The sequence below is a fragment of the Macaca mulatta genome, chromosome 8, assembly GCF_049350105.2.
Source record: "Macaca mulatta isolate MMU2019108-1 chromosome 8, T2T-MMU8v2.0, whole genome shotgun sequence".
Classification (NCBI taxonomy): Eukaryota; Metazoa; Chordata; class Mammalia; order Primates; family Cercopithecidae; genus Macaca; species Macaca mulatta.
Window position 1 is genome coordinate 67,123,309 of NC_133413.1, and position 288,358 is coordinate 67,411,666.

General features: G+C 39.8%; 2 long non-coding RNA genes across 2 annotated transcripts; one reads left to right on the plus strand and one right to left on the minus strand.

Annotated features, from left to right (window-relative positions):
- The first annotated feature begins 4,444 nt into the window (after positions 1 to 4,444).
- LOC144330792 (uncharacterized) lies at positions 4,445 to 236,521 on the plus strand. The gene is made up of 4 exons (XR_013397273.1): positions 4,445 to 4,578; positions 67,976 to 68,041; positions 233,587 to 233,655; positions 235,647 to 236,521. It is a non-coding gene; the product is annotated as an uncharacterized LOC144330792 (long non-coding RNA).
- On the minus strand, positions 59,091 to 74,696 carry LOC106999773 (uncharacterized). The gene is made up of 3 exons (XR_001446671.3): positions 74,562 to 74,696; positions 64,688 to 64,871; positions 59,091 to 62,222 (listed from the first exon to the last, which is right to left on the minus strand). It is a non-coding gene; the product is annotated as an uncharacterized LOC106999773 (long non-coding RNA).
- Positions 236,522 to 288,358: the final 51,837 nt, after the last annotated feature.

The following is a 288,358-nucleotide window of genomic DNA, read 5'->3' on the forward strand; positions in this document are numbered from 1 at the left end:
GACACAGGCTGGGCGCGGTGGCTCATGCCTGTAATCCCAGCACTTTGGGAGGCTAAGGCAGGCGGATTATGAGGTCAAGAGATCGAGACCATCCTGACCAACATGGTGAAACCCTGTCTCTACGAAAAATACAAAAATTAGCTGGGCATGGTGGCACACTCCTATCGTCCCAGCTACTCGGGAGGGTGAGACAGGAGAATCGCTTGGAGGAGGCTGCAGTGAACTGAGATCGTGCCACTGCACTCCAGCCTGGCGACAGAGCCAGCGAGACTCCATCTCAAAAAACAAAACAAGGCCGGGCGCGGAGGCTCAGGCCTGTAATCCCAGCACTTTGGAAGGCCGAGGCGGGTGGATCATGAGTTCAGGAGATTGAGACCATCCTGGCTGACACGGTGAAACCCCGTCTCTACTAAAAATACAAAAAATTAGCCGGCGGCGGTGGCGGGCGCCTGTAGTCCCAGCTACTCGGGAGGCTGAGGCAGGAGAATGGCGTGAACCCGGGAGGTGGAGCTTGCAGTGAGCTGAGATGGCCCCACTGCACTCCAGCCTGGGCGACCGAGCGAGACTCCGTCTCAAAAAACAAAACAAAACAAAAAACAGGAGACTCAGATAGCCTGTATCCATTGAGAAAATTATCATTACTGTGAATCTTTTTTCTCTAGTGGCTATTGGACTTTTCTGTAACTTGGTATTCTGCAGTTTGTTTTATTTGCTTGCTCAGGACTTAAGGTGCTTCTTTAATATGAAGAAATATATTTCTTTAATTTTGTGAAATTTTCCGTTATTATACTTTTGAATACTGCCACTTCCCACCCACCTTGTTCTTTACTTCTGGAACTTCGATTTACGTGTGTTGAGCCTCTAATTCCAGAGTATTTACACAGTCAGAAATATGACATATACTCATTTAACATGATTTCAGGTTCATCAAGGAATAATTTATACATAGTAAAGTGGCCTCTTTAGGTGCTCTGTTTGATGAGTTTTGACAAATGTATACACTCATGTGAGTGCTAAAACAATGTAGGATATTCCTATACTCAAATAATTTTGCTAATGCACCTTTGTATTTAATCTCCTTCCCCCACTTCCAGTCCCTGGAAATCACTGATCTGATTTCTGTCCCTATAGTTTTACCTGTTCCAGAAGGTCATATAAATAAAATCCTAGAGGGTATAGCTGTTTATATTTGGCTTCTTTCACTCAGCATAATGCTTTTGAAATTCACCTAGATCATGGCATGTGTCTGTAGTTCATTCTTTTTATTGCTGAGTAGTGTTCCATAGCATGAGTGTATCACAGTTTGTTGATCCATACTAGTGGTGGACATTTCAGTTATTTCTGTTTTTGGCAATTTTGAATAAAGCTGCTATGAACATTTACCTATGGGTGCTTTTATATCTCCTGGGTAAGCACCTAGGAGTAGAGTTGCTAGGCTGATATGGTAACATCTTTGGTGTGGGATTGCTTATCGGTATTATAAGAAACCAACAGCTTTCCAGTCATTGTACCATTCCATTCTTACCAGCAATGTATGAGAGTTCTAGCTGCTGTGCATTCTTGCTAGCACTTCATACTGTTAGTTTTACATTTTAAAAAAGTTCTTTGGTAAAGTGTCTGTTCAAATCTCTTGTCAATTTCAAAATTGAGTTTTGTGCCTTTTTATTATTAAATTGAGTTCTTTATAATTTAAATGCATGTCCTTTACTAGGTATATGTTTTGCAAATATTTTCTCCCCATTTGTGACTTCTCTTTTCATTTTCTTTATGGTATTTTTCAAGAGCCTACTTTTTTATTTTAAATAAGTCTAATTTAGCAATTTTTTATTTTTTATTTTATATTTTAATTTTATTGTTTAATTTATATTTATATTTAATTTTAATTTTAATTAAAATATTTTAAATAGGTCTAATTTAGCAATTTTATTTTAGCAAATAAATTTAATTTAGCAAATAAATTTTATTTAATTTATATTTATATTTTATATTTTAGTTTTAATTAAAATATTTCAAATAAGTCTAATTTAGCAATTTTTTTCTTTTATGTTTTGTGCTTTTTGTTTCCTAAGACATCTTTGCCTAACCCAAACTGATGTTTAAACAGGCCAGGGGAGAGGTGTCAGTGTTCCTGGAACAACGATTATATTCATTCATTGGCCTGAGGCTTTCACGTAAGGAAGATAGTGTAATTTCAAAACTGCACTTGGTGCAGACCTACAGATGCCTTTGTCTCAACATCAAGGACTGGATATGTAACATTTCTTGCTGCTTCCCAAGGCTGGTGGTGGGCAGCCTCTGTGTATGTGTGTGTGTATGTGTGTGTGTGTGTATATGTGTGTGTGTGTGTATGTGTGTGTGTGTATGTCTGTGAAGGCATAGAGCTCCTTCTCCTTAGTGCAGGTTTGTAGCAACATTTCCTCTCTCTGCGTGGGTGTCAGAATCCTCATATCTGACCCTAAAGTCCCCACCCCCACTGCCCTGGTAGGATTAGCTTTCCTCTATTGTACAGACTTTTCTTTTCTTTCATTCTTAATACTTGACAACTGGACATTTTTCTGTATTTTAAGCTTGAGGATATACTTGGAAATACTTTTTATACTTATGTCATCCAGTATTTTATGTTTATAGCAGGTACAGGCCCTCTTTACAATAGGTGATCACCACATTGCCAGAAATTCTCTTCTTGAAGACTGTGTTTTCTGATTAAACCTGCCCTTACAATTTAGAATTTAGTGTCTGTGTGTGTGTGTGTGTGTTTACATTTATTTAGTTATGCTTCAAATGTTTTAAATCAAGTGCTGAATTGTTTTCCAAAAAAAATGGGAGATGGATCCTCCTTCTTGAAGCTCATAACTTTTATAAAATCCAAAGAAGTTCCTTTAAAAATTCCCCTCCCAGACAATTGCATCCCCCACCATCTATGTCTCTGTTATTCAATTTTCAGTTTCTCTTCCTGGTTACATAGTTTGTGCACTTTGGTTTTACTCATTAATTATACCTTTTTCTCCTTGACTTACCAGAATCGTTAAATGACCACAGGATTTTCCCTATTACTGCATATTCTAAAATCTTTTCCATCAAATAATAGTGTAAAATATCAGAATAACCTGCATAGTTGCTGCATTATGCATTTGGAGATTTGTAGAGAACAGGAAAATAATTTTTATTTGAGAACAGAAAAATAATTTTTTATTTCATGGATTTCTGGTTCTATTTTAAGTCTGGAGTGATATGTGGGAAGTATGAAACATGCCTCAACTCACAATGGTCTTACTACCTGATTGCAGAGGATAGGCTTTTAAAAGAAAAACTCTTACAATGCTGTAATATGAACAGCATGTAATGAAGTGCTGCAACATTGACTCATCAATGCACAGAGGTGGGGACAGCCATGGAAGGATGAGAGGTTGGGTGAGGCTCTCCAGGGCCCTCAGATTCCTGAAGACACTGAAAGATTTGGAATGACAAAAAAAAGGAGATGCTGTTCTGACCAGGAAACAGCCTTATTAAGATACAGAGTACACATGGAATATGAGGGCTCAGTAAAGGTACCCTCATGTTCCCCACTTCAGCCACAGAAAGTAAACAACTCCCAAGAAAACCTTTTCTGCAAACAACCAGTACTTCTCTTGAGGGGGTCCACAAGGAGCACTTTTACAGATGGGTGAATTAGCAACTATGTTTTGTTTGGTAAAACAGAAACTAACAGGCAAACATCCTGATATTAACTCAGGAACATCTGCAGCCACAACATTTTCATTTGGTCTTACATATTCTTAGACCAGATGAAGTAGATTTTTCCCTTACAAAGGAATTCAGAATGTATACTAAGGAAACCGTTCCCTTCTGGGATCCAATCTAGTCCTTGTTTGGGAAATAAAACGTGGAACATATCCAGGTGGCTGAAAGAGAAGAGACATCCTGACAATACTCATCAGGAGGCTCCCTGGATCCTTCCTTCTTCTAAGTCATTTTACCAGTCCTTGAAAATGTATTTTTTCTATCAAATAAGGTTACTTATATTCACATTCTTTAAGCAGTCCTAGTCTTAGTGAGAGAAGACATACATATACCATCCAAAGCATGCACTGCGGAACAAGAGATCAGCGTGCTTCCCCTCAAAAGGCTATTCCCATGGGCCTTTCCCGTGTCCCCTCTTGTCACCACCACTCATATCTCTATATTTCACAGTGAAGCCAATGGGAGTTCCACATTATGCCTGGATTCTGTAAGGGTCTCATCATCCAAGGGCAAGAACAAATTGCTGGCAAACAGTCACACACATGTTTATAATCACTGACATTTGCACTGCTACAAAAAAAGAATGCATTCCTCCTACACATGTACATTGAAGATTGTTAGGAAAATCTGTTTTGAGTTAAGCTTCTTCTCTTTGATATGCATTTCCAATCACTAACCCAATGCTGCTTTAATTTTATTTGTAGGAAGCTGAACTGACACGAAGCAAAAGAAGTCCATTGTTTTGGACTGTGTTCCATACTTGGCTGTCCCAGAGGTTGATCTCACCACCATTCAGAGATCCAAGAAGAAGCCACTCGCTGGATTTAAGAAAACCCAGTAAGATGTTGCTACTACGTTATTTATTTTTTTGTATGTGTGTCTCTGCAGGTAGAAACTTAATTAGCCAATAAAACGTATTTTTGCATGACAATTGAAGTAAACTTTGTCTCAAATATGAGAAACTATGGCAGTCATACAGGAATTGTATGGCAAGCCTAAAGGACGGTCAACTTTAACAAATTTCCACAGGTAGGCCCAGATTTCCTATCTCTTTTCTAGTGTATCCTTCTTGCTCACAAGTACCTTACTCTTTTATTAACTCCTTCATTCAAGTCTCCAGCTCTTAATCAGCTCCTTCTCTCACCTTCCTCCCCTGAGCATCTCTTCTTTCATATTTTCCCATCTAGACCACATATCTGCCACTGCTCCCCTCATAACCACCATCTCACTAGCCAGGGTTGACTTAGCTCTATGCACAAGATAGCTCTGACTAACTCCTTCCTATCAGCTGAGACTACCATCCGTCAGCATATCTTGGACTTGGTTTCCTAATTTTGTTCTTCCACTTTCCTTTATTGCTCTTTTAATTCTGTTCCAGTGGTTTGTCTGGTGGATTGTTCTTTATTGTGACCAATACAGGATGGAGACATTAACACAGGAATTAATTTATTTGGTGTTTGCTCCCAGTTTGTCCCCAGATAATTCTTCGGTATGGAGACAGGTTGGCATTTTTAGGGCACTGCCATCTGGGCCTCTGCCATCCATAAACAAGGGATGGAGGGGTGGATGGAAAAAAGAAAAATGACTATACTGATTTCTGAAAATTACTGAGATTGAGAAAACCAAGGTCTCACATAGCATAGTTGTGTTAGATCCCAACCCGGATAGTAAGTCTTCAGTATAGTTTCTCTGAAGTCATTTGGGTTTTAATAAGGTCAGAATAACCAGGACACTGAAGTTGGTACTACTGTCATCAATAAAGAATGGGCAGCATTTTTGGCTATCATCATTAGCAGGAGGACAGATTGATGGTATTTTTGTCCTAAAAGCTAAGAACCTTCCTACTTCTCACTCAGAATCTTTTCCTTAATTATATTTGCCTGAACCGTTTTGTAGCTATTGGTCCCTATATTCTGTATTAGAAACTAAATAAATCTATTTCAGTCTCTTAACTAAGATTTATAATAATACAAATTTATTTCTTAGTAGTCTATGCTTTGGTTCAGAGTGTGCTGTTAGGAAGAGGACCTATTTGGAGGGTTGTTCTCTACCCATCTTTTTGGGAAAGTAGTATGGAAGAATACTGAATCATTAATCAGAAAGGAGACACAATTTCTTTTTCTTCAACTTGACAACCCAATTCTCAACTGCAAGGCAAGAGAAAAAAGTAAGGCACATCTGCTCCATCCCCTGCTGTCTGTCCCTACCCTCTATTCTATAGGTTGAGATAAGAGAGGCTAGAAATAAGATGTTGATCTTCAATTATATTTTTCATTCATTCATTCATTCATTCATTCATTCACTTCCCATGGGAAAGATTGATGCCAAGCAGATGAAACAAGGTGAAGAGGATGAATGGAAAAGAAAACATATAAAATATTTAGCTTCCCAAAGTAGGGGGTGAGGCACTGGTGGAGAAGAAACAGTGGGTGCTCAGCTTTGGACAGGTAAATGCCTGAAGCTAGTGTCTGCCTTGAGATAGTTTTGCTCTTTACCTCTCTAAGTACAAACAGCAGATGACTCAAGTTTGAGTAGAGAAGTGGGCAGAAGCGTTTGTTCTCTGCCTCCAGATGTCCCCAGTGATTATCCGGCAAGCCTCCCCACAGGGAGAAAATTGACTGAGTGGTACATATTCCTTATATTCTCGCATTTCTAAAGATCCCAGTTTATTTATTTCTAGTAATTGGTTCTGTCATTGACTGAAAAACATGTATTATTAAAAAAAGTCTTTGTAGAAGACAGCCTATGCACTTCTTTGCTTTTGTGCTTTAGAAAGTAATGTGGTGTTTTCTAAAACATTACTGGTTCCACCCAAACACTTTTCCTTGGAGATACAATTAATTTAGGTTAGCACAACTGAACAAATATCCATTGACTATTCATCTGTAATATACAAGAGGACTTCAAAAAGTTCATGGAAAATGGAATTAAAAGATAGAGGCCAGGCACGGTGACTTATGCCTGTAATCCCAGCAGTTTGGGAGGCCGAGGCAGGAGGATCACCTGAGGTCAGGAGTTCAAGACAAGCCTAATCAACATGGAGAAACCCCATCTCTACTAAAAAATACAAAATTAACTGGGCGTGGTGGCACATGCCTGTAATCCCAGCTCCTCAGGAGGCTGAGGCAGGAGAATCACTTGAACCTGGGAGGTGGAGGTTGCAGTGAGCTGAGATTGTGCCATTGTACTCCAGCATTGGAAACAAGAGCGAAACTCCATCTCAAAAAAAAAAAAAAAAAGATAGAAATAAAAAATATACACTTGATTTCTCAACATAAGCTCTATGTAGTTTAAGACACTTACATAAGTGATTATACCAGCCATTTTAGTCCATTCCTAAAAAACTGATAGGCCTGGGAATTTAACCATGTCAATAGTTAAAAATAGTCTTTTTTTATTTTTTATTTTTATTTTTATTATACTTTAAGTTCTAGGGTACATGTGCATAACGTGCAGGTTTGTTACATATGTACACTTGTGCCATGTTGGTGTGCTGCACCCATCAACTCGTCAGCACCCATCAACTCGTCATTTACATCAGGTATAACTCCCAATGCAATCCCTCCCCGCTCCCCCCTCCCTGTGACAGGCCCCGGTGTGTAATGTTCCTCTTCCCGAGTCCAAGTGATCTCATTGTTCAGTTCCCACCTATGAGTGAGAACATGTGGTGTTTGGTTTTCTGTTCTTGCGATAGTTTGCTGAGAATGATGGTTTCCAGCTGCATCCATGTCCCTACAAAGGACACAAACTCATCCTTTTTTATGGCTGCATAGTATTCCATGGTGTATATGTGCCACATTTTCTTAATCCAGTCTGTCACTGATGGACATTTGGGTTGATTCCAAGTCTTTGCTATTGTGAATAGTGCCGCAATAAACATACATGTGCATGTGTCTATAGCAGCATGATTTATAATCCTTTGGGTATATACCCAGTAATGTGATGGCTGGGTCATATGGTACTTCTAGTTCTAGATCCTTGAGGAATCACCATACTGTTTTCCATAATGGTTGAACTAGTTTACAATCCCACCAACAGTGTAAAAGTGTTCCTATTTCTCCACATCCTCTCCAGCACCTGTTGTTTCCTGACTTTTTAATGATTGCCATTCTAACTGGTGTGAGATGGTATCTCATTGTGGTTTTGCTTTGCATTTCTCTGATGGCCAGTGATGATGGGCATTTTTTCATGTGTCTGTTGGCTGTATAAATGTCCTCTTTTGAGAAATGTCTGTTCATATCCTTTGCCCACTTTTTGATGGGGTTGTTTGTTTTTTTCTTGTAAATTTGTTTGAGTTCTACAAGGCTACAGTAACCAAAACAGCATAGTACTGTTACCAAAACAGAGATATAGACCAATGGAACAGAACAGAGTCCTCGGAAATAATACCACACATCTACAGCCATCTGATCTTTCATAAACCTGAGAAAAACAAGAAATGGGGAAAGGATTCCCTATTTAATAAATGGTGCTGGAATAATTGGCTAGCCGTAAGTAGAAAGCTGAAACTGGATCCTTTCCTTACTCCTTATATGAAAATTAATTCAAGATGGATTAGAGACTTAAATGTTAGACCTAATACCATAAAAACCCTAGAAGAAAACCTAGGTAATACCATTCAGGACATAGGCATGGGCAAGGACTTCATGTCTAAAACACCAAAAGCAACGGCAACAAAAGCCAAAATTGACAAATGGGATCTAATTAAACTAAAGAGCTTCTGCACAGCAAAAGAAACAACCATCAGAGTGAACAGGCAACCTACAGAATGGGAGAAAATGTTTGCAATCTACTTATCAGACAAAGGGCTAATATCCAGAACCTACCAAAATAGTATTTTTTTACATTATTAACTGAAGAAAAATAAGCACTCTTTAAAGACATTTTTAAGATTAGGAAACAAAAAGAAGTCAGAAAGAGCCAGTCAGGACTGTAAGGCAGATGCCTAATCATTTCCCATTGAAATTCTCATAAAATTGCCCTTGTTTGATGAGAGGAATGAGCAGGAGCATGTCAACATGGAGACGGATTCTTCATTGAAGCTTTTATGGGAATATGTCTGCTAAAGCATTGGCTGACTTTCTTAAAACACTTTCATGGTTAGCAGATGTTATCATTCTTTGGCCTTCCAGAAAGTCAACAAGCGAAATGCCTTGAGCATCCCCCAAAAAACTGTTGCTATGACCTCTTTGCTCTTGACCAATCCACTTTTGCTTTGACCGAACCACTGCTACTTCTTGGCAGCCATTGCTTGGATTGTGCTTTGTCTTCAGGATCATACTTCAAACATAGTAGAGCCATGTTTCATCTCCTGTGACAGTTGTTCAAAGAAATGCTTCAGGATCTTGATCCCACTTGTTTAAAACTTCCATTGAAAGCTCTGCTCTTGTCTGCAGCTGATCTGTCATGCAATGGTTTTGCACCCACAGAGTGGAACGTTTGTTCAATTTTAGTTTTCAGCCAGAATTGTGTAAGATGAATCACTTGAGATATCTGTGGTGTTGGCTATTGTTTCTGTTGCTGATCATCTGTCCTCTTCAGTTTGGATATAAACAAGATGAATTTTTTCTTTCAAATCGATATGAATGGTCTGTTGCTGGGCGTTTCATTTTCAACATCACCTTGTCCCTTCTTAAAACGAACCAGCTATTTGTATACTGCTGATTTCTTTGTGTCATTGTCCCCATAAACTTTTTCTAAAGCATCAGTGACTTCACCATTCTTCCGCCCAAGCTTCACCATAAATTTGATGTTTGTTCTTCCTTCAAATTCAGCAGAATTCATGTTGCTCTGATAGGGATGCTTTTCAAACTGAGATCTTATTCTTCTTAGTGCCGCAAACTAGATCCTATTCATACATGTGTAACAAGTTAACACAAGTTTATTTCAGGGTAAACAAGTTTTGAAATCCATGCATAGTTTTTTCATAATATGCATTTCCATGAACTTTTTGAAGAACCTAAATGATATGTGTGTTGTTATAAGCAGTTAGCAAGAATTTTAACCTGCAAATAAATATATTGAGGAGTACATTTTCTATGCCAGAATAATTCTACTTCCTGTGTTTAGGAAATAACACAGTAAAAAATGTACTTTGATATATTTTCTATCTATTTTGAATAAACAAAGAATTGTGATTTAAGTTCCATGTGTTTTTTCTGAGGAGCTGTAACATGTTCTGGCAAGTGACAGTCTATAAAACATCTACTTAGATTTCACCTTTGTCTTTGAAATAACAGCCTGACCATGTTTCCAATGAACATGTCTGCAGTCAGTGCCAATTTTCCTTTGTACTATGTATCTTTTAATAAAAAGATAAAACACTAACCTTTTTTTAAATCACAAAACACCTCTACAAGGAAGTGTACTAAAACATCTATGCAAAGGAATAGATGTAATATCTATGACTAAGAGCTATGTGCAGATCACTAAAAATCAAACTGGAGACAAAGCCAGAAAAATGCCCAAAGCCATTTGGAATTTTCTTTCATCTTAAGCTACTTGTTGCATTCCTGTATGTGGTGGAATTTCCACCCAGTTGGTACCTTTCTATTCCCTGTTTCAATAACAAAGTCCACATACAGGCATATCTTTACAGAATTGTTAAATTGTATGCATTTGCACTCTCTTCCTCTTCAAACCCAGACAGTACAATCTCAACTTTTGAATAGCATCATTAAAATATTCTATAATTAAACCTATAATGATAGGTACATAAGAACAGGGAGTAAAAATCATAGACATGGCCAGACATTGTGGCTCACAGCTATAAACTCAGTACTTTGGGAGGCTGAGGTGGGAGGATTACTTGAGGCCAGGAGTTCAAGACCAGCATACACAACATAGTGAGATCCCACTTCCATAAATTTTTAAAAAAATTTTCCAGGCATAGTGACATGTGCCTATGGTCCCAGCTACTCAGGAGATTGAAGCAGGAGGATGGCTTGAACCCAGGAGGTTGAGGCTGCAGTGAGCCAAAATTGTGCCACTGCATTCCAACCTGGGCAACATATTGATACTCTGTCTCTTAAAAAAAATCATAGGTACTTTCAAAAAAAATGTTAAATCAACTAAAAAAGTATCATGTAACTTTTACGAAAACTAACCTAACTCCTTGCAGGCAAGATGGTTGCAAAGATTTTCAGAAGAAGTCTGATTATGGGTCACAAAAGAAGTGTGTCTCACACATAATCCTGTTCTGGGTGGTTAAGGAGGAAGGAAGTGTACTTCATCAGTGGAAGTAATAGAGAATGGAAAAATTATACGGTGGATGGTGCCGTGTGGCTTTGTGAACTACTTTGCTGCATTTTCCCTTGAGCGTGACAACATTTTTAATGTAACTGTGTCTTGCATCTTGCAGCACAAAACCCCTGAAAATGAATTTCTGATGGTTGAGAATGAGTCCCATGAGGAAATCAGGAAAATTTTAAAAAATATTATATGAATAGCTCTTACAATGCACCTTTAAAAAAATAAAATGTGTTTTGAAAGCAAGGTTTGTTTGGGCTTATCTCGCCACAGGACTGTCTGGGTTTCTACCCCCAGTGGAAAAGCGACGCCGCTCTGGCTTCCCTCCTCCTTTTGTTCTGTGGCAATCATCCATCCAAGTCTGCAATGTGCCTACAGTTTCCAATCACACATTTCTTTCTTGCTGCCACTGTGGGGTTAAGGCATATGATAGCATTTGGAAGAAAATAAACATCCCTTGTAATAGGCCAATATAGCAAACCCTGGTGAGTGGGATCTATCAAAAGCAAACTTGGGTAATGATCAAGGGAGAAAATAAAGCCTTTATTCTTGGCTGCTGAGAGTGGTGACTTCCAGCTAGGCTGTTCTTTCATTTTATTGTTAGGGTGAGTTCAAGTACACCTAATGCCCTGAGGGAATCACACCGTTGAAAAACTCCATACTTGAAAGAAGAAGAAATTCTAAAGTTATAAACACATCTAACTTGGAACCATCAGGGTATTCCATATTTTAGGGCATTTTCTTTTCAAGTTTTCCTTCAGTTCACATAAAAGCCCTACTTCTTTGTTTTTCTTTGCCAAAGGATGGGGCCCTGGACAAGAGTTCTGGAAAAGCCTATGAGGCCTTGGGAGCTTCCCCTCCTGGTGCTGGCAGCCGGCAGATGCCTGTGATGCTATCTATGCCTGTCAGTTTAATCTCACAGCGCTGCCTAACAGGCACGACATTGTCCTGGAGTGCTTTTACTGGAACTGTTTTAATGACTGTGAATAATATTTTGAAAGACCCAACCCCTGATCTTCCATTAACAAACCTGGCTATTTTGCTTTTGAATGTCCAAAAGAGCCAATTATCCTGCAAATCTCTGATTCAAGTGTACCAGATTGAATTACAGAAGTGCGTATTTCAGGGAACTCCCCTTGCATTCCAAATCTGTCCAGTTGAGGTAGGGTTTTTTGATAGAAAAGATTTCCCTTTTTTTTCAAATTGTGTCCCATTTCAGAATACTTACTTTACAATATCTCTCACCCTTGGTAACAGAGGGGAGGGGTTCATATGTTGACATCCAACCTCCTGAGAGGTGGTGAGAGACAAAATCTCCCCAGCCTCCTTAGCCAACTGTAATGATGAAAGACATACAACAAAATGATGTCTTGTTTAATGTGGGATTTTATGTGCCACTGGAACATAGGCAACATCTAATGTGAAATGGCTTCTGCTTCAAACAGAGGGCCAATATTTTGCCCTCTGTTTACTATGTTGCCCAGGGTTACCACAACCTTGCTAGAGTTCCAAGCACAGTGGTTATCAGCAGAGATGGATGCCATTGTAAGGAGCCTGGAAATCCCAGGTGTAGGTACTGAATAAACAAGAAAGGTATTGTAATAATCTCAGTTGTGAGGATGAGGGAAAGAAACAACCACTGAAGAATTTTGATAAGGGATTTTTCTAGCTTTCAAACCTTTCTCAGGAATATTTCAGCAGGGTGGGACTTAGGGCCACTTATTCAGCTTCATGATTGGCCATTTTCTGTCCATTCCTGCACCTTTTCTCCTCCTTCTCCTGTGGGTAGTTCTCTCCAGTTGCCTCTTCTTTTTACATATCCAGGACATGCTGATAACATTAATGCTTCTACAAAGATACAGGTTTTAACAGGGAAAGGAGGTGGGGTCTGGCATGTGGTAGATAATCAATGTTGGTTGGCTAAATAAAAGCCAAACTTCATCTCCATTGACTTTATTACTACTTAAACTGAACATTTAAAAAAAGAATTAGTCTTGGACGTGATGCAACATTATGTCTAAATCAAACTTTTTTATTACCTTGGATTTTACAACCTTCTTATCCTTCTGGTTAAGTGAGAGCAGGCAACTCCATCTGGCATGTAAAGAACCGGAAAAAAATTCTATGGATTTTTGTATCTGTTTATTTATCCTCGTACATGTTGTAGCTACTGGTAGAATATTTGGATTTTTGCCAGTTTGTTAGAAGAGTAGATTTTACTTTACATTTATTTTTTATGAACAAGATTGAGCATCTTGTTATATGTTTAAGTGTCATTTGTATTTATTTTTAAAATAATTTCTTGCTGTTACCTCTTGCCCATTTTTTTCTATCAGGTTGTTGGTCTTTTTCTTCTCCACTTTTAGAAGCCTTTGTAAATCAAGGATATTAGCTCTTTGTGTTTGTTACATATGGCAAATACACTTCTCTAGATTGTCATTTGTTTTGTACTTTGCTACTGTAAATGTGTTTTAATTTCATAGAGCTAAATTTATCACTGTTTCTCCTTGTTGCCTCTGTTTTGAATCACGATTAGGAATACTTGTGCGTTTTCAGGTAATGAAGAAATTCATCTCTGTTTTCTTCTCATATTTGTGTGGTTTTATTTTTTACATTTCAGTCTCTAAACTATTTTGAATTTCCCTGGTGTCTATTATAAGAAATATATCCTATTTTATCACTTTTCATATTGCTATTGAGTGATCCCAATATTATTTGTTAAGAAGGCCATCCTTTCCCCACTGATTTGAAATTCTGCTTTTTTTTCATGTATTAAATTTCCACATACTACCATGTCTATTTCTGGATTTTCTGTTTTATGACAATAGTCTGTCTGTAAACCAATATTATGCTATTTTTAATTATATAGACTTTATCATTTATACAGTAACAATAATTTGTAATGTCATTTTATACACAGTACGAAAAGTTTGCCCCCCACAACCAACCCACCATGCTCCTTTCCCAGGGCTTTTGTAGTTATTATTGCTTGTTTGTTCTTCCAAATGAACTTTGTTACCACTTTCTCTAGATCTAGAGATAAAAGACTGTTGATATTATACTGAGATGGCATTAAGTTTGTTAATCAACTTAGGGATGATTTACATCTTTACAGCAATGAGGTTTTTTTTGCCAAGGTATACTGCTTGTCTTTCCGTTTTCCACTGAGTAAGCTCTGTAGTTTTTAGGAGTGTTTTATTATTTTCCTCTTATAGGCTTTATATACTTTTTTTCTTTTTCTTTTTTTTTTTTTTTGAGACGGATTCTCGCTCTGTCGCTCAGGCTGGAGTGCAGTGGCGCGATCTTGGCTCACAGAAAAGCTCTGCCTCCCAGGTTCATGCCATTCTCCTGCCTCAGCCTCTCAAGTAGCTGGGACTACAGGTGCCCGCCACCGTGCCACTATTTTTTTGTATTTTTAGTAGAGACGGGGTTTCACCGTGTTATCCAGGATGATCTTGATATCCTGACCTCGTGATCCGCCCACCTCAGCCTCCCAAAGTGCTGGGATTACAGGTGTGAGCCACCATGCCTGACCGGCTTTATGTATTTCTTAATCTTCATGTTAAAGTTATGCCCAATGTTTTCTTTTCTAAGTGTAAATAGAATCTTTCCCATTATATTTTAATTTCCCGTTAGTTTTCAATTGATTTTTGTTTTACATGTGAGAGCTATTTTTGAAAGTATACATTTAAACTACTATAATAAGTTATCTTATTGTTAATAATGGTTTTCCACTAATTTATTTTTTAGGGGGACATTACAGATGTATAATTTTATCACATGCAAATACCTCTTTTTAATTCTTAGACTACTAATTGCTTCTCTTGTCTTATTACATTGGCCAAAATCATCAACATGATATTAAATAGTAGCTCTAGTGCGTTTTAGAAAGCTATTCACAAAGAATAAAGTTGATTGTTTCAGGAAGCTTTTCCTCTTTTTCTCGCATTTCCCTCTTCCTTCCTAGAAAGAAAGAATATGACAATGAGATGCAGAGTAGAGTTCCCAACATTAAGCATAAGATAGACAAAGGGAGTCTAGGAATCTGGATAATAATGTGTTGTTTAGCTGCCAACATTTGGATGCTTCATTTATGTAGATGCTTCCAAGATAATTGCTCAATTAATTATCAAGACTCTACATGTTCACAGAGATATTTGACCTGAGTTATTTCCTTTGCCAGCATAAATAATGAAGGATGAGTAAAAGACTTAACTTGGATAAGAAAACTTTCTCATACATTCTGCTTAAGCCAGAAAGCCATTTCCTTGAAGTTTCTTAGCATTCTAGGGCTTATATGGTGCCAGGTTGAATGCTAAGTGTTTTATCTCATTGGTTCCACACAACACACCAAATTGAGGACTGGAGGTGTTATGTAACTGGCTCAAAGTTATAAAACTCATAAGAGGCAGAGGAAATTGAAACCGAGGATTGTTGAACTCTAGACTGCCTCCCATGTAGCCCAAGTACTCCAAACTGGGTGCCCTGGTTTGGATATGAACATGCACTGCCAGTGAGGATCTTTGAATGAGGTCTTCTGGGGTATGTAGGTTTCATGGCTGCTCCTGAAGAAATTACTGATTATCTCTAAGTGATCACTGGCATTGGCATTATTAAATGTCCAATCACATTTAAGAAGCTGTGTGGCTATGTGGCTTTGTCACATCTGTTGACCACAGAAAATGACTCAGTCTATTATCCTGACAAATTGCATTTCAATCCCTTGAGAAAGATACTCAAATTGGAAAATCATCTGCACTTTTTCTTCCCTGCTACATCTCTGGCTTTACTGCAATCATTTCTTAAAACTTCCAACAGAACAGCAACAACTCTCACAATTGGCATGTTTTAAAGCTTCTCTTTCTGCTTCTATCTGAATTATTTAGGAAAGCTTTAGAAAATGAAAAAACTAAGACTCAAGAGCAAGCTTCTGTCTCTTTTAGAGGATGAGCTTCACATGGCTATTTTATTATTTTCCATATTAGAAGCAAAGTTTTAAAAACTATTCTTTATGCTTTTATGAAAATGTTATGTGATTTTTAAAAGTATTATGCATAAAGACAATACAAAAATTAAAAGGAAATCCTTTATTTTTCATTAGTAAGTATTCAGTAATGTGTCAAATCTTGATATACCTAATTTGTCTTCCTTCAACTTTACTTTTGGATTTCCTGATTCCAGTTTTTCAGAAGTTGACAGACATCATGTTATTGTCACTAATTCCTCCCACTCAGCTCTCAGAGGTTCATTGTTCTGAGGGAGAAATTATCATCTTCCCTTTTCCCTCCACTGGCTCAGTTTAAGAAAGTGAGGCAGATTATGGGTCTTCTGTTTTGTGCTTCAGCACAGGCTGGCATTTGATTCTGTAGTATCCCAAGACCTTTACTAGAAAGTTCCAACTCTTCATCTTTTTCTCCTGCTCTTCAGTCTTCAGAGCCTCTTTGTGGTTCAAGGGGTGTGGGTAAAAGGGAGAGTTTGCTGGACACCACTGGGAGGAAGCCTATGACCTGACCCTTAGGTACTGGGGAATACCTGTTCTAAGACAGTTAAGTGAGACTTTTCAAAACTGATGGATAGGATCTGGCTTCATCCGCAGAGAAGACCAGCAGAACCACTTGGATATTGGGACATTAGGCATACTCATCTAGAGCTCCTCCAACCCCCCTTTTTGAGTTCAGGGCATAACTTCTTCCATGGACCACTCAGTCAGTGACATTTTCATGGCTAGTTTGGTGTAGCTAGTTTGTGGGTTCTCTAACACTGATTGCTCAGCCCACTTCTGATAATTGTGGCCTGAGAAAAATTTAAGAATTTAAAGGAGTAATGTTGGCATTTCTGAAAACCTTTTGTTTCTAGTGGTCTAAGCCTGGAATTAAAGCCTAGGAGCCCAGTGGCATCTGCGTACAAGAATCAGCTTTGCAAGCCGAATGTCTCCAGCTGTTGTGGAGCCTCATGCTCCTACAACTTAGTGGAGCGTCTTTTAAGTAAAAAAAATACAAACATTTCTCTTTCTTTCTTTCTCTTTCTTTCCCTTCCTCCCTCCCTCCCTCCTTCTCTCTCTCTCTCCCTCCCTCCCTCCCTCCCTCCCTCCCTCTCTCTCTCTCTCTCTCTTTCTTTCTTTCTTTCTTTCTTTCTTTCTTTCTTTCTTTCTTTCTTTCTTTCTTTCTTTCTTTCTTTCTTTTCTTCTCTCTTTCTTTTTTAAACAGCATCTCAGTCTGTCACCGAGGCTGGAGTGCAGTGGTACAATCATAGCTCTCAGCCTTGCACTCCTGGGCACAAGTAATCCTCCCATCTCAGCTTCCCAAAGTGCTGAGATTACAGGCATAAACCACCATGCCTGACCATTTTTCCTTATTTTATGAAATATAGAATCATGTGAACAAATTGCTAAGATCTTGGAAGGAGTCTTGAAGGTTAAGCATGGTTAGCTTCCAGTCAAATCTGCCTCATCTCTGAGCAGCTCAATTGACTCTCTTCCCCTGTGGACTTCTGTGGCCTTGTGACTGTCCTAGCAACTCATCTTAACTTTCCTGTCACACCATTGTTTCTTCATTCATAACTATTTCTCAATTATACACACTTATTTTGATGTGTATTTCTCTGTAGCCCACTCTCTCTCTACCTAACAAGAGTGATCTGACAAATTATTTTCTGGAACAGCTCAATTTCTGTTGTCCTGATAGTTATTAATAGAACCCCTTTTCACTATCAGAATTGCTATAGTTTAGATGATAAGGTTTGTCACTTATTTATTGCTTTTAGTGACTTTATTAATACACTGTCATTGCTCATATGAAATTGTCTAGTTTCTGGACATATTTATATTTCTTCCTAACTTAGTTTTGGCTCTCCACTGTCCTTCCCAGGTTTAGTTAATATCTGAGTTGGAATCAGTCAGGATCCTGGGATTGGATGGATGTTTTATGAATGATTGATGTTTGCAGCAATTTTAGCAAAGTATTCAGCCTTATTTGAGAAGCCATCAGTACAGAACAAATGTTCATGACGTCGCAGTTATCCCATCTCAAGTAACCAAACACTACCCTGAACCCCCAAATTGCTCCTCCTCATAATCCATCCCATGTAATATCACATAAACTTGTCTAAGCCAGACACTTCCACTTACTGTAACAGAAGATGAAGTTCAGAAAGAGATATTTTGCTTGGCGCTATGGTTCATGCCTGTAATCTCAGCACTGTGGGAGGCCAAGGCAAAACCCATGTCTCTACTAGTCTCTACTAAAAATACAAAAAAATTATCTAGGTGTGGTGAAGCCCACTTGTAGTCCCAGCTACTTAGAAGGCTCAGGTGGGAGGATTGATTGAGCCTGGGAAGTCGGGGCTGCAGTGAGCTGAGATAGTGCCACTGCAGTCCAGCCTGGGCAACAGAGTGAGACCCTGTCTCAAAAAACAAAAACAAAAAACAGAAAGAAAATTCTAAATGACATATTTTTTTGGAAATGAGTGTCCATGGTCTATTTATATGACATGTACCTTGACAAAATAGTTTTTATAAATATGGTGTTAGGTCTGTTAGGTGTGTGATGGAACAAGCAGTAAAGAGATCATAAAAGTTTCATGAAACTGCTTGTGCTCAGCAAGCTTGTTTCATGTGTGACTCTTGTATAGAGCAAATAAGAAGTGGCTGAGATCCTCGGGCTCCCTAGACAAGGGGAAATAGATGTTGATGGTTGAAGTCAGTCCTTGGAGTCAGATCTGGGTTTGAATCTGTTCTCTGCTTCTTATAAACTGACTGGGCTTGAGTTACTTAACGTCTCTGAGCCTTGGTTTTCTCATCTGTGAAACTGGCATAATGATGCCACCTGTCTCACAGGTTTATTTTAAAAATTAAATGAGACACTATTTGTGTGCACTAAGCATGCTGCTAAGGCCTAACGGTCAGCATCATCTTCATCATCTGTGTGACTCTGTTGTAGTCTATTGACATTTTTGGCATCATTTTGAAAGAGGTAGAATTGTTGTGGGAAAGCATTGAGGGTAAACCTTAGAAATAGCACTTGTTAGCAGGAAAATGTGGAACCCAGAAGCAGGAATCCAGGTTCTCTTACTGATTGGCTTTGCAACCACAGGCAGGTTGCTTCTCTGTGTTTTAGGTTTCTCAGTTACCAGTGGCAGGTGCGGGTGTGAGGAACACCAATGCCCTCAGAGGTCACGTAAACCAAATGAAATCATACGTATTAGATTATTTTTTTCAAATACAAAGTACTACGTTTACATATTATAGGTTTGTGGTTATAAAGATTAAAGACCAGGGGCCGGGCGCGGTGGCTCAAGCCTGTAATCCCAGCACTTTGGGAGGCCGAGGCGGGTGGATCACGAGGTCAGGAGATCGAGACCATCCTGGCTAACCTGGTGAAACCCCGTCTCTACTAAAAAATACAAAAAACTAGCCGGGCGAGGTGGCGGGCGCCTGTAGTCCCAGCTACTGGGGAGGCTGAGGCAGGAGAATTGCGTGAACCCGGGAGGCGGAGCTTGCAGTGAGCTGAGATCCGGCCACTGCACTCCAGCCTGGGCGGCAGAGCGAGACTCCGTCCCAAAAAAAAAAAAAAAAAAAAAAGATTAAAGACTAGGCCAGGTGTTGTGGCTCATGCCTGTAATCCCAGAACTTTGGGAGGCCAAGGTGGGTGGATCACCTGAGGTCAAGAATTTGAGACAGCCTGACCAATATGGTGAAACCCCATCTCAACTAAAAATACAAAAATTAGCCTGGTGTGGTGGCTGACATCTGTAATCGTAGCTACTCGGGAGGCTGAGACAGGAGAATTGCTTGAACCTGGGAGACAGAGGTTGTGGTAAACTGAGATCACGCCGCTGCACTCCAGCCTGGCCAACAAAAAGATTAAAGGCCAGACAAGCTTTGGTGAGGATATGTACCTGCTGGGGCTTTATTGGTGAGGCGACTTAAACACCATTACTCACATCTGGTTGTGTTCCACTTGTGTCTAATTCTGGCTGACTTGGCCATATCATTATAAAAGACCAATGCATCAAAGGAGAACACTTAATTATTTTATAGAGCCAGGGTCTTGCCATGTTGCCCAGGCTGGTCTCAAACTCCTGGTCTCAAGCAATCTTCCCATCTCAGCTTGCTGAGTAGGTGGGATTACAGGTGCAAGCCACAGTGCCTGGTCATGAACATTTATTTTAAAAGCACCTTATGCTTACTTGACCTTTCAGTGCTTCCAGTGTTGGGGTCATGGGACTGGGCTCCAGCCCGTGTACCCCCATCTAGATGTAGGACTTTGGGGAGGTCAGCTGACTTCTGTAGACACCTGTCCTCATTTCTTCTTTGGGGAGTTGAGAATAGATCTTTCAAAGCAATTCACAGACCGCCTGCCTCCCGTGACTACTATAGTCTGAGCAGCCACTCTCTCTTGCCTGGAGTATTGCAAATTGCAAGTCCTAATTGATTTGTGTAATTTGCTGCTTTGCCAACCACTTCCTCCATGTCTGTTCTCACATCACAGATCAGATTTTTCCAATGGACACCTTCAGTGTCTTCCTCTGCTCTTGGAATAAAAGACAAGCCCCTTCCCCTTCCCTAGGCCTCCAAACCTGTCCTAGTCTGGGTGTCCTGCCTCTTCAGACCCTCTGCCCACCTCACCTCACCTGGGCACCCCCCAACTTCTAGCTCCACTAACTTCTTTCTGCCTCAGTGCTGTTACTGCCCCTTTGTCTGGTCAGCCCCTACTCACCCTCCTGCTCCCAGCTCAAGTGCAATTTCCTCACAAAAGCCTCCTGAGGCCTCCCTGGTCTGAGCAGGCCCCCATTCCTGACTCTCCCAGGGCAGAACCTTTCCTTCCTAGCTCATGTCAGCATTGCAGTTTTATATTCGCTCATATGCTCATTTGCTTCCTCCTTGCCTCTCGCGCTGAACATCGCTACTTGAGGACAGACACCAGGTTTATCTTCATTCACTATGGATCCTCAAGTACCTGGCATGTAGGAGGTGCTGGATAAATATTTTTTGAGTGCATACCAAGATGAATGAAATAAACATGAACTATAAGGTAATTTTAAACATTTCACATATTGTGATTCTGTGCTCTTTTATCCACCAACTCAGGGCTGTTCAGTGTGATTCTTACATGGGACGTCCCAATAAAGCTCTATTATTTCAGGCCGGGCGCGGTGGCTCACGCCTGTAATCCCAGCACTTTGGGAGGCCAAGGTGGATGGATCACAAGGTCAGGAGATCGAGACCATCCTGGCTAACACGGTGAAACCCTGTCTCTACTAAAAATACAAAAAATTAGCTGGGTGTGGTGGCGGGCACCTGTAGTCCCAGCTACTCGGCAGGCTGAGGCAGGAGAACGGCGTGAACCCTAGGGGCAGAACTTGCAGTGAGCTGAGATTGTGCCACTGCACTCCAGCCCGGGCAACAGAGCGAGACTCCATCTCAGAAAAAAAAAAAAAAAAAAAAAAAAAAAAAAAAAAAAAAAAAAAAAAAAAAAAGCTCTATTATTTCTAGACATCTAACTTCTCAGAGTCCAATACTAGGGATTTAGTAAATTAAGTGGACACAGGTGTTCTGGAATTCTTTCAAGGATGTGAATTATGAGCCAATAAGGCAAGAGAATCAGAATTCCAGAAGAACCCAGTGGGACTGATGATGACCAAGCCTTCTCCATGGACTTTCTTGGCCAAATTTGTCCAAATTTCCTGCCAGAACAGTGCTGAAGTTAGGACCACACAGAGAGCCCGGCTGTTAGTCAGCACTTGGGTTGTCGGTGCCTGCGATGCCCAGTCATCTTTATCCAGTCTAGGCCATGTTGACCCTCTCTTGCTCCTTCACTCTTCTGGGCAGGTGCTGTGATTCACCCTTGAAAAGTCATGCAACCCTCTGGTGTGCACAAGCCCCAGTCCACTTACTAAGTTTGTGAATTCCAGGGGCAGTGGCTTGCCTGGTGGATGCCCCTCTCCCCATCTCTCCTGGGCTTTGGCACTCATTCTTTCCCAGGAGACCTGTCTTTCAAGTCCCCAGAGTGACTCAGGGTGACTTCATGCTGGATTTCATTTTCATGTATTCAGTTCAAATACGTTCTTTTAAAAGCTCTACTTTTCATTGACAGTGAGAAAACTGCCCTGGTTTGTAAGTCTGACACAGGGCCCGGAAACTTCAAGTTTTAAAAGGATCACAGGTGATTTTGATACAGATACTCATGGACAAAGCTTTACACTATTCTAGAAGCAGCAGTACCCGCAGCCCAGGCATTCATGTTTCTTTTGAGCCAGCCTCAGGGATGAGTGAGTGTGGTGGAGGGAGCTAATGGGTGATAAATTGGTGGAATAGGTCCCTAGCCAAGGGCAAACCCAATTTTTTTTTTCTTCCGATTTCCAGAGACAGTTCAGCTTCACTTGTTTGTCATATAACACTGTCTCTACCCTGCCTGCTGGTTGGAGCACAGTTGAGCATGTGAGGGTGTGCGGAGCTCCGATTATGGGCACCGGAATTGATGGGGACACATCAGCCTTCACGGACAGCCAGGGCGGGTGAGAACAGGCCAGACAGCGCCCACGGTCACACAAGTGTAGCAAGAGAACAGTCAGCTTGTTAGGGAAGCAGTGAGTGAAGTGTTATGAGATATTTATGTCTAGGAAGAGTGTGCTGGTTACCAAATTAATCCAGGCATTCTTAAATGTTTTTCTCACTATACCATTATACTTGCTTATTATAGGGAATTAAGAAATATTTTAAAATAGGAAGAGTAATATAAAATTCCTCTGTAAACCAACTACTTAGAAATAACTAGCAAAATTTTATGTGTATTCTTCCAGTATGAAATATATATTAAATACATATTATTACAAATATCTGTTATATTATTTATATATAAATATAGATTAATTACATATTTATATGCTAAAATATGTTATGTATTTAATATTGACAATACACAAAATATCACTACTTACATATACATGTGCACATTTATATATAGACAGAAACACACACAAATTTTGTTTTAAACTTAAAATAATAAAGTTTATATTTTGCTTTTTTTCACCTGCCATTACATTGTGATGTTTTCCCCATGAGATTCAATAGTCTTCAAATACATGTCTTTTCTTTTTGTGGGGGTGATGGAGTCTCACTCTGTCACCCAGGCTGGAGTGCAGTGGCGTGATCTGGCTCACTGCAAGCTCTGTCTCCTGGGTTCGTGCCATTCTCCTGCCTCAGCCTCCCGAGTAGCTGGGACTACAGGCATCCACCACCGTGCCTGGTTAATTTTTTTTTTTTAATATTTTTAGTAGAGACGGGGTTTCACCATGTTAGCCAGGATGGTCTTGATCTCCTGACCTTGTGATCCGCCCGCCTCGGCCTTCCAAAGTGCTGGGATTATAGGCATGAGCCATCGTGCCCGGCCAAATACATGCTTTTTAATAGCTGTATGATATATGATGTCATGATGAAAATGAATTATTACTTGATTTTAGCCATTTACATTGTTTCTAAATATTCATTATTATAAAAAATGCTTCAATGAGTGATCTTGAACTTAGATTTTAGTCTATTTCTTTGATAATATTAAATTGCCATTCCTTTAATAAGTCAAAAACTGGGATGATTGTGTCCTAATTTAGTGTCTTGCTGAAACTGAGTCAAGGAACATTTCCAGAGTGAACTAGTGGAATTGCTTTCCAAATATCTGATGTCAGAGGAAGGAAAGGAGGCTGGGAGAGCCCCTTCCCACTGCACTATCCCCTCCCATCACAGACAAGAGACTCTCCTCTCTCTGTCTACCGTGCATCTGCACAACCAGTGGAGCCCTGGTTAGTTCTGGCATTTGTGGGCAGGGAAAGCACTGTAACTACTTTAGCAGCTATTTCACTAAACGTTGTCTGTGTGGCATTCATGTGAGAGGGTGTAGCCTGGCTCACAGAGTATCTGATTCCATGTAGCACAGCTTTGCTATGCTGGAGCCAGGGTGGAGAATTGTACCACAGTGTTAAGAAGACAGCCCACAGAACCTTGGCAGGCAGAGCATCATGCTTTGAAAAAGTTAAAGATGGATGATAATTAGTTAATGAGATGTCAGGCTCACTAAAGAGAGGAAATCATTAATTAGTGCTTAATCTGTTTTTAGATATACTAGACTAGAGTCTTACAATTTCCAGCATCATCAGCTTTAAACCGTGACATGAATGCAAAGTGTAATGTCTACCACCAGACTTTTTGTAATTATTAAAATATGCTTTGGTACACTGAAACAAACATTAGTTTTAATTCAATTTTAATTGTGGGGAATGAGAATTTGGAGCATTGACTTAGAGTTTCTAAGGAAAGAGAAATTTCAAAGTGATGTGTTTAGATTCACTCTCCTTCATCCACTGTAGAGGGGCTGGTTGCCCAAGCATTGCCCCTTGGCAGCTTCTCACAGGGAGGTGATGTCATGCCTGCCTCCGAAGGCCCATTTGGAGGAGATCCTTGAGATGGCCTGGGATCCACCCCATGCTCACCCCAGTTCTGTACTTTTTTTCTGCCTTCATCCCTGAGGCCATTCCTGCCTTCTCTCGGTCAGCTCTGCCCTTCACCTGTGTCGCTGGGATATCCCTTGATCCACACACACAGCCCTGGCGAGGACCCACCCCCACTTGCACTGTGCTCTTGGGTTGTGTGGGTCACCATCAGGTGCTTCTGTCTGCTTAGGGCTGGCCCCCAGCTCTGCTCACCTCCTGTGCAAGCTTGAGTTAGATAGACTAAGATTCTCTAAGCCTCCATTTCTTCATCTACAAAATGAGGCTAATAACAGGAACAATGCCATCAGGTTTTGAAGATGAAATGAGGTGACAGACATCTGGCACACAGCCAGGATTCATTGAGTGTTCGCTCTTAGAGATATGATTGTAGTGTGAAGTCAGTCAGTTGAGAGCTCTTTAAAGTCAGGGAATTGGCTTTGAGCTTTCTGTTTCATCTCTGCAGGACTCAGCATGGGGTAGAACATCTGTGGATGCTGAATACTTGTCATTTGACTCTATTTCCTGGAGGTTAATGATTTTCTATTAGCACACCCTGGCTTTTTTGACTGTGACCTGGGTGTTTCTGCCCAGGTAACAATGAGGCTGCAGCCGCTTTCTTATTTTACACACCATCAGTGGTGCATTCATAAATGGTTTCCAACCAGTTCAAAAAAAAAAAAAAAAACAAAAAACACTGATTTGTGGATTTCGTTAGCGTAAATAGTTTCATTATGGCCAACTTTGAGCTACCGTCGTGACAGGAACTGGCTTGCAAAAGCCCTCAAAGGTTTTGCAGTTGACACTCTTAGCTGCTCGACCTATATACTGCAACTGGACTCATCTAAAAGTAGAAACCAGGGGACTTCAGTGGTGCCTAACATTGACATCAGAATTCACAAGGGTGAGCTGGTGTTCTGAGTGACTTTTAGCTTTCATGAGACCTCGAGTCAAATCCGAATTCACATCTGGCATTCATCCTACACATTACAGGGCAGCCTTGTGGACAGTGTTGTTCGTCTTCCTAACGATCCTGGGTGTCTCAATGAGAAATGTCAAAATTCGTCTGCTTTACAGAGTATTTCATCGAAAGGAGAACACTTGTTTGGCATATGATGCGTAAAATGGGTCTAATTAGGCACGGATCTAATAGCAAAGCATTCTTTGAATTGAGGTTTGAGCCTGCAGAATAATTCTTCTTTCTAAGCCATCATTCATCATTAAATGCATAAGGACAGTGCAGGCCATGTCCCTTGCAGTATTCCCAAAGGCCTGCTGCATACAGCCACATGGGTCATACAGAGCACAGCTCCAGAGATGCCGCTCACGTCAGCTCCGATAAGAATGATGCCTGTGGAGCTGTGCAATGCTGCTGCTCTTTCTATTTTTATTTACATGTATTCCCTACTCAAAGAAGTTGACAACCAAATAACTAGAAAACGAGAAATGTCAGAAGTGTCTAGCACACATTTCTAGGGCAGTTTCTCAGAAAAAGGGTCAGCCCTGTTTAGCCTATGGCAGACGAATTGCCTTTATCCAATACAGAAAAGACTGAGTGGTCACCACATATAACAACTCTGCTAGGTGCAACTATAACATTAAGATGCCCTAAGTAGGCTGAGTGTAGTGACTCATAATCCCAGCACTTTGGGAGGCCAAGGCTAGTGGATCACTTGAGGTCGGGAGTTCAAGACCAGTCTGGCCAATATGTACATACCCTGTCTCTACAAAAAATACAAAAATTAGCCGGGTGTGGTAGCATGCACCTATAATCCCATCTACTCGGGAGGCTGAGGCAGGAGAATTGCTGGAATCCGGGAGGCAGAGGTTGCAGTGAGCTGAGATTGTGCCACTGCACTCCAGCCTGGGTGACAGAACGAGGTTCCATCTGTAAAACAAAACAAAGCAAAACAAAAAACAAACAAAAAAATATAAAATGAAATGCCCTAAGTGCCCAGCAAAAAAAAAATTTGTAGCTGCCTATCACCCTGTCCATTTTTGAGTTAAATTGTATACCTCTGTGTATTCTATCGTGCACCCTTCTGGGTACAATAGAGGTAACAAAAAGGTACAGAGCACAGGCCACCCTCCAAGAGCTTCCTACCTTTTCAAGACACCCACATGTGCATATGCATCCTGTGGGAATAATACAGTAAGCATACCACTCTGCAGTGACATGCTGACTTGGTTTAAAGCCCGAACATATAAGAAGACATCTGTTTAGATGAATGTGGTCCATTTTAATCTAGTTGCTCTTGGAATCTGAATAATTATTTCAATGTTGCTGCTATTGTCCAAATTATATTTGCATTTTCTTGTTTGGAATTGCCTGCAGAGTCCATGACATGTCCTTGTGAATATCCACAGTTAATGCAGGTTTTTCAAGGGTAGATTTAGGGCAAATTCTTTGATAAATGTATAGGTTTATAAGCTGACTATGAAGATACAGCAAATATTATAGGTTGGCTTATTCAACTTGCATCTCAATCTTCCAGCCCCTTGTCTTCCCTTGTCTTAGAGACTGGGAAGCCAAATATTCAATCTCCCAGCTTTTGTGTGTAGCTTAAGGTAGGTAGCAGGGCAAGCAGTCCTTGCCAATAATATGTAGGTAGAAGTTCCTGGGAAAGGTTCTCTTCTCTAATTAAAAGGCAAAGCCTTGGAGAAGGAAGGTTTTGGCCATTTGGTCGTCCTCCATGCCTGTATATGGGATATAGGGGGAGTATCAGGTGGATTACAACCATGAGGACACTGTGAGGACAAAAGCCACTTCCTCAGGGTGCTTGGTCAGAACAATCGGAGGACCTGGGCTCGGCAACGCCATGGAACTGCCATCCATCCTGGTCCCAGACTGAACATCACTGGATATCCTGTTACACAAACAAAATATGCCTTTGACTTATTAAGCATCTGATCATCCAGTTGTCTGTGATTTATAACCAAACGCACTCCTAACAGAGTACTGAAGACAATTTCATAACGAGAAGTCTAAACATATCTTGAACCACAGCAGAATTATGAAAGAAGTACTGCTTTTCACCCGAGCAAGGTTAGGATGGCTGGGTTTTGATATATGGAGGCAAGGGACAGAACACTGCCGTTTACTGAAGGTCTTCTTTGTGCCAGGCACATTTCAAATGTCATTTCCTTTAATGTCGTTGAGATCAGAGTTGGTACCATTCCCCGCCACTAAAAGGAGGAGCTGGAGTTCACACGGGAGTCTGGATGGCTCCCAGGTCTGGCATGTGCATAGAGGGAGTATGTGGGTTGGGTTGTGGGGAGGGGATCAAGGGGGACTTGAGAAGTTTATACAAGAGTAGGATGGGCGTGGTGGCTCACGCCTGTAATCCCAGTACTTTGGGAGGGTGAGGAGGGTGGATCTCCTGAGGTCAAGATTTGGAGACCAGCCTGGCCAACATGGTGAAACCCTGTCTCTACTAAAAATACAAAAACTAGCCAGGTGTGGTAGCCTGTAATCCTAGCTACTCGGGAGGCTGAGGCAGGAGAATCCCTTGAACCCAGGTGGCAGAGGTTGCATTGAGCTGAGATCGTGCCACTGCACTCCAGCTTGGGCAACACAGCAAGACTCCATCTCAAAAAAGAAAAAAAAAGAACAAGAGTAAGCAGGAAAAACAGAAGATTGTCCTGGCTAGAAATTAGGATTCATTTTGAGAAGTACAGGAAGATAAATATGGGCAGAAGAAAGCAGAGACAGATTATGGAGGACCATAAATGTTAATTTAGAAACCAGATCCACAGGTAGGAAACAATTGCACATTCTTTAGAAGATAAGTGATATGGTGTGCTTTCATATGAGTTATCCGGCACCTCTTCTGCTATAAATAGAAAAGGAACCAGACTTAATTAAAACAGGCCAAGATGACTTTTTAGGGGAGTACTTTTGCTAACATGCTGTTTCTTGGATTGTAAATCCTGAACACCAGGGACACTTCCTGTACCTGCTTGATATACAGTTCCCTTGCTGGAAACCTCAGGCAGGTGAGGACAGTGTTTGTGGAATAAAGGAAGAGGAATTTGTTTCTTGCCTTGGTGCACTTTCAGCCAGTTTGCATCCTTAGTGCTACTATTTCTTAAGATTTGACAAGGAATAGAAAGGTATATTACATCTGGGATAGGAATAGAGCATTAGAAAATTCTTTAATCATTTTAAATTATGCATGATGCTAAATAGCAGAAAATTAAGTCAGTGGTCTTGGAGGCTGGCTTGTAATGGAAACCTGCTACAGTATACTTAGTGTATAGACACAGTCTATTTCTAGTATAGTGATGACAATGCAGTCAAAAGTTTGCTGCTTGAGATGGCTTTAATGAAATAGATAGCTTGATTCTCCCTCCTCCTCCCCCTCCTCCACCTCCCCCTCTTCCTCCTCCTCCCTCTTTCTTTTTCTTTTCCTTATTTTGTTTGAGAACTATTTAACTTAAGCATTCATTAAAGCATCTTTTTCAGATTTTGTCAACGTTAATACAGCATTGATTGTAATTGAACTATAGATAGAGGCTACTGGGACCAATCAAACTTGAAGTTAGAATTAATGCTATGTGCATCTGTAATTTTTATCTACAGATTCCCATTTCTATTTGTTCCATCATTTGATCTTTCCTCCTGATAAAAACTAGTCTCCAGTTTCTTTTCTTTTCTTTTCTTTTCTTTCTTTCTTTCTTTTTTTTTTTTTTTTTTTTTTTTGGTCAGACGGAGTCTTGTTCTGTCCCCCAGGCTGGAGTACAGTGGCGCGATCTCCACTGACTGCAACTTCTGCCTCCCGTGTTCAAGTGATTCTCCTGTCTCAGCCTCCTGAGTAGCTGGGATTACAGGTGCACACCACCACGCCCAGCTAATTTTTGTATTTTTAGTAGAGACAGGGTTTCACCTTGTTGGCCAGGCTGGTCTCGAACTCTTGACCTCAGGTGATCTACCTGCCTCAGCCTCCCGAAGTGCTAGGATTACAGGCGTGAGCCACTGCACCTGGTCTCCATTTTCTTTTTCTGCAAACATGTTCTCTGTTAAGTCCAGACAGTGAACCCTGAGTTTAGCCATCTGGGGATAAGTTGACATTTTGCATAACTTAGATTTTCGGGGTCTCTTCTTATCACTTTCCATCTTTGCAGCCAAAACCAGGTTGCCATTTAGGAATGGCTCTTTGCAGTTTTTATTTGAATGAAAATTTTCCTTTGATTTCATGTAGTTCTCCACATCTTTAACATATCAGAATTTAAAATAAACTACAGATTGCTCAGTTCAATAGATACAATGTTTTTATGTATGATAATACATAAGTCAACATATACATAAGGTTTTAGACTTAACTAAAATATTGATTAGATGAAATAGAAATAATACAAATCTCTGCCCAAGTTATGTCAGAATAATTAGTATACTATACTTATACATTATTACATATAAGGCCCACATATGATGTTTTATATGTAATCCTAGTGTGAGTCACCATTTTGGAAATAAATCATCTTTATGAACCAAGATATACATATTTTTAAACATACAAAGCCAAATTCTTGCCTGTCTGCAAGTTGAAACACGTGTGCAATTAATGGTGCTTCACAAAACTGAAAAAGATCTCTCAAAGATTTATGAAAGATTGTTAAATTTTTAGCATTTTTAGCAACACAGTTCCAGACCTAAAGCGATCCGAGGCTTCTCTATTTTGCTAGTATCTGAGACATGTTAAAGCTCTATTTAGCGCTAAAAGTGTTGACTATTTGCTCTCTAGAGCCACCCCATCTGCTCTGGAGCTTGCGGACGGTGGGCAAGGCTGCACCCTGGGGGCTCGTCCTTGCTGGGAGCTTCTCTGTAGCTTAGCGGGAGGCTGCCCCTTGTTCCAAAGCAACACAGGCCTCTCTTTGCTTAACCTAAAGAGACATGAGGTGCCAGGAGCCACAAGGCAGGGCAGTTTTACTGTGGTGGTTCTGTGTTAGTGACAATACTGAGTCAGTGTGTCGCTTTCCAACAGGCATTTTAAATTTCCTTCGGATATTGTGATCACTCTCCCAGGAGGTCCCTCATTCCTATCCCTTCAGCTCCCATTTCTCTTTACTCTCATTGTTCATGTAATAAAGCAATGGGAAATTTCCTGAAATGACTTTTATTTTTATAACCTTACTCTGTGGTGTGTCTGTGGACAAAGACTACTCTAAAGGAGTCGAAGCTCATTACCAGTAACGTTTTCGAGGACTTTAAAACCAACTTTTCTGAGCTAAGCTGTCTGAGAGTTCCTCATGATACCGGTGACCACATTTTTCTTATCATTTTCTTATGAAGTTATTTTGAAAATTTTCCCATCCAAATGGACCAGTGGGTGGACAGGGGACACAATTACTAATAAACTATGTCATCATTTACAATATAAAATGGGAGAACTTCAACCAGGTTTTGGCAGCTAGCTGGTAACACTCCCGGTAACGTAAAAAAGGTATCTTGCAGTTAAAAAAATAAGTTTTGAAATAGTCAACTCATGATGGAAATCTTAAGTTATTTAAACATTTTCCAAAGGACACAGTCATCCCAAGAGCAATAGAATTGAAATAGGAACATTGTTCATTTATGTTGGGTTAAAAATACTTTGCATATTCAATGTTAATTTTAGCTTTAGCTTTTGCTCAGAAGTTCTGCAAATACCTGAAGGGATTTCAGCTTGCTCACCACCTCTCCTACACACCCCTGTCAAATGGCATGGACTGCTATTGTTATCAGTTTTAGTAGTCGCGTTATTTTCCATGTGAAGTCAGAGTTTAGAAGTGCTGCTCTTTTACCACTTTGGATGATTCCTACACTTCCTGGGAGGGAAGGATGACAATAGTCATATTGAATTGGTGTTCCATTTGGTCTCCTTTTCTTTAAAATTTTGTCACTGAAAGTGCAGAATATCTGAAACAGAATGAAATCTTACTGGAAAATACAGTCTGTTAGTGGGTGCTGGTGATACAACTTACTCCAAAGGAACAAGTTCAAATTCTGAAGTTCTGACCTTGGTGAGGGTGAGATAAGTTGCCTTGCTGTAGCATGCATTGATGTCTGAGAATGCCTTAGGAGGAAATAATAATGCACATGGCGATTGTTAAAAGTACTATCTGCTCCATAGAAACCTGGCATCTTTTGCAAAGTCTGTGATACTTTGAAACATAAAAGGCTGGGAGTGTCATCAGCTAGGAAGGATGAATGCAGCTGCTGTTGACTGGAATAAACAGAAGGTCCAGGTGGGAGCCGATTCTCCAAGGAGCTCACTTCTTTGGTTCTCAATGGGATAGTGGAAATAAGCTTCAGGCATTAAGAAGTCTGAAGTGGGTTAAGGTTCCAGTTCTCTTCTTGAGGAGTCCTCTGTCTTCCTGGTCCCAAATGCAGACCACTTTATGAAAGGCCTTTACCAGGCAGCTTTTCAGCTTCTGGAGAAACATTTCCTGCCAACTGGGCTCCACCTGCAGAGACGAGACACAGCTTGGGCAGGAGCATGGACCTCCAGTATCTGAAACTGAGCACAGAAGACCTACCTTCTTGGTAAAATGCATGAAATATTCTTTTACAGTGATGACTGCAACTTTAGTAGAGCCCATAAGTTTATTGAGTGCCTGCATACTCTGTGCCATGCCCTGCTCCAGGCCCTGAGCGTGTTAACAGTAAGACTGAGCCAACTTGCGTCCTGGACGAGCTGACATTTTACGGAGGGAGACAAACAATATGCTAAGAAACAAGAGAAAAATAAGATAAAGACAGAGATGATAATAGATTCAGATTAGAGTAATAGAAGACACTAACAGGATTCCAGGAGACAAGAACTTGTTTCAGAAACAATATAGGTAAGGTGATTCAGGAAGGCCTTTCTGAAGACGTAGTAGATCTCATTGCAAATGATGAGAAGAATCTAGCAATGGGAAGAATCAAAGGACAAGCATTCCTGGCAGAGAAAACAGCAGCTGCAAAGATGCTGAAGCCCTTTGCACTCTAAGAATAACATGATTTGGGTCACCATTGAAGAGACTGTAAATCTTTTAGCTACCTTACTTTATTTTTAGAGGCTTGTTTTTGTGAGAAATAATTGTTCCCAGCCCCACTTGATTTTGACATTAGGCTAAGTAGAAGGACTGATTTTCCAGTATTAAGTCCTGCACTGGATAAAGAGAATGCAAAGTTTTCTGTTGCGTAGTTGTTTATTTTTGTTTTTTCTCTTGGAGTTGCTTTTAATTAGAAACAAAACATAGCTTTAGTGTTAACATCTGATTAATGTAAAGATATATGTGTGCATGCTTTTTCTTGTTTCTCCTCTGTTCTACCCAAGCTCATGAATATAGGTTTATTTTTAAAGTCGTTGTGAAACTAAATGTGCATGTCACTAGAAATCACACACTTCTGAAGGGTTATAATCCTTCTCTCCTAAAAGTCTATCAGTTGAATCTGTTTTATTATAGAGAAGCCATCTACTTTGTTGTTTTCAATAAGTTCTGAATAATTTTCAAAATAAGATGGCATTTTACTCTTTCTGATAAAGAGAGCAAAGACACTGCTTTGCATTTCAAAGTATGACAGCATTATTACTCAGACAGCCTTCATTCTTTTCTGAAGTAACAGTTCTTTTCCTTTTTCCTAAACTGTTGTAACTGAAATATGAAGTTACTTTCATAATAACATGGTTAAAAATATTAAAACTTTCAAAAATATTACCTAATATGATAAAGGAAAATTTATGCTCATATTTAAATTAGAACAATGAGTCTGTGCTAAACTTATTATAGAGTTTTATTACTTATAGTAGATGGATATATATAATTTTAGAAATAACGCAGAATTTACTTTTCAGAGCATTGCCATTTTGAGCTGTGCTTACTAAATAGCAAAGAGGTGGAAGTACATGAGTAAATGGTTGTGGGTGGTGGGCCAAGTAGTTTATCTTCAAAATGTTACTCTGTCACAAGTGGCTTATCTGTTTTGCAGCCACAGGATCTAAACTACTCTGCATGAGCAAAAGAAAATGCACAGAAAGAGACATTCTTCAAAAGCAGTTTGTTTCATGTTGTTTCAGCTCAGGGTGACAAATACTGGAGCATCGAAATGGAACTAGCCAAGTATAGGAAGAGCTGCTGCAAAGAGCAAAGAGTGGATGCATTTTCCCCTCTTATCCCTAGATCTGGGAGATACGGCTTTCCTTTGAAGTTTTTCTGTACTGTGGAATTGCAGCAATTTCCTTGTGATTCTGTTCCCAAGCCTGGGCTTGTAGAAGATGGAGGCAGAAGGCAGGAAAGTTAGATGCAGAAAGGCAAGGCAGAGCCTTCGGGATTGTGGAAAGTCAGGACCATCTTCCTGCAGCAACACGTCATGCAGAGATTGATTTACCGTAACTTTCTTCATGGGAATCGGCAGCTCCTCATACACTCGGCAACTCATTACACAAATATTCCGAAACCCCTTCTGCTGAGCTTCAAATGGCCTGATGGCTTTCAGAGCTCCCTACCTATACACACTGGATCACCATTTTTCTCCTCCTGTCCACCCTCCTTGGCCTAACCCTTCGTGTGGCTCTCTGGTCATGTCCTTAGTCCTCTTTTCGATTTCTATCAGGACTTCTATGAAATCTGCGTGGCTTCCATTTTCTATCATGTCCCAGACCCTGATATTCAGCTGCCTCCTGATTGCTTCCTCTAAGAACTATAGACATCAAAGCTAATTTGGGTTAACCCAAAATTTAGCTTAATCCCCTCAAGCATAAAATTTATCTGCCTTCTCTGTTCCCAATCATGTTGTATGCCTGCAGCCACCCATTTTTCATAAGAGTTAGTTTTGACTACAACTTCTTAGTAGTCCATTGGTCACCAGGCACTATTGCTTATGTGGCATATATATCCTAAACCTGTGAAATCATCACAGTTCCATTGCTGTCCTTCCTGCCTCCAATCCCTCAGTACTGTAGTTGTTTCCTGCAGTCCCCAATACACACACACAGAGCCAGGAGATTTTCCCTCTAAAAGACAGATGTGCTTCCTTCATCCTAACAAAGTCTTCAGCAGAGCCTCCAACCTCTCCCCCTAAGGGTGTATAGGATGAAGTCCAAACTCCACATGTTACAGAACCCTTCACATCCAACCCCACTTACTTCTTGCCTAAATTCGAGGCAATAAATACTATTGCATACCTGATGTATGCAAGGCACTGAGAAAATAAAGATGGGTAAGACACTCCTAGGAAACTTGCAGTCTGAAGGGGTAGAGAGAAGAACTGGTGACTTAAAAATAATGAGTGGGCCGGGCGCGGTGGCTCACGCCTGTAATCCCAGCACTTTGGGAGGCCGAGGCGGGCGGATCACAAGGTCAGGAGATCGAGACCACGGTGAAACCCCGTCTCTACTAAAAATACAAAAAAAATTAGCCGGGCGCGGTTGTGGGCGCCTGTAGTCCCAGCTACTCGGGAGGCTGAGGCAGGAGAATGGCGTGAACCCGGGAGGCGGAGCTTGCAGTGAGCCGAGATCGCGCCACTGCACTCCAGCCTGGGCGACAGAGCGAGACTCCGTCTCAAAAAAAAAAAAAAAAAAAAAATAATGAGTGAAGTGCTGGGAAGAAGACACCCATCCACCCACTTTTTATACTCCAGGTACACTGGACATCTCCCTGCTTCCAAAGCAGGCTGAGCCTCACATTGCATTTTCTGATTTTCCTCCGTGAAATTTCCATTCGCCCTTTCCTGCATGCCATTCCTGCTCCACCTTTCAGATCCTAGGGGACTTTGTTTCCTCTGTGAAGTTTTTCCTTACTTCTGCAGATAGGTGCTTGCTCCTTGTTTTAAAGTTGCTAATGCATGGGATCATGCTGCTGTCACCTTGCTCACTGAAAGGCTGGACTGCCTTTTCTATGTGTATATTCTTTGCCCTCCTCTCATTCTTTGGTACTTCGTAGGTGCCCAGTTTCTGTTCATTGAATAAATGAATCCCTCACTTGGCTCAAGTTAAAATCAAGCATCTTACCTGGAGTGATAAACATTCCAGCTCCCTGGAGCTCCTCAGTCATAAGTATATTGAGGTAGCAGGTTACCTAGATGAAGTCTTAGAAAGCAACACCAATTATCTCCCACTCCTTCCCTGCTTTCCTTCCTTTTATCATTCTTCTAGTAGAGAGAAGAGGACCTAGAAAAGACTACCATTTGGGAGACTGGGAATGGTGACTGGGAGGCTACAGGAGGGCTGCCTGAAGAATGTGCTGGAATGAGGGAAAAAGATTGTATGACAGGGTTTGGGCTGTCCCATCCTCCAGGACTCATTCGAAAGCACTGTTCAGTCACTAGCGTTTTTCTACTTAATTGATGGGGAACAGCTTTCCACAGGATTTCACTTTTGCAACATGATTGGTAATGGCTACACAGTGTTCTTTAGATGACATCTTAAAATTTAATTAACTTTAGATGATGGCTTATAATTTAATTAACTTCCCCTATTATTGGGAAGTCAGACTGTTGTCTCTTTTGCACATCTAAAAAAAGGAGCACCTCCCAGGTCTGGCTCCCTCCTGAGGACAGAGATCTGGCTGTGCCCTTGTCTTTTGCATGGAAATCTACATGTTGGTAGGCTGTTTTGCACCCTCAGCCTGTCCTCTGGGGATAGGAACAAGCCTGCTCACTGGCCTGGATATTCTGTCGTAAGAGTCATTTTTTTGGCTTTGTAACACATGAGTATTTCAAAAGCCACTCTTGTGGCCTTCTATTACACTATGGAAAATTGAGGGTCCACGTTTGCCTTGAATGCAGTCCTCCATGCCCTGTTGGGGATGTCCCTCTCATTTATCTTTGCTGGAGATCCCTGACTTACACCCTGACTTATAATCTGGAACCACGCAGAGATTTTCAATGACAATGTGGGCAAACAGAATTTGTCTGCACTTGGGTGATTTTGAATGAGGTTCATATAATAATTAAAGCCAGGTATGATTGTTCTAGCTCATTTTCCACTTGAACTGGGAGTGGTGCAATTAAATCCTGACTAACGATCCAGAGCTAGCGTCAGACCCTACAGTGAAGGGTTCAGTCTTCCATAAGACAGCCCTTACCTCAGAGGCCAGCAGCAAGTTCCAGCCCCTCCCAGGCCTCCCACACCTCTGACTGATGAGCCCTTCAGTTTGGATAATTCACAGGAATGCCTCACAGAACTCAGAAAAGCATTATACTTACTCTTACAGTTTGTTTGTTTGTTTGTTTTTTGAGAATGAGGCTCTCTCTGTCGCCAGGCTGGAGCGCAGTGGGACGATCTCCTCTCACTGCAGCTCCGCCTCCTGGGCTCAAGTGATTTTCCTGCCCCAGCCTCCCAAGTAGCTGGGACTACAGGCACATGACACAAGACCGAGCTAATTTTTGTAGTTTTAGTAGAGATGGGATTTCACCATGTTGGCCAGGATGGTCTCCATCTCTTGACCTTGTGATTCACTTGCCTCGGCCTCCCAAAGTGCTGGGATTACAGGCGTGAGCTACTGTGCCTGGCCTCTTACAGTTTTATTATAAGGGTGTAAACCAAAAAGTGTCCGAGACAAAAATCAATCAGTATAGAGGTTATTTTGCTAAGGCTAAAGATGCACCCAGGAAAAAGAAACACATATCACAATAGGATCTGTGGCCTGTGCCTTTTCCAAAGAGGGTTTTGAGGACTTCAATATTTAAACGGGAAAGATCGGGTAGGAGGGGAAAGATGAAAGAAACTAGAAAGGGGAAGATAGGCAATGAGGCCAGTGGCTACATTCTTGTGAGGTTTTGATTAATGCTCACCGAATCCACATTTTATCTGTCCAAAGAGAGACGTGGGGGAAAGTTAGTAATGCAAGCATCTTGCCCTCGGTAGATCTATATTTAAATCAGGTGAAGTAAGTATGTGGAATCACAGCTCTCTGAGGACAAAAGGTGGCAGTTTTTGTTTGTTTCATTTGAGTTCTCGAGCTTAACTTTTTTCTTTGGCATATCAAGTGTGGAGTCCAAAGATTTTATTTTATTTTTTTACAAGGGATAAGCACAGGGCCAGAGGCAGAACTTCCATGCTCTCTCCTCAGAGAATTGCCCTCCTTGCACATCAGCAGTTCACCAACCAAGAGGCTCCTCTCAGCCTTGATGCACAGAGTTTTTATTGGGGTTTTATTAAACCATTGGCCACATGATTGAACTCATTCTCCAGCTCTTCTTCCCAAAGGTTAGGTGGCTGAAAGTCCCAGCTCTGTAATACACACGTGGTCTCTCTGGGACCAGCTCTCCCTCCTGAAGCTATCCAGGGTCACCACTAGTCACCTCCTTAGCATAACAAAGATACTCCCATCACTCAGGCAATTCCAAGGAGTTTTAAAGCTCTGTGTTAAGAACTGAGGGAAATGACCAGATAAGCATATATATATATATATATATAAATAAAATGAGACAGGGTCTTGCCCTGTCACCCAGACCAGAGTGCAGTGACACGTTCATAGCTCACTGCAGCTCCAAACTCATGGGCTCAAGTGATCCTCCTGCCTCAACCTCCTCAGTAGTTGAGACTATAGGTGCACACCACTATGCCTGGCTAATTTCTGTATTGTTTGTAGATACAGGCTCTTACTATATTGCCCAGGGTGGTCTTGAACTCCTAACCTCAAGCAATTCTCCTGCCTCAGCCTCCAGTCCTCTCTATTAGTCTGTTCTCACACTGCTATGCTATAAAGATACTACCTGAGATTGGGTAATTTATAGAGAGGAGGTTTTTTTTGTTTTGTTTTGTTTTGTTTTTTGAGATGGAGTCTGGCTCTGTGGCCCAGGCTGGAGTGCAGTGGCGTGATCTCAGCTCACTGCAAGCTCCGCCTCCCAGGTTCACGCCATTCTCCTGCCTCAGCCTCCTGAGTAGCTGGGACTACAAGCGCCCACCACTGCGCCCGGCTAACTTTTTGTATTTTTTAGTTGAGATGGGGTTTCACCATGTTAGCCAGGATGGTCTCGAACTCCTGACCTCGTGATCCGCCTGTCTCAGCCTCTCAAGAGAGGAGGTTTAATTGACTCATAGTTCCGCATGGTTGGAAAGGTCTGAGGAAACTTACAATCATGGTGGAATGTGAAGGGGAAAGAAGGTATATCTTCTCATGGTGGCAGGAGAGAGAGAGAGAGAGAGAGGGAGAGAGAAAGCAGGGGAAACAGCCACTTTTAAAACCATCAGATCTTATGAGAACCTCCTCACTATCACAAGAACAGCGTGGGGGAACCCGCCCCCATGATCCAATCACCTCCCACCAGGTCCCTTCCTTGATATGTAGGGATTACAATTCGAGATGAGATTTGGGTGGGGACACAGAGCCAAACCATATCAGGTTGTGTTTCTGAGCAGGGGGTGTAATTCCAAATAATGAGGTGGCTTTCTGAAGCTTGTTCTCTTTCCACTGTACCTCCCACATTTTCTCTAGTTTTTCACTACTTTGAATACCTAGTTGAAGCATATTTTTACAGTTAAGCTTTTTCAAAATTATGTTTGTTTTTGTCTTTTCTAAGGGCTGATTTGGCAGTCTTCTTGAAAGGAAGTAATGCTTATTGTAGTCAGAAGAAAGAGTGAGGCAACTCAGGGTCTGAAAAAAGAGACACGAAGAAAGCTGAGGACCAATTCATTCCAAGGTTCACTGTGGAAATGGGGCCCAACCCCTAAAAGGTGTGTCCAGATATTGGTCTTTTATTTCTCTAGGTCAGTTAACTACTGCTGCTGCTGCTACTACTACTATTGCTAGTATGCATTCTCCCTCAAATATCTTCAGAATTTTTTTTTTTTTTTGAGACAGAGTTTCACTCATGTCTCCCAGGCTGGAGTGCAGTGGCGCAATCTCAGCTCACTGCAGCCTCCACCTCCCAAGTTCAAATGATTCTCCTGCCTTAGCCTCCCGAGTAGCTGGGATTACAGGTGCCTGCCACCACGCCCAGCTAATTTTTGCATTTTTAGTATAAACAGGATTTCACCATGTTGGCCAGGCTGGTCTCAAACTCCTGACCTCGTGATCCCCTCGTCTTGACCTCCCAAAGTGCTGGGATTACAGGCGTGAGCCACCACACCGGGCCATATCTTCAGATCTTACTGTTGATGTCCCAGCAAGATTTCCTACTAGAAAGTGTGATTGCCCATTTGGGTTTTCATCCAAATCAGCCTGATGTGGGTTGGCCCCTGTACATCAGCTGCTATTCAGTCTCTGACACATTTCTGGGCAAATCAAGCTAGGAAACCACACACTGGTGTGCAGAGGGACAACGACCACCACATCAGCCATTCACAGCATGACTGCGGGTTTCCTGCTGTACTAAAACTGAGATGAAGGCAAGGGAGTATGGACTGACGTCTGGGAAAGTACAGAATTGATAACTGTCACACTATATGCATGTGATTGTGTCAGACATCAAAGGCAGCTGATCTTTGCCTAAAAAAGAAAGGATAGAAAGGAACAACCATATACCATTCTGAAAACATTTCTTTTTTTTTTTTTTTTTTTTTTTTTTTTTTTGAGACGGAGTCTCGCTCTGTCGCCCAGGGTGGAGTGCAGTGGCCGGATCTCGGCTCACTGCAAGCTCCGCCTCCCGGGTTTATGCCATTCTCCTGCCTCAGCCTCCCGAGTAGCTGGGACTACAGACGCTCGCCACCTCGCCCGGCTATTTTTTTGTATTTTTTTACTAGAGACGGGGTTTCACCGGGTTAGCCAGGATGGTCTTGATCTCCTGACCTCGTGATCCGCCCGTCTCGGCCTCCCAAAGTGCTGGGATTACAGGCTTGAGCCACCGCGCCCGGCCTGAAAACATTTCTTAATTAGAGAAAATGATTATTACTTTTTTTCCAGAGTTGTGCTGTATTTCCCAAGCTATATGTTTTTCATCTTACCATTGCACTAGTAAAACTGAGGAAGCTGTGAATTTATTGTTGACTTAGGAATTCAAATAATCCATGTGAAAAGAGAAGCAAGCCTGAACAAAGGAGCTGCAGGTAGAAAAGAAAAATGTAGCTTAAAAATTCAAGGAATGAACATTGAACTCTCTGTGTATAATTAAAAATTACACCACTTAGAATACAATTGCAAAAACAAATTGCACGTAAATGTTTTCTGTCCAATTATGTGATTTAATGCAGTGGCTTACAAAAAATCACTGCTCATTTTTATCTGTGTGTCAAACATTAAGCCCCTAGTGGTATTTTTCAGGGTCCATTTTTACTGTTGCAGAGAAATAATTAAGGTTATTATAATTAACTTTCCCATGACTGAAAAATTCTGAGTAATGTGAGCACCTGCTGATACATGAGTCACAGAATTATATAGTGTCTTTAAAAATACTGTCAATTTAAAGTAATTTGATAATTAATGGTAAATAAAAAGTGCCTAGGAAAAATATTTCTGGAACCATTGTGGTCAAAAGTGCAACTTAGAAATTGCTAACCTTTTGCTCATAGCTTTGTTTTAAGGCTATTCATGATTCAAAGAGGCTAATTCATACTAATGCTGGTAGGCATGTAAATTTCAATGTCTATATAATATTTAAAGCAACAGTACCTAGCTCCAAATGCTGGAATCTTGGAGAGCCAAATGCAGCTTATATTTCATGATTGCCATTCAGCTAAAAATGTACTACTGAAATCAGATATTCTAAGAATTGGCAGGTGTCGTTTCTACACAACGCCTGTCATTCTCTTTGGTGAAAGACACATCTGGTGATGTACTAAATTTTAAACCAGGCTGAGTCTATTGCTTGCTTTATCAAAATAACCGTTAAGTTTTAAAATCTGATTTGTCTTGGAGACAAGATGCTGAAGTCTAGGCTTTATTTGGAGTCAAAATTTCCAGTCACATCAATGGAGAAAAGACCACACTAGTTGTAACTAGCCTCATCATTTGATGTGTATATTGTCTTATGAAGGAGTTGGAGGCCTATTGATTGAAAATGAGATGCTATTGAAAAGAGTTACTAAGAAATAGCAGATCTGAGTTCTGGTTTCAGCTTTGTGATTCAGCTGTTGAGAGATAGTTGGGCATAAGTTGGCATTGTTTAAACCTCATTTCCTCATCCTTAGAGAACATTTCTTGCATAATGACTAAATTTGGGTGGCATTTTATTATTCTGAAAAGTGGTACAGGTTGGAATAAAATTTCTGTGTTTTTCATTTAAAATAGTAATTTTGGTACCGAAGTGCTGGGAAGGAAAGAGTATGGTCCTTTTAAATGGTACAGAAGCTGGGAAGGGAAGTGCTGGGTAGAGGAGGGCGTGGTCCCTGGCTAAGCCTCCACCCCCACGTACCTAGGTGAGGATAGGCATTTCCTGCCCAAATGTTGCATTGCCCAAGACCATCCTGACCTGCCACGCCCATCCTGTGCCTATAAACACCGCTCCCCCGCCGCCGCCCCAGTAGGCAGATGCACAGGCAGCTGGACTTCCAGAGGAACACATCAGTGAAGGAAGACACAGGCAGCTGAACGTCGAGAGGAATGCACCAACAGGCACTGGCACGCCAGCAGGCCACCGACTAGCAGAAGTAGAACGACATGGAGTTTCGCTGGGGCGGTCGGAGGAGAGCCTGGGCCACCAAGGACCCGACTCTAGGGGAAAATCATCTCCCTTCTGGCTCACCCATCTGCTGAGAACTATTTCCACTCAATGAAACCTTGCACTCATTCTCCAAGGTCACGTGTGATCCGATTTTTCTGGTATACCAACACAAAAACCCAGGGATACAGAAAGCCCTCTGTCCTTGTAATAAGGTAGAGGATGTAACTGAGCTGACTAACACAAGCTGTCTATCCACAGCTAAACTAAAAGAGCATCCTGTAACACATGCCCACTGGGGCTTCAGGAGCTGTACACATTCACCCCTAGACACTGCTGTGGGGTTGGAGCCCCACAGCCTGCCCATCTGTATGTCCTTAGAGGTTTGAGCACTGAAGAAGTGAGCCACACCCCCATCCCATGCCATCTGAGGGGGAAAAGGGAACTTTTCCCATTTCAGTATCAGTCTTATAAATATCTTACAGGAATACTGTTATGCCCAGACTGTTTGTTCCCCAAAGAAGACCACCAGAGTCCAGAGTCAAAGCCAAGCGGCAAGGATCTTTACTACAAGTTCGAACCTGGTCCCTCCTTTACACAGTATACAAGAGGGCCCCGATCAATGCGAGCGTTTGCTTTTTATAGCCCGAAAGTTGCAGGGGAACAAAGAAATTCTTTTGGCTCCCGCGCTTTCAGTAACCTTGAACGGCTGTCTCCTTATCGGAGACTTTCCAGGTGGTGTTTGTACTGGGCTCAGGGAGTTTGAGAGATATATGGCAGTATGTGGTGGGATGGGAGGATGGGATGTGTTTGTACTAGGCTCAGGGAGTTTCGAGCCCGGGGGCTGAGGAATGTGCCCAGCTCCTTTCATTCCCCCCTTCTTTTCAAGTATCTTTAGAGCCAATCTTGGGTCTTATAAGTCTGATTCTGTTTCAGCGTTTACAGGTTGGTATTGGGCTCTGAGGACCATGAGTTGTACGGTGTCAAATCTCTCCCTAACAAATTGTAAAATTCTGTTAACAACACAAGGTCCTACGGTAAGCAGAAATAGTAGACTTAGCAGGGGTCCAAGGAAGGGGGCTAACAGAGAAAACATAGAGGAATTCCACCATTGGTCTGCAGCTGAAGCAAACTACCGTGTTTTTACTTCAGTGCTTAACTTGCGTAACTGTTGGACTCGGTCCTCTACAAGTCCTGATTCATTTATGTAGAAACAACAGTCTTCTTTTAGAAATATACATGTACCACCTTTTTTTGCAGTGAGTAGGTCTAGGGCCCTCCGGTTCTGCAAGGTTACCTGAGCTAGGGACGTGAGCTGTCGCTGAAGGGAGGCAAGGGACTCCGCCGACTCCTCCATAGCAACGGCAAATTGTTGGTACAACTTGTTATTTTCTATGAGGGTGTGACCTAGGGCTCCCCCCGCCAGTCTGGCCGCAATGAAGGATGCGGTGAGGGAGATTCCTGCAATGAGGGGGAGAAATATGGCTCGTACAGGTCTTGGTCTAGGGTCTGGGTGAATAACAGCACTAGTCCAGTTACCGGTATACCCTAGGAACTCGCCAGCAGTTAGTAGAGTCAACCGGGGAACTAATGTAACAGGGAGACACAGTAGGTTATTAACAGAAGGACTAGGTAGGTTTTTAGATAAGGTTCCATTACACCAGAAGAATATGCCTGATGGAGCCCTTAAGGTGATATTAGGGGGCATTGCAGTGATGCTGCAGAGGCTGGAATTGGTTCCTGAGAAACAGTAGGGAAACTTCTCCTGACTGGGGTTTAGGTATAGGGGCACGTTTAGGATAGGAGCATATGAGAGGTTTTGGAGGTTGTTGGCTTGGGCAAAGGTAGAGGATCCCCATGACAGAGGGACAGCGGTTAGCGGTGGACGCCCTAGAGTGGCACACAGAAAGCAGCCAGATAGGCTGTGAAGTCCTGTAAGGTTAGCAAGTTCTAGTCCTTCTTGTAATAACTTTAACCAGGAGAAAGGACGTAAGTCTTGTGTTAGTCTGTTTTCTTGTCGTTGTATATTCCCGTGGACCAGGGGCAGTACTTGCACTAGGCCTCGCCACAGATAGAGGTGACTGCTAGGCCATGTGGAGGAGGGGGAGTAGTATACAGCCCCATGTTGAGGCGTGGTCCAGCGGGATTTCCAGGGGTCTCTAACTATTTATGTATATGAGAAGTCTCTATCCTGTCTACGATGGAAGGGCCACTTAGGGTCTAACTGTTTTCTCTCTCCCCAATAACGGGGTCTATGGATGTTACAATAGTTATAAGGACAGCCGGCATTTTGGTGCCACCAATAGTGTTTACAATTGTATTTAGTCTGATCAAACTCAAAGCATATTGTTGGTGTCATAGGTTTGGCTATTTGGAAACCAGTAAAATTTAGTAGAATTGGGCTGTTGCACCCTGAGGAGGGGCAATCAGCACTGGCCAATAATTTCCCGGGCTTATGAGGTTGTCCGGGGTGGGTTCGGTTTTCATAAAGCCAGAATCTCCAGACAAAGGGATTATGAGCTGGTTTTGTGATTTCTCCAGTGGCCACTAGGGCGACTAACGTTAGGGTTAGACTACCTAACTGCATGTTTGCAGTGAGCTATGCTGCCGGCGCAGGGTGAGTTTTAAGGGGTTGTTTCTAGCTCTGTCCACAGTCCACATGTCTGGTGCCTCAGCCGCCGCCATGATTGGTCCCAGGAGGTCGGAGGTTGGGTCCACCAGCTTGACGTGGGTGTAGTGGATCCACGACACGATGCCTTCTACCTTTAGGGCGGTGGGTGTGGTTAGGAGTACCTGGAGTGGTCCTTTCCACCTGGGTTCTAGAGTCTCTTGTCGGTGTTGCTTGACCAGGACCCAGTCTCCCGGCTGGTATGGATGGGGTGTCGGCGGGGGACCAGTCTCATATAGTTCCTTCAGCTTGGGCCAGATTTCTTGATGAATTTTCTGCAAGGCTTGTAGGGAAAATAAGAGTTCAGAGACATTTTTCTGTTTCAGGCTTGAGCAGATCATCTTTTAGGCCGGGAACTAAGGGTGGGGGTCTGCCATACATAATTTCATAAGGAGTAAGGCCCAGTCTGTAAGGGGTATTACGGACCTGGAACAGAGCGTAGGGAGAAGGACCACCCAATTAGCGCCAGTCTCTATAGTTAATTTAGTTAAGGTCTCTTTTAAGGTCCGATTCATTCTCTCTACCTGTCCTGAACTCTGGGGCCTGTAAGCCCAATGTAATTTCCAATTTGTCCCAAGGATGGAAGCCAAATCCTGACTTACCTTAGCGACGAAGGCCGGCCCATTATCTGACCCTATCTGGACGGGGAAGCCATACCTGGGGAGGATATCTTCCAGGATTTTCTTTGCTACAACCTGAGCAGTTTCTTTCTTGGTGGGGAATGCTTCAGTCCACCCTGAAAAAGTATCTACAAAGACAAGTAAGTACCGATACCTGTATTTTCCTGGCTTTATCTCAGTAAAATCTACTTCCCAGTAGATACGGGGCCTGGTTCCCCTGAGCCTTGTTCCCGTTGCAGCCTGGGATTGGGGGTAGGCGTTGTTAAGCTGGCAGACTTTGCAACTTGTCACGATGTTGCTGGCCATCTTGGCTGTATGTCTGAATTTGAGCTTAGAGCGTCTGATCAGGTCTATCATCCGCCGAGCACCCAGGTGGGTGGTTTGGTGGATATGTTTTAACACTTGTTGTCCTAATTTTTCTGGTAGGATGGTTTGGTCAGTAGTATCAGTCCACCACCCATTCTGGATCTGTTTCAGGGGAAGCTTGTCAATCCACTGGAGATCTTGTTCTGAATAATCAGGGAAATATGGCAAGTCCCGGGGGCCCGGGTCTGGGAGCTGGAGTGCAAGGAGTTGGCTGGGAGCCTTCGCCACCTTTCTTGCAGTTTGGTCCGCCAGAAAGTTGCCTTGAGCAGTTGGAGTAGTTAGTTTCTGATGCCCTGGGCAATGCACAATGGCTAACTTTTCTGGCCTCCATAGGGCTGTTAGCAGGGCTAGGATTTCTTGCTTGTTTTTTTATCTCTTTTCCTTCAGCCGTCAGTAATCCCCACTCCCTGTAAATGGCCCCATGTATATGCGCTGTTGCAAAAGCATATCGGCTGTCTGTATATACCGTCACCTTTTTCCCCGCCCCTAAGGTAAGAGCTTGGGTGAGCGCTATCAGTTCGGCCTTCTGGGCCGATGTCCCCGGGGGCAGGGGTTCCGCCCAGATTACCTCAGTCTCTGAAGTCACTGCCACTCCAGCGTACCTCTGGCCCTGATGCATGAAGCTGCTCCCATCAGTGAACCAGACGAGGTCGGCGTCAGGAAGTGGGCGGTCCTGCAGGTCTTCTCGAACTCCGTGCACCTGAGCTAGTATCTCAGTGCAGTCGTGGAGTGGGGCATCCAGGTCCGGGTTGGGCAGCAGCGAGGCAGGGTTTAAGGTCGTTGGGGGCAGGAAAGTTATCCCAGGTCTTCATGGAGGGCCTCATCGAACAGGGTAGGAGAGTTTTTGAATCCTTGCGGCAGTCTGGTCCATGTCAGTTGGCCACTTATGCCCCTATCAGGGTCATTCCACTCGAAGGCGAAGAGCTTTTGGCTCTGAGGGGCTAAAGGCAAACTGAAGAAAGCATCTTTTAAATCTAAAACAGTGTATCATTGATGTTTAGGGTTTAGGGTACTCAGGAGGGTATATGGGTTAGGCACAGTTGGATGTATGTCCACAACCCTCTTATTGATTTTTTTTTAAGTCTTGTACAGGTCTGTATTCTCCACTATTAGGTTTTCGTACTGGCAACAACGGAGTATTCCAGGGTGAGTGGCATGAGCGAGGGACCCCTTGGTCAAGGAGCCGGCGGATATGCGGGGCAATTCCTTTCTTGGCCTCTAGGGGCATCGGGTATTGGCGTACCCGCATGGGGTCTGCCCCAGGTTTAAGTTCAACAAATAAAGCAGGACGGTGTTTTGCTAGTCCTAAGCCCCCCGTTTCCACCCAAGCTTCTGGATATGGCTGGAGCCAGGTTGCTATGTCCTGGTCAGGGGCCGTTTGCTCCTGGTGGAGCCAGTACTCATCTCCTAGGGTTATAGTCAGGACGGACACGGGTTGATTGTGGGAGTTTGTCACGACGGGCCCCTCAGGGAGGAAATGGATCTGTGCTCCCATTTTAGTTAGCAGGTCTCTCCCTAATAGGGGATAGGGGCTCTCAGGGATGACCAGGAAAGAATGGGTTACATTCTTGGCTCCGAGGTTTACTGTTCTTTGTGTCATCCATGGGTATTTCTTAACTCCTGTGGCCCCTTGTACCCACGAGGACCTGGAGGATAATTTTCCATTAGTTTTAACTAAGACTGAGTGCTGTGCCCCCGTATCGACCAAGAACTGGACCGGGGACCCCTCCACTTGCAAAGTTACCCTAGGTTCGGGGAGGGGATCCGAACCCCATCTTCCCTAGTCTTCATCTTGAGTGACTAGTATGGGTGTAGACCCTGGGGGGTCCCTGTCCTCGTTGTTTCTTTTTGGGGCAGTCTCTTACCCAGTGGCCAGCCTCCTTGCAGTAGGCACATTGGTCTTTTCTCAGATTATTATGCCAGGGGGGCCGCCTGGGTTGGGTGTACTCTGGCTGTAGATGCTCTTTCTATACCACTGCTGCCAGGACCTTGGTCATTTTTTTCAGTGGCCTTAAATTGCCTTTCCTCTGGAGTATCTCTGTTATTGTAAACCCGCTGGGCTATCTGAAGGAGGTCCTGAATCTGCTTTCCTCCTAAGTCTTCTAATTTTTGGAGTTTTCTTTTAATATCTGGGGCTGCCTGATTTATGAAAGACATTACAACAGCTGCCTGACTTCCTGAAGCCTCTGGATCTATGGGGGTGTACTGTCTAAAAGCTTCCATTAATCTTTCTAAGTAGGTGGCTGGGCTCTCTGTCTTTTCTTGCAGAATAGAATATACTTTAGCCAAATTAGTGGGCTTGCGAGCAGCTGCCCGGAGACCTGCCATTAGAGTCTGGCGATAAAGGCGTAGCCGTCCCCTACCTTCTGCCGTGTTGTAGTCCCACGCCGGCCTGGTCAGAGGAAAGGTCGCATTTATGAGGTTGGGGTTGGCAGTCAGTTGACCGTCGTCCCCCGGGACCAGCTTTCTAGCTTCTACCTGTATTTTCTCTCGCTCCTCCGTGGTAAACAAGATTCGGAGGAGCTGCTGACAATCATCCCAAGTGGGCTGGTGGGTGAACATGACACTATCCAGTAAAGCCAGTAAATCTTTGGGGTTGTCTGAAAACCGAGCACTCTGAGTCTTCCAGTTATACAGATCACTGGTGGAGAATGGCCAGTACTGGAGCCTGGGGATTCCTTTGTCATCTGGGGGTCCTATTTCCTGAAGGGGTAAAGCCACCATGGAGTCAGGCGGCTGGGGGGGCTAGTCCGCGAAGTGCGCCCTCGCATCCGCCCTGCCGGCCCTTCAAAGTTATTTTCCCTATCAGCGGGCCCGTGAGTGCCGGCTGCCTCCCCTCCGCCGGCTCTCTCCTGCTATTTCATTCGCGCGTGCTCTCTTTCTCTCTGTCATCCTGTGTCCTTTCTCCTTCACACTCAGTCTCTTTTTCTTTCTGTCTCTCTCTCTGACTCTCCACGTCTGCCGTTTCCTCCCCTTTCTCTTTCCGATTTCCCTTCTCACTTTCTCCCTCTCCCCAGTCTCACTTTCTGTGTCTCTTCCTGTAAAGGAATGTGGGTTAGAATCCCTATAGAGGAAATCTTATCTGACTTATTAATGATAGCTAGTCGCAGGTGCGCCTCGGCAGCCCGGGGACTGGGGCCGGAAGCGCGGCACCGGAAGCCGGGAGCCCGGGGACCAGGGCCGGGAGCGCGGCGCCGGAAGCCGGGAGCCCGGGGACCGGGGCCGGGAGCGCGGCACCGGAAGCCGGGATCCCGGGAACTGGGGCCGGGAGCGCGGTGCCGGAAGCCAGGGGACCGGGGCCGGGAGCGCGGTGCTGGAAGCCGGGGACCGGGGCCGGGAGCGCGGCGCCGGAAGCCGGGAGCCCGGGGACTGGGGCCGGGAGTGCGGCGCCGGAAGCTGGGGGCCCGGGGACCGGGGCAATTCAGACTGCAAGCGCGCACCCGGGGACCGGGGCAATTCAGACCACAAGCACGCACCCGGGGACCGGGGCAATTCAGACCGCAAGCGCGCACCCGGGAACCGGGGTCAGAGTCAGCTGTTGCCCAGATCGCGAACGTGCTCCGGCAACTCAAATCGCAATTTAAATCAGAAGAGAGCCAGGGGACGTCTCCCACCGGTCTCCACTGGCTGTCCTATAGCGCGTCCGCCAGGACTATGCCAGCCTCAGTTTCAGACCTCGCGAGTCACAGATTCAGATTCAGAACAGACACACAGACACAGACAGACAAACGGAGACGAGCCAGCTCACCTATCAGTAGATCGATCTTAGCAGATCCGTTGACCAGGGGTCTGGTGGGCTTGGGGAATCCCGGACGAGCCCCCAGATGTTATGCCCAGACTGTTTGTTCCCCAAAGAAGACCACCAGAGTCCAGAGTCAAAGCCAAGCGGCAAGGATCTTTACTACAAGTTCGAACCTGGTCCCTCCTTTACACAGTATACAAGAGGGCCCCGATCAATGCGAGCGTTTGCTTTTTATAGCCCGAAAGTTGCAGGGGAACAAAGAAATTCTTTTGGCTCCCACGCTTTCAGTAACCTTGAACGGCTGTCTCCTTATCGGAGACTTTCCAGGTGGTGTTTGTACTGGGCTCAGGGAGTTTGAGAGATATATGGCAGTATGTGGTGGGATGGGAGGATGGGATGTGTTTGTACTAGGCTCAGGGAGTTTCGAGCCCGGGGGCTGAGGAATGTGCCCAGCTCCTTTCAATACAATGTACGGTTCCGTGTTGTAGGAGTAAAATATTTACAGATGACTCTGAGGTACAGAGCCATAAATGTGGAATGAGTTATGTTAGAAGGAAACAGACTCCCCATTGTGGGAGGTGCAGGATTGCCAGAGGCTCCGGGAGTGAGCATCCAGATGCTGGATGTGTTGAAGAGGCTCAAGTACCAGATTGGGAGTCAAACAGCCTGACTTGTAAGAGTTCTAAAAGGCTTGAGGGTCTATGATGGTATCTTTGAAAACTGTACAATGTTGTACAAACTAAGGTATCACTGTGAAGAAAGATGAAGACTAAAATGAAATCTTCTTTTAAAAGAGCTCACCCACTACAAGTTTGAATAAATAAATTTACCCTTCTTGTAACCCTGGAGCAAAATATTTTAGCTGGGCCAGACGCAGTGGCTCAGGCCTGTAATTCCAGCACTTTGGGAGGCTGAGGTGGGTGGATCACGAGGTCAGGAGACCATGCTGGCCAACATGGTGAAACCCCATCTCTACTAAAAATACAAAAATTAGCTGGGTGTGGTGACGTGCGCCTGTAATCCCAGCTACTCAAGAGGCTGAGGCAGGAAATAGCTTGAACCCAGGAGGCGGAGATCACGCCATTGCCTCCAGCCTGGGTAACAAGAGTGAAACTCGGTCTCAAAAAAAATACATAATATAATATTTGATATAATATAATATTTAATGTATATAATATAACATAATATATATTATTTAATATACAATATAATATGTAATATTGTATAATATATAATATATAACATACATGTAGATATTTCATATATACATATATACACTTGTGTTTGGGAAGTGTCAATGCAACTTTCACTATTTATTACTTAATAGAATTGATTTAAGATAGTAAGCACAGTCATTTAAATGCTTTCTTTTTTTTTTTTTGAGACGAAGTCTGGCTACGTCACCCAAGTTGGAGTGCGTGGCGCCATCTTGGCTCACTGCAAGCTCCGCCTCCCGGGTTCATGCCATTCTCCTGCCTCAGCCTCCCAAGTAGCTGGGACTACAGGCGCCCGCCACCGTACCCGGCCAATTTTTTTTTTTTTTGATATTTTTAGTAGAGGTGGGGTTTCACCGTGTTAGCCAAGATGGTCTGGGTCTCCTGACCTTGTGGTCCGCCTGCCTCGGGCTCCCAAAGTATTGGGATTACAGGCATGAGCCACCGCGTCTGGCTGAATGCCTCCTTACACTTCAGATGCCTTCTCATACGCTCTTCATTCTTATTCTTTGGCGTCTTTTGGACATTTTGGTCATTTGGAGACACCTGAACAGTTATATATCTGTCTTCTAAAAAGCCAAGGCAAATCTCCACCTGACAGTCTTTGAAGATATGGTATTAGTCAAGCTGTTCTCTTTGGACTATTTAACAAGCAAAAACCTTAATTCCCTGCTGTAATTCAAATTAAGGTATTATTTCTTGAAAACCTGGGGAAATAAATGAAATTTTGGAACAGTTTATATTTTTTCAAAATAAAGATATGACAAAGGGTATATATTTTACAAGCCACAAGTAGAACTTCATTTATTTACAGTTTATGCCTGAGGGGTTGGATGAGACTATGTTCATATGTAGAGTTTATGCTAGAATATGGGGAAGGATTGCTTACCAATCCGTGTCATAAGGGGACACTAATTAAGTTTGGATAACAGCTAGAGAAGAGAAAAAACCTAAGGCCGATATTTAGATCTCTTAAAATGTTTGTTGCAAACCCAGTGCCTCTCAGATGCCCGCTCTGTGCCAGATACTGTGCCAGTATTATGGAGCTTTGAAATGATTCCACTTTTGTAGTTTGCTATGTGAGTGACATGTTTTGCTGTGAGGAGAACTTGGAGGGTTTTCCTGCTGTCTTGAGAATGTGACATCATACATTATGAGACCGCACATGTTAGCTGCTGAAATTCAAATACATAGAAACTCCAGAGTTTCACAGATACTCCAAAAGCTTAGGCTGCACTCCACTAGCCACTTCTCTGACAAAACAAAGTTAGCCAGCGTCCAGGTGCCTTCTAGTAGTCACATATCTCTGCTGCCATCTCTTGGATGCCATCTCTTCTGAGAACTGCTTGTGTAAAGATACACCTCAATCTTTGATTAGACTCTCCTTTCCACAGAGGCCTGCTTCCATCCCACTTGAGCAATTTGACTTTAATAATTTTGAAGCTCACTCACTATGTGGTAAATGGACGTTATCTAATCGAGGGTATTCCCTGTGAAATGTGCTCATGTGTAAGCATTGTGACCCAAAAGAAAAAATACCTCTTTGTATGGCAATAAACTGAGTGATTTGTGATATCATACCATGATAATTTCTTTAACCATACAGAACAGCCAGGTACTTTACATGCATTATATTATTTGGTACTTATGATAATAGTTATCATTCCCATACTGGAAGGACATCTCATGGAAAACTGACATTTTTTACAAACTCTACAAGTAGTAAGACAGTTGGGAGAAAAGTCCTGGGAGTTATCACTTGGTTCACTATAACAGAAGGACAAGGTGGTCTGGATGTACCATTTTGGTTCCACGGGGCTGGCTGGGCTGGTGTGGCTGCCCTCCATCAGTGACAATGAGCCCTGGACAGAGAAGGACTGGTGGGTCAAGAACATTCAGGGCATTTGTCCCTTGCTCAATGCTCCAATGTAACCCACCATCAGTAGAAAGGTTGAAAAAGTACACTTCCGGCTGAACGCAGTGGTGCACGCCTGTAATCCCAGGACTTTGGGAGGCTGAGGCAGGTGGATCACCTGAGGTCAGGAGTTTGAGGCCAGGTTGGCCAACATGGTGAAACCCTGTCTCTACTAACAATATAAAAAATTAGCCAGGCGTGGTGGGGGGTACCTGTAATCCCAGCTACTTGGGAGGCTAAGGCAGGTGAATCACTTGAAACTGGGAGGTGGAGGTTGGGGTTGCAGTGAGCCGAGATTGTGCCATTGCACTCCAGTCTGGGCAACAGAGAGAGACTCAGTTGAAAAAAAAAAAAAAAAAAACACATACACACACACACACACACGCACACACAAAAGTACACTTCCAAAAAGGGAACTTCCTTGTGACATAAATAATCTCTGTCACCATCAGCCTCCCAATAAGCTCAATTATGACATAGGATGGAAAGTGGGGCAAGGTGATCTTTCCCTCCCCTGCTTCTATCTCAACATTTCATGACTGCATGAGCTGCAGAACGAGCAGGTGTTAATTATCTAAGAAGAACAAAGAGAACAAAGTGCCCCACTGGCTTGTTGAGAAATGCTCAGTTACTTTCTGAGACAGCCTCAGCTTGGCTCAAACCTAATCATTTTCTAAGCCAAAGAAGCTCAGGAATAGTTGAAAGTCAAAGTCAGGAAATAGTATCATGCAACCTCACCGAGACAAAATAGAAAGGAACAGAGCTTCCTGTATAATATACACTTGGAAAAACACAGTAACTAGACTAATAGATTAATTGCTTCCTCTCAATAATTTTTTAATTTAATTTTTTATTGTTAGTTTTCAATACAACACACACATACTGTGGATCTAGAAACAAATGACTATTGCGTGGCAGGGCAGCAATGGAGGGATGGCGGGTTGCAGGCCTGCTAGGGAACCATCTAGTGTTGACTCAAGAATAGGGCTCCATGGGGCAAGCCCAGGAGCAGAAAGTGATCATGAGGAACTGGAGAGGATAGTGGAATTCAGCTCTGCGATGTCAGGAAGATAAGTCCAATGCCCAGGGCCTGAGTCACAGGTATGAGGTATGAGGGACAAGGTATAGGCCAGGAATTTGGAGTCAAGAAGAGACCAAGCAAAAAGCTGACCAAAAGCACGCGGTAAGTTATTCCTGAGTCAGCCCCAACTTACGGAAGCCCTTGCACATATTAGGCACGAAGGAAATATTTGTCGGATGAATGAAGGGATGCTTGAAGAATGAGGGTCTGTAAGGTTTGCCTTTCAAGGCTCATGGGACCTGATGATAGGATGCATTGGTCAGGATCCAAGTGTGAGTGGGAGCAGAGCGGGCAGCAAAGTGACAGATCTGATTCCACATACAGATGGGTCAACAAGGCAGGAATCCAAGTAACTGAAAGAAACAATTATCTGTAAATTGAATGCCAGGAAAGTGTGGAGAGAGGTGGAGGATGAGGGAGATTTCATGGCATAATTTGGGGAAGAATATCCCGAGGTGGAGAGAAAGTAAAGAGTGAAAATAGGACACTAGCATAAGGCATCAGAATAGCCAGGGCATGCAGTGTATGGGGCCTGTGGGCCAAGAAGCCAGGAAAGCTGTCTGAGCCTGAATGGGGAGAGCTCAAATTCCGGCTGAGAACTTCAGACAGGGGACATGCCCATCACTGCATCATCTCATCACAATAGATGTGAGACCGGGGAAAGAAAGAGTGAGTTCTCTGAAGGGCTAGGCCTGTGTTGTGGTGTAGCAGGACATTCACGTAGTCCATAATTCTCTCTGAATTATGGAAATATCATGGCATTACCAAAAAGGGAAAAAAGCGAAATTATGGCACAAAAATTTTACAACATGTGTCTATTTTCCATCTTACGGACAATAAAATAGGAAACAGGACAGCATTGTAAGTGCAGTTGACCCTTAAACAACTTGGGAGTCAGGGGTGCCGAACTCCTGCACAATCAAAAATCCACATATAACTTTTGACTTTCCCCAAACTTAACTACTAATAGCTTACTGTTGACCATAAGCCTTACCAATAACGTAAAACGTTGACTAACACATATTTCGTATATCTTATGTGTTAAATACTGTATTCTTACAATAAAGTATGCTGCAGAAAAAGTGTTATTATTAAGAAAATTGTAAGGAAGAGAAAATATATTTACTGTTCATTAAGTGGAAGTGGACCACCATAAAAGTCTTCATCCTCATCATCTCATATTGAGTAGGCTGAGGAGGAAGAGAAAGAGGAGGGTTGGTCTTGCTGTTTCAGGGGTGGCAAAGTTGGAGGAAATCCACCCATAAGTGGATCTTCGAAGTTTAAAACTATTTAAGGGCCAACCATCAATGCAATGTGAACAACAGATCTAGTGCTCTGCTAAACTCTTGAGAGTGTGACATGGAAGGAAACTACCACATACAACTAGTGATGGGATTTTCCCCCACCTTAAACGTTTTTGGAACAAGGAAGATGTAAATTTTTTAAAAGGAGTAGTTTAAAAACCTTCTAGGTGTCGCATTTACAATGCAATTCATTGTTATAAAATACTGATAACAATTGTATATCTAACATACTTTACCAAGAGAAATACTTTACAGGGGTTTACATGGCACATTTATCTCCTCCACTCTATAAAGCACAATCTTGTTTAAGTGAAGAATTTTGTGTCTTCATCTGGAGGATTTCTTGTGATTAGAAAATCCTTTTTGCTAGAATCATGGTGGTTGAAAAATTGTGCTTAGTGTTCTGATTTTCCAAGTTTCCTTTGCACAGGCAAAAGATGTAGAGAGGAGGAGAAGAGGAAAACAGAAAGAGGAAATTTTTGTCCAAATAATGACAATGGAAAGGTGAACATTTAGCTAACTGAAACCAACCCAATAGTCTCATAGATAGTTTCTTGCATAAACACAGAACTTGACCCTTCTGGTCTTAGAGCTTAAACCTTACATTTGTTTTATCTGAGTTCCTTCCTCAGGAAATGACCTTCAGGTCTCTCAAAAAAAGTGACAAAGAATTGAAACTCACCAGATCATCACATTCAGACAATGAGATGGAAGACCCCTCATTCATCCTGGTTGCTTCTCTGGCCCTCCCTAATTCCTGTTTTCTTACACATTGTTACATTTCTTCCCTACTATAGAAACCCCTAGGTTTAGGTTTAGTAGGTCAGGGAGATGGGTTTGAGACTGGACTCCCATTGCCTTGGCTGCAGCACTGGATTAAAGACTTCTTTCTTGGCAATAATTGTCTCAGCGCTTGGCTTTCTGCTGTGTGGCAAGCCGGAGGACCTAGGCCAAACCCCTGGTGTTCTGGTAACATAACCAGAAGCCTTTGCTTTGGTGGGTACACGTGGTTATTTTCCAGCAGAAAAATAGCCAAGTGAGAAATAGGTGTTGTCTCAGAGAGGTCTATGAGGTGGGGAGCAGGAAGGGTCTGGCGGGATGGGGCTGGTGTGCGAGGCACATTCCTGAGGATTCTTTATTGGGAGAGATTTCTGCCTTAGCAAGAAACACCCTAGAAGCTTCTTGCCTGGGGCAGATGGTTGATTCTGTATGCAGTCTTCTAAATGGTGTGGGGTTTGCCAAACATGGTGCTTAGAATCTGGACTATCCCTTGTATTTCTGTCTTTCTTTACCCCAACCTCTTGCTCGGTGGCCTCTTTCATTTGCTTCTTGAAATGTGTGGTCTCCGGTTCCCAGATTGCTGTTTTACTCTTCCTTGCGACTCTGCTTTGATGTACCATGGTGCCTGGCACATAGCACACCGTTATTAAGAACTTGTTGAATAAATGGCCCAATATGGCATTGATGCTTTCTTTGAAGTGCCTGTCTTCGTTTGTTCAGACTGCTGTAAAAAAATTACCATAGACTGGGTGGCTCACACAACAGAAATTTATTTAACACGGTCTGGAGTCTGGGAAGTCTGAGATCAGGGTGCCAGCATGGTCGGATTCTGCTGGGGGCCCTCTTCCTGGTTTGTAGACAATTTCAGACCTCACATGGGGAGAGCGAGAGGAAACAAACACTCTGCTGCCTTTTCTTGTAAGGCACTAATGTCATTCATGAGGGCTTCACTTTAGTGACCTTATCACCTCCCAAAGGCCTAACTCCAAATACCATCACACTAGGGGCTCGGGCTTTAACATATGTATTTAGAGGGGATAATCCATGGCAGTGCTGAATAGTCTAGGGATCCCAGGCTCTTCAAAATCTCTCTGGTTTGCATCTGTTCTTGCCCAGTGAACCCTGCTGTGTATGTACCTTGTTTTGGTCAGATATTCCTTGTTTTTGTTTGTTTTGTTTTTTCTTTTATCTATAGTGAACCACAGGAGATTTGGGGGCTGATTATATCTGACTGCTGGTAGCCCAGTACATGTGATTTCTGGTCCTCACTCTTCACTAGACCTGGGACCTAGGATGAGTCATTTCAACTTGCAGTATTTCAGCTTTCTCCTCTACAAAATAGAAAGGTCCTAAATGTTTTATATGATTCTGGAGCTTCTAGTTCCAACATTTTGTCACTACAAGAATTTCCCCTAAATCATTCCTTTCTTATTATAGTCATTGATTACTTAAATTCAGTGATGTTGAGATGGATGGCTGTGTTTCCTTTTTCTTTAACAATGACCACAACTGTATGTCATTATTATTATTTAGTAGAAAGCGTGAGGGGAGGAAGTATCCTTAGAATATTTTGGATTTTTCTCTTACCTGTAAGCTGGCTTTCTCATTTTGCTCCAACAGTCCTTATGATTCTGGGAAAGAGGACAGGGCAGAAGCCCCTTTGGAAGGGAGGAGCATGACCCTGGGGAAGTGGCTCTGTCTGGCTTGTGGATTGTGGGAGAGAATAAGGTAGCAGCCAAACCCCGTCTGCTGCATTAACCTCACTCTGAGCGCAGACTTTTGAAAGAGGGGGTGGCATTGAATGGGATGGAAGCAAAGCTAAAAGTGAACAGGCCCTTTCCCTTCACCCAGTGGGCCTAGACTGACACCATCTTGCATGGGGTCCTGCCAGAAACATCCTACAGCCACATCAGAATAAATGGCATGGCAGGTGGGTGTATGTAGACAGATGAGGCTCAGAATTTATTGACCATGAGTCTGTTTTGACCTTGAGTATCTTGGAAGGTGTCTTGGAGTTCCCATGTAGCAGAGGAGAGACGGAGGGGCTGAGGTCAGAACCACTAGGTGAGGGTAAGCACCCAGGGGCCTTGCCATAGGGAGCATGGTGACCCTATCCACCAGGGCTGCAGAATAGATGAGAGAGCCAAAGCAAGGCCATGTCAGCAGCTGAGAAAGATGCCAGGCCTGACAGAGACAACATGGACCTTGAGATGCCAGGTGCAGGGTTCAGGAGCAGAGGTGAGCTGGGCCTGGCAGAGAGGACTCCATTGCTGCAGGGGCCAGCAGGGGCCCAGACAGCAGGGCCTACACTGACTGCCCACAGACCTGTGACCTGTGTCTCCCTCGCCCACCTGGGGACATGGTAACTCCATGTGTATCCCACCCACTGGGTGCCCTTGTGGCGGGACAGGCCAAAGAAGGAGCATACACTTGACATGACAGCTGCAGTGAGGAAGGAGGCAGTCGGAAGACTTACGACACTGCTTTCCTGTGAATGGACATGTTGAAAAGGCCTTTTCCCTTCCCTTGCTGTCCAGTGGAGCTGATGGGGTGGGAGACTAAGGAAGGAAAGATCAATAGTAGAAAATATGCAACACAGATGTGCTTTGCTCACTTGAGTGGAAGTGAGCACAATTTCAATCCAGCCACGGCAGCACCGTTAGAGGAGGCTGCCTGCCTTGCGTTTCCCACCTGGAAGGGAGCTCCTGCCTGCTCTCTCCACATCATTTCTCCAGCTGGTGGTCTGGGCCCCAAGATGACCTGGAAGGGAGAATATTGCCTCGTCTCCCCTGGGGCCAACAGTGCACCGAATGGATGGGCTTGGTGAAGGAGGCTATGAGCACTTGAGGCTAATACTGTGGCCTCTGTCCCGTGTCTGATAAGGCCCTCCGTGTGCAGGAGTTGTTTTCTGTTAAGGAGTTACACGTGAAATAAGAGAAAGAAGTAGTCCATGAATGCCATTTTCCATTTTGGACATACAGACGGTCCCTCAAATTCGCACTTCGATTTTCCTGAATGGAAATGGCAAAGAGTGACAGGTCCATTATCAATCTACTAAAAAACTGACCTGGTGATCATGGGAGTCTTTCATGATGAATTTGATTCTATAGTCTCTTAGAATTGAGGTGAATTTGTTTTTTTAAAAATCCCAGAATATAATTCATAAAAATGGTAAATGTCTTCTCATTCCCCTTCATAAGTGTGATGCCAGGAAAGGACATTTGCAATCTCAGGCTGGGGAAAGACACTGTCATGGGAGAGGGAGAATGCTGGGCCGGAACGGGATGGGGAGGAGGAGGGAGGGCAATGGTGTTAGTAAAATTCCCCTGCATGGGAATAATGTACTTGGCACAGCCTGGTGTTCTCATAATAAAAAGAATAACTATCATTCTGCTTTCCCCATGAGGCAAAACAGATGCTGTCTCTATGACGAAGTGCTCACTCTTGAGTGGAACAGCCATTTCCACAGCCAAATGTCTCAACAGCAAACTGAAATTCCCGGGCCAGATTCCCCACTCTGTGCAGCACACCCCTGAAGCAGGTGGAGATTGTGCTCACCTCACAGTGGCAGCTGGAATGTGAGCGTGCTTGGAGGGTGGTGGTTGCGGAGGGAGGGAGGAAGGGAGAGAAAGAAGGAGACTGAGAGAGAGAAAGAGAGAAAAACAGAGAAGGAGGGGGAGAGAGAGAGAGAGAGAGGGAGACACAGCAGGAGAAGGGGGGGCAGCCAGAGAAGCAAGTGCTATAGCGTGCACGTGCGCGCGTGCACACACACACACACACACGCAGAGAGAGAAAGGCAGAGAGAGAGAGAGGGAGCCTCCGAGACAGAGGGGCAGGGAGAGAGGGAGAGACAGCAGAGAGGTGGGGCAGAGAAGCACACACACACAGGCAGAGAGAGAGAAAGAGGGAGAGAGATAGAGAGAGAGAGGCAGACACAGACACACACAGAGAGAGAGAGAGACAGTGCAGGGGGGGAACAGAGAAGCACAAACATGCACACAGAGGCAGAGAGAAAGACAGACAGAGAGGAAGAGACGGGAGGAGAGAGAGAGGGAGAAGCAGAGGGAAAGAGAGGCAGAGACGGGAGAAAGAGAGGGAGAGGCAGAGGGAGAGAGAGGGAGAGAGAGGGAGAAAGCGGGGAGAGGCAAGGAGAGAGGGAGAGGAGAGAGAGAGGGAGAGACAGTGGCGGGGCAGAGAACCACAGACATACACAAAGGCAGAGAGAGATGGGGGTAGGGTGGGGGAGAGTGGTGGAGAGTCAGGGAGAGAGAGAATTGGTCTCCCCATCCTGCCCTCACTGACCTCCTGCCAGGGTGCATGGGACAAGCAAGGGAGCCACCATAGTGAGAGTAGAGAACTCTCCTAATATTCTCGATTGAGAACAAAAAAGAGGTCCTATATTTGTGGAAGGATGACTTGGATACAAAGAAGGAAGCGGCCACCTCTGCAGAGGTCTCAGGGCTGTATGCGACCTGGGCACTTACCTGCCCGCCAGACACACTGAGGCCCGCAGTGGACATGCAGGGGAGAGGGAAAGGGGGTCCAACCTGGGGAGCCCACGTGCTAGTCAGGGAAGGGGTGACATCGAATTGTGCTTTCGAGCTCACAAAGCCCTTTATTGAGCTCCACTGCATTTGTTCTTCACACGCACCCTGCGTGATGTTGCCAGGGTTTTAGCGTCTCCTAGCTTACCCAGTTAACCCGACTTGGAAGTGGCAGAGACGGACTCAACTGAAGCCTGCTAACTCTCATTTGAGCCCCTTTCTACCACATGCTGCCTCTTATGGCACAGACCCCAGCACACCCAGGTGGAGATCTGCTGGAGTTTATGAGCCTGGGTACCCTGGGAAAAGATGTGGATGGGATTGGGTGAATGGAGGTGCAAGTAGTTCCTCTGTCTGGGCAGCAGTCACTACTTGGACACCACAAACACTTCCCTGCAGCTGAGCACCAGGCTCTTTAGAGCATAACATTTCCGGGGAAAATGGGAAAACTTGCAAAATGCAGTCTGTTGTTTCTGCCGGTCCATGAGAATGTTTGTCTGCTTCCTTCTTTTTGTGCGTTTATGCACAAGCAGAGGCAAATCTGAAGTGATGCTTGCAGCAAGGCCTTCTCTACAATGGCGAGGAGGCGCTCCAACTCCCTTTCCCCTCCCCTTGCTTTCTGAGGCCCCTGTTTTACTTGTCATGAAGGTGGATTCGAGGCACTCAGATGTAGGTAGGGCACAAACAAGCTGCTAAGAGAGCTGACATCCACGTGATGACGACCCCTTCCTTCTCCATGGCAATGTAAGTGCTTCCAGTGATTCTATGCATTATGATCATTTTTCGATTTAAAGAGATTTCCATCTACCTTTCCTGGTCCATTTCTTCTTCCAAGGAGAACAAATATCAGAAAAATAAAAAGAAATCAAACAGCACAAGTATTTAACGCGAGTCTGGCTGCTCCTGGCCAATCCGCCCACCTTTTAAAGGACAGAGGTGAGGGGCCAAATCTTCCTTGGATAAGTGCCTCTGCTAGAGTCACAGACTGGCTCAGCGATCTTAGCACTTAGCCTTTCAGTTACCCAGTTTCCACATCTGTGCAATGTGGACACAAATATACCTATCCTGTGGGGTGGTAAGGAGGATTAAACCAAACATGCACATCCCAGGTGGAACACAGTGCCAGGCACACAGTGCACACTCAGGTATGGTTTGCTGGATCCTCAGCTGCAGCACATGTGTTCCAGACCCGTTTGCTACCACAGGTGTACTTGTGTCACGGGAAAAGGGAAAGGCAAAAGCCACGTGCTTGAGGCACATGAGCTCCACGAAGCTCAGAAACTTTCTCTGGGGACAGAGGGAGGTGAATTTGCTAGGGGCCCCGCCTCACGCCTCCTCCTATCCTCACGGTAACAAATGCTTCAAATAGCATCACCTGTCAGAGTGTGTTCAGTTTCTAGATTGTCAGGCAAAACCTCAATTAAAAAGAGAAAAAAAACCACCAGGAAACTTAGTTTAGATCATGTCACATGGCCAAGAATATGTCAGTTCTGGAGGAAACTTGGTTGTCAGAAGGTAAGATATTCATGGCACCCCACAGAGCCGAATTTCCAGGGTGGCAATATTTTGTCCAGGGGTTAGTTTCTCTTCTAATGAAGGCTGTCACACTGCAATGCTCTGGAGGATGTGCAGACTGGAGGAGCCCAGCCCTGTGCATGACACCCTCCAACAACAAGGAGATTGCATCTTACAACTGTCAGGAAAAGAGATTTGCTGCTGAGCACTTGTCTTGGTGCAGTTTATTAGACTGCATCGGTCGTCTTAGGCTGCTTTGTCCTCAACACAAGACTTCAGACGAGGAAGGGCATGTGAGATGAAAACACAAAGGGAGAATACACAAAAGGTAGAGGCTCATCTTCACCAAGAAAGGATAGGTGGGTTGCCTAGGTGATGATGGGGAGCACAGAAAAGGTGCCCATGCAGTCCCTGGTGTCCTGGGGACACAACAGTGCGGGCTCTCCTTTTGAAAGTGGTTTTGAGGTGACTACCGTGTGCTGCCATTTCCATTCTTGTCCTGTAAGAGAGGCAGGAGTGTGTCAATGGGATTGTCTCTATGCCCAGTGGGACTCAGTGACAGCAGCCAGCTGAGGTAGCAAATGCAACAGCGTGGCGGATCTGACTGCAAAGTCTTTGCCAGGCTCAGGCTTGCTTGGGCCATTGAAGGATTCTGCGTGTTTTCTCCTCTGGCCTCCGATGTGTTAAGTATTCCTCCAGTATGCCTACCCTCTGAGGCCAGAGATTGGAGGTCATCAGGCTGTCAGCTGGCAGAGTGGAAGTCCCTTCTGACCTTGAAAAGCCAGCAAACTGCTATCCACAGTCTGAGAAGTAGCCACCCTCACATGTTGCCCATGCCTTGATGAAATACCTACCCAACTTTGAGGCCTTCCCCATGTGCCTTTAACCCTCCCGTACCAGGGATTTTCAAGTAGCTGTTTCTTTTCTTTGGAAATTTTCTCTTTCTCTGTCTAGACACATTCTTCAAAGTCTAGACAGAGACCCAACTCCTCCAGGAAGCCTGTGTGCATGATGTCAGTCTCTGATAGTTTTTCCTTCTTCTCATTACCTGCATTTTCTGTACAAATTTACCACAGACTTGCCTGTGTCATGGTTACCTTAGAAATAATGTTGATCTTGTTTTACATTTTCTTTCATTTCTAAAAGGCAAGCATTGTACTTAATACTTCTTTGAATGTCTGCAGACCAGCACATAAAAAGAGCTCAATGTTGCTTTTTAAAATGGCCTTTCTGTGATTTTGGGAGAACCTGGTTTACACCGTGGACTATCAGGGGTGTGTGTGTGTGTGTGTGTGTGTGTGTGTGTGTGTGTGTGTGTGTGTTGATGGACAGCCATCCTGCTGGAGGTCTCAGGAAGTGGGAGTAGGCAACTGTGAGATTAGACAAATCTGGAATATCCACAGCATTGTCCCCTTTAATACATACCAAATGTGAATTGCAGTGGCCAAGAGTGACTTGTTTCAAAGGCTCCTTTCTTTCCCCTGCCAGCCCATGAGTATTAGGAAAGGAGAGTTGCCTAATTGATCTCTGCAGCCGCAGGACCCAGCCCAAAGCCCTGCCCTCAGTAAGTACTCATACATTTGTAGGAAACATTGTTCTCTCCTCTCCCCATCATCCCAGGTTGGCCCATGCTAATAAAAAAGAAGTCCCTCCCTTCCTTTCCTTGCCCCGCACTCATCATCCCCAAGGGAGGGGAGCATGGGGTCGGATGTGAAAGTGCGGGAAGGAGCTGGAACTGGATGGCTCCTATCATTGGGGTGGTCTCTTTCCCAGAACAGCCTATCCAGGGCCATACACTTCCTTCTTCCCTCCCTATGGAGAGGTCTGCAGTGGTCTGTCTGTCAGCCCGTGGGAAAGGGCAATTGGAGGGGAGGATGTAAATGCTCTATTATGTCCCCAGACGCAAAATGTTTCCAGTTCTGCTTCACTCACAACAAACCTGATGTTTTTGTCTCTTTCTGGATTCTTTCTGAACTCTGAGCAGGAAGAGGAGCCGTCATTAACTATCACTACCACATCTCACTAAAGGGAAATATCTGGAAATAACATATCTTGAAAAATGAATGCTGGGCCTGCCTTACTGTCTGTATGTGTCACTCTTGGAGGCCAGTCTCTCACTTCACCTCCAGGCAAGGGTTCAGTGTTGGTGTGAACCATGGCAGGACTGATGCCTCTGGATTTCAGAAAGAAGAAGAAAGCAACAGACTTTTCTGAGCATTTCTTTTTGCCCTGAGCTGGCCTCTACTATCTGGGAGACCGTATATTTGCAAGAGGTTCTATGTAATGGCTTTGAGGATTTGGGGGAAAGTGGGTGAGGAGAAGCCTAATGTGAACTCAGATATGCAGGTCTCCTAAGGTATGGAAGGAGAGTTTATGTATTCACCATGCCTTTTCTTTTCTTCATACTTTGATGGTATGAAGTGTGAAGTGGGTAGCTAATTCCCAGAGATCACACACAACTCCTCTGAGAGCTTGCCTTTCATATGCAAAACAACCAATCCACAGCCTACTCCCACCACCTCCTCTATGGGGTTTCACACTCTGGGCCAGTGTTCCCTTCCCTAATCACCTGAGGACAGGGACCAGACAGCTAAGGACAGCCCCTAAGGCCTGAGAGCCCTGAAATGATTCAAACCAGCCAGTCCTAAGCCTGCGTGTCCTGCCTTGCCTGTGTTCCCCATAGAAACCACAGTAAAGGCTCTTACTCGTGCTTTACTCCCGCACCCACCTCCAGACTGACCCTGACGCTTCCCTCTATGCACTGCCCCCATGTAGTGCACCCCGTCCTCTTGGGACCTGTGAGTAATGAACTATCTCTTCAGTGGCACTTGTCTCCTGATCTGTTGGCCTTTCCAGATCTCAATGATAAAAAAGCTTATATTTTAAAAGTTTAGAATTACTGAACTTGAAAGAGAGTTATGAATAGAAGAATAATAATATCTCCATCTCTCATTGGAAACTCACTTTGTGCCAGTCGTTGCTGTAAGTTTATTCACTGCATTACTTCATTCAGTCTTCACACGTTCTCCTGCCCACTGATGTATTTTTCAAATCAGGAAAATGACTGGGATCAGAGGAGATAAATAAACCTTCCAAGGTGACACATCCAGGGAGTGGACAAGCAGACTCAGAAGACAGCACACATTTGCTGAAAGGAAAGAAAATGGTGGAAATGGCTGTGGGCTGGCTTCAAAGTGAAGGATTTTGTGTTTGTGAGAACTGGAAATCACTGTTGCCTGCATGAAGTTGCAGCAGATAAGCCATCTGGTCTTTGCACATGAAAGACCTCTATCCCTGGTTATTTATTTATTTTTTAATTAATTAATTAATTAATTTTCAGACACAGTCTCATTTTGTTGCCAGGCTAGAGTGCAGTGGGATGATCTTAGCTCACTGCAACCTCTGCCTTCCTGATTCAAGCGATTCTCCTGCCTCAGCTTCCAGAGTAGTTGGGACTACAGGGGTGCACCACCACGCACAGCTAATTTTTTGGTATTTTTAGTAGAGACGGGGTTTCATCATGCTGGCCAGGCTGGTCTGGATCTCCTGACCTCGTGATTCACCCACCTCGGCCTCCCGAAGTGCTGGGATTACGGGTGTGAGTCACTGCACCTGGCCCTGGCCCTGGTTTTTTAATAACTGGTGATGAAAACTGATGGGTTGGCTGGACACCCATGAAGAGTCTTCTGCTTATCAGCTGAAGACAGGGCCAGGCCTCACAAATCCCTGCCGCTCACAGGCTCCTGTTCTCACGCTCTAGGTAGCTCAGAGACCGCTGGAAGTCTGAATCACATCAAGCCATTGCCTGAGCCACAGTTCCTCACGGCCTCACTGGGCTTCTGTTCCTTAAAGGCCCCAGGGAGTGATTTGTGGAAACCATAAATCCATTTTACAGTTGAACATCAACTGTAATGCCTTCTACTCAAAGGAAGCCAAGAATTAAATTTCAGAAAAAGTGAACGCCGCAAACTCCGGCTGTTTACATCACATCAAAAGACGTTGAAAATTCAAGTTCAGTTGCTGCCCGTCTTCCCGTGTTTTTCAATTTTGCTGTAAGAGAGATTCACAAAGGTGGTGTTTCTTTCTTTCTTTTCTTTTTTTTTTTGCCAGATTCTTTGTAACTTAAAACTGATTGACATTGGTCTGATGCATGTGTGTGGTGTAGACAGTCCAGGAATTTCAAGTCCATGTGGGCAAGGCACCATATTTCAAAAGACAACCTAGAGGGGAAGTGTTAGTGCCTCGAAATTCAGTGTGAGTTGAGCATCAGAATCACCTGGCAGGCTCTATGAATGTGACCTCAACTAATGGCCCTTTGACACTACCTGCTGGAGCCAGCCAGGTTTGCCCATCTCACTTATTAAATGCTTGCTCCTTCAGAAAATCCTACTTTAGCTTTTGTTTAGCTGGGAAGTTCAAAGACAGATCTTTCCTTCCAAAAAACATATTCGAGGCTGGCAGGGTCTGGACAAGAGGATGCTTTAAATAGCTCTTACTATTTTCCCCCATTAACTGGGCCACCCCACCAAGGATGTACATCTTTAAATTCTTCCAGAGAATTCAGATGTCAGCACCAGCAGAACACAAAGAATGAATGGTTACTACCGGTGTGTTATGGAGGAGGAATCAGCACTCTGGGCGACAGTGCACGGATTTTCTATTTTTGTATTTTGTTTGTTTGTTTGTTTCCAGTCAGAGTCTTGCTCTGTTGCCCAGGCTGGAGTGCAGTGGTGCAATCTTGGCTCACTGCAACCTTCTCCCAGGTTCAAGCAGTTCTGCTTCAGCTTCCCAAGTAGCTGGGATTATAGGTGCGTGCCACCACACCCAACTAATTTTTGTATTTTTAGTAGAGCCAGAGTTTCACCATGTTGGCCAGGCTGGTCTTGAACTCCTGACCTCGTGATCCACCCGCCTTGGCCTCCCAAAGTGCTGGGATTACAGGTGTGAGCCACCACACCCTGCCAGATCAACTGTTTTTGGAGTTGGTCATCATTTGGTTAAGGTGTACAATTTTGCCACTTTGGTAGATTGAAAATGGTCAAATTTTAGCAGTTTCATACAGTTCAACCCCATTCTACACATTTTTCCCATCTTACTGTTATCTGGAGTGAGGGTGACCCACCAACCTGGTTTGTTTAGGGCTGGTCCACTTATGGCATTGAAATCCCACATCCAGGGAGGCCTCTCTGTCTTAGGCAGACTGGAGTGGTGGGTCACAGCTGGGAGACCAGGTTCAAACTCCTCAGCCTGGGGTATGGGGCACCCCATCTTGCCTGAGTCCTCTGCTCCATTAAGGTGTCATTGATAAGGGCAAACATAATTATAGTCACCAAGTGCCATTGTACGTGACCTCATTACTCCTCAGAACAGTCCTCTGAGGCTTACAGAAGTTGGGTAGCCTCTGCAAGACCTCACCTATATTGGGGCTGAAGCTGTCCAGCATTCTGCTGTGTGCCAGACACTCTGCTGGGCCCTTTATAAGAAGACAGGCTAGGCTTTTGAAACTGAAAATGGAAAAATGTTAAACAACTAGTCGTTGGATAGCATTCCTTTGAAAATGTGGTACTCCCTCCTGGATTTGAGGACACAGAAGTAGTTTGGTGACACTGCACCCCCTGTGAAGCCTTGGAGGCAGGGCGTGGCTCCCCGACTGTGCGGTGTGTGAGGAGCGGTCAGGTAAGGCCAGTGCCTGATAGAACAGTCAGGAATCCCACACCTGACTGTTCTGTTTGGACACGTGGATTAATTTTTGGATTTTCTCCCTGTGGATTATTGCTTTTATGAACAGCTTTTAAAAATGGGGATTACTGGTACCTAATATACTGAAAAATAAAACCAGAGCACTAGACAGTTCTTTCAAAGACAGCTGTTGGCCTCCCGACTTGATCAACTGTATTCCTCAAATGGGGGTGCTGTGGTTTCCCCAAGGAGATGAGAAACCACAGCACAAACAAAGAACATCTTGGTGGAGAGCTGATTATATTTGAAGATCTGGGTAGTTTTTCTCCATTGAAAAACAAAATAAAACAGACTCACATAAGAGGAAGGTTGGAAAAATCTTATGAATTTTTAATGTAAAATATGCAGAATTAATGCTTTTGAAGTTACTTCAGCTCTACTCCTAAGCTCTCAGGTCACAGAGTTAAATTTTGAAGTGTACGGAACCGGACTTCAGTAATAAACCATGGAGCGCTGAGCTTACACGTCATTCAATTATCCTCTGAACTTGATTTTTTTTCTTTTGTCATGTAGGTCACCAATAATGTGGAATCCATTTCGTGGAGACAAGCTACTTTTAATCAAAAATTGTAAGACATGGTGAGTACTCAAGCATATGACTATAATTTTCTGAATAGACTTTAGATACCAGATTTTAAAAGCATTTCAAAATGTCTACATCGTAGCAGAAGCTTGGATTAAGCTATTTTATATTTCATAGTCACTGTGGTTTGGTCTCTAAAATTATGTACATTGTCATTGAATAAAATTCTTCTTAAACAACTAGAACACTTGGTTGATTTTAAATGACTAATTATTGTTATATTATGTGAGAGCACATAAGGTATGTTCTGCTTTACAAGTAAAGCCTGGCAACGTTTCCCATGGTTTGCAATTCAAATTGGATGGCTCTGAGTCATTTAAAAGCAGGTGAGCAGCAGATATAAAACAGTTTTTTGAAAGGGGCTATTTGTTTCTCCTATCTTGGCTTTGCTGAAAAGAATTATTTAAGGCTGACAGAGGAATGAGGATGAAGCCGGAGTTGGGCTCAGTTTTGTTCACTAGTCCAGTTAGCCTAGTCATTAGCTTAGCATTTTGAAGCTTCAGTGTTAGAATCTATAGCCGTTCCCCTAAGAACAAAGTAAAATGTGATTTCCAAGTCCAAAATAATGAAAAAGTTTCAATGATATTGAACAGGCTATGTGGAGGAGAGCAGAGGAAATCAGCAAGCTCCTGCCTCCTCACGGCTGTCTTGGGGAGAATGTTGAGTGGATTGATGTTTTTATACATATTAGACTGTTTTGATGAGATGGCCTTGCCAAGTAGGTGTTTGTTTTGTTTCTTTTCTTCCTTCTGTGTAAAGATGTTTAATTCCTTGAGCCATCCTCTAGTTCCTATGGTTTTGTCATTGTTCTCTTAGGAAAGAGAAAGGTAACAGGAAATATGCACTCTTTACCCTTTCTTTGTTCTCAGGGGGCATTGTGATGTTACCTTGAGTTCTGTATTGAGTTTTCAGTGACAGTGTTATGAGACGTGTGAGTAAGCATTTAACAATGACCAAGAAGTAGTCAGATTCAAACCCAGCAATACAGAATTCTCATTTTAATTTCAAGTTATGGATATTTGTCTTTGATTTTTATGGATTTTGCCATTTTTAAACAAACAAGATTTCAATGTTTATCTTCTCTGTAAGAGATGGGAAGGCCTATGAACATTTTAGCAACCCAAAAGATGATTCCTTAGTTTTTTCCTCAGGGGAATGTTTTATTTATAGGTAATCAAAGGAAATGTTTGTTTCCACGGGGAAGTGTAGATAAAATATAAAATCGGTTTTTCACTATCAACTAGGGATCACTAGGCAATATGTTAGTATAGAGATGTAAATGTGAAAAGGAAAAATGTGAAGCAGTATTATTTTTAAATATAAGTTTGCCACTTCTCTAACTCCCCCGCCCTAAAAAAGAGATTCGAGTTGTCCAAGATAGCTGTAAACTTGAGTTCCTATTACTTTGCATATATATTCAGGGAATGAGATGAAATTAACAAAGGAGGAGAGAAAGCAACTCCGGACCCGAAGCACAACTGCTGTTGTGTTGATGCGGAAAATGGCTGACTCATAGACTTTCCGCAGAAGCTGCCATGATTCTTTGAGTTGTGTTAAGAAAAGACTCTGGAGCTCTGGAGAGTCTGGCTTTGAATCTAGGCTTGACCATTTATGGATTATGTGAATTTGAGCACGTTACTTAACATCTAGGCTCCGTTACCTTGTCTATAAAGTGGGCACCAACAATATACCTTGAAGTTTTTTAAAAAATAGAACCAAATAAGTTAATATTTGTGTAACTCATGCTGAAGTTTCTGACAAAATAAAAATTCTTAAGTGTTTACCTTTTTAATTACTCTAACAAATATTTACCACTAATATTTGACATGTAATTAAAATTTTCAAAAATTTAATTTTTTTCCTGGTGTTAAAATAAAATTATCATGACAGTAATAAAAGGATAACAGGTAAGGATTATCCTTTAGTTAACTTTGGTTAATTTTAAGTGGTGTTAGTGTGATATGACTTTAGCATTACTCATTATTAGTTATTCTAAGCATCAGTTAGGAGAGAGAAATCATCCAGAAATTTGAACAGGAAAAGCTGAACATAAAGAATTATTAACTGTAACAGGGGATTGGAGTAAGGAGAGTTTGGCTAATAAGAACTAGAGGGTTCTAAGGAATATTGGCATAGCAGCTGGAAGGAGCTGCCACTCCCCCAGGCCCGAGATGAGCACCTGAGGAAGGGCTGGGCTGAGGGCCAGACCTCACTGGAAGGGCACAACCCTGTGTCACTGGATGGCAGACAGGTGACTGTGGTGAGGCACTGGCAGGACTTGCTGGAAATCCACCCTCTGGAACTCACTGGAGATATTCCTTCTAAGGTGACAAGGGAAGCTGTTTGTGGGAATGTATTTCCCCGGAGGCACTGAGCCTTTGCCCCCAGTGCCCAAGAGAGACTGCAGGAGGTGGCTGTTGGGTGCCAGGCACCCCGGCTGCCCTGCCCTAGGAGGGCAGGAGCCTGGGAGTATGGGTGAGCTGCCTGCCCTGCAGGAACCTGTCTAGAGCAGGAAGCAAAACACTCCTGCAGCATCTCACCAGTGGCCTTTACTGACAAAATGTAACATCCTAACAGTTAGCAAAGCGAAAATATTCAAGTGGCTCAGAACCATTTTCACAGAGCAAGCAAAAAGGGTGAATTTGGAGCTGAGCATCAATAAGTGGCTAACTCTGCTAGCAGGAGAAACACTTTTCCAAAAATTTATGTGAAATATATATGGTAAAACTTATGAAAAGAGAGAATGGAAAGATACAAAGTACCTGAGAGCTTACCCCTGCTTACCCTGGTCAGTTACAGAGAACCTGAACTGCCTTGTTTTTGTTTTTGTCTTTTAGTGCATTTGTTTTTCTTGTAGTGAACTTGGAATGTAAAGCTTGAATTGACAAACTCTACAAGAAGCAACATTATGAAATTTGGGTTTATGGTTATCAAAACATTATGAAAAACATTATTCATCGTGCTACATAGAGTTTTCAAATGAGTACTCTGAAGAATTCTCTCTGGTTGCAGTTCTGATGAGCGATAGATCTTGTTTCTCTTAAGACATGAAACACAGCAGAGCAGTAGCTATCCCGAAGTTGAGCTCATCAGACAGTAGTCAACACTGGATATTGACTTGTGCAACTGATGAGATTAGAAGGCAGTTTAAATAAGAAATTAATCAAAGGTGAAGATTAAAAAATAACAAGAAACATACATGAGATTAATACAAACATTGATAATATAAATGTACTTCCCAGGGTAGGATATAAAATTTTCCCTAAACTTTCTTTCCAGCAGCCTTATGAATTAATTGGTACTTGATTGATTGATTGACAACTCCAGTTATTAACTAAATTGAATCAGCTGGGAAACACTGCCTGGATTACTTCCTCAGAATTATTTCCGCACAGGGACTATATGATTGAATGTAATCAAATAGACTCAAGAAGGAATTAAATTCTTTAAAGTCACTTAGGCTTTTAATTTTTTCCCTCCTTTTTTCTTGTTGTTTAATAATTGAATACTCATTTTAAAAATGTGTTATTGATATATTTAAGGAATTAAATGTCATGAACTAATACCACCTGTAACAAGAGGAAGAAATTGTTATTGAAAGAAGGGAAATAAAAAGAACAAGTTCTGCCAGACTACTTTTGTGCCTGTTTATTTGATTAATCCTGGTAAGGGAGACATATATGTCTTACAATCATTGTATATACATTGAATTTATATGCATATTCCTTTAAAATGCTATCTCATATTTCTGTGTCTCTACTTTCTGTTTAAGATCCATCTAGTTTCTCCTGGACAGGAACTTAAAACAGAAACATCTTGCAAAACTGGCTTGAGTGGGTGATGCTAAGTATACAAATAGGAGGGAGTGCTGTCTAACTAACAAGAAAGTTTAGTTTGCCAGAATTCTATTCATATCAAAGAATCTCAGAAATAGTTAGAAAGTCTGTTTTGGTAGCTGCTTACTACCTTTACGATCATAAGTAGTTTCAGGTTCTATGGTTGCTGCTTTTGCAGTAGCATTTGTGCTTCTTATTTGATCTTTTTGAAGATTTTTGTCAGGTGTTAAATAGATTGATTTAATGTTAAAAAACTTAATAGCATAACCCAATAAATCTTTTCCTAGATGCTAGTTAGTGGCCCATTCCCACTTCCCGTTATGCACGTGGTCTTGATAAGGTTGCCCCATTCAATTAATTTGTGCTTAGTAGGGGGGACACTTGAGAGCAGTTGGGACCAGTGTCTGTCAGATAAATAAATATGAATTCCTAATTAGGCAGAGTGAGAATGCCCAGAATGGTTTATCATCATAACCATTCCCAAAACAGGGTTGAGGTCTTATGGGGAGGCCTTACTCCGTTGTTTGTGATCAACCCCAGCTGGCACACAAGCCCTCAGAGTCTGCAATGATGCCTTCTCAAAGTACATTCAAGTACTTGCACTTAAATCAACAGAGTAAAAAAAATGTCAATTTTAAAAGAGATTATCATTTAAATGGTCTGTTAGAAAAACTACAGCAACATTGCTCCTCTCAAAGAAGAATGCTAAAAGGATAATTAGACATCAGCAGAATACCAACACATTACTGGGAAAAGAAAGGGCACAGGAACTTCTAAAATTTACTGAAATAAAAATCAGCACAGGGACCTAGACCTTCATTAGAACCGAGTGATGAGATGAACTACTAACGTTGATGAACAGCAGTATAAATGTTATACGGGTTCAGAATATTCCTTGAGATTACTCAGGGAGTCAAAAATTGACACATTTTACATTTTCTTTTGTATTTAAAATAGCCAATAAAATTCATTTTGCTAACATATACTTAAATCAATATGCATGTTGCAAGAAGCCAAGTTCAAGGGCACAATTTAGCATAAATCATGTGTTAGTTGTTGCTACTGTTAACAGTCATCTCTTTTTTCCTGGGGTCAGAGCCAATTAAGAGACATATAGAAGCCTGGGAACGATCAAAATACCGGCTTTATGACTTATCAAAGCCAGATGGAAGAATAGGGTTTTATATGTGGGCTAAAGGGAATACTAATTTCTCTCCTGTGAACTGAAGTGAGTTCCGGACACTGCACGGGGTTGCACCTGCTTGGGAACTGGAGGAGAGCAAGGAGGGTGGGGTGCTGCCCCCTAGCGGTGGGCCCCGGTGCACACAGACGACAACAGCCACAGACCCACCGCCCTCCTGCTTCATCTCCTTTGGTAATTCATGAGACAGTTTCCTGGGAAGTCCCATGTTTAATTTTCATCGTGATTGACTCTGAAACAGTATTCTCTGTGTAGCCATGAGGAAATGAGAATTTGTTTCTTATAGTTCTCCACTGAACTACTTTATCATTTCTGATTGAACCAATTCCTTATTTTCCCCTCGTAACTAACACCCACTCGCCTCCAGGTTAGAGTTTTCCTTACTTGGCAAAATCAGATACTAAATAAAATATGATAAAAATAAATCAAAACTCTTGCTTATCCTTACAGAGTTGCACAATTTCTATCTTGAATATGACAGGCCACAGTCTCAGGATTTTCTTGCTCTGATTCAAATACAAAGTGAGTAGCTGGTTTATGGCCCAGCAGGAGCCAAGGGCGACCCACCTACCTCCTAATCTAGAGCTCTTCCCACTTCGCAGCACTTGCTGCATAAGACCTTAAGATGCAGAGTCTCACAGAGCAGTTGCGAGTGCACTGTGGAGGCAGGTGGCTATGAGTTTGGATTTCAGCTCTGCTCTGACTAGCCCTCTGACTTTGAGAGAGGTTATGACCTTCCTGGGCCTCCAGTGCTTCGTGGGCAAAATGCAGACCACAGCATTTCTGTTGCAATATTGCTGTATTTAAATGAGATTATGTGTTTGAAATGCATCTTGCTGTGCTTGGGGTAGCTTAGCACTAATAAGTGCTGGCATGACCCATTGTTAAGCTGCACTTACCCACAGTATGAATAAAAATAGTTTAATTTTACACAAGTTGTAAATGAAAAGAGAATGAGTGTGTAAACCATTTGAAAAGATAACTTCAGTTACATGGCTTCTTCCTAGAAACCAGTCGTCGGCAGAAGTGATCTATCAACACCTTCTTTCTTTTCTCATTTCTGGTTTGGTTTCTGGCTGCTCTGCCTCATTTTTCCCTTTTGTGACTGCCTTGTGTCCCTGTGAGACGACTGGGGCTCCAATCTTGTCTCCCTCTGTCCAACCACAGCTACCTTTCTTCGTCCTCACAGCCTGATGTCATGATAAGGGGAGTAACTTACCCCTTCCACATGTAATAGAAAGTAACACTTCAGCAACACCCAACTCTGGATTAATAACTCAGTTTCTTTTGGTTCTGGAACAGTTCAAAGCTCTCTTTTTTCTTCTTTTAAAAATGTAATTGACAAACACTATGTAGTACTTGCTACGTGCCAGACACTGTTCTAAGCACTTTACAAGTATTAACTCATTTTATCTTCCTATATCTAATCCAATTTTATATAAAACAGAAACCAAAGCAGAGAAGGCCTTAGTAACTTACCTGAAATTACCCAGCTAGTGCTTGGTGGAAGCAGGATTTCAGGCTGAGGAGTCTGGCCCCGGTCTCTGTGCTTTAACAGCTCAGCCCAGCTGCTTCTCCGCCACCCTTGCGACATCATCTTCCATCTCACACTGCCAAGGGCGGGAATGCCAGACTTATTAGAAAAGCCTTGAAAAACTTAAGAATGTAAGTATTAAAAAGTTCAGCATCTCAAATATTTATCATTTATTTGTAGTGAGAACACTTAAAATATTTTCTTTGAGATGTTTCGGAATACATAGTACATTAACTATAGTCATCATGTTTTGCAATAAACTACCAGAACTGATTCCTCCCATCTAACTGAAACTTTGCACTCTTTGACAACCATCTCCCCTTTCCCCGACCTCCCCACCATAAACATATACAACTTTTATTTGCCAATTAAAAATAAAATAAAAACAAAAAGAGGTGCAACAAACAGTTGTGCTTTCATCGTCCAAAGCACTAAGGGTAATGCTGGTCCAAGAGAATGACAGATTTTTGAGGGCGGTTTTGTTGTTTTATTTTGTTGGTAGCACAGAGGAGATGGGAGAGTTCTGAGTATAGAAAATGAGAGAGGAACTGGAACAGGGGACAGGAAATTTGCAAAATGTCAGAGCTGAAGTTGTAGAGCAAAAGAGGGATCATTGGTGGGGCTTATGGGATCGTTGTGGAGTTTACCATTGTCATCCTGAGCAAAGCCCAGGACTGAGAACAAGCAGGGAGAGGGAGGGAAGAGCCTCCGATAAGCAGTGCTGGGGCCAGAGGGAAGCCTGCTGCCGTCTCTCAACTGGGATTAGCTGCCCCATGCCTCTTGGGCTTTTTGCGTTTCTGAATTTGTGGGTGGTTGTGCCTCAGAGATGTACTGTTGGGGGCAACTGAAACACACTAAAAGTGAAATGTCGCCTCAGTTATGAGTGATCCTGATGAAGACGGTAACCAGGAAGTGTCTGAAGCCCGAGGCCACCACTCTAGAAACACCAAATGTATCGCTGAGCTCCAGAATAAAAATGATATGTGCTAACTGTAGGCGAGGGCCACATAAGCAAGGCAAAGTATTACCAAGAGGCACAATTTAAAAAAATTATATATTTTTATTTAAAATTTTTAAGAATACAGTACATTGTTGTTAGTTATATTACCATGTTGTATAATAGACCTCTTGGATTCATTACTCCTGTCTAACAGATATTTTGTATTCTTTGACCAACATCCCCCTAACCCTCCCATCCCTGTCTCGTAACCACCATGCTATTCTCTGCTTCTTGGAGTTAGACTTTCTTAGATTCCACACATAAGTCAGGTCATGCAGTATTTGTGTTTCTGTCCTGGCTGATTTCAGTTGACGTAATGTCCTCCAGGTTCATCCATGTTGTCGCAAGTGACAGGATTTCCCTCTTTTTAAGGTTAAGTAATAATCCATGGTGTATATATGCCACATTTTCTTTATTCATTCATCTGTTGAGAGATACTTAGGTTGATTTCATATTTTAGCTATTGTGAATAATACTGCATTGAACATAGGAGTGTGGATGTCTCTTTGATACGCTGATTTTAATTTGTTTTGGATAGACACCCAGTAAAGGGAATGCTGGATCACATGGTAGCTCTATTTTTATTTTTTTTTAGTAACTTCCGTATTGTTTTCCATGCTGGTTGTACTAATCTACATTTCTACCAACTGTATACAAGGGTTCCCTTTTCACCACATCCTCACCAACACTTGTTATCATTCATTTTTTTGATACAACCATTCTAACAGGTGTGAGATCGTATCTCATTGTGGTTTTAACGTACATTTCTCTGACGATTCCTGATGTTAAGCATTTCTCATGTACTCATTGACCATTTGTATCTCTTATGTTGAGAAATGTCTTTTCTCGTCCTTTGCCCACTTAAAAATCAGGTTGTTTTCTTGCTATTGAGTCTTTTGTGTTTCTTGCATATTTTCAATGTTAACCCTTTATCTGATACGTGGTTTTCAAATATTTTTTCCCATTCTATAGGTTGTTTCTTAATTATGTTGATTGTTTCCTTTGCTTTGCTGAATCTTTTTAGTTTGATGTGATCCTGTTGGTCTATTTTTGCTTTTTTATTGCCTGTGCTTTCTTGGTCATTCCCAAAAATCATTGCCCAGACCAATATCATAGAGCTTTGCACTTCTGATTTCTTCTAGGCAGTTTTACAGATTCTGGTCTTAGGTTTAAGTCTTTAATCCATTTTGATTTGAGGTTTGTGTATGATGGAAGATAAGGATCCAGTTTTATTCTTTTGCGTGTGGGTATGCAGTTTTCCCGTTGTCATTTGTTGAAGAGGTTCTCCTTTCTCCATTTAGTATTCTTGGGACCTTCGTAGGAACAAAGTGACACAATTCTTAGAAGTAGTGTTAGTACACTAAAACCCAAACTGGACAGTCCTATGGGTTTCTGGCACCTCTAGTTATTGTCTGTGGGACCCTGAGCAGGTTCATTAAGCTCTCTGCACATTCATTCCCTCAACAGAAAAATGCAGAAAATGCCTAAATGGTTAGCAATCATTACCAACAGGTTAGAGATGGCGTTTGTTGAGTGTCTTGTTCAACACCTGGCAGATAGTAAGTGCTTAAGTATTTTCCGAATGAGTAGTGGGAATTCAAAACTGCTAGTTTTCCACTAGGGGGGGAAAAAAAAACCCTTAACGATTCCAAAGACGATGTTTATATTAAAAGCTTGTGAAAGCACAGGAGAGTAGAGCATGGAATATGAGACCACACAGTTTCATCATCCAGAATTCAGGGTCATTACAGATTTGTCAGAGGTGTTTCATTTTCTGAATAAAAGAAAACAAATAAATTATTATTCTTTTAAATATTATATTTGTATCAAGAAAATGTACAGGAAGTGTAGAGTTTCATTCTCTGGGCAGGCCGTATCAGCTGAGGCGTCAGAAAGAGACAACACAGCCTTCATTTGCTTCCGTTGCTTTGTGGCAAGTCTAAGGATATTTCAGAGTGAAACAAATATGGACACAAAGGATCTGAGCTCCTTTTCCGGAAGCATTTTGTCTGAGGACAGACCCAAACAGGGATGGCTCATTGATACGGTTTGGATCTCTGTCCTCTAAATCTCATGTTGAAATGTAATCTCCAATGCTGAAGGTGGGACCTGGAGGGAGCCGTTCGGATCACGGGCGCAGATCTCTCGTGGCTTGGTGCTGTCTTCCTGAGGATGAATTCTTGCGAGATCTGGTTGTTTAAAAGTGCGTGGCATCTCCCCCCTCACTCTCTTGCTCCTGCTCTGGCCATGTAATGTGCCTGCTCCCTCTTTGCCTTCTGCTGTGATTTTACTTCCCAAGGCCTCCCCAGGAACTGAGCAGATGCTAGTATCGTGCTTCCTGTACAGCCTACAGAACCATGAGCCAATTAAACCCCTTTTCTTTGTAAATTACCCAGTCTCAGGTATTTCTTTATAGCAATGCAAAAACAACTTAATACACCCAAGTGAACCACAGTCCATGTGATATTTGAGGACTGTGGAGAATGTGACCGCTCGAGGAAAGCACGGAGGGACAACTCTGCTCCTCTCTAAGGAGAACCCCCTGTAACTGATGGCACAGAGCTCAGTGAAGGCAGCGCTATGGGCAGTTACCAAATGAATGATTAGCAGGAAACTAGAAGAGGAAAAGCTGATTGCTGGGAGTCAGCACCAGTTGTCTTAGAAAAAAAAATCCTTCCAGACCAAGTGCGGTGACTCATGCCTGTAATCCCAGCACTATGGGAGGCTGAGGCAGGTGAATCACCTGAGGTCAGGAGTTTGAGACCAGCCTGGCCAACATAATGAAACCCCATCTCTATTAAAAATATAAAAATTAGCCGGGCGTGTTGGTGCACGCCTATAATCCCAGCTACTTAGGAGGCGGAGGCAAGAGAATCACTTGAACCCAGGAGGTGGAGGTTGCAGTGAGTGGAGATCGTGCCATTGCACTCCAGCCTGGGCGACAAGAGCAAAACTCCATCCAATTTTTTTTTTGAAAAAAAAAAATTCCAGTATAAACGTGTGTGTGTGTGTGTGTTATATATGTGTGTGTGTGTATATATGTGTGTGTGTGTGTGTATATATATGATTGTGATTTGGTACAGCAGGGAAATAGTATAGCTGTATTTAAGTAAGAACTTGGTAAGTCCTTTTTGATGATACGGTTAGGTAGACTCATAAATAGGTTGTTGAAAAATTCTTGTGTAGAATCTGAATAATGGTGATGATCTCATAGAAAATAGGTGTTCCTGGTATCCTCAGTGCTAGTGAACTGGTCGCATTTAATGATGAATTAGCCTCTGCAGAGACAACTTAAAGGTTATTCATGGGCTTGCAACATTAACATTTAGACACTTCTCTACAATTTCATGTTTCTTCTTGGATAACTTGTTGATTTAATTTAACAAATGTCATTCACTAATGGTAAAGGTCATTACATGAAAGGAAAATGATAAATCTCTAACATTCACTAATGAAGCCTTTATGGTAAATATCACACACTTAGAATTATCTTAAAAATAAGAATAAAGCTTGTTTGGCCTTTTATTAAAGCTCCAACTATCAAGGCTAATATTTTATCTATCTTTTGTATTTTGATTTCTATTCTACTTCACTGCATGCCCTGTTTAATGTATTAACTTGCTGAAAATGGAATTATAGGTGTCTTTAGGGATAAATATATAATTTTTGACTGATTGAAGGCATTTGCTAATAGTGAAGTCTTCATCATTTAGCAGTGAAGTCTTCCTTTGTTTGAACAGTGTGAGACCTCAGGGGTTGAATTGTAATTGATTCAGGCTAATCATGTTAACCCCATTTGTTTTGCCAGTGTTTTTTCCAGGGCTATGCATGTGACCCAGTTCTGGCCAAGGAACCCAAATGGGAACTCTATGGGGGATTCTGGGAAAGATTTTTCTCCTTGACAGAAGAGAGAATGGGGCAAAGAGAAAGCTCTTTTTGCCTTCTTTCCTCCCTCCCTTTGGACAACTGCTGTGTGAGCATATGATGGCTATAAAGAAACGAGCCCTGCTGGGTGCAGTGGCTCATACCTGTAATCCCAACACTTTGGGAGGTTGAGGTGGGCCGGTCACAAGGTCAGGATATTGAGACCATCCTGGCCAACATGTGAAATCCCGCCTCTACTAAAAATACAAAAATTAGCTGGGCGTGGTGACAGATGCCTGTAGTCCCAGCTCTTGGGAGGCTGAGGCAGGAGAATTGCTTGAACCTGGCAGGTGGAGGTTGCAGTGAGCCGAGACTGCACCACTGCACTCCAACCTGGGTGACAGAGTGAGACTCCGTTAAAAAAAAAAAAAAAGAAAAGAAGCCCAAGGACAAAAGCTCACACACTATGGATCATGAGGAAGGGTGAAAAGTGTGGAGTCCTTGGTGGCATTGTTGGTGTGCCTGCCCAACCCTAGTGCTGTCTGCCTCTGAATCCATATTAAGTAAATGGTGTGTTAAGCCCTGTTGTGTGCCATTATTTGCCGAGGAACAGATCCTAACTGATGCACAGGTGCTACGGTTTTAATGTCCCCGCCAAAACTCATGTTGAAGTGTAATTGCCATTATAACAGTGTTGAAAGGTAGGGCCTTTAAGAATTGAAAAGGTCATGAGGGGCTGTGTTTCTGTGAATGGATTAACGCCGTTATTGTGAGGCTGGGTTCCTGATAAAAATGAAGTTCCAGCCCCCAATCTCTCTCTGACTGGTGCACTCTCTCCTCGGGCTCTCTCACCATGTGATGCCTTCTGTCATGGTATGATGCAGCTAGAAGGCCTTCACCAGATGCAGCCCTTTGAACCTGTACTTCCTGGCCTCCTGAACCGTGAGACAAATAAATGTATTTTCTTTATAAATTACTGAGTCTGAGGTATTTTGTTATAGCAGCAGAAAATAGACTAAAATAACAGGTATCCCTAACTTTTGGTAGGCCCCAGAACAATTTCTTGTAGTTGCTGTTGTATAAGTTCATGTTAAAAACCTGTACGTTCTGAGACAGTGCATCAGCTCTCCCAGAAGTCAATGCAGCCTGCAGGTGTTCCGTGGAGAAAGAAAAAGCACAGCTTAGCCATTGAAAGATTGTTTTGTTTGTTTACTTATTGTTTTTGCTTGCACAAGCTATGAAAATTAAATTAATTTGAAAATCCCCTTTTGAATGGATGATTTAGAGATAATATTTCAACATAAAAAAGATATATGTGTACTGAAAGAGTAAAATGAAAAATAAATGAGATCTGACATCCTCTTTTAGTGCATTTTTTACATTTATTCTCCATGCCATTTGATTTATTAAGGCTTTTTGGCTGTGAGCTTATCATATTGCAATCTTCCCCAGGAAAAAGCAATTTGAAAGTGGCTGTGGCTGAAGGCACATTATGATGGCAGAAAATCAAATAGAACACTGACTTCCATTTAAGATTGTCAGCTTGATGAATAGAGTGATGTTGACTTAAAGCAGACAGGACCTGATAGAGACGGTCTATTCCCAACAGGTGGAAGGCATGTGGAATGATGATTAAATAAAACATACTTGGTCACTCTATCCTAGAAACTATGTATTTCACAACTTTTGAACACACAGAAATAAACAAACTAATACCTAGAAGCTTTCAAGCCAAATCCTCTTGAAATAATGTCCATTTTTATTAATTTTGTGATCATGTACATATTTTCTCCTTTCTTCTTTGATGGAAATTTTGATTCATTGCAAAATTTTTTACCTAATTTATTATTCAAAAATAGTATGCCTTTTTTGTTAATGATTTTATTTTCAGATTTGGGATGCAATCCTAATCTTGTGTGATTAACCTTGTACTTCGTGAGTTTTCAGATACTATATTTGTGGATTTTCATAGTTCACGTCTTCTTATACAATTGGAGAATTTGTGGAAGCTAGTTATAAGTAGTAAGCATGACTCAAGTTTAAGGTATGAGCCCTGCAGATTTACCAGGCGAACAACACTGGAAAAATATAGGAGTCAAATATTTAAACTATTAATATTCACAGTTTCTAATGTATTTATTTAAACATTTTCTTTCTCCCTCCTGCCCCTGTTTCTCTTACCTCTCTTCCTTTACACAAAAAATTTTTTATTGAATTCTTAGTGTATGTCAAACTGGAGATAGAGGAATAAGAAACACTTGCCACCTTCAAAACTCTCACTTTCTTGTGGAGGAAGAAACAGATAAGTGTAGGTATATGCAAAATGACACTCGCGATAGACTTAGTAAGCATGCTAGCAGAAGTTTGAAGAGCTTCACAAGATCTTGGAGGAGGAAATTTGCTTAAGGAAGTCAGAAAACATAGATGAAAATGATGATTACATGGTTTCATTTATTTATACCAAGGAATGTTACATACTTGGCATCTATTTAAACATTTGAGAGGAAGATAAAGATGAATGAAGACTAACTTCTGACAGACTAAGTTCACTGGAGAAAACAATCAATGGGTTAAATATGTTTTCTTTGTATTGAAGTCTCTTGTTTCCAGGCAAGAAACGGAAGAAAGGGTGTGGGCAATGTGGGGATTATGTAAATTGGACACTTGAGGGCACAGAGGAACAGCTTATACGAAGGAACATACATAAAGTGAGTAACACACACCTGGTACCATGGAAGAGGCCATGAAGAGGGATGAAATATGAGTAAAGACTACAGCTCGTGGTATGAAACCATGGTTTAAATACTGCTTTCAAAAATTTTTATGTTTTAAAGTTTTTATTGTGGACAATCTCAAATAGGTGCAAAAGTAGAGAGAATAGTATAAGGTCTAATAGTATTAATATAACACTATTAATATAATAATAGAATAACTCTGCTCGCATTATGTGCTTATCATCTGACTTCACCCAGTCTGATTTGATGCATACTCCCCTTCCTCCACCACAGGATTATTTTGAATTCCAGACATCATAGAATTACTTGCAGCTATAAAAGTCTTTGTATTTATCTTTATAAGTTAATTCTTTTTTTTCTAAAAACATAAGCGTGCAAACATCATCTTATCTGAAGTATTAATAATGATTTCTAAATATTATCAGATTATCCAGTTAGTGTTCAAATTGTCACATGCATTTTTTTTTTCCAGTTGCTTAGTTTGAATCAGGATCTGATATGGTTTGGCTGTGTCCCCACCCAAATCTCATCTTGAATTGCAGCTTCCATAATTCCCACATGTCATGAGAGGGACCCTGTAGGAGGTAATTGAATCATGGGGGTGGGTCTTTCCCATGCTGTTCTCTTGGTAGTGAACAAGTCTTATGAGACCTGATGGTTCCATAAAGGGGTGTCCCCCCGCACAAGCTCTCTTGCCTGCCACTATGTAAGATGTGCCTTTGGTCCTCCTTTGCCTTCCACCACCATTGTGAGGCCTCCCCAGCCATGTGGAACTGTGAGTCCATTAAACCTCTTTTTCTTTTTCTTTATAAATTATTGCCCAGTCTTGGGTATGTCTTTATTAGCAGTGTCAGAACAGACTAATACAGGATCCAAACAAGGTTCACTAATTGTATTTGGTGAATATGTAGCTTTAATCCATTTTCATCTACAGGTGTCCACATCCTGACATTTTTGGCTCCCTGCAATTCATTTATGAAAGATAATAGGTTGTCATGTAGCGTTCGCCACATTTTGGACTTTGATGATTAGTACGATGAGTGTAAAATCATGCTAATATACAGTTAACGTGCTCTTCTAGATTGTAGATAGATCTAGATGCCTCATCAGATTCAATTCAATATTTTTGGCATTGATACTTTCCAGGTGGTGGTGTGTATTTCTGTGAGGAGGCACACAATGTCATATTTGGTAATGTTAAGATCGATCAATGAGTTCCTAGGTTATCAGCCTGATTCATCCACTGTGATCTTACCTATCAACTTTTCATCTTACGGTTTTAGTAACTAAAACTCATTATTGCCTAAGCCCATTATTTCACTGGAGGCTGATAATGGCAATATTCCAATCCAGGGTAGATAGTAAATCCTACCAAGATGTGAATCTGAATGGCTGAATTCATGGTCCAGAGTGCAGCTAGTGAACAAGTCTGTGTGGCCTGAAAAACTGGGATTTTTCTTTTTTAAATGTTATGTCATATATGCTTCTTTTATTTTAACTAAAATCAACTTGTTTTCCTTATTTGTGACGTTTCCCTTGTGGCATCATGAAGTTACAGTCCCTCATATTATTTTTAAATGTTCTTGAATTATAGTGGAGAAAAATAAATGTAAAAGCAATTTTCCAAGAATTTTCTCTTTACTCTAGACATGTATAGAATTTAAAAATGAGTGGAATTATAAGTTGAAGAAAAGTACACATTTCAATACCCTTCATAGATTCAGTATCTCCTTTGCGTAGTCCATTAGTAGCATTTGAAGCATCATTCCGTGTCTGAGTTTCTGCCAGTGGGTTGTGCTGCTGTTGTAAGATGACTCGGTAGTGTTCCTCCATTCATTCCTGCCAATTCCTGCTTAAGTATTATTTGTTCATTATATTTGTGTACTTTTTAAATTTTTAATTAATGTACTTATTTTTGGAAGGAAATACCACTGAGGAGCATGACAATAGTATCTCATGTGGCAATATTAGAATACCGGAGCCGATAACATTCCAAGCATCCCTCTGTGAATGCACTGGTGAAAACAGCCATCCCACAGTGATATGTCATTAACGCTGCCTTGTTACCCTACCTCGAGCCTTCCTAGATGGCCATATATAATAGATTTCAATAATATGTGCAAACTGGTGTTCAACATTTGTAGTCACAAAGGGAGCACATTCAGAGTGGCTCATGCTGCTTTTTAATGCTCTGCTGTCACTGTCTTGAAATTCTTTTGAGCTTTGTAAATGAAGTCCAGTGGGAAGAGGAAGAAGCACGTGAGCAGAGGAGATCACGGCAATAGGTGTCCGGTTCCTTGCTACGCAATTAGCACATAGCATTTGAGTTGCCTTATGAGTCCAGAATTCCCATGGGTCCATGACAGGTAAGATTTCAGAGAAACTTAGAGTGAGGACAGTGTAAGCTGGGGCATTGACTCTCCCCAAAGGCCAGTCTCTATTCGAACCAGGACTTCCTTTGAATGCAGAAAGAAGGAAATGGTTTTCTAAGACCAACAGACCGTATGATATCCTTTTTTTATTGGTGTTACTTCTTTGTATTAGCCATCACTTATGCTGACAAGGATGACATGGGGCGATGATCTTGTTCCTTTCACCTTCAATCCTTCCTTCCTTATCTGTAGCCTAAAGTAGAGGGTTGGTAGAGTATATACATACCAAGAGGTGAAATGAAAACAGTTGAGTTAACTTTGTGTACTTTCCTTTGTTTTGGTAAGAATAAAATGCACCTGCATGCACGAGCTACAAAATAAGAATTGTGTAATTCTGGTGATTCTGCATCCAAGTAAACTGTTCTTATATTTGCATTTAAAACAATATGAAAATGCATAATAAAATTTGTCCTTATAATTTAATGTTTTAATTTTCTTTACTTAGAGCAACATTAAATAGCAAATAAAAAACATCTTCAGAAGCCAAGTCAGAGACCATAAAGTAAAGGAAAAAATTTTATATTTTGGTACTTTCAGTGGCACTTTGGGGGCTGCATTTTGAACAAGGGGTTCCCACATTTTTATTTTTCGCTAGGCCCTGCAGATTCTATCACCAGTCCTGTCTGTAAGAAACTACCAAGGTCTGTGATACGTTTTCCCCTTGATGTCACACTTAAGTAGTTTTCTCTTTTCTCCTAGTTATTTTGACATTTTGTGTAGTTCTAGAAACATTGACTTAGTGAATGACGTCTCTCATATTTAGTCTGTGCAATGGACTGAATGTGTATGTCACCCAGCAAATTCATATGTTGGAGCTCTAACCTGCAAGGTGATGGTATTAGGAGGCGGGGTTTTTGGAAGGTGATTAGGTCGTGAGAGTGGAGTCCTCATGGATGTGATTAAAGCTATTCTGAAAGGAATCCCAGAGAGCTGTCTTTCTCTTTCTACCATAGGAGGACACAGTGAGAAGACAGTGAACTGCAACCCAGAAGAGTGCCCTCACCAGTACCCAGCTCTGCTGGCACCATAGTCTCAGACTCCCAGCTTTCAGAACTGTAGGAAATAAATGTATGTGGTTTCCAAGCAACCCAGCCTATATGCTTTGTTATAGCAGCCAGAACTGACTACAACTGGTAAAAGGGTGCTTCTAACCATACAAATTTTAAGCTGTTTCAAGCTCTCTGCAAGCTACACAAAGGCCAAGGTCCAGTCAGGATGTTTAATTGGATGGGATATTCTTACGAATTAATTACCCAACTGTCTTATTTTTATATTTAAAATATTGTATCCAAATAAGAACACAGATCCAGGTTTTTATTTACAGGCAAGGGAAAAGTGCAAGCAATTCCCTAGGCTAGTCCATGTCAAAGCAAAACAAAACAAAACAAACAAACAAACAAACAAACAAAAAGCTCCTCTTGCACCTAACGTGGTCAGTTCTTGCAATGCTCCCTTCTGATAGTGGAATTTATGGTTAAAATTAGATTTCCCATTGATCAAATTATGCTTTAGCATTTCTTGGAGAGTAGCAAAAAATATGTTTCTCAGTTAGGCTATAAACAAAAATCTTTCCTTAACTTAATTATTAACAATTAACTTAATTTTTAGTTAAAAATTGTGGTAAAATTTTTTAAGTTAATTTTTAAAGAGAAGCAAACCCTCAGGAGAAACAAATTCTCTAACACCTTGATTTAGGACTTCTAGCCGCCAGAACTGTGAGAAAATAAATTCCTGTTGCTTAAGCTACCCAGTTGTGGTATGTTGTTATAACTCTAGCAAACCAGTAATTTCACTTCTTTTGAGTATTTACCCGGAAATGAAATTACTGGATCATGAGGTAATCCTCCATTTAATTTTTAAAGAAATTGCTGCACCATTTTCTATAGCAGCTGCAGCATTTTACATTCCCACTAGTAATGCAGAGGGATCCAATGTCTCCACATTCTTGTCAATACTTGTGATTTTCTGTTTTCTTAAGTTTTAAATTTTGGATGATAGCATCCTAATGGGTGTGAAATAATATCTCATTGTGGTTTGATTTGTATTTCCCTAATGGCTAGTGATGTTAACATCTTTTTGTGTGCTTACTGGTCATTTGTATACCTTCTTTGGAGAAATGTCTATTTCCTTTGCTTATTTTTAAATTATGTTTTGCTCTTGTTGAGTTGTAGGAGTTCTTTATGTATTCTGGATATCAATCTCTTATCAGATGCATAATCTGCAAATGATTTCTTCCATTATGTGAGTTGCTTTTTCACTCTGTTGGTAGTGTCCTTTGATGCACAAATTTTGAAATTTAACTTACCTATTTTTTTCTTTTTTATTGCCTGTGCTTTGGGTGTCATTTCAAAAAAAAAAATCTTTGCTAAATCAAGTGGCCTTTTATCCATTTTGAGTTAATTTTCGTATATGATATAAGGTAAACATCCAACCTCATCTTTTGGCATGTGGTTTCTCAGTGTTTTTATGGAAAGGTTATTATCTCAATTCTGAATTTTTGCTCCTTCTTATGGATCACTATGTCTTTATCTCTATAACTATTCTTTATCTTTCATTTCTTTGTTTTTGTTTCCTTTACAGGTAATATCACTAATTACTGGTTACGTTTACTAGTCTAATGCACTGATCACTGTTAAACAATTTGTTTCTCTTCTATTTACGTAACATATTTTAAGACTGCTTCTCTTTTATGCTTACAATTTTCTTCTTGTTTTTTCTTTTCATTTTTATGATTCCTGTTGCACCTGTTGCTGTATTGCTTAGGTCTGGAAATAGCAGATAGGTTCATACATTTATTCATCAAATATACATAGATAGAAGTTGCAAATCAAGAGAGCAAAGCAATCTGGACAAGAAATCTAAAGAACACTCTTAGAGCCAGACTGTGTGCCAGTGACTAGTAGTTTTCTTCTTAGAACATCTTCCTTGTAGATGATGCTAAAGTTCAGGATGTTTGCCCCAAGCTCTTCAGAATGGGCTGCCCTTGCCTCCTCTCTTCTCACTTTATAAGCTCTTCGTGATCAAGCTTATTTAGTCTGTGAGCTCAACCATAACCTTGACTTGGTGGCTCTCAAGGCTTCATTTCCAGCAAACACTCCCTCTGAGCTCCAGCTATTTCTTACATATCTCCATGCAGCTTTCCCATGCTGAACTCAGTCACTTCCCTTTTGTATTCTCCTCTCAAATAATGACTCCATGATCCATTACCAATCCAAGCCAGAGACCTTAGAGACTTCACGGACTCCCTGTCTTCCATTTCTCAACCATCTGCAAGTCTACTGATGCCAGATCCCACATACTTCTTTTGCCTGTCCTTGTCCTCTATCTCCCATGTCCCTTGATATAGTTGCACTACAAGATCCTCTTCTTCATTACTCACTGGCTGCCTCACTTCTCTCTGTGATGACATATTGCCCTCAGCATGATTTTTATAATCTCCACATCTTCTGAATAAGGTCATGAGACTCCCATCCTCATCACACTTCAGTTCATTTTTTGGTTCATCTGTTTACTAATTTTTAAAAATTATTTTAGAAGTTGTAATCTAAAGTGTATTACATTGCATGTTTAGTATTTGTGATCCAGGTTCTCCGTAGCTGCCAAACCTCGTCTGTGGCCTAAGACAATCTTTCTCCTCTATTTCACTCTTCCTTTATCACCCTTTCTCACATTCACGCTTTATATTTAAACCAAATACAACCACTTGTATTTAAACAAGTACCTACGCTCCACCCTTTTGAATGTGTGGTTCCTTCGGCAGGCAGAATTCCTTCGTCACCCAACCACTAGAAAATCCCTACACGTTACGCAAGCTGCAACTCCTATGCTTCCTTCTTCGCATTATCTTCTTTGAACCTCAGACAGGCCTCAATGCTCCCATCCCCTCTCTTCTCACTGCACTTGGTAGGCACATCTGTTTAAACAATGGCATAATCAATTTGTAATGGTTTCTTTATTGATTGGTTCTCTCTGAGGGCAGGGATCACGGCTTGTTCTCTTTGTATCCCAGTGCCTAGCACACTTCTTGGCAAGTGATAGACCTTTTATGAGACTATGCCAGTGCCTGCCTTCCTACTAGCTTCATATTTCAGTCTTCCATTTTCATTTACTAATTTTTTTTCTTGACCTCTTTGGTCTTGTTACAGGCCTCATTTCTTCTGTAGTAATTAAACATGATGGCACCAGCCACAGAAACAGCATCCAGTCTATACATGGTAATGTTGTACACAAAGCAATGGAGTGTCAGAGGTGCACATACTTTCTCATGTGGAAGAGCACAAGGCACACCAGGATTGGAACTCACTGAAAGAAACTCCCAAGTTGTTGTGTGATAAGAGCAGATGTGACATTTCCTTGATCTGCAGTTTTCCATAAAAGCTGTGAATTTCTTAAGAGCTCTTACTATCTGCATTTCTGATGCCCTAGACCAAAGCCTAGAAAAATAATTGTTTTCACAATTATGAATGTCAATCACAGCTGGGCACGGTGGCTCACAGCTGTAATCCCAGCACCTTGGGAAGCAGAGGCAGGTGGATTACCTGAGGTCAAGAGATTGAGACCAGCCTGGCCAACATGGTGAAACTCCATCTCTACTAAAAGTACAAAAATTAGCTGGATGTGGTGGTGGGCACCTGTAATTCCAGCTACTCAGTAGACTGAGGCAGGCGAATCGCTTGAACCTGGGAGGCAGAGGTCTCAATGAGCCGAAATTGCACCACTGCACTCCAACCTGGGTGAAAAGAGCGAAACTCTGTCTCAAAACACACACACACACAAACAAACAAACACACAAAAAACCTGTGGATCACTTTTTTCACTGTTAGGAAAATCAATTGTAGATCTTAGCCTTGAATCTTTTAATCTGGAGGTAAGTGTATTGGGGTAGGAGTAAGTCTCAGCCTAATTAATTTCACTAAGTAACTAATTAACTAGGCAAATATTAAGTTCCAGGCACTGGAAGGTGCTAGGAGTAAAATGGAAAGCAAAGCAGACACAAGGCTGCTTCACTAGTGAGGAAAGCTAACTTCAATTAGTGGTCACCTAATCAAGTGTAATAAACTGAAGCAGGTGCTACAAGGGAAGAAATGTTATCTCTGAGATGGAATAACACAAGAACATGCTCTAGGCTACAGGCAAGGCCGCAATTAATTTTCTTTTGTTGTTCAACAAGTTCCCTCCAGCTTAGGCACGACCCATGACAGTCAGGTGGTTGCAAGGCAATTCTGAGAGACTTCACAGATGAAGGGCAAGGTCCCCCACAAGACCTCCCTTGCTTGAGACGACGGCCACAACTGCAGGGGCTCCGAGGCCACCTGCACTTTGGACCAACTGGCCATAAACCAGAGATTTTCCACTATCACCTTTGATAATTTGCCAGAAATGACTCAGAATTCAAGAAAATACTATACTTATGATTACAATTTTATTACAGCACAAAACAATACAAATTAAGACCAGCTTTAAAAAAATGAGATGCATAGGGTGAGGCCTGGAAAGGTCCCAAATGGGAAGCCACTGGTGACCTCTCTGTGGAGTCAGGCACATTCTCCTGTCACATCCATGCGTGATAATACGCATAGAGTACTGTTGATCAGAGAAGCTCACCTAAGCTTCAATGTCTAGAGTTTTTACTGGGTTTTCATTACATGAGTATGACGAGTAGAATCACTGGCGATGAGGATGAACTCAGTCTCCAGCCTTCCTCCCCTCCCTGGAGGGCAGGCTGCTAGCATGTGGCTCCAAGTCCTAAACCTCTAATCACATAGTTGGTCTTGCCCCATCCTGAGTCACCTTTTAGCATAAACTCAGATGTGGTCTGAGGGACCCACTATGAGTAACAGAGACGTTCCTATCACGTGGGAAATTCTAAGGGTTTAAAGTTTCCCTCCCAGGGATTGACGACAAAGGCCAGACAAATCCAGATAAAGCAGCTCTGTGTCTGCTTTGCTTTTCATTTTACTCCCAGACCCTCCCAGTGCCTGGAACTCCATATTTGCCTAGTTAGTTAATTACCAAATGAAATTCGCTGGACTGAGACTTACCCCACTTATATCAGTATTAAAAGACCCTTGGTTAACATCCAAACCATCCAAATCATCTTCTAAAGTGGCTGTACCATTTTGCATTCCCACCAGCCATGAATGAGGATTTCTCTTGCTCCACATCCTTCCTAGCCTTTGGTGCTGTAAGTGTTCTAGATTTTGGCCATTCTAATATGTGTGTTAAATAAAATTTATAGGAGGCCATTGGTTTGGACTGAGCTCTTGAACTAGGCCCAACGGACCAAACCAAAATGGAGTTATTCATGCTGAAGTTCCATGCCACCAAGCCAACACTAAGATCTTTATCTAACCTTCTGAAAAATCGAGAGAGAGAATAGCCAAATCCCAAACTGGCTAGTTTTAGCTGGCATGATAAGGACATCCTCTCTGCTTTAATCTTCATAAGAAAAGCAACTTCAAATGACTAATCTACTTTTTGTTTTTTTGTTTCTGTTTTCCTTACGCTTTTCCTGCCTATAAAGCCAACCTCCTCTACTAAGCTTATCAGAGCACTCATTCTAGTTGATGACATGAAGTGTCTGATTCTAGGTTCACAAATAAAGCTGATTAAACTTTTAGACTAAGTGTGTTGTAATTTGTCTTTAGACAGGTGTGTAGTGGCATCTCATGGTTGTTTTAATTTTTACTTCCCTGAAGACATATGATGTGGAACATCTTTTCATATGTTTATTTGCCCCCCAACCTCTGGCAAACACCATTCTACTCTGTGTCTCTAAGCTTGACTATTTTAAATTCCACATATAAATATCATACAATATCTGTCTTTCAGTCTTTGTATATTTTGGGTAATAGTCTTCTCATCCGATGTGCCTTTTTAAATATTTTCTCCCAGTTTGTCGCTTGTCTTCTAACTCTCTTGAAATTGTCTTTTGCAAAGCAGAAGTTTTTAATTTTAATGAAGTCCAACTTATCAATTCTTTCTCTCACCAATTGTGCCTTTGGTGTCGTATCTGAAAAGTTATCTCTATATCTAAGGTCAGCTAAGAGGTATAGTTTTGTGTTGTTTTTTTCTTTGTTTGCTTTTTTGAGACAGAGTCTCACTCTGTTGCTCAGGCTGGAGTGCAGTGGTGCGATCTCCGATCACTGCAAGCTCTGCCTCCCAGGTTCACGCCATTCTCCTGCCTCAGCCTCCTGAGTAACTGGGACTATAGGCACCCGCCACCACGCCCGGCTAATTTTTTGTATTTTTAGTAGAAACGGGGTTTCACCATGTTAGCCAGGATGGTCTTGATCTCCTGACCTTGTGATCTGCCCGCCTCGGCCTCCCAAAGTGCTAGGATTACAGGTGTGAGCCACCGCACCTGGCCAGAATTTTATGTTTTACATCTAGGTCTGTGATTCACTTTGAATTAATTTTTGGAAAGGATGTAAAGTTTTTTGTCTAGTTTTTTTTTTTTTTTTTTTTTTTTGCATGTAAATGTCCAGTTGTCCCAATACCACTTGTTGAAGAGGCTGTCTTTGTTTTATTGTATTGCCTTTACTCCTTTCTCAAAGAGCAGTTGACTATCTTTATGTATATCTATTTCTGAGCTTTCTATTTTTTCCATTGACCTTTTTGTCTATTAGTTCACCAATACCACACTATCTTGACTACTGTAGCTTTATAGTATGTCTTGAAGTCATACTATAGGTATGTAAGTACCTAGGTAAGTACCAAGGTTATGTCAGTCCTCTGACTTTGTTCTTTTTCTTCAATATTGAATTGGCTATTCTGGGTCTTTTTTCTTTTTCACATAAACTTTAGAACAACTTTGTTAATGTCCACAAAGTAATTTGTTAAGATCTTGATTGAGATTGCATTGAATCTATAGATCAAGTTGGAAAAAACTGACAACTTGACAATATTGAGTCTTCCTATCCATGAACATGGATTATCTCTTTATTTATTTAGTTCTTTTTTTTTCTTTCATCAACATTTCACAGCTTTCTTCATATAGATCTCGAACATATTTTGTTAGCTTGACACCTAAGTATTTCACTTTTGAGAGTGATAATGTAAATGATATTGGGTTTTTAGTTTCAAATTTTACTTGTTCATTGCTGGCATATAGGAAAGGAATGCATAGTTTTTTTAGAGTCTTTCAGAGAGTATGTAGAGCAACAGGAACAGGAAGCAGGGGACAGAGCCCTGGGCAGCATAAACATTCAAGGGAATAGAAGTAGGAAATCTTGTAAAAGAGAAGAGAAAGAGTAGACAGAAATGTGGGAGAGGGGAATGGTGAGCAGAAGAGCACAAATCTCTCTCTCTGTCTCTTTCACACACACGCACAGACACAGACACACACACACACACACACACAAATATTTCAAGAAGGAAGCTAAATGTCCACCAACAAGGCCTGGACCAAATAAATTGTACTTCACACTACATGACCATTAAGAAAGCATCTATTCATGAAGTGGTATAGGAAGAAAGCTGATAGAATTCTCGAGTAAGAAAATAATTTGAGGAAATAACATTGTCATTATTCAAACCATTGTTTTGAACATTTTTGTTATGGGTTAAGTTTGGTAAAAATTAATAAATATGAAAATAACTAACGTAAAGGTCTACACTTAGGTCTAAAAGGGAAAGATATGTCTGTATAGAATCATATGTTCAAAATATTTAGCTGACTAAAGACAAAAAATTTTATGCATGGAAGTCAACACCCTGCCTTTCCTAACTGCAATGAACAGAGCATAATGGCCTAAACTCTATTACCATTCCACTGTAGTCACATCCTCTTGCCATTTTAATCAACCCTGTTTTTGCTGCTCCCTTGACTTCGAATGCTTTTCCCTAGAGAAATTCGTGCCTCGCTTCCTCACTTCACTCTGGTGTTTGCCCAAATAACCTCTCAGTGGTGTCTTCTTTGACCACTCTTTCAGAATACCTCCCCTTACACCTTCACTTTCTGTCCTTTCATCAGCTCTAGTTTCTTTTGTCAGCTTAAGATCACAATAGCTGTAAATTTAGAGAGGAGAGCTTTATTTCTTATAAATGGTTGCTGCCTGAAGGTTGGGAAGCATAGCTGCCAGCAGAATCTGAAACTGGGTATTTCAAAGGAGGAAGGGTGAAACAGGAGTTTATACTGAAGGAGTTGGCTAAGTACACATATTTAACAGTTTATGGAAGGAGCGTTGAATATTCATAAAGGAGGGACACTTGCACACACATAAGCAACAGTGAATGTTACATATGTCCCATGTTTACTTTGGTGTGGAGACTTAACATTTAACTGCATTAACATTGGGATCTATACATCAAAAGGTGAAAAAGAGACAAAGGCATTCTGTGCACAGCCTGTGTAAACTGGCCAGAACCACTCCAGGGTCAGTGGTCTTTTATCAGGAGGAAATGCTGTCAGTTGTTGTGTCAAAACCACAAAAAGTCTACAACATCAGGTAGGTGTTTGAAATCGGCAGTGGAGCAAGTCTTTCTTAAAAGGACTGGTTTCTATATCTCCCTGAGGAAATAAAGTTCACTGGATGTTAGCGAAGGAGGGGGTATACCGAGGGGTCTCCAGCCTCCTGTCCTGTCATGGCCAGGAACTCAAGTTTTTAAACTTTCTCTGGGGCCTCCTTGGCTAAGAGGGGATCCGTTCAGTTGAGTAGGGGAGGTCTTGGGATTTTATTTTTCTTACTTTCATGGCACTATCCCTGCCTGACATTGCCATATGTTCATTTGTGTATCTGTTGTTCGTCTCTGTTTCTAGAATGTAACATCACGAGGGGCCATTTGGTCTGTCTCCCTCGAATCCACTGACCTGCCTCCAAAGGGCTTCACTCCAGACTTTTTATTGACTTTGCGTGGAAAGGCGTAAACACCAATAGAGGGCTACAGCAGACCGAGGCGTTCCCTAGCATCGTCAGTCTTGATCTCTTCTGTACAACCACACCCTCTCTCTTTTATCACATTCACCACATTATTACCAAGTTGTAATGAGGGAGAACAAATGTTATTATCTGAACAGCTGGCACCAGAATGTCTTTGTTTGTTACACTGCTTGGGGTAGAGGGTGAGACTTCAAGAACAGGGCCAAGCAGCAAAAGGATTTTGCTAAGAACAAGACTTGAAGGAAGATTTGTTCCATTTTGGGTGTGGTGGTGGTGGGTGATTGGAGTGGGAAGAATGAGGAGGAGAAAGAAGGGGCCAGAGGGAAATGGTGAGGGAGAGTCAGTAAGATACCAGAGTCAGGGTGACCAGATGACACTTCAGGAACAGTTCTCTCCTCATGATAGCTTTGTTTGCCCAAAAATATTTTGTGAGAATAGATTTTATTATATGTGTAACAGAAACAGGAAACCAAAAGGCAAAATATGACATAATGTTATGAGCAGCTAGAAATTTGTGGAAATCTTGGCTGATGTTTGAAACATCACATGCTGAGGAATTTGGGAGTTTAAGACAAGATCTCAGGATCATCCCGAGCAGGCAGGGAGGGCCCACTGACACCTGGGTTATAAAATGTAGCTTAATAATGGATTTTGCAGGTGGAACAGAGGTACCTGATACTCTTGGCTCCTTTTTTTTAAAAAACCACTTTGTCTCTTATCTCCCAGCAAATCGTTATACTTTTCAGTTTGAAACACGAAACATTCAAGTTTCAGTAGTGCCTTGTGAATTGGTTAATGTCATAGAATCCAGCACCAGACACTGGGTTCGAATCCCAGCTCACCATCCGTTAGCTGTACAATCTTGGGTGTGTTACTTAACCTCTCTGTGCCTCATTTGCCCAATCTGTAATATGGGAATACTATTTCTTAAGGTTGCTGGGAATGTTCATGTGTAGACATAATTTGTACTATGTAAGTGTTTTCTTCTATTCTTATAATCATTATTTGGATAGATCAGAGAGAGGTTGAGATTTCAAACATAAAGTGGCTAGCCCATGAAAACTGAATGTAGTGACCAAATTGGAAAAGAACTGTGGTCTCTTGAATTTTCTGCCTGTCCTCTAAAAAGTACAGGTTCTTCTTTCTCGAGAAAGAAGATGCTCAACTATTTCAAATGTGCCTGAAATCTAAGGCTAAAGGACTTAAAAAGAAAAGGAACATTCTTCCTGCTGGCTCTCATATCCGTCTAGGAGAAGGTTCCAGGATGAACTTGAATTCCCCCACCCAGAAGACTCCTGTGGGAGATGCACACACGCCCATGCTGGGCAACCTCTGGAAAATGTGTGCCAGGCTTGGTCACAGTGATCTCACAGGATGGAGTCCTGGTCAAGATGTTCCATGTTTGCACTTGCAGCCTTGGACATAGCAAGAGATTGCAGAGGCTTCATGAACTCTGAAACCTTGCTTGTGGATTGCAAGAAAAGCTGTGAGTTTTCTAGAAGTTATTTGCCCTGAGGACTAAATTCTGATTTTTTTTTTTTATCTTGCCCAAATTTCTTGAGTGTCATGCCCTACAAATCATAAATTCTCACCATATGGGCCAGGCATGGTGGCTCATACCTGTAATCCCAGCACTTTGGGAGGCCGAGGCAGGTGGATCACGAGGTCAAGAGATTGAGACCATCCTGGCTAACACGATGAAACCCCGTCTGTACTAACAACACAAAAAATCAGCAGGGCATGGTGGTAGGCACCTGTAGTCCCAGCTACTCGGGAGGCTGAGGCAGGAGAATGGCGTGAATGTGGGAGGTGGAGCTTACAGTGAGCTTAGATCGCGCCACTGCACTCCAGCCTGGGCGATAGAGCAAGACTCCGTCTCAAAATAAATAAATAGATAGATAGATAGATAGATAGATAGATAGATAGATAGATAGATTCTTACCATATGGGTTTTATTTAACTCTATATATCATGACTTACTTTCCAACCTGACTCTGGCATAGCATTAAGAGACAAGGAAGCAAATAAAAACATTTTACCTCAAAACATACTTCTTTACCATATTTTGAAATGGCCCTGCAAAGCTATTCTTTGTGGGGGAAACTTTGCATCTGTAAAGAATCTCTGTTAACATAGCTAGATCTTTTTCTTCCAGACCCTCCCAATCCTAAAGAGATTAATTAAGATCTGAATAGGAAACATTTGTCATCTGTTGTCTCTAAGGGCAGCCACCATAAGACTTCAAAAGAACTTTGGTCCCCACAGTCTTTATTTCAACCTGAACATTCCCTTTCTATCAATCTCAGGTCTTTAGACACACTCAACCAATTGTCAACCAGAAAATGTTTAAATTCACCTATAGCCTGTAAGCTCCCCGCTTTGTGTTGTCCCACCTTTCTGGACCAAACCAACATATTTCTTGAATGTATTTGGTTGATGTCTCATGACTCTCTAAAATGTATAAAACCAAGCTGCGCCCTGATCTCCTTGGGCACATGTTCTCAGGACCTCCTGAGGGCTGTGTCACAGGTCATGGTCACTCATATTTGGCTCAGAATAAATCTCTTCAAATATTTCACAAAGTTCGACTCTTTTTGTCAACAGGCCAGAAGAGGATATCAGCTGCACAGAGAAAAAGACCATCACTGCTGGCCCTTCCAGTTCTGGTTGGACCGTGTGGAGCACACAGCCTTGTTGACAGCCTCCTGAGGCCAGTCTCTCCTCCCCCCTCACAGAGAGGAGCTGGGTGCACAGCCAGACACTAGAGCCCCCAGGAGGCTTTTGATCAGGCAACAGGCGGGCTGTCCTCAGAGATGCTGGAAAGACAAACTTCTGTTAGTCAGAAGGTTACGTGTCCCAGGGAGAAGGCTCACATGTTGACCTACAAAAGTAGAGAGGAGGCTGGCAGGATGTCTGGGCTGTGTGGCCAGGGTATGGCTAGATGGGACATGGAAAAATACAGACTGATCCTTTAACATTCGAAGAGGAGCAAACTGCCCCAGTACTGCCCATTTAGACCAGACATAAGAAGATGCGCCATTCTGCTGCCAGGACTGAGTGGAAGTTTCATCAGGAATAGGAAATGGAAGGGAAAGGTAGAGGGTGCTTGATCAACCAAAGAATTCACACCAAGATCCAGCCAAGGGTAGCTGGATGGGGCTTTTCCTGTGCTGCCGGAGCTGTGGTGATTATGCTGTGGACACACTGGTGCATGTGTATGCTTCCTTTATAAGTAATAGAACTGTGGAAACAATTTTAGAGGGAATGGCTCAGTATGAAGGCAGCAGCTGGTGTTCTCAGGGTTCTGGTTACCCTCATACCTTTTAGGCTTAATTGTTATACTGAATTCAGGGCTCCTTTCTTTCTGTGAACTGTAAGGACAATCTCATTCTTAGGAAAAAGGGCCTGGAAACTGCAGCTCATTCTGGCTTCTTCCTCCCTCTTCGTCTGGCCCAGGAAGGCCGAGGGGCGGCACTGTGAGAGGCCTCCTTGTCAGAGCCCCCGTATGTGATGATCCGAGGGAGTTTCCTCTTTCCTGCCTGATTTGGTTTGGATTTGTGTCGCTGCCCAAACCTCATGTTGAATTGTAATCTCCAGTGTTGGAGGAGGAGCCTGGTGGGAGCTGATTGAATCATGTGGGCGGATTTCCCTTTTGCTGTTCTTGTGATAGTGAGGGAGTTCTCAGGAGATCTGGTTGTTTGAAGTGGGTAGCACCTCCACCTTTGCTCTCTTCCTCCTGCTCCAGACATGTAGGATGTGCCTGCTTCCCCTTCACCTTCTGTCATGATTGTAAGTTTCCCAAGGGCTCCCCAGCCATGCTTCCTGTACAGCCTGCAGAACTGTGAGTCGATTAAACCTCTTTTCTTTATAAATTACCTGGTCTTAGGTAGTTCTTTATGGCAATGTGAGAGCACACTTATACATTGTCTTTCAAGTCCCCAGAAAAGACCTGAAGATCTTTCAATGATTGTCTGTATGACATTTGGAAGCACGGCCAGCTTCTTGGCACATGCATGTCTTCAGATCTGCACTGTGACCTCCATGACCTCTAATTAGGCACCCTGTGTGACCTTGTTGGGGTGCCCTTATGTGGCAGCCCAGGTCTCACTAACACAGGCCTCTATAACAACTGTTTCAGTACTAACCCGGTGTTTAAGTTAAATATTAAAAACTGACAGAGCCAGTGTCTTTATACGAAGTCTGGAATGTAACAAAAGCCCACCAAGAGTTTTGCCTAGGCCTTTTCTGGGCCTTAAAGTATGACAAAATAATGAAGTAATTCTTAACAGGATCCATTTAGGATTAAACCAGTTTTATTGGGAGGTCTGAAGAAACTCCCCAGGCCTCCACAAACAAGTTTATTGGGGGTCCGAAGGAGCTCCTCAAACCTCTGTGATTTAGCGGGAGACAAGATAAGGGTAATCACCCCAGCACCTGGACCCATTTAGATTAAGTAAATTTACTGAGGCTCCAGAGGAAGGTCTTCAGGACTCAGATCTTAGTTACAGATTAGAAGAAGTTAATCGCTTATGTTTTTAGATGAGTGCACGCTTATACATAGACATATAGCTTAGAAAGTATACAAACTCTGGAAAACTTTGTACTTTTGAGTTGGTCTGGCAATAACTTCCAGGCCTTCTCCCTGTAACCGGTAGCAGAAATAAAACTCTCCTCCCTGCCAGGTTCATCTGCATTTCATTATTGGGCCATGAGAAATAGCACCCCGACCCTCAGTTTGGTCTGGGAACACTTGAACCTCCACCTCCAGTTGTCAGGTAAGATCAGTTCCCAAGGATCTCCTGGGGACTGCTTGTCTGTCGGGATCTTTTGCCTTTTCTGTCATGGAGGCATGCAAGTGAAACAGAAATCAGTTCTTGTTCCCAAGAAACTCACAAAGGAAATGGGCTAAATATATACAATAAAAGGCATATGAACCCATCAATTCTTTGCTGATTTAAACGTTTCTAATTGTTCATTGTTTCTCCCAACTAATGAATGTCTGATTTTTTCAGAGTGTTTCTTTATTCAATTCTAAAAGAGGTAATCACTCAAAAGTAATGGACAGACTTTAACCAGTTTATAGAATATATAAAGTGAGTTCATGTAATAATAGACATTTTTGCTTCATAATTGCCAAAGAAAACAGGCATTTAAAGCCATTTAGTTGTGTGAATATAGTCTGTTAAATTTTCACCACTGAAAGTTTCCAGTTTATTAAAATGTTCTAAAGAATACCTAAATGCAGTAGCTTCCTACCTGAATAGTTTGTCTTTTTTGAGATAGTTTAGTTTTTTATCTTGACAAAATTTTCATACAAAATTATGCTTGTTCTCTACTTAGTAGTCACAGTCACAGAATTCTCCCCAAGGATTTTTACAACTTTCTCAAATATCTTGTATCAAATCGAATGAACTATCATTAAAAAAAAAAAAATGTTTGAATTGATTAAATAATCAGCACAGAGGTTCCAGGCTTATCCCTTGTTTGTGCAGAGGGAGACTTCATGCTTGGCAGAAGTACATGGCTGGGGAGAGGTATGATTTGTGGGGTGCTCTAAAGCCCCCACTTAGGTTCCTTTATATTTTCGTAGATAAACTTTATTATTTTGCGGAAAGATACCAAAGCTTTAAGGCTGTTGTTAATTACGCATTCCCCAGGATTGACGGTGGGGGGACATGATCAGCCCTTACCAGCCTCTGATACCTCAGTAGGAATTAAGATCATATTTGAACTGAAAGCAACTAGGAGATTATTTACCTCTTATTCTTCACTTCACAGATGAGGAAACTGAAACGCAGAGGACATACATCATTTGTCCACAGGGGTGATCACACCCAGTAATTAGCAACAGAGCTGGGACATCACAGTCGCATTTCCATTTCTGGGTGCGTGCGCTAGGTTTCCACTTACGGGCACTTTCTCCTGGGGCCCCACTGGCTGCGTTCAGCTCTGTGGGGGTCAGCTGGTGGCTTGGTGTCGGGCCTTCCTGGGACGCTAATGGGGCACCTTGATAGGAGAGGGCAGGGACATTCCCTGGGTGCACATGTGTGCATGCTTGTTTGGGGGGTTGGGAGATGAAGCCATGTGTGAGGGGAGGCCCAGAGGCAGCATGAAGCCCCTGGAAGCTGAGGGCGGAAGTAGTGCGAATCAGCATACAATGCGTTGCTTCAGAAAGTCTGCTCAGAGAGAGCCCCTGGGAGGAAGGGAGCACAGGCCAGCATTTGCATTGGAGTTCACCTTCTACATTTTCGTCGGACAAGTTATGGAATGCCTGCTTTGTTCACAGTTCTGAAGGCAAGTTCTTATTTACACCAGATTTCCAGGGGTCTTTAGGGACCGTCAACATGCTTTTCTCTGTTTCTCAACTCACAAGTGAATAGGGAGCAAAGTGCTTCGATGTGAAGAAATCACTACAGCCCTCAGGATGAGCAATTATCCCTTCTCCCCAGTGAAAATAGCCCCTTGGAGAAAGCCCTTGGAGCCCAGGGCACCAGAGATCTGGTTTGTTTATTTCCTTTATTGGTGGTATTTGCTAAATTCCTGTCCCTAATGAGCTAATAGACCTTGGATGCACATGAAGGCCATTTATTTTGTTTGGTAAGTTTACATATTTAAAAGAAAACAAATCCCTTAGAGCACTGAAGAACAAAGTCATGCAGCTGCTTAAAGTCTTTTAATTGTGACAGAAACAACTCTTTTATTTTAAATCAGCAAAATAAAGTTAAGTGGAAAACTAAAAGCTCATGCCTGACAACCATATTTCCCAAACAGATTGAATCTGTTTTGGGTCTCAGAGACTATTTTACCAGTGTTTTTAATTCATAGCCTTAGAAAATCCTGACCCAAGTAATTTCTTTTTCAGACACATCAGATTTATACCATTTGGGTTTTAAAAAACAATGAGAGGCTTCTAAAGTTAAAAATTATTACTTAGGGATGACAAACAAAAGCTTGAGTTCCTTACTGAAGGACACCAAGAAATACGTTTAATCAGATAAGAAAATTTATTTTAACAATCTAAATTCTAGCTTTATTCCCAAGTTAGCTTACATAAACTGTCTTCTGTGAAAAATATGAAAGTTTGGTGAGATTAAATTGATACAAAATTAATTGCACTCAAACTTTATTTGGGTTGTTAACAGATTTGATATTAAGCAAAAAGAAATTAAAGTTTATTTTCTCATGACTTTAGAAGAATTTGTTTGAAGTTTCACATTAGATCTTATGAGGTACATTTAATTATTTTAAGTTCTCAATTTTATAATCAGAAATATGTCAATTAGATTTCTCTGAAGTTGCTCCATGATAACTTGGAGAGTTATCACATTTATAAGTCATAAATCTAAATGCGTCTTAGATTTCAGGGTAAGTAATATCTCAAAAGGAAAAAAAAAATAAACTCAAGAATATTTCCAGGAGTCAACCTGTTGAAAAGAAAGCAGTGCTCTGAGTTTGATAGCTGGATATTGAAGTTCTCTGATCTTTGCTGTCCCTTTTATATTCCACAACCTGTTTATACCCTGCCAGCTAAAGCAATTGCTTTAGAAGAAAAAAATCAGACCATTCTCTATAAATGATTTGAAAAGCTGTTTTTCAAATAAAAAGAAATAGAAAATTGCTCTTTTTAAAAACCTAACTTCTAAAATACTGAAACACACACACACACAAAGAAAATACTTGATCTCAGAATGTTTATATTTCTACGTTTTCATTTCTCTTCTACTTAACGAGTAGATTACCACCCCAAATTACTTTATTCTCCATTTAGTGAGGCTTCTGCCTTATTCCAGAAAGCAGCCAACATTTTGGCTGCACCTGGTTAAATTTGTTTTCTTTCATATTTTGCAGGAGCACAAGACTCAATGCTAAGGGCACTTCAATAATTTCAAACATTTTTTCCCGCTTAAGTTTATGACATCTTAATTACCATAAGGCACAATTCATCCCAGTTAAAATGATCTATTATTCAATGTGGCTGAATTTTTTATATTACTCCAAATGACAACAGTGACATAGTGCATGGCTGTAAACTCAGGTATGACTGTGGTAGCACAAGGGGTATTTTGTTTATATGTACTGTGTACTTACAGAACAGGCAGGCTGTAAATTGAGCTCACTGCTGATTTACTGGGCTCACAGATTTATTACTTTTACATTCAATACATTCCATAAAGAGTTCTCAAACACCTGTTATGTGTCAAGCATCTTGTTCTGCATTGCAGTCAGCTTGATGGAAAAACACAAACACTCCCTTGAGGAACAGCCTGAAGATGGGGCTTCAGTGTGTGCTTCTGTGGGGGCACCCGGGGAAATGAGGAATCCTCACCTAACTCAGAAGGGGAGCCCTCTGTTACTCGTTTTAAGATCAGATGTGGTACTGGTGAATACCGCACACGTATCACTCATCCTATGGTTGTAGAGCTACTGAACAAAATCAGAATTTAATTTTACTTTGCTGAGAGCCACAGACAAGCCTGGAAGCAGTAGTACTGGAGGACCAACATGGGAAAGGATGTTTCTGTGGGTAGCAAGGAAGAGATTCTCTCAGGAGATTCAAAGGAAGCGACAGAGCGCCAACCTCTCATCCTTCTCTGGAGTCCAGATGGACATCGGCGATAATGGGAGCCAGTACAGAAGCTCTCCGGGGATGGCAGGGGAGCAATGTCTGGTCCTGTTGATCCCTGCTGAAAGGAAGACTTCCTCCTAGGTGGTGGGGCTTCCGCTCCTCAGGAGTCATACAAAGTCTGGGCTGCCTCTTTTCTTGTCAGGCTACCAACTGTTGATGACTATTGTCTAAATCTGTCACTTTCTCAGAAACTGTAAAATGGCAAAATTCTATTTTTTTGTCTAGTTTTCATTTATTAGCTAGAATACTTCTATAGAGAGAAACTTCCCCTTATCCATTCTTAGGTTAACCTGAGTATAGAAAAGACGGGATGAATGTTTAGTAGTTTTCAAAATAATGAGTGGTTTCTATCTGTATTCCAAACACAGTGCACATTTAATACATGTGAATGTATAGGTTTAATTTAATTACATTTAATGTTTTATTACATTGCAGTTATTATCCTCATTGCTACTCAAATCAACCTATTTATATCTAGCAGGTGCCTTTGAAACAACCCTAGGAGTGTGATAGCTTCCATGTTTGCTGTTATGACTATGTAGTAAAAATTTTAGACTTTGCAGGTCATGAAGTCTCTGTTGCAATTACCATTAGATGATATGTCAATAAAGGAGTGTGGCTGTGTTTATTTAAAAAAGACAGCCCCACGGGCCACTGTTTGTGGACTCCTGTTCTAAAATAATCACAATCTGTGTACCAAGATAAAAATACCTAGCAAATGCACATCATTAAGTATATTTAATTCTTGCTCTATCTTGTGATCCTACCAAAATGTATTTCTATTTTGTCAGAAAAGGAAAAGAGGCAACCATGGAGAAGAGGTAGAGTAAATGGTAGGGGCTATGGCATTGCTTTGATAAAATAATAATGCTTCTTAATTGCGATTAAAAACATATCTCTATACATACTCACAGATGTATACAAATATAAATCTTTGCATGTGTACAAGCAAATGTATGTATGTACACATGTATGCAAATGTATCAGGTTGCTTAGTTTCGTAGTTTTGTAACTGAAGGGCAATATTTAATCAGACATCTTAAAAACCCACTGTCAAGGCTTTCTTGGGGGTGCTTGGTATTGCTGTTTGTAGATTCCCAGAATCTCAGGGTTAGATGGATTCTCAGCTTAAATAGTATAACCCTTCCTAGTGGGTGACTTCCTTTATGAATCAACCAGTAACCAGCCATTCAAAAGCCATTTGAATGCCTCTAGTGATAAGAGGCTCACTTCCTCTGGAAGCTGACCATTCTTAAATGATTCTTTAAATGATTTTCTTGGTAGTAAGCCCACATCTGTACCTTTTTGAATCACTTCTGTAAGGAAGTCATTTTCAGCCAACTGGTTTCATCAACTTTGTCTTTTACATGCTTTCCTATGGCCTGCATCTCTTTGTAGAATTTGTCACCTCTGTGTGTGGGGATTAGTTACTCCCTTCTGTGCTAGACTGTAAACTTCAAGAGGACAAGGATACATCTGTTTTTACTCACTTTGTATACCAAACATCTAGCACATAGCAGAGTCTCAAACATTTGTTAAGTGAAAAAATTCATTGTTGTTTTTCCTTCTATAGTTATATAAAATAAGTGCAACCCTTTAAAATATCTACTGGCAGTACCATACTCTTCTTAAATACTATTTTTCCTAAGGCAAATTTCTAAAGCCTCCTCAATAATTCCTTTCGTTGGAAAGCTTTTGATTTATTTGTTGTAGTAGTTGTTTTCCTTTGAACAACTTCCAGTGGGGCACTCAAATTTGATCAATACCCCAGATGTACCTTGACCAGATCAGGTTTAGAATGGGACCATCATGTCTTTATTGTAGAGACTGAAAGGACCATTAGCATTTGATAAGAACATTGTACAGATGATTTATGTGATGCATTAAAAATATTTTGTCCTACTTGTATATTTCTGAGTGTACACTGAATTTGATGGCAGTTAACACTATCATGATGCTTGATTTATTCAAATCCACTATTCCCAGTTGCTATCTTCCTTCCTCAATTATATTGCTTTATTTAAATGTCCTGCTTATTTATTTTATATTGGGAGCTGATGTGTGTGATCTCTGAGTAGTATAACTGAACATAAATACATTACTACTCTTTAAACAATTTTAAAACTGAGATAGTTCCTCTATACATACCACTGGTCAGCCTTCTTCCCAAATTATTTAAGTCTTCCCTGACATCAGAAAAATAGCACACCATTTAAGTTGGTTAGGAGTTGATCTTTGCATAGCATACTCTTTTAGGATCTTATTTTCAACGTATCTTGGTTTCTAAATACCTACAAACCTGTAGTTTCCAAGCTCCTCCTTGTTTCACATGTTTTCTGGAGGGAACAGCAGCAGCTGATCAGTTTCCATGTCCCTGATATGTGCCCCTCTCCACTCCAGCAAAGCTACCCTTTCCATGGGATTTGCAGTAGTAATTGAATATCTGGATCAGGCATCTTCTGTCATGAATTCCTTCCTTGGAATACATTCAGCAACTGTCTAACCTCATCTCTCTTACAAACAACATAGGCCTGAAACATTGTGATCTCTCTTATTAATTAAAGGCACAAGGAGTTTGGGACCTGCTACTCTGGGGGATTCCAGACCATCAAGGGCTCTGGCAAATAGCTGACCCAGGCAGAAATGCTGGCCAGCCTCTTCCCTTCTAGGGCGTGGAGTCATCTGATTTTCATTCATTTAAGGAGGACAGAATGCACTGAATTATAGATTTCCTCTCTGCCTTTATCATAATATTTCACAGGCACCACAGTTGTGGGTGTAAACTTGGATGATAAAATGCAAACAATGTAGGATTTTTTGTTCAACTTTGGATACAAAGATAAGTTTAGTGTCCCTATTCTCTTTTCTACCTTCTTCTGGTCAACCTCAGATACTGCTATAATGCCTGCTATGTTTTTGTTCATTGGAGTCTCAAATCTTCCTTTCCTAAGCTTTAGGTATAGGATTTTCATTGCCAGTTGGGCATCTCCATCTAGATTTTATATTAATGTTTCCTCAAACTGAATGTATATAAAATCAAAGTCATCAACTTTTTCTCCAAATTCTTTCAAAATCTTGTCTTTCTCTTAATACTAATAACAGCTATTTAGTTCCTCAGACTCAACACCTTGGAGTCATCTTTGCCACCTTTTTGTTAGTCTTATGTGTGCGTAAAGCCTGCACTGCTGGAAAGCCTCTTACTTGCTCCTCCACCTCAAACCTTCAGTCCGTTCTATGTACTTGAATCTTTCAAAAGCGTGACCACTAGACTGGAGGTCTTACAAGGGTAGGGGCTGTTATTTTCTGGTTCATGGTTATTTTCCTAACACAGAAAACCATGTCTGGGGCACTCACAAAATTTCTTGAATGACTTAGAAACTTCACAAGTTCTCATATGTTATTGCATGATGAAGAACTCCCAGCTTGGTATTTGATATGGTTAGGCTTTGTGTCTCTACCCAAATCTTATCTTGAATTGTAATCCCCAGGTGTAGAGGGAGAGAACTGGTGGGAGGTGATTGGATTATGGGGGTGGTTCCCCCATGCTGTTCTTGTGATAGTGAATTTTCTTGAGATCTGATGGTTTTATAAAAGGTAGATTTTCCTGTGTACACACATCTCTCACCTGCCGCCCCATAAGACATGTCTGCTTCCCCTTCCACCATGATTGTAAGTTTCCTGAGGCCTCCCCAGCCATGTGGAACCGTGAGTCCATTAAACTTCTCTTCTTTATAAATTACCCAGTGTCGGGCAATTCTTTACAGCAGAACTGCCTGCATCAATACAGTATTGCAAGTGTTCCATGACTCAGCACCCTTTTACTATTCAAAATCAAAGCAGTTCCCCAGAATTCATCCCAAAAGGATGAATACAATTACTACACAGCTTACTGTGCTGAGAAGCAACTGTAACTAGGATTTGTTGTTGTTGTTGTTAACAAAGAGGTCTGCCACAAAAGACAATGGTTTTCCTAGTCTTTTGCTCAGACATAATCATGGGCATAGAAAAGGAAAAGAAAGAATATCCTGATATCATTGGGACCACTTATGATTAGGGCACACTTTTAATTTGAAACTAATCCAGGATGTGGTAAAACTGTCAAACTTTTCTCATGGTTTTGAAACAGTGGAAATGCTGTAATTTTGAATAATTTAATGGGTCAGACTTAACAATTAATAGGAAAAAAATCATGGCCAATTTTAAGGTCTACTCATTTACATACAGTTAAACTCCACAAGTATTTGTTTAGTAAGTGATTCCTGGCTATTCTTTTTCATAGAAGGGGTGGTCTCCTTAAAACTGCATTTTTTTTTTTTTTTTTTGGAGTATGATATAGAATGATGGGAAGGGAGGGTGAGATGTCAAAAGGAACAGTATAAAGGAGGTACCTGGGCTCAGCTGTTGGCTAATTAGTTGAGCTTTTGAATAGCAGGAAACAGCAGTAGAAAATCAAACAATTTAGCCCAAAGAGCTGGTTTTGGAAATGGGCAGAAAAAGCAGTTTCACTTGCTGTGTGGGCAGCGGTGTCACGGAGGCCACTGTTTCACAAAGTGTCAGCTTGTGAATGCCTAGAATTTTAGATGTACAGTACACTCATTTGGCTTAAAATTTCATTTCCTATTTTTGTAGAATGACCCTTAGGTGGTAAAATGTTGCATATTTGCAGTCATTTATACCTTTAGAACCGATTTCACTTGCCATCATTTCCTCAGAGACGGGAAAGTTAAGGGGCACACGGGTGGCTCATAGGAGCATTCACAGGGCACGCAAAAATTGGGGAAATGGTGAAAGAAGAAGATAACACTCAAACTTCACAATTTTGACAAGGGCCACTGATTTTCCATTCATTTGTCCTATAAGAAATCATTGAACTCCAGAGGTGTCTTTTTTGAGTAATGTGTTCGCATAGGCCAGGTGTAAGTTCCCACAGTTGATGTAAATGTTTCTTAGGGTAAGGACCTGTATAGCAGGGAGCGTGAAGAGAGTAGCGAGTTACCATGGTCTGGTGATCTGAACGAGGGCACCAGAAGGAATATTGTAGCCAGGCTCTCCCTTGCTGTGACCTCCCCCTAGAGTTTCTACCACCGTGCTTCAACTTGCTCTTAGAGGCTGTGCTTAGAGTTCATATCAGAGGGGTGTGTGCATATATGTAAGACTGATGATCATATATGATTTGTTCATTCGTTCATACATTGAACAAACATTTCTAGGGAAGGTCATATGTGCAGGCACTTGATTAGGGCATGAGTTATGCTGGCTCCTTAAGGGCCCTTGCTTGACAGCTTTAACCCAGCAGGAAAGACAGGTATGAACAGGTGATCACATGTGTGATGGGTGTTATACAATGAATGTGCAGGATGCTATGAGCATGGAACCTATAATTAGGGAGAGGGACTGGGAGGACAGGGATGTCATAGTTGAGGAAGGAACCAGATTATTTAGGAACTTCTAGGCTGTTTGTTGACGTGGGACTTCTTTTACTAGGGTCAAAGGGAATTAGTGAAAACATTTTAAGCCAGTGAATAACATAATTATATTTGGGGTTTTAAAAAGAACATTTTGGGTGCCACATGGAGTGTGGGCTGGAGGAGGCAGGAGGGGCTTCTGGTTATTTAATTAGGTGGCCATTACAGGATTTCAGGCAGAGATGATGCTGGTGTGGCCTAGTATACTGGCGGTTAGGTTAGGGAGAAGGGAGTTGGTGAGCGAGACAGTTAGGAAGTAGTAGGTTCCAGACTGGGGCTTGCCTGGAGGTTGCACTTATGGGAAAGAGGGAGTAAAGAAAGACTTTCAGGTTTCAACCTTGAGCAACTAGGTGGATGGAGGTGCCATTCCCACTGTAGGGAAAGGTGAGGAAGAAGCTGGTTTAGGGGATAGTTCCTGGGTGCATCTTTCCACATGTGGAGTTTGAAGCACCAAGTGGGCAAGCAAATGGCAATTTTGAGTGGATGTCTCTTAGCATGGGGGAGCAATTGTCCCACTGATGGAAACAAATTATTCTCTTGGTCTTATCATGCTACCTAGCATTTTTGAAAGTCTTCTATCTCCTGTTGCATCAAGTCCAGCCTTCCAAGATGAATCATTATCTGGCCACAACCTATTTGAACATAACCATTTTGGTGGGGCGGGTGGAGAAGGGATGCACAGACCTCTTTGGAAAGCTTATGAAAACCACGAATCTTCTCCCAAGGAAATGCATATACAAAAAGACACATAAAATTTTGCTTACAGTGAAAATGGGTTCAGAGGTTAGTTTAATTTGCTTAACGTTGATTGGACTTATTGGTGTATGGATCAAGTGTAGGATGATCGCACAGTCCAATTTGTCCTGGGCCATCCTTCCTTGTATCTGGAACCATGGTGTTTCATCCAGTTAGTGCTCCCTTTTGGCCTCAAAATTTCCTATTTGGATAATAAATTTTGTAGTGACCTTAGGGGCTCATATATCTTCTAACCTGACTCAGACCTTCCAGCAATTCATGGATCCACTTCAGGACCTCTGTTTTCTCACCATGCTGGCCACTGACCACCACAGCACCTTTGCTTGGAATGATCCTTTGAGCAGTCATGCCGCTCTTTCTCAAGCCTGCCTCTCCAAATCCCATGTTCCCCATCAAAGCAAATGCCTTTTGAAAAGCATTTGTCTTCTGCTAAGATTCAGTCATCTTTTATCTCTTCTGAATCTCTGTATTCTTCTTCTGAATTCCGCCCATGTATTCCCTCATTTATTCCAGCATAGTATTGCTTGATATGGCTTATTCATTGCTTCATGGGTCAGTTTTATTTCTCCAGCTAGATAATGGCAGTGAGATGAAGGGGAAAATGCACAGGCTGATTAGCAAGTCCACAAACAAGCATAAGTTCCATAGCTGCTCTGAGACTCAGTTTCCCCATTTGTGAATTAGATATATTACCTAGTTTGCAGGGCTGTTGAGAGGTTTATATGAAAATTGCACAGAGCCTGCCACATAGAATGATTCATACTATTGATTGTCAACTTCATTTATACTGCCCTCCCCCTCCCCCGAGATTCTCTCATAAGGCTCAGCTCTAGTCAGTGAATAGTAACCACATCAGAGGAGGAGGATGAACATACTGTCTATAGTTATCGGTGAAATAAAAAAGACAGCTTTGGGCACAGTAGCTAGAAAAACAAATATGTTTTCAGAGATTTTTGTAGTAATTACTGGTGATTTTTTTTAAGTTGCCAACAACTTGATATTTTCACCTCCTATCTTTTGTTTGCATTCCACAAGGCTTCTCAAGGAAGATTCTCAGCACAATAGGGCAAAATGTGCTCATTCAACCACAGAAAAGTGGACATTTTCTCGGGAATTTCATGGTATCTTGAATGGCTTCTTCCTTTTCATTTTCTTTAGATACTTAATGTCCTGAGCAAGTCCACCTGTGCCATTTCTAAGTCACAAAGATTTTTCTCTTACATTCTTTATCTTTGTCTACCAAGTTAATATTTTCCTATAGCTCTTCATAGAGCCCAGTTTCTCTCTGATTCTTTTTAGGAAGAACTAACATTTCTCTCCCTCCCTTTCTTCCTTTCTTCTTTTCTTTTTCTTTTTTATACAGAAGAAAAAAAATCCCCAAATGTCCCACTTACTCCTTTGCTGCTTTTTCTGTCTTGCTCTGTCGCCCAGGCTGAAGTGCATTGGCGCCATCTCCGCTCACTGCAACCTCCACCTCCTGGGTTCAAGGAATTCTCCTGCCTCAGCTTCCTGAGTAGCTGGGATTACAGGCTTGGGCCACCACCCCCGGGTAACTTTTGTATTTTTAGTAGAGACGGGGTTTCACCTTATTGGTCAGGCTGGTCTCGAACTCCAGACGATCTGCCCACCTCGGCCTCCCAAAGTGCTGGGATTACAGGTGTGAGCCACTGCGCCTGGCCTGCAAGTCCTAATTCTTTTTTTTCTTCAATTGCTTTAGGGGTACAAGTGGTTTTTGGTTACATGGATGAATTGGATAGCGGTGATGTCTGAAATTTTTGTGCACCCATCACCCAAGTAGTGTACATTGGACCCAATATGTAGTTTGGTTAATCTCTCACCCTGCTCCCAACCTCCCACCTTCTGAGTCTCCCATGTCCTTGATATCACTCTGTGTGCCTTTGTGTGTCCATAGCTTAGCTTCCACTTATAAATGAGAACAAACGCTATTTGATTTTCTTTTTTTGAGATGGAGTTTCTCTCTTTTGGCCTAGGCTGGAGTGCAGTGGCGCAATCTCAGCTCACTGCAACCTCCGCCTCCTGGGTGCAAGCAATGCTCATGCCTCAGCCTCCCGAGTAGCTGGGATTACAGGCATGTGCCACCACGCCTGGCTAACTTTGTATTTTTAGTAGAGACGGGGTTTCTCCATGTTGGTCAGGCTGGTCTCGAACTCCCGAACTCAGATGGTCCACCCGCTTCAGCCTCCGAAAGTGCAGGGATTACAGGTGTGAGTGAGCCACCATGCCTGGCCCGCTGTTTGGTTTTCTATTTCTGAATTACTTCACTTAGAATAATGGCCTCTAGTTCCATCCAAGTTGCTGCAAAAGACATTATTTCATTCTTTTTCCTGGCTGAGTAGCATTCCATGGTGTATATATATAGCTTATTTCTTTATCCACTTATTGGTCGATGGGCACTTAGGTTGGTTCCATATCTGTGCAGTTGTGAATTGTGCTGCAAATAAACATATGTGTGCAGGTGTCTTTTTGATATAATGAGCAAGTCCAAATTCTAAATTCAATTCCCTTTCTTCCATGGCTTAGGTTCGCTGACTACGTTTAATAGTCTACTGCATCAACAGTCAAGGAGCAATATTCCTAGTTTTGTAACTATGGTTAAGCTCTGCGAAGAGAAAAGAGCTGTTTTCATGCTGGTTTTATTTCAAAACAAACTCAATTACCATGTTTTGGAAAAGCCATTTTCTCAAGTTCAAGTTGACACAGGTGACCTGTGTTCTGGAGAAATACATGTGTTCATGCACGTCAGTCTCCTTCCTTGATGGTGTTCTGCCAGGAAAGGCAAGCACTGCCAACCAGGCAGTGGACCACGCCTGGCAGTCCCTGTGCTTGTTGGTCACACACAGGAGCGTTTGTGTATCCTGTGCCCTCCTGGAATTTCCTTTGAACTCTCAGGAGAGTCAGAGCTTTGGACACACATCATCTGCAGTTCAAAGTATTCAGAAGCAATTAGACTGCAGCTTTCAGTCAATTATTTAACTACCTTTTAAAAGGCAATGTATTTATGTGATCTGAAGAGAAACCAGAGAATTTACCTGCCTTTCAATCATTTTGACGGCAGCTTGTCTTTTCAATGACGTTGTCAGGAATAAAAATTCCTCGTACATGAATAATCTCCAAATATCATGATCAGAAATAGTACTGATTATATGTGGTCACCAATGTGTTCCCTCAGGGTGATCTGGGAAAATCAGAAGCAACACGAAACCAAACAAGCAGAGCAAAGACCACTGTCCTTACAGTTTGTACAGAAAGGCAAACACAAACAAAGGAAGATCTGCTTGTTTTTGATGCACCATGCTTTTGTTGGTGCTGGAAGAGCCTTGTGCGAAGTAGCACCTCCTGTGCTGGGCCAGGCTCCCAAAGCACCAGCGCTTTATCCGCACACCCTCTCATATCATTAGAGACAAGTGCCCTGACCTGGATGTGATGGGCCTTGACTTTTGGTGTGATCTCAACAAAATCAGTGCACACTCAGTATTTCCATTTTTTTTTGAATGCTTGGATTAGAGAATTAAATATAAGGCGTTGGTTCATTAAACTCCAAAATCTTTGCAGAGATTCTTTATTCAACATGTATGAGAAAAGAGAGAGAGAGAGGAGAGAGAGAGGAGCTGACTTTCTCAGGCTGTTTAGCTGGTTGGTGTTGTAAGCCGTGTGTTTTGGCTTTTCTTCTCTAGTATCCCCAGCCTTCTCCAGCTGAGGAATCTGGGACTCAGACGGGCTTTGTGGAGCTCCATCAAGGATTCAGAGCCAGTCAGCGGAGAAGACAGGACTGTGTCTCGGGTCTGTCTGATTCCGTATGCCTTTCTCCCCTTCCTGTCTACACTGCCATGTGCAAGACAGATTTATGTGGGAACCAGGACCAACTTTTGATTAAATGAGAGCTAAAAATGGATAGACAAATGTCAAACTCATTTGCCTGGCCACTTCCGTATCCTTTAAGTTCTAATTTCCCCTCTCCAATAATACCAAGAAGCATGAGTGCTTAGCATATGCCAGAAATGCTATCAAAGTTACTTACCCATATTAAGACTTTTAATCCTTATAGCAACTCTATGAGGACTGTACTGTCTCATCTCTATTCTGCACCCAAGGTAACTGAAGCAGAAGGGGGCCTACCTCTTGCAGGCTTGAGATGTGAGTCCAGGCAGGTGGCTTCAAAGCCTGTTCTTAACTGCCTCACAATACTTCCTCCCATCTCCTCTTCTCACCTACTGCCTCTCCTCCCCGCCTATGACCATGTCTGTGGCCATCCCACCCATATCCTTGCCTTAGGCATGCCCTCTTCAGGGTTCCGTAGGCAGTGGGATGAATCTGACAAGTTCCTTCAGGCTCTAAGGTTGCCTGGAGCTGACCTGATTTGCTACTACACAATAACAGAGCTTAGGACATGTGGAAGAAAATTAGCGATAAGTAAGCATGGAGTGGGGAGAATCTTTGGAAGAGAAGACGTTGATATATTCATTTATCACTCAATAATTTCATTGAGATTTCACTGGGTACAAAACATTGTTGCAGCCAGATGTTGGAGGAGGACACAAAATGATTCACAAGGTCTCAGTCCTTAAGGAACATAGGACCTGACAGGAAAAATAAAACAGAGAGCATTATGTTTTGAAATGGTAAGAGTTGAAGATATTCAAGGAAAACATCATCTGTCATGACCAGAGCACACTGAGAAATGCTCGGATGAATCTGAGGTTCAATCAAACACATTAGCACACATCCAGGGCCATCCACACCCGGTGATGGGCCGGGCAGGGCAGCAGAGAGCAGGCCCCAGCCCCTTTGCTCCTGTCCCCAGCACACATCCAGGTGGCTGCACACGGCCACGTGCCTGTACAGAGCAAATTTCTCCAGACTTGGTTGTGGGTACCTCAGTTTGAGAAGATATACAAGGAATTGGGTAAGTAGCTTCTAAATTGCGACATTTGGAAAGAGAATCACATTTGAAGTGGTGTTTAAATCATACTCTAAAGCTTTTGTAAAATTTAGGAAAAATACCAGGTAATTTTTTTTCACATTTCCTGAAAATTATCAAGAATGCAACATTTGCCATTACAGTCTAAAGGATTGTGTGGGAGCTCATGGTTAGTCAGTTTTGAGGGCACTTAAAAAATAAAACTGAACACTGGGAGGCAAAAGAGGTCACTGGAAAAATAAAGCTAAAGAGGCATCTTATCTGGCCTGATTTTTAAAAGCACTATTGACAACTTTGAACACTTGTGAAAACTTTTTCTTAATTCTGGGAAATTTTGCCTCTTTTCATTCTCATCTCTCATTAAAAACGAAACAAAAAAAACAACAAAAAATGTATTTTGGTTGCTGTGCACAACAGTTATTTTAGAACATTTAAAAATGAATTTTCTTTTTTTATTATTATACTATAAGTTCTAGGGTACATGTGCATAACGTGCAGGTTTGTTACATATGTATACTTAGGCCATGTTGGTGTGCTGCACCCATCAACTCGTCAGCACCCATCAACTCGTCATTTACATCAGGTGTAACTCCCAATGCAATCCCTCCCCCCTCCCCCCTCCCCATAATAGGCCCCGGTGTATGATGTTCCCCTTCCCGAGTCCAAGTGATCTCAATGTTCAGTTCCCACCTATGAGTGAGAACATGCAGTGGTTGGTTTTCTGTTCTTGTGATAGTTTGCTGAGAATGATGGTTTCCAGCTGCATCCATGTCCCTACAAAGGACACAAACTCATCCTTTTTTATGGCTGCATAGTATTCCATGGTGTATATGTGCCACATTTTCTTAATCCAGTCTGTCACTGATGGACATTTGCGTTGATTCCAAGTCTTTGCTATTGTGAATAGTGCCGCAATAAACATACATGTGCATGTGTCTTTATAGCAGCATGACTTACAATCCTTTGGGGATATATCCAGTAATGGGATGGCTGGGTCATATGGTACTTCTAGTTCTAGATCCTTGAGGAATCGCCATACTGTTTTCCATAATGGTTGAACTAGTTTACAATCCCATCAACAGTGTAAAAGTGTTCCTATTTCTCCACATCCTCTCCAGCACCTGTTGTTTCCTGACTTTTTAATGATCGCCATTGTAACTGGTGTGACATGGTATCTCATTGTGGTTTTGCTTTGCATTTCTCTGATGGCCAGTGATGACGAGCATTTTTTCATGTGTCTGTTGGCTGTATGAATGTCTTCTTATGAGAAATGTCTGTTCATATTCTTTGCCCACTTTTTGATGGGGTTGTTTGTTTTTTCTTGTAAATTTGTTTGAGTTCTTTGTAGGTTCTGGATATTAGCCCTTTGTCAGATGAGTAGATGGCAAAAAATTTCTCCCATTCTGTAGGTTGCCTGCTCACTCTGATGGTAGTTTCTTTTGCTGTGCAGAAGCTAGTTTAATTAGATCCCATTTGTCAATTTTGGCTTTTGTTGCCATTGCTTTTGGTGTTTTAGACATGAAGTCCTTGCCCATGCCTATGTCCTGAATGGTATTGCCTAGGTTTTCTTCTAGAGATTTTATGGTTTTAGGTCTAACATTTAAGTCTTTAATCCATCTTGAATTAATTTTTGTATAAGGAGTAATGAAAGGATCCACTTTCAGCTTTCTACTTATGGCTAGCCAATTTTCCCAGCACCATTTATTAAATAGGGAATCCTTTCCCCATTTCTTGTTTCTCTCAGGTTTGTCAAAGATCAGATGGCTGTAGATATGTGGTATTATTTCTGAGGACTCTGTTCTGTTCCATTGGTCTATATCTCTGTTTTGGTACCAGTACCATGCTGTTTTGGTTACTGTAGCCTTGTAGTATAGTTTGAAGTCAGGTAGCGTGATGCCTCCAGCTTTGTTCTTTTGACTTAGGATTGTCTTGGCAATGTGGGCTCTTTTTTGGTTCCATATGAACTTTAAAGCAGTTTTTTCCAATTCTGTGAAGAAACTCATTGGTAGCTTGATGGGGATGGCATTGAATCTATAAATAACCTTGGGCAGTATGGCCATTTTCACGATATTGATTATTCCTATCCTTGAGCATGGTATGTTCTTCCATTTGTTTGTGTCCTCTTTTATTTCACTGAACATTTTTTTTATTTCACAGTGGTTTGTAGTTCTCCTTGAAGAGGTCCTTTACATCTCTTGTAAGTTGGATTCCTAGGTATTTTATTGTCTTTGAAGCAATTGTGAATGGAAATTCATTCATGATTTGGCTCTCTGTCTGTTACTGGTGTATAAAAATGCTTGTGATTTTTGCACATTAATTTTGTATCCTGAGACTTTGCTGAAGTTGCTTATCAGCTTAAGGAGATTTTGGACTGAGATGATGGGGTTTTCTAAATATACAATCATGTCATCTGCAAACAGGGACAATCTGACTTCTCCTTTTCCTAACTGAATACCCTTGATTTCTTTCTCTTGCCTGATTGCCCTAGCCAGAACTTCCAACACTATGTTGAATAGGAGTGGTGAGAGAGAGCATCCCTGTCTTGTGCCAGTTTTCAAATGGAATGCTTCCAGTTTTTGCCCATTCAGTATGATATTGGCTGTGGATTTGTCATAAATAGCTCTTATTATTTTGAGATACGTTCCATCAATACTGAATTTATTGAGAGTTTTTAGCATGAAGGGCTGTTGAATTTTGTCAAAGGCCTTTTCTGCATCTATTGAGATAATCATGTGGTTTTTGTCTTTGGTTCTGTTTATATGCTGGATAACGTTTATTGATTTGCATATGTTGAACCAGCCTTGCATCCCAGGGATGAAGCCCACTTGATCATGGTGGATAAGTTTTTTGATGTGCTGCTGGATTTGGTTTGCCAGTATTTTATTGAGGATTTTTGCATCGATGTTCATCAGGGATATTGGTCTAAAATTCTCTTTTTTTGTTGTGTCTCTGCCAGGCTTTGGTATCAGGATGATGTTGGCCTCATCAAATGAGTTAGGGAGTATTCCCTCTTTTTCTATTGTTTGGAATACTTTCAGAAGGAATGGTACCAGCTCCTCCTTGTACCTCTGGTAGAATTCAGCTGTGAATCGATCTGGTCCTGGACTTTTTTTGGTTGGTAGGCTATTAATTATTGCCTCAATTTCAGAGCCTGCTATTGGTCTATTCAGGGATTTAACTTCTTCCTGGTTTAGTCTCGGGAGAGTGTAAGTGTCCAGGAAATTATCCATTTTTTCTAGATTTTCTAGTTTATTTGTGTAGAAGTGTTTATAGTATTCTCTGATGGTAGTTTGCATTTCTGTGAGGTCGGTGGTGATATCCCCTTTATCATTTTTTATTGCGTCTATTTGATTCTTCTCTCGTTTCTTCTTTATTAGTCTTGCTAGCGGTCTATCAATTTTGTTGATCTTTTCAAAAATACCAACTCCTGGATTCATTGAATTTTTTGGAGGGTTTTTTGTGTCTCCATCTCCTTCAGTTCTGCTCTGATCTTAGTTATTTCTTGCCTTCTGCTAGCTTTTGAATGTGTATGCTCTTGCTTCCCTAGTTCTTTCAATTGTGATGTTAGAGTGTCAATTTTAGATCTTTCCAGCTTTCTCTTGTGGGCATTAAGTGCTATAAATTTCCCTCTACACACTGCTTTAAATGTGTCCCAGAGATTCTGGTATGTTGTGTCTTTGTTCTCATTGGTTTCAAAGAACATCTTTATTTCTGCCTTCATTTCGTTATGTACCCAGTAGTCACTCAGGAGCAGGTTGCTCAGTTTCCATGTAGTTGAGTGGTTTTAATCTGGTAAAGTTTCTGAAAGACTTTGCTGTTGCTCGGAGGCTGTGTGGCTCATTGTGACTTGGATTTTCCCCGTTTTACACTTACCTGTGACTCCGTTGGGCTGAAATACAGTTTCAACCTGGTCTCATGTTTACACATGGAAGAAGAAAACATGTGTTTTCTTCTCTGGGCTTTACTTCGAATGGGAGCATCTGATCCAGCTTCCTCTACATGCCCCCATGTTCATGTCATGCCATCATTTATGGTTTGTGATTAGAAGTGCAACCATACTTTGCTGACACTGCTTCTGTTCAAACCCCTAGAAAGCAGAGCAAAGGGCTGATCCCTTCTAGGCCTTTATCCTACTTCTCATGTTTTGTTTTGTTTTGTTTTGTTTTGTTTTGAGATGGAGTCTCGCTCTGTCACCCAGGCTGGAGTGCAGTGGCACGATCGCAGCTCACTGCAACCTCTGCCTCCCGAGTTCAAACGATTCTCCTATCTCAGCTTCCCATGTATCTGGGACTACACTTGCATGCCACCAGGCCTGGCTAATTTTTGTATTTTTAGTAGAGACAGGGTTTCACTATATTGTTCAAGTTGGTCTTGAATTTCTGACCTCAGGTGTTCCACTCGCCTGGGCCTCCCAAAGTGCTGAGATTACAGGTGTGAGCCACCATGCCCAGCCTTTTATCCTACTTCCAAAGCTTTTATTTTAGATAAGGAGGATGTAACCTAGGTTATTAATCTGGTTCCTTCTGCTCAGTCCAGTGGGACAGTATCTAGGATTTATGAGTGTGTTGATGTTAGGTGCATAGAACTGGATCCTGCTTTAATAAGAGCACATGCAAGCAGCTGTGGGCTGAATGGAGTAGGAAGGCCACCATTCATGATGTTTTATTTAAGTATTAAAAATATGTTTTTAGTAGAGTAGAACATTGTGATAATAATAAATGGGCACAAGCCCTCCATCTCAGTATGCTTTTTGATGTGTCTTGACATGTCCCACAGTAGGTAGATTGGGACAGAAGAGTGCAGAGCCCTAAGGGAACCAATAAAAGGGGAGCTTGCAGGTCTGCTGTGGGGGCAGGTAGTCAGGCAAAAACCACAGAGAAGTGCAGACAAGTGCAGGCTTAAGCTGGGACTGGCTGGCTCAGTTTGTGAGGAACAGGGCACTTCCGAGGCTGAGCAACCAGTGAGAAGGCAGGGAGCTCATTAGAGGTGTGGTAAGGGAAATGCCATCAGCAGGGACCTCTGTGGATTAGGAATAGAGGAAAGATACTGCGTCTACCTGGTAGAACTAAGATGTTAGCTTAGCAAAGTTAGAGGAAACTGTTCAGGGCAGCCTATCTTTAAGATGGTAGAGAAACAAAGAAGGAGAGAAGACAATGTAAAATGGTTTGGGTTGCTTTAATTATAAGGACAAAGATAGCTAAGGTGTGGTCAAAAGGTCACCAGGGCTAGGCACAGTCACTCAAGCCTATAATCCTAAGACTTTGGGAGGCCGAAGTGAGCAGATCACTTGAGGTCAGGAGTTCGAGACCAGCCTGGCCAACATGGTGAAACCCCCATCTCTACCAAAAGTACAAAAATTAGCTGGAAATCGCTTGAACCCAGTAGGCAGAGGTTGCAATGAGCTGAGATCATGCCACTGCACTCTAGCCTGGGCAACAGAGTGAGACTCCATCTCACAAAAAGAAAAAGGGCCACCATGTCGGGTTAAAGGACCTGGTCAATGCATCACAATTTGCTGTTAGGATATTGTAAATGCCTGATGGGTTCTTCCTGCTCACTGCACAAACAAAAGCAATTCACAAAGACCGTAGCATTACAGTGAAGAAAGAGTTTAATAGACATGAGGCTGGCTATGCCACATGGGAGACAGAGTTATTACTCAAATCAATCTCATTGAAGGCTTGGAGATTAGGGGTTTTTCAAAGGTAATTTGGCTAGGCAATGGGTACTTACAGCTGATTGGTGGGAGTGGAGATGAAATCATAGGTAGTTGAAGCTGTTCTCTTGTGCTGAATCACATCTGGGTGGGGCCACAGGAGCAGGACCCACTAGGTAGTCCAAGTGAAGCCATTGCTGTCAGACATGCAATAAATGTGAAAATACATCTCAAAAAGGCCAAACTTTTGAGCCAAATGTTATCTGATGTTATCTGCCAGAATAATGGGGTAAGTTGTATATCTTGTGACCTCCAGAATAATGTCTGGCAATCATTTGTGTCTACACCTTAGCAGAATTGAGGCTCCTGTCTTCCTCCTAGCCTGGTGGTCTTTTTTTTTTTTTTTTTTTTTTTTTTTTTTTGAAACAGAGTCTCGCTCTGTCGCCCAGGCTGGAGTGCAGTGGCGCAATCTCGGCTCACTGCAAGCTCCGCCTCCCGGGTTCACGCCATTCTCCTGCCTCAGCCTCCTGAGTAGCTGGGACTACAGGCGCCCGCCACCGCGCCCGGCTAATTTTTTGTATTTTTTTTAGTAGAAACGGGGTTTCACCGTGGTCTCGATCTCCTGACCTTGTGATCCGCCCGCCTCGGCCTCCCAAAGTGCTGGGATTACAGGCGTGAGCCACCGCGCCCCGCATCCTGGTGGTCTTTCATTAGCTTTACAAAGGTGGTTAAATTTAGGGGAAGGGCTATTATCATTAAAAACTAGATGTCTTCCAAAACTGGCCCAGCCTAAGCCCAGGAATAATTAAGACAGCTTGAAGGCTAAAGGCAAGAGTGGGGTTGGCTAGACCAGATTTCCTCCACTGCCATCATTTTCTCACTCATATAATATTTGCAAAGGTGGTTCCAGTATGACCAAAGCACCCCACGTACAAACACATACTGTTGGATAGTATAATAAATAGGCCAAGACTGTGCTGATCTAGTCAGTTCACATAGAACAAGGTTTAGGGAGGGGTTTGGGATGGGTAGCCACTGCAGGAGAAAATGAAGTCATGAGGGCTCAAAATACGAACTTTTGGGAAAAAAATTAATTAGAGACTGCAAACTCAAGATAGCCTTTGGGTCCTGCTGACCCAGAGCTTCTCTGTTGACTTGAGTGATAACTCATGTGTTTTCATACTCGTGTTATCTTTCCAAGTCTACCTTAGCTTTGCTGCTTGCAAAGAAATCCTAGTTTCCAAGGAGCAAGGCTCAGAAAAGACAGGTACTCACTGGCTTTCTCCAAGTACTTCAGGCAGCGGCCCCTTGGACTTTTCTCCCACTCTTACCTCCCCAGAGGTTGGGCTGCTGGAGTGTTTGCAAAACAGCAAGAAAACTATAGCGTTCATCCACCAGTTCCCATGTGGGCTCCCCAGCCTGATTATGGCTCCCTGGTGAATACAGAATGGATCATGACAGAGGCAGGAATTTGTGGTAGCTGTAAAGTGGAGAGAATAATCTGGAAATAACATCCAAGATCTTGAAGGAAACTGTCCCATCCATAGAGGGCTCCAGATGAGTGAAGACTTGCCCGTTAGTCACAGCTGCCCTCTCACTGTGTCCAAGAGAAGACTGGCCCTCTGGTGTCCCGAGGCAGGGGAGAATCACTAGGGCACAGTATGCTCCAACAAGGCCCTTTCCTATTGCTAATCAAGGTCAAGCAACACGATGGCTTCTGTTTGTGCAGAAAGCAGACAAAGGGTTTTTTTTTGTTTTTTTTTTTTTGAGACGGAGTCTCGCTCTGTCACCTAGCCTGGAGTGCAGTGGTGCGATCGCGGCTCATTGCAAGCTCCGCCTCCCGGGTTTAAGCCATTCTCCTGCCTCAGCCTCCCGAGTAGCTGGGACTACAGGCACCCGTCACCTCGCCCGGCTAGTTTTTTGTATTTTTTAGCAGAGACGGGGTTTCACCGTGTTAGCCAGGATGATTTCGATCTCCTGACCTCGTCATCTGCCCGTCTTGGCCTCCCAAAGTGCTGGGATTACAGGCTTGAGCCACCGCACCCAGCCTTAATTTTTTTTTTTAATTTTTGAGATGGAGTCTCACACTGTCGCCAAAGCTGGAGTGCAGTGGCACAATCTCGACTCACTGCAACCTCCGTCTCCTGGATTCAAGCAATTTTTGTGCCTCAGCCTCCAGAGTAGCTGGGATTACAGGTGCCCACCACCATGCCTGGCTAATTTTTGTATTTTTAGTGGAGACGGGGTTTCACCATTTTGGCCAGGCTGGTTTCCAACTCCTGACATCAGATGATCCACCTGCCTCGGCTCCCAAAGTGCAAGGATTACAGGTATGAGACACCTCGCCTAGCCGTGTTTTCAATCATCTCTTGTGGGGACGAGAAATGATAATTCTACTTGAAATTCTCATAAGTTAGGCTTTCTTATGGGTTAAGTGCTTTACAGCATTGTTTTGCTGTCTCTTCTCTAAAACATCTGTGAGATAGGAATGATGAATACCCTTAATTGACAGATGGGGAAACAAAGGCTGAAAAATGCTAAGTAACTTATCCAATGTCTCAGAGCTGTTAAGTGGTAAAATCACTGTCAGAAGCTGGGCAACCTGACTGCAGAGCTCACCCTTTAAAATACTACATTCTACAGTATTAAGATTGTGAATGTACATAGTATGGGAGAGGAAAATAACTGGCATGCATTTCAGTGCTAATATTGAGCACTGCTCAACTAAATAGGAATCATTATTTGCAGGTGACTGGTCTTGAAGCTCTGTAGCTTTCACTGCCCGGCTAAAAAATGGTGGTTATCACGATGCTTTAGAGTTCTGCCCTAGAAATAATGGGGGCTAACTAGGTGAGCCACACTCTTCCAGCTGAAATAACAACAATGCCCATTGTTTTCTGAGTCTGCGCAAGGCGTTTTATATTTGTTAATGTATCATTATATCCCTATTCTCCAAATCCAATAATCTACTAAGGGGACAGAATTCTTAAGCATTTTCTTGAAACGAGGTACACATGAAGAATGTGGAGGCCCTGCTTCCGCTTAGTGGTTGTGTTCCTGGACAAAACCGAGGGTCAGGCTGCTGCTTCTTGCCGCCCAGTAACGAGATGCAGATGAACTGCGGAAGAAGAGAGTTTTTTAAATTTCTACAACTGGTTACAGGGAGAAGGCATGCAAATTATTGCCAGATCAACTCAACATTACAGTTTTCCAGAGCTTATATACCTTCTAAGCTATATGTCTACATGTAAGCTTGCATTCATCTAAAGACATAAGCGATTAGCTTCTTCTAATCTGTAACTAATGTCTGAGTCCTGAAGACCTTCCTCTGGAGCCTTAGTAAATTTACTTAATCCAAATAGGTACATTTTCTGGGTTGATTACCCTTATCTTGTCTTCTGTTAAATTATGGAGATTTGGGGGAGCTCCTTCAGACCCCCAGTAAACTTACTTGTGGAGGCCTGGGGAGTTTCTTCAGACCTTCAGTAAAACTTGTTTAATCCTAAACAGCTCCTGTTAAGAAGTTTTTCGTTATCTTGTCATGCTTCGAGGCCCAGGAAAGGCCTAGGCAAAACTCTTGGTGGGCTCTTGTTACATTCCAGCCTTTGTGTAAAGAGACTGGCTTTATCAGCTTTTAATATTTAACCACTCAGTCAGTACTGACACAGTTGTTGTGGAGGCCTGCCTGTTCACCCATTAGGGAGGCATGGCCTGCCACAATTGGGCCCATGACCTGATGGTGCGAGGCCCTGTAATTGTCACAGGCTAGGAGCCTTCTCTTGTTGGTACCAGGATCAGCAGAGACCAGGGAAGCTGCTGGGTCCCTTCAGTGAGTTGCATTCAGGAACCTGTGACAGGAAGAATTACTAAAGATAAGACCATGCCTGTGGGCAAGATGCTTGCTGGTTGATTTATTCCCTAGGTAGGCCTGTAAATAACTGAGAAGAGAGACCAAAGGTGCAGAGATGGAGCATACTGATTAGGAGCTGATGGACGGTCTGTTCACAGAGCTATGGGGATGGGGGACTCTCACGCGTGAGAGTTGTTCAAATGTGCCTTCTCTCTGCCTCCTGAATTTCTGTCATGGTTCCCGTTTCTTAATTTTGTTCTTATTATTGAAGACGATTATTTGAATAAACATAATTTATACACTTTTTCACACGTTGGAACAAGCATCTTTTGTCAGACTTTGTGTCCCAATGTTTATGGCATAAAATACAGTGACTAGTATTGTGTGGCCCTCTGTCTGGGGCAGAGAGCCCAGGAGCTATTCTTGGGGTAGCCCCAGGTGCGGGCAGCTGTAGACTCTGGCCAAGACACCAGGGGATGGAGTTCAATCTAACATCTTCAAGCCCAGTGCACATGTGATGGTTCTGTCTCCTGGTGTCCCTCTTGTAAGCCCTCCATTTTTCCTACGGCTGCTGGCAAAGCAAAAGTTAAAAGTGGTTCCAGCAGGCACAGGCCCTCCAGCTGCCAGCAATTAACTTCCCCAGCTCTTCCCACAGGAACCTCCTGCTGACATAATGAGCTAAATGCAGGAAGGTTGTCTCCTCTGGTAGGTGGGATGCTAACCCTGGGCAGGAAGATGCTCTGGGAGGGCCATGTGTGAGCCCCAAACTGACTCCCACACCGTATCAAAGAGCTCAGCCCACTAATACATGCCTCACTTTGAAACTGAAACCCAATTCTAAAATTCCAGTCGGAACGAGCTAAGAGAAAGATGGAGACAACAGAAATAAGCCAACTTTTTAACAGTAAAAAATGCCTTACTGGCCTGTGTACCTGTTTCCCTAGGGACAAAGGAGTATTTCTGACCTTCTGCCATAGCAGAGCCGACACTCTACATAGATATAGAGCTTTTCAAAGCCTCCAGAACGCATCTTTCTACCACGATACCACAGTGCTTACAATACCCAAATAAAATTCCAGTCTCTCTAACTGAATATAAATGTATAGAATAAAGTTTTGGAATTTACACTGCTCAAACATTTGTTATAGTTTCCTTCTTGCAGCTTTTCTGTTCTACTACGGCTAGGGCTTGTGGTTAAGGATTATTGCTCCAGGGGAAGGGAGGGGTGATGATTAGTTTTGCATTTCAATCTCGGCTCTTGAATTTCAAATTAGACTTTAAAAATTTCATCATGAGTTAATCATATTCATTTAAGTAAATGGAAGGCTTTTTTAGAATTCCTAAAGCTGGCTTTACAATGAAGAATCATGGAAGTATTCCAGCTAAGAAATTAAGAAGAAATGATAAGATTCGAATAACACAATTTACAGTGCCTAATGTATTAATATATCTAGGTAATGGCTATCAATGGCTGCTAAATTCATGAAAAGGGAGACAGTCAGACATTGTGTCCTCCTGATGGAAGAACACTCCATTACTTACGGTATGTTCTTGGAAAAAACAATGACAATAAGAACCGAATTTGTTGAAGCCTCTAGGTCCAACTTCCAATTTATAGAAAATAAGAGAGAGGAACTTGTTAAACTATACCTCGGGGACACAATCAGCAAAATCCAGACTATTGGAAAATCCACAAGCCCCACTGCTTGGTTTCTCTAACAAATAAGTATCAAGAAAAGAAGAGAGGTGGAGAGAGATTTTAGATAAAAGAGATGTGAGTGGCATAACCAATTGTAATGTATAGATATTATTTAGCTTCTAGTTTAAACAAATTATGAAAACATGATTTTTTTTTTTTTTTTTTGAGATGGAGTCTCGCTCTGTCACCCAGTCTGGAGTGCAGTGGCCGGATCTCAGCTCACTGCAAGCTCCACCTCCCGGGTTTACGCCATTCTCTTGCCTCAGCCTCCCGAGTAGCTGGGACTACAGGCGCCCGCCACCTCGCCCGGCTAATTTTTTGTATTTTTTAGTAGAGACAGGGCTTCACCATGTTAGCCAGGATGGTGTCGATCTCCTGACCTTGTCATCTGCCCGTCTTGGCCTCCCAAAGTGCTGGGATTACAGGCTTGAGCCAGAAAACATGATATTTATGAGATAATTAAGAATTTGAACAATGGATAGTTGAAAATCATTAGTTACTTCCTAGTGAACTTTTAGCAGGTCAAGGGCCCGCTAAATTATATTGTAGGGCCTAAGGCCCTTGACCTGCTAAAGGTTCACTAGAAAATCACCAATAAGAGGCAGATTAATAGGAGAGAAAGCATACAAATGTATTTAACGTGTATACACAGGGACCTTTGGAATGAAGACCCAACCCCCTAGTGAGGTACAGAAGCCTCTGTGCCATCTGGCGGTTACAGAAAGAATGAGGGCTCTGGGCATGGCGAAAAGCAGGTTTTAATGGCAAGACAGGTTATAAGAGGGAGAAAGGCAGTGGCTTGTTCACAAGCAGCAACAGTGGCCTTGTTATACAGAGGAAATTTTCCAGGTGGTAGCTGTCGGAGAGAATTGGTGGTAAATATCTCTTTTTCAGACTTTTAAAGGTGTCAGACTCTCAATTAATCTCTCCTAGATTCAGGAAAGGCCTAGAAAGGGATGGCCCGATTGCATTGAGGGAGATTGTCTACAGATGCAAATTTCCCCCACAAAAGACAGTTTTGCAGGGGCACTTCAATCTGCTGGCCTTGGGGCAGCCATTTCAAAGTAAGTGAAATAAATATATTTTGGAGTAAAATATTTTATTCCTTTCAATATTAAGGAATAAGTGTCACTTTTTTCCTGTGTTATTGGTATTGTGGTTATGTTAAAAAATGAGTTTTTTTTTTAACATAACTGAAAATTTGATGGATGAAATACATACTGAAAAAATTACAGGTAAACTTGTATGGGATTTGCTTCAAAATAATATAGGAATTATAAACCAAAAATAAAATCCTAAGTTCCCCAGCCTTTTCTAAGCGAGGGCATTCCAAAGTTAACCTAAAACATGAGTTCAGGCCATGATAAGAAGGAGATGGACATGCCTCATGATACCCTCTTCCCTTTTGGAATTACTGGTAGAACAAACTCTTTCAACCAATTGCCAATCAGAAAATATTTGAATTTGCCTATGATCTAGAAGTCCCTACTTCCAGTTGCCCCGCCTTTCTTGAGTGAACCAATGTATGTCTTGCACATATTGATTGATGACTTATGTCTCCCTAAAATCTGTAAAACCTAGCGTAGCTCAGCCATACTTGGGCACATGTTCTCAGGATCTCCTGAGGGCTTTGTCACAGGCCATTGGTGAGCTCAGAATAAATCTCTTCAAATATTTTACAGAGTTTGACTGTTTTTGTTGACAGAATGGAATGTGGATGGGAGTGTAGGGGCCAAGGGAAATCGTCCCCCTCACCCTGTGACCATTTGCTAAAAATCACTAAGAGGCACACTAATGGGAACAAAAGCATACAAAATGTATTTGATTATAGTGACCCAACCCCCTACAGGGAGTAGAAGCTAATATACTATCTTGAGGTAACATAGAAAATGGGGGCTTGGACCCTGGCAAAAAAAAGGTTTAGGGAAGTGGGAGGAGAGGAGGCCTAGCTAGTACAGGTGGTCTTATTTTGTAGATGAAACTATACAGGTATCAGCCATCAGAGAGGATAGATGGGAAGTGTTTCTTTCAGACTTTTAAAGGTCTTTCAGACTTTCAGTTAATTTTAGACCCCACAGGGGAAGACCTGGTTGCACTAATGCAGATTGTCTACAAATGCAAATTTCCCCTGCAAAAGACAGCTTTGCAGGGCTACTTCTCTCTGTTGGCTCCCTGACAGCCATCTCAAAATATGTCAAAGAAATATATTTTGGGGTAAAATATGTTGATTTCCTTCAAGGGTACAGATAAACCAGGATTAGCTATAATTACTGCAGTTGGGGAACAGACACTGGGGATTTTAAATACTATTTTGTTACCTTTTGTGTCTCTGAGATTCTCCATAAGAAGTCTTAGAAATGAAGTCATATATTGAATTGCAATGATAATGCAAGTTTCCATCCTAATATTCTAGAAGAATCTGGATTTCAAATTGCTTCATGGGCTGTCACAATTAGATACTTGATGTTCTTTCACTTGAGAGACTATTACTCATTCCAAAATATTGGAAGGCTTTGTTCATCTAACAAGTACATTAAGGTCACCCCCAGCTGTCAGTCAGTACATTCTTAAAGTACAAGGGTGTTGTTATGCCTCTGAAAGCAGACAGTAAACTAAGCTATCTCTTACAGAGAAATTGGGAATTACAAAATGTAATCCTTGCACCAATAGGATATGAGTTCTGGCCCATAATTTATATAACACTCTAGGGCTGGTCACAGAAATCATGATTTGACTTGGATTGCTTGTGTCTATTTCAGTCCTTAGGAACTATCAATACCTGGATTTAAAATGACTTTATAGGACATAAAGAAAAAGATACAACTTTGAAAGCAAGATACAAAATTAAATAGCCTCTGATGATTGCTGGGACAGTGTTGTTCAGCTATTAATAGAAATTATTGTTAAAGCTTACTGAATTACTTTAACATGTACTACCTGTATCTTCCTTTATTTAGCACACTTAAGAACTGTGTGCTAATGCTAGTGAAAAGACTTGATGTTTATTTAGAATTTAATTATTAGAAATTATTAAAACATTGCTGCTAATTTGCTTGTACAATGCTTGCAGAATTTTAAAGTAATCGAACATAAAGTAATTTCCTTTGAGTAACTTGTAGGCACAATAGACAGAATCGTTTTAAAACATCTTCCATAGAGTTCCCCTAACCATAAAGGTCTTTTAAACATTTATGAATCATATGAGAAAAGATGTCATCCAGAAAACCACCAGGGTGGCCAAATAGTAGAAAGGAGACCTTTACTGACAATATGTGTTTGCAAACCAAGGGCAGTATCTGGTGTGTGCTGCAGGTGCTCTGTTTTTGAGGAGGGAGAGAGCAGGTTGGTGTCTATGCCTCACAGGGCCTGTATTGTACAACAGGGTCATACAAATTCAGCAGATTTGGGGGAAAAGCTATACATATTTATGAGGGGAGTCAAGGGCATGTATGTAACATACATCCCATATTTACTTTGAGGCAGGGTTTTAGCGTCAAAATGAGGTGGAATTTGCCTCTTTACATCAAAAGGTGAACTATGGGACATAAAGAGACAGTTTGTGTGCAGCCTCTGTATAAGCTACTGAAACCAGCGTAAGGTCTGAAATCGCTTATCAGAAAAGGATGTGTGTAAGGCCAGTTCTCTGTCCAGTCAGAGTTGTAATGGTCTAGGTTGTAAGTCAGAGTTAGCAGGGGTTTGATTACCTGCCTGATAGCTCCCATTGTTAGGGAGTTTAGCAAGAGTATGACTTTTCCTGTAACCATAAGGATTTAGGAAGTTGCCATCCAGCCAAACCCTGGACCCCCAACCTGTAGATAACTTTTGCTTCCTTATCCTTAGCACCCATCTTAGTAGACAAAGAGACATCTATTTTGGTCTCTTAGATCACAAGGGCATTTGACAGCTCTATGCTTGTTATTATTTGTGATAAGTTGGTGGCTTGCCCTTGCTGTTCTGCTAAGGCCAGAAACTGGATATTCTGCAAGTGGCTTTCATGGCAGTATTGGATTCTAATTCTTTCAGAAAATTAGTCCAAGTTTGGGTCTATAATGGTATTTCCATCTTTCAGGACAACGATGGCATTGACATTTTGAGGCTATTAAATATATCAGTCTAGGCCGGATGCTGTGGCTCACGCCTGTAATCCCAGCACTTTGGGAGGCCGAGCCGGGTGGATCATGAGGTCAGGAGATCGAGATCATCCTGGCTAACACGGTGAAACCCCGTGTCTGTTAAAAATACAAAAAATTAGCCAGGCGTGGTGGCAGGCACCTGTGGTCCCAGCTACTCCGGAGGCTGAGGCAGGAGAAAGGTGTGAACCTGGGAGGCGGAGCTTGCAGTGAGCCGAGATTGCACCACTGCACTCCAGCCAGGGTGACAGAGCAAGGCTCTGCCTCAAAAAAAAAAAAAAAAAAAAAAATATATATATATATATATATATATGTGTGTGTGTGTGTGTGTGTGTGTGTGTATCAGTCTAATTTGAATGGTACTTTCTAAAGCCCTTCCTCTGTACTCAGTCTCAGGTAGACTGGGTTTATGGCGTGGTTCCTGTCTTCTCTTTTATGGTATGGTTCCTGTCGTCTCTCTGCTTATGTGAGGCTACATATATATGAAATAAAAATAAAAACTAGGGACCCCAATTCACTCTGCCAAAGGAAGAAATTAAGCTGAAAGCTGAGTCTTGCACAGAGCTAGCTTTCCTTTTGTTCTTAAGCAGAGAGCTACGGATAAAAGATTAAATATCACCACAGGTAGCTACTCTATGTTCACTTTACCTTATGTAAAGATGCTGATTTACTGAGCCCAAGATGAACACATAGTTGACTATTCTCCTACTGGCTCCTTTTCTCTTGAAAAATGTGGAATCAGTAATGTGACCACACCCTCCCTCGCCCCCCCGGCCCATTTTTCCCATTTACGTATTGAAGCCCTCAAAATCATCTTTGGAGAAAGGCACAGACCACAGACAGGTTCTGTGATTCCATGTTTTTCTTTCCAGGTATGTCCTTAACTTTGGCAAAATAAACTTCTAAATGATTGAGACCTGTCTCAGACACTTCTTGGTTTACTTGAGAATGAACAACAGCTAATCAAATGCTAAAATGTACCTGACCTCCTGTTGCTATGGAAGGCCAGGAATAGGAGACACCTATGCTGCCTCCAGGCATCAGGAAGGCTTCAAGGAGGAGGCAGTGTTTGGGCTGGATCTGGGAGGATGTGCAATATTTAAAAAGAAGAGAAGACAAAAGAGGGCGTTTCAAGCACTGAGGGTAAAGGGCAGGATATGTGGTTTTTGACAGCCTGTGTATGAATCAGTTTCTCCAGGCCCACCAGCCTGTGGTACTAATGAAGTCACAGTAATATTAGCAGTGTGTATTTTGCTAGTTTGTCAGCATAGCCATGTTAACTGTTTTTAAGTGTATAGCATAGGGGCATTAAGTACATTCACATTGTTATAACACATTCTCATTTAATTTTTCTCAACTTAAAATCCTTGATACTAGCCATACAAGGAGAAGGATAAATTTAAAGAGTGTATCAGTTATCTCCTAAAAAAGATAAAGGCTGCTAGTGAGTTTTTTTTGGTGGGAGCTTGTTTATATCTCAAGTTTTCTTTTCTTTCTTTTTTTTTTTTGGATACGGAGTCTCACTCTGTTGCCCACGCTGGAGTGCAGTGGCCTGATCTCGGCTCACTACAACCTCTGCCTCCTGAGTTCAAGCGATTCTCGTGCCTCAGCCTCCTAAGTAGCTGGGATTACAGGTGCCCGCCACCACACCCAGCTATTTTTTTTGTATTTTCAGTAGAGACAGGGTTTCGCCATTTTGGCCAGGCTGTGCCCGGCCTCAAGTTTTAATCTAGGAATTATGCCAATTAAATGCTGAGTTCCTAGAAAGAAATTATTTTTTTAGACTTTCTTCTCAAGTTCAGGTTTTTCCAAGTTAGTGAATTTATTGTATTTAGGATTAACAAGAAAGTTTCCATTTTAACACCAGATGACAGATCTCTCTAGCTGGCCATAACTAGGGCGTCTCTCCGGCAGCAGGAGGTTAAGAATAGAACAGATTATCAATGGAGGTTGTGAAATTGCTTTCCTGGGAAGAACTTTGTGAGCAAGAGGAGATAGTATTTGCCTGACATGATTGATTCAGTTCTTCAGCACTGAGCTTTTTAACAAAAGAGCAATCTCGTTTCTTAGCAGAGGGAAGCCTTGACTGATGTGGGCCCCTTGTGTGATCTGCCCCCGGGAAGTGTGGAGGAAAGTTAATGCTGGATGTACACATTCAAAGGGAGGCAGCACGAGGACAAAGCAATCAGACTGATCAGAAGACCACTGTTTCCTGCGCAGGGGCAGCCTGTCCATTCCCTTGCCTGTCATCACTGGCCACCCTCTGTTCCAGGCTGGGCCACTTCCTCTGATCCTTTGTTATACGAACAGACCAATAAGAATTTAGGAATTAGTTTTGTTGAGGAAAAGAACTTAGCCCTTAATAATTTTTGAAAAAACAAAAAGGATTATCAAAGTATTCTATTTTAAATAGTACAATGTCTCATGAAATTTCATGTCTGACTCCTTTGGGAAAAACACCAGGAAGATAGGATCTCATTCAGTTGTTCTGTGTTCAATCCATCAACAGGGACACCATCCATATGTCCTGGCTAATTCCACAGGGAATATACTAGTGAGTGTGGAGGACACAGGGCATGGCCTCAGAGTCGTTCTATGTGTCTTTATGCTCTTGCACCTTCATCATTTGCAGTCCCTTATAACTAAGGCTCCTGGGATTCAACAGTAACACACCCTGAGTGTGGCGAGGCTGAGTGAAACTGCAGGTGTCTTTGCTGCATTCTCTCCTGTTTCTGGCAGGTACGGTCCTGCAGGTGTTTGTATCTTTGTGCATAGTACCAGATATCCCGGTGGCCATGTGCTAGTTTCATGGGTGATGTGAGGCTAACTATGGGGCATGTGATTTTTGCTCATTCTGATCTAGCAGTACAATTCTGGAGTCAACCATTCTACAGGCAGCTTCCCAGTCCCTGCACTGTGGCATTTGATTCTCCCATTTGACTGTGGCAGAGGCAGCAGCTCCCCTGCAAGGCCAGTTCTGTAGTATTATATGTCCTACCTCTACATTTGGAATGAAAACCCATACTTGGGATATAAACAAATTCCAAAAATCACAGATACTATTTTATATATAGTGTTTATGGTGGTAGAAATACTATTTTTTGTTTTGAACTTATACATGTTTTCCAATTTATTTTCATATGTATTGTTGAGTTCTTGGATATATTTTTCCTTTAAGGGAAGGTCATTTTGTTTTGGATATCCTCAATCCTTGTTCGGCTAGAGGGTGTGTCCTGAAGGGGTTGTTATAATGGAGCATCTTTCATAACTATGTAAGCCCCTCATTGATGTCCACTCACAGAAACAATTTGGATGCCACAGGATCTGCTACTCCAGGTAGGCAAACACACCAGTCACTTTGAAAAGAGGATACTTAAAACAGACTGCTGTAGCAGGGACTAGCAAGAAAATACTGTTCATGTCTCTAACCAAAATTGAGAGAGCAAAGAAATTATCTTATAAAATGAAGATTTAATTCTTGTCTTCATGTAGGCAGAGAGGTTTTAGTGCTTTTAAATGCATAGTGAAATATAAAACAATCAAACTTTGTATTATAATAGAATAAAGAGGCTAAGATGCACCATAAATATCTCTTTAAGTCTCAGATGTGCCCTGTATGGCTAGTTATAAAAGTCAGCAAGCTCTCAGGTAATGACTTAGTGAGAGCAAAACTTTCCAGCAGGGAGGGTGAGGTGAGAAAGGGAAGAGAGGGATAGAAGATGTCAAGATGAAGAATTTTTTCCCTAGTCATGAGGATTTTTTTCTTATGTTTATTTTCTAGAAGTTTTATAGTTTTATGTTTTACATTTAAGCTTATAATCTATTTTGAGTTTTCTTTTAAGGTGTGAGATTTTGGTCAGTATTTTGTATGTTTGGTTTTTATTTTGTTTTGCCTATGGATGTCCTATTGATCTAGGACTATTTATTGGAAAGGCTATACTTCCCTCAATGAATTGTTTGGCTCCATTGTTAAAAATTAATTGGCCAGATGCGGTAGCTCACGCCTGTAATTCCAGCACTTTGAGAGACTGAGGCAGGTGGATCACCTGAGGTCAGGAGTTCAAGACCAGCCTGGCCAACAGGGTGAAAACCTGTCTCTATTAAAACTACAAAAATTAGCTGGGCATGGTGGTGCACGCCTGTCATCCCAGCTACTCAGGAGGCTGAGGCAGGAGAATGGCTTGAACCCAGGAGGCGGAGGTTGCAGTGAGCCAAGATTGTGCCACTGCACTCCAGCCCAGATGACAGAACAAGACTCCATCCTCTGCCCCCCTCCAAAAAGCTAATTGGACATACTTGTATAGATCTATTTCTGGGTTCACTAGTCAGCCCCACTGACCTATGTATTCACAAATACCACATTGTCTTGATTGCTGTATGGTGAGTCTAACTACCAGAAAGGGTGATTCGTTCCACTTTCTTCTTCTTTTTAAAAATTGTTTCAGCTGCTCTAGATCCTTTCCATTTTCACATAGATTTTAGAAGAAGCTTGTCTATGCCTACAAAACAGCTTGCTGATATTTTGATAGGAATTGCATTAAAGATCAATCTAGGAAGATATGACATCTTTACAACAATGAGCCTTCTAATCCAATAACATGATATGCCTTTCCAAATATTTAGGTCTTCTTTAATTTTTTTCACCAGCATTTATAATTCTCAGTATACAGATCCTGTAAATGTCTTGGTAGATTTATACCTAAGTAGTTAATGCTCTTTGAAAAAGTTGTAAATTGTATTATATTTCTGATTTTTTTTTACTTATTTGCTGTCATTAGATAGAAATGAAATTAATTTTTGAGTGATCATGTATCCCATGAGTTTAGTGAAATTATTTACTAATTCTAGGAGGCATTTTATAGATTTCTTGGTATTTTCTGTTTAGTCAATTATATCAGCTACAGTTTATTTATTTTTTGCCAATGTATATTAGCTTTATTTTTCTTGCCTTAAGGCAGTGACTAGAACTTCCAGTATTATGTTGAATAAGAGTGGTAAGACCAGACATTCTTGCCTTTTTACAAATTTCAGAGAAAAGGCACTAAATCTTTTACCATAGACATGTTAGCTATAGGTTTTTGTAGCTGTTCTTCATGAGACTGAGAAATTTACCCTCTATTTTCTTTTCCTATCCCCTATTTTTTTCTAAGAGTGTTTTTTATCATGAATGAGTATTGAATTTTGCCAAATGGTTTTGTGTTTTGATTACATCAGTTGATAAAATCATATAATTTTTCTTCCTTAGCATGTTGATATAGTGAATTATGTTGATTGGTATTTGAATACTGAATCAGCCTTGCATATCTGGAATAAATCTCTCCTGGTCATGGTGTATTACTCTTTTTGTGCCCTGTGGGATTCCACTTCCTAAAATGCTCTAAGTTTATGAGAAAAGTTTATGAGACATATTGGTCTGTAGTTTCCTTCCACCCTCCCTCCTTTCCCTTCCTCTCTCTCTTTTTCCTTCTATCTTTGTCTGATTTAACATCATGGCAATACTGGCTTTATAAAAATGAGACAGTAAGTGCTCCTTTCGCTTCTATTTCTGGAAAATGTTGTGTGAAATTGGTCTTAATTCTTCTTTGAATGATGGCTAAAACTTCTCCATATAACCGTCTGAGTTTTAAGATTTATTTTTCTGAAGTTATTCATTATAAGTTTAATTTATTTAGTAGTTATAGCACTGTTTAGGTTATCTTTTTTGTTTTGACTGAATTTTGATAGTTTGTGGTTTTTGGAAAATTGGTCCATTTCTTCTAGTTGTCAAATTGATAAGTGTAAAGTTGCTTATAGCATTTCTTTATTATGTTTTTAGTAGCTGCAGGATATGTTTTTATGTCTCCAGTTTTCTTCTTGATAGTGGTGATTTATATCTTCTCTCTTTTTGTTTTTCTCAGTCTTGCTAGAGGTATATTGATGTTATTTTTTTTTTGATAACCAGCTGTTTGTTTTGTTAATTTTCACTATTGTTTTCCTGTTTTAAATTTAATTGATTTCTGTTCTTTATTATTTTATTTCTTTTGCATTCTTCAGGTATATTTTACTCTTTTTTTCTAGCTTCTCAATGTAAAATCTTTGACTATTTGTTTCAGATTCCTCCTCTCATCTAATATAAATATTTCGTGCCATAAATTTCCATCTCCACACTGCTTTACTTCATCCCACAAATGTTGTATGTTGTGAATTCATTTCACTCAGCTCTATTTTTTTATTTCCTTTGAGATTTTTCTCTTTGAGCCATGGATTGTTTAAATTGTGTTACTTTCCAAGTGTTTGAATATTTTTCTGTAGTCTTTCTCTTATTGGTTTCTAGTTTGATTCCATTTTGGCTAGAGACCATACTTATTTAAAAAATTGGTGAAGGTAGATTTTATGTCCCAGGATATTGTTTTTCTTGATGAATGCTCCACAGGCACTGAAAAAGAATGCGTAGTCTATAGTTGTTGGGTAAATATTCAATAAATGTCAATTAGATGCTATAAGTTGATGAATCCTTCTGCATCCTTGCTGATTTTTTGTCTTGTGTCTTGTAGTTCTATCAGTTGCCTAGGGTAGAATATTGAAGTTTCCAAATTACTAATTATGGATTTGTCTATTTCTCATTTCAGCTACATTGGTTTTGCTTCATTGGTATTGAATGTCTGTTGCTTTGTGTAAACACAGTTAGAATTGCTATGGCTCCTTGGTGGACTGATCCTTTTATCATTATGTAATGTTCACTTTTGTCTTTAGTAAAATTTTTTACTCTGAAGTCTACTTTGTTGATATTAATATAGCCACTCCTGCTTTTCAAAAATTAATGTCAGTATAATATATATATTTTTTTCCATCCTTTTACTTTCAGCTTACCCCTGTTGTATTTGAAGTGAGTCTCTTGAAGACAGCATATAGTTGGCTTATGATTTTTAATTCACTCTGCCAGTCTCTGCCTTTTAATTGGTATATTTAGATCATAATTATGTTAATAATTGTTGGGGTCAGACCAGTCTGCATTTTCTGCCTGCATTTATTTGTTTTCTGTCTGTGCTCTACGTTTCTAATTTGTTTCTTTCTTCTTGCCTTACTGTGGGTTACTTGAATATTGTTTAGAGCTCAATTTTGATTTATTTATAAGATTTTTCACTATGTCTTTTGGTATAGTTTTCTTTGTTGGTGCTTTAGGTATTACCATATACGAATGTAACTTATGAAGCCCACTGGTATTGAATTTAACCACCTCAAGTATAGTATAAAACTGTATTTCCGGCCGGGCGCGGTGGCTCAAGCCTGTAATCCCAGCACTTTGGGAGGCCGAGACGGGCGGATCATGAGGTCAGGAGATCGAGACCATCCTGGCTGACACGGTGAAACCCCGTCTCTACTAAAAAATACAAAAAACTAGCCGGGCGTGGTAGCGGGCGCCTGTAGTCCCAGATACTCGGGAGGCTGAGGCAGGAGAATGGCGTGAACCCGGGATGTGGAGCTTGCAGTGAGCCGAGATCTGGCCACTGCACTCCAGCCTGGGCGGCAGAGCGAGACTCCGTCTCAAAAAAAAAAAAACAAAAAAAAAAACTGTATTTCCATTTGTGTCTCTTGACTATTCAACTTTTAAAATATAATTGTCTTCAGATTTCTTTTATTTACATTGGATACCACATCTTGTTCTGTTACGATTTTTGCTTCCAACTAAAATATGATTAAAGAAACTCATAAACTAAATAATCTATTAAATTTGCTTCTATTTTTACCCATTCTGTCTTATTCCTTCTTTTCTGAAGGACAATTTCCCTGCACATAGGATTTGACCCTTTTTCCTTTCAGCACTTGAAATATGTTATACTACTTTCCTTTGGTTTTCTCCACGGAATTCCTTATGATTTCAGTGGAGAAATCTGTTGTCATTCTAATTGCGGTCCCTTTATGGGTATGTGTCATTTCTCTCTGTTTTGAATATTTTTTTCTATCTTTAATTTTTAGAAGTTTAATTATGATGTATCATGGTATGAGTTTCTTTGGGTTTCTCTTAGGATTTAATCAGCTTCTTGCATCTGTAGGTTTGCATCTTTCACCAAATTTGGGGAGTTTTCAGTCATTATTTCTTGAAATACTTTTCTATACCATACCTTTCCTCCTCTTCTTCTGGAACACTGATAATATGAAAGCTAGTTATTTTGTGTTTGTCCTATAGATCTTTGAGACTCTTCATTTTAAAACATTTCAATCTAGTACCTATCTCTTGCCTTCTTGTTTACTGATTCTGTCCTTTGTCATCTTCACTCTACTATTGAGTATTTCTAGTGAGGTAGTTCATTTGTTTGTTTGTTTGTTTGTTTTGGTTATTGTACTGTTCAGCTGTATAATTTCTATTTGGCTCTCTTTTACAATGTGTAATTTTTTGTTAAAAATCTATTTTTAAAATTTATTTTATGAGAATTTGTAATTATTATTGAGAAAGTTTGTGACGGCTGCCTTAAAATCTTGGTCAGATAATTCCAACATCTGATTCGTGCTGGTACTGGCTTCTGTTGATTGTCTTTTCTCATTCAAACTGATTTTCCTGGGTTGAATAATGCGGTGAGTCGGCTTTTAATTTTGTCCTGAATATTTTGGTTATTATGTTTGAAAAGTATTCTAGTTATAACTTCTTTTGGCAGTAAGTTTCCCTTTTTGGGTTTAGCAAGTGAGTCAGGCCTACTTTTGTATTCCAGTGGCAGCTTCGTTTTCAGAGTCCTCTCAATGCTGTTCTGGGTGACTTCATTCTTCTGAAACTGCTGTGGCTCTTCCTCAGTCCCTGCTACCGTCTTCTTCTGGGACAGAAGGCCTTGGGCTGCCTGTTGTCATTAGGTGATCTGGAATTGGGGCAGAAGTTGTTGGGTTTGTGTCTCCTTATACCACCAGATGGACAGCAGGGGGCCACAGAGTTTCACCTCTGCTTCTGTGGGTGGATGGGACCACCTGCCATGACCTGTTGATGGATGAGGGCTGGGATGTTGTGTTGCTCTACTGTTTTACTGGACTTAACTGTTGCATTGCTGGTGGATCAGAGAGCACACAGGTACCCCTGTGTGAAGTGGAGATTGGGGCTCTCCATAGGTTGTTCCTAGTTGGACTTCTCCTTTCCTGGCCATTTGGACACAGAAGCAGCTCTTTATTTTCTTTTGCCTTTCCTCCTTCCTTCCTCCCTCCTTCTCTTCTTTATTTCCTCCTTCCCTTCTGCCCTTCATTTTTTCTTTTGTTCCTTTTTCCTTCCTTCCTCCTGTGACTGTTGGTGGTTCATGGCTGTAGGACTGTCTGGCATCCAGCCTAGAGGTATATGGTAGAACAAAAGAAAACCCAGGGAGCTCACCAACTTGTTGATCCTCCTAGCCAGCCTGCCTTCTTCCTTCTGTCTCTCAGAGACCTTTTATTGTTCCATGTTGAATAATTCCCAGGGCATTTAGTTGTATTTAGAGGAGAAGAGCAATGCAAAGGGGGTTGCACTGGTGGCATCTCTACCTTCACATTGACTTCACATTGGCGCAGAGGACCAGGTGTTGAGTCAATCAATAAAGATTTATTGATTATTCAGGTTTTGTGAGACATTGTATTTGTGAGATAGACTCAAAGGTGCCAGGGCAGCATTGTGAGCCACAGTTATAGCACAAAAAAGTTAAAGGAGGAACAGGTAATTTAAAAATATTAATGATAATAATAACCACTAACATCTATTAAGTGTTTACTCTGTTTTAAGCATTGTGCTAAGTGCTTTTGCAGAATTATCTTATTTAATCCCTTAAAGTAGACATTATTGTAAATGGATACTATCTCCATTTTACACTAAGAAACCATTTCATTAAGAAGATTCATAACTTGCCTAAAGGCACATCCTGCAAACTGTGAAGATTCAATCCAGGTCTGAGTCCAGCCTTAGTCTTCCCATGCCCCACCACCTCAGGTATCAGTGGGAGAATCTTCTGGTCCCATCAGGCAGACTGTGGAGAAGCTACATATTCTTGGGCAATCTGGACCTGAGTTTTCTCAGCTATAAATGTGATTAATATCAACTTTACAGTGTTGTTGTCAGGCTTTGAAGAAAGTCACAAACAGGAAGGTACTCTGTGAGCAGTCAGGAGGGGCAGGGAGGAATGCGGGTCCACAGAAGTCCACACTGCAGGGGTCTAAACTCAGGAGAGGACAGTGCTCCCCCAGCTCCCCAGCTGTCCTCAGGGAGCTTTGAGTGTGAGGGCTCAGGGTCTGGTCACAGGGGTAGGTGTTTCTCCGGCTGCTCTCACGAAGCTCAGGCTCTGGCAGTGTGAGCTCAGTGACGTCCTGATAGGCAGGAGCATCTGGCCACAAAGAGACAGGCTGTGTAGGCAGAGTGACCACCTGGCAGGCTGGAAATTTCAAGCCAATTATTTTGTTGTTGCTGTTGCTGTTGTTTCTTCTAAAGGAAATCCATTTTTAATATGTATGACTCCTAAATTATTCTAACCTTATTAGAAAACGTTCTTCAGAGTACTTCCTCAATTATCCCTTTTTTTTTATCTCCATGACCTAATACTAATTCCCTCTCCCATTTATTTTTTTGCTTCCTTTTTTTTAAAAAATCTAAACACAAAAGGATATGGACTCTTATTACAAGAACTGGAGAAAACTTCTTCAGATTTTAAAAAATAGGGTAATGGTTTACCTGAATATTTGACATCATTATTTGTGCCCTTCTGTAATGTCTAAATGTAAGAATGGAACATGGTCATTTATAAAAAGAAACAGAGACAGCCTGACCAGTTTTGGGCCCTAGTACCATTAATTAATAATTATTGAATGCTAAGTGCAAAAGGTAGCTGTTATTTTATAGGCCAGCAAATTGCAAATGCTGATTTTATGGAAAGCATGACAGCATTATAGCATTATAAAGCCAAGCTGCAGCCCAAATTGCACAGGGATGGAAAAGTACAAGCATGTGTAACCAAAATATCAATTTACAACCTCCTGTAGAAACCAGGTGATGCCCAGCAGGCCTGTGAAAGAAGCAAATCCTATCAGGCTAATCAAATATTTCCGAGGGGGCAGATAGAGGGACTCACTTCATGAAAAGTGAGAATCTTCCACATTTCTGTGAGTGCAAATGGTCAACAAGAACATTTCCAGATCAATATGAGAAACAGCATAGGGGAATATTTTAGAGCAACAGCAGGACCCTCTTGGAAGATGAACACATAGACTGGAATATTCTATGACAAAGCACTTTTCTTACAATGCAGTTTCAATCAGAAGAAAAATATACAGCGATGCACACCATGGGGATATAAGTGGCTTCTCCTGCCTGGACCAGTGACCTGGCAGAAGCAGATGTGTGCAGTGGATTGGCAGGAGAGGTGTCACAGAAGTGTCAGTGGAGGAAGCAAGAGGGAAGAGTAGACTACATAACATTTTCTAGTAATGGGAGGTGTTGGGGGTGGACGTGAGAAACCCCCTCCTGCCCCGAGAGGTCAAGGCTAAGATGGACACACGGTGTTCTATGCCAGGCCAGCCCTGACTCCATTCCTTGGTGTCTGTTAGAGTAGTGATCACCAACTATTTTGGCACCAGGGACCAGTTTTGCAGAAGGCAGTTTTTCCACGGACAGGGAGTTGTGGGGTGGGTGTGGGAGGGGTAGCAGGGATGCTTTTGGGATGAAACTGTTCCACCTCAGATCATCAGGCATTAGTTAGGTTCTCATAAGGAGTGCACAACCTAGATCCCTCGCATGTGTAGCTCACAATAGGGTTAGCCTCCTATGAGAATCTGTGTGGCTGGGTTCCTAATAGACCACTGATGGTAGCAGTCTGCAACCTGGATGTTGGGTACCCCTGTGTTAGAAGACCCCATTGATGGGGTTTGGAGAGTCTAAGGTAGCAAACAGTAAATACCTGCTGATTTGTAGAATCCTGTGAGATTTTATCATCCTCATGATTCCCATAGCACTTTGGGAGTTAGGCCATGAACATCCCCTACCCAGCCCCAAAATGAACTATCTGAACAAAACAAAAAAGGGGAGAACACTTTCCCTTCTTAGTGCTGCCTGCTGCACTTTTCACTCCAAGGTACCTGGTACGTGTTCTGCTTTCTTTCTTTTCCTCAGAGAGCGCCTATCTTCTGAGGATCTTGAGTTTGACGTCTTGGACTTAGGTTGTTTCCATGTTCAGCATCAAGAGCTCAGCATGCACAGGTTGGTGACACATGCATATTCTGGTTTCCCCTATCCATTTTATTCCTCAGAGAAGGCTATGGTGACCCCCAAGCACAGGTACTAAAGGGAAATCTCTTGTGTGAACAGTGCATTGAGCACCAGGAAGAAAAGGGGGAAATGGGGAAGGGGTTATAGGGGCAGGAATAGAACTGCACGTTGCAAGCTGTGCATGTCACTGAGTCCCTGGATAGAAGGGGGTGTCTGTTGAAGGAGCAGTGGAGGAAATCTGTTTTGGGGCAGTTAGGGAGGAAAGTGAAACATGAAGAAGCTCTGTCCACATCAGTAACCTACACAGCAGTTTCTTGCCCAAGTAGAGGTGGAATGGAGTGTGGGCAGTGCAGGGGAGGGAGCAAAGAGGCCGAGTCTGGTAGGAGGCACTTGCCGAGGTTATAATCCTGGGACATCAGTTATGGGTGCTCACCCGTGGAGAGATGGGTTTTCTTATCTTGCACATAGGCTATTACCTTGCTAAGCTTTTAGGTCCGGAGACAATAGATAGTTTCACTTGACTGGAGATAGCATGCTATTTTTTATTAATTTGTGCTTTTATTTTTCTTTCCCTGCCCTCTCAGGGGTAACTATGGATTAAAAAAAGAAAGAAAGAAAGAAAGAAGAAAAATCAAGTACTTCTTTACAGAAATATATGGTTGGAATGAAAAATCAGAATAATTAAGTACTAGTGAAAAGGGTACCAAATTATAACTAGGTATTATATTTTCAAAATTATGTGCAATAGTATAGTTTTTATATATGATGTTTAATTATTTTAATACATGCAAATTTTATCTGCATTTTTGTTTGAGTGTCAAATAATTGTTCCACAGAAATCTTAACTAAAACACTACTCTCCCTGTGCTAACTCTATGTTAGAAAGATACCTGAACTTTTGGAGCAGTATTCATCAGGGAATAATCCCATGAGTGCTATAAAGTGTAAAGTTAATCCCATAAAGTAAGAATAAAACCACAGGGAGGAAGATAGTGAATGTAGTGCTCCTAGTTAAAAGATACCATCAAAAGAAGTGAAACCTCCTTGTTTTTGTTTTGCGGTTCCCAGAAGTTGCAATGGAGCTGAGAGAAATCCTGTTAAAAGCATTCAGAGATTTAAAATTTCAATTAAAGCAGAACTACTTAGAGGGATTTTTACATTACTTAAATTTTAATATTTACACTTGAGCTTCATTATTTTTATCAAGTATACTTTTTACAGTCAAGTGGCTGCGGGAAGGGTTTGGTTCCTTGGAGTTACAACAAAAATTACTTATCAAACAAACAAAAACAAAGCAACTGAGTAACCTAGGATTGATTGGGAAAAACTAAAATTATTTAAGTACAGAGAGACTTGTATTTAATAAAAAATCACCCGAGGGTGCTGAGTTTTAAATATAGGAGAGATCCTGTCCAAACAACCAAATCCTGGGGTCAGTGACAGGTAATTAAGGTAGAGATTATAGAGCTGGAAGGCAGAAGGCAAGCACTATGTTACCTGTGTCTGTATGCTGGGCATTATGTTAAGTACTTTGCATTTAGTATCTAACATAGTCCTAGAGTATCCCATGTTACAGATGAGGGAAATAAACTCTGAGAGTGACTTATCTTAAACTCCATGGATAATAAATACTCTAGCTGGGATTTAAGCCAAGGTTTCTTTGGCACCAAAGCCCATGCTATTTCCAGCACACAAGGTGAAAATAAAGGAAGTCAGGAGCCAATAAAGAATGTTTCAGGGAAACTGGCATGATTGATGCTTCTGTGTGAGCGTGTATGTAGTTTGCCTTCCCAAACTGGTGCATGAAGAATGGGTGGGATGGACTAGCAAAATGGGTTAGCCTAATGATAAACAGCTATGGAAATCTCAAGGGTTGAGGACCTGCTCTCCAACAGAAATCAAGTAAAGGCAAGAACCCACCAACTCTTCAAATCAAACCTGCACCCCATGGATATTTGTTTGATCTTTCCTACCTTGATGAGGTGTCTCCTTGGGAAGACTCCCTCCTACCTCTTCAGACACTGGGTTAAAGCTGTAATGATTGGAGAGAGATGATGGCTTCCATCCACTCTCTCAGTGACTTGTGGGTTTAGAATGCATCCAAGCAGCATTTGCAGTTCATACAGGTCATTTGAGCAGGGTCACCATTGTTTCAATACTGGAGGTTGACTCTCCTTCCCACAGCTAATGATTATAAGGCCCAATAGGCACCCACTGGTGACCTAGTAACCAACTTTTTAATTCTGGTGGAGTAAAATTTGAAAAACTAATCATAATTCTCTCTTCTGTGGTATATGATACGGACTGCTGACATTTCAGTGAGTTTCCATGAGCATGAGTTTTATTTGGCTGCTGAGCTTCTTTCTTGGTTCTATAGTATATACGTTTCCATGTGCTCTGCCTCATCAGACCTGGGACCTTCACATTGTCCTCATTCTTCCACAAAGAATTTGGGCTCAAAGATCCAGAGCTGATCATCCTGAACTTAAAACTATGAGGACAGAAAATGTTAAAAACTGTCAATTAGTATATGAACAGTCATTGTAAATCTAGTTACTCACGTCTGCAGAAAGTACTTATAGGATATAGTTTCTTCTTTGTAAATCACATTCAGATTTATTTGGTTTTTAAATGGTTATGAAATCAAACTTAAAATATTGCCAACCTCCACACCTCCACCCCACCCCATGTTAAGCTTTTCCTGTCTTCTTGTAACCACCCAATGGGTTCTTGCCCACTGCCCAGATACAGCTGGTTTATTAAGACAGGGGAGTTGCAAAAGAGAAAGAGTTTAATATGTAGAGAGCCAACTAAATGGGAGACTGGAGTTTTTTTATTACTCAAACCTGCCTCCCCCAAAATTGGGATGCTAAGGTTTTTAAAGATAGTTTGGGGTGCAAGGGGCTAGAGAAGGGCAAATACTGATTGGTTGGGGTGAGGATAAAATCATAAGGAGTTGAAGCTGTCTTCTTGTACTGAGTCAGTCCTTGGGTGGGATCACAAGACCAACCAGATGAGCCAATTTACTGGAATCGGTGGTGCCAGCCAGTCCATCAGAAGTCAGGGTCTGAAAAATACCTCAAACACCAATCTTAGGTTTTATAATAATGACATTATCTATAGGAGCAACTGGAGAGGTTAGTGATCCTGTGGCCTTTGGCTACATGACTCCTGAGCTATAATTTCTAATCTTGTGTCTAATTTGTTAGTTTTTCAAAGGCAGTCTGGTCCCCACGTAAGGAGGGGGTTTGTTTCAGGGAGGGGGTGTTGACATCTTTGTTTCATAGTTAAACTATAAACTAAATTCATCTCAAAGTTAGTTTGACCTATGCCCAGGAATGAAAAAGGACAGTTTGGAAGTTAAAGGGAAGATCTGGTTAGGTCAGATCTCTTTTCCTGTTATAATGTTCTCATTGTTATAATTTCTGCAAAGATTGTTCCATTATTTATTCCACAAATTTATAAGTTAATTGAAAATGAAGGCCATTCTTCCCATCTGAAAAAAGTCTCTTGAATAAATATCTTAACACTGTTAAAGAAAAAAAATGATTCAATGATACTTGTTAATAATGCCCAATAAGGAAGCCTTTATTCAGGACTATCCCAATACATATAGAGAACATGGCAATTGTGTTTTGCAGTGGTGGTAGAGGGATTGGGCTCAACTCCAAATACATAATAGGCAAGAGGGAATCTCTAGCCAAGCAGCAGGGTAGGGGGCAGTGAATGGAAAATGTATAAGAGGAAGCATCAAGAATTAGTGGGATTCTGGTGAAACTGACCCAACAGGGCTCTTACTGAAGACAGTCCAGGGTGCTCAGACATCACCTGAGGTGTGGTGGAAGATGAGAAACCAATCAGATATCAAGGGTGATCAGATGTTGAGGTTAGGGTGTTAAATGGACCTATATTGTTCAAGGAAAAGAAGAATGTCTCTTCTTTCTTCAACAAGATTTTTCACTTGACCAAACTTTAGTTAGGTTCCTGAAACTTCTCCTAGGCCCATCTGTGCACTTCCTTGAAAAATCCAGTTTTATCAAGAGCATTGCTAAGTCAGTTTGTCAAGAACCCCTCATCCTTGATACCTGATCATCCTCGATATCTAACTGAGTTCTTCATTGGACACCATCATAAAAAGAACATAAACTAGTTTTTATTTTTTTTTAAGTTCCAGGGTACATGTGCAGAATGCACAGGTTTGTTACGTAGGTAAATGTGCCATGGTGGTTTGCTGCACCTATCAACCCATGACCTAGGTATTAAGCCCAGCATTATTCACAATAGCATAAACTAGTTGTATAGAGAGTGTCTTAGTTTAGGCTGCTATAACAAAGTACCAATGTCTTTTCACATTCTAGGCAGCTTATAAGCAACAGAAATGTATTCCTCACAGTTCTAGGAGCTTTGAGTCTGTGATCAGGGTGCCAGCATGGTTGGGTTGTGGTGAGGGCTCTCTTCCGGGTTATAGACACCAAACTTGTTTTATCCTCAAATGGTAGAAGGAGGAAGAACTAGCTCCCAGATCTCTCCTCAGAAGGGCTCTAATCTTGTTTATAATGGCTCTATCCTCATGACCCCAAAAACCAGCACCTGCAAATACAATGACATTGGGGATTATATTTCAATATATGAATTTTGGAGGGACACAAACATTCAGTCCATAACAAGGATGAAAAACTGAAACCATTTTTTTCTGACAACAACTTCCTCATACGAATTATTAGGGGATAGTTTGCTCTTCCCAATCTGATTTGAGCCCCACTTTCTGTATTGCACTTTCCATCTCCCTTCTCTGGTATTGAATTCACTGGGTTACCTTGTCTCAAGATAGAGAAGCACATTAACTCTTTGATTGTTTAGTGTTGCTACAGAGTGATGGTGTCCTCATGACTCTAAAATAACAAAATAGTGTATTATTTTCTTATTAGAACAAAACTTTAAAATGATTAATGTTATGTTTTCGTCTATGTTAAATGTAAATATTAATGTGCTATACAGTTGCACTTCTGAGTTACAAATCAACAGATTTTATATTTAGAAATTTCCCACCTGTGTTCATTTGCTGTTTCTTAAATAGGAACATTATTTTTTAATTGCTAAACCACATGGCATGGAGGCAGTACTATACAGAGAGCAGCTGAGTAATTATCAAGGCACAATAGCTCCTTTCACATGGACTGTCTTTCTGGATTTGAGAAAAGCATGAGACGTCAATGAGAGGCCAATCTAAAAAAGTACCATAACAAATGCTATGCATCCATTCTTAGTCGTTTGCATAGGTAATAACCAGAGTTAAGGGAAATTTCATGAATAAAATTGCTTATCCTCATTAAGATTTTAAATTATGTTGGAAAATTACCTCTGACATATTTAAAATATGAGTGACATTTTTCAGAAATTCTACATGCAACATAGCTAGCTTACGCCAGTCCCTTGTTACAAACAAGGTCAAAAGGATATTTAAAAATCGTAGCTGAATGTTGACAAAATGGTAATTTTTCCTCTAATGTGAATTGAAGCTAATTCTCTAATTCTTTGAATTTTTACATGAGATGCTGTGTTCTTAACTAACAAAAAATCACAGAGTCACTGATAATGCAGAGCTTATAGGGAAATTGCATTTTGTCTTATCTCTTCATTGTGAGGAATGGAAATCTGAGGTTAGTGGCTCAGCCAGGGTATCCCAGGTAGACCAGTAGACCCAAATTGCAGCAAGCAGGAATTAGTCCCAAACACTTTCCCTTGAAGCTGTAGCCCATGAATGCTGAAGAGAGAACCTATGTGCATTTCCCTTCTCAGTTCTATTGCCTCTGCCCTCACTGACGTTATCTGTTTTTGGATATAGTTTATATTCAATCCTTTATATTATGTTGTACCCTGCCAAGCACACAATAAAAATTGTGTTGGTTTATTAGCAAAAATTACAAGTTTATCTTTATTCTTTCTAAAAAGACAGCTGAACTCTAATTAAATACCAACATGCTCTTTAAGGAAAACCACTTTTCTGATGTAATAGGGAAATGAAAATAGGGACTCAACAAATGGTTGAGATAAGAAATGAATCTATCAGTTTTTAGAAGTTTTTGTTGTTGTTGTTTTCTGAAAGAGAATTAAATTGTCTGCCTACAGTTCTCTGCTTAAACTCATCCTCCAGAGAATTCCCAGCTGTCTTTTCAAAACATGTGTCTGGTTATGCCATTGCTCTCTGTAAACACCTTCCCCCTTTTCAACGGATAGACTCTGAAGTCCTCCGGATGGCATCACTAAGCACTGCTGTAATTAGGCTCCAGTATTCTATATAGCAGCATAAGATAGAGGTCAGAGTACAGAATCAAAATGAATATGTAGAAAATCAAGGACAGATTAACATGAAGTAGAGACAACTACTGATGTGCAATTGGACTTCATTTATTTCTTGGTCACTTTTTTATAAAAGGCTAATTCAAGTATTTCCCTTCAGTATATTCATAACGTGATCTCAGACTGTAGTTCAACTAGTATTGGGATTTGTTTTAAAATACACAATATATACTTGCAAACTTCTATGGACTACTGTTTTATTTCCTGGGTATGTCTGAACTCTTTAGCTGTGTATAAATGTCAGAGTTAGTTGGTTCCCTCTAAAATTACTATGGAAAATACAACAAGGAAACAAGTAAAAACAAACAAAACCAAAACTAGGGTTAAAACAGAAATATGAGCTTGAAGTTATATCTTGATCTGGGAATGGCTTATTATATATTTAAAAAATATATTCTCACAAGGAAGAATTGAACATTTTAAAATTAGATCCTGTTTGTATTTTTTCATTGATATTTAGTTTTCTTGACGGTGTGAAATCTGGTTGACTTTGTATTAGATTTCCTACACGATTCTATATAGCTGAGATACACACTCTTTGATCCTTAACCATTATTTCCTTCAGTTTTATAGTTGGATACTATCACATGAAGAGTAATTTTCTTCTGTTGACCATGTGGCTTGACTTTCTCAGATTGCTCTGAATCTAATGGAAGATAAAAAATATTCTTATACTTTTCTTTCATGGGGTTGCCTGTCTTTGGCTTCATCCTTCCACAGATCAGGAGATCAGGCTCGCTGAACTCTATTTCTAATGTTTTCAGAGCCAAAGGTGCTAAAAAAATACACAAATGTATACATAATTAAGACAACCCAACCCTAGAACTTAGCTGTGGACAAATGCCTATAAGTTGTTTGACATTCCAGAGAGCATGTCCATTGAGGTCTATGACATGTGTGGAAGAGGTCCACTAACTACCTCCATTGTATTTCCACTATCATAACATTATACGCTTATGGAAAATGTTCTCTCTTTTACCTACAGATATGTATTACTCCAGAATCATGAGAAATACATCTGATAAAATATTTAATAGAGTAAAAATACAGAGGTTTAAGTTCTCTAATTTCTACAAAGATAGAATCTATCTCTAGGAAATAACAGAAAAAAAATCTGCTACCATGTTACACCATATTCCCTAAAACAAGGTCAGTTGAATAAGTCATTGGGCTCATAAAAATCTAAAACTACTTAGTTGTATATTAGCCTGCTAGGTCTGCCATAATAAAATACCACAGACTGAGAGACTTAAACAACACAAGTTTATTTCTCAAAGTTCTGAATGCTGGAAGTCCAATATCAAGGTGTCAGCAGGTTTGGTTTCTCCTGAGGTCTCTCTCTTTGGCTTGTGGATGGCAGCCTTCTCACAGTGTCCTCTCATGGCCTTTTCTCTGTGCATACATCACTGGTATCTCTCCATGTATCCAAATGTTTTCTTCTTATAAGTACACTAGTCACATTGGATTAGGGCCCAACCTGATGACCTCATTTTAACTTAATTGCCTCTTTAACGACTCTATCTCTAAATACAGTCACATTCTAAGATACTGAGGATTAGAACTTCAACATATGAATTTGATGAAGGGGCATAATTCAGTCCTTAACAGGAGGATCACTTGGAAATCATTCTGATCTCTTTCTTCATCCACTCTCCTCTTTCCTTCCAACTCTACTGCCCTGATTTCTGAAGCAAGCCTAATTATATATGGGTTCAAATGTTAGTCTTTAACATGTGTGTATTATGGTACCTGGCCCCCAGTGAATGTGTTTTAGGTCCACGTTGGTCCCAATTTGAATAGAGTTGACTTTTCATACACCATTTCCCACATCCTGTATTTTATATGGTTTCATCATGGAAGAACCTAAAATTCTTTTCTCCAAGGTCCTACAAACTAAACTATGCATTTGTTGATGGAATGTGCTTTGAAGTTAATCACATCCAGCCTTGGGAGTCTTGGCTAGTATTCCTAAAAAGGCCATGAGCCCAGAACACAAATGCATCCATCTTCCAAAATCTGTGATCTGACTTTGACTTGTCTATAGTGACATTCATTTGTATGTGTTTCTGACTCTCTGGTTGCACCATAAGTCTGATGTTCTGGCAGAATTATCATTGGATTGGATTTTGAGTTATTCATGCATTGGGAATTGTCATTCAATATTGACCAAATATGTTTTGTTTAGTTTGAAATCCAGAAATAGCTCAGTTGTAGATTAAATAATTTTTCAAGACAGAGTAAGAAGACTATAGATATGTATAAAATACATTAACTCTGCTCCATTAGCCATTCCCATTCTTAGGATAATTCCTCTGCATTTCTAATCCAACCTCAATTATAGGGCTTTAGGGATGATAAATAATTAAAATAATTACAGAAAATAAGGGTTTATTTCCAGTATTTTTATCGAGAAGCCATGTGCTAAGAAAACAAAATGGGAAAACATGTAATGCTGTTTCATTTGTAAAACAAATAAAAATTTATTTTCATTCATTCTTCAGACATCTAAATTTTCAACACAAATGACAAAACTCTTGTCCCATTAGAAAAACAAGTATAGATTTTTAATTATTTTTTTATGAGAAGTTAGAAAATATAGCATATGCAAATTGATCATGCATTCATTTTCAAAGTTATTTCATTTTAGCACAAGCAATTATAATGACAATTATGTAAACGACTTTCAAGTAATATAATTTTATGTTATGTATCATCCCAAGAAACTATTCAAATTTGAGTAGCAAAGATAATCTGAAATAAATGAATGAAATGTCTGTCTTTTTTAAATTTAGTAGTTATTTAATAAATTTTATGTGGTATAGGAGCCTTCATAAGAAAACAAAGACCCAAAGAAACAGATAAAACTGTTTTTTTAAAAATTATAATTATACTTTAAGTTCTGGGATATATGTGCAGAACGTGCAGGTTTATTACATAGGTATACACATGCCATGGTGGTTTGCTGCACCCATCAACCTCTCATCTACATTAGGCAGTTCTCCTAATGCTGTCCCTCCCCTAGCCCCCTGGCCCCTGACAGGCCCCGGTGCATGATGTTCCCCTCCCTGCGTTCATGTGTTCTCATTGTTTAACTCCCACTTATGAGTGAGAATATACAGTGTTTGGTTTTATGTTCCTGTGTTAGTTTGCTGAGAATGATGGTTTCCAGCTTCATCCATGTCCCTGCAAAGGACATGAACTCATTCTTTTTTATGGTTGCATAGTATTCCATGGTGTATATGTGCCACATTTTCTTTATCCAGTCTATCATTGATAGGCATTTGGGTTGGTTCCAAGTCTTTGCTATTGTGAATAGTGCTGCAATAAACATACATGTGCATGTGTCTTTATAGCAGCATGGTTTATAATCCTTTGGGTATATACCCTGTAATGGGATGGCTGGGTCAAATGGTATTTCTAGTTCTAGATCCTTGAGGAATCACCACGCTGTCTTCCACAATGGTTGAACTAGTTCACAGTCCCACCAACAATGTAAAAGTGTTCCTATTTCTCCACATCCTCTCCAGCACCTGTTGTTTCCTGACTTTTTAATGATTGCCATTCTAACTGGTGAGAGATGATATCTCATTGTGGTTTTGATTTACATTTCTCTAATGACCAGTGATGATGAGCATTTTTCCATGTGTCTGTTGGCTGCATAAATATCTTCTTTTGAGAAGTATCTATTCATATCCTTCACCCACTTTTTGAGGTTTGTTTGTTTTTTTCTTAAAAATTTGTTTAAGTTCTTTGTAGATTCTGGATATTAGCCCTTTGTGAGGTGGATAGGTTGCAAAAATTTTTTCCCATTCTGTAGGTTGCCTGTTCATTCTGATGATAGTTTCTTTTGCTGTGCAGAAGCTCTTTAATTTAATTAGATCCCATTTGTCAATTTTGGCTTTTGTTGCCATTGCTTTTGGTCTTTTAGTCACGAAGTCTTTGCCCATGCTTATTATCTTGAATGGTATTGCCTAGGTTTTCTCCTAGGGTTTTTATGGTTTTAGGTCTTTTGTTTAAGTCTTTAATCCATCTTGAGTTAATTTTTGTATGAGGTGTAAGGAAGGGGTCCAGTTTCAGTTTTCGCATATAGGTGGCTAGCTAGTTTTCCCAACACCATTTATTAAATAGGGAATCCTTTCTCTATATCTTGTTTTTGTCAGGTTTGTCATAAGATCAGATGGTTGTAGATGTGTGGCATTATTTCTGAGGCCTCTGTTCTGTTCTATTGGTCTATATCTCTGTTTTGGTACCAGTACCATGGTGTTTTGGTTACTGTAGCCCTGTAGTATAGTTTGAAGTCAGGTAGCATGGTGCCTCCAGTTTTGTTGTTTTTGCTTAGTGTTGTCTTGGCTATACAGGCTCTTTTTTGGTTCCATATGAAATGTAAAGTAGTTGTTTCTAATGCTGTGAAGAAAGTCAGTGGTAGCTTGATGGGGATATCATTGAATCTATAAATTACTTTGGGCAGTATGGCCATTTTCATGACATTGATTCTTGGTATCCATGAGCATGGAATGTTTTTCCATTTGTTTGTGTCCTCTCCTATTTCCTTGAGAAGTGGTTTGTAGTTCTCCCTGAAGAGGTCCTTCACATCTCTTGTAAGTGGTATTCCTAGGTATTTTATTCTCTTAGTAGCAGTTGTGAATGGGAGTTCACTCATGATTTGGCTCCCTGTTTGTCTATTATTGGTGTATAGGAATGCTTGTGATTTTTGCACATTGATTTTGTATCCTGAGACTTTGCTGAAATTGCTTATCAGCTTAAGGAAATTTTGGGCTGAGATGATGGAGTTTTTTAAATACACAATCATATCATCTGCAAACAGGGACAATTTGACTTCCTCTCTTCCTATTTGCATACCCTTTATTTCTTTCTCTTTCCTGATTGCCCTGGCCAGAACTTCCAATACTATGTTGAAAGGAGTGGTGAGAGAGGGCGTCCTTGTCTTGTGCTGGTTTTCAAAGGAAACACCCCCAGCTTTTGCCCATTTAGTATGATATTGGCTGTGGGTTTGTCATAAATAGCTCTTATTATTTTGAGATACATTCCGTCAATACCTAGTTTATTGAGTTTTTTTAGCATGAAGTGTGTTGAATTTTATCAAAGGACTTTTCTGCATCTATTGAGATAATCATGTGGTTTTGTCAGTGGTTCTGTTTATGTGATGGATTATGTTTATTGATTTGCATATGTTGAACTGGCCTTGCATCCCAGAGATGAAGCTGACTTAATTGTGGTGGATAAGCTTTTTGATGTGCTGCTGGATTCGGTTTGCCAGTATTTTATTGAGGATTTTTGCAGTGATGTTCATCAGGAATATTGGCCTGAAATTTTATTTTTTTGTTGTGTCTCTGCCAGGTTTTGGTATCAGGATGATGCTGCCTCATAAAATGAGTTAGAGAGGAGTCCCTCTTTTTCTATTGTGTGGAATAGTTTCAGAAGGAATGGTACCAGCTCCTCTTTGTACCTCTGGTAAAATTCAGCTGTGAATCTGTCTGGTCCTGGGCTTTTTTTGGTTGGTAGGCTATTAATTACTGCCTCAGTTTCAGAGCTTGTTATTGGTCTATTCAGGGATTCAGCTTCTTCCTGGCTTAGTCTTGGGAGGGCGTATGTGTGCAGGAATTTATCCATTTCTTCTAGATTTTCTAATTTATTTGTGTAGAGGTGTTTATAGTATTCCCTGATGGTAGTTTGTATTTCTGTGGCATCACATGTATGATTTTCCCATTACCATTCTTTTTTTTTTTTTTTTGAGATGGAGACTTGCTCTGACTCCCAGACTGGAGTTCTGTGGTGCAATCTTGGCTCACCACAACCTCTGCCTCCCAGGTTCAAGCGAACCTCCCGAGTAGCTGGGACTACAGGCGTGTGCCGCCATGCCCGGCTGATTTTTTTTTTTTTTTTTTTTTTGAGACAGGGTCTCTCTCTGTTGCCCAGGCTGGAGTGCAGTGGTGCAATCTCAGCTCACTACAAGCTCTGCCTCCCAGGTTCACATCATTCTCCTGCCTTAGCCTCCTGAGTAGCTGGAAGTTCAGGCACCCACCACAATGCCTTTGTATTTTTTTTTTTTTTTAAGTAGAGATGGGGTTTCACCGTGTTAACGAGGATGGTCTTGATATCCTGACCTCATGATCCATCTGCCTCGGCCTCCCAAAGTGCCAGGATTACAGGCATGAGCCACCGCACCTGGCCGTGCCTGGCTAATTTTTGTAATTTTAGTAGAGACGGGGTTTCACCATGTTGGCCAGGCTGGTCTTGAACTCCAGACCTCAAGTGATCTGCCTGCCTCCGCCTCCCAAAGTGCTGGGATTACAGGTGTGAGCCACCATACATATCCCCCCTTATCAGTCTTAATTGTGTCTATTTGATTCTTCTTTCTTTTCTTCTTTATTAGTCTGGCTAGCAGTCTATGTATTTTTTTAATCTTTTCAAAAAAAACCAGCTTCTGGATTCACTGGTTTTTTGAAGGGTTTTTTCGTGGCTCTGTTTCCTTCAGTTCTGCTCTGATCTTAGTTATTTATTGTCTTCTGCTAGCTTTTGAATTTGTTTGCTCTTGCTTCTCTCATTCTTTTAATTGTGATGTTAGTGTGTCAATTTTAGATCTTTCCCGCTTTCTCCTTTGGGCATTTAGTGGTATAAATTTCCCTCTAAACACTGCTTTAGCTGTGTCCCAAAGATTCTAGTATGTTGTGTCTTTGTTCTCCTCGGTTTCAAAGAACTTATTTATTTCTGCCTTGATTTTGTTGTTTACCCAGTAGTCATTCAGAAGCAAGTTGTTCAGTTCCCATGTAGTTTGTAGTTGTGGGATTTGGAGTGAGTTTCTTTTTTCTTTTTTTTTTTTGAGATGGAGTCTTGCTCTGTCACCAGACTGAAGTGCAGTGGTGCAATCTTGGCTCACTGCAACCTCTGCCTCCCAGGTTCAAGCTATTCTCCTGCCTTAGCCTCCCAAGTAGCTGAGACTACAGGCGCACATCAACACACCCAGTTAATTTTTGTATTTTTAGTAGAGATGAGGTTTCACCATGTTGGCCAGGATGATCTCGATCTCTTGACCTCATGATCCACCTGCCTCAGCCTCCCAAAGGCTGGGATTACAGGCATGAGTCACTGCGCCCAACCTTGAGTGAGTTTCTTAATCCTGTGTTCTAATTTGATTGTGCTGTCATTTGAGAGACTGTTTGTTATGACTTCCATTCTTTTGCATTTGCTTAGGAGTGTTTTACTTCCACTTATGTGGTCAATTTTAGAATACGCGTGATGTGGTGTTGAGAAGAATGTATATTCTGTTGATTTGGGGTGGAGACAGTTCTGTAGATGTGTATTAGGTCTGCTTGGTCCAGAGCTGAGTTCAGGTCCTGAATATCCTTGTTAATTTTCTGTCTCATTGATATGTCTAATATTGATAATGGGATGTTAAAGTCTCCCACTATTATTATGTTGGAGTCTAAGTCTGTTTGTGGGTCTCTAAGAACAATGAATCTGGGTGCTCCTATATTGGATGCATATATATTTAGGATAGTTAGCTCTTCCTGTTGCATTGATCCCTTTACCATTATGTAATGCCCTTTTTTTGTCTTTTTTGATCTTTGTTGGTTTAAAGTCTGTTTAATCAGATACTATGATTGCAATTCTTGCTTTTTTCTTGCTTTCCATTTGCTTGGTAAATATTCCTTCATCCTTTTATTTTGAGCCTATGTGTGTCTTTGCACGTGAGATGGGTCTCCCGAATACAGCACACTGATGGGTCTTGGCTCTTTATCCAATTTGCCAGTCTGTGTCTTTTAATTGGGGCACTTAACCTATTTACATTTAAGGTTAATATTGTTATGTGTTAATTTGATCCTGTCATTATGATGCTAGTTGGTTATTTTACTCATTAGTTGATGCAATTTCTTCATAGTGTTGATGGTCTTTGCAATTTGGTATGTTTTTGCAGTGGCTTGTACCAATTTTTCCTTTCCATATTTAGTGATTCCTTCAGGAGCTCTTGTAAGGCAGGCCTGGTGGTGACAAAATCCCTCAGCATTTGCTTGTCTGTAAAGGATTTCATTTCTCCTTCACTTATGAAGCTTAGTTTGGCTGGATATGAAATTCTGGGTTGAAAATTCTTTTCTTTAAGAATGTTGAATATTGGCACCCACTGTCTTCTGGCTTGTAGGGTTTCTGCCGAGAGATCTGCTGTTAGTCCGATGGGCTTCCCTTTGTAGGTAACCGATCTTTCTGGCTGCCCTTAATAGTTTTTCCTTCATTTCAACCTTGCTGAATCTGATGATTACGTGTCTCGGGGTTTCTCTTCTTGAGGAGTATTTTTGTGGTCATCTCTGTATTTCCTGAATTTGAATGTGGACATGTCTTGCTAGGTTGGGGAAGTTCTCCTGGATAATATCCTGAAGAGTGTTTTCCAACTTGGTTCCATTCTCCCCATCACTTTCAGGTACACCAATCAAATGTAAGTTTGGTTTTTTCACACAGTCCCATATTTCTTGGAGGCTTTGTTCATTCCTTTTCATTCTTTTTTCTCTAATCTTGTCTTCATGCATTATTTCATTAAGTGGATCTTGAATCTCTGATGTCCTTTCTTCCGCTTGATCAATTCAGCTATTGATACTTGTGTATGCTTCATGAAGTTCTTGTGCTGTGTTTTTCAGTTCCATCAGGTCATTTATGTTCTTCTTTAAACTGGTTGTTCTAGTTAGCAATTCTTCTAACCTTTTTTCAAGGTTCTTAGCTTCCTTGCATTGGTTTAGAACATGCTCCTTTAGCTCAGAGGAGTTTGTTATTACTCACCTTCTGAAGTCTCCTTTGGTCAGTTGATCAAACTCATTTTCCATCCAGTTTTGTTCCCTTGCTGGCAAGGAGTTGTAATACTTTGGAGGAGAAGAGGCATTCTGGGTTTTGGAATTTTCAGCCTTGTTGTGTTTGTTTTTCCTTATCTTCATGGATTTATCTACTTTTGGTCTTTGATGTTGGTGACCGTCAGATGGGATTTTGTCCTTTTTGTTGATGTTGATGCTATTCCTATTTGTTAGTTTTCCTTCTAACAGTCAGGCCCCTCTGCTACAGGTCTGCTGGAGTTTGCTGGAGATCCACTTTAGACCCTGTCTGCCTGGGTATTGCCAGTGGAGTCTGCAGAACAACAAAGATTGCTGCCTGTTCCTTCCTCTGGAAGCTTCACCCCAGAGGGGCACCTGCCAGATGCCAGCCAGAGCTCTCCTGTATGAGGTGTCTGTTGACCCCTGCAGGGAGGTGTCTCCCAGTCAGGAGGCATGGGGGTCAGGGACCCACTTGAGGAGGCAGTCTGTCCCATGGCAGAGTTCCAGTGCTGTGCTGGAAAATCTGTTGCTGTCTTCAGAGCCGGCAGGCAGGAACATTTAAGTCTGCTGAAGCTGCGCTTACAGTCACCCCTTCCCCCAGGTGCTCTGTACCAGACAGATGGGAGTTTTATCTATAAGCCCCAAACTAGGGCTGCTGCCTCTCTTTCAGAGATGCCCTGCCCAGAGAGGAGGAATCTAGAGAGACAGTCTGGCTACAGCAGCTTTGCCAAGCTGTGGTGTGCTTCACCTAGTTAAATCTTCCCAGCAGCTTTGTTTACACTGTGTGGGGAAAACCGCCTACTCAAACCTCAGTAATGGTGGACGTCCCTCCCCCCACCAAGCTCCAGCATCCCAGGTCGACTTCAGACTGCTGTGCTGACAGCGAGAATTTCAAACCAGTGGATCTTAGCTTGCTGGGTTTGGTTGGGGTGGGATCCGCTGAGCTAGACCACTTGGCTCCCTGGCTTCAGTCCCCTTTCCTGGGGAGTGAACGGTTCTGTCTCACTTGCATTCCAGGCCCTGGGGAATGAAAAAAAACCTCCGGCAGCTAGCTGGGTGTCTGCCCAAACAGCCTCCCAGTTTTGTATTTGAAATCTAGGGCCCTGGTGGTGTAGGCACCCAAGGGAATCTCCTGGTCTGCAGGTTGCGAGATCCTGGGAAAAGCATAGTATCTGGACCAGAATGCAATGTCCCTCACGGCACAGTCCCTCAAGGCTTCCCTTGGCTAGGGGAGGGAGTTTTGTGACCTCTTGCACTTCCCACGTGAGGTGACTCCCCACTCTGCTTTGGCTCGCCTTCCCTGGGCTGCACCCACTGTCTAACCAGTCTCAACGAGATGAGCTGGGTATTTCCGTTGGAAATGCAGAAATCACCTGCCTTCTGGGTTGATGTCGCTGGGAGCTGCAGATCGGAGCTCTTCCTATTCAGCCAGCTTCTCAGGTCTCAAAATGTCTGTCTTTTAAAGTGCTATAGAAGTTAACTATAATCAATTGACTGAAACTGCCAAGTTTTTCTCAAGTTGGAAGTGACTTTGGCATAGAAAAAGGGACTTCATAGTTTAGTTGAATCTGGATAAATTACAAATGACAGGCTTTTAATTTATATTATTTAATTCATAACTTCAAAATGTTGCAAAGGAACAAAATGAAAATTACATTTTCCACATAGTAAAATGAGTGTCACTTTTAATTTAGTTTGTTTGTCATGGAAATATTCCTATTACTTCAAGAATCATTCATTCAATTTAAAGCAAAATTGTGGAGTATGTATGGGCTATACTCCAAGTATATATGGACTACCTACAAGTGGTTGAACAGAGTCTTTTTAGAATTTTGTGTACTATCAATTAAACATTTTTACTTATCTAAGAAATAAATGTGAACAGTATATTTTTTCATTTTCAAAGTTTCCTAATGGCCTGAACAAGAAGGTGGAATTTGGAGGCATTTAGGGTAGAAAATTAGTTGAGAATTGATATTCAAATCTCTCATTTCCTGCTCTTCATCAATAACATCAGCAAACTTCGTTAAAAATCACTTCTTTTGGCCTGATTTTCCCTGTATGCCTTAATGATAGTATATCTGGAATGAATCCTTACCTTGAACTGTTTATAGTTTTTTTTCATAGACTTTTCTCCCACATTTGTGTCTTCGATTCTTTTTTGCCTAGATGGCTTACTCAGCTCCCACTTCCATCTGAAACCCTCTCCTGGCCTTCTTACTCTTCTCTGTTCTCCAGGCCCCTGATGTCCCACCCAGTCCTGTGCCATCTGTCATCTTGCACAGTCCAGTGCTCAGAACACCTCCTTCTTGCCCTCCTTCACCAAATCCACTTCACACTCCACTTCATGCAGTTTGGTCCCCCCACTGTTTATACCATATTGCTGTGTACAGTTTATTAAATGTCAACAAGCTAAAAGATAAACAATAAACCTATAAATAATCAAGTGTTATTTGATTTCAACATTACATTTGTGTTTATGGCCACTTGCTTAGAACTTAGTGTAGAGGGGACATTCTCCTGGACATTATCTGACACCAAATCATTCAGTCCATAGGACTATTAAAGAACAACATTCTAGCAAACTGAGTTTTAAACATCAAATTGGCTTTTATTAATGATTCATGAATCGGGTGACATTCTGTCTATGAAATAGAAAGGCACCCTACTGAGCTGAGCAGGTGGGTGGGCTTTATAGTGGAAAAGACTGAAGAAAGCAGAAAGAAACAAAAAGTGGATTGGTCATTTCAACACTACTTTCCATGCATACGTTAAACTAGAGGAGACTTCCTTATCATGTGAGCTTAGGTTGACTGGGCCCCTTTCAATTGGTTACTGTGGATCTCTTTTTTTTTTTTTTTTCTGGAACAATTGGCCTATTTTTACATTCAGTTTGACAATGTGGCATCTGGCATGAGTGACTCCATTCTGGTTTGATCTGGTCTGTTGGGGCCTAGTGCAGAAGCTTAATCCAAAACAATGACCTCCCACATATTTTATTGAACAGCTTTCCCCTTTTGATCAGACTCAACCTGTACTGAGGGATTTGATAAAAATTTATGGCATCAGCACTGCTCTCAGTCACTATCGTGGCTAGGTTGTCTTTGTCTTAGCATGGAACTCATAAGTCACAGAGTCAGACTTGTGGAAGACACATTCCTTTGTTTGCCTTGCATTTGTTGCTCTAATCACAGTGAAACAACCTGGTATACCACTAATTGCTGCAAATACACCTTCAAAACCCTTGAGAGAATGCACCTGGGAGAGTACAATGGGAATGATCAGGAGGATATACCAAGGGATTAGAGTATGCTTCTTAACAAGTGCCCTCATGAACCAAACCAGAAAAACAAAACAAACAAAAAACAAGCCATTAACAAAGGTTAATGGCTTAGGACAAATTATAAACTCAGTCTCTGAGTCCAGAGGGCAGTTTGTTGACAAGATTTCTGGATTTGAGCTTGAAATATATTTTCTTGGTTTAGTTTTGAATGTCTCTGGTTGTGGCATTGGACGTTGTGATGAACTCCCTTAGTGGCCCACACATCAGGCATGGGGATTGTCTCCTGAAATTTACATCAAGTTGTCCAGTTCCAGCTTGTAGGGCTTCAGGAATATAGACGTTTTTGTCCTTAGTGATTCCAAGTTAGAAAGCTAGGAGAAAATTGGAAACATGAGTTTGGAAAGACACAGCCAGATATTGGAGGAAATTAGAAGATACAGGATCTAGTCCTGTCTACAGCTAGATAATAGAAACCTCAAAAACAATAAACAGGGCTCTAATCTAATAACAGATGTATTTTAATTTTCTTCTGAAACATATTTTTTCTCTCGACAGCTGCTCCCATTTCTATCAAATATAATCACAGTAAATCTAAATCATTTGTAAAGTAAGTCTAGTCTCATTAAACTTGGCCTAATTTTTTGTATAAGTGTAACAAGAATAGTGATTGTCATAGAGACTCTTCAAGTCTTCCGGAACTTTTGATGAGGTATCTTAGATTAGACTTTTAAAAGCCTCTTGAGACTTTTAAAAGCCTCTAGACACCAAGGACTCACCATCGGATTTTGCCTGCAATATCTTTAAATGTAGGTGAACTCCTCCCTTTTTGAGATCCCCCAAATATTTTTAAGGTTCCTGGACATAATTTTCACAAGGCTTAAAAAACCTTGAAGGCAGGTATTCTACACACATTCTAAAATATGACATTCCAATCTAAACATTGGTAATATAATCAATGTTATGGTGTTCTAATGTGTTCAATATTCTATTGTGCCCTTTTATAAAGAGAATAGATTCTTTTTGAACTTATGCAAATAACTATATTACCATGAAAATAAGAATACTTGCTAACAGTTTCTGAATTCTGGAGGGAATCAGAGAGAGGGAAAAGTAATTGTTTTAATTCTGTTTACAAAGGTATAATTTGCCAAATTGCTATAAGCTATGGATAGCTTATGAGAAAAAAAAAAAAAAGGTTCCCTTAAATCTGGAAAATGAACCATTAAAGGACCAACAAAATTTCAAATAAAAAGGCCATCCTAATCCATAATTCTTCATCAGTTTATTCAGTCTCATGTAACTAATTCTTATTCTGCTTGATCTTGATTAACTGTTCCATGAGCCTGTCAGTTTCTTCATCAGAATTCTGGAAATTCTTACCCAGTCTAATGATACAATCTTAAGCTTATCAAAAAGCTGTACTTGTCAGAGTCCCTTTCATGAATCTCATTAAAGATGAAACACTTTAGGATGATAGTTGCTTACAAAAGCTTTCAGGAAAGTACTAAAGTTAAACAGTTAACTCTGTGTGGATGACAAGACTTAAAATGGCCATGGTCAACAATCTGATGAGAGTTCATTATAATAATAATGTAATTGACAAGGAAATTTGGTTATTTCTGGGCATACAGCATCTTAACACAATAGAAATTACAACCGATAATATTATATCAGGACATTTAGGATTATTATATAATCTCTGGAATATTCATATCATTAACAGTCCCATAGATATAACTTAAAGAAGGTTTAGCATTACTTGTTTGGCACTGCTTTACCATATTAAATAAACCTAATTAGTTTCATATTCCTTATTTGCAAGGTGAGAGACAAGTCCTTTGCGATTTTTAAGGAGCCCTCTAGAATATCTCATAGTTAGTTAGAGATCAAAAATATTTAATTTAGAATTTGATTTTGGGAAGTTTGTCAGAAATATTAAAGGTTTAAGACACTTGATCAAATAGAATCACAGGTCATTATGAAGCAGTATTCATTTATCCAGCGTGATAATTTAAAGACTTCAAAAGCAAATACAGAAAGCTATACAGTTGTAGAAAAAATTTATCTGTTTTAATAAAGAGGATGCAATTTTCTTAAGTAATCAAATATCTGATAAAAGACAACATGAAATACAGGAACTTATTTTATAAGAGAAAAAAACTTTGTTTACAAGGCAGATCATTCAAAGGGCTATTAAAAAAAAAGTTTTAAATAAGATCAATACTCCAAGAAAACTTTATCCTTTTAACAGACAGAAAACCAGCTTTGAGGTTTGTGCCAATGTATTTTTGATATTAAGGCTCATTTTAAAAACCCTATATGCCCAGATATATAGAGAGATATGCCAATATCTAGTCTTAAGTTTTCCAAAAGTTTTTTCAATTAATAATTTCCTTGGAAGAAACCTAACAATTGTGGTAACTACCTCAAATCTTTTATGGAAATACAAAGAAGAAACATTTATACAAAAATATTATAGATATGCAGATTTATCTAGTATATATTTTTGTAAAGAGAAACATTTATATAAAATATCACAGGTTTTTGCTACCTGTGGTCATTTTGATTCCCATGGCTAAATAAAACACATTGGTTGGGGTTACATGGCATCCTAGATTGGTACTTAATTAAGACAAGGGAATAAAGAAGCAAAAAATTCACCACATGGTACATGGTTGGAACCAGCATTTTTTGGTTACCATGAAAGTCAAAGGAGACAAAAGCCATGCCCAGGATAATGAGCTGCCACAGGCCCTATAATGCCAATAGGTATAGCCATTGAGGTTTTCTCTTCTAGTGATAGCCCTCTACCATCAATTAAGAAATTGGGAAACATCTATTTGGGAAGGAAAAGAACAAAATTGCCTTTAGAAACTTCAATTCTGGGAGGAAAAAATGGTTAAATTATTTACTTAGGGTTTTGTTTGTTTGTTTGTTTAGCCCACAGGGACTTATTCTTGTTTTTGTATCATGGCTAAAAGTTCCTAATACTTACTACATGCATACTGGACTTATAAATCTCAGATAGAATCTGTTTGCCAAGAATTTGCACTGGATCAAAATATTTTTTATTTTGGTCAGTTACACTGTCCAGAAAATCTGTGATTAAAATAAATAAATAATACAGACTTAATAATCATAACTGAGGAAGTTCCCAGTAGTTTTTAAGTGAAAACAATGAGGAAGCAGGTTAAGCAGACTATTAATTGAGTTCAAATATCTATAGACCAATGTCCAAAGTAAAGGTAAGAAACACACAGAGTTCAATATGATAGCTGAGGTGTCATTGATATGTAAATATGTTTGACTAGAACCTGAGAATACTTTTAAGGGGGAAAAAACCCAAACAGTAGGCAAAAATTATGTAGCTAGAGCTTTTTATAGTCAGATCCTTTTACATACATTATCATCATATTTAATCTTCAATCCTTCTTAAAGGAAATCAAAGAATCATAATTTGCATTTTAAAGATGAAGAAAGTGAAGTCTAGAGGTATAGGTTTTCAAGGGTCACACGAATGGTGTCAACCTATAATAAGCCTCATGTTCCCATATAGGAATCCAGAAGGCACATCTCTGATGGGAAACCCATGATTTTTAACGTAGAATCATAGTGTTCAGCGTTCGAGTAAGTGGTGAGAACAGAGCAGTGTTATTGAGCATGGATATAGTAAAGATCACTGTGAAGTAGAAATTGCAATTTATAAATTCACTGATTATTAATGAGCAGGGTGGATGTGTTTTCTCCACAGTAGTGACACAGTGGGCAGAGAGAAAATCGAGCAGCACTAGGAAACTCCACTCAGATATGATTGTGATCACCAGGCAAGTGACCACGTCATGGAGATCACATTAACTGGGTGGAGATAAACTACACCTGGACAGATAACTATTTTAGATTAAAAGACATTCAAAGAAAGAATACAACCTTATTCTAGGGGCTCTACTAAATTCTGGGGTGAGAGTCATCCAGCAACTCAATTTATGTATTAGACTGAATGACTGACTGACAATTCTCCTGATTGACAAAATCCTTTTCATCTACAAACTACTGGTCAAGAAAATGGGAAGATATATATCCTAATCAAGTTAAGCTTTTGTGTCACATAAAGTACTCTTGAATATGTTTCTGTACCTATCTCTAGTTGAGACAAATTCAAATTGGGGAAGTGTATTTTCTACACTTCCTATTGTTCTGTAGCTTGATTAATTTTGAAAGATTTATTTGTTTACATGTAAAGTAAAAATACCTTATCTCAACTTTAAGAAATGGGAGTTGGGGGAGACAGCTATTGCATTAGTCAGGGTTCTCCAGAGAATCAGAACAACAATAACAATGATATATTTTATATAAAAGTATTTTATGTATATATATTATGTGTGTGTATATATATATATAAAGAGAGAGAGAGAGATTTTTAACAAATTGGCTCATGCAGTTGTGAGGGCTAGTAAGTACAAAACCCATAGACTGGCTGGAGATTCAGGTAAGAGTTGAGCTTGCAGTCTATAGTCTTGAATATGAAGACTGGACACTGAGGCAGAATTTCTATGTTGCATTCTGGAGGCAGAATTCCTTCCTTTTCAGGGGACCTATTCTTTGTTTTTAAGGCCTTCAACTGATTGGATGAGGCCCACTTACATTATGGAGGGTAATCTGTTTTATTCAACATCTACTGATTTAACTGTTAATCACATCTAAAAATACTTTCACTGCAACATCTAGACTTGTGTTGAACCAAGCAACTGGCACCATGGTTAGCAAAGTGGACACATAAAATTAACCATCACAGCTTTAAAAAGAGAGAGTGTATGTTATATTTTACTATCTTTTTTCCATTTTGTTCTCCATTCACAAATACTATCTGTCACCTTTATATGTCACACAGACATAATGGCAAGAGTTTGGCATGATAGTCATTGTTTATGTTGATTTGAGTACATCGGAAAATTTTTAAAACAAGGCATCAATTTTAGGACTGAAAAGGGATGGAAAAGCCTTTTTGGAGAAGCCTGATTTTCTTTACTGTTTGTTTCTTTTACACATTAGGAGGCGTTTCCTTGTTTCCTTACTTCTATGTTAATAATGTACAGCTGTCCAAGAGCAAAGGAGAATCCATTCTGCTAGCAATGGTCCTTAGTTGCAACTTTGCTTCACATTTTACAATAACAATGTAAGATTGTACTTAATACTAGTTCTGCATGTTGATATATGCATAGCAGAGGCTTCCAAACATTCCTGATCATGCTCTGTATTAGTCCATTCTCACATTGCTATAAGGAACTACCTGAGACTGGGTAATTGATGAAGAAAAGAGGTTTAATTGACTACAGTTCCACAGGCTGTACAGGAAACTGGCCTGGGAGGCCTCAGGAAACTTCACGTTGGAAGGCAAAGGAGAAGCAGGCACCATCCTCATATGGCAGAGCAGGAGAGAAAGAGTGAGGGGGAAGGTGCTACCCACTTTACAAAAACAGATCTCATGAGAACTCACTCACTAGGAAAAGGACAACAAGGGGGATGTCAGCTCCATGATCCAGTCACCTCCCACCAGGCCTGTCCTCCAATATATGTGGATTACAATTCAACATGAGATCTGGGTGAGGACACAGAGCCAAACATACGATCCTCAATACTTGTAAAAACTTTTGAACATGCACCTCTGTGTTGCTAATCGCTGTATTTGTAATTGATACACATAATGCTACCGGTGTTTACAATACAAAATATATAAAAACAGAATAGGAAAGGGTGAGAGGAAAGTAAACACAAGTGGAGGCTCTAATATTTTTTTCTTACTCCCCAGTGGATTGTCCTGAGCACATCCAAGGGGAGGCTACTCTTCTTTGAGTATTCACTTGTCTAGAGAATGCTTGCTAAATTGCACTGACTGTTCTCATTAGAGATAATTGAAACGCCTCACCTTGGAGTGCCAAACCATCTTTACTTGGAGAATTTTTGTAAGAATCTTTCTAAAATGCAAAGCTCATTGCAATACCCTTCAAAAAGAATACGCCAATATAATCTAACTTTTTTGGGTAATTTGTGGTTGTCAGATTTTTATGCAGGAATTTTCACAAGGCCTTTTGAGTCAAGACTATTTGGTTCTTCATTAAATGGATCCCACTGCTGAGTTTTCTCCCTGTAGTTTTCTCTTCTTAGCCATAATCTGTCCTCAGGGTGTCATTTCCTAGCAACACAAACTTTTTATCTTCTCCATAGTGCTTCTTCTCTTCCATTAATAAAGCTATAACAAATAGTTTTAAATAGTTATAAATAACATTACCATTGAGAAACAAAATAAATCACATTGGAAGAGCAGAATTGACTTTTATTTTCAACAATTAACTCTAGCCTACCAGAAATAAAAAATACAAACAAAGAAACAAAAGAAAAATGCATTGATTAGCAAAACCAAGGCCCTAGAGATCAAACTCTCACAGGAAGTGGGGGAAGGTGATGGAAATCAATGCAAATATCACAGATTTCATATTGTTTAAAAACAACGAAAACAGTACTAAACATGCATCTTTTGAAAAACAAGTCACATTTTGGATATTAAAATCCTGCTTCAGTAAGTACCATTTTTCCAGAATCAAAATCAAGTCTTTTGATTATGAAGGAAAGCGCTGGTCAGAGGGTAGATTTCCCCACAGATTATCTACCTTTTAAAGTTGTTCAAACTTGTTTTTACTTGTTGAAAAATAAAGTCTTTTGCATTTATATATTTTCCAATTGCAACTTTCTTCAAAATATTTGTATAAATGCTGAGTCTTTCTTTGAATTATTAGAATATTCAAAGTGAGATTTTGGGGGCTGGCTTTCATCTCTATGTTGGACTAGCAGAGCTTGAATGAAGGTTCCCCCTCCTGCTTTGTATTATGTCCTCAGACTCACCTAACCCTCTCATCTAGAGGCCAGAGGAGAAAAATGACACGTGTTGGTTTTTTTTCTTTAAGAGGAATGAAGTGAACTATGTATACCTACAAGGCCACAGATTTTAAACATTTTACAATGTGGGTAAGATATATTTTTCAAGCCTTGATTGTCACAGATTTACTGTATTAAGATATTAAACTTTCAAGCAGGCCTTGACAAACTTTTCTGTAAAAGGCCAGATAGTAAACATTTCAGCCTTTATAAGAAAGAGGCAAAATCAAGGATATTCTGTGTGTACTTACATAACAATACAAAAATAAATTTCTTTCTTTTTTTTTTTTTTTCTGATACAGAGTCTCGCTCTGTGGCCCAGGCTAGAGTGCAGTGGCCGGATCTCAGCTCACTGCAAGCTCCGCCTCCCAGGTTCACGCCATTCTCCTGCCTCAGCCTCCCGAGTAGCTGGGACTACAGGCGCCCGCCACCTCGCCCGGCTAGTTTTTTGTATTTTTTAGTAGAGATGGGGTTTCACCGTGTTAGCCAGGATGGTCTCGATCTCCTGACCTCGTGATCCACCTGTCTCGGCTTCCCAAAGTGCTGGGATTACAGGCTTGAGCCACCGCGCCCGGCCCTCAAAAATAAATTTCTACAGTAATTTTATTGAACAACTTCAAGATATCATAATTGAGTACAGTGTCTTTTACAATACAGGTCTATTAGTGAGAAGAATGGAATAATTTTTTCAGGCTATAACATTTCACTTCATTAGGTTGTAAAGTGAGCGCTCCCTCTCATTAAATTGATTGAAAATGTTCATCTGTAAACATGTGCCTTGAAGGCCACAGATTACAGGCAGCCATCTGACCTCTGCTCTGAAGCAGGAATGCTCAACGTTTCGCTTTTTTCATAGTAATTCTTGGGGGAGATGGTCATGAATGCAGATTTCTGAATTCCAGAGAAAAGGTTTTGATTTTGTTTGCTTGAAACAGGGCCCAGTAAATTGCATTGTCAGAGAGCTGCCCAGCTGATTCTTGTATCTGTGGATTCACACCACACTTTAAGGAAGACACAGTCAGAGTGAAGGCCTGAGACTGGCCTTGGAGTTCCTGTGAAGAGACAAAAAGAAAGAGCAGGTGTTCAGTTGTGGATGTCCCGAGGTTAAAGTTTCAGGGTCATGGACTGAATGGTATTTTTAACATGCTGCAGGGCAAAAGCACCTGTTGGGATGCCCTCACCAATGCTCCCTGTCCAGAAGTTTCATGCCCACTGTTTTTCTTTCTATGCAGGACATCCTCCTTCACTTTCTGACCTTGGCTGGCTGCAGTTCTTGGCTGGCTGCAGTTCTGGCTTATCGGTGAGTCAGGTACAAGTATATCTCTGTGGTAATGCTGGGACACAGCCCAGTTAGATTCCAAATTTTACATTCTGCTTTTTCACTCTCTCCAAAACCTCACACAATCTCACAATAAACAAATCCAATAGGATTTTATAAATATGAAATAACAAGATAACTAAAGTATAGGAAACAGATAAATTATCTGAATAAAAAGATGAATTCCAATCCACTTAGGGAGATACAATCGCTTTATGAGTACGCACAAAACAAGGAGAAAGTGACCGTGCCTCAGAGGAATAACTAAAAAGCTGTGGAGTGGGAGGAATGCCTCAGAGGAATAACTAAAAAGTGGGAGGTGGCATTACCTACAATTAGGAGAAATTTGGAAAGACTTCCTGGAGGAAGAGGCACTTCAATTGATCCTTTAAAGAAGGCTAGATTTTAGATAAGTGAAGAGGGGAATGTGAGAGAACTAGTGCAAGAGGAGGCATTTCAGGAAGAAAAGTAGAATGCAAAGACACAGAAATAGGAAGTATTGGGCTAGGGTCAGCAATTTCTTCAATTTGTAAGAATACAAGTCATATGAAAAGAAGCAGCAGCCATAAGGTTGGGGATTTAGGCTGAAAACCACGCAGATCTTTGAGGACCAGATTATAGAACTGGATGTTTTCCAGTGGAGACCTCCTGAGGAGTTTGGGGTAGGGGAGCATGAGAAAGCCTGTTCTTTAGGAAGATTCATCTGAAAGCAGATTATGGTGGGACCGCAGCAGGGATAGAGTGGCGTTTAAGAAGGTGGCATTTAGGAAGGTCTGGCCCATCAGGGTGGGGGCATCTAAGAGGGAAGAGAGGAGTGGATGTCAACACCAGAGAAATGAAGTCTGTAGTACAGGCAGCCACTTTGAAGAATGGGGCAAGAGTAAGAGAGAAAACATGCCAGTTGTGTGTCTTGGTTCTTGGGAGGAGACTAGCACCATCAGCAGGTGATGACTGCAGAGGAAAAGGGACCTGTTTGGAAAGAGCAGTGCTCGGGTATGCTATGCCTCCACTGCAGGTTGCATTAAGCTCATAGCTGAACTACCCGGGAGGTTAACATTTGCTTGGAAGAAGGTGGCCACATTGGGCCAGAGCAGGGACATCACAGAGTGCCCCAGGGTGCCTGACAAGGACCACACTGTGACCATGAGGTGGGCCTTGCTAAATGAGGTAGCTCAGTCCTTCCTGAACATTACCTTCTTTATCATCAGCACAGGCCCTGGAGTCAGATAGCCTGTGTGGGAGTCCTAGAGCCACTGTTCATTTGCTGTGAAACATCATGCAAGGTTTTCAACCTTGCTGGGCCTATTTTCTTCTTGTAAAATGGAGATAATAACAATGCTGACATCATAGGGATGGTGTGATAATGAGATGAGGATGTAAGCAAAGTGCTTTGAACAGTGGCTGGCAGCTGGTGAGTTAGCAATTGTCATCATTTTACACTGGCGATGCTTAATTTTATGCATCAACTTGACTGGCTGAAGTGATACCCAAATAGCTGGTAAAATATTATTTCTGGGAGTGTCTGTGAGTGTGTCTCCAGAAGGGATTGGCATGTGAATAAGCAGAATGAGTAAAGAAGATCTCCCCTCACCAATGTGGCGGGCATCATCCAATTGGCTGGATCTGGATAGAACAAAAAGGCGGAGGAAGGGTAAATTCTCTCTCTTCTTGAGTTGTGACATCCATCATCTCTTGTCTTCAGACATCAGAGCTCTAGGTTTTCAGACCTTCAAACTCAAACTGAAATACATCACTGGACTTCCTGGTTCTTTAGTTTACACATAGACGATTGTGGGACTTCTTAGCTCTGTAGCTGCGTGAGCCAATTCCCATAATAAATTTCCTTTTAAACATCTGTATTTCTCTTATTGGTTCTGTTTCTCTGGAGAACCCTAATACAGTGCTTAAGGCTTAGTTCCTCACCGTTGAAGAACTGACATTAATTATCAATGTACTTACATAAGATATGGTTGCAAATATTGAAAGCTTCTATATCTTGACTCAGTTTAGCATCTCCAAACCTCTTCCTAATCTTTGGCAAGAAAGTGAGGTCAACACTCAAGGATCCCTGAATAAGCTCTCTCCTGTAGCTGGGCAGCACTGCGGAGCCTCTTTTTGTGTATTCCTTCCCCCTCATACTGATTTAGTTCTCATTTATCTGGGATGTTCTGATGCTGAGTTTGGTCTAAAAACCACATTCAGGCTGGGTGCGGTGGCTCATGCCTGTAATCCCAGCACTTTGGGAGGCCAAGGCGGGTGGATCACGAGGTCAGGAGATCGAGACCATCCTGGCAAACACGGTGAAACCCTGTCTCTACTAAAAACACACAAAAAATTAGCCAGGCGTGGTGGCAGGCGCCTGTAGTCCCAGCTACTTGGTAGGCTGAGGCAGAATGGTGTGAACCCAGGGGGCAGGAGGTGGAGCTTGCAGTGAGTGGAGATCATGCCACTGCACTCCAGCCTGGGCGACAGAGCAAGACTCCATCTCAGAAAAACAAAACAAAACAGAAACAAAAACAAAAACACACATTCGGGACCCATCTGTTTACCCACTGCAGGAATATTAAGTGTGGAGTTTGGGATGTATTTAAATTATGGTGTCTATGTCAAGGATTAATCAGTCATTTCAGCTTCCTTCAGTGTAAAACCAAGTTCTTGAGGAATGGAATGGAACATTCTAATAAGTGCTTCTGTCAACGTTATCCACTACCCACTCATTGCCCCTAGTCTCTTCTCTCTTCCAGTACTGAAGTTCAGAAGCCTTTGGACCATCATTTAATAGTCCTCTGACACTATCTTCTGATACTACTTATTGTTCACAGTTTGAACCTTATGGCTCCAAAGTGGATACTTGAAACTGACCTGGTTTTCATGTTTCCTTTAGAAACTTTAGCCATTCTTCACACTTCTTCATGGATGATTTTCAAAATATGTATTAAAAGCTTAGGTCCAATTCCTGAATTTCAGAATCACATTCTTGACACTCTACATTTCAAAGGTCCACCATCAAGTTTAATATGTCTAACTCTAAACCCACCATCTTCTTATGACCAGATTTGCATCTGAGTTTCCACATTTCAGTCAGTTTCTCTCCCTGCTTCACTATCTTGCCTTGCACAGATGGTCTGTCTTCATGTCCTGCAGGCTTGGTCAGCTCAGGTTGCAATAACAAAAATCCCAGAGACTAGGTGGCTTAAACAATAAATATTTATCTCTCATAGTTCTGGAGGCTGAGACATGTAAGAACAAGGGGCTCGAAGGTTTAGTGTCTGGTGTGTCCTGCTTCCTGGATTGCAGAACATCTCCTTCTCACTGTGTCCTCACAATGAGAAGAGAGAAATCAAGCTCTCTGGTGTCTCTTCTTATAAAAGCATTTATCTTGGAAGGCACAGGCAGGTGGATTACCTGAGGTCAGGAGTTCAAGACCAGCCTGGCTAACATGGTGAAACCTAGTCTCTACTAAAAATACAAAAATCAGCCGGGCATGGTGGTGGGTGTCTGGAGTCCCAGCTACTTGGGAGGCCGAGGCAGGAGAATAGCTTGAACTCGGGAGGTGGAGGCTGCAGTGAGCTGAGATGGCGCCACTGCACTCCAGCCTGGGTGACAGAGTGAGACTCCATCTCGAAAAGAAAAAAAAAAGGCATTTATCCTATCATCTTGTTAGGTCATGAGACCTTCATGGTCTAATTACCTTCCCAAGGCCCCATCTCCAAATACCATCACATTAGGGATTAGAGTTTCAACATATATATTTTTGAGGGACACAGACATTCAGTCCATAACACATGCCAATTATTTCTCAACAGTATCTTTCCAGGCTTGCACTTTGCTCAGTTCAGTCAACTGCTTTTTTTCCTTTTCCTGATCCCATCACCTCATACCTACAATATTTCAGGAATACTCTAGTTGCCACGCTTCCATTCTGTACATTCTTCATTCTACACACGATCCTGCTGAATGGATGTGCCCAAGTGAACAAACTGACCTACCTTAGTCCACTTCTGTTGCTATAAAGGAATACCCGAGCCTGGGTAATTCATAAAGAAAAAAGGTTTGCTTGGCTCATGATTCTGAGGTCTGGAAAACTTCAAAATTGGGCATCTGGTGAAAGCCTCAGGCTGCTTCCATTCATGGCAGAAAATAAAGGGGAGCTGGTATGTGTTGAGATCACATGGTGAGAGAGGAAGAAAGATGGGGGAAGGTGCCAGGCTGTTCTCAACAATCAGCTCTCATAGGAACTGATAGAGTGAGAGCTCACGCATTACCACGAGGAGGGCACCAAGCCATTTATGAGGGATCTGCCTCCATGACCCAAACACCTCCCATCAAGTCTCACTTCCAATGTTGGGGTCAAATTTCAACATAAGATTTGGAAAGGTCAAACAAACCAAACTATAACATTGCTGTGTGGTTGCTCTGCACTAACATGCCTGCTATCCACTGAGAGGCAAGGCCCGAATGCCCTCAGTCCCACCAACACTGAAGGAGTCTCCATTTAGGGGAACTGATACCTTTAAGACCACTGGGACATAGCTCGGCTGGGGCTCTGGCAGGTGTCCAGTGCCACAGGATGTGAGGGCTAGATGTATGGGAAAGTAATTTGGACCATATTCCCCCAGGGAGAAATCCATGATACTGGGCAATCTTGTGAGCAGGTGGAAGGATAGCTGGCTCCTGTGTGGCTCCCATTTTAGAAAGGATGGGGCCTTGGCTGAACATATGAATCACTGATGGAGCTTTTAAAAAATACACATGCCTGAGAGATTCTGAAAAAGAATGTCTGGGATAGGTCTAGAATCTTTGAATTTTTAAAAACTCAGTGGGTAATTCTAGATTGAAAACTGAATTTTAGTGGTTAGCTGCACCCCCTTTAGTCAGAAAACTGATCCCATGGAACTGTTCATTTCCCAAGCCAGAGCTAGTGCTCTTTGGGGAGCAGCAGGCAGAGTTCTCCATGGCAGTGGTTGAGGAGCAGGGGCAGTGCAGATTTTCCCAAAGGCCATTTCCAGCACAAAGCAGTCTCCAGGGCCACAGTGCATGCATGGTGGGGTGGAGCCTTTCGCAAAGCAAGGAATTGGCCCTATTTGTGCTATGTTGCTCTCATTAGAGTCCAAGAGAAGGGCTCCTTGAGGGATGAGATTTCACAGCCCAGAGAAAAAAAAATTTCTCTATTCCATCTTTGTCCCTGTCTTTGGGAGAGGCTAGAGGCAAAAGGAATACCGAGGGAAGCAGAAACTAGCAATGTGGGCAATGGCGCATGCTATGGGTTAAAGGGTGTCTCCCCAAAAGATATGTTGGAGTCCTAACCCCTAGCATCTGTGAATGTGACATGACTCAGAAATAGAGATTTTGCAAAGGTAATAAAGTTAAGATGAGGTCAGTAGGGTGGGTCCTAATCCAATATAAAAGTTGTTCTTATAATAAAGGAAGAAGACAGGGACACGCAGGGAGTGGAGGGTCATGTGACCACAGAGGCAGAGCTAGCGTGCTGCGTCCACAAGCCAGGGAGTGCCAGGACTGCTGACAAACACGCTGGGGGAGGCAAGGAAGGATTCTTCCCTGTGGGTTTCAGAGGCAAGGAGGGATTCTCCCCTGTGGGTTTCAGATGGAGCTTGGCTCTGTCATCCCTTTTATTTGTGACATCTAGCCTCAAAACTGTGGGAGAAAACATTTCTATTATTGTAAGCCACCTAATTAGTGTTCCTTTGTTATGTTGGACTTGAAAATGAATAGCGGGCATTTTTTTTAGTCCATTACTGTTATTTGGGTGAGGCAACATGGGGACCAGCTGGGCATGCTCTGTAAGGAGTCCCAATTCTGCTCAGGAACTATTGCCAACCTCATTAGCAGAGGAACTAGGGGCCTGGGACATGGGATCACATCACAAAATTGGCCTCTAAATCCTCAATTAAAGAATCAGAAAGAACATATTTTTCAATGTATTCTTTTTCAAACAAGAATTACTATTTGAAAATATTTTTTCAATATATTTCACTTTTAATCTTTCTTCTTTACATATGAGACAGAGTAGGGATGGGACCCAGCCCTAAGCACCCCATAATGTATTTTTCCATACACACCCGCTAACCATCAGACCTTGCACCACCTCCACTGGCACCATTCCCTCTGACCACAAAACCTTGCAACCCATGTGGGAATGCTAAGGTAAGCGGCAGCCCATCATAAATCTCACACAAGGGAGTTAACTCAACCACTCGCATGCGCAGAAGACCAGAAAAATGACGATCCTGACCTCCATCCTCACCCTGCAATATATATACTAACATTATTTCTCACTGCGCCTGCGCACTCTGCAGCTGTGTCCAGCACAGTACGTTGCCATTATTCATGTCGCCCCTCACTTTTTTTTTTTTTGGAAACAGAGTATCGATCTTGTTGCCCAGGTTGAAGTGCAATGGTGCGATCTTGGCTCACCGCAACCTCCGCCTCCCGTGTTCAAGCGATTCTCCTGCCTCAGCCTCTGGAGTAGCTGGGATTACAGGTGCGTGCCACCACGCCCGGATAATTTTTATATGTTTAGTAGAGACGAGGTTTTACCATGTTGGCGAGGCTGGTCTTGAATTCCTGACCTCAGGTGATCCGCCAGCCTCGACCTCCCAAAGTGCTGGGATTACAGGTGTGAGCCACCGCGCCCGGCCTCAAGTCGCCCTTCTTAAAACACTACAAAGACCTGCCTGCAGGGAGCCAGCTGAGAATTCTTGTTCCTCAGCTGGCTCCCCTGTACTGGGGCATGTGCAATAAAGCCTTATCTGGAAAACCTTCACAGACTTGTGTCAGTTTCGGTTACATGAAAGCTGGAGAACCCATAGTCAGTAACACATAGAATGGTAAATTCAGAATTGGACTACTAATTTTTGAGTCAAAAATTCTTTTTCTCTTTCCCTTTAAACTTGTGATCATATAATTTCTTTTTTACTTTATGCACTCTGTGACTGATTTATCAATGACTATAAAATCATTAATCTTGGGAAATAAAAATAAAATCCTAAGCCCGCCAGTTGACTGAATGGACTTCCTCTTGGCCAAGGGGACCCCAGAGTAAACCTTAAAAATTGAGTTCTGGCCATGACGAGATAGGAGGTCAAATATGCCTTGTTAAACCCCCTTGCTAAACGCCATTAGGCTTGCTTCCTTAAGGGTTAAGCAGAAACCAGATCGTTTGTTATTTGTTATTTTATTTATTTATTTATTTATTTATTTGTTTTTGAGATGGGGTCTTGCTCTCTCGCCCGGGCTGGAGTGCAGTGCCGTGATCTCGGCTCACTGAAACCTCTGCCTCCCGGGTTCAAGTGATTCTCCCGCCTCAGCCTCCCGAGTAGCTGGGATTACAGGCTTGTGCCGCCACGCCCGGATAATTTTTATATTTTTAGTAGAGAGGGGGTTTTACCATGTTGGCCAGGCTGGTCTCGAATTCCTGACCTCAGGTGATCCATCTGCCTCAGCCTCCCAAAGCTCTAGGATTACAGGCGTGAGCCACCGCACCTGGTCAGAAACCAGCCCTTTTGAAAGACTCCCTTCCGACTAGTATCAACCAACTCCCTGATGCGCGCCCCCCATCCTGCCTCTGTTACTGGTAGAGGGTGTTCGAGTGACATAGTAGTTAGATAGTTCCTCTTCAAACTGTAGCCTAGTCCACCTCATTCAGCCCTGTTGCTGTTACAACAAATTACCTGGGAGGCTCAAGGGGCAAATGTATTTCTTATTTCTTCCAGTGTGTGTGGCTGTCGGTATTCCTTGGCTCCTAACCGTCTCTCTTTCTGTTCTGTCTTCACATTGCCTTCTCTGTGTCTGTCTTCTCCATGTGTCTGTTTTGTAAGGATCCTTGTGATTGCATTTAGAACCAACCTAGATAATCCAGGATAATCTCCTCTCCATCCTTAATTTAATCATATCTTTTGCTATGTAAGGTGATATTCATTCTTTTGCTATGTAAGGGATCCAGGGATTAGGAGATAGACACCATTTAATCTACACATCTATCAAATGCAGAAATGCTTTCTCTTTAAATTCACAATTCTGTATAATAAGTTACCTACCTGTTACACATTTGAGGCAATAAAATATACAAGTTTTATGCATAATAAGTTACCAATTCTGAGGACTGCCTACTTTTTCACCCATAATCTGAGCCACAGTTTTAGTCTACTCTTTGCCAACATAAAATCCTTTACGTTTTCATATACACTGTATTCTACAGTTCCCTGCTGTATACATAGTTGCTTCTCTCAAGAAAAACATGAAGCCACTGGGGGCTGGGTGTGGTGGCTCATGCCTGTAATCCCAGCACGTTGGGAGGCCGAGGCGATGGGGCGGGGTGCGGGGGATCACAAGGTCAGGAGATCCAGACCATCCTGGCTAACACGGTGAAACCCCGTCTCTACTAAAAATACAAAAAAATTAGCCGGGCGTGATAGTGGGCGCTTCTGGTCCCAGCTACTCGGGAGGCTGAGGCAGGAGAACGGTGTGAACCTGGGAGGTGGAACTTGCAGTGAGCCGAGATCATGGCACTGCACTCCAGCCTGGGCGATAGAGCAAGACTCCGTCTCAAAAACAAACAAACAAACAAAAAACCGTGAAGCATTTAAGTAGAAAGGTTCCTAAGAGTAAACCAGTGGCCGAATTTTACAAATGAGACAACCCAAATCACACTACTATGATAACAGAGCTACAGTAGAATTCAAGAGGCGTGACCCGTTCCCTAGCTTTTCCTGATATATATTTCCTTTCCTTTTATCTAACGCACCAAAGGTGTTATTCATTTGTTTCTTCAATCAAGACATATTTGTTAAGAGCTCATGAAGTACTGGGCACTACATTATGATTATCTAGAATATATAAAAATTATAAAATGTTTCACTATTGAAAAATTGTTGCTTATTTGTCAGCTTATATTCTAGTGCTCACTGCTTTAAGAAATCCTATGCTTCTGTTGGTCAATTCCTTAAGGAGAAAGAAAAGTGGAAGGTTTTCTTGTGCCTCCAGGTTTTCCCTTTTCTGCATTAGGAGCAGGACCTTTTCCTTATTCTGAAAATCCCACAGCTAAATGCCATTTCCTTTACTGGCTGATCACCTGACTGCATCTTTACTCTAGGAAGCTCCAGAGACAGGCGTGTGCTCTGCCTTCACATAGGAAGGAATCAATCCACTGCCACTGGAACGAGGGGCTTGAGGTGTCCTTTATCCAGAAGTCACGAAGGATTTGTTCAGAGGCAGCTATATTTTGTTCTTGGCTCCACTTGCAATTTATCCTCCATGTTGCAAGATGGCGGCTGGCCAGTTAGAACAGGAGAATGTCATCAGGGGCTGTTATTAGCAAACCAGGTAGACTGGAAATAAGGTAATGACTGGGCCTAGTTACCAAAAGATTGGCCAGTACATCTGTGAAGCCCAGACAAGTTTTCTATGGGTATCAGCCTAAGAATTCTCTCTCTGTACATATTTCAATAAATAAACATAGGCAAGAACCAGCTCTTAGGTTTGCTTGCTAAGATGACAATACGTGATTCAACTTGCTATGTTCGGGTGCTTAATAAGGCTCACTAATCTAGAAACAGGGTAAAAGTACATATCAACAAATACCTGCCAAATACCATGTTGTAACTAAGTATTTACAAATCTGCCTTCTCCTTTAGACTATATAGTCCTTAGGGACATAAGCTGTGTATTTCGCCTGTTGGTTTCCTTTGTGCGTAACACAGGACCGAGTCCACAAGAAGCACTCTCTAAATGCTTATCCTTGTTAAATTCAGTCCATCTGTATTGTGGGGCAGATATATGACAGGTTTCTTTCCCATGGATCATTTATTCTATTTCCACTGAAATGTTACTCTTGGCCTGAATATTTTCTCTTCATCAGAATACTATTAAAGTAATAGAAGAAAATGGCATACGAAATGTGATTATTTAGGACTGAATAGCTTACTCATTCTAATTATTTTATCTATTATTATCTATTTGTTACACAGTTTGTCCTAGCTGCTTGTAATATTATGGCTTTTCCAAAAACAAAATAGAGGGAGTGTGTGCACATTCATGTATGCTGTATGTGTGTGTGCATGCATGGCTGTGTGTGGACATGATGTATGTGTGCATGCATGTATGGTGTATGTGTGTGCCCACAGAAGTATAGCAAATACATATGGATTTGTGAAAGACTTCCTAACAGAATTGCATCTTTAGTTACTTTTCCAATTTTTTTCTGATGTGAAGCAGCACCAGGATGAACCATCTACAGTGGCTGAGGACTATTGATTATGTTTGATAGGAAGGATATGACACCACCCATGTAACTTCTTTTGAATGGTATTAATTGTGGGAGTCATTACTGTGTTCCAGTGCTCTGGTGTCTGTCATCTGCAACACAAATTCAAATGCAGCCTCATCGGATGGTTTCTTAGACCATCTAATCAGACCATGTGACACGGCAGCATGTTGGGAGGATGATCAATGGAAAGAGCTTTAGGATAAATTACTTCTGCTTGAAAAATATTCACATTGCCTACCTGGGTAAAAATGTAATTGTGACTGTAGAGATGGAAGAAATCAATGATAAAAATAATGATTGCCTCAGATTGTTTATAATGAATTCAGTATTTTTTTATTTGCTAAATTCGTGAACAAACTGGAAAGATAGACTGAGAAATGGAGTACATGAAGGTTTAAGGATGATCAGATGAACTAATTTTCTTCTTTAAGTTAATGTTTTGAACGTACATACAAGTACATGAATTATGTTCAAATATACTGATACATTTTCACAAACAGATAATACCCATCCACCCATGTCAAGTCACTGAACATTACTAGCATCTCAGACCCTTGCCATTGGGCCCCTTTTTAAGCTGTCATCCCCCACCTTCCTTCCCGTATGGCTGTCTTGACTTTTAACCTCATACATTTATTTTGAAGCTGGCATTATTTTGGTGGGGGGAGGGGATAGATGCAGGCAGAGTAAAAGGATGAAATAAGTATTCAGATCATTCAGAATCAAAAATCCTCTAGAGAACAAAAAAAATGAAGAATAGTGAATGGTGTTGGCTTTGCTGAAGCAGCAGAAATGGAAATAGTAAGCAAAGAAAAAGAGTAATCTATATACAAATAATATAAAGTGATTTTTTCAGGGGTCATATTTTAAAACATAGTTTGGTTATTTTGAAAGTCATTTTATGAGTGCATATGTAGCCTTCTTGATAGATTAGAAGTACTTCGGATATGAAGACTGCTAGAATCTGTTCATAGTAATTTTTCCAAAAAGCATTTGGATAGTGCTAATATTTGAATATTGCTAATATTTAAAATCACAGACTGGGAGAGTGCTAATATTTAAAATCACAGCTGGGCGTGATGGCTCACACCTGTAATCCCAACACTTTAGGAGGCTGAGGAGGGCAGACCTCCTGAGGTCAGGAGTTTGAGACCAGCCTGGTCAACGTGGTGAAACTCCATCTCTACTAAAAATATAAAAATTATCTGGGTGTGGTGGTGGCTGCCTGTAATCCCAGCTACTTGGGAGGCTGAGGCAGGAGAGTTGCTTGAACCCGGGATGCAGAGTTTGCAGTGAGCCGAGATTGTGTGCCATTGCACTCCAGCCTAGGCAACAAGAGCGAAACTCCTTCTCAAAAATAAATAAATAAATAAATAAATAAAATAAAATCACATGGTAAGTATAATACATAAGGCCATGAAGAAAACCTTTAGGGATAGATAGACAAAGTGTGTTATTTGACTGCCAACAGTGGTTGTACAATGGACATGAGTGACATCTATTCTCAAACAGAGCACCTGAACATAGATGTGCCCTGGCCATGGGTGCTGATGAGGAAGTTGACTGCTGGGGACCTTCTACAGGAGAGAGTAAAGGAGTTTTAGAGAGAGGGATGCAGTTCTGCTTCCTGGAATTGAGATTTCACCTCCATGAGAAGTAAGCAGTGATAAATAGTAAAAAGTTCAGAATGGGGAGATTCAAAAAAGACTTGAAAATCAGCATTCTTACCAAATGAAGCTTCTATGGAATGGAGGTGGTAGAAGAGGAGAGGGTTGGCCTGAAAAAGCTACCCATAGCAGGTGTATAAGAACCACCTGAGCTTCACAGGGGTGATTGCTACCTCTCTCTTTTCTTGGGCCTAGGCAAGTTTTAGAGGAGTTCCCAAGCATTGTCACGAGGCCAGTGTGCTCGAGGCCAGTGTGCTCGCTGGGCGGGATGGCCTGGGCTTCTGCGTGGCCCGAGGATTCTCCTGGGGCCTTCCCTTTTCCCAGTCACCTTCCGAGCCACAGAAGCAGTGCACTCATTGGATGTCTGTTCTTAACATAGCTTCTCTTTCTACATTAAAAAAAAAAAAAATCATTATTGCATTTTGGAAAACAGTGCTCATCAAAAGCAACTTTTAGAATGTATTTTATTGTTCCTTTAAATGTTCTCTCCCACTGAAACTGCCCTGGAGAGGCTAGCTGCTGCTCTTCTATTTCCCCACATCAGGGTATTCTCCACATCACTGAGCGGAGATGACTCCAGATGTGTTTAAAGACTGGACAATTCACCTATACTGTGTAGGAAATTACCTCCTTAATTACCTGGTAGAATTGTCAGCAGACATGTTCATCCGATGATAGTACTGCAGTTTTCTATTAATAATTTGCAGACTTTTATCTAACGTGCACTCATGTACAGATTATTAAAAGTTTTAAAATGTAACTGATCAGTATTGATCAATCATTGTCTTGATTTTTTTACAGTGTATATTTCCAATCATATTTTTTAAAGCCAAGAGAACTGGTTGAATGAATATTTTCCTGAAGATATTTTTAAGATAAACCTTCCTAATGGCCTGTAAACTTTGCATATGTATGTAGTTTGATGCATATTGTCACATTTGAAAATCTTATGAGTTGTAACTGGTTTTTTACAAAATATCGAAGAGTGGAAATTGTATAATTACAATCATGTAATTAAAAGTATTAACCCAACAAAAACACCACCACCAAAAAAAAAAAAAAAAAAAAAGAGAGAGAGAGAACCACCTGAGTTTGCCTAATAAGCATAAAGGGATGTAATGCAACTTATGCAGTGAAACATCACATATGGTTACCATTCCTTTTCCTTCAAATAATGTGGTCAGGACTTTTAAAAACTAGCAGCTTTGTATCATTCAGTTGTACAATGATCTTGAAGCAAAGATCATTGTACAATTAAATAGCAATATTGAAACATTTTTGGTAAATGAATGCTCATTTGAAGCATTCTTGGCACTTATCTTGATGTAGTCTATTTAAGCCTTTCCAAAAGCAGTGCCAGTAAATGCAAATCTTAAAAGTACCAAAAAACAGCCCATTAAAACTGCCCCTGTGGTACTAAAGGAACATACCTTCAGATGATTTAGTAAAAGAGCCAGTGTTTTCTGATGACTGTCTGCATTCTGGGTCTTGGTATCTGGGTAAGAAACTTGTCAGACATGTTGTCTCCTTGATTCCAGCTGGTGTTTTATCTCCTGTCTTCAAGGAAGGAAATTAGTGGGGAGAAACGTAAGCAGCACGATGGATGCTGCGAACCACAAAAGGCCCTGCCAAGTCCACAATCAATAATATGCCAATTTGTTTTCAAATGCTCTTTGTACTGATTGAGTTAAAAGGTCTATAAATGTATATGGCTTATCTGCACTGTGGTCTGAATTATATGGGATGGTGGAAGACGGTTCGCAGTGGAATATCAGTGTGTCTAAGTTTCAAAGAGAAGATTATGAGGCCAGACGCAATTCCACTGCAGGTTTGCATCTGCACATGGTATGCCCCTTAGAGTCAGAGGGAACACAGAGCTCATTGGAACACTAACGGAAAAGGATATGGCACAATGGGGGAGGCTGTGTCTCAGTATCTGCAATTCTACATCTGAAAATGTCACCTCACCTGTTAAAATGGATCGACAAATGACAAGTGCAAACAATCAAATATCAAAGTTGATGGGCTGGATTGATGGTAGCATTGAGTCAGCATCTCCCTACACACAAAATGCTTAAAGATAGACTTCACACATAGAAATACAAACTGCGCTTTTGAAAATTGGAGATGAGCCGGGCGCGGTGGCTCAAGCCTGTAATCCCAGCACTTTGGGAGGCCGAGGCGGGCGGATCACAAGGTCAGGAGATCGAGACCACAGTGAAACCCCGTCTCTACTAAAAATACAAAAAATTAGCCGGGCGCGGTGGCGGGCGCCTGTAGTCTCAGCTACTCGGGAGGCTGAGGCAGGAGAATGGCGGGAACCCGGGAGGCGGAGCTTGCAGTGAGCCGAGATCGCGCCACTGCACTCCAGCCTGGGCAACAGCGTGAGACTCCGTCTCAAAAAAAAAAAAAAGAAAATTGGAGATGAAAATTATGCCTTAAAACCAATTCTTGCTATAACAAATGGAAAACTAGTTATCTTATCTTGTTTGTACATAGACATAAGCAAAAACACTTTTAAGCCCAAACTCTTACTCGATATCATATTTTATAGAAACGTAATCTTTTGTATCAAGTAGTATATCAGAGTTCAGTCAGAGAAGAACCACTAAGGTATATATAACATGTGTTAATATATACACTATTGATTATATAATACTTGATAATATAAGATACAAAGCCAGATGATGTGTAACATGTATATAAAGAGATTTATTCCAGGGACTTGACCTCACACAGCTGTGAGAGCTGGTTAAGCAGTGTTGGTGAGGCTGCTGTCTTCACGTCTGATCTGGACCTTGACTTTTGCAGGGAAGGAAGGACAGATATATATATGTGTGTGTGTATATATATGTATGTGTGTGTGTGTGTGTATATATATATATATATATATATATATAGAGAGAGAGAGAGAGAGAGAGAGAGAGAGAGAGAGGATGGAGCTGGAACCCAGGTACATGCGTTGGAACCCACGAGGATGGACTGGACCCTGGGTCAGTCTTGTGATAACTCTAACTTCAACTTTGTAGATGTCCTTCATGAGAAAATGGGGCTCTCTCAGAGAACTAAAACATACAAAACCTTGAAGAGGCTGAGGGAGAAACCAGGGTGGGCGGGGGGACAACTGCAGGCCCAGCTGCTGCCCATTCCAAAGAGATGCGCCAGCAGAGCAGCAAAAACATGTGGGCAACAGGGGTACCTGGTGCACATATGGGTCCTGCTTCTCTCCCATATTCCAAATATTGCATGAAATATCTTTTATTCTACCATAATGAGAAAGATACTGGGATGGGAATTCTGGAAACCATAGCTTAGTCTAATCAAGGTGACACATGACAAAGCCACCCCAAACTTATTACAACTGTCTCATGTACATTAGAAAAAATACTAGTCTTTCCTTCCAAAACAGGATGATGCTTGTTTTTCTACATCATGCTTTTTCTCTGATATCCAGTAACACTGAGATATAAAGCTTAACTGCTGTTAACATACATTATGATAGCTGGTAGAGGAATGGGAGAGAGGATGGAAAAAAATTGTCAGTAACTGCAAACATATTAATATTAAAATAAGGAAAATGTTCTAACTATTTAGTTCACATTTCTATAAATGGTCGTGTGGTCATAGTTAAGACTAAAAACTTCTTGCTTCCACTTCCCAATCTGTATCTCCTTTGCCTCCAGCAAGCTTTGGGTTCTTACACGTAGGATGACTTAAAACTTCTTCCTGAAGAAATCTTTCCTGTATTCAATTGTTGTAGTCTTTTCATGGACTTAAATCACAGGAAGGACATGGGCATATTAAAAGGCACCCTATATTTATCAGATCAATAGCTTCATACTAGGACCCAGAGGTTGTGTTGATTTGCTTCAATAGTAAAACCACATCTGAAAAAGCAGGTGAAATTGGAGTCAAAAGTTGATTAAGTTTTTGGTGATAACTGTAATTCACTGGGATTTATTTGTCTTCTGCACAGGCCAAGTAAGTGAGTTAAATGGGGATGTGCTAGGAATCACCAGCCCTACATATTTCAAGTCCTCAGTGGTGGCGCTCATCTCTGCAATATGTTGAAATACGGTATCACTTTTTGTTTATTATTTAGGTAGCTAGAGGCAGTTCCAGTGGCTTCTAAGTAGCCTTTTCTACCATAATCACCCTCACTCCACAGGCAAAAAATATTGAGAGTGGTTTAGTGAGGCAATAGTGGCTTAGGATCTCTCATGAGGTTACAATCAAGGTGTTGGTAGGGACTTCAGTCATATGAAGGCTGGACTGGGGCTGGAGGATCTGCTGTAATCAAGACAATGAAGAATGATCAAAGGATCAACATAGATCAAATTGAATGATAGAGTCCAGAAATAAACCTACATATATATGATCAAATGATTTTTGACAAATTTGCCAAAGAATTCAATGGGAAAAAGAAGTGGTATTGAAACAATTGGATATCTGTATGGAAGAAAAGTTAGCATCAAGCCTTACATTACATCAGACTCCAAAATTAACTCAAAATGTCACATAAACCCCAATGTAAATGCTAAAACTATAAACTTCTAGGAGAAAGTAAAATATTTATAATTTTTCTATAGGCAAATACTGCTTAGGACACAAAAACATTAACCATTAAGGAAAAATTGAAAACTAGACTTTATCAAAATCAAAGACACTTTTTAAGACAAGGAAAATGAAAGCCACAGAATGGGAGAAAATACTTAACATACATGTGTCTAAAAAAGGCCTTGTATGCAGAACATATAATGATTTGGTAAAGCTCAATAAGAAGTAGTAAAAAATCCTTGAAGAATTGTAAAATATTTGAACAGACTTTTACACAAGAAGAGAAATGAATGTCAACTAAACTTATGAAAATATATTGAGCATCTTATCAAGAAAATGTACATGAGATACCACTACACATCCATTAGAATGAATAAAATTTAAAAGACTGACAGTACCAATGTTAGTGATGATATGGTACAACTGCAACTCTTAGCCATTGGTGGGAATGAAAGATGCTAAACCACTTTGAAAACAATTTAGCAGTTTCTTAAGAAGCTAAGCATACACCTCAGATATGACCCAGTCTTTTCATTTCTGTGTATTTAGTCAAGAGAAATAAAATTTAACAACATGTAATGACCTGTATACAAATATTTACAGTAGCCGGGCGTGGTGGCTCACGCCTGTAATCCCAGCACTTTGGGAGGCCGAGGCGGGCGGATCACGAGGTCAGGAGATTGAGATCACAGTGAAACCCCGTCTCTACTAAAAATACAAAAAATTAGCCGGGTGCAGTGGTGGGCGCCTGTAGTCCCAGCTACATGGGAGGCTGAGCCAGGAGAATGGCGTGAACCCGGGAGGTGGAGCTTGCCGTGAGCCGAGATCGCGCCACTGCACTCCAGCCTGGGCGACAGAACTAGACTCTGTCTCAAAAACAACAACAACAACAAAAAAAAAACCCAAATATTTACAGTAGCATTATTTACAATAGCCCCAAACTAGAAACAACTCAAATATCCATCACACATCTTCTCCCATTCGCCAGGTTCACTCTATTGATTGTTTTGGTGTGCAGGAATTTTTTAGCTCAATGCAATCCCACTTGTCTATTTTTGCTTTTGTTGCCAGTGATTTTGAGGTTTTTATCTAAAAATAGTGCCCAGACTAATGTCCTGTATTTTCCCCAATATTTTATTCCAGTAGTTTCATAGTTTTAGGTCTTACATTTAAGTCTTTAATCCATTTTGAGTTGATCTTTGTATATGGTGAATGATAAGGACCTAGTTTTATTTTTCTGCATATGGATATCCAGTTTTCCCCGCACCATTTATTAAAGTCTGTCCTTTCTCTAATGTATGTTCTTGATGCCTTTGTCAACCAGTAAATGGATAAGCGAAGTTGGTATATCCATACAATAGATATGACTCAGAAATAAAAAGGAATAAATTACTGAGACAGCAATGATCAGTAGAATGATCAGGAGAAATATCAGAATCATTATGCTGAGTGAAAGAAGCAAATACAAAATAGTATGCACTATGATTCCATATATATTAAATTCTAGAAAATGAAAACTAATTTACAGTGACATAAACAGATAAGTTGTTGTCTAGTGCCAGGAACTGAGAGAGGGATGAATTGTGAAGGGGCGTGAAAAAAACTTTAGAGGTAATGGAGACATTCTGTATTTTGATTTTGGCAGTGATGTGATGCATCTTTCAAAACTCATTGAGTTGAATATTTTATGGATGTAGCTTATTTTACATAAATTATACTTCAACCAAGTTGTTTTTTTTTTGTAAAGGAACTAGTAAAAGAAACTTGTTTCCAAATATTTAAAAAATTCTAGTAATTCCTAAAAATGCCCTGCTCATTATCTCTATCTTTGAATTCACTTTGTACCTGAATTTTGATGGACTTAAAACCACAGACCTTGGCCATTCTATGCAGAAGAGGGGGAAAATATCAAGTTCACAAGCATATTGTATTGTCTCTGTTTACATCATTCCAAAGCGGGCTCTAAACCTTTACATCAGTTGAAGTTTTCCATTATGTAGAATTAGTTTTTCTTCCATATCTGTTGTGTATATATTTAGTGAGTGAAGATCAGGATGGGGTGTGTGTGTGTGTGTGTGTGAGAAAGATATTTTAATTAAAGTTTGTTTCCATGTACACATGGAAGTGTAGCTTTTATGTAATAAAGATGATCTTTAACAAAAGAAGTGAGGTTAGCCTGTAAAGTCAACCAGTTCTCTGCAATTTGTTAAAATATAGTCAAATTTAGGAAGATACAAGAGTAGACACACTGCATGCCATAACTTCTAATTTGCAATGAAGCTGGACTTAAATCTTGGAACTGTTGAACACAGACTACTAAATTCAATCCTCTATATAATGAAAGAGAAAAGAAGAGAAATGAAGCACAAAAAGATTGTAGAAATCAGTATCTGCACCAAACGCTGAAAAGCCACTGTAGATGAATGATGAAGAGGGGCCCAGAGGGTTTGTGTGGGCCGCTAATGGGGCAGGACGTGCTGATTTGCAGCACCTGCAGTGTGATTTCTGCACTGGGATGAGACACTCTAGGTTTCCATCCTAGAATCGTTTTCAGATCAGTCTTCAAAGTGAAGCCAGCAGCCTTTGCCACTCTCTGGTCCTATCCTACATCTTTATTTCCCGTTTCCCACATTGTATGATTATTAGTTTATGTCTGCTTTTATCCACTAGATTTTCATAACTTTAAGGGCAGAGATTGTGGTGTGCCTGCCTGCCTTCCTGCCTGCCTTCCTGCCTTCCTCTCTTCCTCCCTTCCTCCCTTCTCTCCTTCTTGTCTTCCTTCCTTTGTTTTAAAACCACTGTACACATTGTCTACTTGCATTCCTGGCACAGAAGAAACTCTTAATAGGTTTCTTGAATAAATGAATGAATGATTGGTGACATATGTTATATATAAATATACACATGCGTGTATATATATTGTATATAATTATATGTATATATTGATTGGTATTCTATTATTACTTTTGTGCGACTGCTTTATCTCTATGTAATACATGCTTTTCTTTTACTAAATATGTACATTGGACTAAATATTTGCAAAGTTAGTTACTTTCATAGCACTACTTTTCGAGAGAAAATTAATCAGTTTCCCCTTTTCTGTAGTGTTACCTTCCAGCTTATTTGAATGAGCTTGATAATTTTTATGGATTTTTTGGAAGTACAGCAGAGTCCAATTTTTCATCATTGTACTTTCTAATAATTTGTAGTATAAAATTAAACTGTCGAGAAATCAAAGTACACTGACAATCTTAAAGTCAACACTGAACAAAATGATTGCAACTAATTCATCTTTCTTTAGTTCCTGACTTTCAATTGATATTTCAGAATGAATTATTCATTTATTTGCTCAAATTTAAGGTCCAGTCATGAGAAAATTTTAATATGCCAATTGCCACATTTAATTCTCCCTAAAACAAGAGTGAATACTTTGTAGCTTTTTGAAGTCAAAGGATCGGCCGGGCGCGGTGGCTCAAGCCTGTAATCCCAGCACTTTGGGAGGCCGAGACAGGCGGATCACGAGGTCATGAGATCGAGACCATCCTGGTGAACACGGTGAAACCCCGTCTCTACTAAAAAATACAAAAAACTAGTCGGGCGAGGTGGCGGGCGCCTGTAGTCCCAGCTACTCGGGAGGCTGAGGCAGGAGAATGGTGTAAACCCGGGAGGCGGAGCTTGCAGTGAGCTGAGATCCGGCCACTGCACTCCAGCCTGGGCGACAGAGCCAGACTCCATCTCAAAAAAAAAAAAAAAAAGAAAAAAAAAAAAATGAAGTCAAAGGATCTTCCAGAAAAAATGAGCTGCTGTCAAAAATGAACATTCTTGCAAAACAGCTATTATTTATAACTGTGCCAAAAAAAGTTATCTCATTTCTTCCCTGAGTTATTTCAAGACACCAGGAATTATAGCTAACAGATAAAACGACAGGCAAAGAGTACAATTAACATCTTCACCCGTTCCAGCTGGTTAACCCCAGTGAAATCCAGTATTTTCTTCTTCATCTGCATATAAAAGGCTCCTGTTATCTCAAATTACTTTTGTGATTCCTTCATTTAATTAAGATTAAATAAAGGATATTGCCTCATGAAATTATTTTGAAATCTTAGATTAGATTTTATGACTTTCTACTTTCTCTATAAATACTTGTGAGAAGTTATCAGGGAACTCAAATATCTTCAAATGAATGCGAAAATATCACTTAATCACAATATAAATAATTAAATCATATGATATGTATGTATACAATCAGGACTAAAATGGATTTTCTAAACTGTATTAATACTCTTGTTGATATACTTGTTTTAGACATGCATAGCCAGTTGACTATTTGGTATTGACATTAATGCTTAAATGGCTTACAGATCTGTTAGACTGAATATAACTTTCAAGTTTTCAATCACCTTATCTATTTTTCTCATGTTGACTGCCTTCATAAACCTGTCAAGTTTTTCCAGCCAGAAATCATGCGGTGTCTTTGATTCTTCTCTTTCCCTCCTTCTTGCTATACCTCAGTCACATCTAAGTGACAAGTGTCTCACTCGTTCTACTTCTCTGAGCTGCACAGCCACCCCTAACCCAGCTCCAGCTGCTACTTCTGGCCCCTGCTGCTCCCCTTCTTCTTTCCCCAAAGCCATCTCTGCATAGTGACCACATTCTAAAAAGTAAATCAGATAATGTCACTCCTCTGTTTAAAACTTTTTGGGGGATTTCTGTTACTCTTGGAGAAAAATGTCCAGATGTATGATGCCCTGCATGATCTGGTTCTTACCTATCTGTCCATTTTCTCTCAAACCCTTCGCCTCTTGCTCAAACTGCCTCCAATCAGCTTCTCAAACAAAAGTGCTTTCCACCTTTGAGGCCTTTGTTTTTCTTTCCTTTACCTAGAATATCCTCCCTGGACTTTGTATGGCTGGTTCCTTTTCTTACTTGAATGTCAGATTAGAAGAGGCAGCGGTGAAATGTAGGAGGGAATGGTGGAGTAAAGACCATATGCTAGCTACTGTGCTAGGCAGGCAGGATATGTATGTGTGTGTGTATAGTATATTATATATATTATAGCATAATCTATTATTCTATTCTCTGTTAGTGAATGCAGGAATGAAAATCAGTATACACTGCCAAAAGAGTTTTTTGGCTTACACATTGAAACAAAAATATTTTCTCATTGTTTTTGATTAAAACAAAATATTCACTTAACTAGGAAAATGTAAGTCTACTATCCAATTAAAATTTTGTTGCATAAAGTACAAGACATTACCTCTTGATGATATGATAGCCCAAGGTACAGTAAGAATCATAGATGGATATTCTGTTCACTCATTCTTGCAACTAATACAGCTTATACATCTATAATAATATATAAATCTTATATATATGTTTAATATATTTATTTACTTAAGAAAAATTCCCAGTCATCTAGGCATGTTAAATTGGTTTTCATACCAGGTAGTTTTAAAGATTCTAAAAAAGAACACACCTGTGCATAAATAGTGAACCTGATTTAATGCAAATACATTATAGACATTTTAAAATAAAATATTGAAATGATGCAGTCATTAATTGGAGTAAAAATAGTACTTGATTTTAAATGTAAAGTTTGTGTTTTAAAACAATCTGTGTAAATTATATATTTATATGTAGTAAATTTTCAACATTTAATCATTACTTTTAGATAAATTTTATATACAATTTCCAACGTAATAATAAATTAACTTTATAAATATTGGTCAGGTGTTTATAAATTGATTCAGGAAAACTTAATTTGATGTATTGCTATAAATGGTCTCTAAATAAAATTGTGAAATGCTGTATTTACCAAATTACATTCTTTAATCTTAGAGGAAAAAGATTTTTTCCTGATATGAGTTTCCAAATAATAATTAGAGAAGGCTTTATTATGAATTTAATAAATGTTAAATTATGCATAATTATAGAGCCAAGGCTAGAGACACTTCAGAAATATTTTCTTCCCCAAAACAGAGGCAGCCATCCTATTGGAGACAGTAGAATAAATATATCGCCCCTCCTCTTCTCCATGAAAGTAAACACAAGATATGGAGAACGACTACTGAGTGCAGTGGCAATTAAACCATGAAAAAGAAGTCTGAGAGGCAGAGCCTGTAGACAGCTGAGCCTTCTGAAGCAAGTGGCTACACTGCACACTGAAGCAAGTCACCGCTTGTTTGTAACATGAGGATCAGGGAGCACTATGGCTGTTGGAGCATTCCTTATCTGGCAAAAGATCTGGGTCTAAAAAGGGAAAAGACTAGACATGTTGTTTTTTTCAAAAAGTACACTCTTTATGTGATAAGGGAATGCAAAAAATAATTAATGGCAAATAATCTAGTAGCTTCAGATTTTGTCAACTAAGAAGAGGCTTTGTTTCCACTCCTAGACATACACGTGTGCACATGTTGGCACATGCTGAAAGTTCAGAAAAACTAGTTTCACATAAAAGTGAAAAACAGATAACTTTCTTTTTTTTTTATTATACTTTAAGTTCTAGGGTACATGTGCATAACGTGCAGGTTTGTTACATATGTACACTTGTGCCATGTTGGTGTGCTGCACCCATCAAACAGATAACTTTCAAAGTGAAATCCTATATAAAATTATTATAAGAAAAGAAGAGAATAAGGATCAGAATAGTTTCTTACAGTCAAAAACATGTCCGAAAGCTGGCTCCACAAAACTAATCAAAACTGGAATCTACTCTTCCAAACTTAAAAATATGTTCAGAAATGCTACAAGATATGTTCAGTGCTTACTTTTCATCTGAGAATGAGGGGACCATCACTAACTGATCCTATCTTGACTCACCCAATTCTAAGTATTTGAATCTGTCCCTTGAAATATGCTAGCCCTAGTACTAACTCTGGTATTTCAGAAAATGTCCTGTAGCAAGTAACAGAAATACAACCCAAATGAAATTTCATTAAAAAAAGAATTTCGTGATTCATAGCTGAAAAGAAAGTGTGAATCTAATGGCTCATGCATGGTTTGAACTGGAAGCTCAAATGATGTCTTGGTAAGATGAACTTGTCTATCTTTGGGGCCTACTTTCCACCCTATCAGGTGCATAATGGAGCCAGGACTTTCTGTATAATAAGAGCCAGGGTCACCAATAGCTACAGCATTACTGTTCGCCGTGTCTTAAACCTTAGATAAGTGTGTGCCTCTCTTTCTCAATGGCTCCAGTGAAGATCATGGTTACTCGTGTGCCCAGCATGGTTCACATAACCAACTTGATTCAATTACTAGAGAGACAATCACTCTATGTTACCTGATTCAATTACTATAGACCTAACCCAGATCTACACTCACTTGTGGCCCTGGGTGGTGGTGGTGTAGTTCCAGCAGGATTACATGGATGAAGAGCGGAGACAGACTGGCTTTTAAAAGAATAAGAAATTTCGTTCCCAGAAGATGGGAGAAAGAATGCTGGAGAAAGAAATAAACATAAAATTCCTCTACAGGATACCAAGACAAAAGAAGCATCAACATATTTTTACACATTTTTACAACTTTACACACTTTTACAGGATTATCTTTTCGTAGCCTGAAGAACCCAAATGGGATTTCTGTTTGATATGGTTTGGCTGTGTCCCTACCCAGACCTCGAATTGTAGCTCCCATAATTCCCACATGTCATGGGAGGGACCCTGTGGGAGGTAATTGAATCATGGGGGCAGGTCTCTCCTGTGCTGTCCTCTTGATAGTAAAGAAGTCTCACAAGATCTGACGGTTGTATAAAGGGGAGTTCCCCTGCACATGCTCCTAGAGACAAGGTCTTTCCTGTGCTGTTGTCTTGATAGTGAACAAGTCTCACAAGATCTGATGGTTTTATAAAAGGGAGTTCCCCTGCACATGCTCTCTCTTGACTGCCACCATGTAAGACAGTGCCTTTCTCCTCCTTTGCCTTCCACCGTGATTGTGAGGCCTCCCCAGTCATGTGGAACTGAGTTTATTAAACCTCTTGTACTTTATAAATCACCTAGTCTCAGATACGTCTTTTTTTTTTTTTTTTTTTTTGAGACAGAGTCTTGCTCTCCTGGCCAGGCTGGAGTACAGTGGCATGATGTCGGCTCACTGCAACCTCCGTCTCCCAGGCTCAAGCAATTCTCCTGCCTCAGCCTCCAGAGTAGCTGGGATTACAGGTGCGTGCCACCATGCCTAGCTAATTTTTGTATTTTTAGTAGAGACAGGGTTTCACCATGTTGGCCAGGCTGGTCTTGAACTCCCGACCTCAGGTAATCCTCCCGCCTTGGCCTCCCAAAGTGCTGGGATTACAGGCATGAGCCACCGTGCCTGGCTGGGTATGTCTTTATTAGTAGTGTGAGAACAGACTAATGCACAGCTTCTATACAGATTTTCAGCCAAACACACACAATTACACACACACCTGAAGACATATGTAAAACAAAGTGTTGGTCTCCATCCCAGTTAGTCCTGTTTCATTAGCACCTTTTGACAACTAGTTTAGAGCTCCTACATGCAAACTAATATATTCATTTATGTATTTCCAATACAAAATAAACATACATCTGGCAGTCATTTGTTCCGTTTAGACACTACATTGGATTCACCTTTCAACAAAAGTGTATCGGGGAGTTTTGACTAAAATTTACTTAAGAGTATTTATTCATATTTCAAATTAATTGCCACATTCCCACTTACCTTCCTGATCCATACACAGGGCATTTCACAGCTGCATTAGGGATGACTCCTAGGTACTTCGTGAAACTTGTGGCTGGGTAGAAAGAGGAACAACAGCAGCTCATTGGAAGGGATCCCATTTGTCTTCTATGGTCTTTGCAAGAATATGCAGCTATATCTTCAAGGCATTTTAATTACAATGACCAAGTTTCCCAGTTGCCATAATTTAATTCCCAGTCACTCTTCTGTAATAGATCTATTTTTTTTTAGAAAAAAGCTATAAATAAGGAAAATGTTTTAAGTGTTAGGAGACAATTATGATAGTAATTTATCTTTCTTAAAATTCATAACTCAAACTTAATGTCTGAGTTATGGCTAGTGCTTAAGACTCCAAGTAATGCAATGGAGTTGGAAAATTACGATCATTTATGGACATTTCTTAAATAGCTCAATCATGTTGGCAGTTTGAGATAAGAATTAGAAATGTTTTCAGATGAAACTGCTTGTTGTCTTCAAGATAACTACTGAAAATTATGGAATCATTCAAATATAGTCTGTGAAATCACCGAAGCCTGAAGAGAGTGTTAAAGTGGGCCGAATGGATGAGTTAATAGATGGGATCTGGGTCAGATTTAGGGAGCTGGGGTTTCTGGACCCAGGTTTACCATTTTACTTGGTTAGAATTTAATGCACCCATGCTCTAAAGTGCACATCTAACACAGATGATTCATAAATATTAACTGTCTTTAACTCCCTCTCAGTGAACCAATGAGGTTAAAAAAGAAAACATATCTAAAAGCTCCAAAAGGAGAAAATTGTGTAAACCAAAGTTAACCAACTAACCTATGAATTCTGAGATTTATCTTCACTCAAACAAAGTATTAATGATAGACAAAAAGACTAGGAAAGACTTTTGTTTGTTTTACAAAATACCTATAAAAGTTATGTCACCCCAAAGGCCATAATGTCCCTTTATACTCCTCCAGAGATAGTTACATGCCTATAGAAGTCATTTTTTACCTCTATTTGAGGATGAAAAAGTAAATTTTCCTAATTATAGGAGAGTGACACAACTGATATGTATGTGTGTGTGTACATGTATGTATGTGTGTATAGCAGCTATTCATACCGGTATTTGTGCACCCCAGAGAAGAAAGGAAATGTTCCTTCCAGCTCGTCAATCACTAATGAATAACACTAGTTAGAAAAAAGACAACCTGGGCTGCAAAGGCCAGCTCTGTTTTTGCCCCCACGTTCCTCTGATCAACATCATTTCCCCTCCACCTAAGTCATTGGATTTGGGGTAAGCATAATTTGTTCATAATGATTATGGTCATCATCATTTCCCCAAGATCTGGCATCTTCAATGCTATGGAAACTAAATTGAAGTTTGGGGATTTTGAGTTTCCCACCCACCTCACTGCATTGTTTTCTCTGAAGAGAAATAGGTTTCAGTTCTGAGACAGCTATTCCACGGGATCACAGATCGCAATGCCCAGTCATGGCTGCTGAGATGTCAAATATTGAAAACATTGCTAGGATTATGGACTATTTGAACAATACAACACACAAACTTAATTTATTGCACATACATAAAGCCATGAACTTAACAATGCACAATCTTCTCAAGAACACATTAAATATTTATAAAAATAACGATATAAAGAGCCCCTGAAGCAAGTCACAACAAATTTCAAAAAAATCAATGCCATATGCCATGAGGATGAATTAAATTATTCTATGCGAACCAAAAGAGAAAATCTGTATACACTTCGAGTTAAAAATTACAAATCTACACAACTGTGATCGAAAGAAGTTGCAATTGAGGTTAAAAATACCTAGGTCTGAACCCTAAAGGGTTCATAAAGGCATGGAATGCAACAAATACATTCTTACAGAAAAATATATGGGCTTAAATTTCATGTTAGAAGAAAGGAAGGGAAAGAAGAAAGAAAAATCAGATGACCTAGTAATTACACGGAAAGTAAAAGGAGCAAACAAACATTTAGGAATGAGAACCATCAAGGCTACAACTTGGTACTATGAGAACATAAATAAAACAGAAAAACACTAGTGATGTTAATTGGAAAATAAGAAGTAAGAAGGTGTAAATTAACATTAGGAATGAAAAGGGGAACACAAAAATGTCTAGCTGAAATTTAAAAGAAGGCTATTACTATATAACTCAGCCAACAAATTTAAAACCTTAAACCAATTTTCTCAATCTCAGTCATGTTTCTGTTTAGGTTGAATAATTCTTGGAAAGAGAGAGAGAGAGACAGGGGGAGAGAGAGAGAGAGAGAGAGAGAGAGAGAGAGTGTGTGTGTGTGTGTGTGTGAAGGTGGGGTGGGGCAGAGGACTGTCCTGTACTTTGTAGCGTGTTTAGCAGCATCCTTGGCCTCTATTCACTCGTTGCCAATAGCACCCAGACCTCACCCACAATTGTCTACAAATGTGGCTAAATGTCCCTGGGAAACAAAAATCACCCCTGGGTGAGAACCACTGACATAAATAAAATAGGCAACTTCCTAGAAAAATATAACTCACCAAACTCTACCTAGACAAAAATAGAAAATTTTAACATTACAGTCCTATAACCGTTAAAGAATTTGAATCAGTGGTTTAATATTCCCAGGAGCGAAGCACCAGGCCTGAGATTTTACAAGCAGATTCTACCAAACTTTCAAAGGATATAGAAATCTTTCCAGACTACAGATAAAGAAGGAATATTTCTCTACTCTTTGAAGCTAGTTTAACCTTGAGAAGAATAGTACGAGAAAGAAAAAATATAGGCCAATCTCGTGAATATTGATAAAAATCTTAAATTATTAGCAACTGAATTCAGTTTGCTAATATAATACATAGTGATCAAATTCAGGTTTTTTTTCCTAGAATTTTAAAGTCATCTAGCATTAGATAATTAATATATCATTCTTTCCACAAACAAATTGAAGAGAAAGTGATCATCTCATTATTTCATTCATATGATATTCTTCAGTCAGGCCTGGTGGTTCATGCCTATAATACCAGCACTTTGGGAGGCTGAGGTGGGCAGATCACTTGAGGTCAGGAGTTCAAGACCAGCGTGGCTGAGATGGTGAAATTTCATCTCTACTGAAAATACAAAAATTAGCCAGTCATGGTGGTGGGCTCCTGTAATCTTAGCCACTCAGGAGGCCGAGGCAGGAGAATTGCTTGAACCCAGGAGGCCGAGGTTGCAGTGAGCTGAGATGGGACCACTGCACTCCCGCCTGAGTGCAGTGTGGGGCAACAGAGCAAGACTCTATCTCAAAAAACAAAACAAAACATATGATATTCTCAATGGCTGCTAAAAAATTTTATTGATAAAATTAACAAAATTATAAACAAAGTATGAATAGAAGGGATTTGTTTTTTAACCAGTAAAGGGTAGCTGCTAAAAACTTAGAGCACACCACCTTTTGAGAATAGAAAGCAGAAAATCATGCTCACTACTTTCACACAGTTAAATGTCTCCAGTACATTCAGTAATGTACTGGAGACTTCTCAACAATGTACGGGAGACCTTAGCCAGTGCAGTAAGGAAAAATAAAAAGAAATAAAAGATAAAATGTATGTGTATTGAAAAGAATGAATAAATATAGTTTACAGATGTTCTATCTACCTACCTAAAACTCCAGAATAATCTACAAATAAATTAATAGAAATAATAAGATTGTCTACCTCTCTGCCTAGTTATGAAATGAAATTACACAAATTGATTGTATTCGTGCACACCAGTAAAAATCAATTAGAAATGTGTATGATAAAGTAAAAAATAGCATTTATAGAAGCCACAGAAAATATAACATTTAACTGAACAAATTTAACTAAAGTGTGAAACCTGTATGGTGAAAATTATGCAAATTTATCAGACGATGTTAACAATTACATAAATAGAGAAACACACCATGCTTATCACTATGGAGACCCAATATCATTAAGATATCACATCTCCTCTACATTTTTCTACAGATTCAAGCAATCCCTCTCCCAATCTCAGCAGAGTTGACTCTAGAATTTACAGAGAAGAACAATGGTCCAAGAAGAGCTAAGATACATTAGCTGAGAAGTTAGGGGAGTTTCCCCATCAATTATCAAGAATTATTTTATAGTTAGCACAATGAGCACAACATGTCTCAGCACTAGGATCTGCAGGGTGAAAATGCAGCAGCTCAAAGGGCTTAGTAATGTGCCCAGGTATATGAGGAAACTTGACATACGACCAAGGCAGGTTGTCTGTCCTGCTGGAGTGCAGTGGCATGATCTCGACTCACTGCAAGCTCCGCCTCTCAGGTTCACGCCATTCTCCTGCCTCAGTCTCCCAAGTAGCTGGGACTACACGCCCCCGCCACCATGTCCGGCTAATATTTTTGTATTTTTTTAGTAGAGACGGGGTTTCACCGTGTTAGCCAGGATGGTCTCGATCTCTTGACCTCGTGATCCACCTGCCTGGGTCTTCCAAAGTGCTGGGATTACAGGCATAAGCCACTGCGCCCGGCCCCTTCTGTATATATTTTTCATGTCTGTAATTTTGACCCTTTATATGAGTTGGCATAGATCTTGAAGCTAATACAGCTCGCTGTTTCAGAGGCTAGAGAGAAATCTCATAGAGTCTTAGCATTAAATGACATGTAATTAGAAAACAGTTTTTTTCAAGGGATGCTAAAGAGACTTGTGCACAGAAATTTAAAGCATACTAACTTGAGACAATATAGGTGAAATTATATTGTCAAATGTGAGGAACTATTTTTGATGATATTTATGATTAATTATTATCGTCTTCTAGTTCTGTTGATCAGGACATTAGCTTTTATTAATAGGTAATATCTCTATTTGAGTACAGCTTAAAAGCAGCTTGCCAAAGGTCGATTTCTTCCGTTTCTGTCTAGAGCACAGAAGACCTGTTACAATTATTTTTTCGCAGAGCAAAAATAATGTAAATTTCTTTAAAATGTGAGTGGGATTTGACTGGCATTGCTGATGCATTACCTGGAGGATACAGTCCAGCATGCCTCAGTTTCCAACCCTGAGGGTTTCATCTGCCCAGGTGGCAATAGTGGTATGCCAACCTGGACGTGGTTTATGAACCATTATATTTTCCCACCTAACTACTCTATATTTAGTGTTCTTATTTTATTTAAAAGCCAGGAAAACATACGGTCTGTTTGTAAATATCAATAATCACTTTTTTAACCAAAAAGAAGTTAAATTTGTGAATCAGACAACTGTAGGAAGTCCCCATGACTTGTGAAAGAGATGTACAGAAATTTCACTCATTGGAGATGGTGTTTACGAAGATAATGGGCAAGATTTCTGTTTTTAGCTTAGGTTTATCACTGAGGAGTATGTTGCAATCTTAAAAATGTGTGTAAAATTTGGGAGAGGTGCTGCGCACCTGTGGTCCCAGCTACCGGAACAGCTAAGATGGGAGGATCACTTGAGGCCAGGAGTTTGAGACCAGTATAGACAATGTAGTGAGACATCTATCTCTAAAAAATGATTTAACAAGAAATTTATAAAATGAAACAATGTGCTTAGTTAAAATTTGATTTATCCTGCCTGACTTGAGAGATGTTGATAATTTCACCTATAATTCGCACTTAATAAATCATCAGATTATTGCTATTTAGAAAATTGCCAATATTAAAGTCTCACACATAGGAGTATTTTTAATGTAACTGTATTAAATATATTTTTGTTAATTATCTCTATATAGTAACTATTTCCCTTTGAATAGCACTAGTTAAAAGTTTTCTACCTCCCATGTGCATTGTAGTTGGTTTTTATTTTACAGGTTTTATATAAATCTCACAAAAATGTTTATTAATTTGGAAACAAAAAAGATTTATCTCTTAATCTTGGCATATCCCATGTAGAAGTTATCTGATGCCTGAGAAACAAGCTACTTTTATATCTGGAAAACACGTTACTTTTTGTGTATAAAATAGCATATAAAATGATTATGCATTTTAAAAATACAATGTTCTCACCCAAGTGCTCTTATTTCCATTCCTTTCTATTAATAGTCACTTCTGGGGCATAAACATTTCTAGTGAGTCCCTGTCCTACTCCCACTGTGCCTACAGAGCAGACCGATATATTCAGAAAGCACGGAGAGGGCACCAGGACCACAGACTCACGCCACTGCTCTGCCCCAGACAGCCTGCACCATCTGCACGGTCCTAGAAGCCCCTATGTGCACATACCCCACCTGATCCATTTAAACGCAGGTCAAGTTGGCCCTCATGACATCATCTCTGGGCACAAACCCCCTCCAGTCCTTACACCAAAGTGAGTTGGCTAGACCGTGTGATTCTCCACCTCCTATTTACTATTTACCTCATTTACATGTACTTTTTCTCTTTTTAGTATTTTTAATGTATGGAAAATTATGTGATTAAGGCAACTAAAAGTGTCTGGGCATATGCAGCTTCCTCTCATCTGGACTCTGCTTTATGTGCAGAAACTCCAAATATGTGCTACGATCATCTCACTTTTGTGACACAAAAAATATATATATATTCTGTTTCCACCTTCTTGTCTTGCCTTTCTTTCAAGGTCTTGCTGACCTGTATACATTTCCTTAATTTATTAATAGTTCATTTTATATCTACTGTCAATATTGGTGTCTTTTCCTCCTCCTATTCAACACATCTCCCTCTCAATCTCCTCTTGATAAGTGCTGCCCTTTGGAAGCTGAGGGCTTTCTCTTAGTGAGAGAACCATTTTTCAAGTGACTCATGGTACCACACATTCTATTTTAAGGCGGGGTGGGCTGGGCCATGTAGGGATAGGGTTGGGGCAGGCTGTTGGGAGGAATAAAAGAACTTCTGGTTGCTAAGCAACTCATGAACACCTCAGAGTTCGCAGATGCCATCCCACGTGACATGTGACCAGAGACTAGGAGTGTAGTCAAGCGTAATGACAATGATTTATTAGCTTAAGAAAAAAAACAACTGGAATGCTTCTGGTAAGAAATAGCATGCTCTTTCTTCTGTTCTCTTCTCTGAAACACACAGTTATCAACAAAGAGAACAAGAACTACAGGCCGGGCACGGTGGCTCATGCCTGTAATCCCAGCACTTTAGGAGGCCGAGGTGGGTGGATCATAAGATCAGGAGTTCTAGACCAGCGTGGCCAATACGGTGAAACCCCATCTCTACTAAAAATACAAAAATTAGCCGGGCGTGGTGACGGGCTCCTGTAATCCCAGCTACTCAGGAGGCTGGGGCAGGAGAATCACTTGAACCCGGGAGGCAGAAGTTGCAGTGAGCCAAGATTGCGCCACTGCACTCCAGCCTGGGCAACAGAGCAAGAATCCGCCTCAAAAAAAAAAAAAAAAAAAAAAAAAGAGAACAAGAACTACAAACCCACATTTTTGAGAAACAAACCTCCAAAGTACAGCCTTTGAACAATACATCCAAATATGGTGAACCTTGACCCAATGGAGGAAAAACATTGAGAGCCAGGCCATATAGTTCCAGAATTTAAGTAGACTGCAGCAACTACCATTTGGAGAAGGTGGACAGTCCAGGGGAAAAACTGGGCATATCCTTGGTGGGTGAGGCGGGGAGGAGATGAGTATAGTTTCCTACTGCAGAAAAGCAGAGGGGAAGGTTCTGAAGAGGAATTCCATGTTTTCCTAATGTCCTGCAAACTATCCTCTTTACAATGAGAAGTAGTCTGGAGATAAGGGAATGGAAACAGGAGAAAACAACACTCAAGTGTTTAATATACATAGATCTATATGTTTATTACTGCAACACCAGGAACCACTTAGATGTCTCTGAGTGAAATGCTCACCCCAAAGTGAGCAGTATAACATGCTTGCAGAGAGACATACCCAGTCACAGGAAGTAGCAGATATGGTGCATCAAGCCACAAAAGAAAGAAAGAAAAGAAGGAAGGAAGGAAGAAAGAAGAACATTTCACATTCTCTGCTCACTGACATCTGTTTTTCAACCAAGTCCCCCATCCCAGGCTTGAGCGAACAGCAGCCCTAGAAGGAATGGTCTTAGTTTAAAAATGAGAAGCAAGTAGAAAGAATCCACATGAACGCTCTTCATAGATATTATTTGAAAACAATACTTAGGGATAGGCATAACAAGCAAGGAGCAGACAAAAAATGCACATTAGAAGAATTATTCCAGGAAACAGAAAAATAAAATTTAGAAGAAAGACTATTTCTATACTTGCAAAATATTTTAAAGGAATGATAACTATTAAAACAATTTTTCAAAGGAAAATATTGATTAAATAAAGTAAGAAAAGCCCATGTAAAAAATTGAAAAGTAAGCTGGCAGACCTTGGCAGTAAACTAAAATTTAGCAATAAAACTACCACGGAATTTAGCAATAAATCTACAATTAAAGAGGGAAAGAAAAAAATAGTAACTGAAAACGGAATCAGGGATACAGAGAATAAACACGAAAATATTATATAAAATACAATGGAAAAAAATAAGATAAAAATGTTTCAAGAAAAGATGAAACACAGAGAAACAAAGAAATCCTCATAAACAGAATTGCATTCCTGAAAATGGGAAGAGATAATAATATAAAACTCCCAAATATTCAGTGATATTAAGGAGGAAAAGATGTCTAAAATAAAGAATTAAATTTGTACATGGAAAGATATTCCAAGAAAAACTATAGAGAATGAAATAGATCCTTGTAAAGTTAGTGAATGTCAGCAAGAACTCAACAAAAGTTTCTGTGGACACAATGGTAGGAGGAAGTCACCTCTGAGGGGCGCAACCTCACAGACCACTGAGATTTCCAGGACAGCAGTCACTGCCAGAAGACAGTAGAGCAGTACCTACGGGCCCAGAAGGGGAAAAGGCAGTGTGACCCAGGGATTACATGGCCGAGTTGTTACTTTGTTGTTGATAGATGACCGCAACAGATCTATTCCACTTGCAAAGGCTTGAAGAATATAATGACCATGGAATCTCTTGAAAAGAAAATCCTTGAAGATAAGATAAAATACAGCCAAAGACAAAATGGAACTAAATAGAGAATGAAAAGCTGAAAAGGAGTTGGGGAATGGCAATGAACCCTGAGACCACTGAGAAATAGAAACAGGGTCAAACCACTGTGGAACTTATCATTACATAATATGAGGTAATAGTACAGGTCTGCATTATAAGAAAAATAATTATTAGGATGATTAAGTGTATTTTTTGGTTATAGTGGGAACTATAAGTGTCTTCACATTCTCCTTTTTATAGTTGGGAGTAAATAAATGCTGCCTAAAAGTTTAATGAATCATCACAGAGACATTTAAATAAAGTACCTAGTGTCATTTTTTAATTTCTAAAAAGAGAAAAAATTCATAAAGTGTCACTATTAAAAAAGAAAGGAAAAAACTTGCCAACAGTACCAAAAGTAATTATAAATCTTCCCTATTAGCATAATGGAAAAACCCAGAAATACACCAAACAAAAGCAAAAAGAATTGCATTGCAACTATAGCTGGGAAAAGGAAGTAATAAAATCAAGAATTTATATTATAAAATAAATTTACAGCATTAAGGCTAAACTATTATACTATAAATATAAATAAACCACCAATGACAATATACTCACAGAATGACTTTAAAAGTTGTGAACTACAGGCTATTTACAAGAGATACGCCTGGAACAAAATGGCATAGAAAGATTAAAAGGGCAAAAATATGTTAGACAAAGGCAAACAAAATAAAGTAGGGGTCATGATGTTTAGATAAGTCGGAATAAAAAATTAACTAATTCCTAACAAGAATGCTTAAAATAATGTATACAAACCCATATGAAGACCTAATGTTCATTTATTTTATTTCTACTAAATAACACAGCATTTGAAAGTGCAAAACTGTGGAAAATATACAAAGATCTGGCATGGAAAAAATAGTTAAAATGTTTAACTCAATTCTTTTATTCCATAAAAGATCATGTAGTCAAAAAATTAATAAGGCTCTTAATCTAAGCAATGTAATTATTAGGGTTGACCACACACATACACTTATCCAACTTTACACACTTAAATTGGTGAATTAAGTTGTTTTAAATGCCATTAAATTTTGACCTAACATACATAGCCCCCAAAGGAATTTAAGTAAATTACAAAGAGAGGAAAAATTCAGGCAAAAATTTAAATCACTAATATTGAACTACAAATTGAAATGTAAGGGTTAACTTGGCTGAGATTGACTTCTTACAGCCTAACATTCCAGAAAAAGGATTGGCCTTCTAAAAAGATCCATGGAATCCAGCTTTAGCCCAGTACCCAGGCAAGCAATCCCGGACATTCTCACATTTGAAACCTTGTCCTCAATCATGCCAGGAGAGAGGCTGATGTTTTCCTAACCATGAATGCTGATGCGCTGATTCTTGCACACCATACAGCTACAACCCAAGGTTTGGACCCCAGGCTCCAGTCATGCCAGGGACAGGCTGGTGAGTCTCCCAAACTGAAGCTGAGCTGGCAGGACAGGCCTGGAGCCAAAGCTCTGCCACTTTGTATTGCTATTGTGTCCTGGTTCTTGGCCACAGCAGGGGAGGTGCTAGTACTTCCCTTATCAGGAAGCTGAAAAGCTCCAGATCTAAAGGTTGGGGTCACTTGCCCAGCGTCAACATCCAAACCTTCTAAATCCATATATTATGCCCTAGAATGCAGTGGCAAGAGAACCTCTGCACCCCTGTTTCTGCTGCTGTCTCCATGAGATTTCCTCAGTGGGTATTCCCTCCACTGGGTGTTGTATGTGTTCTCTGGTCATTTGACCTTATTTGTATGATATTAATGACGGAAAAATGAAACTTTTTATAAGCTAGAAATTTTTATCATGCTCTCTTAACTCTTGGTTAAAAGGAAAATGAAAACTAATGTTGGAGAAAAATAGTTAAACACTGAGCATATAAATACATATATATACATATGTGTGTGTGTGTGTGTGTGTGTGTGTGTGTGTATATATAAACCTAAGAGTCTACAGCTAAAGCTAAGCTCAGAGAAATGGGTATATTATACTGTATATGTATAATATGTATATTACAAAATTACTTATTTAACCTAAAAAAGGATGTCAATATATTAATTTTTTATCTTAAGAATTAAGAAACAGGTCTGAAAAAAAGAATAAAATTTGAAATGGAATATAATGCACTAGAAAACAAACAAAAAATTTTGAATAAACCAAGAGGTGTTTCTCTGAGAAAATAAGGAATTGCACTATTAAATTAGTAGCTGTTAGGCCATTTTCCCATTGCTATAAAGAAATACTTGAGACTGGGTAGTTCATAAGAAAAGAGGTTTAATTGACTTATAGTGACGCAGGCTGTACAGGAAGCATAACATTGGCATCTGCTTCTGAGGAGGCCTCTGGAAGCTTCCAACTATAGCAAAAGGTGAGGCAGGAGCTTTCATGGTAGGCAAGCGGTGAAGCAGGAGCAAGAGAGAAGGGGGGAGGTGCCACACACTTTTATATGACCAGATCTCGCAAGAACTTGCTCACTATCATGAGGATAGCAATAAGGGGATGGTGCTAAACCATTTAGGCGAAATCCACCCCCATGATGTAATCACCTCCCAACAGGCCCCACCTCCAACATTGGAGATTATATTTCAATGTGAGATTTGGGTGGGGACACACATCCAAACTATACACTCACCTTATTAAAATTTGTTAAAAACTCACAATTTAAAGGAAATTAAAAATGAGAGTGGGACAATGTATTCATTTATTCAGCAAATGTTTATTGAGTTCTTGTTACATGCCAGTATGCCAGGCATATTTCTAGATAGGATCTGAGTATATAGTGGAGAATAAGACAGAAAAAAAAATACCTCATGAAGCCTGCATTCCCACGAGATTGATAAGTTCTAATAACAAAACTACACAGGAAAGTAAGATATGCTGTGTGATTGTTTGGGGGAGAATTGTAATTTTCCATAGGGTGGCCAAGGAAATGATATTTGAAGAGTGACCTAAGGTTGGTAAGGAGCAGGCTCAGTGTGCATCTGGAGGAGGTGATGCAACTCAGAAGGAAAAGCAATCCTCAGGCCCTGTGACAGAAGCGGGTCTGGCCATTTGAAGGCTTTTGCAAAGAGGTAACATGATCTGACTGACTTTTTTTTTTTTTTTTTTTTGAGACGGAGTCTCGCTTTGTCGCCCAGACTGGAGTGCAGTGGCCGGATCTCTGCTCACTGCAAGCTCCGCCTCCCGGGTTTACGCCATTCTCCTGCCTCAGCCTCCCGAGTAGCTGGGACTACAGGCGCCCACCACCTCGCCCGGCTAGTTTTTTGTATTTTTAGTAGAGACGGGGTTTCACCATATTAGCCAGGATGGTCTCGATCTCCTGACCTCGTGATCCGCCCGTCTCGGCCTCCCAAAGTGCTGGGATTACAGAGATCAGTTTGGTTGCTGCTTCAGAGTAGATTGAGTAAGGGGCCAAGAAAAGAACAGGAAAATCAATTTATTGAGAAAGATTATTACTGCTGGGAAATAAATAGATCTTATTTATATAAAACAAGAAATCTATAATTCACTCACTTCCTTTATGTGAAGTAGGAATTAGGGACCACACTCCTGGAAAAGAAAGAAGGCATTGACTCAATCAGTTCTCCTTGCAAACAGAGTAATGGCAGACTTCCTGGCCGCAAAGCAAAGTAGTTTGTACTAGCAGAACTGTCGTCATCTCTGGAGTGCTTTCACCAGGATATATCTGGTTTCTAGCATTGCTTGTGGTAAACAAACCTGCATTTGTAGATTTATGAGGCATAGCCTCCCTTGAATGTGTTATGCATGCTACTTTTCATGATCAAAATCCTCCCATCTGTAAAAATCTGGTTACTGCAGACCTCACTTAAAACCTCATCTGCTACACTGGGCTAGAGTGCTTCTGAGAAGAGAAGGAAGGATCAGGGAATCTCAAGTAATCATGAGATGAAACAGAGAGAGAGAGACATTGATATTGAATGCCTCTCTGTTTCATCTCATGAGTACTTGTACCCTTTATATTATTATTATTAGTGTAGCTTGACACTGAATAACACCTTTGATTTGGTGGCCTGATTTGATAAACCAGTCCTTTGTGTTACTTAAGCAATAATCCAGGTGAGAGATGAAGGTCGCTTGAACCAGGGTAATGGCAGAAAACACGGTGAAAAGTGGTAGGGTTTTGGATCTATCCAAAGGTAGAACTAATGGAATTTCAATAGGAATTGAATGGGCAATATAACAGAAGGCAAATAATCAAGGGTGATTCCATGGTGCTTGGCTTGGGCACTAGGAATAATTTACTTATTATCACACATGGAGGAAACAATAGGAGAGCATATTTGGGATAAAGGAATTAAGAGGTTAATATTGGACATGTCAAGTTTGAGCTGGTCAAAATGTGCCCAAGTGGAGCTGTGTAAAAGTTGGCTATGGGAGCCAGAAATTCAAGGAAGAGCTTCTGGATAGCCATACAAATTATAGAGCCTTGGCATATAATGATATTTAAAATCACAGGATTAGAATGAGGTTGCATGAGTGCAGAAAGGAAACAGAAGAGGTTCAAGGAGTGAGCCCTAGGACACTCAGTGTTGAGGGGTCAGAGAGATAACGTGAGGCCAAGAAAACACTGAGAAGTGGCGGTCAGTGCTGTAGGAGTCAAACGTAGTCTCAAATGGTCTTTGGTCAAATAAGGTGAGTGCTGAGAATTGACCATTAGTCATTTCAACCAGAGCTGCCAGCTTAAAGTGGTGGGGGTGACAGCCTGGTGGGAGCGGGGTCAAAAGAATATGGGAGGTCATAAATCAGAGACAGCAAATATAGGTAACTCTCTTGAAGACTTTTGCTGTTTAAGGAAGGAGAGAAATGGAATATCAGCAGGGGAGTGAAATAGGACCAAAAGGATTCTCTTTTGAATTTGGAAGAAATAATAGCATATTTATAGTGTGATCAAAAAAAAAAAAAGGACTGGAGAGGAGAACTGCTGATGCAGCAGAAAGAAGGAGAATTGCCAGAGTCACGTCAGTGAACAGGGGCAGGCACACTGTGCAGCAGGAGAGAATTCCGACCTGTGAGCACAAAAGTAGGAGGTTGGGATGCTTGGGAAGACTTTCTCAGTGGGGCAAGCAGCAAAGTCATTAGCAGAAAGTGACACTCGTCTTGCAAGAGAAAAAGAGTGAAAGGAATGGATGAAAAAAGAGTCAGGCAGCCATGAGGCAGCCACAGTGGTGAGTGGCCCTGAGTTGAAAGTGATCTGGATCAAGGTTGTGGTTTTTTCTCCAGCCACATCCAGTGGCAGGGTGGGAGCATAGAGGAGGTGGATGGTGGCTTAGCTCAGGGAATGTGACTTGGGGAGAGGCATGGGGGATGAGTGTGTGCTAGGAAGTGATTTCATTGCTTGATAGTAGATGGAATTTAAGGTGAGTAAGGAGGGAAATACGGACTCGACTTTACAATTTCTGATTTTGGAATCTTGTGTCTTCTGTGCACTTCCAGGATCTTATCAGTTATAAAATACTCAGAGCTGTTTGCCTTTCATATGTGTTTCACAGGACAAATAGTTGATAGGGTCCTCGGATTTCCTCAGGCCTTCCCCACAAGGCTGGACACGATGGCTGCGAAGACATCAAAGAAACGTAGGAATCCGTCCTATGTGAGGTTAGTTCAAGGGCAGGAGACCTCATGGCCTCTTATTGTAGGTGATTCTTTCTATACAGCGAAACAGAGTCATCTTTTTCTATCCATACAACTTCTGCTACCTCTTGCTTAAACAAGAATCTTTTTTCCCCCTTGTGGCTTTTAACTTTTTTTCTTTAACCATGAATAATGCTTTATTCACACCTTGTAAGGGATTATACAGAGAATGACAAGTTTAACTGCTCTTTAAAATGAATTACAATTTTATTTTTCAGAATGTTGCCCCTTTTTAAAGAGCAGAGACCTCAGAATTGTCACTGGAATTAGCATTTATTATGACAAAGCAATGTGGACTGTGATTGTCACTTAGCATTTGAAGATTAGATGATAAAATAACATAATACAATTTCCAAGTTGGAAAAAGCTAGTGTGTCTACATTACTACGTGTCTTTTAAACTTGTTTTATGTAGCCAATGAAGCAAATTTCAAGTGTTAGCTGGCAGGTCTGTTTGTAAAAGTAGAACAGTATGTCATTCATGGAGGTTCTAAAACAAAATGAACCATATTCTTAATTTATTCATAATCAAACATATTTAATGAAAAGTCAACAAGCCTAATCTTTCTAGAATGCTTACATGAATGCTATTTTGAGTTCACTAATGTTTGTTTTATTAAGGGGAGAAGGTTTAGTGCTAATGTTGAACAATGCTTTGGAGGAGTCGCTAATGTAGGACTCATGATGCCAGTTGCTGAGTGATTATTTGAAGTAAATGATTTCCATTGTATTCAAACACACCAGCTTTTTTGAATTTATTAATGAATGTTGATGAGTTAATTGACGATACAGGCTTATAGACACAATTTATTAATTTGCACAACCACATTTAATGTGTCCCTATTGTGAATCAGGTGCTGCAGTGAATATGGAGTACACAAGCATGAACAAGCTTTGGCCTTCACCCTTGAATCTGGGAGACAGACACATATACCTTTAATTACAAAACAGTGTAATAAATGCCATTAGATACATTTGAAAAATGATATTGGAAGAATTAAGATGGTAATAAATGCTTCCTGGAAAGGTGGTCTAATATTAACAGAATATGAAACATAAATTATTTTTGTATAATACTTTTTTTTTTTTCAATTCAGCAAAGCATTTAGAGGACATGTGGTGACAACCCTTTGGAGGAAATGGGGCCTTGCAAATACAATTACAATGACAGTAATATCTTCTGGGAGATGATATACATATGTGATAAACAATGTAGTACAATCTACTAACATAATGCTAAAATAAAAAAGAGTTCAAGTAGAAGAGTAATAAGTATGGGTGATATAGGCAGGAACTAGTAGGAAAACCAGGCTCTGGATTTAGGAAAGATGCTGTTTAAAGGAGGTGAAGAAAATGGCCTCTCAGGATCTAATGCCTCTCCTGATCCTGGACATTAAACAATTTGGACACTGCTGTCATGGTTTATTAAGATCTTTTTCTTGGAACAATATCAATACACGCAACAGAATTTGAAAAGATTTTAAAACGTGGTCTTACAGTACATTTTATCTACTTCTCAAGGTAGAGCTATATCTCACACACAAATCTAATAAAGATACAATATCAAAAATAAAAATTATAGGTCCATTTTACTTGTAAATATGGAAAAAATCTAGATAAAATATTTGCAAACAAAATTTAGCAGCATATTAAAAAACACATACATTTTATTTCAGATATACTAGAAGGCTTTACCATTAGGATTCTATCAATAAAAATCCTTATATTAACACATTATTGGAAAATGTAAAATTATTAAAACATTTCATTAATGCAGCCTTTGATAAAATTTCAGTCATGATTAAGCTGGAAAACTCTAAGTAAAATAGAAAAGAAAAATCATTTTCTTAAACACATTTAAGCTCAGCACAACTTAAACCTAACCTCAACTAATACATTAAATTGAACAACATAATAGGTTTTTCCATCATATTGAGAAACAGACATGATACCTGCTAATTGTGTTATTATTCAACATTGTTTTTGGCAGTTTTCACTAACACAAGATAAGAAAGAGAAATAAGCAGTATAAATATTGAAAAAGAAGAGACAAATTCTAATTATTTGAAGATAATTTGATTGTAAACTGAGACAACATAAGAAATTCCATTAAAACAATGTATTGACCTAAATAAAAGTATGATAGGTGGGTCCAAGGTTTTATATGCACTAGGGAAACTAATTAGAAAGAAAGTATTGCAATAGGAAGAATGCTCCAGTCTCAGAAATTCACAAGCACTTCAGAATCAAGCAGAAAAAGGTTTTTCTGTTCTAGGGTAAAGGAGGAGCAAGCGGAGATTAGTAGAATGTTTAGAGGCAAGGCTGGACAAGCAAAGGGAAGAGACCAGTGGGGTCTCACAGGAAAAGGGCTCTCTGTGTGGCTACCCGGTTCCCAGGAGAAGCTCAGAAAGGGGATGCTTTCCACTGTTTTGGTGCTTTCTCAGGCTTTGGGAGCAAGAGGAATTCAGGGCCCTATAGGAAAGAAAGAAACCTGACCAAGAATTGGTCAAGACAAAGCAGAGGGTAAGAAATAAGCAACTCCATACATTGGATGTACGGTTTTAAAACCTTATATTCTCAATTAAAAAATATATAGATACATCTATGAGGAACTTTAATAGTGGTATAAGACCTATATGATGATAAGTATAAAACTGGTAATTAAGACCATGAAAGAAAGTCAGAATACATACCATGTTCCTGCATGATCAGCCCTAACGCTATAAAAATGTACATTCTTATCACATTGAGTATCTGCTTAATGCAACCAGAATCCCCCACATTTTTGCAGGTGATATGCTCATTTAAATTTTATGTGGAAAAATAAATGTTGCTGGAAAGTTTTAAAAATCTCAAAAAATTCTTGGTGGGGATTTGCCCTAACGAATATTAAAATGTCTACAGTCAAAACAATATATTACACACAGCTAACATAGTATTTAATGGTAAAAGACTAAAAGCTTTCTCCCCAAATTAGAAACAGGACAAAGATTCCCACTTCTCCCACTTCAATAAAGCTGGAGGGCAATTAAGCAAGAAAAAGAAATAAAAGATACACAGATTGGAAAAAAATGAAATGAAACTATTTTTATTTGTAGATATCCTGATCATCTATATAGAAAATCCTAAGGAATACACACATACACATAAATTGTTAGAATTAATAAATACATTCAGCAAGGTTTCAGAATACAAGGTTTTCAGAATACAAATATCAATTTTATTTCTACACCAGCAAAAAGCAATCCAAAAATAAAACTGAAAAATAATTCTATTTATAATGGCATCAAAAGGAATAAAATACTTGAGAATAAATTTAAGAAAAGAAGTGTAAGCCTTGTACAGTGAAAACTACAAAACAGCATTGTTAGAAACTGAAGAATTTATAGATTGGGAGATGTAATATTGTTAAGATGGCAATACTGTTCAAACTGATCTACATATTTCATGCAATTCTATCAGAAACCCAGATGGAATTTTTTTTTTTTTTGCATAAAAATGGCAGGCTAACTTTAAACTTTTGCATAAAAAATGGCAGGATTTCATATGGAAATGCAAGGGACCCAGAATGGCCCAAATAATTTTGAAAACAACAAAGCTGGAAGACTCACTTCTTAATTTCAAAACAATAAAAATGACGGTAATCATGACTGTAGTATTGGCATAAGGATAGATACGTAGATCAATGGAATAGAATTGAGAGTCCAGAAATGGACCTAAACATTTATGGGCAATTAATTTTCAACAAGGGTTCCAAGACAACTTACTGATGAAGGAATAATCTTTAACAAATGGTGCACAGGCAACTGGATATAAGCATGCGAAAAGAAGCTGGGGTCTTTCCTTACACCATAGTCAAAGTTAACTGAAAATGGATCAAAGACCTAACTGTAAGAAGCTAACACTATGAACGCTTAGAAGAAGACATAGGTGTAAATCTTAGTGATCTTAGATCAAACGAGGGTTTCTTAGATGTAATATTTAAAGCACAAGCAACCAAAGAAAATAGATAAAATGGTATTCATCAAAATTTTAAAAGACTTGTATATTTCAAAGGACACTATCAAGAAAGGACACTATCAAGAAAGTGAACATACAATCTTCATAATGGGAGAAAATATTTACAAGTCATATATCTGATAAAGGCTTAATATCTAAAACATATAAAGAATTCTTACAATTCAACAACCAAATGACAAGTCAATTTAAAAACTGGACAAAAAGCTTTAATTGGCATTTCTTCAAAGAAGATATGCAAATAGCCAGTAATCACCTAAAGAGTTGTTCAACATCATTAGTCATTAGGAAAATGCAAGTCACAACCACATTAAGATGTCACTTTACACAAAATATTATTTTTAAAAAGATAGAAAATAAGAAGTGTGGGTGAGGATATGAAGAAACTGGAAGCCTCATATATAGATGGTGGGAATGTAAAATGTTGTAGTTGCTTTGGAAAACAATTTTGTAGTTCCTCCAAAAGTTAAAACGTAGACTTACTATATGATTCAGCAATTCCACTTGTAAGCAAATAACCAAGAGAATTAAAAACATGTTTATGCAAAAACTAGTATATGACTGTTCATTGCAACATTTTTTTTACCCAAAAAGTAGAAACAATCTGAGTGTCCATCAGCTGTTGAATAGATAAACAAAATGTTGTATATCTATGCCATAGAATATTATTCAGTCATAAAAAGCAATGAGATATTGATATGTGCCACAGTATGAATAGACCTTGAAAACACTTTGGTAGGTGATAGAAGCCAGACACAAAAGTCCACAAATTGTGTAATTCCATCCATTAATATACGGAATGTCCACAACAAGTAAATTCATAGAACCAAAAAGTAGACTATTGGTTACCAGGAGATGGGGGAAAGAGAAATGGGAAGTGACTGCTGGTGGGTATAGGGTTTCTTTTTGGGGTAATGAATACATTCTGGAATTAGATAGCTGGAGATAGTTTGCATAACTTTGTGAATCCACTGAACTGCACACTTTAAAATGGTGAATTTTATAGTATATGAAAAATATACTTCAATTTTAAAAGAAGAAAAACATAATGCCAAAGAAATTTAAAAAATCCTCACCAGCACTTGTTATTTTCCATCTTTTTAATAATATTTTGTGTAAAGTAGTATCTTAGTGTGGTTTTGATTTGCATTTTCCTCATAACTAATGACATTGAACACCTCTTTAGGTGCTTACTGGCTATTTGCATATCTCTGTGAAGAAGTGCCAATTAAAGCTTTTTGTTTCATTTTTAAATTGACTTGTCATTATTATTCTGTGGTGCCAACAGAACAATAAATAAATACTTTACTCCAGAAAGAGAAACAAATATATGTGGAAATTTATTTGTTAAAGATTGCATTACAAATCAATGAAAGAAGTAAATTATTGATAACTCATGTTCACAAAATTCCCTTTTCATGTGGAAGAAAGTAAAATTAGAATCTCACTTTTCACCATATAAATGAACCCCAGTGGGATCTCTATATAACAAATAAAACTATAAAACATCAGAATATTAGGAAAATATTTGTGTAGCCTGAGTGCAGGATGACCTTTTTAATTGAAAAAGTTAAAATCCATAGGGGAAATAATTTTTGATTTCTTAAAATAACATTTAAAAAGTGCGTAGCAATAAACATCATACACAATATCAAGAGAAAATGGAGAGTAAATATCTGCAGCTGAGATATCAAAGTATTGCTCTCCCTAATACAAAGCTGAGAAACAGAAACTTTTAATGACCAATAGAGAGATAGGAGGTGGGAACGTGACATTTTGTAAGCTAGGAAAAATGAAAGTATTCGGGTAAGAGAACTTCTCCACTGTCGTACATTATTATGAGTCTGCCTGTGGTGTAGTCTGCCTTCCCAGCCACTTTCTGGGGTTCTTACCTTCCAGCCAGCTCTATCTAGGAAATTTTCCCCTCATCTTGATGGAAACCTTACTTTCTTTTTCTGGACAAGAGATTTTATTTACAATAATGTCTTATTTTCCTTCCGGGGATTAGAGAATTAGAGTCCACACTAGTCTGCTAAGTTGGGTAGCAAAACACTATAGGCTGGATAGTTTAAACATGAAGCTATTATTCCCTCCAAGTTCTGAAGATTGGAAGTCCAAGATCAAGGTTCTGGCTGATTTGGTTTCTGGTAAGGGCTGTCTTCCTGGATTGCAGATGGCCAGCTTCTCATAGGCACTTGGAGAGAGAAAGCTCTCTGGTATCTCTTTGTATAAAGACATTAGTCTTATGGGATTAGGGCCCCACTCTTATGGCCTCATTTAACCTTAATTACCTTCTTAGAGGCACACATAGTCATACTAAAGATTAGGGCTTCAGTGTATAAATTTTAGGGGGACACAAACATTCAGTCTATAACAGTTCTTCTGGGCCATTTCTGCTTCACATCTCTATACTCTTGCTGAGGCAGTCAATCTAGGGGCCCTAATTATATGTGAGAGGGAAGAGAAAGGGAAATCAGGCATAAGTATCTCAAAAGTATTATCTCACTACATTTGGAGTAGCAAAAACATAAAATAAATTTGAATATTCAATCAGGGAGAGAGTTACTACATTTTAATAAACTCCTACTAGAGACTATTGTGAAGGTCTTTAAAAGCATGAAGTAGATATATGTGCATTGATCTGTAGCTCATAGCAACAATGTAACAAAAGCAAATCACAAAATAATATGTACAGAGGAATCTCATCTGTATTAAAAATTAAATCAAAACCTTTATGTTGGTGCACAGATGTACCAGCAAAGAAAAGGTATGAATGAGAGGCACAGGTTGCCACTGGTGAAGTGGTATTGGAGATGTGCAATAGGCACTATTAACTTCCTTCTGAATACATTGCTGCCTTTTCAAGTATTGTAATGAGCAGGCTGTAATTCAAATGACTGAAATTTTTAAAAATAAAAAGATGAGCAAAGGACACTGCAGTCAAGGAGAGAGAATGAGAACAGTCTGAGATTGATGCTGCATGGTCACATGGTCTGTCCCCACAAGTGATAATAACCAGGGTGATACATCACCCTGCAGGCCGTGGGCCTTAGCTTTTCCATTCAGAAACTGGATTTGGTTTTTCTGTCCACACAGAACTGACTGACCTCTTGGGGTCAGACTACTAACCAAGTCTATGAAACAAGAATACATATTACTAGAATAGTAATTCTAGGATACTGATTTATTGATATCCAATGGGGGAAAATGTCTTCGATTTCTGAGACACTTATTTGCATCTGGCTTCCAAAGTACCCTCCTGCTGATATCAGGATACTCAGAAATGATCATGAATACTAAAAACATATTATGGGGATTATTTCAGCCAAATCAGGAAATCATCTGATGACTCTTTGTAGCTTTCTAGATGGTTGGAAGATAGCCTGGAGTTTTTGATGTTGTGTTTTGATGATGTGCTCTCTCTCTCTCTTTCCACTCTCCCCCTCTTTCCTTCTCTGTCTCTCCATTCCTCCTTCTCCTCCTCCGTTTCCTTTACTCTTCCTTCCTGTTTCTCTGTTCCTTCATTTCTTCCCTCCCTCCCTTCCCTGGGACCTCGTCTCCTTATCTTATTCTAGAGATGTTTTGTGGCTTAAGTATAGAGCTCACCTTTGAGGTATTCTCAAGACCCAGAGATTCTTTACCCCTTATTTAAGATCGAGGAGAAAGTTATTATAGCCTACTACCTGCTGATTTTAGTAGAAATTCTAAATACCACTTTTAAAGTTTGATAGTCTGAGAAAACCCATCTTACTGTATGAAAAATCAATTCCCCAATTTATAGAGCAAAAATTCACAGATAATGCTTTTAAAAATAGAAGAAAAATTAAGTCAATACAGTTTTGATAGAACTATTTGAAGACAAAAGATAAAATATTGGAGAAATATTAGTTAGACAAATCAGTGGATACATGATATAAATGCATTAATATTCCAAAGAGCAGTTTCCTTTGAAAAGCCTCCTTTCCCTCTTTCCATATTGCTAGGCTTACAGGGGAAAGGCAATAATTCATTTTTTAAAAAAACTAGGGAACACAGTGGTCTCGCGTGCTATGCTATTAAATCTGAAGCAGTCAACTCTCCACCTCAAATATTTTTCCTTTTATGTTGATGGATGTTTTTTAAAGCATCATCAATCTGAATGACAACTTCTTCTTAAATACCTTTGTTGCTCAGCAAATACAAATATGAATTTTATCCTGCTAGGAATGAAAATAGAGGTAAGCAGAGGTGCCTGCTCACCTCTGGCAATATTTTGACTTACGAGTTCATCCATGCTTCAAAATAACAGCACAGCATTACTTTCCATGGGTGACACGGCTCCATTAGTGCTAAAGTCACACCCTGACTACAAGGAGCATGTATGCCACCACCCTTTGCCGGGAAGTATCCCATCTCCCAAGTTCCATCCTTTCATGGCAGCCCCGTTTTCATCTGAGCTCATTCTTAAGATGCCACTTGTTCCTATCTTTGAGTTCCTCTGGGGATCCAGATCAGAAATTTTTCACTTTTGCACTAGATAAAGAAGTAGCCACTGGCCATGTGTATATTAAAATGAAATTATAAATTTATATCTTCCATTACGTTAGGCACAGGTGAAATGCTCAATAGCCATTAGGGCTACAGTACTAGGCAATACAGAGAACCTTTCTTTTGCTGCAGACAGTTCTAGGGGAAAACAGAAATGGAAGATGTCTCCTGTCTCTCCTACTGCATGAGGACAGCTGCCAGGTCTGGCATTTTCACAGCTGCGTCCTTAGGGTCTAGCTCAGTAGTTTTCACATGGCACATGCATCAGTCACTAAATGAATAAATGCATGAAATGAATAAAATGATCAAACAAATGAATGAATGGGTATTGCCATTAATAATGGTTTTTCTTGGTCTTCCTGAAGTTTTTCATGAATTAATTCTTGTTCGACCTCAATGTCTTAGCTTTGGTTATACTTCTTTAGGGAACCCTGCCCTGTCTGAACCTCCACACTGACTTAGGTCCTTTTCCCAGCATCAGTCTTATACTCTTATGGTGATGCTGCCAATACTTTTGTAACTGCTTGCCTGACTTTTGGTTTCTCCTCCTAAATTAACAAAATTTATTGAGAGTAGGACCCTTAACTTACTTTTTTTTTTAAAATCCATAACACAAACACAGTGCTGGGAGGTTAACTGGATAACTGAAGGAATCTTTTTGCCCTTTAACATTCATTTATAGGCTACTTAGATTGAAATCTAAAAGTGCTTAACTGCCTTTAGAGCTTTTCTTATAAATACTCCCCAAACTAGACTCATACGGTTAAAGAAAAACAAAAAAATATGTGCATAAAACCCATTACAACCTCAGGCTGTCCCTTGGCTCTCTTCAGCACGCTAAGGCAACAGAACTCAATCTGCACAAAACGATGAATAGGAAGCAGTTACGGGCCATTTCCTCCCAACCTCAGTGGAAACTTCAGTTGCCTTTACTTCCTGTCATGTGCTCTTTTTCCCCCAGTATCCCATACCTACTCTATGGCTATTTAAAAACAAAGCCAGTAAGTGAAAATACAAAAACATAGTCCGATGAGGTACTGAGTATCATCCAGGCTTTTAAAAGTTATTTCCTGAATTAGTTTTCTGAGAAAAAATAAACTTATAGAAGCAATTTGCATAAAACTTTAATAGAGAGGCACATAAAATCAGTGTTACTCAAATGACAGCATAAATAGAAATCACCTGCAGCATTTGTGGACCTTCATGTGCTTGGGTTCCTCAGTAGATGGGGCAGGCATAGGGCTGGGCATTTGGGCATCTATCAATCAAGCTCCTGGGTGACATTAATGTAGCCTGCACGTGCACTGCAAAACTTCACTGAAACTAGGGTTGATTTTCCTCCATCTTCTGTATTAGAAAAGAAAATAATTTCCACTTTATTTTTCTTATTTCATGGTTCAGTAATTATGTACCAGAGCAATTCAGATATTTAAATCAAATCATATTGCCTAAAATTTTGTAGATTTCAAATTTTGACCAGGCCAGTGACTCTTTGCTGCCTGAAATTCCTCATTTTTCAATTTTTTCAGTAATATAGCTGCCCATCAAGCTTATAGTGTTAAAATAGTTTAAATTTATAATCAGTTCATATATCAGCTGCAAAAGCATGTTCAGTATTATTATTCTGTGCCAAGTCTGTAAATAAATAAACAGCACTGCAAACACTTCAAACCTGTTTATTCACTTTGGGGAGCTTTTCTTTGGTTCAAGTCTCAGGGGATTTTGGCTTTGGCTTTTATGCGAAAGGCTTATATACTCCTATGTCTCTTCCACTACCCCGAAAATTTTCAGTTTACATTGTTCAATTTGTCTTTTAGATTACCTCAAAAAGTCAAAAAATTGACAGAATATACAAAAAGAGAATCTGTGGGTGGCTGTTGTCCGCAGTGATTGAGTGAGAAAATTGCCTGGGTCCTGGATCAATGAGGGGCATTTGAGAGAATGGATCAAGGGGAAGACTTTGAGTACAGAGTCCCCAGGAGGCAGCTAATGTGTCATGTCCTAAAATCTAATTCATGAGAAATAATTTTTATTTCAAATGAGAAGATCAATGCCTAGGGAAGAAAATGTCACATTCAGTTTATTACTGTCTCTAAAATAATAGTATAACCTGAATCTCCATTGCTACACCATGTAAAAAAAAAAAAAAAAAGAATAAATGAAATCCAACCGTGTTAGCTTCACCCATTCTAAACAAAATAAAACTGCAGTTTTAGGAACCATTTCAAGTTATTTGAAAACTTTCATTTCCTAAGTCTATGCAGTTTAAATTCAGAGAACTGCATTTGAGCTCAACATACCTTTGAGGGAAAGAAAAACATGAATATCAAATAACACTATACAGAAAGCATTTCAAGGCAATCTCTTTGATGTAGATGAAATATCCCAGCCTCAGTGGCCCCACTATTTTTCTAATGCAACAAGACATCAGGAATTTAATTAAAATTTAAAGATTTATAAAATCCATTCCTCTCTTGGGTAATATACACACAGACACTATATAGGGTTTTTCTTCCTCTCTCCACTTGATTTCTACTGTGAGTTGCTTTAGTTGGGAAGTCCTTCCCTAACAAAGAAAACATTACTAGGTTGCCAGCTATCAGTTCTATATCATTAACCTCTGAAGGTCACATTTTGTAATGCATGTTATAAGAGAATGATTAGGACTTCTATTGTTAACTTTGACAGAGTAGCTGGTTAGGTTATCAACCTATTAAACAACCTATCAATGCTGTCACCAAGAGAAAGGAAAAATGCTGAATAAAATATAAATAAACAAGCAAAAAACCCAGTTGTTTGAAGGCACCGGAGGACAACGAAGGACACCAGGCCTTGTAGGACTAAGTCCAGAAAGTGCATTGAGTGATACTTACTCTACTTTTCTATTTAATAGATTTACTGATTCCTAAGCACACAGATCATGGTGGCTGAGCAGAAAGTAGCTCAGCATTTGATAGTCTCGGTGACCTTGGAGGCAAATAATGGGAGTTCAAAGTTGTAAAGGCAGCCAGGATTTGAGGGACCAAAATTCTGTACAAAATTGGATCCTGGAGAATTAAGTCCATCATTTTACAACTGCTTTCTCCCTTGAAGCATTCACCAGTTCCTACACTTCATGGGATGGGAGGACAAAATTAGGTAGAGGGTAGCCGTGAAGGGGCAAAGCCCAGAGCAGAGCTTCAGGTCATCTCATGGGAACAAGGACACAAAAGTTTGAGTTTATAGCTTGCCAAAAAGAGAATTTCTAGTAATCGCTCCAGACTTTCAGTGGATACCCCTGAAAGGATAAACTCTGGGAAAACCAAAATGGACAAAACCTGACAATGGACGGACTCCGTCTTGAGTCATCTCAATCAATAGATCAATCCATGCCCTACAACTCCTGACTGCCTAACAGAAGATAATTCAGTCCTTTCTGTAGAAAGATCATGTCATAGAGTCCCTGAAATGTTGCATAATGTCCAACACTCAAGCAAAAATTTTACGTGTCAGGAAATGTCCGAAAGACCAAAACCAAGATCAGGAAAATCTATTAGGAATAGACCTACATGTGATCTAGATATTAAAGTTTAGGATTCAGACCTGGCAATAGCAGTGACAAATATGTTCCAAAGATAAACTATACAATGAAGACTAGCCAGAGAATTGGGATCCATAAAAAAAGTCAAATGGTCATTATTCTATGTTGGAAAAGCACATTAACTGAAATTAATAAGAGATGAATTTAAGAGGAAATTTGACTCAGCAGAAAAGGTATTTGGTAAAGCAGAAGCTAGGTCAAGAGGAAATACTCAAACTAAAGGACACATAACAAAGGAATGAAAAATACAGAATGTAATAGACATGTAAGACATAAGTACAAATCGAAAGTAGGTGTAACTGGAGAGGAGAGAAGGACACAGCAAAATGAGAGGAAATACTAGATAATTCTTCCAAAATGTGAAAGATTCAAACCACTGATTTAGTAAGTTCTATAAAACGGCAGTGGGATAAATCAAATAAATCCACATATAGGCATATCATGGTAAACTGCTAAAGATCAAAGAGAAAAGATTAATCTTTTCTTTTGCATGCAGAGGAAAATGATAAAACCTTCCAAGGAAGAACAATAAGATCAAGGGCTGATTTTCCCGCAGAATTAAAAGAAGACAAATGACAATGGAATTATATCACTAAAATGCTAAAATAATACAACTGTCAATCATGCATTCTTTGCTTTGTCAAAGGATTCTTAAAAATAGAGGTAAAGTGAAGATTTTTTGACAATTAAAAAAAGGAGAAAATTCATTGTCATTAAGCCTTTAAAAGAAATAATAAAGCACATTATTTAGGCAAATGAAAGATAAAAAAATAAAGATAAGTCAATTAAAAGACTAATATTTTCAGATTGGATAATAATACAAGACCCAACTATATGATGCTTGTCACATAAATATAAAAACATAGAACAGTTGAAAATAAAAGGATGGATAAATCGTAAAAAATAACCAAGAGAAGGCTGTTAAAACCATACTAATAGGCAAAACTGGCTTTAATGAAAGCGATAATACTAGAGATAAATACATTCTATAATAATAAAAGGGTCAATATATTGGAAAGACATAACATTTCATAATTGGTAGGCTTCTTATAGCATAGTCTAAAAAATATATATATGTATTATATATTGTATACATATACACTGATAAATATACATACTTTTATATACACACATACATATTTGCTATATACGTATGTATATAAAAGTATGTGTGTACATATATATGTGTGTGTATATATATGTATATCTCCAGCAGAACTAAAAGGAAAAAAATCTGCAACCATAATGGAATGCTTTAACACATTCTTCTCAGTTACAAACAAAAGGAGCAAGATCCATGGAGAATTTGAACAGGTAATTAACAAACCTGACCTAAATGTATATACAGAACATTCTGCCCCAGGTTTCTGAGCACTCTGTATTTTGAAGTACATGTGGACCACTTATTAATAAAGGACCATAAAACAAATTTCAACAAATTACACAGAATTTGGATTTGAGTTCTGGCCATATTAGGTGTGAATTGGAATAATTAAATGATTCCTAGGAAATTCCTACATACTTATTCATTAATTAATACTTATTAATATTAAGGAATTTCTTTGTAAATAACCTGTGGGTTCAAAAAGATATTACAATAAAAACAAGGACATGTTTTAGACTGAAGGGTAATACTAACATGATACATAAAATCTTGTGAGATTCAGACACAACTGTGGTTAAAGAAGAAATTATAGTCTTTAATTCATATATTAAGAATGAAGACTGAAAGACAATGATATAAGCATCCATCTCAAGAAGATAGAAAAACAACACATTATTTTTGAAACAGATAAAAGAATTCATAAAAGGTATAAAACAATGAAATAAAAAATTCTGTATAATAGAAAAATTCAACAAAGCTAAAGCTGATTTTTTAAAATATGAACAAAATTGATAAATTTCTGGTACGATTGATTAAAAGAAAAGGCCAAGGCACAAATAATCAATGCTAGAAATGAAAAAGAAAAAAAAAAAAACAGACATTACTACAGAACCTAAAGAAATTAAAAATATAAAACAAGAAATTATTAATGGCTTTGTGCCAATAAAGTTGAACATCTAAAAAAAAATAAATTGGATAAAACAAAACTTGCCAAAGAACACCAAGAATAAATTGAAAATCTAAATAATACTATATATACTAAATAATTTTAAGTTAAATTCTTCCCCTCAAGACAAAAATGAAGAAAACAAAACAACGAAAATCTAATATAACACTCCAGACCTAAACTGATTCATTAGTAAAATATTTCAGATATTTAAGAATGAAATAATTTTATACACTTTTTTGAAAGAATAGAACAAAGAGAATTAATCCCAGCTATGAAGCAAGTCTTATCTTGACACCAAAACTTGACAAGGATATGATAAGAAATTCAAATTGTGGATCAATCTTTCTCATAAACATAGATACAATAATCTTAAACAAAATGCTAGTAAATTTAACTATATTTAATGAGTATAATTCATCAGGAGTAAGTTGGAATTATTCCAATTATGAAACTTTGGTTTACCATTAGAAAATCAATTAATATAATACACTATCTTGTTGAGACAAATGAGAAAAAAATAATCATTTCAATTTATTTATACAAAGCATTTGATAAAATGTAACATCTATTCATGATAAACACTTTCAGCAACCTAGGACTGGGAACTTAGGACTTACAAAAAATTACATATAGAAATATCATATTTAATGATATTAGATTAAAAACATTTTCTTCAAGACCAGTACTAAGATTTAAGCCAATGCAATAAGGCAAAAAAGTTAAAAGTTATTATGATTAGAAAGGAAGAAATAAAATTTATTTTTCTCAGAAGGTATGATTATATATTTAGGGGAAAAAACATTAAAATCCGTAGGTAACTGATTAAATTAATATGTAAATTTAGCATGAACTACAGGGTCCATACAGAAAAATCAGTAGTATTTCTATATATGAGGTTGGTGCAAAAGTAATTGCAGTTTATACTAGCCATACTTATAAAATAAAAACTAAAAAATGTATACCATTTACAATAATGTCTACTTTAGTTTGGGCTGCTATCACAAATTACCATAGACTAGTTGGCTTAAACAATGAACATGTATTTCTCACAGTTCTGGAGGCTGGAAGATTGAGATCAGGATGCCAGCCTGGTTCCATTCTAGTGTGGGCCCTCTCCCGGGATGCAGACAGCCAGCTTTTCTTCATATCCTCACATGGTGGAAAGAAAGCTAGAGATCTCTCTGGAGTCTCTTTTATAAGGGCATTAATCCTATATAAATGAGGGCTCCACCCTCATGACCTATTCACCTCCTAACGCTCCCATCTCCCAGTACCATCGCCCTGGGGATTTCAACATTCAAATTTTCGGGAGACACAACCATTCAGTCGACAACAACATCAAGATAAAAATAATTGAAATAGACTTGAAGCAAGTCCATTTACATAACCAACCTGGAGGACATCCAGGCACTATTTGCTAAAGCTCAGATAGCAGGCACACCCTTAAACCCATAATTCTATTAATATTTTTTTGTAAATACCCCACCAAAACTTGTGCAGAAGAATGTCCACAGCATTATTATTTATAATAGCTTTGTGACCTCCGAAGATTTTTTCCTGGACTATTCCAGGAATCAGAAAAGAAGACACCATCTTTCAAATGCAAGTGACCAAAATCTTAGTATACTGGCTAATTAGGCTTTGAGGGGTGGAAATGGTGAAAAAGTAGAGGTACTTCTTGTTTTTCTGTCCTTAAAGATGGAATATTGTTTGCCTAGAAACAAAAGGGGAAATCAACCTGACTGAAATACAGTTTGTATTCCACGTCATAGTAACCACTATTAAGGAGAAAAAACAGTTTTTTAGTTTTCAGTCATTTGGTATCTTTGTATTTCATACTCTTTTGAACTTTACAGCATTAGAACCTCCATTTAAGTAATACTATGTTTCCAGCTAAGGATGCATGGTCCTTTGGAAACCCTTTCAGTACGATTATAATCTTGATTACCTTAATATGAAAGTAACAAAACCCAGATGGCAACACATACCCTGTTAAAAATAAAAACGATGGACCGGGCGCGGTGGCTCACACCTGTAATCCCAGCACTTTTGGGAGGCCGAGGTGGGCAGATCACGAGGTCAGGAGATGAGATCATCCTGGCGAACACAGTGAAACCCCGTCTCTACTAAAAATAAAAAATAAAATTAAAAAAAATATATCAGGGCATGGTGGCAGGCGCCTGTAGTCCCAGATACTCAGGAAGCTGAGGCGGGAGAATGGCGTGAATCCGGGAGGTAGAGCTTGCAGTGAGCCGAGATTGCACCACTGCACTCCAGCCTGGGCTACAGAGCTAGCTCCGTCTCAAAAATAAATAAATAAATGAAAACGATGTATTGCTCTGTAAAGATAATCAGGCAAATTTAAAGCAGACTAAGACATAAAGAAAAGATTTTGCATTTATTGGTAATGTTATAGCTCTTTTGTGCTACAAATGAAGTATTTGCAAAGTCATAGCTTTTCAAGTTTTCAGTTTGACAAGTTGCTTTCTCACTTGTGGAAGGTAAGCACAATTTCCTATTAGTGTGCTTATGATTTTCTATGAATATTTTACTAATGGGACATGAACTCGGAAACTGATTAGGAGTGTGTTATTGTTGCTTCTGTTACTGGTTTTGTCGTTATTAGTACAATTTGCTTTTTAAAAATAAGTCATAGTTTTCCTGGTCTCAGAGATTAAGTTATGGCTGCTTGAGTTTTTTCCCAGACAAAGACACAGAACAATGATTAAATAAACACATCGAGTTCCCATTATCAGAGTTATTCTGTAATTTCCTCCTGCTGACTTGAAAAAGTCATTTAGGCTGCATTCAGATGAAATGAGGAGAAATGAGATACAATGAAAATTCATTCTATCCCGCCTGCCATAGACTCTTGATAGAAACTCAACTCTTAACTTACTTAATGAATTTCAGCTAATGAAATACTTGTTGTCTGTTTGACTAAATATCAGAATAAACATTAGGTGTCAGCTTGGTTAACTATACACTAAATTATAATGGTTTATTCATTTTCAGATTTTTATGTACATGATCACTTTTATGTACATAAGCTCATTATACTGTGAGATTAAGGAAAGAGACCCTATCTTATACATTTTTATTTCCTTAATACCTAACAATTTCTTCCCTTCCTAAAAATAAACAGTCTCCTAAATTTCTAACATTATGATTTTGCCTGTTCGTGAACTTTACCTAATTGAAATCATATGGTATATACTGGTTTGTCTCTAGTTTTTGTCAATATCATGTTTATGAGATTCATCCATGTTGTTTTACATACCAGGAATTTGTTCATTTTTATCACTGTTGTGTTGCTTTCTGTTATATGAAGATATAAATGTTTATACAGACACTAAACTAATGATGGACATTTTGGTAATTAGCTATTATAAGTTACAATGGCATGAACATTTCTATACATGTTTCTTGGCATAAGTATGGACAAATTTTTATTCAGTATGTATCTAAGAGACAAGAATTGTTAGATAATAGGTTATATTCATGTTCAAATCTTCAAGTGGCACTACATATTTCCAAGATATACCAATTCATGCTCCTATCAGCAGGGAATTAGAGTTCCTTTTGTTCCATATCTTTGCTATTCCTTGGTCTTGTCAGAGTTTTTAACTTCAGCTGCTCTGATGAGTTTATGAAGGTATCGCATAGAGGTTTTCATCCGCGTTTCTCTGATGACTAATGAGGTTGAGCATCTCTTCATATGTTTATTGGCCATTTTGATATTCTCTTTTGTGAAATGCTTACTCAAGTCTCTGGCTCATTTTTTCTTTTAGGCTCTGCTCCTTTCCTTATTTAGTTGTCATTATAATATATTTTGGATATTAACTCTTTATTGGTTGTATTACAAATAACTCCTCTAAGATTTTAAGCTTTTCTCCTCAGTCTGAGAGAGACATTTTTGATAGCCAATGTTTTTAATTTTAACGCAGCCCAATATGTATAAAGAAATAGTTTCCCACTGCAAGTCATGAAGATGTTTTTCTAAATTGTATTATAGAAGCTCTGTTGCTGTTGCACATTTGTATCAATAATCCATCTAAGATTGATATTTTTATTATGGTTTAAAGGAGAGGTAAATTTTCATTTTTTTCCATGTGGCTACCTAACTGACTCATCATTGAATGAATATGCCATTCTTTCTTCATTACTCTTTGTGTGTCAAAGTCAAGTGTCCATGTGCAAGTGAAGTGAATCTGTTTCTGGGTGTTCTTTTTTTTTTTTTTAATGAGACAGAGTCTTGCTCTGTCACCCAGGCTGGAGTGCAGTGGCACGATCTGGGCTCACTGCAAGCTCCGCCTCCCAGGTTCACGCCATTCTTCTGCCTCAGCCTCCCAAGTAGCTAGGACTACAGGCGCCCGCCACCACACCTGGCTAATTTTTTGTATTTTTAGTAGAGACGAGGTTTCACCATGTTAGCCAGGATGGTCTCGATCTCCTGACCTCGTGGTCTGCCTGCCTCGGCCTCCCAAAGTGCTGGGATTACAGGCGTGAGCCACCACGCCTGGCCTGTTTCTGGGTTTTCTACTCCATTCCCCTGATCTCTTTTTCTGCACCAATATGGCCAGTCACAGTTACTGTAGCCTCATAATATATTTTGGAATGTGATAGAGCACATTCTCCTACTTTGTTCCTCTTATTGGAGTTTATCTTGTCTATACTTGTCGCTTATCTTCTCCACATATATTTCACAGCTAACATCTCAGTTTTCAAAAAATATCTGCTGGAATTTGATTGTAATTGCTTTAAATCTATGAATCAATTTGGGGAGAATTAAAATTCCTTAAAATACTCACTCTTCCAAATTATAGACATAGTATAACCACTTTTTCAAAAATTTTATTAGTTTTCTTTGCAGAAATTGGGTATATCTTTTACTAGATTTATTCCTATATATTTTTTTAGTACTATTGTATATAGTGTGTTTGAAAGTATTTTATTTTCTAATTATTTGTGGCAGAGAGATGGAAATACATTGATTTTACATACTAATCAGTGTCCAGCAAACCTTGCTAAACTTATTCATTAATTTTGGAGTTTATCTAAAGACTCTTTGGGACTTTATACATACAAATTATGTGATCTGTAAATAATGACAATTTTTCTTCCTTTCCAATCTTTATATTTTAGATATTTATGTTTGTTGACATACTGCAGTGGTATCTAGAGTAAAATGTTAATTAGAAGTAGTGATAGCAAGCTTTCTTACTTTAACATTTCACCATTCAGTGTCAAGTAACATTTTTGTATATTGTTTTTATTATCAGTTACCTACTAAAAACTCTGATTAATAATTTTCATTATGAATAGATGTTGAACTTTGTCAGATGTTTTCTGCAATGATTGAGTTGCTCATATGATTTTTCTTTATTCTCTTAAGATGATAAATTTATATTTATTGAGTTTTCAAATGTTAACCTCCCATGCTTGTCATGCTAAGCTTTGATCGTGATGTATTATTTTTAATTAATTTTTTGATTCAGTTTAATAATATTTTATTTAATTATTTTTCATCTTTGTTCATGAATAAGATTGTATTACAGCAGGTAGCTAGTCAGGTATGAGCAGGGCAGGAGAGGGCTCTCCATAACTCACACACCAAGAGTGTTGGGCAACCAACAGGTGATGGTCAGGTGGTGGTTAACTGTTTCTCTAAAGTAATAATTGGTCACAGCTGGCACCAGGGAACGGCAGGCGCCTAATAGATAGAAAACACCTGAAACTGATCAGCAGCTTCCCAATAAGATCCCGGAAGTATGCAAACATATAAAAACCTGAAGTCAAGAGGTCAGACTGTGCACTTGGTTTCTCCAGTTGCCTGCTTGCTTTGCCCTCTTGCAAGTTGTACTTTCCTTCTTTTCCTTCCTTTCCTTACTGTTCTAAAGCTTTTTAATAAACTTTCACTCCTGCACTGAAACTTGCCTTGGTATCTTCTCCTTTATACCTTTCAGTCAAATCCTTTCTTCTGAGGATACAAAGACTGAAGTTGCTACAAACCCACATGGATACACCTCCAGTAACTTGGGATAACTTAGATCTCTGCCACTACTAACAATTGGTCTATACTTTTTCTTTGTTGTAGTGTTCTTGTAAGGATTTGAACACATAAAATGTGTTCAGGATTATTGTCCCTTTTAAAATATTAAGTAGATGATTGTGTAAGACTGGCTACAAATTCTTTCATAACTGTGAGAATAATTCACCTGTGTAGTGACTTCATCTGGGACTTTGTGCAAAATTTTAAATTATAGATTCTTTTTCTTTAGGAAAATTTAGATATACTGTTCCTTCTTGTCTAGTTTTAGTAAATTGTCCTTTTATATGAAGAGTCTGTTTTATATAAAATTTCAAATACATGTGAATAAATTTGTTCATAAGATCCACTTCTTATCTTTTGTAAGACCTGTATTTATGTCTCCTTTCTCATCATTGAGATTTAATTGTTCGTGGCTTCTCCTTTTTTTTCAATGATCATGCTTGCTAGGGATTTATTAATTGTATTCTTTTAAAATAATCTTTTTTGAACTTTTTAAATCAATTCTATTTTGTTTGCTTTTTATTATATTAATTTCTAGCTTTTTCTTTATTATTCATTTTATTCTCATTCCTTTGGCTTTGTTATTTTCTAACTTCTTAATTTAGTTCATTGATCTTCAATCTTTTCTAGTATACGTATTTAAGGGAATAAATTTCTCTCAAAGTATTTCCCATTTTTCAGATGTTTTATTTTTATTTTTATTTTTTTGGAGATGAAGTCTCACTCTTGTCCCCCAGGCTGGAGTGCAGTGTACGATCTCAGCTAACTACAACCTCCGCCTCCCGGGTTCAAGTGATTCTCTTGCCTCAGCCTCCCAAGTAGCTGGGATTACAGGTGCCTGCCACCTTGCCCAGCTAATTTTTGTATTTTTAGTAGAGACAGGGTTTCACCATGTTAGACAGGCTGGTCTTGAACTCCTGACCTCAGGTGATCCGCCCGCCTCAGCCACCCAAAGTGCTGGGATTACAGGTGTGAGCCACCGCGCTCAGCCTTAGATGTTGTATTTTCATCATCATTCAGCTTAAGATACTTCATTATAAACTATTGTTTTGTTTTCTTCTTTGATCCATGGGATACTTTGAAGTGTATTGCTTAATTTCAAACATACTGATTTTCTAGGTCTCATTTTGTTATTGACTTTTTGCTAAATTGTACTGCAGTCAGAAAACATATATTTTGCATGACCTTATTCAATTGAAATTTGTTGATGTTTCCTTTATGGCCCATCATATAGTAACTTTTTAAATGAGAGAGCCTGTAAATAATGTGTTTTCTGCAATTCCTGGGTGTATATGCCAATCTATATATGCCAATTTCTTATTTGTGCATTTTAAATCTTCTATATCCTTACAGTTTGTTTTGTCTGCTTATATTGGTAGTGAGAAACATATTGAAAGATCCCACTATAATTTTCTTAGAATTCTTTAGTTTATTCATGTACTCATTCATTCAACAAACAATTATTCTGGGCCTATCAAATTATAGAAAATATAGCCTATGAATTGCATTGAGGAAGTTTTTAGTAATTAAGGAAAGTAGTTAGGCTTTTATAAATTTTAAGGCAATGTTATTAGTTGTATAAAAATTTAGGATTATTGTATCTTTCTATTGAGATAATAATGCTTTTCCTTTTATTTTAATAAAGTGTTTAATATTATCTTTTTTGAATATTTCATGGTTTATAGTCTACTTTGTCTGATGTTGATATAGTTACACAATTTTCCTTTGGCTAGTGTTTGCATTCTATGTATTATTTTTTCATTCTTGTAACTTTACCTTTTCCTGTAAGGATTCCAAACATGCTCATTTTTGGAATCATCTTGGATCTGCAATGTGGATTATTATGAAAAATAATAACATTTTTACAGTACTTAATATGTTAGGCTCTAGCACATACATATTAATTCACTTAATCTGTACAATCATCCTATGAAAGCAATGATTATGTATTCATTTATTTAATTCATATATTAATTCACTTAATCTGCTTGATGAGTCTACAAAATCAAATTATTATTATCATTATTATCATTGTTTTACAAATGGAGAAACTGATGCTCAAAGAGGAAAAAAAAACTTGCTCAAAATTATAGAGCTGATGAGAGGCAGAGACAGTTTGGAAATAGCAATCTAGCTTTGGAATCTGTTCTTTTACTTACTATCCTGTGCTACCACTTAAAAAAATTGAGAGCCCAAAAATGTAGTAGAGGGATTTATGATTCATGGACTTGCCACCGGTACAATCACTTAGGCCCCATGCCCAGAAGGGTGCCCTGTGTTTGGGGTTTAATGCCTTGCAGTGACCATCTTGAAATCCTGCACAATTTTGTCTTTGTGATAAAATCTGTGTTTTGTGAGTGAAGATGGATGGGATAATGCAGCACACCCTGTGGACTTGGAACCTCCTTACCTCCCTTGGATGGGCTCTCAGCCATCCTTTCCCCTAACTCCATGTAGCAATCACTGTGGCCTCTCCACCAGGTCGGGGACTCGGCACAGGGAAAGTGGGATCAGGCCTTGTGCTCTGAGTCATGGGATGGGCCCAGCAGCTGTGGGGGTCTATACACACCCTTTGAGTACCCCTTGCTCAAGCAGCATATTAAATCGCAAACAGAAAACACTATGAATAGGAAATATAAAACAGGTGAAGAGGGACCATGAAAGAAAAGTTTCTGTCCCCTTCTTCCCTGCTTTCTGGGAAAGGGCCTCACATTTTCACTGGGCTTGTAAATTATGTCACTGGACCTAGTAGATGCTAGTTGGTACGTTGTTTGCTGAGACCACACTTTCATTGTCTTTATCTTTTATATCTTAAACATCTTTTAGGTACATTTGTCTATCTAGTATTTGAAACACACAACCTTTCCATAGCCCTTACATACAATTACACTTTGCTGTGGATGTTTACAGTTTACTGAGCATGATTACATTCATTGATCCACTTCTCCTCCTGAGTCCCCAGGTGACATGGGGGAAATATTATCATCCCTGCTTTGCCAAGGAATAAGTGGGTTATTCAAGGTTTCACACTGAATACATGGCTGAACTGGGGCTTGAATATTGGTGTTCTAAATACAAAATAGTTTCCTTCCCACTAAATCACAAGTTAGTTTTAAGAAGGCATCTTTTTTGGATCTCAAAGAGGACAATTTCACATCCAATATTGGCTATGGAATTCCCATATTGCAACTTTAGTATAGCTACTTATTAAGCACAAGCTTCTACTAACATATTTTATTCACATGGCCCTTTGGAGCCAGTTTTACAATGTTTTCAGTCACAAGCAAAGAAACAAGTAGCTGAAAGCGGGCAATTAGGATTGTACTGAGAGTTTTGGAAGTGGGTGGAATGTCCTTAAAATCCGAACATCTGGTTGTTATACTTGGTGAGCAATAAATGATTAAAGTGTTGCTGACACCAGTTAGCAGAAATGTATTCCAAAGCTTTGGTTTATGTGGGTTTTGTTTTTAAAAAGGCCAATGATAAAAATATAATCATTCCAAATGTGACTAACACACACGATTTGCCTCCCCCTTTTCAATTCATCCTATTTAGTATTCTATAAAGTATATTAAAATGATTGGTGAAATGGTGTTCACAATGATTGCTATGTCTACAACCCCTCTAAAGCACAAATGCTCCTGAATTTACAATGGTGTTATGTCCAGAAAAAACCATAGTAAGTTGAAAGTTGAAAATATTGTAAGACAAAAATGCAATTAATATAGCTAACCTACCTTACACGTGCTCAAATCACTTCCTTAGCCTGTGGTTGGGCAAGGTCATCTAGCAACACCACATGCTAGAGGCTCGATGGTTCACCCTCATGATTGCAGGGCTGACTGCTTGCTGTGGCTCTGTCCCTGCCTACCATTGCGAGAGAGTATGGTACCGTGTATCACTAGCCTGGGAAAAGATCAAAATTCAAAGTATAATTTCTACTAAATGTGTATCACTTTTGCCCCATCATAAAGTCAAACCATCATAAGTGGATCCTAAGTTGGGGACTGTCTGTAAATTCGAGGATTCTTCTACATGAAATCACTTTGAGGTTTTCCAGATGCAACACAGAGAACACAGTGTTGAGATAACTTTTATTTTTGTGGTGCCATCTCTTTAATAGTTACGTACACTTGGAAATTCAATTCACTTATTACTTGTAGGCACCAGTGGCATCGGGAGGCAAATTATTAAAAAATAAAAATTTCACATTAAAAAAATGCTAGCCAGTTGCAGTGACTCACACCTGTAATCCCAGCACTTTGGGAGGCCAAAGCGGGCTGATCACCAGAGGTCAGGAGTTTGAGACCAGCCTGGTGAAACCCTTTGTCTACTAAAAATAGAAAAATTAGCCAGGCGTGGTGGCAGGTGCCTGTGATCTCACCCACTCGGGAGGCTGAGGCAGGAGAATCACTTGAACCCAGGAGGTGGAGGTTGCAGAGTCGAGACCGTGCCACTGCACTCGAGCCTGCGTGACAAAGTGAGACTCTGTCTTAAAAAAATAAAATAAAATAAAAATAATGGTGAAAGCAAATAATGGGGTAGTCTGAATCCAAAATTATTCTTTCCTGAATTTCCTGTTTATTTCAGAGCATAAACAAAAGCTGTTGGGTGCTGTTTATGCTGTTTCCTCATCTCATTGGGAATGTTGATAGAACTGTCCTGCCTGATGGAATAACCGCATAAAGTGAAACTCTCACGAAGGCTCTTGAATATTACCTTCTTGTTAAGTGGAAAATTTGGGACACTGGATCTAAACAAAATAATACAAAACATGTTCAGTTTTGCCCAAAAAGTAGAGTGGAAAATGGAAGTAAAGGAAGGACAAAGACAGTTCCTTGAAGTATATAACAAAATGCTCAGAAGTTGAACCAATTGATCTGTGGAGCACAGAGGAAAGTTTTGAAGCTAGAATCATAAAATGTTACTGGAAATCTAGAGGTGGTAAAGTAGGACGGTTTGGTTGTCTTGCAGGATTCTAGACATTGGAATAGAAAAGACTCGTGTGTGGGAAGGAAGTTGAGAGACAGTCCAGTGGTCTCAGTAAGTCTGATTTTGTTTGATTGCTTATTTCTCTCTTATTTTATTATATTTATTTATGAATAAAGTCTCTTAAATAAATAAATAAATAATAAATAAATAAATAAAGTCTCTTAGGAAACAGAATTGGTGTGGAATCAAGGTCAGTCTGTTGTTAGGTTAAAGTAAACTCAGTTCATAGCAGAAGAGTCCATCGGATAATTCATTTAATGCCTTTATCAGGATCAAGAGTTTCTGTGGCCAATAGCTGTGTACTGAAATAAAGAACCACACTCCACCCTTCCTGCTCCCACCACAGACACACACTGTGTGTACTTTTATTAAAGCTTATGAAAATGAATTTACAGAAAATCTTACAGGCAAAGTGAATGTGAGTGAAAAGCTCTCAAGTTGCTCAATTTCCAGCCTTGTTCAGGATGCCTGCAGAGGCCTTGTTATATGTCAGGTCTGCTCGAGGCCCCAGCTCTACCAGATGTCAGCTGGTCCTCCACGCAGACTGCCCTCCTCAACCAGGCCTCCGATAGGTGCTCTCCTGCCAGCCTATCCGTGGATCGAAGCTCAGAGCTGCTCCCACCGGCACATCCCTAGGCCTGGCTTGCCTACTCTGATGCTATGAGAGGCTCTGTTCATGCCTAGAACGCATATCCTCAGTAGAGAGAAGGGGGTTTTCTTTCACTTGCTTCCTTTTGTAAGTAAACTGCCTTTTGATTGTAATACACAGGTGAATTTACTCAGGTGGACAACAATGTCACTTTATTCCTCCAGCAGATTTCATCTTGCTCTCAAGGCCTTGCAGTGGCAACAGCGGGGGGATTTAAGCTTGCAGTTCCACATAAGCCAGTTTCTCCCAGTTGAAAGCACTCTCTTCAAATCGAAGTTTGACTCCCAGTCAGGATGATTTCTTTTCCCCCAGACAGCTTCCCTGCCCCTCCTCCTTCCCAGGAAGGGACCTGGGTACAGGGAGCTTCCATTTCCTGTGGCTGTAGGGGAGGGACCCATGGTGCCATGCTTTCTGGAAACTTGCTGTCCTCTGCAGCGTCCTGCAGGTCACTGGGTGCCCTGCACTGGTGCAGTTGAGGGTGCTGGCATCACTTCGAGTTTAGGCTACTCTACTGTTGTTGGCGGTGGCTGCCCATGCCTCCATCCACAGGGTCTCAGACTCATGCTGATTTGGGCCACTGGTTTGCTCAGGGGACATTTTCTCTGGCCAGTATACCCAGATATGTCCTCCTGCCAAGGGAGAGGCTACTCTGAATGACAGCCCACCTCCCCAGGCTGCACTGGGGAAGGAGGAAGTGGACCTCCATGTTCTCATAGGCTGGGTAACCCATCTGGGTTTTGGTCTTTGTCCCCCTCCTCACAGAAGGTTTCGTCCTGAGAGGTAATCAGGGCTGGCCGTCTGCATCCCCGTCTCCCCCTATATCACTCCAGGCTTCACTTCTGATGGGACCTGCCCAGTTCTTCCCTCACTGTCCTTCCCCGCTTGGGGCAATAAAGACAGAAGGGATGATTGAGGAACAGAAAAAGATGACTAAGATGGGGAAAATACTAACATACAGATGTTTCAAAAATATATTTCTTACTTGTTCTATTTACTTTTATTCTCTACTTTCTTATTGAATCAAGGGTGTTCTGCAGCCTCGATTTGAGAAATAGCTGGTGGAGTCTCTCTCCCTTTCTCACTTCCACCGTCTTCTTGCCCAGTTTGCCCTGTATTCTTCCCCTGTATACAAGCCCCGATCACGGTTAACTGCCTTCCAAAAGGACAAACTCAAAGAATCCAGCCAAATCCTCAAGGATCGCAGTGTTATCAACAGTCATCTGAGTTGAGAATATACACAATTATATACAGAATGTATTCTTTAATCTTCTTCTAACAAAGTTACATATAAAGGTGGGGTTATTTTTAAGGTCCTTCATAAAATGAAGAGAATGCTTCCAATTATGCCTAATTAAGCCCATACACGATTTGTTTTTTCTTCCTGATTCACTAGGCCTTGGGAGCAAGAACTCCAGTACCTAAGGGAAAGATGCTGCAGCTGCGTGTCTGGGATACTGAAGGAGCAATGACTGGATGGAGAGTCAGCTGAAGATTTTCTTCAACAAGAAAAATATTCTGTAGAGAAAGTATGAATGGATCATGTGAATAAGTAGGGAAAACACTGTTTAAAAGTTCAAGAGAACAGAATATTTTAAAATTGTATCTTAGAATCTGCCACTCATGTACACAGCTCAGATGTGCCCATTTCTCTCCAGCTTGCTCTAGTCTAAAACAGTCAGTGAAGAGCAGCATGTTTTTGGGCACATTGAGGACATATGCTGTGGAAGGTTGTGCCTTGGCCTTAGGGCCACAGAATTCTCAGTGCTAATCCCCGCTTGCCACTTAATAGCTGTGTGAGCTTTGATAAATCAAGGGATTTCAAATCACTTGATTTCTCTGTGCCCCAATTCCTTCTTCACCCTCTGCGGATCTTGTAAAAACTGAGTTAGCACACAGAATATCTAGCTAGTTCATTATATGGCAGCATATGGTACATATAGATACTCAATAAATATTAATTCCTTCCTTTTTTCCCCTCCTTTCAGTTGCTTCATTTACATAAAAATAATACATCTTCTTATATTTAAAAAGAAATAGTTCAAGACCAGCCTGGGCAACATAGTGAGACCCTGTCTCTACAAACTAAAAAAATTGACTGGGCATGGTGGTGTCCATCTGTCCCAGCCACTCAGGAGGCTGAGGTGAGAGGATCTTATGAGCCCAGGAGTTCGAGACCACAGTGAGTTATAATTGGGCCACTGCACTCCAGCCTGGGCAACAAAGCAAGAACTCACCAATAAAATAAAATAAAAATAAAATAAAATAAAATAATTTTAGGCTTTCCATTGATTTAGGTTGTTCTTCCTCAAATCAGGACTGATTGCTGTTGGTCTAGTTAATAAGACTAATTCTATTCTGAGACAGGGATGAGAAATTTGCTTTTAGCTTTGAACTCTGCCTCCAGAACTGCAACTCCAATATCAGGTCACTTACAGAATGAGCCCCTTGCTGATGTGTGAAGTGCTTTTCTATGTCTGTATTCTGGAAACAATGGAACCTGTAGTATTTGGAGATATCACAAAGAACTTGTGGCAGAGGTGGCTACTGTCTACCAAAGATTCATATTTTCCTTCTAACCGTGCAGAACGAGGTGGTTCCCAACCAGCTCCGCACTTCACAGAAGTTTTTCCCACTTCTGTCTAGTGGCCTAGAGGGGCTGGGCCACTTGTCTTCAATGGCAGTGTCAGAGCAGAGTGCTCTCTGTCCCTTCAGGTGGATGTTGTGGCAAATCAAGGCACCCTCTTCATACCTTTTTTCTTGTCTTGTCCAACATTGAATGTTGATGGTCAGGGTGACTTTGGAGACCATTTCTTGAAGATGGCCGAGTTTCCATCATACCTAAAGGTAAATAGGTTCCCTCTAGCAACCCACTGAGATTAATTAGCATCATCTGTGATTCCAGTCCCCAGCCCCACCCCTTCTGCTGCCTGAAGGCAAGAACCAACCTTTATAGGGAGACCAATGGATGGGGAGTAGAGTCTGGTTCCTGGGAATCTGAGCTTGTGCAGCTGCTATGAGTCAAATGGTGTGGGGTGAAGGGTGCTGGACCAGGGGTGGACTACTCGATCCACTCACTTTATTGTAAAGCAGTTAGTTTGTTAAAAAAAAAAAAAAAAAAAAAATTTGACCTTGCAGTTTTCTTACATTGGTTTTAGGAGCTTGGGTAATGTGACTCTGCCCTGAGAGATGATCATTTTCCCAATTTCTGAGTCCTCTGGTGGAGAGCCACACCTAGACAAGGTTAATTTCTCCAGGACGGGCTGTTATATGTTACTTGAGAATCAGGATTTAGAGTGAGGACTGTGAAAATTGTGCAGTTGTTTGTATAAAACTTCAGGTTGAAGAATCACTCAGCAAAACTAAACAACAACAACAAAAAACGAATTAAAAGAAAATCTGTTAGATGATATCTTGGTATTCAAGCTATCATCCCCTTAAAATAACTATCAACTTCTAAGTGGTAAATGGGAGATGAGTGGAAAATTCTAAAATGCCCTGTTTGCCAGCAGATTGTTTTCCATTCTTTTGTAGTATTTGGCATCTATAAACCTTAGTTCATGTTAGGCAATGCGCTTTTTCAGAAGAAGAAGAAGATGGCCAAGTTGCACCTAAAAGGCACCCTGTATGTTGAATCTCCACATCATGCTCCTCCACTGCAGTGAAGCCTCACAGTTGCTTTTGAAAAGTATGAGTTTCTACAGTGAGCAAACAAAATAATGCATAGTTCAAAGCACTTTGTAAACTATAAAGGATTATACAAATGTCAAGTATTATTATAACAGAACAATTTTGTCTTTTTCTTTGAAATGTTTTTTAAATCCCTGATAACATAAAGATGTGGGTCCATCATGTCATAATGTAAGAACTCTGTTCATTTCTCTGTAACTTAAGTTTGTAAATTTTCTTTTTGAATACCCCGAACTGCCCCCTCCCCTAAAAACACACACAGACACACACACACACACACACACACACACACACAAAACACACAGAGCCCAAAGGGCTACTAAATACAAAAATTTAAAAAGTAATTCTGCTACTAAATACTAAAAATAAAAAATGATTATATTAAAACAACCTAACATTGCATAGCTTCCAAATCCTTCCCGTGTTGACTAAGGAAAGGGGATGTATTTCTATTTTTCAGAGTACCTATGATGGTTTGCTATGTAGTATCATGTGTAGCACAATCACTCAAGTCAATGCTGGAGAATTGAAAGAAATAATTGAACATAAAGCAAGTGCTTTTTGGTATAGCAAACCAACTGTGTGTACAGCAGTACCAGGTGTGATGATTTCATTGTGTTTCACACTTTTGAACCCTTTCCTGAAGGCGAGTGTGGGGCCCACTGAAACGGCACAGTCAACGGCATGGTCTGCTCCCCAGGCTTGCTGTAGGAGTAGTGAGATGCAGTCATTGCTGTTGTTGAAAATTATAAGTATTTTGAGATGTTTGATCTTTTTATTTAAACAAAAAGGTTCTCCTGTAGGCGGGAGACCAAATGCTGTGCAGCAGATGTAGCTGGGTAGGGCAAGTTGATAGTGACTGACGTGGTGATGGTGGTTTACAGTTTATTTTAGATGCATTTACACACATGAGTTTTCTATTTTCTTTTTGAAGATAAAGAAAATAGATTTAAACTGCTTATTTGAATATACGGCTTCTAAAATGTAATGCATAAAAATATATAGAATATTAATTTTTATTTATTCACTTGTTCAGATGTTTGAAATTGAGAAACATTTATATCCTTTCTAGTAGTGTAAATCTATATTTTGTCAATAGGTAAGGAAGTACTGCAGGAAAATAGGAGAGCTGTTCTGGAGACTAAGCACTGTGTGTCTCTTGTGCAGTCTCTGCATTTCTCAGAAAAGACAGTATATTCCCTGTATGTACTTCAGGGAAAAAGCAGGCACACAAACAGATAAAAAGCAAAACAAAACCAAAACAATAGCACAATCCCATGAAACTGAAAAGGTCTCAAGGAAAAAAAAGACATTTATTCAATTTATTATTTAATCTTGATAGTTCTGAAACTAATGTAGAAATTTCATTCTCATTACAGACAGCAAAAAGAAAAGCTGAAAAGGAAAAAATTGTTTCATAACCCCTATTATTTTTCCTGAAAGCAAATGGAAATCTTAGGTTTTCAATATAAATGTACTTGGCAACTATTCTAAAAGACTCAAGGCTTGGGAATGATGATGGTTCTTCCTCTTCCTCAGTGAGCAACAGCTTTCATTTGGATAAAATGACTCACACTAACTTTACATCATCTGATGAATCAGTGATGACCTAAATGTCTGCCAAAAGTTAAAACTGCTCCGCACTTACATACAATGATGTCTATCCAGCGAGAAAAGGATTTCCAGGTTTTGCCTGAAAATTGACAAGAATTAACACAAAACAGAATTGTATCTAACAGACACGCATAGGGAGCTCCTAGAAGTTGGGAAACCTTGACTCCCATTCACCTGACAAATATAGGTGGACTTTTCTTCTCTTCCTCCTCTCCCTCTTCCCTCTCCTCCTGCCCTTCCTCCTCTTTCCCATTCTCTTCCTCCTCCTCCCTCTGCTGCTTTTTAAATATAAGTTCTATTTATATTAAAATTACTTGAATTCATAGACATTCATTCCCCCTCTTCCTTCCCTTCCTCTTCCCACTCCTTCTCTTTCTCTCCTCCTCTCTTCTTCCCCCTCCCCTGCCCCATCTTCTGCTCCTTTCCTTCCTCCTTCCCCTCCTACTTCTCCTCCTCCTCCTCCCACTCTTTCCCTTCCTTCTCCTCCTCCTTCCTCTCCTCTCACTTTTCCTCTGCCTCTTCCCCTTTCTCCTCCTCCTCCTCCTTTGTATTTTCTTTGATCCTAGGTGTATCCTCCACTCTCATCTTTTTCTTTCAAAATTACTTGAACAGACAAAAACTCATTTCTGTCTTTTTTTGAAGCGGGCAAAGGGAAAGATGCCTGGGAGGGGAGGGGAAGTGGAAATAAATTGCCTTCCTTCAGTTATTCTTTTGTCTTCTCTTCTCTCTGTGGCCCGTTTGTTCTCTCTAATTAAGATATATTCAGAGAAATGCAAATCAAAACCACAATGAGATACCATCTCACACCAATTAGAATGGCAAGCATTAAAAAAAATCAGGAAACAACAGGTGCTGGAGAGGATGTGGAGAAATAGGAACACTTTTACACTGTTGGTGGGATTGTAAACTAGTTCAACCATTGTGGAAAACAGTGTAGTGATTCCTCAAGGATCTAGAACTAGAAATACTATTTGACCCAGCCATCCCATTACTGGGGATATACCCAAAGGATTGTAAGTCATGATGCTATAAAGACACATGCACACGTACGTTCATTGCAGCACTATTCACAATAGCAAAGACTTGGAATCAACCCAAATGTCCATCAGTGAGAGACTGGATTAAGAAAATGTGGCACATATATACCATGGAATACTATGCAGCCATAAAAAAGGATGAGTCTATGTCTTTGTAGGGACATGGATGCAGCTGCAAACCATCATTCTCAGCAAACTATTGCAAGAACAGAAAAACAAATACCACGTGTTCTCACTCATAGGTGGGAATTGAACAGTGAGATCACTTGGACACAGGAAGGGGATCATCACACACCGGGTCCTATTGTGGCAGGCGGGGGAGGGATAGCATTGGGAGATATACCTAATGTAAATGACGAGTTAATGGGTGCAGCACACCAACGTGGCACATGTATACATATGTAACAAACCTGCACGTTGTGCACATGTACCCTAGAACTTAAAGTATAATAAAAAATAATAATAAATTTTAAAAAAAAGATATATGAGTGAAAAGGATACTAGAGGCAGAATATTTAGGCCTCATTTTCTGAGCGCACTCTTCTACGTGGCTAGCGTCTCTGCGCCGAGGTGCTCTGACTGACAGTGTAGACGCCCTGCTCTCATCCCCGCAGCCGCGTGGGATGGCCCCCGCGTGTGGCGAGTTTTCCATGTTTGGCGCTGGTATGTGTTCTCTGTCTGAGGGGTTTCCTTCGGCAGGTGGTGGTGAAGTGAGCAAGTGAGGTGTAGCACCCCCAGGGAGCCCTCCCCATCTCATGGATTCTCATCAATTCTGAGGACTGTTCCATAAGGGTTCTTGGAGGGTTCCCAGCAGAATCGAGCCCAGTTCCCACAGTGGTCACCAACTTGCTGTTATACACTTACATTAGTATAGTGCATTTTCTCTTTCCTGATATTCTAATATATTTTCCCCCTTCTTCCCTATGCTTCCTGAGGTCATCTTCTAACTACCTGTCCCCAAGTCCTTTGCTTAGGTTCTGCCCTAGGAGGAACCCAAAGTGTGATGGTCACTGTCCTAAATATCATGGAAGATAAAGGGCTTGGAAGCATTTTCTTATGAACAACATTCACAGGGTTCTGGTACATATATTTTAATGGGATTTTCTAATAGTGTGTGACAGTTAGATGGTGCTTTGTGGTTAACTACAAGCTGTCAGACAAATTATTTATGTTGATCCTTAGAGGTTAGTATGCATGCAATTATTATTAACATTTTACTTATGAATAAATGGTGTCACAGAGGACAAATGGCTTATTCAAAGTCACAGATAAGATCTACAAAGAAAACCCAGGTTTCCTTTTACTATGTGAAATTCTATCCATACAATTAGGACATATATCCTTTACTGTCAAATTTATGGAAAGTGAATTTTACTAATTTTTGTTTGATTTTTCCTGCTGTCTTTATTTTGACTTTCTAGTTGTGGGCCTCAAAAATAGTAATATAGTTGTTTCCTGCTTTTCCCAGTGAGGAATAGAAATGAGCCAGTTAATTTTGTAAGTTACAGCTATAGTTCATGCCTATGTACAACAGGCCAGTGATATAATGTAAAAGTGAGTGATATAGTCCCTGGAAATTAATTGGGTAATTCTGTTATATAGTTGTATGATGATTCTCTTCTCTTGTTCCCAAAGCAACCCCCTAGGAGAGATGGAGATGGAGGTGGATGGGGTGGGAGTTGGAGAGAAAAAATGAATTATGTTTAGCAAAAAGAAGCAAATCTTGGGTGATTCATTTCAGATTGCCTAGGAAGACTGTCATCTCACAAAAAAAAAAAAAAAAAAAAAAAAGCCTATTCTCGTAAGACTTCCCTACCCACTCTGCAGTGTTAAAGGAAAATTTTCTCCAAGATAAACACTTTGCATAGGCACTTATCTTACTGTAAAGACTAATTCACTAGGTCTGCAATTCTTAATGCTGAAGCCTCAAAGTCAAAACTGCGGTGAAATTCCCAATACTTTCCTAAACAATGAGGAGATAAAATTCGACGGACAGCCAGGATAGAAGTGTATATTTCTTGCATTCTCTACGTGCTAGCGTGCATGTAGTACTGGAAATTATTTTCTATAAAATTCAACAAATCCCTCAAGTTTTTATAAAGTTGTCTATTTTAAGGATGTCTTCAGAAATGTCTAAAACGAAGTAAATAGAGTCACTGTTGACAAAATTTCCAAAATAAAAACAAGTTTTATTCCTAAACCTCCAGCATATTTAACTTTCTGGTTTGATTTAAGTTGCAGTTAGCGTTTTGTAGTGAAGACTTACGATGTTAACCACAAGGAACATAAAAGTAAATATAAAGTCTGCTTCAAAAAAAAAAAAAAAAGCAAAACTGAAATATCAGTCTCCTTATTAAGCAGAAGTTGTTTTATACCTGGTGTCTTGTTAATTTTTGTTGAAATCTTTCTAGGATAGATTTGTCTATCTTCCATGGGTCTGGAGGGCTACCTGTACCTTTTGTGTATTTAATATTTAGTATTATAATCATAAGTTTTTTTTTTTAATTATCTGTTGTTTTTGTTGTTTGTTTTGGTTTAGGAATGTGAAGAAGTTAATATATTGGGGCTTTGGTTTCCTTCCTTTAGGAAAAAAGACTAGTTTGAAAGAGGTTTTTATTTCTGGGAAATATAAAAGAGAAGGGAATGTTTTAATGGAAAATTTCCAACCTCCTCTTCTTTTAATCCAGAGTCAGGAAACACTTTTAAAAATAGGATCAGATTTGGTACATATAGTTATGTAGGTGAAAAAGAACTGAACTGAACTTGGGCTGGACACATAAATGAAAGTCAGAGTTTAAAAAACCCATGTTTCTATAAATGAAGAAAGTGGAGGCTTTGCATTCATATTGCTAATTAACTCAAAAATTAAGTAAATAGCTTTTTCTGATGTTTTCTTAAATAAATCTTGTAGGGATATGATTGCTTTTGGTACATAGAAGAGTAGAATGATTTGAAAATTCAGGTTAATAGGTCAGTCGAAGGTTGAAGTTAGTGCCTAAGAATGTTACAATTCCTTGCTCCCAAGATTTTTTTACTAGCAGTGAGATATTGGGTTAACAATGTTTTCATTCACTTGCAATTCACAGGATCCATTTTCTTTTTTCAATACCATTTGTTTGACTTAAGCTTTGGAAAAAATCCCACTTCTGTATTTGTAAAAGACAGGTTTTTTAATTAGAAAATGAGACATGTTCAATTTTATCTTCTGACAGGTAAAAAGTCTTGGAACAAAAGAATTAACATTTATTTTGCTAGCATAAATGTGAGAAGTCTCCAAGGACTTCTCCTTTTGGGAAATATATTTCAATCAACCTGACTATTCTGCAAAGTAAGGAGTGAGTTCTTTTTATCTTTTATTATATTCTGAATTTGATATCAAAGAGGAATCTCTGGAGACAAGAGGCCATTATTTTGTGATCTAGTAGCTGCATGATAATGATGAAACCACCTTCCTAGATTTCATAACATGCCTCATACTTCTTAGCTGAATTTTAGAACAGAGTAAAGCTTTGCATTGCCTGGTATGTCTAAAGCAACTTTGGGCTTTGAGTACTGATTTGAATTTCTGTGCTCTCGTTGCCCTTGACTTTCCATGTGATGTTAAGCAAGTGATTTCATTTTTCTGGATCTCCATTTCTTCATCTATTGTGCAAGGAGGCTTTGTCCAGATCTTCTCAGTGCATCTCTTAGGCAATACCCTCTATTCCATAATGACTTTTTCAAATGTGGCAAAGCTAATACTTACACAATTCATGGGCAATGCTCTCAGATGCTTTAGTATTTTTCAAAGGAAGACTTTGAATTCTATGTTCAAATCAGAGGTGAGAAATATTTGCAATGATTTATCAGACAGTGTTATTTTCTCCTCTTACTGACTAATCCTACAGGAAAAGGAGTTAACATAATAGTATTCAAATCATCTCAAACCTTGAATCCAAACAATAGCTTCAGAAAAAGTTGTAGTGGTGGGAGCTGTTTGGAGGCAGCAACAAAGAGCACAGGAACTGTAGAAGCAAAGTCAGAAATAAAGTTTCTTAAACAAGACCTAAAGCACAGTCACAAAGGAAAAGACTGATAATTGTTCTTACAATAAAATTTAAAACTACTGCATGAAAAAAGACGCCAGAACCAGAACAATCTCAAATGACCAACGACAAATTGGAAGACTTGTGCCACGAATATAACCCAATGAATTAATATTATGTGTATATATATATGCATATATGATTTATAGAAAAAATATAAATTCCTATAGAAAAATGTGTAAAATATATTTGAACTATAATTTGAAAATATAAGATGTAGAAATTATTAAATGTGTAAAATATTCAACCTTTGCTAATCAAATAATTGAAAATTCATGTTTCAGATAAAATATCTTTCACATATTAGATTGAAAGATTTTAGAAAGAATGGTAATACAGTTGCTGTTAATGTGGAAAATTTCTTTTGGTGGAACTAGGAATTGGTGCAATATTTTCTTGGCATTTAGGCAAAAGTATTAAAAGGACTTAAAAGAGCATACTTTTAAGTATGATCCAGCAATTCTATTTGTTAGGAATCTATTCTGAGAACAAACTGACAAAATACACTATACATGGTGATTTTTAGAGTATCTTTCCAGTAGCAAAAGGTGGAATTACCCAAATGTTGAGAAAAATTAGTTAAATAAATTATGGTACATCTGCAACAAAGAATAATATGCAGCTCTTAAAAATGATTATACATGGGTTTATTGGAATCAGTCATGTATGTATATCATCAAGTTTTTTAAAAAATTACAGACCATAATGTAGCCATGCTGGAAACGTTTTTAAAAGAAAGGAAAAGAAGAAAAAAATAGACTGCGATTTGTTTGCCATAGCTGAATAGAAAAAAAAGCTGAAAGCCTATAAACCAAAATGAGGTGACCAGTTGTCAATTAGTTTCAAATTTGGGGTTATTTTTCTTATTTGTGTATACTTATATTTTCTAATTTTCTACAGTAAATACACATTCTTTGTGAAATAGAGAAACTAGTAAAATATAACAAAATTTGTACCATTTATCATTGTAATTTCACTTCTAATAACTTTCCTAAGCAAGTAATAGGAGCTGTAGAAGAACTTTTATGTAATGTTGTTTATCAAAATGTTATTTAAAATAGGGAAAATATGGGAATAAACCTAAAAGTACAATGAGAAATGGTGAAATAAACCATAGTACCTCCACGGTATGGGATGATCATTCTTACTGATAGAAGAAAGTACCATATTTCATGAAATAAGAGGAATACAGCAAGATTTCAAGTATGAACTCCAACAACAACAACAAAAAAACATTTTCTCATACATAAAGGGGGAAAGAAAGGCTGGATAAGCATGAACACACACCACACACACTGGCACACACCTGCCACCGCCCCCTAAACACACACACACATTCAGGCAAGCCAGAAACGTTCAGGTTTGTTTCATGGGTTTTACAAATGGTTTTGTCTCTTTGATATGTGTTAGCATTTTCTAAATTCTCCCCATTATCACTATTTTAAAACACCCCACATCAAGCTTAATGCCCTTAATGCCCTTAATTCCTGGTGTAGGGTGTAATGGTATTAGGCAAAAAAGCTGTGCCGTGACGCAAGTGTGATGCATTTGAACAGGTATGCCTTCTTTTCCCTACAGTGTCCATACTGAAAATTTGCTCCCCACCCACTGTCTGTTATGCTGTCATCTTCTCCTTCTTTAGCACGCACTACATTTTTTGAAAATTAGGTTTTCGATACATTCTCATGGACAATTAAACAAATATTTCTCCATGATCATGACCTCACAGGGACTATGCACACACACTCACTGAAGTGCCGAGTGGAAAAGGAGACCTGCAGGGGCTAACTGGTAGCTCTACAGCTCTGAGAGCATCTCTCTGAAGTCACAGGGACAACAAGGTGGAAACATCTGTGGTAAAGAGATTGAGTTAAAGATTTTATTTTTTTCTTTTTCATTACAAATAGGTTTAACTTATATTTCCATGATGATTCGTGATGTTGAGTATCTTCAGGGAATTGCAGGTCAAAACTACAGTTAGAGATCACCTTGCACCTGTAGGCCATTATTTAAAAAAAAAAAAAAAAAAAAAGAGAGAGAGAGATAACAAGTGTTGATGAGGGTGTGGAGAAAAGGCAACCCCTGGTCATTGTTGGTGGGAATGTACATTGGTGCAGGAGAACAGTGTGGAGGTTCCTGAAGAGATTAAACATAGAGCTATCATATGACCCAGCAATTTCTCTTCTGCGTATATACCCAAAGAAAATGAAATCACCACCTCATAAAGACATCAGTACTCCCATGTTAATTGCAGTGCAATTCTCACTAGCCAAGATATGGAAACAACCTAAGTGTCTGCTGATGGATGAATGGATAAAGATGAATGAATGGATGCAATATTATTCAGCCTTTAAAAGGAATCCTGCCATTTGCAACAACATCCATGAATCTGGAAGACATTGTACGAAGTGAAGTAGGCCAGATAGGGAAAGAAAAATACCGCATGATCTCTTTTTTTTTTTTGAGATGGAGCCTCGCTCTGTCACCCAGGCTGGAGTGCAGTGGCGCGATCTCGGCTCACTGAAAGCTCTGCCTCCCAGGTTCACGCCATTCTCCTGCCTCAGCCTCCCGAGTAGCTGGGACTGCAGGTGCCCACCACTGTGCCCGCCTAATTTTTTGTATTTTTAGTAGAGACGGGTTTTCACCGTGGTCTCGATCTCCTGACCTCGTGATCTGCCCGCCTCGGCCTCCCAAAGTGCTGGGATTACAGGCGTGAGCCACTGCGCCCGGCCTGATCTCACTTTTATGTGAAATGTTTTAAAAATTGAATACATAGAAACAGAGAGTAGAAGAGTGGTTCTCATGGTGTGGTGGGGAAAATGGGAAGATGTAGGTTAAAGGGTACAAAGTTGCAGTTATGTAAGAAGGATAAATCTAGAGATGTAAAGCATGATTTCCATAGTTAGTAAAATGGAATTTTATGCATGCAATTTGCTAACAGCAGATTTTAGGTATTCTTACCATACACACACGAAAAAGAAAGGTTACTATATGAGAAGATGAATATGTCAATTTACCTGGCTGAAGTAATCACTTCACCATTTATATGTATGTTACCATGTCTATATACACCATTTAGTATACAGTAAATATGTACAATAAAAAAGAATATGAATTTCTCCATGAAATAATTTTCTATATGAAAATTGTTGTGCTAAATTTTCATGAGATTTTTTTAAATGATTCATTTGTAATATTACTACCTCCAGGTCACCTCTCTTTTTTTCTGTAAGTCTGGCTAATGACATTATCTCTTGCAGACCCAATGTCTAGACCAGTATTGAATAAAGGACGTATTTTAGTGCCAGCTAATTATGTAGTGTTATAATTTTTTAACATATTCTTGAAAACCTGGTTTTCAAGAATCGAACCTTTTTTTTCAGAAAAACTTTCATTTTCTATTCTTTATTAGAGTAAAATTTTATTACACTAGAACCAAAACATTGTTGCTTCTGTACTATAATAAACAAAAGGTTTTCAGGCTGGGTGCAGTGGCTCATGCCTATAATCCCAGCACTTTGGGTGGCCGAGGCAGGAGTTTGAGACCAGCTTGACCAACATGGTAAAACCACATCGGTACTAAAAATACAAAAATTAGCCGGCCGTGGTGGTGCGTGCCTGTAGACCCAGCTACTCAGGAGGCTGAAGCATGAGAATCGCTTGAACCGGGGAGGCGGAAGTTGCAGTGAACCGAGATTGCGCCACTGCCCTCTAGCTTGGGCAACGGAGTGAGACTTCGCCTCAAAAAAAAAAAAAAAAAAAAAAAAAAGAAAGGCTTTCAACCATTGCTGTTGCCAAGGCAAAGATCTACTAGAATACTTTTCAATTAGATCAATCATATATACAAAATCAAAAAGTAAGAAAAAAATATTACCCAAACTTTCACCTTAATTCAGGAACAAATGAATATTCATTTCCTTCTTTTTCAACCAGTTTCTTTCTGCACTGGGAGTTTTTAAAAATCGTAGGTTAAGAACTCAAATGGTATTTAAAAAAAAATGTTTTAGAAATTCAAAATATCTGTTTTTTGTGAGCATTTTATGTAAAAAAGTTATTATTGACACACATGACATAGGGAAATAGGCTCATAACTTTCTAAAATTCACAGCTCAGTTGAATCAAGCAAACAATTTTCTAATGTTTAAAGAAGTACAGCTTTAAGCTAATATTTATTGCTGGATATTCATACATGCCTAAATGTGTGATGCTTTATTAGAAATAAACTGAAAAGGATGTGTGCAGACTTGGTGTGACGACTTGTCAGCTGTGTGGACCTCCAGTAGTTCTCTGTACTCAGGGAACGATTCACAAGGCGGGAGGTAAAGGCTATGTGTGAAGAAAAAACCAAAATCAAAACAGAAAGAAATGCTTTCCCTATGTTTAGTATTAAATGAAAAGCCCAGCATACACGAAAGAATACATGGTATGTTCACCACATTAGAAACTTTCTCTACAATAGGGCGTGTCTCTGCTTTTAGACATATGGGTGATTTTTCTCTTTCATTTTCTACATTTGCCATGTGGTCGGTTATAAGTACATTTTACTTTTATAATAGAAGAAAGACCACATTTTGTCTCTTCTGTTTCAAACATTTTGCTGAGGTCAGAGAAAATGACTACTTTCCATAAGATAATTTTCTTATTTAAGTTGTCCTTAGAAATGCATCCAAGTGGTAATTCTAATTGACAAAGAATTCTTATTCAGTACAGGATTGTTTATTTAGGAATCTTCTGCTTCTGTGTCACACAATTAGCACACAAAGTATTTTTATGTGGTTATTAATCTAGTAACTTGGAGGTAATAATCTTTATACAATTTATATCTTTTACAATTTGACTTTGATTTTCCCTCTGAATTTTCTTTAATCAATATCAGATAAACAATTTAGTTCACAATTTGGTTTGGATTTTCCCTCTGAGTGGTGTTTCTCTTATCAATATTCACTCTTTGAAAGAATCTGTGGCTTCAGAATGCTGTTAAAATTATAGTGCCAAGTACCAGAAGATATCCCATGGACTCTCTGTACATATTTGATTGTGTCTTGCATTGTTACCTCTTATTTTATTAAAAGATATTTAACTGATACTAAATCCTGATGTAAAATCAAAAGAGCAATTTGACATTAATAGGGATTCCTGGGCTTTGCTGGCCAGTACTCTCCCATTTTCAGAGCACATGGGGCTGATGCCCCAGCCCGCACCATTGTGGGGTGGGGGGCAGTTCTCTCTGGCACACCTGTGCCCTTGCATTTTCACTGAGCAGTCACCTGTCCAGATGTGTTGGAAAGTGGGCATCCACTGCCATCCACTTTCCTCAGGGCTTCTGGATTTATCTTGGGACTAGTATTTTGTAAACAATGTATATGCTTTTTGTCTGGCTGGATGAACTGGGTATTTCCAAGTGTTTATTTCATGATTTCTTGGCCCCGTAGCAGACTGAGACTGAAGTGTGGTTTTGATATTAATAGCACCTCACTTTACAGGCCACAATACAGACCAGACTGGGTCCCAGAAAGCTGCCCACTTTCACTCTTCTGCTTCATCTTGAGAGATATGTAGGTGACCTTTAAAAAATGTTGCTATGGTTAAAATAACATCACAATAGTGAAACATCAATAGTAAAAATAGTAAAAAACAAAAAACAAAAAAAAATCACAATAATGTTTATTTAGCATTTCTGAAGGTTGTGGAAATCTGGGATGGGAGAGAGAATAGCCATCAGTTATTTAGGAAGACCTTTGCGGGGTAACTTGCTAAGGTTCTACAGATCCCTAGTGATAAACTCACGGCTTGCGTTTTCATGGTGCTTTCAAAGTACAAAGTACTTTCCTATATACCATTTCGTTTTCACTTTCCTACCCACCTAATAGAGTAAGAAGGACTGACATTAATCAATTAAGGCTCAGAATCCTGAAGCAAAAGAAGGTTTGCTCTTTTTTTTTTTTTTTTTTTTGAGATGGAGTCTCGCTCTGTTGCCCAGGCTAGTAGTACAGATGCCCAAGTAGCCATCTTGGTTCACTGCAACCTCTGCCTCCCAGGTTCAAGTGATTCTCCTGCCTCAGCCTCCTGAGTAGCTGGGAGTTCAGGCGCCAGCCACCACGCCCAGCTAATTTTTGTATTTTTAGTAGAGACAGGGTTTCACCATGTTGGTCAGACTGGTCTTGATCTGCTGACCTCAGGCGATCCACCCACCTGGGTTGCCCAAAGTGTAGGGGTTACAGGTGTGAGCCACTATGCCCGGCCAGAAGTTTCCTTCTAAATAAGACTAGGGGCATTGCCTATTTTGTTCACGCTGTATCCCCGATGCTTAGAATGGTGCCTGACAAATATTCAATTTCCCCTAGATCTCTGTTGAATGAAACAAATGAGAGAAAAAAGCTACCAGGTTTCATAGTCAGGACTAGCATCTCCCCAACCCCCTTACCCCAGAGATTCACATTTCTGATCAGTGTTATTTTTATATCACATAAACTTAATCCTTAGAATGTGAGACTAACTACCAATTAACTTATTTCTTTGAATGACAGACTAAACAGCAAAAGATATTCAGAAATAACATTCTGGGTCATCCAAATTTTAATTGGAAAGTTTTAGCCCTCACTGTGTGGACTTGCCCATGTGTACTTGTGTGGTTACTAATACTCCAAGTGCCTGCTTGCTTAAACTTGGTTGATATCCATAGATTCAGTGATGTCAAGCCAGGTTAATAGACACCAAATTGTAGTAAAGATTTGGTGGCTGAGGTACATGAAAAACTAACGATGAGCCTCCATCTGCTTACCTACCTACCTTTGAAAATAAATCAGTGATAAACAAAAAGTTTATAGAATCAGAACTGAGCACTTGTCTAACTCACATTTACCTGATTATTGCCAGTGTATCACTTTATTCATACTATAAAAAATCAATGAACAGGTATTTATGACATAAAATCCAATGCTACAAAATGTTGATGGTAAAAAAAAAAAAAGCTTTATGTCTTTATATTTGACTCACAATAAAGGAGTAATATATTTAGAATAGGTAAATAGAAAATTGTTTCTCAAGTTGAAGTAACTAACCCTGTAGAATGTCTTAGCTGAAGAGACCTTGTTATCTATCAGTGTAATTCACGTGGAGCGCATCAGGGCTAAGCAGTGCTCAACTGTAGGCTGGGAACTGATGGAGCTATCAGAGCTGAAGAAACAGTTTGGTGATAAGTGTCTGGAGACAGTAGCTAGCTCTTCTCAAAAAAGCAGCCCTAAAATATCCTAAAATTGCTGGTTGCACAAGAGACAAAAGAACTGATTAAGAAAATGAGAAAAATAAGATAATAAATGCTGCACTAACACTGAGTGGATGTGGAACATTATTTCTGTATTTCAGAGCCAACTACTGTTATAAATTATGAATGTTCCTTGTCCCTGAGATGAAAGGATGAGGGCTTCGTGAAGCTGGTCCTGTGGCTATTTCCCACTGGTGCTTATAGCTCTTTTTATCATCTTGACAAGTAGTATAAGTGAAAGCTTTTTGTGACTCTAATAATAAATTTTTGTAAAATTCATAAAAAATCCATTTTCTGGCTGAAAGAAAGGGAAATTACGATGATAGTTTTAGGCGTTTTGTGATAGTTTAATATGTTATATATAACAATGTTTTATTTTTACTCTCTTTTCATTAAGAAGAAGCTCTTTAGAGTAATATCAGTGGAAGTTATCATCAAAATAAATACTGCTATTCGTTCTAGCTTAGTCAGAAATAAATTTATAACTAGGTTTGGGCAACTTAAAGGGTGTTATTCTCAATAATTACTTCAATTAATGACAAAGAGAAACTAGTCAGATTCTAGATACAACCCAGTGAAATAAACCACTTCCTGTCTCTACAAATATCTTAGAGATAATATAAAAGGACATTATTTATCTGTGGAAAATGCATATGATATAATATTTCAGCCTGAATACCTTTTTTCCACAGAGTACTTGAATCCTTTCACAAAATAGTATGTAAATTATGAATTGCTAAAATGTACATATGTATATATTCCTAAATAAATGTGTATGCCTGTATGAGTATGAATAAGACTTGGATATTAACTTCTTTATATATATCCTATTTTTTCCCTGTACATTACATGCATTCTTGACTTAAATTTTTTTTTTTTGGTAATTTCCTGCTAATTATTCTTTCCATATCAATCCAGTCTTTTGACTTTTCTTTAACTCTTATGTATTATTTTTCTAATACTGCCTTTTAAATGATTCAAAAATTTAATGGAATATTACAATTTTTTTTCTAGTCTCACACAGTTTGTTTGACTCAGAAATCCGCAGCATTTTGTATGGGTGGTTCTGGCTCAGGGTCTGTCATGGGTTTGCAGGCCAGGTTGTTGGCCAGAGTTGCTGTCATCTGAAAGCTTGACTGGGGCAGGAGGATGTGTTTCCAAGAAAGTCCACCCAGATGACTGTTGGCCAAAAGCCTCAGTTCTTTTCTGGCTGTAGGTTGAGGAGCTCAGTTTCTTGCCACTGGGTTCTCCCCTTAGGGCTTCTCATGACATGACATCTAATTTTTCCCAGGATGAGTGATTTAAGAGATAGAGAGAGTAAGAAGATTACATTGCCTTTTATGACCTAGACGTTGCAGTCTCACAGTATATCTTCAACTTTATTCTGTTCATTAGAAGTTAGTGACTAAGTTCAACCTATACTCAACAACAAAAAAATTAGACCCAACCACTGAAAGTTAGGGATGTCAGAAAATATGTTGACTTTTTATACACCGTCACATCTTCTAAGATTTTTTTTAGTCAAGTAACAATCAAAACCCAGGATTTGTTTCTTTTAGTCAACATCTGTCTTATGCTATACTTTCTAAATAAAATTACTGTCTTCTGGAGTGTTAAAATAGAACTTGAAATTCACTACTCAGATTAAGAAAGGAAATGGAGTGTATCTCTGTACTTCTTCTCCTGTTCCATACCTATTGACATTCAAAATACTAAATTTAAAATGAATGCATACCTATGGTTCTAGAGTAGAAGAAAAGGTCTCATAAGTGGACCAGTAGTTAGGGGACAAGTTTGGAATGCAGATAGTACAACATTCAAAGAGCTGAATAAAGCATGGCACAAAAGGTGGTTCAGATACAACAGCAAGCTATCCCTAATTCTCTAATTCAGGAGAAGCCCTACAAAGGACCTAACCTTCCCACAGGCCAGCTACCTATGCTAATCAGTCTTTTTCCCATATTGTACAAAGACAATGAAATATGAAACATTTAGGAAAGCTATTGGTAAGACATATAAAAACAGAAATGAAAACAGAGAAATTATTCTAAAGGAAAAAGATAATTCAGACAATTCTTTGAGGATTTTCAATTTTCTACTCATTCAGAGATGCATTTTATTCACTATTAGTTTTATAGTGGGAAGTTATTCCAAGTATCTGTTCCACTATTTTGCCAGGAATTGTAGTGTAAAGAATTTCTTAAATATAAAAAGAATCTAACCCATTCTTAAATTTATTATGAATTAGTGTCATCTATTGGATGAGGGCTGAGATCTGTACTGAAAGCAGAATTCAGGGCCAGAGAAAAAGAGAAGAAATATTTAAAATTATTTTTAAGTGCAGCAAATGATCTGACCAAAGTAGTCAGGTTCCGAGCCAGGACATAGGTTGAACAGACAGTAAAAAGCCAGCAAGCTGACTGACACAGAGCTCTTGTAAACTTAGTGGACATCCGGTTGTCTGCCTTTGTAGAGATGGCTACAAGGGCTTTCTGCTTGATTTAGCTAGCTAACCCAGCCCTCCAGTGAGATATTATTAGAAATTCATAATAATTTCGCCACTCATACTTAGAAGAATTCTGAGAAGTAATTCTCTAGCAAACTCCAAGTCAGTTTTGGTTTTAATTTTCCAAGTGGAGAAGTGAATTTCTATTGAAAGAATGCCACATATGGCATTATAGGAACACAGAAAACCCTTACCTCCCTATTTCTTTTACTTTTGACTGGCCCAGTTATAAGGAAATGGTTGGTTTTAGCTGGCAATTGCCTTGTGGAAAAGTGATGACCCATAGGACATTTTTGGCCTAAATTTTGCTTTGAAAATTTTTGCCTTATTTCTGATTTCTACATGTCTTTTTTTTTTTTTTCACTTTCCCATTTTCATTAAAATAAGCTATATCCTGCCACAAAAAGTATAGCTGTCAATCTATAAAATAGCACAATTTCAGTAATCGTGTCTGGTATTTTAAATTGAGAACCCTGAAAAAAATATTATTATGGCTCTGAAGAATATAGAACTCCTCCGGAAACCTCATAAAAAAGAATTCAGAGTGTGTGTCACCCCCAGAAAGGAAGGAAGGGAGGCAGAGAGGGAGAGAGAAAAAATTTAGTAGATCATTTTAAGTTCCAGAAAATGTAATGAAAGGAGAATCAAAATTTTTAGTTTAAGAGAAAAAACATTAGTTTCATGAAAATTATTATTTGTTTTTCTTTGTTCATGCCCTTTTTTCTTTAAACTTTTTTTTTTTTTACAACAGAAGATATTTAGATCATTAGGTCTAGTTCCTAATAATTCATGAAAATAATGAGATCACTGGTAAACATTTTTTTTTTGTCAACATAAAACATAAAAATGTATGTTTAGAGTTGAAGCCAGAAAATGTGTATGCATCTATTTGGTGCTTGCTTTTAAAAATATAACCTACTTCATCCTTTGTTTTTTTCCTTGCATAATACATCAGCAATGTGAGGTAAAAGAAGTCTGAATTAAAGGAATGTTATGTCTACATTGTGGGCCCTTCTCACAGTAGCCAAGCAACAAAATAATTGCATTTAATTCTGCATACTATGTTTTGAGGAGAAAGTTGACAAATTAGGGAATATCCAGAGGACAAAATATTGTGCAGACTCTACAAATTACTTCATGCAAGGAACAGGTGAAAGAACTGGGGTTGCTCAGCCTAAAGGAGAATAGAATATGTAAACTATCTTTAGAGATTGAAAGTCTTTTTGGGGTGGGGTGTATATTTGTCGTTATAGTAGCAGAATGTGAAGTATATTTGTGTGGAAACGTAGACTGGAATTAATTAGAGTAGCTCCACAGGCAAAATTGGGAACAAAAGGAAAATTATGAAGTAGATGTGGACTCAAAAAAAAAAAAAAAAAAAAGGATTATCAAATCATTGGAATAATGCCACAATGGGGATCCCTTGGGCAGCAGCGGATCCCCATAATTTGAATCAAAGGCAGACGATCATCTATCAGAAATGCTGCAGAAAGAGTTTTATCAAGGACTTTGGGTAAAATTATTCTATAGGTTACTTAAAACCCACAGTTATGGCAGCAGTCAGTCCTTGCAACTTAGAAAAGATTTAGTGACTATACAGAAAATACAAAGAAGAACAAGTAGAATGACTAAAGACAGGAGGTGCTCCTTATAAAAACATACCAAAAATATTAGAACTCTCCCTTGAAAAGGTAAAGATATGATTCAAAATTTCAAAAAAATTAGTTTGTTTACAGTAATATTAAGAAAGACTTTGTAACGCATTTACCCTTTAATCCACATTTTAAAAAATCAAGGCAACATCTAGTGTTAGAAATAAAAGCAACCAAAGAATGAGTCACTGTCAGTCCATTCTTGTAATGTTATAAAGAGATAATTGAGGCTGGGTAATTTATAAAGAAAAGAGGTTTAATTGGCTTAGTTTCTGCAGGCTGTACAGGAAGCATGGTGCCAGCAACTGCTTCTGGGGACACCTGCAATCAAGGTGGAAGGTAAAGAGGGAGCAGCACATCACACGGTGAGAGCAGGTAGCAAGAGAGAGATGGGGGGTGGGGGCACACTTTTTAAACAACCCGGTCTCACGTGAACGCACTGAGTGAGAGCTCACTCCTCACCATGAGGATAGCTCTAAGCCATTCATGAGGGGATCCTCCATCGTGATCCAATCACCTCCAACCAGGTCCCACCACCAACATTGGAATCACTTTTCAACATGAGATTTGGAGGGGACAAACATCTACACCATATCAGCCACAATGTTGTTGATGTGGCTGTGGTATAAAAGACTGATGAGAGCTCCTCACAGACCTCCCATCTCTCTCTCTTTCCATTAATCATACACATTAATGGCAGATTAATCTTCCTAAAGCCTTCAGCTATGTCCTACTGGAGTCACTTTCCTACTCAGAATCCTTCAGTGTTTTCTGAGTTCATACCAACAAAGTTCAAATTCGGTGTCTTCTGTGGTCTGATAGATATCAACTATCTACCCAGACCCACTGTCAACTTTTTATGTATCAGCCAGATGCCTTGAACTTTCCAAATTTCATGTCTCAGTTTTGAATATTCCCATCTACTGGCATAGCTTTCTTTCGCATCTGCAATTGTCCACCTCCTACCTATTCTTTGAGATCTAGCTCAAATGCTGTCATCTCCACAGAGCTCTCCTGATCTCCCAGATAGAAATAATCTCCCATTCTAAACTGCAAACATATTTTATATCTTTTTAATTTCACTTTAATTTTTTACACTCAAGTTGTGTAAGTACATGTCCTAGTCCACCTCCTAAACTGCTACAAGCAAAAGCCAGCTCTTACGATTCCATGATCCCCAGAGGGCCTTCTGTATGACTCAATGAATGAATATTTTGCCATACCCAATGATTACTAGAAATGCCAGTCAGTCCCAAGGATATTTCAACCTGCTGCATCATTCATGCAGGGTTGACACAGGATTCTAGTAAGGAAAGATGGCACCAGTCCTGTGAGCAGATTACAGACCTACTCAATTGCAGCCTTGATCGCCCATATGGATTGCTTTTTTTCCTTGCATTTCTTTTCTCCTCTTGTCTTTATATTACATTTGTAGTTTCCAGGAAGCTGGGCATAGGCACCCAAATTGAATATTACAAGCATATTTTCCTTCAATTTTTTTTTTGTTTGTTTTCTTTGTTTTTTGCTTTTTGTTTTTCTGAGACAGGGTCTCACTCTGTTGTGCAGGCTGGAGTGCAGTGCAGTGAAATGATCATAGTTCACTGCAGCCTATAATTCTTGGGCTCAAGCAAGCAAACCTCTCACTTCAACCTCCTGAGTAGCTGGGACCACAGGTGCGTGCAACCAAACTTGGCTATTTAAAAAAAATTTTATAGACATGGAATCTTGCTATGTTGCCAGGCTGGTCCTGAACTCCTGGCCTCAAACCATTCTCTAGCTTTGGCCTTCCAAAGTGCTGGGATTGCAGGTGTGAGCTACTGTGCCTGTCTCCTTCAAATTTCTCGATGAATCACTGAGTGAAAACGCTTTCTAGCCTGCCCCACTCACACCCACACCCACTGTGTACAATAACCCTTTTTAACTGTCCATTTTATTTTATTTCCTTTCTTTCTTTCTTTCTTCCTTGCTTCCCCAGGTTGATGTGTTTAACCAACACTTTTCCCAACAATTACTTCTCAATTTACTCTACTTTGGTGATTTTATTTTCTCCCATCTTATCAAAACCACCTCTATTAACAAGCCATCTTTTAAGCAAACATATTTGAATATCTTTAATGATTCCTCTTTCACACATCGCTATCAGTAGACCCACCAGACCTAAAGTTTATGGTACAATGAAGTCAATTTTATAAACAAAAAGCTACAGAATAAATTTTGGTGATGATATTAATGATATGTGTTTGTTTTCTTTTTGAGACGGAGTCTCGCACTGTCGCCCAGGCTGGAGTGCAGTGGCGTGATCTCGGCTCACAGTGATACGTATTCTTACAGGGATTTCATTACAGCTTTTCTTTTTTACTGCCTTTAATTTGTTTTTGTTTGAATGTGATATACTATGTGACAAAATTGTATGTTGCTACTTTTTAACAATTGCTTATAGGATTAAAAAAATTTCTAATTAATTCAGATGTCTGGCTTCCAAATTATGTTCATGTAAAAATATAATATTTAAATTTTAACATCAAGCACTGGTGATTTCTACCCTTTATTAATTGTCTATTTTCAAATTTATTCACATAGATAGTAAACTTAGTTGGAGCCACTGCTCGCTGTTTCCAAAAGAGAATTGAAAACCTGAGGGTGACACTCATAAGATTGGCATTTCATTTGAAAGCCCATGGGTTTAAGACACCTCTAGGCATGAATCACATGGGCTGTCCAGGTGCTTATTTGCACATGGGACCAAGAAGCATCCCAAGAAAACACTCACCATGAAGGAAGCTCCATTAGCCTAAGCCTATTAAAATGTTTTCAGTAACTGGAAGGGAGAGAAAACTTCTGAATTTGGATGATGCGTGTCATCATCCTGGATTTGTCTTCCAAAATGCAAAGGAGTGGATTCTATGGAAAACAGACAACTAAAAAAAAAAAAAAAAAAAACACACACAGAAGAACGATTTTGGTGGAGTCTCTACAGCAGCTTCTTCTCCACCCACATAATCATGGACATTGTCTCATGTCTCATGAGCTTCCAAGCATCTTGAGTCGTGGGACCCCGCAGAACCTTGGCGTGTTAGGGAGCACTCTCAGTACCAGAGGTAGCAGATGTTTTGTGCAGTACATTTGAAACTTCCAAGAAATACCAGGGTACTTTTCAAATACGTTAGCTAGGGTGAGAACCAGTGACATTAGGTCACCACTCTTAATGGGGCCCCACCTGTGCTCACTGGCTGGTGAAAGGTAAGGATACTCAGGTTTCACAGAATATTATTTGTAATCTACTCAATGCCCTGAGGCAACAGGAAAATGGATAAAGCATGCACATATATACATACAACTTTCAGAGTATGTATTACACTTTTGTGGCTTCTCATCTCACCTTTGAGACCTTCCTTGATCATCATTGAAACTATTTAGGTAAAAAATGAGAAATTGGAAGAGCAAGTGACTAGTCTTTTAAGGGCGCTGTGCTCCTTAAAATGCATATACCCTTACAACACAGCTTTGTTGCAGGGGTAAACATGAAATAATGTCTTTCTTTCACAAGTGCAGCAGAGTATAAATAATTCAACAGTAAAACCTAATGTACTTCCAACAATGTTTTTATTCTGTATTCAATATCATCACTAAATTCAGTAGCGGGGGTGAAATTTACAGCTGTGCTTTCTTATAAGCACTGTCCTAGGTACCACCAAAGAACCATTGCTGACAGTCAGATGGAATCAATATTCACGGAAAGGTTTTTTGGGGTAGCCCAGGGCTTCAGACACAGATGTCCAAATTAGGGACTAGGGAATGGCGTTTTTGGTTATTGCTGTTATGCTATCGAGCAAGAGTCATGTTCTCATTCCAGCTTTTGATGATGTTTCTCTCTGGGCCTTCTGTAAAGAGCCAGTTGGTGCTAATAACTCAGAAAAGGTATAAACATTTCTGAGAACTGCATTTTGGTGCTGAAGTAAGCTTTGCACTGTCTCATCTGTAATCAGTGTTTGTGGCCCAGATGGAACTATGACAACTAGTTATAGCTAAAAGATGACCAAGAAAGGCAGCCGTTAGTATAGAGTAGTGCTTTCCCAACTGTAAATGTGCACAGAAACCAGGTCGGGAATTCTTGATGACACACAGATTCTGGCTTAGTAAGTTGGGGTTGGGCCCAATAATTTGCATTTCTAACTAGCTCTCAGGTGACAGTGATGGTGATGCTGGTTCAAGAAGAGCAATCTGAGTAGCAAGCGTCTAAGATAGCACCTTGCATGCCAACTAAGACGCCTGGGGCAATTGCTCTATGGGACAACAAATTACAGAAAAGTTTTAAGATGAGAAACCACATGACCAATTTAATATTTGAGGGAGATCAAGGTCTGCACCAAGTAAAGCACTGTGATTGATAAAGAGAAACAGAAGAAATTTGAAAATTCGGTCTCTGCCTTACAAAGAGATTGCCCTCTTGTAAATAGCAAAGGACATTGGGCATTGATATTTTACTGTAACCCAAATGTACCACCTGTCCATGGGCTCAAATGACATCAGATAAACTTTCTTCCTTAGGTTTCATAGGCCATGGTTCTGACCTACATAGCTTCAGCACCTCAAGCCTTGCCTCCTGCTCCCGTCATTTCCAGGAGTCTCCCATAGGTTGCACATGTTCAGGAACTGCTCTTTTGTGTGTTTGGTTCTGGTTTCCTTACTGATGTCCACTTCAGGCAAAGTGATTTAAGGCTAATGCTCGCTCAGTCCCTGCCATGCCCTCTGTGGCCTACTGCTCTCCTCGCAGGGCTGACTCCTGATGCTCCCAGAGCTGCAGGATGCTAAATGCAAAAGTCAGGACATGCTGTTGAAGAGAAACCTTATTCTCCATCCCCTGAGGTTTTCTTTCATGTGGAGGAACGTCCATTAATGTAACATCACTGCCCTCTCCCCACCTCTCCTTCCATTTCAACTTATCCCCTGACCCCGAATATGGCTTCATTGGACTCCTGTTTGGAAGAAAAATTCCGATTAATAATCTAGCTTCTTTTTTCCCCTTTCCTTAGAGCGGTGGTTCTCAAGGTGTGGACTTTGAAGCAGCACATCAGCACCACCTGGAGCTTATTAGAAATACAAATTACCGGGCCCAAACCAAGCTGCAAAATCAGAAACTTGGGAGTGTGGTGGAGAGTGAGGTCCTGCAATCTGTGATTTAAATACTCCCTCTGGGTGGATTCTAGGACACTGGTTCTCAAACATTAGAGAACATCAGAATCACTCCTGCAGTTTCTGATTCTAGAGAAAGGTCTGCTGTTCTTCAGAAAACGTGCATTATTCAGTATTTTTTGAGGTAAGGTTTTGCTTTCCTTGGGCTTAAAGTTATATAAAAACAAAGCCTACTAACTCTTCCTATAGGAAACAGATATGTTTACCTGAAAAATTAAATTTGAAATCAAACTAATGCAACATATAAACATGCACTTGCAAGAATAACAAAACAATTTGTGAGGAAAATTACATAGCTGTTGAGCAGTAAGATCACTCCTTCCGACTTAGCTGAAAGTTGTAACCAGGAAGGAATGGGCTGCTTATTTTGAAAAATAACAAAGAACTTCTCACTTCTTTAGGGGAAAGAATTTTTATGGATAATGTTAAATTTAAATGCCATGGCCATGAAGAGACCCTGATTTCTGAATTTATTCTTCATCTTTCAATCGGCTGTGATTCTTTATTTACTCTAGAAGACACCACAACCCAGATAAAGTCTACTGGGGTGTTGGTGAAAAAGGAGTCCTGAAAATATACCTAGCCAGACCCTACTTGCACAGCATGAAGAGTAACTCATAAAATGAAAGGCTTGGCGCCTTCCCAGCAAATGCGCCTCCAGAAAATATTTAATTCATTTATTCAAACACGTTTTCATTAAACAATTCCAGAGACTTTTTTTGAATACTTACTCTGTGCCAAACTCTGAGGCTAGAAACATGATAATTTATAAGAAGAAATTTGGCTCTATATGTGAAAGCATTCGTCAATACATTTTATTAGCAATAACATGTGTGAGATTGACAAAATGCTTTCACATGTAATATTCCACTCAGGTTTTCCAGAACCTTATAAGATAGGCATCACTTCACCTTTTATGGATAGGGAACCTGAATGAGGCCCAGGTCAAAAGGGCAAATCAAGGCCTCCCGTGCCGTGGTCCTGTTCCCAGACCCTACCCCCATTGTTCTTCCATCACAACATGCTGGGCTCCTCACACAGGGTGGTCCTGGCTCCCTCTTTGATGGAAACTGTGGATATGAACTTATTTGGAAAAAATGTCTTCGCAGATGTAAGTTAAGAATCTTGAAATGAGATCACTCTGAATTATCCAGTGGAGATTTAAACTAATGACAAATGCCTTTAAGAAGAAGGGAAGACACAGAGGGAGACAACCACATAAGGATGGAGGCAGAGACTGGAGTGACACCGCCACTAGCCGAGGAACACCCGCAGCTGCCAGAAAAAGAAGAGGCAAGGAGGGGCTTCCTCTAGAGCTTATGGAGAGAGTGTGGCCCTGCAGCATCTGGATTTCTGACTTCTGGCCTCCAGAGTTGCAAGAAAATAAATTTCTGTTGTTTTAAGCCACTATGTTTGTGGTCATTTTGTGATGGCAGGCCCTGAATTAGGATACTAATTCGGTAGTCATCAATCCATTTCTGAAATTACTCTCCTTGGCAATTCTAAGCTGTGTTTGTCACCTTTCTTTAATCCTAATCTCCTGAGAGCAAGGACTCTGCTTTACATTGGACCCTATTCTGTTCAAATGCCTGCCAGGGAAGCATCCTTGAAAAAAAGATTGAAATAATGGAATAAGTTTTGGTGTTCTCCATGGACTTGCAGTTATTCCCAAAAGATGAAAAAAGGAAAGAAGCAAACATCTATTTAGTTTTTTGAGGTTACTTTACACTTGTAATTGATTTTATTCTACAGTTAACTTTTAAGGTCACTAGGTATTTCTTTAACATAATTATGCTATTTTCTTACAGAAGGAAATATATGAAAGCTGCAGAGCAAGCAAAGTACTCTACCCTGCGCTGGTCTTTCCCCATGCAATGGTTACATCCTTGGGCGGCGTTAAGCTCCAGGGGCATTACCCTACTCCCTGCAAGTGCTCAGCTCCTGCAGCTGTAACCACTGATCCTATGCCTACTTTCAAAGACTTGAATCATGGTCTGTTCCCTTTCAGGAAGGTTAGCTAGAAATACAGCTCTGTGCAAAGCCTCCTAGTGGATCATACTTGCAAACAATTCTTTTCATAATCATCTTTTATTTATTCACTATAAAGTGAAAGAGAAGCAAAACCAAGTAATTTTCTCTAAATACCTTATGAACAGTGTACTGCACTGTATAATTACAAATTAATTATAATGAGTGGATTCAGGTTGATATTTTAATTGCATCTCTAGCTAGCCACTGTTGGAAGTATGTGTTGGAGATTTAAAACCTAAAAGCAAATTTACAACTTGCCACAATCCTTGCCTCATAAATGCCACTCATACATGCCAGTGATCCAACTTCTGAGCTTGATTTGCAGAGAAAGAAACAAAAAACTATAATGAGTGGATGGCTCTTGTTCTTAGAACTGAGAAAAAACTGTACGTAAATCACATAGAATAGGCTTTACTATTTCTTCTATAAAAATATATTGAGACACAGAACAAAAATAGTAAGTGGACAGTGCATCTAGATATTTTAAAATAGAATGACATGTGGTCTCACAATCTGAGGGTGGTTTCTTCACAGCTCATTTAGGTACAATTTTGCTTGAAATAAAACTGGAAATATGACTCTCCACTGAGTGTTTTTAAATCATCCATGTTGCTGATGGAATTTCCTCAGGACTTTACATGAATGTTTACTTTCGAGGTGTTTCAGACAGTAATCTCACCTTATTTTTCTTGCTCTTTTAGGAAATTCAGAAGTTTCTTGAGACTGGATAAATTAAAAAAAATAGAAAAAAGTTTTGCTCTTTTATCTCTGCCTGAAACTTCTGAATCAAAGCCAATTGGCTAGCCATAAATCCTGAGTACCTTCTCTCATAAGGATTGCCAAGTCTGCGTTGTAACAACCAAGATGATAATGAATCATCATTTCTTTCTGTCTTCTTGAGTTGATGAGAGTTTCCTTAGCTTTCTGTTAAGTGCCTTCTGATACACTTGATAAAATTGTTCATCACTATAGAAGCTACATTAGTTATTTCTGTGGGTGAGGCAGAGCCATTTGTTGCCAGATAGCAAGATGGTAGGAGTGTAGAAAGCAACTTACTCTTTATAACGCAGGGGCAGAAATCAATTCCGGGGCCCAAGATATGGGATCTAAATAGAGTTTCTCTTCATATTTGAATATATTATCACTCACACTGAAGCTATTTGTGGTGTAGAAAGATCATGAATAACAAATTGTATTCTACCTTGCATTTGAAGGAAAACTACCTGCTGGGTCTTAGTTCGGATTCAATTCAATTCATTCAAAGTTATAAGCATTAAAAGGTGATGATGTTTTCAGGAGCAGCCTAGTGGGATGGAGAGACATTTTCAAAAACTAAACATCAAGTAGAATGTGACAAGTGCTTTTATTAGAAATAAACTGGATGAGAAGGGGACAGTGTGGTAAGCAAGATTAATTTCAACTGGATGGCTCAAGAAAGACAAAAATCAACTGAAAATAGATGAAAGACTTAATATAATACTTGAAACTAAAAATACTAGAAGAAAACATAAGGGAAAAATTCCATGTTCTAGACAATGAATTTTGGGATATGATTCCCAAAACATAGGCAACAAAAGCAAAAGTAGACAAATGGAATGGCATTAACTAAAAAGCTCATGCACAGCAAAAGAAACAATTAGTAGAACAAATTGACATCTCACAGAGTGGGAGAAACTATTTCAAACTATCTATCCAATAAGAGAGTTAATATTAAAAATATATAAGGAACTCAAACAACTCAATGTCAAGAAAAAAATCTATTAAAAAAATGGGCAAAAGACCCATATAGACATTTATCAAAAAGAAACGTACGAATGGTCAACAGGTTCATGAACAGATGCTCAATATCACCAATCATTAGAAAAATGCAAATTAAAACCACAATGAGATATCACCTCACATCTGTTAGAATGGCAATTGACAAAAAGATGAAAGAAAACAAGACAAAAGATTGGCAAGGATGTGGAGAAAGGGGAACCCTTGTACACTATTGGTGGGAATGTAAATTAGTACACCTAGTATGGAAAACAGTATGGAGGTTCCTCAAAAAACTAAAAATAGAACTACCATACGATCTAGCAATCCCACTGCTGGATGTATCATCCCAAAGAATGGAAATCAATCTGTCAAAGAGCTCCCATGTTTATTGAAGCATTATTCATAATAATCGAGATGTGTAATCAACCTAAGTGTCCATCAACAAATGAATGGATAGAGAAAATGTGATATATGTACACAATGGAATACTACTCAGGCATTAAAAAGAAGAAAATTCTGTCATTTATGCCAACATGGGTGAACCGAGAGGACATTATGCTAAGTGAAATAAGTCAGGCACAGAATGACAAATATTACAAAATCTCACTTATATGTGGAATCCAAAAAAGTTGAACTCATAAAAGTAAAAAGTTGAGTGGTGGTTACTAGAGGCTGGAGTGGGGAGAAAAGGGATCAGCAGATACAAAGTTTCAGTCAGAGAGGAGAAATAAGTTTCTGAGAAATATTGCACAGCAACGTGACTGCGGTTAATAAAGCTTCACTGTATATTCCAAAATAACTAAGAGAGTAAATTTCAAAGAACTAACCACAAAAGGTGATAAGTAAGTGAGGCGATGGAGATGTGAATTAGCTTGGTTTAATCATTCCACATTGTTTACCAGTATCAATACATCAGTCATAGCTCATAAATGTATACAATTATTACCTATTAAAATAATGATAATTTTTTAAAAGGCTTTATGAAGGAGGTGATATTTGAGTTGTAGCATGGAAGAATACTTAGGATTTTGGTAGGCAAAACTGACGAGGAAGGCACCACAAAATGGGCTAATGATTGCAATAAAGCCAGGAAAAGAGACAGCATTTCAAGACTTGGAGAAATACTTTTATTCTTTTGTAACTTGAAGAAAAATAATATGTATATAGACCAGCTCCAAAGCCTCAGGGATGTCCAAGAACTGACCTCAATCTTCCACAGTCCACAGGACGAGGCACTGTTTGTAAATTTATTACATGATCCATGTCTCTGACTGAACGATTCTGTTGGCTTTGTATTTTTTAGACTATTGTGGTTATAGTAGTTCTCTATACCTATGGATTTTCGGTTCGGTTCTCAAAAGACCTGTCACAGGTATGAGGCTGATGTGAGCCAGAAGTGTCATAGAGTTTTCTAAGAAATACAGACTTTTCCAAATTTAGGAAATCGTTTTCAGAGGACACTTGGAATCATGATTTCAATTTGTATAACCCAAAATGCTGTTTTTAGTGAGGAGGAAGCAGCACTCTAAAATGCCCACCTTATTAATTGTGATAAAGTTGAGGTCATTTTAAAAAATATTTTTAGAAATGGGCACATTCTTTGAAATGTCATTTTATTTTTCTTCTTTTTACTATTTACCAGATGTTGTGAAGAATTTTACAATTATTGTTTTAAATTCATTTAAACAGAAAATGCTTGTTTATTGAACTCTCTAGTGAGATGCCTTTTATTTATTTTCTTGAAAACATTTTTCAAGGAAGCATTAACTTGGAAGGCAGTTTAGTCTCATAAGGGAAGCTCAAGGCAAGAAACCAGACACATGATCCTATTGTCCTGTGACTTTGGGTAAGGAATATCACCTCCTTGTAGCTCAGTTCTTACCATTATTTTTTTTATAATAGAGAGGGTATTAAATAATATCTATCACTTGTTATCTCACACAAGTGAAATGAGAATATAAGGAAATAGATAAGACTGTTTAGATAAAAATACTTTGATTATTTTAATAGCCCTTTAGTAAATTCTTTTTGACTCTCCTTAGAATTCATAAAGTTATGTAGGGGAGTCCACTAATAAATACATGGTTTTATCCTGAGCCTTAGCTTTAGTGTCTGATGTGATGTAGATTTTTGATAAACTTAAAAATAAGAAATTTGTGCAAGAAACTTCTACCCTTCACCCTGGCTAGAAATCAGCTTGCTTTAGGCTTAAATCCATAAAACATAATCAGAGTTTTTTTATGAGGAACACTTACTAAAGTCATTAAATAAAGGTCAGAATATCAATATAATACTCTATTATTTTTTAAAAGGATTGCGAGTTAGCCAATGGTTATAAATTCTCCTGCAGATTTATTTACATTCTGAGTGTCTGCACAGTTCTGTGTGCCATAATTCCATATTTATACTCCACATGTCTTTGGCACATCAGATAAATATATTTTATTGTATTATTCTGCTTCTGACATGTGACTATTTCTCTATTCCTTTCTAAAATCTCTTTTTTTCCTGCTTCTGGTTTCTTATCTTTGAACTACCTGTACTTTTCTCAAAAATACTCTTAGTATTTCATAACTGTCATTTTATGAGTCATCATAGTGCATACATGAGACATTATAAAAGTTTATATTACCTGCTTTGGGCAGAAAAAATAAAGCCAAGGAGAGTTTGTGTTAGGAATCATCAGGGAGACAATGGAGCCAAGATTTCAAGGTGCTTTTACCTGACCAAAAAGTGTGCCCACATCTCCCCATCAGCAGACCTTGCAAAGTTCTTGATTGAGTCATTTTATAAATCTTGATTCTTTATAAGATTTTATACTAACTCACACAGGCTGATATTTAAGATTTATGGAAGAACTATGACATAACTCTATGGAATGAAAGTAAACATATCAATAAAACATGAAAAAGGTTTTATTTCACAATACATAAATAATGGTTGATTTTAAACCAAACTGTACCATGTATGTAAATCGAGTCAATTATTTAGTTGTCATATGCTGTATTTCTTACGGGTACCATTTGATGCACAGATTCCAAGGTAGGGGATTTCTAGCTCAGATTAAAGTGTCAAAGGGGTACAGCTAACAGGGACAGGTAGAGGTCCTATTTTGTAGCAGAGTGTGATTATTCCATCAACTCAGGGTGTATTATAAATTAAAGGAATTCAAAAATAATTTTCCCAAAACATGTTTATTCACTTTGCATATTTTTCTTTCCTACTATTTTGCCAATTAAATTTACACAGGCTGGTCTACATGTTCCAACAATACTCCATGGTGCAGGCATGCATGCCCTTTTAGTATTTCTCTTTGCAGCAAAGCTACTTAACCTGTGGCCCCTGGGCCCTGAGTGGCTCAAGGATGGTTTTCAGCAGCTCTAGTCACTCCCTGGAGTTGTGTATACAATTTTATGGGTAGCACATATGTACATTATTCTGCACAGAGTAACTTTCATTAAAAGACCTGAAATATATTCCTCCAAAATAAAGAACACCTACTTATCTGTTCCTTTCGTTTAAACATCTGAGGACACACAGATCTCACTTATGAGCCCTGATTCCTGCAACATTCACAGAATAGATTTCTATGAGAAAAATCAATGAGAACAGTGATTAAATCAAACAAATTTTAGTTTAAATGCTAGATGCATTTGAGATATAATTGATGAAATAGCTATAACTAAGGTCCCATTTCACTTGAGGTTCTTGAAGTGAAGAACTCCATAATTTTACCATGAATACACAGTGATTTTAAATGCCCAATAGACAACAGAAGTGGGTAGAGCAAAGGGAAAATAAGAATTTTAGGGAGCAAAATATTGGGTACCTTAGGCCAGGGGTCCCCAACCCCTAGGCCACAGAACAGTACCAGGTCACACAGCAGGAGGTGAGTGGCAGGTAAGCCAGTGAAGCTTCATCTGTGTTTACAGCCACTCCCCGCTGTTTGCATTACTGCCTGAGCTATACCTCCTGTCAGATCAGCAGTGGCAATAGATTCTCACAGGAGCATGAACCCTATTGTGAACTGCGCATGTGAGGGATCTAATTTGTATGCTTCTTATGAAAATCTAATGCCTGATGATCTGTCACTATCTCTCATCTCCCCCAGAAGGGACTGTCTGGTTGCAGGAAAACAGGCTCAGAGCTCCCATTGATTCTACATTATGGTGAGTTGTATAATTAATTCATTATATATTACAATGTAATAATATAAATAAAGTGCACAATAAATGTAATGCGCTTGAATCATACCCAAACCATCCTCCTCTCCCTACCCCCAGCATGTGGAAAAGTTGTCTTCCACGAAACCAGTCCCTGGTGCCAAAAAGGTTGGGGACTGCTGCCTTGGACGCATTGACCTTTGCACTCTCCATGTGTGCTCTAATTTCATGGGGATGTCCTAGTGCAAAGGCAGCCCACTGCTCTTCAGAAGGTGGAGGATGCTTTCTGCCTCCCTCGGTCCCTGTAGATATCTAGTTTGGGATGTGCAATACATAGACTCCTTCCCAGGGCTTGGTTATTCAGTGATTATGAAAGTGAGCACAAATATATCAACACTCTTCAGAGTGTTAAGAATATTCACAAGTTTTTATTAAAAATATGAGACATAAGAACAGTGGCTCTAACTTTGGAGATCAGAATTACTTGATTTAGTGTGTCTGTAAAGCTGCTATACTTTTTTTCTATAGGAAAGATAATGTTTTCTTTTTCTTTCAATTTTGCTAGCATTGTTATAATAGTTAATAGATTACACCGTTTAATTCTTACAACATCTAGATAGATGTGATTGTGTAAATGTGGAACAAAGGTGAAAACAGATTAGTGAACTTGAGTCACGTGTACAAGATCGAGGTAGGAGCCACAGCCACAGCATGTGGCCTTGAAACTATACCTGACAGTTACAATACATCTCTGGTGTTACAGATTTGTGTTGTAGTTCTGTCACAGAATTTTCTGGAGGCTTCCAATCTTGCCTTTCAACTGAGGCTCCAGTCTCTAACCTCTTCGGTCACGTTCTCAAACTTGCATGCACAGGCAATGCTGTGGAAATGAGCTCCTGAAAGAAAGCTTAATGGCAAAGAATGGAGTTTTACCACTAACTTTATCATCTTAGGCAAAATTTGTGACGTGTGTTTGGTTTTATCACCTGGAAGTTGAGGGAAGTATATAGGGGCTCTTCCCATTCTTCCCATGCTCAATGTTGAACAAATTATGAAGAGAGGAATGCACATCTGGCTCTCTTTCCCTCCTCCCACTAGATTACTCTGTCTTCACAAGGTGTATTTCTTAAATTAACATTTTAATTTTAGTTCTGTGTGCAGTCATGTGCCATTAACAACAGGGATACTTTCTGAAAAATTTATCATCAGGAGATTTCATCATTGTGCAAACATCACAGAGTGCACTTCCACAAACCTAGATGGTACACCTACCACACACCTGGGCTATATGGTACAGCTTATTGCTCCTAGGCTACACACCTATACAGCATGTTACTCTACTGAATACTGTAGGCAATTATAACACAATGGTGAGTATTTGTGTATCTAAGCATAAAAAATATACAGTAAAAATGTGATATTATAATCTTATGGAAACATCATCATATATGTACGGTTCTTTGCGGACTGAAATGTGTTATGTGGCATGTAACTGTACATGCACCCCATTGTATTAAGTTCTATAGCTTTATGTTACAGAATAGCTGATTGTCTGTTCTTACGGAAGCTTTGTGTCCTCAGGGAATAGCAGATATTTACAGAGCAGAGAAGGGATTCCTACCTTTCCTTCTCCTCTCCATGCTTAGAAAGTGTCATGTTTTTCTGGGTGAAGAAGATAACATTTCACTCAAGTTAGACTTAGATTTTTAACCTCAGTCATCAAATGACCACTTTAAGGTGTTACATTTCTAATTGATTTTCTTGGCCAGATAAATACAGCTAATAATAGTTAAAATAATGAGTGATTATTACATGTTTGACATAAAGGTAAGATCTTTACACATTTTATTTAATCTGCACAACAATGTCTAGGTCACAATAATGGGACCAGGTATGTGCCTTTACCTTTTCTATTTTATAGATAAGGGCATTTTGTTAGTGTGCTAGGGCTGCCATAATGAAGTACCACACACGGGGTGGCTTAAACAACATAAATTTATTGGCTCACAGTACTAGAGGCTGGAAGTTCAAGGGCGAGGTGCCCGCAGGTTGGTTTCTTCTGAGGGTTGTGAGGGAGAGTCTGCTCTAGGCCTCTTTCAGGTGTCTTTATACCTCTTCCCTCCATACTTATCTGTGTCCAAATTTCCTCCTCTTATGAGTCATACTGGATTAGGACTCACTCAAACAAATGCATTTTAATTCAATTGCCTCTTTAAAGACCTTATCTCCAAATCCAATTATATTCTGAGACACTGAGGGTTAGAACTTCAATATATGAACTTTTGAGGAGCCACTTCAGCCCACAGCAGGCACTGAATGCCAGAGAGGTTTAATAACCTTAAAGTTTCACAGCTGGAGTGTGGCCAAAAATTTGATCTGCCACAGTGGCTGTGCATGATCCTATTTTCTCTACCCTGTGGTTTTATTTAACTGGTTGGAAATCTATGGAGAGAAACAGGAGAGAACACAAGAAGTGAACTTTACATTTATGTAGAGTTTACTAGCAACGGAGGGTGAACTGAAGGAGGTTTGGTGCAAAGTGACTAATTATCTTCGCTGCCTGTGCCGCTTAATGCTGGTCAGATTAAAGAGATCTCTGTCCATCAGGAGCTACCTGACACCCAGACAACGTGCAGAGCCTTATTCAAGCTGGAAGGAGCTTTCCAATTCACTCTTCCTCAAATTTTCACTGGACACCTACTCTGTCATGCTGTCTTAGTCTGTCTTGTGCTGCTATAACAGAATACCACAGATGGACAATTTATAAGCAATAGAAGTGTATTTGGTTGTGGAGCCTGGGAAGTCTGGGATTGAGAAGCTCGCATCTGGCAAGGAACTTCTAGCTGCATCATAACATGGAGGATGGCGTCCTATGGTGAGAAAGCATGCCAGAGATCTGAATGTGCTTTCATGACAAACCCGCCCTTGAGGTAAAGAAGCCACTCCCATAATAACAACATTAATCCATTCATGAAGGCAGAGCATTCATGCCCTATTCACCTGTTAAAGGACCTACCTCTCAACACTATTGCATCAGGGGGTTAAATTTTCAACACATGAACACCGGGGGACACATTCAAACCACAGCACATGTCAAGACTGTTCCAGATGGCAGAGACACAAGTCAACATGGGATGTCTCTGCTGCCTGCAGGGTGCTTGCGTTCCGGTCAGGGAGGCAGGCAATACACAAACTGTACACAGTGCTCTGTCAGTGGGGCAGAGTGCTGGACAGAGAACAGAAAGTGGGATGAGGGACAGGAAGTGATGAGAAATGTGAAGATCTGGGACAAGTGCTCCAGGCAGAAGAATAGCATGTAAAAAGGCTCCTGGGGGAATTAGGCTTGCCTGCTCAGGAAACGCCAAGGAATGAGGTGAGTGGGGCACAGTGAGCAAAGGTGGTGACTGAAGACGATTCAGGTGGTTGAGATCTACAAGGCCCAATAAACCAAGGGGAGGAGTTAGAATTTTATTCTGGGTGTAATGTGAAACCTTTGAAGAGCTGGTGTGTCCCTGTTGTGTGTGGGGGTTAGGGGGCGGGGAGGCATGTACTGTGTTTTGCATTTTGAAAGGATTATTCTTGGAGCTCTGAGGAGAATAGACTGTGTATTGGGGTGGGAAAGTGAAAACAGGGAGCCCAATTAGGGTCATTCACTCACTCAATCAATTAATCAATCAATCAATCAGAATGTCACCTTACAATGGGATATATACGTGGAGGATGGAATTACAACCCTGAGGAGTCTCAAATCCTGAGTTTTATTTTTGGTGTGCTCCTTCAGTCCATTTTCTGTGATCTTGAATTAGGTCCTTAAAATTCCTGAGAGGCAAAGGAAAAAGTCTGAAGATTTTCTGCCTTTAGATTTGTGAGTTGTAGGTGTTTGACAAAACATGAGCTTCTGAGTGTAGAGGGAATGTCAGGACTGTCAGAATGTCGTCTGCCTCCAGTTGATGGAGCCAGTGTGGCCGTTATAGTCACTCCAAAAGGTCACATCAAGGTAAAGAGAAGCACTTAATGCTCGAATTATTGATGTTCCCGTTAATATGCTTTCCCCACAAAAGCCCTGTCTGGCTAGAAGCCGCCTCTGCCGACTGGATCTAGCACTAACCTTGCTATACAACTAATCCCCTGGTATCCCGTCTGGCTACCAGCGTGGAAACTGCCTTCACTTTCCAGGCAGCCCCAGTGATTCCTCCACAACCCAATTCTTTTAAAAGCTGAGGGCCAAGTCCCACAGAGCAAGAGCCAGGAAATACCGGCCACCTAAGCTTTTGAGAATCAAGGAGTCAAAGAACCTAACAATGTTGGCTTGTCTTGGTTTACTTGGATCTGAGCCTCCTGAGAAAGATTCCTGTAAATGGCCTGAATATATATTTTGTTTCTCAGAGCAATAACATTCTAGGACATTGCCTCTGTTCAGAGCTCTCCTAAGCAGGCAGTAATTATGGGCAGTGGAACTAATCACTGTACATATACCTTTGTAAATCTGGCTCTCATTGGTGGAATTTGTTTAACACCCTCCAAAGTAGGGTACATGCTTTTTTGGCATTAACATTAACCTGAGTCTTTAAGGGACTCTCACAAAATATGACACTGGATGAATGAGAATGATGTGCTAGAAAAGTCCAAAGTTTCCATGTACTTCTATATACTGGACCCTGGGCATGAAATTTGAAAAAGTTTTAGGTGCTGTTTACCTTCCTGATGGATTAAATCTGAAGAAAAGGGAGGGATAAAAGACATTAACCAACTTCTAATTTCTTTTATTAGTAAGAAACCATTGTGTTTAGGAGTTCAGATTTGTAAAAAGGGGGAAAAACCCTGCAAATAACTTACTATATTTAAGGAAAGTTCTTCCTTTTCAAAATAAGAATACAATCAATTGCAAAAATTGCTTTGAAAGAAGAAAGAAATATTCACAATGGGGCAACTTTCAATTGTATGATATATCCGCAAAATCAATTCCTTTTCTTCCTGTTTATTTTTCATAATTTTTTGTACATTTGTTAGTCATAAAACTTATTTTATTTAAAAAGGCTTAACTGATTCTGAATCTGCCTTCTCTGATTTTTAAAAAATAAATAGAAAGACAGTTAGATTTTACTTATAACCAGATAAATCCGTTCACATGAAAAACACAGGGGACTGTAACTTTCTTGAAGGCCTAAGCAGCAGAGGAAATTGTTCTAAAGGTATAAAGAGGGATGCTGTTGAAATGAACTCAGATTTAAATGTGCCACCTGAAAAAAGGAGAGACAATATAAGAAAAGCGCACTAAATGTTAACTATTTTAATATGAGTGTAGCATCAGGGATAGAGGTAATGCCTTAAACAGTAAATTTTAAAAGATAGCTGAGATTGATTTAGCATGGTATTCTACATTTTCCCTCTTTCCTTATTGTGCACCAACTTCTAGAAAAATGAGTTTGGGTTCTTCAAGCACACATGTACAGTGCATATAAAACTTAGAAGCATGTCAGAGAGAAGGTAAAGCTAGCCTTAGTGTAAAAATTTACAAATTATCTGCAGAGTGGTTAGTCCACATGCACATGACTGCACCTTAACTTTTTATAGATCTACTACCAAATAATAAAACAATGAGTCACTGGTCTGGTGACTCCATTTATAAGAATTTCCTGAGTATGAAAATGACATATATTCCACATCACGTGGAGTTTTTCATTTTTCGATGCGCCTTGCCAGCTTGTTAGGTGTTTTGGGATAGTGTAGAGGTGGTGCAGTGGTATTGGGAAGGGAAGGTGAATGAATGCACACGCATGTCCGTACCCCGGACAGACATTGCTCACCAGTCATAACAACCTTTCTTCTGAGTCCAGATGCAGCTTTAGACTCTTTCTCAGCACAGCATTCTAGGCAGCCATAAGCAATTGCTTTGAAAGCAGGCATTCCAGTTGAGCCTTGTTACTATCTCTGACACAGTATATGCATGCTCCTAAAGTTGTGACTAAAATCCTAATGAACAAGATGAATATGCTGATGAGTGGACAGAGAGAATAGTTTAGAGGAGCCAAAATGACAAGGCAGCAATAGCTAAAGACTGCCAAATGAAAACATTACGTCTTTTAACCTTGGGAGTAAGTTTTTGGATTTTTGTGTGTGTGTGTGTGTGTGTGTGTGTGTGTGTGTGTGTGTGTGTATAATGTCAGGAACCTCCATTCTTTTTAGATATTTGAACTGCATAATTAAATGTATACAGAGATGGCATGCTGAATAATGCCAATAAGAATGATAGTGAAAATAATACATCTAATCTGTAGTAGGCATGAAAGACTTTATATATTATCTCTGTTCCACTCATTAACCCTGCAAAGTGAGCCCAGAGAAGATAAGCATCTCATAGAAGATCAAGCGGGTGGAAAGCAGAGGAGTCAGCACAGAAACCAAGTTTCATATGACCTCCAAATATATGTTCTTTTTAGTCCATCATGTTGATTTTCACAATTGCAAATAACACAACAGTTGACATTTTAGGTGACAACCAAGACACAAAATGACCTATCAACTGGAATTATGGTTCTGAGCTAAGACTAAATTGAACAACAATCAATTTTAACTTCTATAGTATGAATGTTCTTCTAAGACGGCAGTCCTCAATCTTTTTGGCGCCAGGGCCCAGCTTCATGGAAGACAATTTTTTCGTGGACAGGGGAATGGGAACAGGGGATGGTTTCAGGCTGAAACTGTTCCACTTCAGATAGTCAGGCATTAGAGGTCTCATAAGGAGTGTGCAACCTAGATCCCAAGCATGTGCAGTTCACAATAGGGTTTGTTCTCCTGTGAGAATCTAATGCTGCTGCTGATCTGACAGGACGAGGAGTTCAGGTGGTAACGCTCACTTGCCTACCATTCACCTCCTGCTGTGCGGCTCGGTTCCTAAGGTTCCTAACGGGCCCAGGACTGGTATGGGTCCATGGACTGGAGGTTGGGGACCCCTGCCCTAAGATATAGGGAGGGTAGGAGGCTTGAGAGTCTTTCCATTGAAAAGACTTGAAAGCTCCATTTTACTTAGGCTAAAATATGCCACTTAGCTTGGCTTTCGTTAATAGACAGAAAGTGTCCCGATCAAAGGAGGTACTATTCCCAGGGAAGCCAGTGTGGAAATCAGGGTAGAACATACAGGAGGGCTCACTTCTCATCTTCCCAGGATTCAAGAAAGGAGCTTACACATGTAGCCGTCTGTTGGCAATGATTTTTAATATTTTTATTCAGCATTTATTTAGTAGGAATGGGAGAAATTGATTTTCTAAAATTGATTTTCTAGACTAAAAATCTATATTTCTTCTTTATCTTTAAAATAGGAGATTTGCTTCTGAAACTAAAAATCATTACAATTTTGTTCAAGGTTTTCTTTTGTTTCTGTTTTTCTGACACTAAAACTAGATAGTATTAGTGTCAGAAACACGAGGAGGATAGAAGTAACTTACATGGATATTATTTTACAGCATTATTCAAGATATGTATATTTCTTTGGATTTTTCCTATCTGTAAAATATTTTGTATTTTTGTCCTCAGTTCTTTCTTGTCATTTCCTAAACCAAATGTATTCTTGGAAATCTTATTACAGGGTTTTAGTTTTAAGTGATCATTCATAATGTGATTTGCCATTTAATATTTGACTTCAGAATGCTGACTCTGTGATGGCTGTTTTTAGGTGACTGCCAGGTGACTGGTCTCAGAGAGGCCTGTGGACAACTTGGATTTTTTCTAATTCTGTTGCAAAAATAGCCACTGGAGTTTTTGTTTTGTTTTGTTTTAACTCCAGTATAGTGTCTGGGACAAATTTACATACTACAATTTTATAAGGAGCCATGACAAAAACTGAGTTACCTGGGACCATATTCCCTTTATTACAATGATATTTAATATCCAGTATAGATCAGTGCCCTAGCCAGCAGCAAACTGGCCCACACTTAGGCTGCTTCCGAATAAAAAGAAATCAAACTGCATTTTTGAGCATGCATTACCAAAACCTTTACTTTTATGACTTTAAACACATAACTCTTTCCCTCCTCATTATTTATAAGTCAGAGTTAAATTGAAAGGGAAATAGGTGGATGATTTGGAAATTCAACTATAGGTACTCCACAGATGGCTTACATTATACTGAAGGGTATGTAAAATTTGGCAGCGTCAACAAATATACTTTCCTTACCCTCAAAATGAAAGGGAAAGTCTTAAATAAAAAGTGGGTTTTTGAAATTGTATTCAAAGGTATTTTCTAATTTTTTGAAAATGCTTTAAATAGGCATCCCCATTTTAGAACATATTTGACTTACAGCTTTACTTACACTACTGAGTAGTAGCATGTGCAGCTTTGTGAACTTCATGGTGCTTTCAAATGAGGCGGTCAGAGACTGGGCAATCCTGTGTAACTAATCTTGTTGAGTCTCACTGGTGACAATAAAGAATGTTCTTAAAAACAGCAACATAAATTTCAATAGGCATCTCATAAATGTTTGCGGTAGTTTGTTTTCTTATCACTTTGATCATCAAAGATCCCATCTCCTCCTGTTTGCTGGTTCGGATTCAGAGATGTTGCCATACCTGAGTCTTCTTTTTTCACAGAAACATTACACTGAAAAAGAATAATATTTAAACATTTCGTTTAAAGGATCCTGCCAATCTTGTTACCTCTGAGGCTTCCTAGTCTTAGAAGCACAAAGTTTTAGTGTTTAAGATTACGGTGATACCTGCTGGGAAAAAGTATACATTTCTCAGCTTGACTGTTGAATCAGACTCTTGCTTGTGTTCAGAGAAAGCAATTTGCTGAAAAGTCAGGCTTTGTTAAAAGTGAATTTGCTAAATTGCTTTAGCATATCAAGAACCAGGCTTGGAGGGCTCAGACCACAGAGTTTTTATGCACATAGAAAAGGTCTCCTGACCAACCATAGAATCTTTAATCTGTATGGAGAAGCTGTACTTTTATGGCAGCTAGGCTGTGAGATTTGATACTATAGGATAAGCTAAAAATGTAATGTAGAGAGAAGAAAAGTCCCAAATCCACAACTTCTAACCCAAGACTTTCAGGGAAACAGGGAGATGAAGGTAGGAGAGGCAAGAAACAAGTATTGTGTTAGATCTCTGTGTGCTTATCGACCTGGATGGGGAAATATATGAGGCAGATTAAAAGGGACTTGGAGAAACTGAGAACTTGGGCCTGTATTCGTCTTTGGAGGTCTCAGAGGTCACCTGGCAAAAAGTCCCACACAGTCTTCTGTGGGTGGCTGCATCAAGATCAATTTAGTAAGCAAGAGAGATGTGGAAATTTGGTGAGCCAGAGACAGCCTGGCATTGTGCTTCCCAGCCACCTTGAGTTATCAGGTGGCCTTATGGAAGCTCAAGATCACTATGTGCACACAAAAAGGAGAAGGAGTCAGGCAGGCAGCTGGCAGGAAGCAAATGGTCTGCTGAGGCTGGCTACCAGGAGTGGGGCTGAACTGCAGCATATATGTGCATGTGTATGTGTGTGCACGTGTGTGCATCTGTGTGTGTGAGTATAAAATTCAGGTTTAGGAGGAAGATTGGAATAGTTATAGAGAGATCAAGAAACTATATTAGTCCATTCTCACGCTGCTAATAAAGACATACGCAAGACTGGGTAATTTATAAAGGAAAGAGGTTTAATTGACTCACAGTTTTGCAGGGCTGAGGAGGCCTCAGGAAACTTACAATCATGGCAGAAGAGGAAGGAAATGCATTCTCTTCACATGGTGGCAGCAAGGAGAAGTGCCGAGCAAAAGGGGGAATAGCCCCTTATAAAACCACCAGCTCTCATGAGAACTCACTTACTATCACAAGAAAAGTATGGAGGTAACTCTCCCCATGATTCAATTACCTCCCACTGGGTCCCCCCATGACAAAATGAGATTTGGGTGGTGACACAGCCAAACAATATCATTAACTATGTTTATTTATTTAGTTAGTTTTGCACATGTGACTCTAGTTTAACAAACTTGGGACCCTAATATAAAAAAAAAAGAGCTGATAAAAGATATATCTTATCCCTATTTTTGAGACTTGATTTGGGCATCATAATGGGATGAAAGGGTGGTGGGGTGCAAGAAAAGAGAGGGGGAGATATTTCAGCAGCAGGGGCTTTTCACTATGCAGTCTGTGAGACTTTGATGTTTTGTGAATAAGCCTACAGCCTATAAACCTATATGAGACCCCTGAAATTTTGTACTACATTTTTAGGTATATGGATTTTGGGGAGAGGGAGGATATATCACTTGTGGCAAATTTTAAGAAAAACACAGTTTTAAGAAAACTGTTTTAAGTTTTAAGAAAAACACAGTTAAGAACTGTTTTTCAAGCACACCAATTTCTTCACCCCAAACTATGTTCAGCTATTTTGGACTGGAGAAGTTTCTATTGTGTGACAGCTCTGGATTGGAACCAAGAAACAAAAGGCCTGAATTAGGGGAAGAAGAGTCCATTCTTAGCTGTTGCTATGGTCTGAATGTTTGCTTCCCCACATATTCGTGTATCAAAACCCAATCACCAATGTGAAGATATTAGGAGGCGGGGTATTTGGGAGGCGATTAAATCATAAGGGTAGAGCCCTCATGAATGAGATTAGTGCCATCAGAAAAGAAGCTCTAGAGAGCTCCCTCACCCACTTCACCATGTGAGGACATAGTGAGAAGGAATCATTTATGAACCTCAAAGCAGTATCTCACCAGACACTGAATCTGCTAGCACCTTAATCTTGGACTTCCCAGCCTCCGGGAAATAAATTTCTGTTGTTTATAAACCACCCAGCCTATGGTATTTTTTTGTAGTACACAAATGGACTATGAGAGCTGTTTTGTTGTAGTCTTTTGAGATCAAGTATTTTTGGAATTATTCCAGATACCCCAGAAGCATATTAGGTGGAGGTAGAATGCTTAATTTCACCCTGTGCACACCGGCCAGTAACAAATCCAAACGGGATGTTTGGGGTTGAACTCATGATCTCAAGAATGCATGGAAATGGATAATGACTAGGAATCCCTATTTTTGATTAGAATACTGTGGCCATTCTGAACTATATGATGAGTTGCTACTTATGAATGTTATGAAGACTTAAGCAAAGGTATAGATAACATACATTTGAATGTTTTAACTCAAGACACCAGCTGTCTTGCTCTAGAAATAAAAAAAAAAACACTGCAATGGGCAGTCAAGAGGCTTATGTTTATGTGCTGGATTCGAAGGAGCTCATCCATTTTCTTGAGGCTGTTGAGTTCCCTGCCAGTTTCCTACCTGTGTTCTCCAGGCTCTATCAATCTATGGACAGAGAAGGAAATGTGCCATCTAGCCCCAAAACTTAATCTCCTATGTTGTAATATTAAATGAAATTTAGTTGAGATTTCTATTTGGGGTGGGATGATGTATGGAGTCATTATAATAGCTTCAAAATGTAAATGTAAAAACCTCTTCTTTTGTTCCAGAAGCACTGTTTTCCCAAGCAAAATTCTCCACAGATCTGAAGGATATTTGTGAATTAGACTTTTGGGAGTTCTTCCAGTTCCTCAGGCTTTGGTGTCACATGTTTTCAGACTGAAGAAAACACAAAACAAATGGTTTTCATTGTTTGGAAACTGCATTGTGATTCATAAATAGTTCTGTCCAGTGTTTCCTTGAAAACATTTCTTCTGACCAAACATGTTGGAGAACTTTCAGTTGGGAGAAGAGAATTCCTGAGCTATGTCATCATGAAATCTATCTAAGCTGCCTCAGGCTTCTCCTGGTAATCAGAGCACAGTCCCTGTGTTCCTGCCATGAACTCTGTTTTCCATGGCATCTGGAGCCTCTGGCCTTTAAATGCTTTATCTCTTCAATGTTATTCTCAGCAATCAGAATGCCATTGATATTAGAGCTCATGGGCTGATTAAATCATCAGCCGGCCATCAGTTCAGTTAAGGAAAAATAAAAACATAAAAACAAACAACAAACTAATGCCCCTCAGATGTCAGCCAGATGTTGGCATAAAATAAAGTCCATCTTCTCTGCTGCCAGTTATGATAGAGCTCCTTTATCCAAGTTTAGTTCCAGAACAAACTCAAGCCTCCCACCTTGAAACAGATGAGAGCTTCAGGGCACACACACTCAAAGGGCTCTGAAATTCGAGTCAATGGTGCATCTCTGGCTCTCCCAAGGTGGACTGGCTTTGGGGATGGGGAGGGGATGTGCATAACCACAACCAAAAACGGCCATAGTGGGCGCACTCTGCCAAGAGGCCTCCACATTTTAGTTAGAGGGAACTAGAAAGAAAATGCAGCATTCAGGTTTGAATGTTTTTCTAAAACTCAGTCTTAGATTGCATTTGTCTCCTAGGACTGTTGCAACAAAGTATCACAAATTGGGTGGCTTAAGAAAACAGAGATTGATTCCCTCACAGTTCTGCCCGCCAGAAATCCTAAATTAAGACAGAGTTGGGTCCTTCTTAGAGCACTAAGGGAGAATCTGTTCCACGCCTCTGTCCCAGCTTCTCGTGGCTGTTGGCAATCCTTGGTGTTCCTGTAAATGCATCACTTCAATCCCTGCCTCTCACTTCACATGGTGTTCTCTGTGTGTGTGTCAAAGTTCCCTCTACTTAAAAGGACATTAGTCATGTTTGATTGAGTTCACCCCACACCACTATGGCCTCATCTTAATTTGATTATACCTGCAAAGACTATTTCTAAATAAGGTCACATTCATAGTTTCTGGGTCGATAGGATTTTTAAAGAAGTTATTATGGATATATAATAGCTGTGCATATTTATGGGGTACATATGATATTTTAATATAAACATACAATGTGTCATGTTCAAATCAGGGTAATTGGGATATGCATCACCTCAAATGTTTATCATTAATTTATGTTAGGAACAATACAATTCCACTCTTTTAGCTATCTTGAAACACATAATAAATTATTAACTATAGTCACCCTATTGTGCTACTGAACACTAAATCTTATTTTTTCTGTCTAACCGAATTTTGGTACCCATTAAAATATCTATTTCCCCCTCCCTATTACCATTCCTAGCATCTGGTAACCATCCTTCTACTCTCTATGTCCATGAATTCATTGTTTTTAGCTCCCACATGAGTGAGAACATTCAATATATGTCTTTCTGTGCCTGGCTTATTTCACTTACCACGATGTCCTCCACTTCCATCCATGTTGCAAATGACAGGATTTCATTCTTTTTATGACTGAATAATATTCCATTGTGTATATGTACTATATTTTCTTTATCCATTCATCCCTTCATGGAGATATGTTAGTTGAGGGGACCCCATTCAATCCAGTTCTGAGACCATTCTGTGTCTAGAGACTAGTTAGAGCCATTGTTAGAGTTCCTGTCGTGAGCAGAATATAATGCTGCTCAGGAGTCTTTGCTGAAGCCTTGAAAATTTAGATTGTGCTGGACCTGACCTGTCTCACTGGCTAGGGCTAAGCTGCACACATTTTGTCTTACACTATTTTTTGTCTAATTAGACATATATACTATATGTAGTCTTAAATGATTGCTTTCTGTTTAACTAATATTTTTACCTGCCCCGGCTACACAAGATTGGTCTGTCCTCTTATGAAAACATCTACGGGAAACAAGCAGGTTCTCCTTTAGAAACTGAAGTTGATGAAGCGATCCCAGATGTTTATAACTACCAACATTTTTGCAATGAATTCTGATAATGTCTACATTTTCCTAGGAATTCAAATACTTGACAGAATAAGTTTTTTTATTTTACCTTCCCTATGGATTATAGTCACTTGTCAATTTCTGCCTCCAGCCTGAGTTTTGAAAAAACACAGAAATTAGATGAGAAGCTGCTTCTTCCACTATTAAAGATATCACGGCAACTATTTCTTCTGTCTCTGGATTCTGACATTTTTGCTGATGATGATCCTGTCCTACTTACTTCCAATGAGACAAAGGCTTGGAGTTGCACGATAATATGTTCAAAAGTGAACTCCTGTGGTCTGTCTGCATTTTAATAATGGCTAGTCTTAGTCAGCATTCTCAAGCTGTTTTCCTCTGGACACTGTTGTCTTGTGAGTTAGTATTTGATGTTCCATGATAAAAAAGATCATTGGTCAAACTTGCTTGGGAAATATTGGATTGTAAACATGTCCTAGAGACTCTCAATGCACATTAGCATATCAGAGACTGTAAGAATGCAGTAAAGAAATCCTAAATAAAGAAAACTAAAATTTGTCTAGGTTGCTCTACCCAGTGTTTTCTTTTCCAAAAAAACTCTTTCAAATTTTTTTCTAAGAAGTAAACAATTTAGAGAATACTGTGCTAATACTCAGAGAAAAAAAACAGATATGTGATATATATCTCATCTAAAAAATTAGACAACTGATGTGTGCTCTGTAGTTTTTATGTTTGCTTTGTCTTATTAAAGCCTTACCAGATGTCGGAGATGTCATGACAGAAAGACATTTAAAAATGTTTAGAAATTTTTTATTTTATTTATTTATCTATCTTTTATACTTTCAACTCTTATTTTAGATTTGGGGGTACATTTACTTATTTGTTACATGGGTATATTGTATGATGCTGAGGTTCGGGATATGAATAATTCCATCACCCAGATAGTGAGTATAGTGCACAACAGTTAGTTTTTCAATCCTTCCCCCTTCCTTCCTCCCGATTCTAGTAGTCCCCAGTGTCTATTGTTGCCATCTTTATGTCCATGAGTACCCAATGCTGAACTCCCAGGCATAAATGAGAACATGTGATATTTGATTTTCTGTTTCAGTGTTAATTCACTTGGCATAATGACTTCCAGCTGCATCCATGTTGCTACAAAGGACATGATTTCATTCATTTTTATGGCTGTATCGTATTCGATGGTGTATATGTACTGTATTTTCTTTATCCAGTTCACTACTGATTCCATGTCTTTACTATGGTGAATAGTGCTGGAATGAAGTGTGTCTATTTGGTAAAACAATTTATATTCCTTTGGGTGTTGATATGGTTTGGCTGTGTCCCCACTCAAATCTCATCTTGAATTGTAGTTCCCATGATCCCCACGTGTAGTTGGAGGGAACTAGTGGGAGGTGATTGAATCATGGGGGCGGTTCCCCCATGCTATTATTGTAATAGTAAGTTCTCACAAGATCTGATGGTTTTATAAGGGGCTTTCCACTTTGCTGGGCTCTCATTCTTCTTCCTGCTGCTATGTGAAGAAGGATGTGTTTGCCTCCCCTTCCGCCATAATTATAAGTTTCCTGAGGCCTCTCCAGTCCTGGGGAACTATGAGCCAATTAAACCTCTTTCCTTTATAATATATGCTATAATATATGCAGTCTTGGGCAGTTCTTTATAGCAGCATGAGAATGGACTAATACAGGTGTATACCCAGTAATGGGATTGCTGGGTCAAATTGTAGCTCTGTTTTAAATTATTTGAGAAATCTTCAAACTGCTTTCTACAGTGGCTGAACTAATTTACATTCCCACCAACAGTGTATAAGCATTTCCTTTTCTCTGCAGCCTCACTGGCATCTGTTGTTAAAAAAAATCCATATTTTTATTACAGCAGGAATAGACTTCAGCCCTTTTGTTTTTTAATAGACTTTATTTTTTACAGGAGCATTATGTTTCCAGAAAACTTGAGCAGAAAATACAGAGGTTTTTCCATACACTTTCTGCCCCCAAATATACACAGTCCTGCCTACTATCAAAATCCCCTCTAGAGTGATACATATGTTACATCCCATGAGCCTACATTAACATATCATGATCATCTAGAGTCCATAGTTTACAACACCTTTGGTGCTGTACATTCTATAGGTTTGGACAAATGTATAATGACATGTTTTCACCATTATAGAATTATACATAATATTTTCACCACCCTAAAAATCCTCTGTGCTCTGCCTATTTAACCCTCCCTCCCCTCAACTCTTGACAATCACTGATCCTTTTACTATCATTTTAGTTTTGACTTTTCCACCATGTCATGTAGTTGAAATCAAATGATATGTGGCCTTTTCAGATTGGCTTCTTTCTCTTAATAATTATGCATTTAAGTTTCTTCCATGTCTTTTAGTGGCTATTCGCTCATTTCGTTTTATCACCAAGTACTATTCTATTGTCTGGATGTACCAGAGTTTATTGATCCATCCACCTATTGAAGGCCATCTTAGTTGCTCCCAAGTTTTGGCAATTATGAATAAAGCTGCTGTAAACATCCAGGTGCAGGTTTTTGTGTGCATATAAGTATTCAATTCATGTGGGTAAATGCCAAGGCAATAAATTTGTGGATAGCATATTAAGAGTATGTTTAACTTTGTCAGAAACTGCCAAACTGTCTTTCAAAGCTGCTGTATCATTTTGTATTCCCACAAATACAAAATTGTCATTTTAATTTTGACAATTGTGACAATTGTGACAAATGGGCTGCCCATAACAAAATGCCACAAACAGTGTAGCTTAAATAACAGACACTTCTTTTCTCCCAGTCTTGGATGCTAGAATTTGCTCCACATCTTCACCACTATTTGGTGTCAGTGTTCTAGATGTTGGCCACTCTCATGGGGGTGTAGTAATATTTCATTATTGTTTTAATTTGCATTTCCTTAATGACATATGATGTAGAACATCCTTACATAGGTTTATTATCCATTTGTAAATGTTCTTTGGTGATGTGTCTATTCAAGTCTTGTGTCCAGTTTTTAATAGGGATTTGGTTTTCTTATTACTGAGCTTTAAGTGTTTACATTTTGCAAAATTTACATTTTGCAAATATTTTCTCCTTTTCTATAAATTATCTTCCCATTCTCTAGACAGTGTCTTTCACAGAGCATCAGTTTTTAACTTTAATACAGACCAGTTTATTCATTTTTTCTTTCATGGGTCATGCTTTGGTGTTGTATCTAAAAAGTCATCATCATGCCAAAGATCGTCTAGGTTTTTTTTCTCTGTTATCTTTTAAGAGTTTTATAGTTTTGTGTTGTGTTCTAAATTTAGGTCTATGATCCATTTCAAGTTTGTGATGAGTGTAAGGTCTGTATCTAGATTCTTTTTTTTTTTTTTTTTTTTTAACATTTGGAAATTAGGTTGTTTCAGAGCTATTTATTGACAAGGATACCCTTTCTCCTTTTCTCCATTGTATTGCCTTTGCTCTGTTGTCTAAGAGCAGTTGACTATATTAATAGGGGTCTCTTTCTGGGCTCTTTATTCTGTTCTATAGATTTATATGTCTTTTCTTCTGCCAGTGCCACACTCTGATTATGGTAGCTTTATGTAAGTCTTGAAGTCAGGTAATGTCAGTCCTCCAACTTTGTTCTTCTCCTTCAATATTATAGTGGCTATTGTCTATCTTTTTCCTCTCTATATAAACTTCAGAATCAGTTTGTTGATATACACAAAGTGACTTGCTAAAATTTTGACTGGAATTGTGTTGAATCTAGATGAAGTTGGGAAGATCTGCCATCTTGTCAACATTGAGTCTTCCTGTTCATTATATGGAATATCTCTTCATTTATTTCATTCTGCTTTGATTTCTTTTATCAGAGTTTTTAGTTTTCCATATATAGATCTTGTACATATTTTGTTAGAGTTATACCTAAGTATTTCATTTTTGAGGGGAGCTAATGCAAATTGTGCTGTAATTTTAATTTCAAAGTTCACTAGCTGATTTAAGGAAAGTCACTGACAATTGTATATTAACCTTGTATCTTGCAACATTGCTACAATTTATTATTAGTTCCGGGAGGTTTTTTGCTAATTCCTTGGGATTTTCTGAATAGACTATTATGTCATCTATGAACAGAGTTTTATTTCTGTCCAATCTGTAACCTTTTATTTCCTTTTCCTTTTTTATTACATTAGCTTAGGCTTCCAGTATAATGTTGAAAAGCAAGGGTAACAGGGGACAGCCTTGCCTTTGTTCCTGATCTTAACAGGAAAGCTGCTAGTTTCTCACCAGTAAGTAACATTAGCTGATTTAAAGATATTATTAATCAAGTTGAGAAAGTTCTCTCTATTTCTCCTTTACTGAGAGTTTTATCATAAATAAGTGTTGGATGTCATCAAATGCATTTTCTGCATCTATTAATATGATTATTTGATTTTTTTCATTAGTCTCTTAATGTAATGGGTTATATTAATTGACTTTTGAATGTTGAAACAGACTTGCCTACCTGAAATGAATCCCACTTGCTTGTAATGTGTTATTGTTTTTATACGTTGTTGGATTTGATTTGCTGATATTTTGTTGAGTGTTTTATGAGATATATTAGTCTTTTATTACAGGATCATTGCCTGGTTTTAATATTAGGGTAATGCTCATTTCATAGAATGAGTTAGGAAGTAGCCCTTCTGTTTCTATCTTCTGAAAGGATTGTAGAGAACTGGTATAACCTCTCTCTCAAATATTTTGTAGAATTCACCATTAAACCCAGATAGGCTGGTGTTTTCTGGTTTAGAAGGTTATAATTATTTATTCCATTTTTAAAATTGATATAGGACTATTCAGTATGTCTGTTTATTCCTGTGTGAGTTTTGGCAGATTGTGCCTTTGAAGGAATTGGTTCATTTTCATCTAGGATATGAAATTTGTGGGTATAGAGTTGTTCATCCTATACCTTTTGCTATCCCTTTAATGTTCATGGTATCTGTGGTAATGTTCCCTTTTTTATTTTTGATATTGGTAATTCATTTTTCTCTTTTATTTTTGCTTAATTACCCTGGCTAAAGATTTATTAATTTTATTGATCTTGTCAAATAATGCACCTTTGGTTTTATTATTTTCTCTGTTGATTTACTATTTTTAATTTCATTGATTTCTGTTATAATTTTTATTATTTATTTTCTTCTGCTTACTTTGGATTTAATTTGCCCTTCATTTTCTAGTTTCCTAAGATGGAAGCTTAGATTATTAATTTTAAATATTTCTTATTTTTTATTATATGCATTCAGTGCTATACATTTCCCTCTAAGCATTGCTTTCATTGTCTCCCACATATTTTGGTAAGTTGTGATTTCATTTTCATTAATTCAAAATATTTAAAAATTTCTCTTGAAATTTCTTTGACCCATATGCTATTTAAAAGTGTTTTGTTTAATCACCAAATAGTCTGAGGTTTTTTTTCAGTCATCT